The sequence below is a fragment of the Pristiophorus japonicus genome, chromosome 8 (assembly GCF_044704955.1).
Source record: "Pristiophorus japonicus isolate sPriJap1 chromosome 8, sPriJap1.hap1, whole genome shotgun sequence".
Taxonomy (NCBI): Eukaryota; Metazoa; Chordata; class Chondrichthyes; family Pristiophoridae; genus Pristiophorus; species Pristiophorus japonicus.
The window spans coordinates 180,306,067-180,594,424 of record NC_091984.1 but is presented as its reverse complement, the minus strand read 5'-3'; the positions used below and the strand labels follow the sequence as shown (position 1 = coordinate 180,594,424).

The 288,358-nt window shown below is 45.8% G+C and overlaps 2 protein-coding genes across 5 annotated transcripts in view; one reads left to right on the top strand and one right to left on the bottom strand.

Annotated features, from left to right (window-relative positions):
* LOC139268852 (uncharacterized) overlaps nucleotides 1-47,575 on the top strand; it is a 227,658-nt gene extending 180,083 nt beyond the window's left edge. For 2 of the 3 annotated variants that reach the window (XM_070887619.1, XM_070887621.1), the window contains exons 5-12: nucleotides 1,723-1,863; nucleotides 3,293-3,453; nucleotides 11,583-11,681; nucleotides 21,995-22,140; nucleotides 35,671-35,842; nucleotides 38,852-38,964; nucleotides 40,123-40,207; nucleotides 41,271-47,575. In XM_070887619.1, the coding sequence (XP_070743720.1) occupies nucleotides 1,723-1,863; nucleotides 3,293-3,453; nucleotides 11,583-11,681; nucleotides 21,995-22,140; nucleotides 35,671-35,842; nucleotides 38,852-38,964; nucleotides 40,123-40,207; nucleotides 41,271-41,315 (962 nt within the window). In that variant the 3' untranslated portion in view covers nucleotides 41,316-47,575. The remainder of the gene's footprint in view (nucleotides 1-1,722; nucleotides 1,864-3,292; nucleotides 3,454-11,582; nucleotides 11,682-21,994; nucleotides 22,141-35,670; nucleotides 35,843-38,851; nucleotides 38,965-40,122; nucleotides 40,208-41,270) is intronic. The other variant, XM_070887620.1, reaches the window with a different exon arrangement.
* Nucleotides 47,576-59,183: 11,608 nt separating this feature from the next.
* Nucleotides 59,184-219,565, bottom strand: LOC139268253 (apoptosis-inducing factor 3). 2 transcript variants are annotated; one of them, XM_070886303.1, is made up of 21 exons: nucleotides 219,428-219,565; nucleotides 158,324-158,597; nucleotides 133,435-133,645; nucleotides 129,656-129,765; nucleotides 128,806-128,915; nucleotides 125,480-125,524; nucleotides 122,786-122,882; nucleotides 119,923-120,035; nucleotides 118,056-118,142; nucleotides 112,171-112,262; nucleotides 106,207-106,337; nucleotides 105,016-105,131; nucleotides 103,933-104,004; nucleotides 101,357-101,420; nucleotides 100,545-100,621; nucleotides 98,370-98,487; nucleotides 74,144-74,242; nucleotides 70,954-71,029; nucleotides 67,714-67,752; nucleotides 63,613-63,717; nucleotides 59,184-59,941 (listed from the first exon to the last, which is right to left on the bottom strand). In XM_070886303.1, the coding sequence occupies exons 2-21, from the start codon at nucleotides 158,352-158,354 to the stop codon at nucleotides 59,902-59,904; spliced, it is 1,833 nt and encodes a 610-aa protein (XP_070742404.1). In that variant the 5' UTR covers nucleotides 158,355-158,597; nucleotides 219,428-219,565; the 3' UTR covers nucleotides 59,184-59,901. The 2 variants fall into 2 exon arrangements, with proteins under 2 accessions (XP_070742404.1, XP_070742402.1); XM_070886301.1 differs by lacking the exons at nucleotides 59,184-59,941; nucleotides 63,613-63,717; nucleotides 219,428-219,565 and adding an exon at nucleotides 201,428-201,465 and having other exon boundaries at nucleotides 67,543-67,752.
* Between the last annotated feature and the right edge of the window lie 68,793 nt (nucleotides 219,566-288,358).

The window sequence follows — 288,358 nt, the reverse complement described above, 5'->3', positions numbered from 1 at the left end:
CATCTACCCTATCAAACACCTTCATAATGATAAAGACCTCCATTAGGTCACCGCTCATCTCTATTAAGTTCTATATAAGCTTAACATAACTTCTCTGCTTTTCAATTCTGTTCCTCTACAAGGCATCTTAATCAGTTCTGATTGGCCTCTGACCCTGTCAGCAATGTCTCTGTACAGGGACAGAGAAAGTCAGAAGCTTTTCTGATGAGATACAAAGCCGAGTTTGTCCGTGCTAGTGTCACAAAATAAATGCACCCACGATAGAACCGACTCAGGTAATTATATTTCAGAATAAATTCTCCCAGCTTCGGTAGGGGATTTTGTTAAAGAGGAGCTTATTTTGAGGGAGAGACTGTATGGACTGGATTTGTCGCAGAATGAATCGTGGGCTACTGGGGGATATATTACGAGCATACGATAAACAATATGAGTATTGCGGGCTGAGCAGTGTCTCATCGTTGGTGTTATATTTCTTGCTTTGTAATGACATTGCCACCTTTATTACTGCAGAATTGCAGGTGCCTCCGGTCAGTTTGTGTTTTGGAGCTGCAGTGGCTCGAGAACATTTCGGGCAGTCTCTGTAGCATGTCACAAATTTGCTGCAAACCTTGGGCTAGTGCTGCTGCTCCTTGTATGTGCAGCAAGTCGGTATTACCAAAAATGTTGTAAATGTAAATCGTGCTAATAACAGCAAGAAACAGCAACACTGTGGGCGATTGTCCGGTCCTCTACGCTCCCTGGAGCGGCGGCAATGGCAGCGGTGAGGTCTTCTGGGTGGGCGGTCAGCACCTGCTTGTGACACTGGCGCGCTTTTTGACTCCTGCCCCACAGCGCGCCCCGCAGCGCGCGCACTGACTGCCTGGGAAATCGGGCAGGGAACCAACTGCAGAGAGGCAAGTAATGCAGTCCTAAGGTCAGTGTGATTGTTTGTTCTTTTAATTTTTTTTGCAATTTATGTTATGGTGGCATGGGCAATGTATTGGGAATGTTTTTGAGGGTTTTTTTCAGTGGAGTGCTCCCGGCCCGGCTCTTTAGCTCGGGAGTTTCCCATGCTAGCGTCCAAGAGAGGTGTACAACGCTTCCCTTTGTGCTGCGCCCCAGACTTAGGACCCAGCTGCCCAAGGTTGATGACCGAGGTGCAAAGATTTCCGGGCAGCAAACTGTATCGCCCCAAAATCATCAAAGCCGAAAATCCAGTGCTTGATGTTTTGCAGATTGAGTGCGTGCATCCTCCTACCCTGGGACACATCGGGTATTTTGTTTCTAATTCATTCATGGGATGTGCGAGTCGCCGGCAAGGCCAGCGCTCATTGCCCATCCCTAGTTGCCACTTCAGAGGGCAGTTAACAATCAACCACATTGGTGTGGGACTGGAGTCACGTGTAGGCCAGACCGGGTAAGGGCGGCAGGTGTCCTTCCCTAAAGGACATAAGTCAACCAGTTGTTTTTTATAACGACATTTGAACAGCTTCATGATCACTTTTACTGATATCAGCTTTTTATTTCCAGATTTTTAAAAGCTGAATATTTAAAAGCTGAATTCAAATTCTCAAACTGCCATGGTGGGCTTTGAACTCACTGGATTCTCTGGATTATAAGTCCAGGCAAGTTGTGTTAAGTTGGTGGATAGAAGCCATGAGAGAACACAGTCACCCAATTTGCCTGCTGCTATCTTGCTTGTGGTAAGCTGCGACTTAGCGTGTTCTCCGTTCGAATTGACAGGGGTGTCCAACTATCTCACTACCAAGATCTCCAGCTCCAAACAGAGGAAGTTCAGCCTCGTGATGTTCATAGACACTCCGGGACTGGTGGATGGAGACATGAATTACCCCTTCGATGTGAATAATGTGTTTGTTTGGCTGGGTAAGGTTCTAGTCCGGTTTAGTCTGGAGAAGTCAGATAATAGTAACACGGCAGCAATTCAGTTTGCGGGTGGGGGGTGGGTGTGAAAATGATTGAATGGATTATCCCGGGCCTGGCAGCAGCTGGTTGCCTTGGACCAGGCAATAGCCAACCACCTCGATGCTGGTAAGTAGCCAGGTTTACGCTCGGCCCTGATAGACCATGTTGAGAGTCTGTGGTCAGGCATATGATCAACAAGACCCAATGATCTTCTCCTTGCTGCCTCAAGTGCTCACTGATGAGTGTTTGACTTGAGGTTCTGAGGTCAGATTATCTTTTTGCTTAATCTCAGCTGAATTTTTTCCAAGGGCAGAGTTTCAGTTTGAAGGTTTCCAACAAGTGACGACCTTGATTTTCTTTGCTGGGGCCTTTGACAGGTCTTGTAGGCAGTTTGAGGAGGGAGGTCATGTGATGAAACCTCCAGGAATATACCCAACCAGAGTTGGCAACCTTAGTACACAGCCAGACCTGTAGAGTATTGAAGTGGGAAAATGTGGTGTGTTTTGGTTTACTATCGATACTCATCCATGGCAATGTTCCCTGTAATTTATTCTTTAGGTGGCTGCGTGGCCCACTCAATCTTTCGCGCATACGCAGTTATTTCCATTGAAAAGCCCATGAACGGCATGCGCGAGACCTCCAGACCGCTGCACAGCCATGCGGGAATGTTGATCCTTGGTTAGGCTGCAGGTCAAATATTGTATCCTGTTTTCTGTCCCTTACTGTGAAGAAAGATGTCACGGTCATGGAGAGGGTGCAGAAGAAATTCACTAAGATGATACCAGGGATGAGAGGATTCAACTATGAGGAGGGACTTGAAAAACTTGGGCTCTTTTCATTAGAACAAAGAAGGTTAAGAGGAGATCCTATAGTGGTGTTCAAAATTATGAGAGATTTTGTCAAGGTTAATCAGGAAAAACTATTTCCACTGACTCGGTAACAAGACGGCATACATTTAAGATCATCACTAAAAGAGCGCAGACGGTTGTTAGGAAATGGAATGCCCAACCAGAAACAGCAGTGGAAACAGAATCCAAACTAACCTTAAAAAGGGAAATAGATAAAAATTTGAAAAAGGACATTTTTTTAACTAAGGGGACAAGACAAAGCGAATAGATTTTTCAGAGAGCCAACACGCATGCAATGGCCTAAACGGCCTCCTTTTGTACTGTAAAGCTCTATGCTTCTTCCAGAGTTGAAGTTGAAAACACAGTTACCCTCCATTCAGTCTCTCTCCTACTCTTGTCCCAACATTAGACATTCCATTATATAAACTGCAGTTAGATTTTCAGTGCCTAGCGATACCATGTTACAAACGGCCGAGCATTGCTCCGGCCCCTGACATCGATCCACACAGATTCATTCCAACCCGCTCTTGTTGTTTGCCCAGGTGAACAAGCTGACCTCATCTTTGTTTTCTTTGACCCCATGGGTCAGGCCTTGTGCAAGAGGACATTGAACGTCGTGGAGAGGCTGAATGTGACGTCTGGCAAGAAGATGCACTTCTACCTGAGCAAGGCTGACGAGGCTGGAGGAACAACGGACAGGCAGGTTGGTAGCCTATTAAATTTGGGCCTGGGGCTTTTCCCGGTCTCCCACCATATCTTCAGTGATAAACGGCATACTTGGCCATTTTCAGCCATTTACAGGGCTTCTCTGGGACGTTCACAGGTCTCCTGACAAAGTTACTGCGGGAGACCCCTGTGGAGTTTCAGGGCACTTATTTGAGTTGTTTTGTTCGAAATTCATTGTTTATTTATCCCAGGGTAAGACTTTGCTCCCCCAAAGAGGCCATGGATGTTGGGTCAATTAAAATTTTCAAGACTGAGATCGACAGATCTTTGTTCGGTACAAGTATCAAGGGATATGGAACAATGGTGGGTAAATGGGACTGAGGTATAGATCAAATGATCTCGTTGAATAGTGGATCAGGCTCGAGGAGTTGAAAGGCTACCCCTGTTCCTATGCAATAGTACAGTCTGGTTGAGGATTCCACTAGCAGGAGAAATGATGAGTGAAGGGTCACTGCTTGTATTCTGCATTGATTGATTGCATTGATACAGATTGTGGAGGTGCACTTCCATATTATATAGAACATACATTTAACATACAAATGTAAAAATGTTGTTTTAATAACTCCACAAGCATGTTGACCAGTAAAATCTCTCTCAGTTCCCAGACATATGTATTTGAATGTGATACTAAAGGGTTCACTCATTTAAAGCGGTAATTCCTCAGTGATATGTGAGACACATGTGTAGTTTAACATTGGTGGAGAGCACCCTGATAGCTTACTTGGCAAAGACAGCATGTAACAACAACTTGCATTTATATGGCGCCTTTAACGTAGTAAAAGCGTACCAAGGCGCTCACAGGAACGTTATCAGACAAATTCTGACACCATGCCACGGAAGTAGATATTAGGACAGGTGACCAAAAGCTTGGTGAAAGAGGTAGGTTTTAAGGAGTGACTTAAAGGAGAAGAGAGAGATAGAGAGGCGGAGAGGTTTAGGGAAGGAATTCCCAAGCTTAGAGCCGATGCAGCTGAAGGCACGGCCGCCAATGGTGAAGCGATGAACATCAAGGATGCGGAAGCGACCAGAATTGGTGGAGCGCAGAGATCTTGGAGGGTTGGAGGAGGTTACAGAAATAGGGAGGGGTAAGTCCATGGGTGGTTTTGAACACATCTGAAGATTTGAAAATTGAGGCGTTGCCGGACCGGGAGCCAATGTAGGTCAGTGAGCACAAGGGGGTAGGACGGTCTTGATTCTCACACTCTGATGAGTTAGCTGGTCTTGGGCGGACTAGCAGAAGAGCAGTACAATTAAGCCTCAGCACCCTTGGACTTGGGAGATTGAAACTTGGCCAAAGTTCCCCATCCTGATTGCTATCCGGTGACCGCAAGGGAAAGAAGTCACTGGTGGGAGTAGTCTACAGGCCCCCTAACAGTCGCTACACTGTAGGACAGAGTATAAATCAAGAAATAATGGGGGTTTGTAAGAAAGGTACTGCAATAATCATGGGTGACTTTAATCTTCATATAGATTGGACACATTAAATTGGCAAAGGTAGCCCTGAGGATAAGTTCATAGGGCCCAAGTTTCCACATGGTTCGCGCCTAATTTTTAGGAGCAACTGGTGGAGAACGGACTATTTTAGAAATCGCAATTCTCCACATTTTTTTTTCTGCAGTTCTAGTCAGGTAGAACAGTTCTATTTTGGAACAGAATTTTTTCTTCAAAAGGGGGCGTGTCCGGCCACTGACGCCTGATTTGAAAGTTTCCACAGTGAAAATGTACTCCAAACTAAAGTAGAATGGAAACAGTGAAGATTTTTGTAGAACTGAAAAAACCTGTTCTACACATTAAAAAATCAGGCGCAGGTTACAAATTAGGCGTCCAGAACGAGGTGGGGGGGAGGAGGGGGGGAGGGAACTCATTAAATTCGACAATAAATCCTTATTTATACTTCTACAAATATTATACAAATAAATCCAACCTGAATAAACATTTATAAGCCAAGAAAAGATTAAATAAACCATCTTCCTACCTGTGTGAAAGTGCTTCAGCCAGGGAGAATTCTGCAGCCGTTCGTGCCGCTGAGCAGGAGGGGGAGAGAGAGAGAGAGAGTGGGGGGGGGGGGGGCGGGAGGGAGAGAGAGAGGGAGGGAGGGAGAGAGAGAGGGGGGAGAGGAAGAGAGAGAGAGAGGGGGGGGAGGGAGGGAGAGAGAGGAGAGGGAGAGAGAGGGAGGAAGAGAGAGAGAGAGGGAGAGAGAAAGAGGGGGAGAGAGAGAGGGGGAGGGAGGAAGAGGGAGAGAGAGAGAGGGGGAGGGAGGGAGAGAGGGAGGGGGAGGGGGAGGGGAGGGGGAGGGGGGAGGGAGAGAGAGAGAGAGCGGGGGGCGTCGGGTCGGAGAACAGGAGCGCGGGTCGGGTCAGTCGGAGGGGAGCGGGTCTCGGGACGGGGCGGGGGGGGAGCGGGGGTCGGGTCTCGGGTCGGGGCGGGGGGGGAGCGGGTGTCGGGGAGCGGGTGCCGGGTCGGGGTGGGGGGAGCGGGTGTCAGGTCTCGGGTCGGGGGGAAGGGGTGTCTTGTCGGGGGGGGGGGGGAGCGAGTGTCGGGTCTCGGGTCGGGGCGGGGGGGGGGGGAGCGGGTGTCGGGGCGGGGGGGGGGAGCGGGTGTCGGGTCTCGGGTCGGGGCGGGGGGGGGGGAGCGGGTGTCGGGTCTGGTCGGGCAGGGAGCAGGAGCTGGCCGTGGGAGGAGCCTCATTCACGCAGCCCCAGTGAGGCCATTGGGCCAGGGCTAGGGGCTGCGTGCTTCGGGCCCCTCCCACACAGTTCGGCGCCTGGAGCTACTGCACTTGCGTGCCCACTGTAGCGCGCATGTGCAGAGGTCCCGGCACTGTTTTCAGTGCAGGGACCTGGCTCCGCCCCCCACAGCTCGTGCTGGCTGCGCCGAGGGCCAGAGGACCTGTAAGTAGGTGGTGAATACCGAGGATTTTTTTAGGCACCGTTTTAGGCGCGAAAAACGGGCGCCCAGCTCGGAGGGGCGCCCGTTTTTTTTCTTGTGGAAACTTGGGCCCATAGAGTGTATTCAGGAGAGTTTCTTAGAACAATAAGTTATGGAACCAGCCAGGGAACAGGCTATTTTAGATTTGGTAATCTGTACTGAGACAGGATTAATTAATGATCTCATAGTAAAGGATCTTCTAGGGAAGAGTGATCATAATATGATTGAATTTCACGTTCACTTTGAGGGTGAGAAACATGGGTCTGAAACTAGTGTCTTAAACCTAAATAAAGGCAATTACAAAGGTATGAAGACAGAATTGGCTAAAGTGGACTGGGAAAATAGATTACAAGGTAAGATGGTGGATAAGCAGTGGCAGACATTTAAGGAGATATTTCATAATTCTCAACAAAGATATATTCCATTGAGAAAGAAAGACTCTACGAGAAGGATGAACCATCCGTGGTTAACTAAGGAAGTTACGGATGGTATCAAATTGAAAGAAAAGGCATACAATGTTGCGAAGATTCGTGGTAGGCCAGAAGATTAGGAACATTTTAGAAACCAGCAAAGGATGACTAAAAAAATAATAACGTGGGAGAAAATAGATTATGAGAGTAAACAAGCAAGAAATATAAAAACAGACAGTAAGAGCTTCTACAGATATATAAAAAGGGAGAGAGTAGCTAAAGTAAATATTGGTCCTTTAGAGGATGAGACTGGGCAATTAATAATGGGAAACAATGGCAGAGACTTTGAACAAATATTTTGTATCTGTCTTCAAGGTAGAAGATGCTAAAAGCATCCCAATAATAGTAGAAAATCAGGGGGCAAAAGGGAGGGAGGAAATTAAAACAATCATTATCACTCGAGAAAAAGTACTAGGCAAACCAATAGGACTAAAGGTGGACAAGTCCCCTGGACCTGATGGTCTGCAACCTAGGGTCATAAAATAAGTGGCTGCAGAGATAGTGGCTGCATTGGTTGTAATCTACCAAAATTCCCTAGATTCTGGAAAGGTCTCAGCAGATTGGAAAACTGCAAATGTAACGCCCCTATTCAAGAAAGAAGAGAGACAGAAAGCAGGAAACTATAGACCATTGGAAAAATGCTGGAATCCATTATTAAGGAAGTAGTAGCAGGACATTTAGAAAATCATTATACAATCAAGCAGGGTCAACATGGTTTTATGAAAGGGAAATCGTGTTTGACAAATTTATTAAAATTCTTTGAGGATGTAACGAGCAGGGTGGAAAAATGGGAAGCAGCAGATGTAATATATTTGGATTTCTAAAAGGCATTCGATAAGGCATCACATATAAGTTTAATACAACAACACCAACAAGTTTTATTTATATAGCACCTTTAATGTGGTAAAATGTCCCAAGGCACTTCACAGGACCATTATAAGCCAAAACAGATAAACCGAGCCACATAAGAAGAAATTACGGCAGATGACCAAAATCTTGATTAAAGAGGTAGGTTTTAAGGAGTGTCTTAAATGAGGAAAGAGAGGTAGACAGGCGGAGTGGTTTAGGGAGGGAGTCCCAGAGCTTAGGACCCAAGCAGCTGAAGGCACGGTCACCGATGGTTGAGCAGTTATAATTAGGGATGCTCAAGAGGGCAGAATTTGAGGAGCGCAGACATCTCGTGGGGTTGTGAGGCTGAAAAAGATTACAGAGATAGGGAGGGGAGAGGCCATGGAGTGATTTGTAAAAAAGGATGATAATTTTGAAATCGAGGCGTTGCTTAACTGGAAGACAATGTAGGTCTGTGAGCACAGGGATGATGGGTGAGCGGGACTTGGTGCGAGTTTTGGATGACCTCAAGTTTATGTAGGGTAGAATGTGGGAGGCCAGCCCGCAGTGCGTTGGAATAGTCAAGTCTAGAGGTAACAAAGGCTTGGATGAGGGTTTCAGCAACAGAAGAGCTGAGACATGGGCGGAGGCAGGCAATGTTACGGAGGTGGAAATAGGTGATTTTAGTTATGCAGCGAATATGTGGCCAGAAGCTCATTTCAGGGTCAAATATGACGCCTAGGTTGCGAGCATCCTGGTTTAGCCTCAGATAGATGTTAGGGAGAGGGATGAAGTCAATGGCTAGGGAACGCAGTTTGTGGCGGGGACCAAAGACAATGCCTTCGGTCTTCCCAATATTTAATTGGATAAATTTTTGCTCATCCAGTACTGGATGTCGGACAAGCGGTCTGGCAATTTAGAGACCATTGAGGGGTCGAGAGAAATGGTGGTGAGGTAGAGCTGGGTGTCGCCAGCATACATGTGGAAACTGATTCCGTGTTTTCGGATAATATCACCAAGGGGCAACATGTAGATGAGAAATAGGAGGGGGCCAAGGATAGATCCTGGGGGGACACCAGAGGTAACAATGTGTGGGCGGGAAGAGAAGCCGTTGCAGGAGGTTTTCTGGATATGATTAGATAGATAAGAATGGAACCAGGCGAGTGCAGTCCCACCCAGCTGGATGATGGTGGAGAGGTGTTGGAGGAGGATGGAGTGGTCAACTGTGTCAATGGCTACAGACCGGTCCAGGTGGACAAGGAGGGATAGTTTACCTTTGTCACAGTCACAAAGGATGTCATTTGTGACTTTGATGAGAGCCGGTTCGTAATGTGGCAGGGGCGAAAACCGGATTGGAGGGATTCAAACATGGAGTTCTGGAAAAGATGGGCACGGATGTGGGAGGCAACAATTCTACACAAGATAAAAATTCACGGGGTGGGGGGTAATATATTAGCATGGATAGAGGAATGGCTGACTAACAGGAAACAGAGAGTGGATAATTTCAGGTTGGTCATTTTCAGGTTGGCAAACTGTAACTAGTGGGGTGCCGCAGGGATCAGTGCTGGGTCTTCAAATATTTACAATCAATATTAATGACTTGGATGAAGAGACCGAGTGTAATGTAGCCAAATTTACTGATGATACAAAGATAGGTGGGAAAGCAAGTTGTGTGGAGGACACAAAGGTGCCGAAATTGCCCCTCCCAATAAGGCCACTGGCCGTCTGAAAGTGGCGGCCACGGGGCGGTGCGGAGGGGCCGCCATTTTGTAAATTGCCCTACCTCAGGTTTGGAGCAATGTCCGCGGTCATTGAATATATTCAAGGCTGAGATAGACAGATTCTTAAACTACAGGGGTGTCAAAAATTATGGAGAACAGGCAGGAAAGTGAAGTTGAGGCCAAGATCAGATCAGCCATGATCTTATTGAATGGCGGAGCAGGTTGAAGGGGCCGAATGGCCGACTCCTGCTCCTATTTCTTATATTCTTGTGACCTCAGCTGGAAATGCACGTGTGTGAATGTCGGGTGAGGGCAGGATAATACTGGGGTGCTTTCCACTGAAGAATAGCCTGACAGTGGTCATTGCTTAGGTTTGCTAGTGAAGAATGGCTAGTGGGGTGAAATAGCAGAGGGTGACCAAACTGACCATCAGCCATGAAACTACCCTTCAGGAGAGAAGGAGGGAGAAGGAATACTGGAGAAAAAAAGTGAAGAATGTCGGTCCTAAAATAATGATGCAGAGTATTCTGATCAGAATGTACAAACACCAATTGTGCTCTCAATTAGCGCAGTCAGCTTGAGGATTCACGGTTGCCTGAATCATGCTGAGCATTGTAATCGCCTTGTGGACTGAGCGCAGTGTTGTGATTCAGACCAACTGGTTAATTTTGCTTAGTTACCCAGTGAGCTGAGGAAAGTAAAAATAATGTCTCTCTGTGCAGTGAGACCAGTAGCACTTTAATCTCCCTTGCTGTGCAGCTCAGGCTGTCTGAGGATGCAGAGCGGGTGGGCTGGGAAGTATTGTGTCTGCTACACAAAGATAGCGGGAAACAGAAAGAGCTATCTACATTCTGGAATACAGAAATAGTGGGGAAGGAATTGGTCTCTAATGCAATGATGCGGTGAAGGTGGGAGGGGAGTGTTGGTGGTAGAGATGGCAAGGAACACTGTGTTCAATTTAAATAAATTTAAACATCACAAAGATCCTGCTGTCATGTTTGAATTCCTTGAATAAACCAAGTGTGAAACAAGCGGCAGCCATTTCCAGATGTTTCACAGCTCGTGCCTGTGACTGAATTCAGAATGTCTCACTCCTGTTAGCTCACAGAAACATCTATATATGCATAACACTTTTTACCATGGGTACCTATCATGCGACCATACATCATAAGTTCCCATGTTCTGTCACAGTTATTACTAGAGCTTAAGAACATAAGAAATAGGAGCAGGAGTAGGCCCTGTGGCCCCTCGAGCCTGCTCCGCCATTTAATAAGATTATGGCTGATCATCAACCTCAACTTCACTTTCCTGCCCAATCTTCATATCCCTTTATTCCCCTAGACTCCAAGAATCTCTCTATTACAGCCTTGAAGATATTCAGAGACTCAGCAACCACAATCCTCTGGGGAAGAGAATTCCAAAGATTCACAACTCTCTGAGAGAAAAAATTCCTCCTCATCTCAGTCTTAACTGGCCTACCCTTTATCCTGAGATTGTGCCCCCTAGTTCCAGATACTCCAGCCAGGGGAAACATCCTCTCTGCAACTACCCTGTCAATCCCCTTCAGAATCTTGTATATTTCAATGAGATCACCTCTCAGTCTTCTAAACTCCAGAGAGTATAGGCCCAATCTACCCAATCTCTCATCATAACACAACTCTCTCATCCCAGTGAACCTCCACTGTACCGCCTATAAGCCAAGTATATCCTTCCTTAGATAAGGAGACCAAAACTGTACCCAGTACTCCAGGTGTGGTCTCACCAAGGCCCTGTACAGTTGTAGCAAGATTTCCTTACTCTTGTACTCTAACCCCCTTGCAGTTATGGCCAACATGCCATTTGCCTTCCTTATTGCTTGCTGTACCTGCGTGCTAACTTGTGTTTCTTGTACTAGGACACCCAAATCTCTCTGAACACCAACATTTAAAAGTTTCTCACCATTTAAAAAATATTCTGTTTTTCTATTCTTCCGACCAAAGTGAATGACCTTAACTTGCCAGTTGGATAATAATAATGAAAAGAAAACATCATATTCCATTTCAATATTATCCTGTTGATGTTCCCAATATCCCAATACCAAGTAGGAACCGGATGCATTTGTCTGTTGAACGTTAAATTGATGTTTTCATTAGCTAATGGTTTTATTTGATTGATTTTAGAAAGTGTTGATGCAGATAGTACAAGAGTTATGTCGGCGATCTGGGCTCAACAAATGTGGCTTTGAACTGCAGACTGTCTACATCCCCACCTCAAACACAGTGAGTACTGTCTATACACCCCCTCACAGTGAGTACTGTCTATACCCACCTCACACACAGTGAGTACTGTCTATACCCCCCTCATACAGTGAGTACTGTCTATACCCCCCTCACACAGTGAGTACTATCTACATCCCCACCTCACACACAGTGAGTACTGTCTATACCCCACTCACACAGTGAGTACTGTCTACATCCCCATCTCACACACAGTGAGTACTGTCTACATCCCCATCTCACACACAGTGAGTACTGTCTATACCCCCCTCACACAGTGAGTACTGTCTATAGCCCCTCACACAGTGAGTACTGTCTATACCCCCCTCACACAGTGAGTACTGTCTACATCCCCACCTCACACACAGTGAGTACTGTCTATACCCCCCTCACACAGTGAGTACTGTCTATAGCCCCTCACACAGTGAGTACTGTCTATACCCCCCTCACACAGTGAGTACTGTCTACATCCCCACCTCACACACAGTGAGTACTGTCTATACCCCCCTCACACAGTGAGTACTGTCTACATCCCCACCTCACACACAGTGAGTACTGTCTACATCCCCACCTCACACACAGTGAGTACTGTCTATACCCCCCTCACACAGTGAGTACTATCTACATCCCCACCTCACACACAGTGAGTACTGTCTATACCCCCCTCACACAGTGAGTACTATCTACATCCCCACCTCACACACAGTGAGTACTGTCTATACCCCCCTCACACAGTGAGTACTGTCTACATCCCCACCTCACACACAGTGAGTACTGTCTATACCCCCCTCACACAGTGAGTACTGTCTACATCCCCACCTCACACACAGTGAGTACTGTCTATACCCCCCTCACACAGTGAGTACTGTCTATAGCCCCTCACACAGTGAGTACTGTCTATACCCCCCTCACACAGTGAGTACTGTCTACATCCCCACCTCACACACAGTGAGTACTGTCTATACCCCCCTCACACAGTGAGTACTGTCTACATCCCCACCTCACACACAGTGAGTACTGTCTACATCCCCACCTCACACACAGTGAGTACTGTCTATACCCCCCTCACACAGTGAGTACTATCTACATCCCCACCTCACACACAGTGAGTACTGTCTATACCCCCCTCACACAGTGAGTACTGTCTATACCCCCCTCACACAGTGAGTACTGTCTATACCCCCCTCATACAGTGAGTACTGTCTATACCCCCCTCACACAGTGAGTACTGTCTATACCCCCCTCACACAGTGAGTACTGTCTACATCCCCACCTCACACACAGTGAGTACTGTCTATACCCCCCTCACACAGTGAGTACTGTCTATAGCCCCTCACACAGTGAGTACTGTCTATACCCCCACCTCACACACAGTGAGTACTGTCTATACCCCCCTCACACAGTGAGTACTGTCTACATCCCCACCTAACACACAGTGAGTACTGTCTACATCCCCACCTCACACACAGTGAGTACTGTCTATACCCCCCTCACACAGTGAGGACTGTCTATACCCACCTCACACACAGTGAGTACTGTCTATACCCCCCTCACACAGTGAGTACTATCTACATCCCCACCTCACACACAGTGAGTACTGTCTATACCCACCTCACACACAGTGAGTACTGTCTATACCCCCCTCACACAGTGAGTACTGTCTATACCCCCCTCACACAGTGAGTACTGTCTATACCCCCCTCACACAGTGAGTACTGTCTATACCCCCCTCACACAGTGAGTACTGTCTATACCCCCCTCACACAGTGAGTACTGTCTACATCCCCACCTCACACACAGTGAGTACTGTCTATACCCCCCTCATACAGTGAGTACTGTCTATACCCCCCTCACACAGTGAGTACTGTCTATACCCACCTCACACAGTGAGTACTGTCTACATCCCCACCTCACACACAGTGAGTACTGTCTATACCCCCCTCACACAGTGAGTACTATCTACATCCCCACCTCACACACAGTGAGTACTGTCTATACCCCCCTCACACAGTGAGTACTATCTACATCCCCACCTCACACACAGTGAGTACTGTCTCATACCCCCCTCACACAGTGAGTACTGTCTATACCCCCCTCTCACAGTGAGTAATGTCTGTACCCCCTCATACAGTGAATACTGTCTAATTCCCCACCTTCTACATTCACAATTCAAAGTTGACCACTCTCGTGATTCCAAACATCTACAGTCCTAACTCAAGTAGCACAGCCGGTGCACCAACCATTAACCCCAGAAGGTAAACACTTGGTTGAAACTCCCACCGCCCACGCACCCAAACCCACAAGAGGTAAGCTGTTTAACAATGTGACAATCTGCATCCTCAACCTAGTTCAGTTTGCAGACCAGTAAGAACTCTCATTGGGACATTATGGGAATTTTACATTCATATAAATCTTGGAATTGCTGAGAAACTCACCAATTACAGGAAAGCAGTAATCAGACTTGAGATTGTTTGCTGTTTAATTCCCATAGGATTCAATGAGACATGCTTTGCACATGTAGATAGTGGCCCAGGAAGAGCAGGAATGCTTCCTCGCTCCTTTTATCATGTCACTGTCAGCTTTTCATTGTTTTTGAAGAGGGTCTGTACATCTTTTATTAATATGTAGGTTTTGCCTATTCTTGTTTAGTTCGACCAAGCACCAAGTGAAGCTGAGAGGGTGGACGAGTGACGTTCTCCCACCCCTCTGCCAAACCCACTCTTGAGCCAGTCACTAGGAAATACTTCAGAATTGTGCGATGACAACATGCCATCCAATTTTCATTCCTCTGTGCTTTATTGTGCTGACATAAATAGATTTTTGTTAGGAAAGGGTTTCACGGGATATGGAGCAAGCAAAGGAGGGTAAATGATCTAATGATTTTGTTTGCATCTGTAAAGCATGCACTCCCATGTTCCGCCACCAGTGAGCTCATCCCCTGAAGTCCCAAGGGATTAAAGACTGAGGTCACTGTTACTTTAACCTCCCTGTGTGCAGCCACATCTGTGTTAGGAACACAATAGATTTAATAATCTAATCCCATGATCTAATAAAATGGCGGAAGAGGCTTGTGGAGCTAAATGGCCCACTCCTGCTCCTATGTATTACACCAGGCAGCTGGGATAAGATCCCAAACTATTTTAAAGTGGAATGGGGTACTGGCCTGAAGGAGTTATTGAACCTGATGTAGCTGGGCTGATTTTACTGGAGATGCAGGCATGAACTCACCAATGATTCACCCTCAGCTGTGTGTCCTAATTCAGCTCTCTTCCAGTTTGAAGGTCAATAACTCTTTCCAGACTGCAACATGCCCTGATGATGTCATCAGCGCTCACTATTTAAACTGAAACATTCAAATATTGATTGAAGTGGATAGGAGAAAATGGCAGATGATTAATGTTGATCAGGGTTCTTGGTAACTGATTTTTAAAATAGCCCTGATAGTAAAATTCCCTCCTTAAAAATGGCATCATGATGGCAAGGTTCCCAGTTTATAATGGATCCTGATGGTGAGAGTCCACGGCCAGATCAGCCATGATCTTGTTGAATGGCGGAGCAGGCTCGAGGGGCTAGATGGCCTACTCCTGTTCCTAATTCTTATGTTCTTATGAGATCTCCATTTCAAACTGGGGACCCTGATGTTGAAGCTCGTTGTTTAACAAAGGGTTCTAATGATGAGGTTCCTTTTGTTAAAAGGGTCTCTAATGATGAGATTCCGATTGTAAAAGGGGTCCCTTATGATGAAATACATTTTTTAAGAGAGATTCCTAATGATACGACTCCCTCTGTAGAAGTGGGTTCGGGTAGTGAGATTACTCCTTTGAAAATTCATACAACATCTTGCCTTGTTGCAGTGTGAATACCAGCTCCAATCTGCAGAGACTATGGGCAGCCCACATAAACCTGTCAGGCTTCAGTTCAGTCTGCTCTTCCACCAATTAATCTTTGCGTGGCGACATCTCGCAGCCTGGATTTACTATCTGCTTCAATCTCTCGGACGCTTCTGTTGCATAGGCAATAACTCTTGGTAGCCAACTCCTGCCTCTTGCGGTGGTGGCAGCACGAGGTTGGCAGGCTGTTAATCACGTCACCTCACATGTCGCTGATGAAAGAAATGCACTGTAAGACAAGGTGAGATTTAAAGCTGCAGTGTGCGTTTTCAAAATCGACTTTATTCTCACTTGGAATTTTTGCTGTCACCAAATGCTGGGGAATCAAATATTTTTCAACCAGCGCTGGCAGGTCACTTATTGCATGGGTTGGAATCAGAGTAAAGCTCCTTCTGTATAGCCCATCAAACGTTATGATATCAAGTATAGAATGAAGGTAAAGCTTGGAAGTATCTTATAAATAGCAGCAAGTGCTACTAAAATAGACTAAAATCATATTATTTTAACTAGCTCTGTACTGATTAGCTGTTAATTTGTGGCAAACACACCTATTCCCCATTAGGAACCCTGCAGTCCAGAATGAATGCACTGACATAATTGAGGTCATTCAGGTAGAAAGGGGTGGAAATTCGGTTGGGGGCGAATTTGGACACTAATGGTGCTGGGGCGGTAAATTTTGTGCCAGGAAATGGTTTGTGTCTGTAGCCCCAAAATTCAGCAGCTGGGCCCTGAGTGTGGAGTGGAGCGCTAAGGGAGGTGTTCCATACCTGTCTTAGGGCGCTAGGCCAGCTGAGCAACTGAAAATCCCGAGCTGGAGAGCCGGCCTCGGAGCGCCCCTAGAGAGGCTTCCCTGAGGAAAAAAAAAAATCGGCACCACAAACACCAAACACATTCCCAATACGTTACTGACGCCACATAAACGTAGATCGCAAAAATTTTCAAAAACACAATCACACTTACCTCAGGTGAACATTTCTTCCCTCACTGCAGCCGGTACAGCCCGGACTGCCCGCTTTCCCAGGCGGTCCCATTAGGGGGCGCTACAGGTCCCCCAGAAAATCAATTTAAGAATGATGTCGCGACCGGGGCGTTGCACGCCGGCTCGCCTCTCCCGGGAGGTACTGTTCCGCGCCCCTGCAAACCCCGCACCGAATGTCCCGGCGGGGCGCTTTAAGCTGAAATGATTGCTGGGGTGTGAACAGAGACGGCGACAGACCGAATTTCCACCTCAAAGAGTTTTACATTTAAGCTGTGCATCATCCAGTCTGGGAGTGCTAGATGAGGCGGTGTAGGATTAACTCTGTTGCTAACCCATGACATACCTGACCTTGATGCTGATGTCCCTCAGCACTCAGATTAAGGACGCAAGAAAAAAACATCAGCCCTAAAACCTTGGCAGGCAATCGGCAGAAACGCCATGGAAATAGCTGCAAACTACCGTGGATGCTGTTTATCTGGGAGGAGGGGCGGGGAGGGGGGGATAATTCTGTTGTTCTTCCACCGAAGTTACCTCAGGAGATCAGATAACCACCACAGAGTTTCAAGACCATCATATATATTTATATGTAAAAATAAATAATTAGAGAAGCTTGTGATCATTAGGTTCACAAGTAACTTAGTCCAAAGTCCTATTTTTGATCCTTCACATTGGATCCAATTTCAAATCCTACCCGGCTCATTTGCGTCAGTACATTCATTCTGAAGTGTAGAGTTCTTAAAGGGGAAGAGCTGTGTTTGCCATAAATTAACAACCAATCAATCCAGAGCTAATTAAAGAAATAAAATGGTTTCAACCTTGCTGCTTTCAATATATCTCAGACTTACTTCAGCTACTGGTCAGTATTGATAGCCAAAGAATCTGTACATAGAGATAGTCAAACTTAATAATATCCAAATACATTATAGGAATGTTACCCAATTGTCAAAAAGGGAGAGAAAGATTTCAGAACTACTGATAAACATACCCTTCATTGAAATGATTTGAACTAGCGCTGCTTGTGAAAATGTTAAAAAAAATAAAGTTTCAAGGCAAAATCCTAACACAAGTTGTGCAGTTCAGTCACACAGCATAAAATGGCGACAGCACTGTCATCCTAACCAGAATGCACTGCAGAAGAGAAGGAACAATGGTGAGGTGAAGTACTATTAAAGGCTGAATTTCTGTCATACATAGATCATTCAGGCTCACAAGGAGATTTAAATTTGTGAGTAAATTATAGTGTATATTAAAATTAATATGTACATGAGGTATATCTCTGACTGTCCCTCCCATAAACCCAGATGTAAGATGTGGTTATCAGACATTTAATACTGATATGTTAAAGGTTGCTTATGTCAAAATATATCTTGTTGATAGATGTAATTTGTTTCAAAATATACACTGGGAGCGAGTTAAAGTAAAATCGACTCGTGTTTCTTCAGCTTTCCCTTGCTGCGTATGAAAGATGTGACGGATCATTTTCAGTATGCTTGTGTTCCACTCCCTATGCATCGCTGTTGAAAGCTTTAATCAGTCTTTTTTAAATAGCCTCTTTGAGTCTCTCAGGAGTAGCTTCCATTCTCTCGCTGTCCCTATTGCCTCTCTGAGTGAGATTACCCAAGTAATGAGCTGAACCATGGCACTTTTAGTGCTATGGATTTGCAACTGGGCCAAGGTTACCCCATACTCGTTTTACTCGGGGCTCTTGCAGCTGTCTGAGAAGGGAGACTTTAATCCCATCAGTCTGGAGTAGATTTCAGCCCAGATTGTTCAGACCCACTTTTCACAGCCTCACTGGCATTCTAAGAGATGATCTTTAATTTCAGTGCGTGTGTTTTAAAAACAGCTAGCGACTCTTGCTTCAAAGCACAATGAATCAGATGAGGACTTGTGATTTGTTGCAACCCTGAAGCTGGAGTACACTGTGTGTAGGAGTTAGACACAGAAATACACTTATCTGGAATTTTCTGGGGCACAATATTTCCAAAAGCCAGAAGTAAAAAGCTACTAATGGATGAGCTGAGCAGAAGCTGTTTTACACTAAATGGTCAACTCAGCAGATTCCTTCCATGGCCAAAGCCAAGTGTTTACAATTGTACTGTATTACTAACAAACCCACTTTCACCCAAAGTGGCAAAAGCAGCTCTGAGCAAAAATGCATATCCTGGAGCATCTGCACAAGGCAAAGTTGTCCATTGACGGTGAAGACTGAGGTCTAGAACCTCTACTTGTTTTGCCTGCTTAACTTAATGCCCATTTTACCGCTGGAATGACGTATAATGCCTATATATTGCCTATTTTGGCACAAAATGGAAACTGACGGGCATTTCTAGGAAACTTATCGCCGAGCGTTACTTTCCCCATGTGCTTAACGCGGGAAAAAATATTACCGCCCGCCCACTTTTTTGAGCGGAATCAACAGAATGGGCAAAATCAACACCCATAATATCGCCCAGCGTTACTTTCCGCACAGATTTAACGCCGAGATTCAATGATTCCGCCCCCCCACTTTTTTTGTCGTAAAGAGCATATTTACCGAAACTAGCGGCCATGAGATCGCCCAGCGTCACTTTCACCACCTCACACACATATCGCCCACAATATCGCTCTCCCAAAAAACGCCTAGAAAAAGTGGAACTAACCGGAACTAATCACAGCGTTATGGACACCATGTTCTACATCACGTCGCGTCCTTTAAAAGGCTGCTGTGCTTCAACCTCGGCGGAGTTCGGATATACTCTGCAGGTCGTTGGAGTTGATGTGAACATCTCTACAAACATCTTGACCATACTGTGACCGATTGGAATTGAATAGGTGTCTTCGTTGGGACATTCCTTGTTTGTGATCAATCGATGGAAAACAGAGAGCTACTGCAATGGGGCCTGTCCTTTCTCACACTCTCTTGGTGACCAATTACATGCAGCAGACTCGAGATCGCCGAAGGAACGCTCCACTGCATTATGTGCCCAATGTAAGATGTGACAGACTGATGAGGAGGCCCAGACGTTATACCCCCCGCAAGTACAAGGAGAAGCATTTTTACCTTGACTTGCCCGACACCACTTGCCTTTGGAGACTGTGCTTTCACAAAGAGGTTATCACTGAGGTATGCCAGCTGATAAGGGCAGATCTGCAGCCTGCCAGCACCATCAGTACTGCACTGTCCGTCGAGGTCAAAGTCACCGTGGCACTGTTGTTCTACGCCTCGGGTTCTTTTCAGGCCACAGCCGAAGACATTTGCGGACTTTCTCAGCATGCCACACATTGCTGCATTAGACAGGTCACTGAAGCCCTGTACGCACGCAGGAGGGACTTGATCAGCTTCCCTATGACCAGGGAGGCACAGAGTGAGAGGGCTCTAGGATTCTCCAGAATTGCAAATTTCCCCAAGGTGCAGGGAGCAATAGACTGTATGCACATCGTGATGCGGGCACCTTTTCAGAATGCTGAGATTTTCAGGAACCGCAAGGGATTCCACTCCCTGAATGTCCAACAGGTTGTCGACCACCAGCAAATTATACTGACAGTGAATGCTCAATTTCCGAGCAGCGTCGATGATGCTCACATCCTGTGTGAGAGCATTGTATTGACTTGTTTAGCAATCAGCCATAAGGTCAATGCTGGATGATTGGTGACAAAGGATATGGCCTCGCCACCTGGCTGATGACCCCACTGCGTGACACCCACACCGAAGCCGAGAGGCGATACAACGAGAGCCACAGAGCAACTCGCAATATCATGGAGAAAACCATTTGAGTGCTGAAGCAGCGCTTTAGATGCCTGGACCACTCAGGAAGCAATCTCCAATACCACCCTGAGCAGGTAGCTCAATTCGTGGTGGTGTGCTCCATGCTGCACAACTTGGCTATGAGTCTGACAGTCCACCTCACCAGCGAGAGGAAGAGGAGGACGAGGAGGCGGACGCTAACATCGGCCCAGACAATCAGGCTGATGCTGAAGCCATGCCCCTGCCCCCCTGTAGACCGCATGAAAGGGCCCATGGTGGCATGATAGCTGCAAGAGCTTTACATCAGGAGCTCATCAATGATCGCTTTGCCTAAAAGAACGTTGGTGTTATTTACAAGGCTGACACACTGCTGGGTGTGCAGGTGATACATCAATGGTGGGCATCACTTTGGTGACAGTTAAAGTTTAAGTTGATTGAAGTTAAGTGTCATTATACCCTTTGATGTTACGGAATCACCAGCGTTTAACGGCGCAGCTATCTGAGCCAATGCGCTACAAGGTTTTATTAAATAAAAAACATTTAAACCGAACATTAGTCTGAAATCATCAGTATTTCTGTACAAACCAACGCTACCCCGCTTCTCCTCTCACCTCTACCCCTTCCCCTTCCCCTCCTGACTCCAAGCCGCCTGGCCGAGGAGCTCCTCAGGCGATGCTTCATTGTGGGCAGTGGGCGACAGCCGAACCGCTGCTTGGATGGATACGGGAGAGGACCGTCCCGAGGTAGGAACATGCTCCGAGCCAGAAGCAAGATGTTGCTGCTGGCTCTCGTGGGGTTGGCAATGGGTGTGCGGCACCTTGGGGTGCAGTGCCGCGCTCCGGGACCACTGGGAGCCCTCTGCCACCAATGTTCCTGGCTAACAACTCCAGGGCCTCCTCCATCCCTCCCATGCTATATCTTATTTGTTGGACAAAAACTCGGTGCCAAATATGTTCTTGGTGCTTAGTAGGCTTTTTGCTACTGGTGAATCTCCCTCGTGTCTCCCACAACAGCCAGACAAGCACACACCAAAGCCACACATGTTTTCAGTGCCTCTGAGCTCCCTCTGTCTCTGTCTCCTCTTCTTCGCATGTCATGATGACCCTTGACCTCCTGAATCGCAGGAATCAAGCGTTGCCATGCCGTTGCTAAGGATGGTGACACTTTACGGCAGTAGGTCAGTGAGATTTAACGCTACCGCCCATTTCATATCACTCGCGGCAACGCCCATTTTCAAAAATGGAGACTAGGTGCTTTGAGAATGAACGAGAAGCTGGCGATCTGAAAACCCTTTATTTACTGCCCACGCCAGAAATATTGCCCATTTTTGGATGATAAGCACAAAAGTGGAGGTTCTAGCCCTGAGCTTTGTGGAGATGTTTCAGATTTAATCGGCTATTAATATAAGATAGTCACTAATATATTCAATAGAAAATTCAGGAGAAACTTCTTTACCTAGCGAATGGTTAGAATGTGGAACTCTGCCACGTAAAGTGGTTGAGATGACTAGCATAGATTCATTTAAGGGGAAGCTAGATAAAGACATGATGGAGAAGGGAATAGAAGGATGTGCTGATAGGGTTAGATGAAGAGGGGTGGGAGCGGAGGCTCGTGCGGCACATAAACACTAGTTGGGCCGAATGGCCAGTGTCTGTGGTGTACATTCCATGTAATTTTATGTAATGCCGAGTCTTCATTTGCCTTTTCTGTTTCTCCCCAGTCTGGTCACGGCATGAATCACATTGGTGAAATGTGCAAGATCATTGAGAAAACAATTAACGAGACTGTACAGAACACCCTGAACCAGCTGGAGAAGGACTGCAGCCTGATCACAGAGACTATTACTGACAAACTCACACAAGACAGGTAACTTTCTTCCACCTGATGTTCCACACCACTTGACGCCTCTGCAGCTTGAGCTGTTTAGATCCTGTGTCACCCTTTGTTCTCTGCCATTCTTTAAAGATGAAGAAGATGAAAGTTCCGAGGTTGGGCCTTGCATTGTATGCACTCATTTCATTATCGCAGCAAGGGAAAGTAAATGAAATGCTTATTATGACTGGATTAGGAAACATAGAAACATAGAAATAGGTGCAGGAGCAGGCCATTCAGCCCTTCTAGCCTGCACCGCCATTCAATGAGTTCATGGCTGAACATGAAACTTCAGTACCCACTTCCTGCTTTCACGCCATACCCCTTGATCCCCCGAGTAGTAAGGACTTCATCTAACTCCCTTTTGAATATATTTAGTGAATTGGCCTCAACTACTTCCTGTGGTAGAGAATTCCACAGGTTCACCACTCTCTGGGTGAAGAAGTTTCTCCTTATCTCAGTCCTAAATGGCTTACCCCTTATCCTTAGACTGTGACCCCTGGTTCTGGACTTCCCCAACATTGGGAACATTCTTCCTGCATCCAACCTGTCCAAACCCGTCAGAATTTTAAACGTTTCTATGAGGTCCCCTCTCACTCTTCTGAACTCCAGTGAATACAAGCCCAGTTGATCCAGTCTTTCTTGATAGGTCAGTCCCACCATCCCGGGAATCAGTCTGGTGAATCTTCGCTGCACTCCCTCAATAGCAAGAATGTCCTTCCTCAAGTTAGGAGACCAAAACTGTACACAATACTCCAGGTGTGGCCTCACCAAGGCCCTGTACAACTGTAGCAACACCTCCCTGCCCCTGTACTCAAATCCCCTCGCTATGAAGGCCAACATGCCATTTGCTTTCTTAACCGCCTGCTGTACCTGCATGCCAACCTTCAATGACTGATGTACCATGACACCCAGGTCTCGTTGCACCTTCCCTTTTCCTAATCTGTCACCATTCAGATAATAGTCTGTCTCTCTGTTTTTACCACCAAAGTGGATAACCTCACATTTATCCACATTATACTTCATCTGCCACGCATTTGCCCACTCACCTAACCTATCAAAGTCACTCTGTAGCCTCATAGCATCCTCCTCGCAGCTCACACTGCCACCCAACTTAGTGTCATCCGCAAATTTGGAGATACTACATTTAATCCCCTCGTCTAAATCATTAATGTACAATGTAAACAGCTGGGGCCCCAGCACAGAACCCTGCGGTACCCCACTAGTCACTGCCTGCCATTCCGAAAAGTACCCATTTACTCCTACTCTTTGCTTCCTGTCTGACAACCAGTTCTCAATCCACGTCAGCACACTACCCCCAATCCCATGTGCTTTAACTTTGCACATTAATCTCCTGTGTGGGACCTTGTCGAAAGCCTTCTGAAAGTCCAAATATACCACATCAACTGGTACTCCTTTGTCCACTTTATTGGAAACATCCTCAAAAAATTCCAGAAGATTTGTCAAGCATGATCTCCCTTTCACAAATCCATGCTGACTTGGACCTATCATGTCACCATTTTCCAAATGCGCTACTATGACATCCTTAATAATTGATTCCATCATTTTACCCACTACTGAGGTCAGGCTGACCGGTCTATAATTCCCTGCTTTCTCTCTCCCTCCTTTTTTAAAAAGTGGGGTTACATTGGCTACCCTCCACTCGATAGGAACTGATCCAGAGTCAATGGAATGTTGGAAAATGACTGTCAATGCATCCGCTATTTCCAAGGCCACCTCCTTAAGTACTCTGGGATGCAGTCCATCAGGCCCTGGGGATTTATCGGCCTTCAATCCCATCAATTTCCCCAACACAATTTCCCGACTAATAAAGATTTCCCTCAGTTCCTCCTCCTTAATAGACCCTCTGACCACTTTTATATCCGGAAGGTTGTTTGTGTCCTCCTTAGTGAATACTGAACCAAAGTACTTGTTCAATTGGTCTGCCATTTCTTTGTTCCCCGTTATGACTTCACCTGATTCTGACTGCAGGGGACCTACGTTTGTCTTTACTAACCTTTTTCTCTTTACATACCTATAGAAACTTTTGCAATCCGCCTTAATGTTCCCTGCAAGCTTCTTCTCGTACTCCATTTTCCCTGCCCTAATCAAACCCTTTGTCCTCCTCTGCTGAGTTCTAAATTTCTCCCTGCTGTGGGGGTTCAATTACAGGTGTAACAGAGGACTGGCTCAGAATGACGGGATGGTGACTGTTGCGAGGATACCGGGCATTCACCTGCATGATGCGTTGCCTGTGGTCGCACTCCAGCTGCACATTGAGGAAGTAGAATCCCTGTCGGTTCATATAAATGGCCAAATTGACATTAGGCGCACAGAACACAATGTGCGAGCAGTCAATGGCGCCCTGCATCATGGGGAAGCCAGCAATCTGAGCAAAGCCTCGTGCTCACTTCACCTGCTTGTCTCTGGCAAGAGGGAATGAGACGAAGCTGTCGCTCTTTGTATAGAGAGCCTCAGCAACCCTACCCCCCACCTTATACAGCAGTGCACTGCAAACTGCGAGATATTGCTTATGTCTCCAGCAGCAGCCTGGAATGAACCAGACGCATAAAGGTTAAGAACCACAGTGACCTTGACAACCGCAGGCAATGCTGTCCTTGCCCTACTTTGAGTTTGCAGTTGTGCCTGCAGCAGTTGGAAATTTCAGTCACAACCTCTTTTGTGAAGCAAAGACGTCTCAAGCATTTGTCTTCGCTGAAGTTGAGGGAAGAGAATTGCTCCCTGAAGACCCTTGGCAGATATGGCCTCCTGCTGAGAGCCTTTCTCCCCCTGCTCCTCCTCCCTCCTCCCTCCTCCTCCCTCTTCTAGCAGCCTGTCCTGTTCCGCAGGGCTTTTCTTCATTACCCCAGTCATGCTCAATTCTCAGAGGAACCCCTACCAGACTACCCATGTCTGGAAGCAATTTTTTTCTACACAAGATTTTAAATGACCAAAAAACAACTTCAGCCAGACTGTAGAGTATTCAAATTGTAGCCAAGTACAGGAAAGCTCCAAAAACACCAGCAGCCAGAATAAATAATCCAGCAACTAACCTGTAAGTAGTTCATGATCCATTTAAATAAATGGGGGGTGGGGGTCCTTCATTCTCTTCAGCGCGTGTTCAGCTGTGTGAGGTTAAGATTAGGCATTGGCTGGAGTGTGGAGTTCGAAAATGACGGCACTAGGGTGAAATCAGCATTGCACAGTGATTCGGATCTTGATCTACCTGTTGCCGGCAGTCGTCAGCTTTGTGGACACAAACCCCTTTACCAAGATGGCGGCCAATACACTTTCCATTGAAAGTGTGCTAGTGTATCTTGGACATCATTTTCAATCCTTATGTGGCCGTGTAGCCTAAAAAATGGGCACTACATGGCCCAATTTAGCCTTCCAAGTCTTCTGTTTCTCCTGGCCCAATAACTATAGTTCTCCAAGAAGGTCTAAATTCCAGCACACACCGTTGCATTGTGAAGGTTTTGGAGGGCTGGTCAGGACTTGGCTTAACTTTGAATGCTTGGTTTCTTTTACAAGGAATTTTGGTGATTCTTCCCGATAGTTCAGCTAGTTAAGACAAATGAGTAGCTGAACTATAGAGCTATAGAGAGGGATTCCTGGATCCACATCTGTGCTGAACTCTCTGGTGTCAGTTGGAGCAGTGGTCTGAGCGCTGCACATGATCTCAGCGCTTCTGAATGAAGGAGTGGGAAATCATCCAGGATTCCTGCCTCTGATCACCATCCAGTGATTTCTGCTGGAAAGCAAAGTGTGTGGACATAAAGTGAGGGCGGGATCAGGCTCAGCTGTGCTATCGATCCCCCACTAGTAGAATAGACTATTGCACTTACACACGAAGGCTGGCCATGTGAAACTGTAAGGGTGCAACGCTGTCAGAAGAGGGAGTGAACAGAAGCAAAATGGTGGGGAAGCGAGAAGGAAAGAAACGGATGTAAGTACAAGCCTGAAGGGAACTTCTTCAGCTAAGGAGTTTCCAATGTTAGGGTTGAACAGTCTGGGATGTTAAAATGTGATGTCTTACAGTGCTGACACATATGAGAGGGAGTTGCACTTCATAAGAATGAAGGAGCAATATGACCAAGCTTAGAAAGCACTGACTGTGTTCAAAGAATCCGAATGCTACTTGAAATAGATTTAGTCAGCTTTAGAAAATCCCAAGTAAACCACTTACTTTCACACAACAGCCAGGATTTCGCTGACAGAGGCGAGTTCAATGCGGGCAGCATTGGTGCAGCGTGGGAAACCCGCTCTGAAGTGCAGTCCGCCATCTCGCTTCAATCCTCCGAGGCTGGGGCCTATTAAGTCCGTCCTGCGGGTTTCCCGGCCATTTAACTGGAATCGGGTCTGATGACATAGAAACATAGAAACATAGAAAATAGGTGCAGGAGCAGGCCATTCAGCCCTTCTAGCCTGCACCGCCATTCAATGAGTTCATGGCTGAACATGAAACTTCAGTACCCCCTTCCTGCTTTCTCGCCATAACCCTTGATCCCCCGAGTAGTAAGGACTTCATCTAACTCCCTTTTGAATATATTTAGTGAATTGGCCTCAACTACTTTCTGTGGTAGAGAATTCCACAGGTTCACCACTCTCTGGGTCAAGAAGTTTCTCCTCATCTCGGTCCTAAATGGCTTACCCCTTATCCTCAGACTGTGACCCCTGGTTCTGGACTTCCCCAACATTGGGAACATTCTTCCTGCATCTAACCTGTCTAAACCCGTCAGAATTTTAAACGTTTCTATGAGGTCCCCTCTCATTCTTCTGAACTCCAGTGAATACAAGCCCAGTTGATCCAGTCTTTCTTGATAGGTCAGTCCCGCCATCCCGGGAATCAGTCTGGTGAATCTTCGCTGCACTCCCTCAATAGCAAGAGTGTCCTTCCTCAAGTTAGGAGACCAAAACTGTACACAATACTCCAGGTGTGGCCTCACCAAGGCCCTGTACAACTGTAGCAACACCTCCCTGCCCCTGTATTCAAATCCCCTCGCTATGAAGGCCAACATGCCATTTGCTTTCTTAACCGCCTGCTGTACCTGCATGCTAACCTTCAATGACTGATGTACCATGACACCCAGGTCTCGTTGCACCTTCCCTTTTCCTAATCTGTCACCATTCAGATAATAGTCTGTCTCTCTGTTTTTACCACCAAAGTGGATAACCTCACATTTATCCACATTATACTTCATCTGCCATGCATTTGCCCACTCACCTAACCTATCCAAGTCACTCTGCAGCCTAATAGCATCCTCCTCGCAGCTCACACTGCCACCCAACTTAGTGTCATCCGCAAATTTGGAGATACTACATTTAATCCCCTCGTCTAAATCATTAAAGTACAATGTAAACAGCTGGGGCCCCAGCACAGAACCTTGCGGCACCCCACTAGTCACTGCCTGCCATTCTGAAAAGTACCCGTTTACTCCTACTCTTTGCTTCCTGTCTGACAACCAGTTCTCAATCCACGTCAGCACACTACCCCCAATCCCATGTGCTTTAACTTTGCACATTAATCTCTTGTGTGGGACCTTGTCGAAAGCCTTCTGAAAGTCCAAATATACCACATCAACTGGTTCTCCTTTGTCCACTTTACTGGAAACATCCTCAAAAAATTCCAGAAGATTTGTCAAGCATGATTTCCCTTTCACAAATCCATGCTGACTTGGACCTATCATGTCACCATTTTCCAGATGCACTGCTATGACATCCTTAATAATTGATTCCATCATTTTACCCACTACTGAGGTCAGGCTGACCAGTCTATAATTCCCTATTTTCTCTCTCCCTCCTTTTTTAAAAAGTGGGGTTACATTGGCTACCCTCCACTCCATAGGAACTGATCATCTGATGAGGCGTCATTAGCCGGTTTCCTTGAAGGGACCATTGCTACTTTTTTTTGACAGTTCTTCTGTCAGTCTTTTGCAGCATTAAGCTACTGCAAACACTGACAAACACTGCACAAAGGTGCACAGCTGCACCCAGGCTCTCCCATAACTCCCTTCAGATGCTTATGGAGGGAGTCACAACACACAGGGAGGTTCTCTTCCATTCCAGTGGACCAACGCAGCCTGGTTGCACATTGCACAGGAGGGCACCAGCAGGGATGTCATCTGGAGGACTTGGCTGCAGTGGCGCAAACCTTTCAATGATCTCAGTAGATCACAAAATTTTACTGCAAAGCCAAACTCAACCTCATCCTGCTGTGCCACTCATCACATCCCCATCACTCTCCCTTCCCTACCCTACTCCTGCACATCCTTACTCACACCAACTGACCTTGCACCTCCACCCATTCCTTTCTATCTACATTATCAGTTCCCCATTTCACTAGCCACCCCGCACATTCGCCCTCATCCTTGTCCAATCATACCAACTAACAACACACAAGGGTAAGCACTTGGGTCCTTTAGCCAATATCTGTAGTTTATTTTCAGGATTTTGCTTTCTTGGATCGATTTGTGGGCACCTTTGTAAGTGGCTTAGTAGGTTGTAGTGAATGGTGAGACGTAAGGGTACCATCCCTCCCCTCCACCCCCCTCCCCCACCCCCACAATGGCGATGAGTGTGAAAGGCCTGGGTTGGAATTGCAGGGATGCTTTATGGTGCTGGTGTGGGGTGGTGTCAACCTGGTGCATCAAGTGACAGTCAGGAGGTACAGCGTGAAGTGAAGTAAATGTGGCCATGGTGAGGCCATCCCTGGCCTCCCAGGCAGCCATGTGGTTGGGCGGGGATGCCCTGTGTACTGTGCAGCATCAGGTGATTGTGGAGAAGGTTGGTAGAGTTGTTGGTGGTGATGCTGGTGTGTTTAGTGATGCTGATGTTGGGGCTGATCGTGGTGGGATTCTGAGGACCAAGGTGAGATTTTTTCAAGGGCACCTGATGCTGCTGGAATAGATGATGCAGGTGACAGAAGCACCCTGTCCATGGTGAGAGACATTGCTCCAAGGAGGTGACAGTGAATGGCGAGTTCACTGCAAGCATTTCCAAACTGCATACAGCTCAAACGTCTGTTCCAAATCCTGAAGGCTTCAGCTTCTGACATTGGAAAGTGAACAGATGTGAAATGGTAGCTTTTATACCACTTCTGCAGCTGTCAACTGGCCAAAGCAATAGAGAGTGACTGAGAACCGAACGCACTTACCTGGCATGTTCTCCGAGGGACAGCAAACCCATCAAAAGGTTAGTAAAATTGTAAGTGTCTGCTTTTAAGCCTCTTAACTAACATAGAAACATAGAAACATAGAAAATAGGTGCAGGAGTAGGCCATTCGGCCCTTCTAGCCTGCACCGCCATTCAATGAGTTCATGGCTGAACATTCAACTTCAGTACCCCATTCCTGCTTTCTCGCCATACCCCTTGATCCCCCTAGCAGTAAGGACCTCATCTAACTCCTTTTTGAATATATTTAGTGAATTGGCCTCAACAACTTTCTGTGGTAGAGAATTCCACAGGTTCACCACTCTCTGGGTGAAGAAGTTCCTCCGCATCTCGGTCCTAAATGGCTTACCCCTTATCCTTAGACTGTGACCCCTGGTTCTGGACTTCCCCAACATTGGGAACATTCTTCCTGCATCTAACCTGTCTAACCCCGTCAGAATTTTATATGTGTCTATGAGGTCCCCTCTCATTCTTCTGAACTCCAGTGAATACAAGCCCAGTTGATCCAGTCTTTCTTGATAGGTCAGTCCCGCCATCCCGGGAATCAGTCTGGTGAACCTTCGCTGCACTCCCTCAATAGCAAGAATGTCCTTCCTCAGGTTAGGAGACCAAAACTGTACACAATACTCCAGGTGTGGCCTCACCAATGCCCTGTACAACTGTAGCAACACCTCCCTGCCCCTGTACTCAAATCCCCTTGCTATGAAGGCCAACATGCCATTTGCTTTCTTAACCGCCTGCTGCACCTGCATGCCAACCTTCAATGACTGATGTACCATGACACCCAGGTCTCTTTGCACCTCCCATTTTCCTAATCTGTCACCATTCAGATAATAGTCTGTCTCTCTGTTTTTACCACCAAAGTGGATAACCTCACATTTATCCACATTATACTTCATCTGCCATGCATTTGCCTATTCACCTAACCTATCCAAGTCACTCTGCAGCCTCACAGCATCCTCCTCGCAGCTCACACTGCCACCCAACTTAGTGTCATCCGCAAATTTGGAGATACTACATTTAATCCCCTCATCTAAATCATTAATGTACAGTGTAAACAGCTGGGGCCCCAGCACAGAACCCTGCGGTACCCCACTAGTCACTGCCTGCCATTCTGAAAAGTACCCATTTACTCCTACTCTTTGCTTCCTGTCTGACAACCAGTTCTCAATCCATGTCAGTACACTACCCCCAATCCCATGTGCTCTAACTTTGCACATCAATCTCTTGTGTGGGACCTTGTCGAACGCCTTCTGAAAGTCCAAATATACCACATCAACTGGTTCTCCCTTATCCACTCTACTGGAAACATCCTCAAAAAATTCCAGAAGATTTGTCAAGCATGATTTCCCTTTTACAAATCCATGCTGACTTGGACCTATCATGTCACCTCTTTCCAAATGCACTGCTATGACATCCTTAATAATTGATTCCATCATTTTACCCACTACCGATGTCAGGCTGACCGGTCTATAATTCCCTGTTTTCTCTCTCCCTCCTTTTTTAAAAAGTGGGGTTACATTGGCTACCCTCCACTCCATAGGAACTGATCCAGAGTCAATGGAATGTTGGAAAATGACTGTCAACGCATCCACTATTTCCAAGGCCACCTCCTTAAGTACTCTGGGATGCAGTCCATCAGGCCCTGGGGATTTATCGGCCTTCAATCCCATCAATTTCCCCAACACAATTTCCCGGCTAATAAGGATTTCCCTCAGTTCCTCCTCCTTACTAGACCCCCCGACCCCTTTTATAACCGGAAGGTTGTTCGTGTCCTCCTTCGTGAATACCGAACCAAAGTACTTGTTCAATTGGTCCGCCATTTCTTTGTTCCCCGTTATGACTTCCCCTGATTCTGACTGCAGGGGACCTACATTTGTCTTTACTAACCTTTTTCTCTTTACATATCTATAGAAACTTTTGCAATCCGTCTTAATGTTCCCTGCAAGCTTCTTCTCATACTCCATTTTCCCTGCCCTAATCAAACCCTTTGTCCTCCTCTGCTGAGTTCTAAATTTCTCCCAGTCCCCAGGTTCGCTGCTATTTCTGGCCAATTTGTATGCCACTTCCTTGGCTTTAATACTATCCCTGATTTCCCTTGATAGCCACGGTTGAGCCACCTTCCCTTTTTTATTTCTATGCCAGACAGGAATGTACAATTGTTGTAGTTCATCCATGCGGTCTCTAAATGTCTGCCATTGCCCATCCACAGTCAACCCCTTAAGTATCATTCGCCAATCCATCTCAGCCAATTCACGCCTCATACCTTCAAAGTTAGCCTTCTTTAAGTTCTGGACCATGGTCTCTGAATTAACTGTTTCATTCTCCATCCTAATGCAGAATTCCACCATATTATGGTCACTCTTCCCCAAGGGGCCTCGCACAACGAGATTGCTAATTAATCCTTTCTCATTACATAACACCCAGTCTAAGATGGCCTCCCCCCTAGTTGGTTCCTCGACATATTGGTCTAAAAAAACCATCCCTTATGCACTCCAGAAAATCCTCCTCCACCGTATTGCTTCCAGTTTGGTTAGCCCAATCTATGTGCATATTAAAGTCACCCATTATAACTGCTGCACCTTTATTGCACGCACCCCTAATTTCCTGTTTGATGCCCTCCCCAACATCACTACTACTGTTTGGAGGTCTGTACACAACTCCCACTAACGTTTTTTGCCCTTTGGTGTTCTGCAGCTCTACCCATTAGATTCCACATCATCCAAGCTAATGTCCTTCCTAACTATTGCCTTAATCTCCTCCTTAACCAGCAATGCTACCCCACCTCCTTTTCCTTTTATTCTATCCTTCCTGAATGTTGAATACCCCTGGATGTTGAGTTCCCAGCCCTGCCCATCCTGGAGCCACGTCTCCGTAATCCCAATCACATCATATTTGTTAACATCTATTTGCACAGTTAATTCATCCACCTTATTGCGGATACTCCTTGCATTAAGACACAAAGCCTTTAGGCTTGTTTTTTTAACACCCTCTGTCCTTTTAGAATTTTGCTGTACAATGGCCCTTTTTGTTCTTTGCCTTGGGTTTCTCTGCCCTCCACTTTTCCACATCTCCTTTCTGTCTTTTGTTTTTGCCTCCTTTTTGTTTCCCTCTATCTCCCTGCATTGGTTCCCATCCCCCTGCCATATTAGTTTAACTCCTCCCCAACAGCACTAGCAAACACTCCCCCGAGGACATTGGTTCCGATTCTGCCCAGGTGCAGACCGTCCGGATTGTACTGGTCCCACCTCCCCCAGAACCGGTTCCAATGCCCCAGGAATTTGAATCCCTCCCTGCTGCACCATTGCTCAAGCCACGTATTCATCTGAGCTATCCTGCGATTCCTACTCTGACTAGCACGTGGCACTGGTAGCAATCCCGAGATTACTACTTTTGAGGTCCTACTTTTTAATTTAGCTCCTAGCTCCTTAAATTCATTTCGTAGGAACTCATCCCTTTTTTTACCTATGTCATTGGTACCAACGTGCACCACGACAACTGGCTGTTCTCCCTCCCTTTTTAGAATGTCCTCCACCCGCTCCGAGACATCCTTGACCCTTGCACCAGGGAGGCAACATACCATCCTGGAGTCTCGGTTGCGGCCGCAGAAACGCCTATCTATTCCCCTTACAATTGAATCCCCTATCACTATCGCTCGCCCACTCTTTTTCCTGCCCTCCTGTGCAACAGAGCCAGCCACGGTGCCATGAACTTGGCTGCTGCTGCCCTCCCCTGATGAGTCATCCCCCTCAACAGTACTCAACAGTAGCATTTAAGTATCTTTTAATGATGTTAATTACCTGTCCCACTGCTTTCTGTCTGGTCTGTTATCCGAACGTAGATCTGACAGGTTAGGAACACACATGGAGGCGGGTTCAGAGCGAGATTCCGACTTGCTGTCAATCAGGGCTATTTGGACAGAAGACCCGCCTCCAAACCCGCACTTGGCAGGGCTGGGAAGATTCCGGCCCATGGGTGCACAGTGATAGCATCGATTGTGTCATGTTTGGGGCCAATGCCACACATAGGGGCCAAGTTTCGGCCTGAGTTGCTCCTGTTTTTTTTGGAGCAACTGGTTTAGAATGGAGTATCTTAGAAATTGTAATTCTCGGCATTTAGTTTGCTCCAGTTCTAGTCAGTTAAGAACAGTTTCAGTTTGGAACAGATTTTTTTTTTCAAAAGGGGGCGTGTCCGGCCACTTGCGCTGTTTTGAAACTTTAGGCAGTGAAAACATGCTCCAAACTAACTTAGAATGGAGTAAGTGTAGATTTTTGTACGCTCAGAAAAACCTTGTCTACACTTAGAAAATCAGGCGTAGGTTACAAATCAGGCGTAGGGAATGGGGGGGTTGGTGGTTTAAAGGGAAGTTTACAAACATTAAACACTTCAGTTTTACAAATAAAGAGCCATCATCAATAATAAATGATAAATACATCAATAAATCAACCAATAAATCAATCAAAAAAATTTAATAAAAAATAATTTTTAAAAAAATCAATAAATAAAACATTTTCTACTTACCGACTGCAGCACCGGGAGCCCTCCAACAGCGTGCTGGGATGCCCCTCCCACCCCGTGTTTCTCTGTCAGTGTCTCTATCCCTCTGTCTGTCTGTGTCTGTGTTTCTGACAGCGAGGGGAGGGAGAGATGGGGGGGGGGGGTGGAGAGGGGGGGGGGGTGGGAGTCAAGTCAGGTCGGTTCCGGTCGGGAGGAAGCAGGGGCTGGGCGTGGGAGACAGCCTTATCCACGCAGCCCCGTGAGGCCATTCGGCCAGGGCCAGGGCTAGGGGCTGCGTGCTTCGGGCCCCTCCCACTCAGTTTTGGGCGCCTGGAGCTACTGCTGCTGAAACCCTCATCCATGCCTTTGTTACCTCTAGACTCAACTATTCCAACGCACTCCTGGCTGGCCTGCTACATTCTACCCTATGTAAACTAGAGGTCATCTAAAACTCTGCTGCCCATGTCCTACCTCGCACCGTCCCGCTCACCCATCACCCCTGTGCTCGCTGATCTACATTGCCTCAATTTCAAAATTCTCATCCTTATTTTCAAATCCCTCCATGGTCTCGCCCCCTCCCTATCTCTGTAATCTCCTGCAGCCCCACAACCCTCTGAGATGTCTGCACTCCTCTAATTCTGCCCGCTTGAACATCCTTGATTATAATCACTCAACCATTGGTGGCCGTGCTTTCTGTTGCCTAGGCCCCAAGTTCTGGAATTTCCTGCCTAAACCTCTGCACTTCTGTACCTCTCTTTTCTCCTTCAAGATGCTCCTAAAAACCTAACTCTTTGACCAAGCTTTTGGTCAGCTGCCCTGATTTCTCCTTAGGCGGTTCGGTGTCAAATTTTTTACCTCATAATACTCCTGTGAAGCGTCTTGGGACATTTCACTATGTTAAAGGCGCTATATAAATACAAGTTATTGTTGTTGTTGTTGCTGCTTGATAGTTAAGTTGGTGATGTGCAACTGAGCCGTATAGAACCAGGAAGTTTGCGGGTTCAACCACCAATTTGTGCTCAGTTATTAGAGATGCTACAATCAATTTCGGTGCCAGGGAGGGAAATAATCAGCCAGAGTCTCCACTCCTAATCACTAGCCAATGTGAAAACATGGATTTTGAATGAGGACAGCATTAGTTGTGATGCCCCATGCAGTTGAACAGTCTACCTGCATTCACTACTTTGGGGTACAAATGAAGAACGATCACTTGGGTGAGAGCTGCCACCATCCACCGAACTGTATCCCAACGTGAATCTTAGCTTTCAGGAGACAACAGGTAGAGTGGCAATCCTACCCGGGTTGTCCTGGAGTCTGCCAGAATGAAAGGTTAATTTCCCAGATACTGCTGCGAGTAACCCAGGAGAGAAATCACAGGTGTAGTACCTTCTCCTGTTTCGCGCTGTGCGCATGTTCCTTTGGTGTCTGATAACATGCAGACAGCAATGATCGGTCCAGCCTACGCTCCTCATCATTGGGCAAGTTGGATCAGCATGACTCTCCATTGGTGGTAACTGCTCCCAATCACCAGTTGGTTACAGCTGAAGTCTGTATCCCAGACACTGATTGGTCCACTGACAGGTGAGAGGCTAGATCCTGGTTGATCACTTTCACTGTCCAGCATATGAACCCACCCCCCCTCCATGTTGCTAGTGGATAGCAGAAGTGTCAATCAAAGTGGGCAGCCAGTAGTGGTAGAGTGGACGCCGGGCGGTTGAGGAAGAAGCCATGCAATGAAACCTCCTGGAATACATCTAACTAGAATTGGCAACCCTAACAACAGGGGAGGAAATTAGGGGAGTGGGAATGGGCAAAATGTCTGCCATTTTCACACTAACAGTTTCCATCCTTTTGCAGTGAGACAGTGATGGTTAATACAAAGGCTCGTATCAAAAGCATCATTTGCAAAGTATTGGGTATCTTCCTGCCTACATTTTTTGCACTGAGCTTTGTGCTCACCACCCTTTCCAGACATCTGCTCCAGAAGCTGTTGAACGAGAGAATTCTGGATGTCCTCCTGACCTGTGTGGTACGTATGTGCGGCACTAAGACATGGCACTGCTTCCTGTCCTCATTTGAGTCAAATCTGTAGTGAGGAGTAGCTAACAGTTGTAACTACAGACATGATTCAGATACCAGGGAGGGAGACCTCCTCTGATCACCAGGTGTCAGCAACATTGTAAACGTAACAGGAAGGTTTTCCCCCGATCGCTATTTCTAGCAGAATCGTGAATTAGTTTAATTTGTGCTTTATCTAAGACAAGAGGAAATTATCCTCTTCACCCCAGGTGGATGTTGGGATTTTATTGTTGAACAACACTGCACTCACGGCTGAGGGTGAAGGCCCAATGACAACGTGCATACTGCTATAAAGTCATTTTGAAGGAGGTGCAGAACAGTAGGTTACTGGGTTCGTGCTTGATTCCCTGCAGAGGTGAGACACTTATCTCATAGGAACATAGGAATTGATAGACGAGAAAAGACCAAGGTCCACCTAGTTCACCTTCTACCATGCTGGTTGTAATGTATGCAGCTGTGAGTATGCTCACAGGTTTGGTTGCACTTCAGTCTCACACTGCTGATCTTTGGGCACCCTGTGCGGAGGGGAGCAGGCAGGTCGGAAGGCCTCCTCATAGGACTGCTCCTGGGCATGGCCAAGGGGGCCATCAGCCAGTCCAGGCAGCGGGTGGTCGAGGGGGTCGTTCAGCCCGACTGCCTGCCTCTCTTCCGCGATTACATCCGAGCCAGGGTGTCCCTGGGGACGGAGCCCATGGTGTCCACCGGTACGCTCGCGGCCTTCCGCGAGAGGTGGGCGCCGGAGGGACTGGAGTGTTTCATCACCCCGGCAACCAAATTTTAATTTGATGTTTTTTGTCTAAAGTTTAATTTGTTTATTGTGTTGGTTTTAGTGTCCCACCTCCCTTTTAGCCAGGGGCACGTGTATAATTTGTGTTTTAGTGCCCTCAAACAAAAACAAGGGAGCACTTGAAAAGTTGTTGGAGTGTCCCTCCCCCTTTAATCAGGGGGCACTTGATTATTGTGTCTACAAAAATAGTTGTAGAGCTGTTGACACCCTGTGCGAGGAGGAGCAGGCAGGTTGGAAGGCTTCCTCGTAAACTGCTCCTGGGCATGGCCAAGGGGGCCATCAACTGGTCCAGGCAGCGGTCAAGGGGGTCATTCAGCCCGACTGCCTGCCTCTCTTCCATGGTTACATTCGAGCCAGGGTGTCGCTGGAGATGGAGCACGCAGCGTCCATCGGTACGCTCGTGGCCTTCCGCGAGAGGTGGGCACCGGAGGGACTGGAGTGCATCATCACCCCCAGCAACCAAATTTTAATTTGATCTGTTAGTGTCTAAAGTTTAATTTGTTCATTTGTCAGTTTTGGTGCCCCCTTTAATAAGGGGGCATTTGATTTACAGGTTCAACTAAAATAGTTATAGAGCTGTTGAATTGTGAGTGGCTTAGCCAGTTACATGATGTTCACAAGACTCAATAAAACCCCAGCCAGTTGGGTTCAGGGGATCCACAATGAAGCACGTGGTTATGAGCCTTGTGGATGAACTGCAATGTGTAGTGTGATTGTTAAACTTTGCTAATAAACCAATTAGTTCTTAATAGCAATGTGTTGCTATGAATTCTTAAACAAAAATCCCTTGAAGCAAATACATTACACCAGTAGTCACATGATACAATGATAATGGAGTTGTTGACTAATCACAGTAATCGATTTCTATCAATTAGTCTACAACAGACCCAGACCTAATATGAGGAAAACCCCAGTGGTGGAGAGCTTAGGGTCCCATTGGTCCAAAGTCACCTGTTCCTCCCCAGCATGCTGCACTGACCACATGGCATGTCTCAAATTACTAATAAGTCCCTTTTCTCATCTAGGTTTCTCCCCTATTCGCATAAATACAATTTCCAGGAGGAGTCACTGGATAAGCAATTAGGAATGCTTTTCTTTCCTTCCCTAGCCCAGGAGTGCTGAGGCCAATGTCAGGTTCCTTTTGCTCTCCGGGTGAGACTAGCTAATTCGACAAAGGATGAAAATTGAAGCCTAGGTCTTTTAATTGTACGACATTAGTGAAAGGGTGTGCAAAACCTGGCAATCTCATCCACAAAGTCTACCCAACTCCATTGTATGCGCTCTCATCTTCCATACTTACTGTGGGTCCAAGGCTTTTTCTCATACACTGCTTGCTTATTGGTGGCTAAATCCTGCATCAGAACACCAAGGTCTGTTAGTATTAGACAACTCAATATTGGAGCAGGCCATTTAACCACTCGAGCCTGTTCTGTCATTCAATTGGATCAAGGCTGATCTGTATCACAACTCCATTTACTGTCTGTACCTCAACTTCATTGCTCCTTTAATACCCTTACCTAATAAAAATCTCAGTTTTGAAATGTTCAATTGACCCCCAGCCTCAACAGCTTTTTGAGGGAGAGAATTACAGATTTCCACTGCCCTTTGTGTGAAGACATGCTTCCTGACATCATCTGCAAACAGCCTAGTTCTAATTATAAGGTTATGTCTCCCCCGCCCCCCTCCTTATCCTGGACTCCCCCACCAGAGGAAATTGTTTTTTTCTCTCTACCTACCCTATCAATTCCTTTAACTATCTTAAGCACCTCAATTAGACCATCTCTAATCTTCTCTACTCAAGGGAATATAAGCCTAGTCTATGCAACTTTTAGCCCTGGTATCATTCTGGTGAATCTGTGCTGCAATGCCTTCCTGAGGTGCACTGCCCTGAACTGAATTCGGTACTCTAGATGGGGGCTACCAGAGCTGTATACAACTATGCTACTTAAAGACATATGCAACTTAATGGGAACATGGATTTAAATAGTGTATGTAGCCAGCGAGGCTCTGTGTTACACAGCTAAATGGCCCACAAAAACTTAGACACTCCTGACTTAGTACTATAGCAGGCAGCGCCTTTAGTCCATCAGAGATGATACTAACATTCCTATTCAAAACTCATTGCGCAATGCTGCAGAACCTCCATTGATGAACCTGTTCATCTCTTCACAGAACTTTGTGATAGCCATGTGGGACTGGATGCCAGAAGATTTGCAGTTCTGCACGCTGCTTGTATGTGCAGGAATCTCTGCCCTGTTTATTCTGCAATCCAGATTCTATTCGAGGTATGAGAATGCATCTTCCACCAACCGCATTACACCATACAGCTGCTTCTGAGCACATCCGATAGCTAAATGTATGTGATCTATTGGGCAGGGTCATTCTTTTGTGGTTTTTGTATTTAGGCCTCTTAATAATCCAGTTTCAACAGACAAAGGAATAACACCTTGATTTATTATGGTGTGAAACAACTTTACAAACAGCAACATTCAACAAACTTACAAACTCCATCTTGCAGACTAACTCCTCAATTGAAGCATTGATACAGTGATATGTAGAAAAGGGTCATTGATAGATTATTGCAGTGGGAAGGGTAATATATAATTTGCCAAATTTACTTATTAGCACCACTGTCCAAGTGGATCTAGAGGGTATCAGTTGTATGCTTCATTTAGGGTAAAGGACCACAGGGTAAAGGGCCACAGGGTAAAGGGCCACAGGGTAAAGGGCTACAGGGTAAAGGGCTGTAAGGTAAAGAGCTGTAGGGTAAAGGGCTATGGGGTAAAGGGCCATAGGTTAAAGGTCTAATCTTAAAGTTATGTCCCCTGAACACTTTCAGCTGATTGCCAACTCTGTGAGTGTCAGCAGCACTCTGATGCCTCACCCGTTCCTCTTGGGTGAGTCCTGCAGCGAGTGTCAGCAAGTTATTCAAGTCCAGAGTTTCATTACAGACCAGTCCAATCTTCTCCTGAATGTTCACATGCTCACCCCTTCTAGCAATAAGGAGCTGGGACCCCTGATGAATTTCTCTTCTCCCCCCACCGCTAACCCAGGGCATTTGTAGCACTTCAACTACTGTCCCACCGGAATCAAAGCTGGGGTCTACTGGTCTATATGTCTCAGTGCACCACCATTTACACACTGGATCAATGCACAGTTTTAACTACATGCAGGAACATGCAGTACACTTCCACTTGAAATCAAACTGAACAAAGCTTCCAAAATCAGAAATGTTCACTGTAAAACGCATGGCCATTTATCTGCTGTCAAACGAGAATGTGACTATTGTTCGAATCCCCGCTGCTGAGAACCGTTGAAGCATCTGCGATTTTACGTCAAGGCAGTGACGGCCAATGTGACAGGAGCTCTTAACGCAGTGAAGGGTGGCCGATGTGTCCGGTGCCTTTGAACATCTTAACGATTTCCATGTGCTCTTTTCCTAGGATGTGCCCAACCTTGTCGCGAAAGGAGCGGCGGCGGATGGGAGAATGGAGGGCTTTTATGGAAGAGATTGTGAAACCAAAAAAGGTAAATTACAGGGAAAAAAATTAAGGACATTTTTTTTTAATATATTCATTCTCAGGATATGGCATCACTGTCAAGGCTGGCATTTATTGCCTATCCCAAGTGGCCCTGAGAAGGGGAAGGGTGCCTTGTTCTGTAACAGTTTTCAACTGAGTGGCTGGCTCGGTCACTTCAGAGGGAGATTCAGAGTCAAGCTCATTGATATGGGACGGCAGATTTCCTTAAAGGACATCAGTCGTGGTTTTAAGACAATTCAACAGCTTCAATGTCAGTTTTACAGATAGCAGCTCTTCTATATTCTTTTTTAGGCTGAATTAAAATTCTTAAACTGCTGTGGTGGGTCTTGAGCTCACATCTCTGGATTAGTAGCCCAGGGCCTTGCATTACTAGTTTAGAAACATTGCCACTACACCAAATATTAGTTAGGGATGGTTTAGTTTTATGTGGATAAAGTACAACGTCATTATCAGGAGGGACTAGCTGGTTCAGCAGCTGGCCTGTTGACCTTTTAACTCAAAGGTCAAGGCTGCAGTCGAGCCCAAACCGATGGGATTGTCATCTCCTTCTGTTATCTATATTGGTCTTATGTAAATTAATTTGGGATGGTTTCAGCCCCATTGCTCATTGGCCCATGTCTGCAGGACAAGGTTTCAATTTGGCATAAATCACAGCCCCTCTTGGTGTTGTTTCCACACATGGAGCATTTCTTGTCCCCTGTATTTTTCCTGTCGATCTGTGCACATTTATTGGACACATTCATCAGTCATGCACATCACAGGACTATGGGGAAAGGGGGTGGGGGGGGGGGGTGAGATTATTTGGATAGCTCTTTCAAAGAGCCAGCTCAGAAATAATGGGCCGAATGTCCTCGTTCTGTGCTGTATAGTGATTCTATGATTTTTTTTGTTGCAACCAACGGATTTCCCAATAGGAATCCCACCCTCACCACCTGAGCTTATCCCACTGAGCCATTGGAGAGCGTAATGATGGGAGTTTTTTTACGAAGTGTGTTTAGTGTCATTTTATTCTGCCACTTAGACAAACCATTGTGTTTCTCCATTAACAGAACCAGCTGTTTGAAGAATACCTGCGTCAGCGTGCAGCAGAGTAGGGACTCGGCTGGAGGGATGACATGACTGGATGAGAATTTGTCAGGACCCCATTCACAGTTACAGCTGTCTGGCAGTCAGATAGTTCAATGCAGAGATACCAGCAAACACCACTACAAGAGATTTCCTGAGTCTACCCGAATCTTATCTTGAATGGATGTAACTGTTGGGGTAATTCCCCGCAACCCCTCACACACTCAGATTTCACTAACATGTATAAATATACACGGCCTACTGTGGTAACTTCCAGCAGCGCTGGGTTGAATATACAGTCCCCACGCTTAAAGCGGGTGCATTAGTTCGGACGCGATTTGCCCGCTGTACCCGACAGCCGTTCTAACATTGGACAGGTAGGCACCACTTTTAATAAGACTGCTTTCGAAGATATATAATGAAGCAGATTTCTTCCGATTCATACTGTGCCGACTGTAAGTGGCGGTTGTAGACCTCCAAAAGGCAATATTACAAAATGATACTTTTAATATAGATTTATACAGATCTAATAGGCAGTGTCAGCCGTCAGCCCGATATAGCGAGCAAGATCCGTCAAAAGCAAAAATTAGCGATAAGATTATTTAAGAACAGGAACTACTTCTCGCTTATGGCAGCTAAAATTCAAACGTAAAACTTTAGCCTGAAGGACTTATAAAGCCTCAAACGATATTGCCACAGTTGCCAGACTTTCCACTTTGATTCAAAAGCCATTGTTAAATGCTCGTAGCAGACAACTTAATTAAAGAAACTGCATATTCTGGGCTAATTTAGCTCAGTGCTAATTATGCAGAAGATGCTACACTGTGGGGATGGTAATTTTATTTTAGCATTCAGTGCACAGCTGTTTCTGCCTGAAATAAACGGAGCACTAAAGACGTTATAACCGGCAACTTTGAAATTGAGAATGGCGGTCACTTTATGGCCGATATAAGTGACTGCCCGGTTTAAAACACGGGCGTTTTAAGTGACGGGGACTGAAGTTGAAGTGGGCGCCTAACTGTTTACTAAAATCTGCCCGCTGTCTGAAATATTTAGGGCCGGGCCCCAGCGTGGTGCATGTTGAAGCATTTGGCATTGATCGAAGCAGACAGACTTGTGAGGAACACAACCTCACCTCACAGGAGCACAATTCTCCCTGGCGTCCTGTATAATCGTGTCAGGCGGAAACACACAAGCAGGGATTTACAATGGCCAGCAAATGTGGGCCCGAGTTTGTGCAGGCAGCAGGGAATCTCAGCCGCCTGCGCACGGTGCGTATCGGACAGTCGAACACCGCTGCCCACAATAATCCATTTGTTTTCATTTGCAGGATGTTCTCCAGGCGGGTGCCGTTCCCTGCCAACAGTGGGAATTCGGAAGTCTCTCCCCTATTTGTTTGGCTCTCTGTCCGCCCAACATTCCCCTTGCTCAGGGCCACTGCGTTAGTTTTATGATGAGCCTGACCCTCGCTGCAGTGAGTGTGTGCACTCTGCTGCCTGATAGGGACTTGTGCAACTGCCCATTCTGTGAATGGTGCTTTGTTCTGCGTGAGACTGGCTGCCCCGGCTCAGCTCACCAAGGGGCCTTAACAAGCGATCAAGCAGGAGACTTTCCATCCTTTGTGTGTATTCCCAGAGCTGGAATATTGCTGTCCTGACTTACTGAATCAGCCAATCAGAAAGAGGAGGCCTTCAACTTCCGGCCTGGTTTGAATTGGATTCCCATTCTCGGAGGTGCTCAAACACACCGCATTACCCTTGCCCTTAGCTTGTAACTCGGGTGCAGACTGGTCAGTTGAAGCACTGGGTTTATATGTGAAGCGCAAGCGGCTTCCGCCCAGATCCCGCCCACCTGTGCTGGCTTTGCCAGAACTAGTGGGAGTCAATGGGAGGGCATCTCATTTGCATGGGACAGACACAAGTGGCACCCTGGTGTATTTTCAGCATCCGGCTACCCCAAGCGGCAAGAATGTCCAGAATCCACCCCCCTCCCCCCCCAATTGGGGAGGGGACATTTCAAGAGCCCCCACCCCAGCCAGTAGCCCTTGGCCACCTCTGTAATGTTTGAGACGAAATGTTGCCACTGTTCAGCGAACAGACTGCTTTCTTGGCCTGGACCCCAAGGGTGGGGACCATATGTGTCCAGTACAACACTCGGTGCTACAGCCTCCAGAGATGCCTGGGATCCCAGCTGAAGCAGGCTAGTGGGAACTCTTGGTGGAGGGAGTCCTTACCCATAACTCGTCCCATCCCTGACAACATTGGCTTTGATCGGGGCTGGCTGATGTTCCACATGTCAGAAGCCCCCGGTGTTACGGGGGACAATTGTAACCTAACTCGCCCATCGGGAAGCTGACGGGGTCGGGCGGAGCGCAATTTTACGCCCCGCCTGATTATACTTTCGGTTGAAGTCAGTGGAGTGTAATTTTGGGCGGGTGTAAAACCGGCGTTCCCCACCATCCCGTGGGATTCCCGCCCAGCGAGTTAGGTTCCAAATTATTCCCATGGATATGCATTTGAAGTGCCTTAACCTGCAGGGCGACGGACCAAGAGCTATAAAGTGGGATTAGGCTGGGTAGCGCTTTTTCGAACGGAGCGGACATGATGGGTCGAATGGCCTCCTTCTGTGCCATAAATTTCTGATTCTATGTTGTCAGAATTTTGGCCCCACTGTGTTTATCCCATATATGCGATGAAGTGTTTATGAATAATCTTATAGCACTGTGTTTACCCCCTTGTTCGAGACCTGACAGCACTGCAATAAGCTGAGGCTCGCTGCTGTTACCCAGGAGCTACATACAGTCAGCTGGCAGCAAGACTTTTCCTCCCTGTTTTTCCTCCCATGTTCTCGGCTCCTGGTTTCCTTCCCTCTGTGCTCCGGTTCTGAGTGCTGGGTAGCCCCCTGTCAACTTTACCAGTGAGCATTCTTGGCGTGAGTTCAAACTGCGGCTTTGTTTGATTGGGATTTATTGCAGCCGGGCTCGATTCTGTCTGGATGTTATGACACGCATGTCCATGAGGATTACTGAATGCCAGCCGGCGAGACACAGCCTTGTGGTTGATTTTAACCTCCCTGAGTCAGAGGCCACCATCGTCCAGACTGAAATTATAACTCCGCACGGACCGAGGGTTGCCGTCCCTGCAGGATTGTCCTGGAGTCTCCAGGGAGAGAAGATCAGTCTCCGGGACACTGCTGCAAGCATCCCGGGAGAAAATCATCGGGGCATTAAAAATAACTTTTCTTTGAACTTTTTCCTTTATAAGTTGTAAAAATATTGCAGATGGAGGAGAATGCTGTTTAACTAACAGTCTAGATTAATCCAATTGGGTAACCAAGTCTGTTAATTTTCCAATTGGCTGTGAGAAGGCAGTGCATCTGGAGGATGGACCAATGGTAAGAGTGCAGGAAGTTTCGATGTCATGTGATAAACCTCCCGGAATACACCCCAGCAGAGTTGGCAACCTTGCCCAGAGTGTAGTTCAGGCCTGCAATCGTCTTAGGCTGTAAAGCTTGGATACTTTGTGAATACACTTGCTGAGCCAACGGGAGAGACAAGAACCAGATCTTTAACCTTCGATCTTGCTTGTTGCTTTTATATAAATGTGTTCACACTGTGCACAGAGACCGTGCTGTGAGCGTGAGTCATTGTTGATGTATAGAAAGGAGCATTTGGGTTTTATAATGGGAGATGTTTGCTTATTGTCACGAGTGCGGTGGCTCAAGTGCCTGCTTTAAAAGAAGGATTTGTATTAACAACTTGTGTTTATATAGCGCCTTTAGTATAGACACTTTCCCCAGGTGCCTCATAGAGGCAGAAGGGTGATAAAGGATGATCTGCATTCTCTGCAGTTGCGTTATTATCTGCTTCGTCATCTGCCGTGATTACTTCTTATGGCTTGGTGTCAAATGTATCTGTTTTGTCTTATAACCCTGCTATGAAGTGCCTTGGGACGTTTTACTACGTTAAAGGAGCTATATAAATAAAAGTTATTGTGCAACTGTCGATCAGGATCAGAACCGTTCACCATCAGTTAGCAGACTTGAGCCTGAAGCTACAGTGAAACTCTGTTCTTTGGTGGAAGCTTTGCTGAGATGGATAGATTGTTGCTAGGCAAGGCTATTAAGGCTCTCAGAACCAAGGCGTAGAGGGAGTTCAGCTGAAGGTCAGCCATGATCTAATTGAATGGCGGAACAGGCTCGAGGGCTGAAAGGCCTCCTCTTGTTCCTACCTTCCTATGAACACCGTATCTTCTCTTCATCCCCTCCCCTGAAAGTGAACAATCTGTAACCACATTCAGCTGAGGAATCTCAGTTAATTTATTTGACCATTTTTAATTTTTTTTAAAGGTGTTGCATATTTCTGAATGTTGCATCTTGTGTATTTGTGTTCTTGATACAGGAAGGTGACTTGTACACCCAATTCTACCAGAATTAAATTGACACATTTTTTAACCATAATTGAAGGGTCTGCTCAGATCCCATTCCCATGAACCACAAGTTATTCTCATCATCTGGATCCATTTGTGAGAGGGAATCGGGCAGCAGTGGCCTTTCTATTGTGTTTCTAGGCCATGTCCCCCCCCCCCCCCGATTGCTCGCCTCGTTCAGCAATCTGATCAATGTGCCTCTTCCCCTGAAATCTCTGAGGTCGGCATGGCGACACAGTGCATCGATGCTGCAATGTGCCACACAGCAGTGCAGAACAGGAGAGGGTTTCATTGGAAGAGGAACTGGAAAGGGGAGCAGAGGCCGATCATACCGCACTTGATAGGCCAGTGCAGAGCATGCAGACTCAAATAGGGGATTAATCATAAATACAGAGCTGAAGGAAAATGATTACCCTGATGTTTCGGTCAGAAAATAGCACTGCTTGGTAGAATCATAGAATTATAGAATCATACAGCACATGAGGCCATCTGGCCCATCATGCCTGTGCCAACTATTTGAAAAAGCTATCCAATTAGTTCCAGTCCCCTGCTTTTTCCCCATAGCCCTGCAGATTTTTCCTTTTCAAGCATACATTCAGTTCCCTTTTGGATAGACTGGATGCGGGGAGGATGTTTCCCCTGGCTGAGAAGTCTAGAACAAGGGGTCACAGTCTCAGGATACGGGGTAGGAAATTTAGGACCAAGATGAGGAGAAATGTTTTCACTCAGAGGGTGGTGAATCTGTGGAATTCTCTACCACAGAAGGCAGTGGAGGCCAAGTCACTGAATATATTTAAGGGGGAGATAGATTTCTAGAAACAAAAGACATCAAGGGGTATGGGGAAAAAGTGGGAATATGGTGAGACAGAGGATCAGCCATGATCATATTGAATGGCGGTACAGACTCAAAGGGCCAAATGGCCTACTACTGCTCCTATTTTCTATGTTTCTATGAATCTGCTTCTACCACCCTTTCAGGCAGTGCGTTCCAGATCACAACTCGCTGCATTAAAAAAAAATTCTCCTCTTCCCCCACTGGTTCTTTTGTCAGTTAAGTTCATGATGAGCCACACAGACCAGGAAAGTCCCGGGTTCAATAATGTGAGTTTGCCCATCTCAGCTGGGTTATGGTGAGGTGCTGCAGTCGATCACAGTTCCCATGGGCTAGGGCAGGCTAAGCTCAGCCAAGGCTCATGATTACCATCCAGTAAGTTCAACTGGAAACCGCAGGTGTGAGGAAAGGATGGGGTCTGCCTGCCCACGCTCACTGTCTAGGCTCACACTTAAAAGATTGATCACTTGTGCGAGGGAACTGAAAGAGTTATTGTGTCCCAGCAAAAGTCAGCATTCCAGGGAAAATAATTCAACAAGCTGAAATCACGAAAACTTTAGTGATTTGTGATTCAGACTCTCAGCAACCCTAAAACATTTTTTAATAGGAATTTTTAAAATCAAGGTTTGATTTTTATCGACAGTCACGTGCCTTTACATTCAATGTTTTCAACCTTTAAACAGTACAATGTGAATAGGGTACACGCGACAATGTGAGCTAACCCTAGCAATTCAGGCTCTGCTTTAAATTAATTCCGCAATGTCCCATTCAGTTGTGAAGTGTCAGTCCTATGGCAGAGAAATTACCATTAAACACCCCGCATCCCCATGCCCACCCCATCCTCAAACAAAAGGCTATTCCCCTCCCTGACATACATGAAGCTTATCACTGGATGACTGACTGATGCAAACACTGAATTAAGACACTCAAACTGTGAAGTGAATTTCTTACCTTCAGTTCCTCTGTTGATTTCTGTACTACTTGATTGAACTTGTACTGCAGATTTACTAATAAATGTTTTTCAACCAAATATTGTGTCCCTTCTTTGTCAGTCGTATTGTAACTGACTGGATTAACAATCTGTCAAAAACCCTGCAATTTATCAATAGGCATCAGAAAGAGTAAGGAGTGTTGGGGAATGAATTGTGATATGATTTAGCGGTTTGGATCGTTTGTGTGTAGAGTAATGGACAGCAGGCTTACTAAGTAGTTAAGCCCAGGAGGCCCCATCTTTGATCGCTAACCTGTGCTGAATTAATTGAGCTCAGCTGGGCAGCAGTAGGGGCTTAACAGTACCAATCCCCTTCACATCTGAGCCAGGGTGTCCCTGGAGATGGAGCACGCGGTGTCCACCGATACGTTCGCGGCCTGGAGTGCATTGTTACCCCCAGCAACCAAATTTTAATTTGATTTTATATGTATTAAAGTTTAATTTGTTTTAATTGCTGGTTTTAGTGTCCCCCTCCCTTTTATATACTTGTAAAATATATGGTTTTAATGCCCCCTTAAAAAAAAAAATCACAAAAACCCCCCCAAAAAAACAAAAAACATTAAAAAAAAAAAATAAAGGGGCAGGTAAAAGTGTCTGGAGTGTCCTCCGGCTGGGGGGGACACTTGATCTAATGTTTATTTTGTTCCCCCCCACCCCCCAAAAGATTGGGGAGCTGTTGGAGGCGTGGCCTGCTCATTTGGAGCAGAGAGCAGTGAGGGAAGGAGCTCTCTGCTTTTGCTCCTGCCTGAGGTCTTGAACCCTGAGAACACCAGCCCAGGAAGAGGAGGAAGGGGCTTGCTACTACATCAAACCATCCAGAGGGAGAGGAGGAGAGCAGAAAATAACAACAGTACCAATCCCCTTTTATATCCGAGCCAGGGTGTCCCTGGAGATGGAGCACGCGGTGTCCACCGATACACTCGCGGCCTTCCTCAAGAGGTGGGCGCCAGAGGGACTGGAGTGCATCATCACCCCCGGCAACCAAATTTTAATTTGATTTTACATGTTTTAAAGTTTAATTTGTTTTTATTGCTGGGTTTTAGTGTCCCCCTCCCCTTTTATAGGGGGCACTTGTAAAATTTATGGTTTTAGTGCCCAAAAAAAAACAATACCAATCCCCTAAGTTAGAGAGACGGAAATCAGCAAGGATTCTCATTCCTGATGAATGTCCGGTGACCCTGCCCTCCTCGCTGGAATGCGTGTGTGTGAAAGTTGGATTCATGTGTGATGACCACTTTGCTGAATAATGGCCACAGAAAAGGGCGACTAGTTCCCTGTGGCAAGGTTCAGGAGTTGGCTTGTCTAGATATTTACAGCTAGAGAGCCATCCTTTAGTTCTGGGATAGTCACTGGCGATCTCAAGTGTTCAACCTGCCCAATATCGTCAGCATGCATCCTAATCATTGATAAATCGTTCGCCGTTGCATTTTTTGTTTGGTGGAATGTTCATCCTTGGGATCCGCTGTATAGCCCACGCTGACCAAATATTTCTGGTGAATCCACTGAACGCTGGTGTCAAGGTGACAGCAGCGGCTCAGTGTGTTGACACTCTCGCTTCTGAGTCGGAAGGTCATGGGTTCAAGCCGCACTTCACTGACTTGAGCGCATAATCCAGGCTGACATTTCAGTGCAGTGCTGAGGGATTGCTGCACTGTTGGAGGTGCCATCTTTCGACGAGACTTTATACCGAGGTCTTGTCTGTCCCCTCAGGTAGAAATAAAAGATCTCTCAGCAATATTTTGAAGAAGAGCAGGGCAATTAGCCTCGGTGTCCTGGCCAACATTAATCCCTCATCCTACACCTAAAACTGATTGTCACTTAGTAGGAAGAGTTCCCAAAAAATCAATCTTGGAACATGGACAGTAGAGATTTGAATGTTTGCACGTGGTGTGCCAATATGTGAGATGCCTGTCACTGTGGAGTCTGTTTCCACTGGGGTCGTGTCTGTTACCAGAGATCAAGACAGAGGTACATGTTGAAACCTTTACTCAGCAGCACGTGCTCTGTGAGGCACCACTTCAGTGCTTTGATTACTGGCCACCTATAAGAGAGAAGTGAAGGCCTGGAAAAGAGGGTTAATTCCAGTGGCCTCATGATCTGAAACCAAGAAGATGGTAGCTGCATTCAACTTTTAAGACTGACATTCTACAGACTCTCAGACCCTGGTATTATCTCTGGAAGATGTTTGGAGGAAGACATCCCACTGGGGAAAATTGTGGCTTATCCTAGACTGGAATCGGACAAGCAGTCTGACAACACAGAGGCAGTGGAAGGATCTCAAGAGGTGCTGGTGAGGTAGAGCTGGGTGTTATCCCTGTACATGGAGAAGCTGACCACATTTCTTCAGATGATGTCACCAAGGAGCAGTGTGTAGATGAGGAAGAGGAGAGTGCGAAGGACAGATTTTTGGGGGATTCTGGAGGTAAAAATGCAGGAACATAAGAACATACAAAATAGGAGCAGGAGTAGGCTATTTAGCCACTTGAGGCTGATCTGATCTAGCCTAAACTCCACTTCCCTCCCCACTCCCCATAACACTTGACTCCCTTTCGTTCAAAAATCTGTCTATCTCCACCTTAAATATATTCAATGACCCAGCCTCCAGAGCTCTCTGGGGTAGCGAATTCCAAAGATTCACCATCCTCAGAGAAGAAATTCCTCCTCATTTCCATTTTAAATGGCGACCCCATATTCTGAAACTATACCCCTTAGTTCTAGATTCCCCCACGAGGGGAAACATCCTCTCTGCATCTCCCCTGTCAAGTCTTCTTAGAATCTTATATATTTCAATAAGATCACCTCTCATTCTTCTAAACTCCAATGAGTATAGGCTCAACCTGCTCAACCTTTCTTCCTAAGACAACCCCTTCATCTCAGGAATCAACCTCATGAACCTTCTCTGAACTGCCTCCAATGCAAATATATCTCTTCTTAAATAAGGAGACCAAAACGGGATGCGGTATCCCAGGTGTGGTCTCACCTACTTTTATACTCCATCCCCCCTTGCAATAAAGGCCAACATTCCATTTGCCTTCCTAATTAGTTGCTGTACCTGCATGCTAACTTTTGTGTTTCATGTACAAGGACCCCTAGATCCCTCTGTACCGCAGCATTTTGTAATCTCTCCCCATTTAAATAATAATTTGCTTTTTTATTTTTCCTACCAAAGTGGATAACCTCACATTTTCCCACATTAAACTCCATCTGCCAATTTTTTGCCCACTCACCTATCTATATCCCTTTGCAGATTCTTTGTGTTCTCCTCACAACTTGCTTTCCCACCTATCTTTATAACATTAACAAATTTGGCTACGTTACACTCAGTCCCATCAACCAAATCATTAATATAGATTGTAAATAGTTGAGGCCCCAGCACTGATCCCTGTGGCACCCTACTAGTTCTATTTGCCAACCTAAAAATCACCCATTTATCCTGACTCTCTGTTTTCTGTTAGTTAGCCAATCCTCTGTCCATGCTAATATATTACCCCCAATCATGTGAACTCTTATCTTGTGCAATAACCTTTTATGTGACACCTTATCGAATGCCTTCTGGAAATCCAAATACACAACATCTACTGGTTCCCCTTTATCCACCCTGCTTGTTACATGCTCAAAGAACAGCAAATTTGTCAAACATGATTTTCCTTTCATAAAATCATACTGATTCCGCTTGACTGTATTACGATTTTCCATTCCTGGTGATGCTCTGGATATGATCGAATAGTTAAAATTGGAACCAAGTGAGGGCAGTCCCACTCAATTGGACAATGGAGGAAAGGCATTGGTAGTGGATGGCGTGGTTGGCCGTGTCAAAGGCTGCAGATAGGACGAGAATGAATGATGCACCAAGGTCACGGTCACAGAGATTTGTGAATTTGGTTGAAGCTGTTTCAGTGCTGTGGCGAGGGCAGAGACCTGATTAGAGAGGTTCAAACATGGAGTTGTGGGAAAGATGGGCATGGATTTCAGAGGTGGCAACATGTTCAAGGACTTTGGAGAGAAAAGGGCGGTTGGAGATAGAATGGTAATTTGAAAGGACAGAGGGGTCAAGGTTGGGTTTTTTGAGGAGGGGTTGATAGCAATAGTTTTGAAAGTGAGATACAAAATGAGAAGAGGGATCCATTTATAACATCAGCTAACATGGGGGCCATAAAGGGATGTTGGGGTCAGCAGTTTAGTGGGAATAGGATTGAGGGAGCAGGAGATGGACAAGATGAGCTCAGAGAAGGCCGAAGGGAAGGTATGAGAGAAACTGAAGAAAGACATGAATTCAGGGCTATAGCTGCAAGAAGTGGATTTCTGGGGGGTGATGGGAAGCAGCAGAGGCAGCTGAACGGATGGTCTCAATCTTAGTGATAAAGAAGTCCATGATCTCATACTTGTTGGAGATGAGGGTGGAGGGGAGAGGGGTTTAAGGGATTGGTAGTGGAGAAAAGAAGCCAAGGCATATATTTGCTCTCCAATATGCTCCTGAAGTAGTGTGCGGTTTTGGGATTGGAGAGAAAATCCTCTGACGTACATAGATCTTTCATTCATGCTGTGCCAATATGCTGGAATTCCCTTCCTAACACTATTGTCAGAGCAACACCAGCATAAAAACTGGAATAGTTCAAAGAGAAGGTCCACCACCACCATCTCAGAGCAACTAAGGATTGGCTTGCCAGCATTTATAGCACCTTGACAACAAATTTAAAAAAGACCTACATGGCTTGGACAGAACTGAAAAGGTTCCTGTCACAATAGAAGAAATGAAAAGGGCTGGGCCAGGAAGCAAAGGGTAATGTTCGAAAAGTAGCAAGCTGGAGGACTGGGGGAAATTTAGAATACAGCAGAGGAGGACGAAGGGTTTAATTAAGAGAGGGAAAATAGAGTATGAGAGGAAGCTTGCCGGAAACATAAAAAATGACTGCAAAAGCTTCTATAGATATGTGAAGAAAAAAAGATTAGTGAAGACAAACATAGGTCCCTTGCAGTCAGATTCGGGTGAATTTATAATGGGGAACAAAGAAATGGCTGACCAATTGAACAAGTACTTTGGTTCTGTCTTCACAAAGAAAGACACAAATAACCTTCCGGATGTACTAGGGGTCCGAAGGTCTAGTGAGAAGAAGGAACTGAAGGATATCCTTATTAGGCGGGAAATTGTGTTAGGGAAATTGACGGGATTGAAGGCTGATAAATCCCCAGGGCCTGATAGTCTTCATCCCAGAGTACTTAAGGAAGTGGCCCTAGAATTAGTGGATGCATTAGTGATCATTTTCCAACAGTCTATCAACTCTGGATCAGTTCCTATGGATTGGAGGGTTGCTAATGGAACACCACTTTTTAAAAAAGGAAGGAGAGAGAAAACGGGTAATTATAGACCAGTTAGCCTGACATCAGTAGTGGGGAAAATGTTGGAATCAATCATTAAGGATGAAATAGCAGCACATTTGGAAAGCAGTGATAGGATTGGTCCAAGTCAGCATGGATTTATGAAGGGGAAATCATGCTTGACAAATTTTCTGGAATTTTTTGAGGATGTAACTAGTAGAGTGGACAGGGGAGAACCAGTGGATGAGGTATATTTGGACTTTCAAAAGGCTTTTGACAAGGTCCCACACAAGAGATTGGTGTGCAAAATCAAAGCACATGGTATTGGGGGTAATGTACTGACGTGGACAGAGAACTGGTTGGCAGACAGGAAGCAGAGAGTCGGGATTAACGGGTCCTTTTCAGAATGGCAGGCAGTGACTAGTGGAGTGCCGCAGGGCTCAGTGCTAGGACCCCAGCTCTTTACAATATATATTAATGATTTAGATGATGGAATTGAGTGTAATATCTCCAAGTTTGCAGATGACACTAAACTGGGTGGCGGTGTAAGCTGTGAGGAGGACGCTAAGAGGCTGCAAGGTGATTTGGACAGATTAGGCAAGTGGGCAAATACATGGCAGATGCAGTATAATGTGGATAAATGTGAGGTTATCCACTTTAGGGGCAAAAACACGAAGGCAGAATATTATCTGAATGGCGGCAGATTAGGAAAAGGGGAGGTGCAGCGAGACCTGGATGTCATGGTTCATCAGTCGTTGAAGCTTGACATGCAGGTACAGCAGACGGTGAAGAAGGCAAATGGTATGTTGGCCTTCATAGCAAAGGGATTTGAATATAGGAGCAGGGAAGTCTTACTGCAGTTGTACAGGGCCTTGGTGAGGCCCCACCTGTAATATTGTGTTCAGTTTTGGTCTCCTAATCTGAGGAAGGACGTTCTTGCTATTGAGGGAGTGCAGCGAAGGTTCACCAGACTGATTCCTGGGATGGCAGGACTGACATATGAGGAGATACTGGATCGACTGGGCCTGTATTTACTGGAGTTTAGAAGGATGAGAGGGGATCTCATAGAAACATATAAAATTCTGACAGGTTAGATGCAGGAAGAATGTTCCCGATGTTGGGGAAGTCCAGAACCAGGGGACACAGTCCAAGGATAAGGGGTAAGCCATTTAGGACTGAAATGAGGAGGAACTTCTTCACTCAGAGAGTTGTTAACCTGTTGAATTCACTACCGCAGAGAGTTGTTGATGCCAGTTCATTGGATATATTCAAGAGGGAATTAGATATGGCCCTTGTGGCTAAAGGGATCAAGGGGTATGGAGAGAAAGCAGGAACAGGGTACTGAAGGAATGATCAACCATAATCTTATTGAATGGTGGTGCCGGCTTGAAGGGCCAGATGGCCTACTCCTGCACCGTTTTTCTTTGTTTCTATGTTTCTATGGGTGTTTTTGTGACAGGAAGGCTATTTCTGCAGGCCTCAGTACTAGGTTCCTTGCTTTTTGTAAAAATATCAATGATTTGGAGTTAAATGTAGGGGGTATGATTAAGAAGTTTGCCAATGATACAAAAATTGGCCTTCTGGTTTATAATTGTAATGCATTTGCTTCATGGGTTCTTTGCTTAAGAATTCATAGCAACACATTGCTATTAAGAACTAGTTGGTTTATTAACAAAGGTTTAACAATCACACTGCACATTACCAGATCATACACCAGGCTCACAATTGCATAACTCATCGTGGATGACATAGACCCAACTGACTGGGGTTTTATTGAGTCTTGTGAACATCATGTGACTGGCTACGGCATTCCCAACTCAACAGCTCTACAACTATTTTAAGTAGAAACTAAAATCAATTACCCCCTTTTGGCAAGGGCACTAGAACCCACAAATTTCCAAATAAAACTTTAACAGAAATTTAAATCAAATTAAAATTTGGTTGCCGGGGCTGATGATGCAATCCAGTCCCTCCGGTGCCCAGCTCTCACGGAAGGCCGTAAGCGTACCGGTGGACACCGTGTGCTCCATTTCCAGGGACACCCTGGTGCAAACGTAACCACGGAAGAGAGACAGGCAGTTGGACTGAACGATCCCCTCGACTGTCGGTTAATGGCCACCTTGGCCATGCCCAGGAGCAGTCCTACGAGGAAGCCCTCCGACCTACCCGCTCCCCTCCACACTGGGTGCCAAAAGATCAGGAGCGTGAGACTGAAGTGCAGCCAAAAATCGAGGAGCAGCCCCTTCAAATAATGGAACAGAGACTACAACCTCACGCATTGAACATAAACATGGAACGTGGACTCCTCCAGATTGCAGAAATTGCAGGCGGACTGGGAGTCCTTGAATCAACTTTAAAACTTATTGCACGGGACAGCCCCATGCAACACCCTCCAGGCCACATCCCCAATAAATAAAGGGAGGACTCCCGGTAGAGCACCCTCCATTGGGGACCCTCGCCCCCAGACGGCAAGATGGTGCACCATGACATGCCCGGATGGCAGACAAGGATGGAAAAATGAAGGGTATGCAAGAGCAGCCCATACAGGAATCCTCTCCATGCAGAACTGAAAGGCACGGAGGGATTTCCCGGAGGAGGCTCAAGTTGTGAGGTACCGGCTCCCAACGAGGATTTGGGGTTTGGCGCCGAAGAGGAATTCCGTCCAGACGGGGGCCAGTTCAGATAGGATCGCCCCCATTCAACAGCTCTACAAACCTATATCATTACAATAATGAAGACAAAACCTGTAGACTGCAGGAAGATATCAATGAACTGGTCAAGTGGGCAGAACAGTAGCAAATGGAATTCAATCTGGAGAAGTGTGAGGCAATGCATTTGGGGAGGGCTAACAAGGCAAGGGAATACACAATGGGCCTAAAATTTCGGCCATGCTGGGTCTGTACGAAGTGCGCATGGACCCGGCGAGGCTTCACAAAAGCCAGTTTTCAGGGTGCGATGCGCATGCGCCGAAAACCGGCTTTTCTGATCTGTTAAGATTTCTCTTGTCAGATCCTCCGCATTCCCGGGAGAAGGACATCCACGCAGGAGAGATTGGGCTATTTGCCCAACTCTTGCCCAGCGAATGTCCTTTAAACTTTTACACCTGGTAAAAGCAGGCGCATAGCTTACTTTTACCAGTGTTATTGTTTTAAAACCTATAAAAATTCAATTTAAATGCACATTTTTATAGTAAAAACCCTGTCCACAAGATAAGTTTATTTTAAACCCTATTAAAATACTTTAAAAAATTCAAAAAAATATTTATTTTTTCTAAAACATTTAATTATCTTTCATTTCAATTAATTTTAAATATGTGAGGTGTTTTATTTATTTATTATGTTGTGTTTCTTGTTTTAGTGGTTTATTCTCAGTGATAGTAATGGGAACTCGTAAAAACAGAGTGATTGGTGGCCCAGGCCCATGTGACTCCAGCATTTTTGTATGTACGGGGAAGTCCTGTCCCTGTAGGCTACGTGTGGAATGAAGGCCTCCGACCAGAATCGAAGGTGCCTCTGGGACCACCAGGAATTTTCGTTAAAAAAAATTTGGGTCGGAGGCGTTCGTCTGAAGGAAGTGTCCGACCAGAAGTTAACCCCAATAAATGATAGGACACTGAGAAGTGTAGAGGAACAGAGAGACTTTGGAGTGCATGTCCACAGATCCCTGAAGGTAGCAGGGCAGGGAAATAAGGTTGTTAAGAAGGCATATAGAATACTTGCCTTTATTAGCCCAGGAGAATATAAAAGCAGGGAGGTTATGCTTGAACTGTATAAAACACTAGTTAGGCCACAGTTAGAGTACTGTGTGCAGTTCTGGTCACCACATTACAGGAAGGATGTGATTGCACTGTAGAGGGTACAGAGGAGATTTACAAGGATGTTGCCTGGACTGGAGAATTTTAGCTATGAGGAAAGATTGGATGGGTTGGGGTTGTTTTCTTTGGAACAGAGGAGGCTGAGGGGAGACCTAATTGAGGTTTATAACATTATGAGGGGCCTAGATTGAGTTGGTAGGAATGACCTATTCCTCTCAGCAGAGGGGTCAATAACCAGGGGGCAAAGATTTAAAGTAATTGGTAGGAGATTTAGAGGGGATTTATGGGGAAATTTCTTCTCCCAGAGGGTGGTGGGGGTCTGGAACTCACTGTCTGAAAAAGTGGTAGAGGCAGAAACCCTCAAAGCATTTAAAAAATACTTGCATGTGCACTTAAAGTGCCGTAACCTGCAGGGCTACGGACCAAGAGCTGGGAAGTGGGAGTAGGCTGGATAGCTCTTTGTCAGCCGGCACGGACACGATGGGCCAAATGGCCCCTTTCCGTGCTGTAAATTTCTATGATTCTATGGCTATTTCAGATATAAGGTCATATGATGGATGTAATTATGTATATTTGGGATCTTATCTTCATCCCACATCCACATTGACAACTTTGCTGTCTGAAGCAAATTGAATGGAGACATTTCAGCTTCAATCCAGGTGATCTTCCCTTTACAGTATGTCGGAAAATAACCTTGCTTCATGATTCAGGATCCATTTTCTATCCCCCACAGTAAGCTCAGTTAATGTCAATGGTATAAGATTGCCAAGATTGCGGGTTATGTAAGTAGTTTTGTACTTTGAAGAACTCCTTTACCTGTTTGACAATGTGAGATTGTTCAGAAGGTGAATGCGAGTAGTCTAATCTGAGACTAGCATATGTAATTCATCACTTTTTAAATAAAAACTTGTAAACCCATTGCCGCCAGTCCATAGTGTGATCCATTGCTGTGCCCATTATTATATATTTGGGTTTGGAAGTTATAACTTAGTTTTCCCGATTTCCCGCTGTAAATTTGGCAGGAGATTTGCAGGGGTAAAGACCCTTTCTAAAGTTTCCCCAGGGTTCTGCCAGTCTCCTGCTGAAGCAAATCTCCAGGCTAAGATCTATCAGGCCAAGCTGTGCTCTGGCGGGGGTGTATGTGTAGGTTATTAGGGCTGGAGATAAGGTGCCTTACCATTTCTGACTGACATTAATACTGGATGATAGTGAATAACCTCACTGAGGGTCCCCACCAGCTCTGCAGCATCCAAAGTTTACATTTTGGAGAATCCTGTCCTCAGCACTTGAGATGGTTAAAGCCATACCAGCAACAAAACAAACGGCCCACGGGGTGACATGATGGGGAAGGGTAGGGGAGCTTTGATCCACCCCTGAAGAAACTCCATACAAAAATGAGGGCCACCGTTAGCATTCCTGACCTTGCCCCTCTGCAGGGGCCAAAGAACTTCATTTCGAGACCTTGGAGGTGTTTGCAGCTACAGGAGTGGTTTGAATCATTCTAGATCTGATGTACTATAAACCCCTGCTAAATCAAATATTCAAATGCTGCGGAAACTGAGCTTTATGGCTAAAAACTCGACAGCCCATGTTTTGAAAATAATTCGCCGCCTCAAACATGTCAAAAAGGCCAATTGATAAATCAGGTTCCAAACGGTCAGCAAAAATTTCTGAAAAGGTGTCCCTTATAATGTCTTTGTCACCATTGGAGCTCAGAAATAAGGATGGAACCATTCCAACCTTGCAGGGAGACTGCAGTGACAGTGAGACCAGCATTTCAAAGGCCTGCACAGGGAGAGCGAATTCCTGTACTGGGTTATGGGAAGGGCTAGAATCAGGGCACGGAGGACGGGGTGGGGAATGTACTCCCCACCTCCTGCCGTATACACCGTGTCTCTGGGGAATCCCCCCAATCTTCCTCCGAAGTTCCGGCAGAGAATCGTGACAATCCGTTCCAATAATTTCAACTACCCTCCCTGTCTCTGGATAAGCAGAAAGGTGGATACAGAGACCAAGTGCATCACTAGAGTTGGGCTTTTCACACCCAACTTAGGCCTAGCCTCCCATTTAATTTAGGTGTTGGCTGTGGCTCAGTTGGTAGGACTATTGCATCAAGAGTCCCAAAGGGCATGGGTTCAAGCCCCACTCCAGAGACCTGCACACATAATCCAAGCAGTACTCTGCTGCAGTACTGAGGGAGTTGCTGCACTGTCAGAGGACCCATGTTAAACTGAGGCCTTGCCTGCCCTCAACCAACAGATGACCTGGTCATTATCGCATTGCAGTTTGAGGAACCTTGCTGTATGCAAGTTGTCCTGCATCACAACAGTAACTCCACGTCATTGGCTGTGAAGTGCGTTGCGATGTCAAGAAAGGTGTAAATTAGTTCTTCATTTTTAACAGAATTCCAACTGTTCACGGTAATTGCGTGGACTGTAAATCATTACCAAATCATCTGTGCCTTGGCCAATCCTTTTTATTGTATCAGATGCTGAAACATGCAAATCGGGACCCCCACAGGTGCAGTCAAAGTGACATAACAGTCTTCTGAAAGAACCACAGGGATTTTTTCTTTTGAAAGTACATTTTCTCATTATTGCTTAACATGTTTAATAGAAGCCACATCAGCCTTTTTAGATGATCAATGTGTGAGAGTCTTGTCTGCGCCGTTCTGTGACCACCCCTCCCTCAATACAGTGGGCCATAGTTCCAACAGCAAGTCCCATTGACGATAACATGAGGTGCAGTGCGATGCCCGGAGTCAGCTGTTCCTGTCGGTGCGCTGGCAGGGGTGAAACATGCAGCGAGGGCGGCATCCAGGATCAGGTGGCGTGTGTTGGTCAGAGCACAGGTTAGCAGGCCCGGCCCTCCTTCACTTTGGTTGGCACATTTGCGGTAACGAATTGCTTCGCTTTTCTCCGACCGAAAGGTATATATTTTTTTGGCGTCCTTGCGCGCAGTGAGACGAGGAGCTGCGAGGTGGACCCTCCGCTTGCTGGGGGCGTTCCTGCCGTTTGAAATGGGAGCCAAGGCTTGCCTTCGGCGGGCAGGGCAGTGGCTGCCGAGGGGATTGTCCGCATTGTACTAAAGTGCACAGCCTCCCCGCTCCGCCCCTCCTGCAGCATGACCTGCTGCCGGTCACCTTGTGCCTCGGAAAGGACCGCCCGGCTGGGCCGCTGAGGTCTGCTCCGAACCGCGGCTTTGCCCATGGCCCAGGGCCCACCTGCAGCCTCCGCTATGTACCTTTGCCAAAGAGCCAGGACATGTCGCCCGTCCTGAAAGACAAAAGAAACCCCCCCACCCACGGGTCATTGTGTGTCTTGCCCCGGTGTTGTCATCCAGTCTTAAAACCTTAACCGCAGCTAACGCGTGGGATACTCTGCAGCTCACCGGGGTTCAGGAAGGAATATTGATATGGCTGAGGTCCTAGGAATGGCTGGTGTTATCCAAGGCTCACTTGGTAGCACTCTCAACCTCTGTATCAGAAGTTTGTGGGCTCAAGCCCAAGTCCAGAGACTTCAGCACATAATCTTGGCTGACACTCCAGTGCAGTGCTGACGGAATGCTGTACTTTCAGAGATGTCATCTTTCAGATGAGACGTTAAAGCCAGGTCCCATCTCCCTTCTCAGTTGGACGTAAAAGATCCCACTGCCACTATGCGAAGAAATGCAGGGGAGCTCTCCCCGGTGCCCAGACCAATAATTATCCCTTAACCAACATCACTAAAACAGATTATCTGGTCAGCATTACATTGCTGTTTGTGGGGTCTTGCTGAGCGCAAATTGGCTGCCGTGTTTCCGACATTAAGATCAGTGACTACACGTCAAAAAGGTCATTCATTGGCGGTAAAGTGTTTTGGGAGGAGCTGAGGTCATGAAAGTGCAAGTCTTTCATTTTTCTTTTATAAATGAACAGAATTTTCTTCTGGTTCCCTTGTGCTGCACTGTGGCTGAGAGAGGGTGGTTTAGGTAGTAATCTGCTCTCTGGCCCTCACCGATTCTGTTCTGAGCCTGTCACTAGCAGGCACGTGACCCTGGTTCATAGAGAGGTCAGAACCTCCCTGCAACACAATAAAAGCCATGCAAACTGTGTGGGGCGAATCGGTCCCCCTCTCACTCCCTGATAGTGTGTCTCAGTGAAAGGTTCCTGGACCTGAACACACTGCGCATGTGCTGAATCTGGGCACAAGGGCTGGAGTTGATTTCGGTGTTCTGCACGTGTCACACTGGCTGTCGAGTCACACATCATCTATTCATCATAAACTGAGTCTAATTTAATCCAAAAGCTTTTTTGGGAGCGCAACGAAGGTTCACCAGACTGATTCCTCGGATGGGGGGATTGTCCTAGGAGGAGAGATTGAGTAGACTAGGCCGATATTCTCTAGAGTTTAGAAGAATGAGAGGTGATCTCATTGAAACACAAAATTCTTACTGGACTTGACAGGGTAGAGGCAGGGAAGATGTTTCCCCTGGCTGGGGAGTCTAGAACTAGGGGTCACAGTCTCAGAATAAGGGGTCGGCCATTTAGGACTGAGATGAGGAGAAACTTTTTCACTCGGAGGGTGTTGAATCTTTGGAATTCTTTACCCCAGAGGGCTGTACTGGCTCAGTCCTTGAGTATATTCAAGACAGATCAATAGAATTTTGGATATTAAGGGAATCAAGGGATATGGGGATAATGCAGGAAAGTGGAGTTGAGGTAGAAGATCAGCCATGATCTCATTGAATGGCGGAGCAGGCTCGAGGGGCCGAATGGCCTACTCCTGCTCCTAATTCTTATGTTCTTTTTGCCTTAAATTTCCTTTTTTCTTCAGTGATGATTTTACACCTGTTTTGTGTCTAGGTCTCAGGCCAGAGCAACGGCTGATGGGTTATCCACTCCCCTTTTATAGGACAAGAGGGCCCTGGGGCCTGGTTTAGGAAAGAACGATTTAAATAATTGTAATAAGGCAAATTATTCTGAAGTGCTGCGAGGGCTTGTTGTTCAGCTGGTGTCGGGGTCATTCACTCGAATGCTGCCCTTCTCCTGGCTGAAGGCACTGAACTTTACTTTGAGGCCTTGGTGGGTTTTGTTGCTGCGGCAACAGTTTAAACTGGCCAAGTTCTGATATTTCAGCGTGAGCCCTTCAATGCTGAAGGAACAACGTCTGCTAGAAATCAGACGACAAACAAAAACAACCCACGAAAAACCAGACATTATAAAAATGTTCTTCAAAATGAACTGGCTGCTCAAAAGATGAACTGTCTAGCCAAAAAACACAGGCTGTTGACACCCTTGCAGATGTCCGGTTATTACTTGAAAGGGAAACAATTGTTAAAGATTATGTACACATAAAATCTTTACGAACATACAAAAATCACAGGCAAGAAAACACCAGCTGATCCATCAAGCCTGCCCCATACTTATAATGGCTGGAGCATCATGACTGGACACTTCCCTACCCTCCAGCAGCCATATAATCTCCTGGGTGATACAAAAAACTAGAAAAAAAAAACAGGGCCAATGAGGGGGGAAAAATCTGGAACATTCCTCTCTGACCCCCTCAGGCGATCAATACTAGTTTAGGAGACCACATCGACCATACTTATGTTAACGGGTAAATGGCTGAAATTGAAGAATAAAACTCCCAACTACCTACCGGCCATGATGTACAAACATCCTTGAGATCGAGAGCACAAGGGGAAAAGAGAGAGACACTTTGAGGTGAGCATTGTGAGACCTCTTATTACAACTGCTAAACCCGTTAACTTGTCCTGGGTGCACACTCTGCAATGTAAGGTCACTGGATGTGGCTAATGCCACATCACTGATTCATTCTGCACAATTGCAGTAAAACATCATCTGCTGCCTTTCTGGGACAGGTGTGGCAGTGGAAGTGACTGGACAACGTCTTCAGTACTTAGTGGGTTTTGGTGCAGCGATCTTCCACAATGACCATCTTTACAATACCCCGTAGGGGACAACTCAGAATAATCTTGATGCTTAGGAAGCATCTCCAAATTGGGAGTTCAGAGGGAAGGTATACTCTCCATGAATACTATTATATAAAAACAAAGACTGTTTTCTCATTTGGGAATGAGTAAGGTGAGCATTTTGGTGCCTGTTGGCTATTTCCTCCTTCCTATCATAGGCGGACAAGCATTTGACCATACAAAATTGTTAAGACTAGAAAAGACCAGCTGGTCCATCCAGCCTATCCCATATGGTCATGATGCCTCATGCATCACAATTCAGATACTCCCTAGGCACCAGGAGCCATGTAACCTCCTGGGAGAGGCAGGGGAAAAAGATTGAAAACCCAAGGCTAATTAGGGGCGGGGGGAAATCAGGAAATGTCCTCTCCAACCTTCCTAGTTGATCTGCATGGTGCAGAGGTGATTTACTTCTCACAGTAAGGAGAGTGACACTGGAAAATCCCTCAGACCAGGCCATCTGCTTTCTCTCTCTTGGCCAGCTTTGCATCTTTAGAGATGGAAGTGGGAAAAAGGGAATTCCACAAAGTAAAATTGGTATCTGTTTGACATGTGCGTCACAAATCAGATTGCAAAATGTTGCCAAGTCCAAATTCAGATGGGAGACATTCTGAGTACAGGGCTTAGAAGTGGAGGTAATCAGCCCTTAATGTGATTTCCCACAGGCAGCCATACTCCAGCGCTAACCCACTACAGCAGTGTGGAGGATGCTCAGAATAAAGAATAATTGAAATGTTTTGGCTCTGCACATTTTAACAAGCCGACAAAAAAAAACCCAGAAACTTGGCCTGTTTTAAACTGTTGGGCAGCCTGGCCCACAATCAGCTGGTTCAAAATGGGATAAGTGGGCACCCTACTTAAACTGTGCAGGCCTCCCAACATTACTGGAGTGCCCTGCTCATACCACAATCTGCAGTGCAGGCATTTCCCTATACACACCACACACACCCAGCTACCCAGTAATGTCACTCACTCGACATCCCTCTTCTTGATTGTCCTTCCGGATGCCATGACCTCTGCTACTTTGGACACAATGGGATCATAGTTCATGCTCGACACAGCAATTACCTCATCGCTCCTGGAGAACATGAACACGAGATTAAGATGTTGTTCTTTTGTTAATAAACATGTTACTTTGTGGGATGTTAGGGAGCATTAGTTATACCGAAAGATCAAAGGTATGGCTAAAAAAGAGAAACCAAGAATCACCAGCAGTTATCTATGCAGTTAGCTCCACCTACATCGACTTATTTTAAAAGGAGAGAAAAGATCAAAGCAGCAGAGTTGGTGGGCCCTCATTGTGAAATTCATCCAGCTGAAAGTGAACTCAGTTTGTCGTTTGTCCCTGAGGGAAATTGTTAAATTGAGGATTCTGAAGCCAGAAGTCTGGTGCAACACCAGTGTCTGATCAGGAAGGTTGTGCCCCTCGCTGACCTCAGTATGCTATGCAAGCATACATCTAGCGACACCTAGAGGCAGATATCACTACTGCACTGATTTTGATTTTGATCGTGACCGGTTGAGGCACTTTGGTGCTTTTTGTGGTCAGTTGGATGCACAGCCAGATCCAAGAGCGCTGAGGGCTAATCATTCGGCAAAGAACTGGAGCGAGTCCTTGCACATCTGGGCTCACTGCCACCAGAAACCTCAAGCTCCCACAGTTTGTAGAAGTTTGCAGTTTTAGAATTTCAGTTCCCAGAGGCACAGGGAGGCACACAAGGCATCGCTGCGGGATTATTTTTGCCAGAAGCTGAAGCAGAGTAAATCTCGTAGTATTGCAGGTGTGATGGGCAATCGGAATAATAATAGTTGTTACTGTGCGTCACCTGCTGGTACAGCTGGGGCAGTATCCCTGAGCAGTCCAGACTGGGACTGGGATAGAGAGAAGTTCTACCCTGAGATATGGCAAGGGGCCGTTCGAGCTTAAACCCAACGCTGCACTCCCTTAACTGTATGTTCCTGTTCTTGTGGAGATAACGTCACCAAGTTGGCAAAAAAAAATGGCTAGAGGAGAAAAAATATAACAGCTGCCCTTTTGTGTGCGTATACCTTGGAGGAACATCACATTTATGTACTTTGGAGGAATATGTGTTGTGGAATGAATGTATGTGCGTATGTATGGAGGAATCGTGGGTATGTAAGTACATGTGCAAATTGTGTGACACAATTTTTACCTGTGTCACTTGAGGTATGCCGATTCTACACAATCAATGCTAATGGTTAATTTATCGTTTCATTTTCTGTACTTAAATTTAAAAAGGGAAAACGTAGCAAGACCCAGACCACATTAGTTTAGTAAGGAGGTTAGAAGGAATCTAAATAAACAGCAAAACGACTTTACAAGATACAAGTAAAGATATGAGGATAGCTAATTAGGCCATTAAAAAAAGAGAAAAATAACGACAGATTGCAAGAGAAACTTAGAAAAAAAACAACCATGTTAATAGTAGAAGGAAGGTAAAAGAAGAAGTGGGCCCATGAAAGGATAAATTAGGTAAACCCAGCTGATAGATTATGACAGATATAGTTAATGGATTCTTCACATCAGTTTACACAAAGGAAGTTTGTAATATTCACCTTCACCGCCTACATGTAAACTGATGGAATGATTGCCCCCCATTATAGAACCCATTCTGAAATCAATAGAAATTAGTTTGAGCTTCAAAGACTGAGATCGATAGATTTTAGTTAGGTAAGGGTATCAAGGGATATGGAGCAAAGGCGGAGTTGAGGTACAGACCATCCAAGATCTAATTGAATGGTGGGGCAGGCTCAAGGGGCTGAATGGCCACCTCCTGTTCCTAATGCTGCTATATTCCTATAACAGGCGCAGGTCCACATCGCCAGTTTTACACATGGCAGGAGACTTCAATGGAAAGTAAAATTGGTTGGGATGCAAAGTGGGAGGCCAATCTGATCTCATTGTTTCCCGCTGCACGTGTTAGGTTAAAATGACCCTCTATGATTCTATATTCTGACATGGACCCCCTCCAGGTGGGCTTGGGAGGTCTTTTCGCACTCTGGACTTTATGTTCTTCTGAGTGTGTTGCATCCACATGCTGGCATGTGTTGTGCTGAGGATACAGGGGACTACCAGACCTCGAAATAAAGTGTGAGCTGTGGACCCATTGACTCCACAGTACCAACTATTATGAAGCAGCATATCTTTTATACTGTGCTGCAGTGATCAGGGCAATCAAGGTTTTGGAGGTCAGTTCAATTTTCATTGCTGGTTTTATAATTCCAATAAAAAGCTGTTTAACCTCTTCACTGCCAGTGTACTTGGCCACCCACGGGCAGCTGGGTGGGGGAGTGAGTGATTCACTAAATTTAGTTTCAGTGGAGTAATGTGTATTGCAAGCCAGGAGATCATGGCATAGATACACAAATACTCCAATATCTATACATCTACACCCATGCCTCTATACCCATGCCCCTATACCTCCATACATATACACTGGTTCCCCTATATTTCGGTATGTTTATGCATCTATGCTATTCACCTCAACTACTCATTGTGGTACCGAGCTCCACATTCTAACCACTCTCTGAGTAAAGAAGTTCCTCCTGAATTCTTTACTGGATTGATTAGTGGCTATCTTATATTTGTGGCCTCTAGTGTTGGTCTCCCCCACAAGTGGAAACATCCTCACTGTGTCTATCCTATCGAACCCCTTCATCATTTTAAAGACCTCTATCACGTAACAACTCAGCCTTCTCTTTTCTAGAGAAAAGAGCCCCAGCCTGTTCAGTCTTTCCCGAAGTTATAACCTCTCAGTTCTGGCATCATCCTTGTAAATCTTTTCTGCATCTTCTCCAGTGCCTCTATATCCTTTTTGTAACATGGAGACCAGGACTGTTCACAGCACTGTGTGTGGTACATTTAGACCTGCACTCCTATAGTGTTACAAGTCTACTTCCATGCTCCTACAACTCTATTGGACCAATTTTCCTGATTCTTCCTCCCATGAACACCCATTCCCCAGAGGAAAAGGTTAGGAAAAGGGGAGCAGAGATGTTTCCTTCAGGCCTCTTGCTCCCTTTATCCTGCCCTGGGATTTCCAGAGCTTCACCTGAAGGCTCAGTATAAATGATATGGGGGAGTCCTTCCCAGCTTTGTCACCTCAACCTCCTCGAAATGTGAGACCAGCCTCGCCAGGACACTGGCAGTGTGGCTGGGCTGGGCCGCCCCTCGCACTGGAGCAACTTCTATTCCCAGATCCTGCCTTCCCATAAATCTACATTTACATCCAAAAATGTTCCGCTTCCTGTGCCTGAAGCTATTGCATCACCTGGGTACAGCAGATATGGGAATCTGGGGCAGGGAGGAGTGCATGATCCCTAATTTAAATTGTCAGAAACTCAGCCGTGGCTCAGGGAGTAGCACTCTTGTCTCGCAGTCAGAAGGTTGTGGGTTCAAGTCCCACTCCAGAGGTTGGCACTCCCAATGCAGTGCTATGGGAGTGCTGCACTGTCGGAGGTGCCGTCTTTCGGATGAGACTTTAAACCAATTTGAAGAAGAGCAGGGTAGTTTTCTCCAATGTCCTGGCCAATATTTATCCTTCAACCAACATCACTAAAAACAGATTATCTGGTCGTTATCACATTGCTGTTTGTGGGAGTTTGGCTGCGTGCAATTTGGCTGCTGCATTTCCCTACACAGTCCCAACAATGACTGCACTTCAAAAGTACTTCAGTGACAGTGAAACGCTTTTGGGACATACTGAAGTCGTGAAAGGCACTATATAAATGCAACATCTTCCTTTCCAACTGGTCCTGATCTAACAAATAATAATATTGTGATTGGAGTAACACACATGGGGTCATCAGCTTTCCCCCTGATAGTTGACACTCATCTGGTGTTTGAACTCAACTGAAGAGGAGATTTCTTATCTATTGGCATTGGAAGAGACTAAACCGATTGAGTGGCCAGCAGTGGGTAGGGAAGAGGTTAAACTGGGCTGCGCGTGTGTCAGTAAGATTGGCTGTCAGCACCATGATTGGGAGAGAGACAGAGAGAAACTGTTGTAGGGATGGTTTGCACCATCCAGTGAGCCACACGCTCCGGTATTACCTCCAGGTCTGTATGCAGTTGTTCATTCCAGTGGATTTCCTAAATTGTAAAATAATTTCAGTTTTAACACTGGACACACACACAAAAACACTATTTCATATAGAAAGGAACTTCTTAGTTTAAAAAGAGTCGATCGTGTCAGTGTCGAGTATTAGAGGGTTCCTCGCTGCCAGGGACGGTGGATGATAAAGGGCCTTTCACCGCAATCTATCTGGCAGAATTATCAAGGTCCAAATATTGCAATCACTACCCTGTTTTTTTCCTTCAGGGGACAGTGTCCAAAAAGTTTCTGCGCATCACATCCACAATTCCCTCGGAATTTCCTGTTCAAACATGCGCCAAAAGTGGATAGGGTTTCCATACTTGACCTGTCCCCAAAACAAGAAATCCACAAAGTAACTTCCTGTGCACTGTCCCCTTGTGCCCAACAACCACAGCACATGCTGAGTGTCTGAACCACATGGCAGATCTCTTCAGTTGGCAGCAGCAGAGCCCAGCAATACAGACAGCAGTAGTTAGACTTTCCTTTTGGCTGCAACATCTCTTTACAATAAATGTGAGGTGATTTACTATGTTAATGGCGCTATATTGTTATTGTTGATTGGTTCTCCTGAATGTTTATGTATTAATCTGTAACAGTAGGGAGCTTCCCTTGAGCCCAGAGTTAAAGGACTAGTTTGGTGGGGGAATGGGTATGGGTGAGTGGTGTATGGTGATGGGGGATGGGTATGTGATGTGGGGGGGTGGGAGTGTGGTGGTGGGGGTATGTGGGATGGAGGTGTGGTGTGTGGGGAATGGGTGGGGGGGGGGAATGGGTGTGTGGGGGTGGAGGGATGGGGGTGTGGTGTACGGTGGATGGGTGGGTGCGGAGATGATGGGTGGGTGGGGGGGATGGGTATGTGATGTGTGGGGGATGGTGGAGGGGGGGGTGAGGGGTGGGGGGGGGGAGCAGGACCAGCAGGTCCTTGATGAGAAGGCAGATCAGTAGCCAGATGGGGAGGGCGGGGCTAATGTAGGAATTCTGTTGATCAGGGGAGAGAGTGGGTGAGCAGGTCAATTAAAAATGTTATAAAAATTTCAGGCATATGGTAAAGGAGGAAATGTAGCAGTGCTGATAGAAAGTTGGTTGTTGGGCAGGAAACAAAGAGTTTGGGTAAATGGGTGTTGCCTTGATTGGAAATAGGTTGGAAATGATCTACTCCAGCGATGAGTCCACTTGTCTGAGTATAAATGGATGATGTGGATTTGGCAGAATCTAGAAATTTTCTGATGACACAAAAGTGGTTGGGCAAAGAGCGAGGAGGGCCATATAGAACATCAGGAAGACATAGGCAGGTTAGCAGAATGGGAAGACAGGTATGTGGGAGCTGACATTTAATGTGGATAAGTCTGAGGTAATACACCATGGGAGGGAAGCAAGGAATGGGAGTGTACAATCAATAAGGGTAATGTATAATGGGCAGCTGATCAGATATCGCCCGTTACACTATCACCTAAAGTCAAAATAACCCCCAATAGGAAGATACTGAAGCATGTGATTGAGGTACGTCTGCTGGAACTTCTGAGGCTTCTTCTAACAAGGCTCTGTTTATTGGTATTGCCAATGGCAGAGAAAGGTGCAGAAAACAAAATGTATGAGGAAGCTTGTGATTATTACTTAATATATAATAATTATTAAAAATATAACATGGAACTCGCATGATCTCATTGGAACATATAGAATTCTGAGGGAGATTGACAGGGTAGATGCTGAGAGAATGTTTCCCCTGGCTGGAGAGTCTAGAACTATTGGGCATAATGTCAGGATAAGAGGTCACCCATTTAAGACTAAGATGAGGAGGAATTTCTTCACTCAGAGGGTTGTGAATCTTTGAAATTCTCCACCCCAAAAGGCTGTGGATGCTGAATCGTTCAGTATATTCAAGGCTGAGATAAATAGATATTTGGACTCTTGAGGAATCAAGGGATATGGAGATTGGGTGGGAAAGTGGAGCTGAGATCGAAGATCAGCTATGATCTTGTTGAATGACAGAGCAGGATTGAGGGGCCATTTGGCCTACTCCTGCATCTAATTCTTATGGAACCAAACTGTGTTTGGATGTTGTTATGTGCCCGTGTTTCCTACATCACTGAGGCCAAATGTCTATGGGGAAACATGGAGCGGAGAATCTAAGTTGATCAGCAGAGACCCCCCCCCCCCCAAACCGTCCGTCTCACCTATGTTCCACAGCACAATCATCAAAATATAATTATTTTGTGAAATGGAATTGTAATTAGTGAGACCACACATGGAGTAATGCGGATAGTTTTGGTCTCCTCATTTAAGGAGGTATATACTTGCATTGGAGGCAGTTCAGAGAAGGTTCACGAGGTTGACTCCTGAGATGAAGGGGTTGTCATATGAAGAAAGGTTGAGTAGGTTGGGCCTATGCTCATTGGAGTTTAGAAGAATGAGAGGTGATCTTATTGAAACATATAAGGTTTTGATGGGGCTTGACAGGCTAGATGCAGAGAGGATGTTAAATTTAAAACTAGGGGGCATAGTTTCAGAATAAGGGGTCGCCCATTTAAAACGGAAATGAGGAGGGATTTTGTCTCTTAAAAGGGTCGTGAATCTTTGGAATTCTGTACCCCAGTCAAGGGTTATGGGGAGCGGGCAGGGAAGTGGAGTTGAGGCCAAGATCAGATCAGCCATGATCTTATAGAATGGCAGAGCAGGCTTGAGGGGCCAGATGGCCTACTCCTGCTCCTATTTCTTATGTTCTTATGTTGAATATCACAGAGTAGTTTGAGGCACAAGACAGTTTCAGTGAGTATTAGTCCTAGGATCACACGTCATGAGTAAGTGGGCAGTTCCCCTGCACCCATTGCGCATGGCTAGAGCAGCTGTGCAAAAGCCTCTGATTACTTGCCTCTTTCTCCTTGGGCAGGGGTGGGGTGGGTGTATGTTGGCACCTAGACTCTCCCAGCTAATGCCATGTCTGTAATCAGGAATTCACCAGATGTGGAATCACAAGTGTGAAGCTGTGTCTTCCCCTGCCCCCCCGCCCCTCCGCTCTATTGCTGGTGGACCAACATGGCTGCACTACTTTGCCACCCACGTCATGTGACATCTCTTGTATCATCATATAGTCAGAATAGTCCAGTGCTGAAATCTCACTCAACATTTATAGAAACCATGACAACTCTCAGACGGAAGAACTCAACAGAAAATGTCCGGCAAATACGAGAAGCACCTACTTGGTGTAGAATGCCACAAACTTTCGCTCGTCCAGGTCCCCCTGGATGATGACATCATCGAACCCCTCCCCATGACCTGCAATAATCAATAAACAGTAATGACTGAAAGTTTTTATACATCAGCAGAGAAATGAAGAAATATGTCGATGACTGAATTTGTTCATCACGAGGCTTCAATCGTTGCAGAAACTGATGGACTTGGTCATAGCTCAGTGTTCTTGGTTTTCCTCCCAAAATGCATTACCTCATTCTTCGCCACATTGAATTGTATTGGCCACTTGTCTACCCATTCCATTAACCAGGCTGCATCCTCCTGAAATCCTTCCCCATCCTTATTGTTGAAAAGCCAAACCCTCTAATTTTTGTGTCATCTTCAAGTTTTGAGACTGTGCTTCTTATGCCCAAGTTTAAATCATCGATATCGACGGAGAACAAATGTGGATCCAGCACTGACCCCTGGGGTATACCACTTCAAGCACTCTAATCCAACCAATACTCATCGACCCTAATTCTTAGTTCTATATCTGTCAACCAACTTCCTAACAATGCTGCTACATTTCCTCTGAAAACATGGCCCCGATATTTAGCGAGCCGCATGGTTGGACTGGGGCTGGGGTTGGTTGGGTGGGTGGGAAAGCCTGCAGTAGAAGGACACAGCAGAGGAACAGGTAGGTCTAGTGGTGCGGGGAGGGAGAGATCGCAGAGGGGGTAAGAGCATGTTTGATGGGTGCCGAGATGCTGGTCGTGGGGTGGCGGTCACAGGTAGGCGAGATCGCAGAGAGATCTGAGATCATGGAGGTTGGGGTGCAGTCTGACAGATTGCAGGGGAGTTTACAAGTAAGCCTGTTGGGCCTGGAGGAAGCACTCCTGTTCCTCCTGGTCTATAAGCAGTGCTGTAAAGGCACTTACTTACCTCATGGATCCATCCCTCCTCGCCTCTTTTTACCTGCTGGCTTTCCTGAGGCCTGGGAAACCTGGCTGACACGAGTTAAAAATAGAAAGCTTGTAAAAATGGAAGCTTTCAATGACAGGTCCACATCCTGACATCTCATTGGTCACACATCTATCGTCCTACCTCTCTTAAAACTGGATTCAAGGCAGGTTGGGTTTGGGTTTGAATTGTTTTGAATTTTAATTCTGCTCCCTCTCTCCCCGCACTGCCCCCCTCCCCCCTCCCACCGACCCAAGCCCACCTATTTTTGGGTGTTTAAAATTACCCCCCATATGACTGAAATCTTATAATAGCCATCCTTTGAGACGCCTTATCAAAAACTTGAAAATCTAATGATGCCATATCTACTTCATTGCCTTTTATCTATCCACTCAGTCACTTCTTCAAAAAACCTTGCAAACATGATCAGCCTTTAACAATTCCACGATGAATGTTCTTGATAATCCAACACATCTTTACATGATCACCAACTTGATCTTGACTTGTGGATTCTAAGAGTCTTCCCACAGTGGATGTTACAATAAATAGTCTACAGTTTCCTGGTTTTTCCTAATTTGCTTTCTCGAACAGAGGTGTTACACTAGCCGCCCTCCAGACTGTGGAAAAATTTGCATATCGCAGGAGAATTGAAAAATTGTAGTCGGACCCTCTACCATCTTCTCAATGACTTCCTTCGGCAGCCTCGGCTACATGCCTGGGTGACTTATCTACCTTGAGTTCTGTTAATTGTTCGAGAACCAATTCCTTTCCCACAGTTATCTCCACCAGTTGTTGTGCATCCTCCTTTAGTACACCTACTGTCTCACTTCCACCACTGTAAAAACCATTACAGCGTATTTATTGATGATCTCTGTCATACCTTCAACCTCCATAACAAGATTGAAATATCATCTCAGCCATCTCACCATCTCCTGCTTTACTTTTACGCATATTACAGGTCAATCTTCACCTGTGTCTTTTTTTATTTGCCCCCCAACCCCTCTTCACTTTGTTCTACCCCTGTTTAAATGTTGTTCATTTTTCCAGTTCTGATAACCATCTAACAGCTTTATTCTATATGTTACAGGAAAGAGATGGCCTGAAACATAGGCCCGGAGTTTGCGTTGTGAACAAGGTGAGGTAACATTGCTCACCGTTTTTATGGAATGAATTGGACAGCAACTTCCGGAGTCCGGACATGCGCAGTTACACGCGTGAAACCGGAATCTGCGGTCTGAGTTACCCTGCTCCTCCACAGGCTGCGCTGTAATAGTACATCGCTGATAGACCCGGCATTGAAATCCATGCAAGGGTGTGAAGTTGCTGTACCTACCCATCGCTACCCACTAAACACGGCGGAAAAAGTATGGGCTGGTGCATTCAGGTGTAAGTGAATTTTTAACACAGTGATCAATCAGAATTACCATCAAACAACTCTGGCCCATAAAATTTAATTTTACAAGTGTGGAGTCTCATTCCTTCAGAATTTAATTAGTGTTGGAGACTTTAAAAAAATAAAAAAATATTTTTTTAATTACTTTTTGTGTCTGTCTCTTTTATCTTTTAATCCCATCTTTCTTTCCTTCTCTTTATTTTGCTTTCTGTACATGATTTAAATATAATTTCTACATCCTGGTTTAGACTCTGCGTGTCTCAGTGGGATTCTTCACTCTGATTGGTTGCCCTGCTCATACACGCCACAGATCCCCTGTAGAGGGCGCTGCGCTGGTTCAGACGCCCGATGAAAGCAAGTTGCCGCTCAAAAGCCTGTGAAAAGTCTGGGCCACTGGGCAGCGAGGTGACCATAACATCCAGGCAATTTTCTATCTTAATTGTTGGTCTTGATTTTATAATAAGTAGAATCTGATTTTTGATTGTTGGAAGTGCATTCTGGTTTTGGTGCAGTGGATTCTGAAATCCTTCGGGACCAGTTACACAGATTCCGATTAGGTAGCAACAAGAGAATGGGTTCAATCCCCCCCACCCACTCTGCGTTCAGTCGGACAGGCTTCGGTTCTTTCCCCGGAGGAGGGAATGCCGTCAGACCAATCTGCAACAATTTTTAATTTTTCACAATCTCTTGTCAATTATTTACTAAAATAGATGAACATGGAGTGACTATAAACAGAATCGCCAAATGGATCGTGAAAACAAAAGTGAAGTGTGAGTTGCTTGGGATTAACGAGAGGTGAACACGACCTTCCCCAGGCTCTAACTCCAGTAAGAGGGGAGAAAGCTCCCGTTCCAGGGTGGCTTTACCTGCGTAGCGAATGCTTTTCCCGAACATGGCGGTCCAGAAGTACGGCACTGTGTTAATCTCTATTCCTTTTCCCAGGATGTTGAGGGCAGCTATTCGACCTGGGTAAAGACATGACATAGGAACAGCTAGTTAGTATACTGGAGTGATGCTGTGCGTTGCACCTACAGAAACCAGATTTCCATCATGTCTCAATCTGCACACAATCATAGAAGCAGGCAGCACAGAAGGAGGCCATTCAGTCCAACTGGTTTATGCCAGTACCCCTCTTCATCTCACCCTGTCAGCAGAACCTTCCATTCCTTTCCCCCTTGTGTATTTATCTAGCTTCTCCTTAAATGCAGCGATGCTATTCGCTTTAACTATTCCATGTGGCAGTGAGTTCCACACTCTAATCACTCTCTGGGTAAAGATGTTTCTCCTGGATTCCTTATTGGGGATCATAGAATCATAAGCCATTCGGGCCATCGGGCCCATGCTGGTTCTTTGAAAGAGCTATCCAATGAGTCTCACTCCACGCCCCCCACCTACCCTCTCTTTCCCATAGCCCTGCAAAATGTCCTTTTTTTTAAAAAAAAAAAAGTATATATCCAATTGCCTTTTGAAAGTTATTTTCAGGCAGTGCATTCCAGGTCACAACAACAATCGTTCATCCTCGTGAGCCAGAGGTGTTCTTGCACAGCTGAGACAGTGGAAATTACAGAGCGTGCAGAGAACAGGTTAATCTATGCTGACACTCCAGTGCAGTAATGAGGGAGCGCTGCATTGTCAGAGGTGCTGTCTTTCAGATGAGACTTTACAGCAAGGCCCTGTCTGCCCTCTCAGGTGGATGTAAAAGATCCCATTCCACTATTCGAAGAGGAGCCGGGGAGTTCTCCCCTTTTCTTGGCCAATATTCATCCTTCAACTAACATAACCAAACAGATTATTTGTCTGTTGTCACATTACTGTGTGTGGGATCTTGCTGTGCGTAGATTGACTGCTGTGTTCTCTACAGTACAACAGTGTACCTGAAATGTACTTCATTGGCTGTAAAAATGCTTTGGGACGTCCCGCGGTTGTGGAAGGTGCTATGTTAATGCAAGTCTTTATCTTTTTTTCAGATAGTGGGGCACAGGGATGTCTCAGCTAGGTAACCTGGTAACCATCATTCCCACTGTAGCAGGCGGGTTTGAGAGACAGGCAGACCAGGTGCAAGCCTGAAGCCAGTGGTTCAGGAGCTGGTACTCCAACCTCAAGAACACTGGGCCATAACTAACCCACAGCTTCAGTCTGTATGTAACAGGACAGAGATGAAGACATGCCATATAGAAACCAAACTGGAAATAAAAATGACCTGTACAGGAGCCTGTGTCATGGTATACAGCCACCGTACATGTACCGTATAAATGGGTAAAAGGGGACAATTCATTCCTTTATGGTAGTGTTTAGCTCATATATGTGTCAACGTCAGCGCTGTACAGGCAACAGATGGTAGTAGGGCCCAGGCTTACACCAGTCATCATCATTGGCAGTCCCTCGGAGTCGAGGAAGACTTGCTTCCACTCTAAAAGTGAGTTCTCAGGTGACTGAGGAGTCCAATGCAGGACCTACAGTCTTTGTCACAGGTGTGGCAGACTGTAGTTGAAGGAAAGGGTGGGTGAGGAGTCTGGGTTGACGCACGCTCCTTCCGCTGTCTACGCTTGGTTTCTGCTTGTTCTCAGCGATGGTACTCAAGGTGCTCAGCGCCCTCCTGGATGCTCTTCCTCCATTTTGGGCCGTCGTGGGCCAGGGATTCCCAGGAGTCGGTGGGGATGTTGCAGTTTATCAAGGAGGCTTTGAGGGTGTCCTTGAAACGTTTCCTCTGCCAACCTGGGGCTTGCTTGTACCAGCGCTGCCCAACCCACACTGTGAACACAAAATCTTCCTGATTTAGCTCTTTTCCTGTCACGTGGCAGAAAATTGCACTGATTAGTAGCAATAAGGAAATCATAGGTGGTCCCTCAGATCGAGGATGACTTGCTTCCACACCTAAAAGGGATGAGTTCACAGATGTTTCAATGAAGGACCTAATATTCCAGGTCCCAAACTACATATTGAAGGGTGGAAGATGCCTCTGCGTGGATTTTTTTTAACATGTGGTGGCCGTTGCACACCAGCCACCACACGGGCTTGACAGAGTAGGTCTTGGTCCAGTGGCAAGGCGACTGGAGACCAGCTCTGCTGCACGGACCTAATGCGCACACATATCGCAGTGTGGGCTACCCCATGCTGCCCCTAGGCCCTCGCCTCTTCTGGACCCCGATCATGTCGCTCTGCAATCTTTCGCCACTCCTGCGCCCTGACATCATCGCTCCTGCTGTACCTGGCCACGCTCCAATCAGCGACCTGGGTTATGGTGATATCTAATCCAGTCGCCCTTTTCACAGCCGTAGCCCTCCTGCACCAGCTCGTGCTGCCCCCTGGCATGGTCCGACCTGCCAATGATGTTCCTATGCAAGTCGGGGCCGCCACGCTGGTTCCAGGGCCGCTGCTCTCCACTCCTTTTAAGACCCCGACCTGCCGCAGGTGTTCCCACGCAGGTTTGAGCCTTAATAAGGAAATAGTGGAGCAGTAAATGGTTAAACTGGAACAAGAAACTTGGAAGAAGTGAAGCGTGATTCGATGTAACTCAATCAGTCCATTGATTTCAATAAAAGATCGCCCCTTCTATTTCTGCACCATCTAAAACCTAATCAGTGTTGTAAGGAAACAGTAAAATTCTTTATATTAACTTTAGGTTTTAAGTGAGTTTCTTTTAGAAGGCTGTAAATATCAGTTTTATTTCCTGTGAAATGTTCAGGGGGAAGTAAATTTACTAAGAGACTTTAGCTGATAAGTGCATCAAGTTACATTGAGTCTATTAGGTCATTCAGCCCAACTGGTCTATGTCATCATTCTTGCTCCACATGAGCCTCTTGTGTAGCTGCAGCAGGGAGAGAAGGCAAAAAAGTAGAAAGAAATCGAAAGGTGACATCACAGCCAAGGGGGTAAGTGATTGGCTGGTAAGTAGTTTTTCTTTTTCTTTTCTTTATCAGTAAGTAACCTTTTAGCCTTGTTGTTGCCAAATTAAGTTGATCTAGGGATTAAGACATGGCAGGAGAGCTCGGACACGTGTTATGCTCCTCCTGTACTATGTGTGAAGTCAGGGACGCTTCCGGTGTCCCTGACGATGACGTGTGCGGGAAGTGTATCCGGCTGCAGCTCCTGACGGACCGCATTGCGGCACTAGAACTGCGGGTGGATTCACTCTGGAGCATGCACAATGCTGGGAATGACGTGAATAGCACGTTTAGTGAGTTGGTCTTACTGCAGGTAAAGGTTTCACAGCCAGATAGGGAATGGGTGACCAACAGGAAGAGCAGTGAAAGGAAGGTAGTGCAGGGATCCCCTGCGCTCATCCCCCTGCAAAACAGATACACCGCTTTGGGTACTGTTGGGGGGGATGACCCACCAGGGAAGGGCAGCAGTGGCCAAGTTCATGGCACCATGGGTGGCTCTGCAGCACAGGAGGGCAGGAAAAAGAGTGGGAGAGCTATAATGATAGGGGATTCAATTGTAAGGGGAATAGATAGACATTTCTGCGGCCGCAACCGAGACTCCAGGATGGTATGTTGCCTCCCTGGTGCTGCAGAGAGCAAAATTCACCATAACCCCCAGTTTGGGCTCATTCAAAAGGAAATTTAATTTGGGACTATCTACCGAAAAGTTTGGAACTCTAAAGTGCTTATGGAAGAAACTACGAACTTTAATAGAGTTATGAAATTTTACAAGACAAATTCAAGCCTGTGGGCGGACCTCGGGAACAAAGGAAGCCCACTTGATTATTGGAGCTGTCTGGGTGTGAGGACTGAGGTAACCTGTCTGAAAGAAAGAATATTTGGAAATCGTCCTCCACAAGAGACATTACCATCACAGTATCACCCAGAGATAGCTCCCCATCAACATAGGTCTGGACAAACCATTTTCAGCATATACATCACAAAGAGGCCCAATCCAGCCTGTATGTGAAAGACTAAGCACAAAAGGACATTGCAATTACCAAACTAATATTTCTATCAGGAAACAGTTTTTCGAAAATCAACCCACCCAAGACATATCAACTTTAACGAACCCAACAAAATATTACAAAGAAGAACCAAGCCCGCCAAAATTATACAAAGGATTGTGAACAGATTGGGTGGCAAGATTAGAACACTGAAATCGTATAACTGCCCATGTTTTCAACAGAGATTAGAGAGACGAGAATACGAAGAGAGAGAGTGGTGGAGAGAGGTGGTCGCTACTACCTCATCAAGACAAGGAGAGAAACCAACGTGACAGTTGTAAAACTAACTTCTCCAGAAGGAAGAACATCACCATCTACCATTAACTATCAAAAGGATTGGTAAGCATAAGTCCCTGCCCTGGAGCCTAACCTAGCTAGAATTAGGTATTGGGAGGTGGGAGGTATAATTTTACTGCAACCCCCTTTGAATGTGTAATTATTAGAGTGATTTTAAGTTTGACCTTGTACCTTTCCTTCTATTGTTCTTTATTAGAGTGATTGTAAGTTTGGCCATGTATTTTCTTACTAGAGCAATAAGTCTGTATTACTTTGAATGTAATAAAAACAAAGTTCTTTGCATCAAACCAGTGTCCTCTGCACTTTTGTCACACCCCACAAATAAATCCAGAGTACAGAACCCAAGGGAGGGGAGCGATTCGAAACCGCTCAAGTTGGTCAGAAGGGAACCTGACCCCCCCTCATAGAGACCACAAACATCCCCCCTGCCCCCGCAGCCCTTACAGTGCAAGGGTCACGGATGTCTCGGAGCGGGTGCAGGGCATTCTGAAAAGGGAGGGTGAACAGCCAGTTGTCATGGTGCATATAGGTACCAACGATATCGGTAAAAAATGGGATGAGGTCCTCCCCTACAAGACGAATTTAGGGAGCTAGGAGCTAAATTAAAAAGTAGGACTTCAAAAGTAGTAATCTCAGGATTGCTACCAGTGCCACGTGCTAGTCAGAGTAGGAATCGCAGAATAGCTCAGATGAATACGTGGCTTGAGGAGTGGTGCAGTAGGGAGAGATTCAAATTCCTGGGACATTGGAACCGATTCTGGGGGAGGTGGGACCAGTACAAACCGGATGGTCTGCACCTGGGCAGGACCGGAAACCAATGTCCTAGAGGGAGTATTTGCTAGTGCTGTTGGGGAGGAGTTAAACTAATACGGCAGGGGGATGGGAACCTATGCAGTGAGACAGAGGAAAATAGAATGGGGGCAGAAGCAAAAGATAGAAAGAAGAAAAGTAAAATTGGAGGGCAGAGATACATAAGGCAAAAAGCAAAAAGGGCCACATTACAGCAAAATTCTAAAGGGGCTGAGTGTGTTAGAAAGACAAGCCTGAAGGCTCTGTGCCTCAATGCAAGGAGTATTCGGAATAAGGTGGACGAATTAACTGCAGATAGCAGTTAACGGGTATGGTGTAATTGGCATCACGGAGACATGGCTCCAGGGTGATGAAGGCTGGGAACTCAACATCCAGGGGTATTCTACATTTAGGAAGGATAGACAGAAAGGAAAAGGAGGTGGGGTGGCATTGCTGGTTAAAGAGGAAATTAATGCAATAGTAAGAAAGGACATTAGCTTGGATGATGTAGAATCGGAATGGGTGGAGCTGCGGAATACCAAGGGGCAGAAAACGCTAGTGGGAGTTGTGTACAGACCATCAAACAGTAGTAGTAAGGTTGGGGACAGCATCAAACAAGAAATTAGGGATGCATGCAATAAAGGTACAGCAGTTATCATGGGGTGACTTTAATCTACGTATTGATTGGGCTAACCAAACTGGTAGCAATGTGTTGGAGGAGGATTTCCTGGAGTGTATTAGGGATGGTTTTCCAGACCAATATATCGAGGAACCAACCAGGGAGCTGGCCATCATAGACTGGGTGATATGTAATGAAAAAGGACTAATTAGTAATCTTGCTGTGCGAGACCCCTTGGGGAAGAGTGACCATAACATGGTAGAATTCTTTATTAGGATGGAGAGTGACACAGTTAATTCAGAAACTAGGGTCCTGAACTTAAGGAAAGGTAACTTCGATGGTTTGAGGCATGAATTGGCTAGATTACACTGGCAAATGATACTTAAAGGGTTGACAGTGGATAGGCAATGGCAAACATTTAAAGATCACATGGATGAACTTCAGCAATTGTACATCCCTATCTGGCGTAAAAATAAAACGGGGAAGGTGGCTCAACCGTGGCTAACAAGGGAAATTAAGGATAGTGTTAAATCCAAGGAAGAGGCATATAAATTGGCCAGAAAAAGCCTCAAACCTGAGGACTGGGAGAAATTTAGAATTCAGCAGAGGAGGACAAAGGTTTAATTAAGAGGGGGAAAATAGAGTACGAGAAGAAGCTTGCCGGGAACATAAAAACTGACTGCAAAAGCTTCTATAGATATGTGAAGACAAACGTAGGTCCCTTGCAGTTGGATTCAGGTGAATTAATAATGGGGAACAAAGAAATGGCAGACCAATTGAACAAATACTTTGGTTCTGTCTTCACAAAGGATGACACAAATTACCTTCCAGAAGTACTAGGGGACTGAGGGTCTAGTGAGAAGGAGGAACTAAAGGATATCCTTATTAGGCGGGAAATTGTGTTAGGGAAATTGATGGGATTGAAGGCTGATAAATCCCCGGGACCTGATAGTCTGCATCCCAGAGTACTTAAGGAAGTGGCCTTAGAAATAGTGGATGCATTGGTGATCATTTTCCAACAGTCTATCGACTCTGGATAAGTTCCTATGGATTGGAGGGTAGCTAATGTAACACTACTTTTTAAAAAGGGAGGGAGAGAGAAAGCGAGTAATTATAGACCAGTTAACCTGACATCAGTGCTGGGGAAAATGTTGGAATCAATTATTAAGGATGAAATAGCAGCGCATTTGGAAAGCAATGACAGAATTGGTCCAAGTCAGCATGGATTTATGAAGGGGAAATCATGCTTGACAAATCTGGAATTTTTTGAGGATGTAACTAGTAGAGTGGACAAGGGAGAACCAGTGGATGTGGTGTATTTGGACTTTCAAAAGGATTTTGACAAGGTCCCACACAAGAGATTGGTGTGCAAAATCAAAGCACATGATATTGGGGGTAATATACTGATGTGGATAGAGAACTGGTTGGCAGACAGGAAGCAGAGAGTCGGGATAAACGGGTCCTTTTCAGAATGGCAGGCAGTGACTAGTGGAGTGCTACAGGGCTCAGTGCTGGGGCCCCAGCTCTTTGCAATATACATCAATGATTTGGATGAAGGAATTGAGTGTAATATCTCCAAGTTTGCAGATGACACTAAACTGGGTGGCGATGTGAGCTGTGAGGGGGATGATAAGAGTCTGCAGGGTGACTTGGACAAGTTAGGTGAGTGGGCAAATGCATGGCAGATGCAGTATAATGTGGATAAATGTGAGGTTATCCACTTTGGGGGCAAAAATGTGAAGCCAGAATATTATCTGAATGGTGGCAGATTAGGAAAAGGGGAGTTGCAACGAGACCTGGGTGTCATGGTTCATCAGTCATTGAAAGTTGGCATACAGGTACAGCAGGTGGCAAAGAAGGCAAATGGTATGATGTCCTTCATAGCTAGGGGATTTGAGTATAGGAGCAAGGAGATCTTACTGCAGTTGTACAGGGCCTTGGTGAGGCCTCACATGGAATATTGTGTTCAGTTTTGGTCTCCTAATCTGAGGAAGGACGTTCTTGCTATTGAGGGAGTGCAGCGAAGGTTCACCAGACTGATTCCCGGGATGGCTGGACTGACATATGAGGAGAGACTGGATCAACTGGGCCTTTATACATTGGAGTTTAAGAAGGATGAGAGGGGATCTCATAGAAACATACAAGATTCTGATGGGACGGGACAGGTTAGATGCGCGTGGATTGTTCCTGATGTTGGGGAAATCCACAACCAGGGGACACAGTCTTAGGATAAGGGATAGGCCATTTAGGACCGAGATGAGGAGAAACTTCTTCACTCAGAGAGTTGTTAACCTGTGGAATTCCCTGCCGCAGACAGTTGTTGTTGCCAGTTCATTAGATATATTCAAGAGGGAGTTAGATATGGCCCTTATGGCTAAGGGGATCAAGGGGTATGGAGAGAAAGCAGGTAAGGGGTACTGAGGGAATGATTCGCCATGATCTTATTGAATGGTGGTGCAGACTCGAAGGGCCGAATGGCCTACTCCTGCACCTATGTTTCAATGTTTCTATGTTTCTTCCCACCCCTCTCCATCTCACCCTATCAGCATACCCTTCTATTCCTTCCTCCCTTATGTGCTTTTCTAGTTTCCCCTTAAATGCATTTATGCTATTTGCCTTAACTTCTCCTGTGGTAGAACGTTCCACATCCTTACACACTCTGGATAAAAACTTTTCTCCTGAATTCCCTATTGGATTTATTAGTTATTATCTTCTAATTATGGCCTCTATTTTTGGTCTCCACCACAAGTGAAAACATCTCTATGTCTACCCTATCAAATCCTTTCATTAAGCTTAACGACCTCTATTAAGTCACCCCTCAGCCTTCTCTTTTCTAGATAAAAAATCCTGAGCCTGTTCAATCTTTCATGATACTTGTCGTGTTTGTAACTACAATGTAACACCACTGTATTACTGTATACACTCAACACAGATGCACACCTTGACCACAGGGGGTAAACTTGTGGGAGACACTCCTTACCTGATCACTCAGGTATACAAGGGGAGGTCCCACGCAGGGTCATCACTTCTGGAGTGCTGAATAAAGAGTTTAGGTCACTGAGTGGCCTTGTCCCTGGAATGTGCCTCGTGTGGTTTCATGCTGTAGAGTAAGGACTTTACCATTGGCGACGAGAAACGGGAATTCACGACCCATGAGAAAGGCCACCTGTAGCACAAATGAACGGCACTGTGCTTGGGAAGACTGGGCCAATTTTGTTGAGAGGCTTCAGCAGACTGGCTGGGGGATGCAGCGGCCGACAAGCGTCGGGCTCATCTTTTGACCAGCTGCGGGCCAAAGACTTATGCGCTCATGAAAGACTTACTGGCACCCGAAAAGCCGTCGGACAAAACCTTTGAAGAGCTTAGCAAGTTGATTGGGGAACACCTCAAGCCGGTGAGCAGCATACACATGGCTCGACACAGATTCTACACCCAACGACGTCGTGAAGGACAGAGCATACCGGACTTTGTAGCAGACCTCAGGCGCTTGGCCAGCCTCTGTAAGTTCACAGACGCCTGCAGGGGGAAGATGCTAAGGGACTTCTTTATCGAGGGTAGCGGTCATGCGGGAATTTTTCGCAAGTTAATTGAGACCAAGGACTTGACCTTGGAAGCTGCGGCATTGTTGGTTCAGACTTTTATGGCGAGGGAGGAAGAGACGAAAATGATTTACGCGCGCAATTCTGCCTCCAATGCGGCGATGGATCAACGTCCTCAATGCTACTCAGAGCCCCGCGGGCAGGCAGGGGCAGTCCGAAATTCATCAGGCAGTAATAGACCCCAGAGTAGGAACTCAACAGAGACAATGGCAGGCTGAACAGACGTTCACGCCATCACAGTGGACAATGCGGCCCGGGATGGGGCCATTGACATCAACTAATAGGGTACTTAAGAGCAGTCAGAGGGACAGTCAGCGCGGAATTCCTGGCAACAGCCCTTTTGTCCCCAACAATGGAAACTTTAACTCGCGCTGGAGGTGTGGGGGAAAACACTCAGCCAGATCTTGCAGATTCCAACAGTTTGTCTGCAGAGACTGCAATCTCAGTGGCCATTTAGCTCGTATGTGCTGAAAGCCTGCAACCAGACTGATATATGAGGCAGATGGACCAGAAGAGGGTTCTGTGAGGCAGGATGACATTTGGGGCAAATCGATGGACGCCGAGGTGTCGAATATTCACAGTTCATACACCAAAACGTCACCAATGATGATGAGGGTTTTATTGAACGGTATCCCAGTACGCATAGAGCTGGACCCGGGGGCCAGCCAGTCACTCATGGGTGTTCAACAATTCGAGAAGCTATGGCTACTCAAAGCCAGTAGACCCAAATTAGAACGTATCGAGACACAATTAAGAACTTACACCAAAGAAATAATTCCGGTGCTAGGTAGTGCAATGTTGACTGTCACGCACGATGGCTTAGTGAACCGGCTGCTGCTCTGGATTGTCCCGGGCAATGGTCCCGCACTGTTGGGGAGGAGCTGGTTCGCCAAGATGAACTGGAAAGGGGGGGATGTTCACGCAACGTCCTCGGTGGAGTGAAGCTCGTGCTCACAAGTCCTACAACAATTCGAGTCACTTTTCCAACCGGACATTGGGACTTTCAAAGGCTCAAAAGTAGTGATACACATCACCTCAGATGCCAGGCCAGTGCACCACAAAGCCAGAGCGGTGCCGTATGTGATGCGGGAGAAAATGGAGAGCGAATTGGACTGGCTATTGTGAGAGGGCATCATCTCGCCTGTTGAATTCAGCGACTGGGCGAGCTCCATCGTCCCCGTTCTTAAAGCGGATGGCTCTGTCAGGATCTGTGGCGACTACAAGGCCACCATCAATCGGGTGTCCTTACAAGACCAATACCCGCTCCCAAGAGCAGAGGACCTCTTTGCCACCCTGGCAGGTGGCAAGCTGTTCACCAAGTTGGACCTCACTTCAGCCTATATGACCCAGGAACTGGCCGACGAATCTAAACTACTGACCACCATCACCACGCACAAGGGACTGTTTATTTATAACAGGTGTCCGTTTGCCATTTGATCAGCGGCCGCGATTTTTCAACGCAACATGGAAAGCCTGCTTAAATCCATCCCTGGAACGATCGTATTCCAGGACGACATCCTCATCACTGGTCGAGACACTGAGGAACATCTCCACAACCTGGAGGAGGTGCTACGCCGACTGGACCGGGTAGGCCTGCGACTCAAGAAGTCTAAATGTGTGTTCTTAGCTCCTGAGGTTGAGTTTCTGGGCAGGAGGGTTGCTGTAGATTGGATTCGGCCCACCGAATCCAAAACAGAGGCGATTCGACGAGCACCCAGGTCCTGCAACACATCGGAGCTGCGTTCATTCCTGGGACTGTTGAGCTATTTCGAGAACTTTCTGCCAAACTTGAGCATGCTGTTGGAGCTGCTATATGTGCTCCTGCGTAAGGGTTGTGATTGATTTTGGGGTGATTGTCAGGAACGGGCTTTTGATCGGGGGTGAGACCTACTGTGTTCAAACAAGCTATTGACCCTGTACGACCCTTGCAAAAGTTTAGTTCTGACATGTGATGCAGCATCCTATGGGGTTGGGTGTGTGTTGCAGCAGGGTAATGCTGAGGGTCAGCTACAACCTGTGGCTTATGCCTCCAGGTCGCTCTCTCAAGCAGAACGGGGCTATGGGATGGTTGAGAAGGAAGCGCTCGCATGTGTCTATGGTGTAAAGAAAATTAATCAGTACCTCTTTGGTAGGAAGTTTGAATTAGAGACGGACCATAAGCCACTCACATCCCTGTTGTCAGACAGCAAGGCTGTCAATGCCAACGCATCAGCTCGCATACAGCGATGGGCTCTCACGCTAGCGGCCAATGACTTCTCCATCTGGCACTGGCCCAGCACTGAAAATTGCGCTGATGTGCTGTGGATGATTTTGACAGTGCAGGCTTCCCCTATCACAGCCTGCCAGATCAAAATCTGGACAAACAGAGATCCCCTCCTATCCCTGATTAAGAAATGTGTCCTGACTAGGGATTGGGCGCCCGCACACGGAGCATGCCCTGAGGAGGTCAGACCATTCCATAGACGGATGGATGAGTTCTCCATCCAAGCTGACTGCCTACTATGGGGCAGCTGGGTAGTCATGCCCCAGAAGGCAGGGAGGCGTTCATCAGGGAACTCCACAGCGAGCACCCAGGCATTGTGATGATGAAGGCCATTGTCCGGTCACACGTTTAGTGGCCCGGAATTGACTCAGACCTGGAACACTGTGTTCGCAGGTGCACGACATGTGCCCAGCTGGGTAATGCCCCCAGGGAGGCCCCGCTCAGCCCGTGGCCCTGGCCCACTAAGCCATGGTCACGCATTCACGTTGACTACGCAGGCCCGTTCATGGGGAAGATGTTCCTTATCGTTGTAGATGCGTACTCGAAATGGATCAAGTGCATCATCCTGAATTCATGGACGTCATCCACCACCGTGAAAAGTCTACGTGCGATCTTCGCAACCCATGGCTTGCCGAACATCCTGGTTAGTGATAATGGCCCGTGTTTCACAAGCTATGAATTCTGGGAGTTTATGTCGGGCAATGGCATTAACCACGTCAGGACTGCGCCGTTCAAACCGGCCTCCAATGGCCAGGCGGAACATGCAGTCCAAATCGTTAAGCAAGGGATGCTCGCGATTCAAGGACCCTCCCTACAATGCTGCCTATCACGCCTCCTGCTGGCCTATAGGTCCCGCCTGCACTCGCTCACGGGGATCCCGCCCACAGAGCTACCCATGAAATGGACACTCAAAACTTGGTTGTCCCTCATCCACCCAGTCCTGACCGACACAGTTGAGGGCAAGCGTAAGGCACAAAACAAGTACCATGACTGTAATTCGAGGGGGAGATGTATAGAAATAAATTATCTTGTATTCGTCCTCAATCACGTCATGGGGCCCAAATGGCTCGAGGGTACCGTAATTGACAAAGAAGGGAATAGGATCATTGTGGTAAAACTCAACAAGTAAAAAAAAGGTTCAGCAATGACATGGAAGAACCTGAAGAGCATGAGATGGAGCTCACACTACCGCCAGTGAACGTGCAACAAAAGCAATCAGAGGAATGCACAGTTCCTGAGGTCAGCCCGGACAGGCCGGAATCACCACAGGTGACAGGCACTCACGTAAGTGTCCAACAACCAGAGCCCCAACTGCGACGCTCCACGAGGGAGCGCAGACCACCTGAAAGACTCAACCTATGATCCCAATAAGACTTTGAGTGGGGGGGGGGGGGAAGGTGATGTCATGTTTGTAACCACAATGTAACACCACTGTATTACTGTATACACTCAACACAGATGCACACCTTGACCACAGGGGGTGAACTTGTGGGAGACACTCCTTACCTGATCACTCAGGTATATAAAGGGAGGTCCCAAGCAGGATCATCACTTCTGGAGTGCTGAATAAAGAGTTAAGGTCACTGAGTGGCCTTGTCCCTGGAATGTGCCTCGTGTGGTTTCATGCTGTAGAGTAAGAACTTTACAATACTTATAACCTCTCAGTTCTGGTATCATCCTTGTGAATCTTTTTTACACCTTTTCTAGTGCCTCTATATCATTTTTATCATATAGAGACCAGGAATGTTCACAGTACTCCAAGTGTGGTCTAACCAAGGTCTATATCAATTTAACATGACTTTCCTGCTTTTCAATTCTATCCCTCTAGAAATGAACTCGAGTGCTTGGTTTGCCTTTTTATGAACTTATTAAACTGCATCACTAATTTTAGTGATTTCTATATCTGTACCCCTAAACCTCTTTGCTCCTCTACCCCATTATCCGAGCAGTATGTGGCCTCTGTATTCTTCCTACCAAAATATACCACTTCACACTTATCTATACTAAAATTCATTTGTCTATTAAACACTCATTCTGCAAGTTATTAATTTCTTCCTGCATTCTTCCTGTGTATTAACTACACTCCTCAATTTGGTGTTATCTGCAAATTTTGTAATTGTACTAACAATTCCAGAGTCCAAATTGTTAATGTAAATTGTGAACAACAGTGGTCCTAGCACTAATCCCTCTAGAACTCCACTTCCCACCTTTTCCCTGACTGAGTAGCTACCTTTAACCCCTGTTCTCTGTCTTCTGTTTTGTAGCCAGCTTGCTATCCATTCTGCTACTTGTTTCATAAAGTGCAACATCCCCACCGGCACCTGGGAATCCCTGGCCCAAGACTGCCCAAAGCTGAGCACCTCGAGTCTCGTCGCCGAGAACATGCAGAAATCAAGTGCAGGAAGCGGAAAGAGCGTGCGGCAAACCAGACTCCCCACCCACCCTTTCCTTCAACCGCTGTTTGTCCGACCTGTGACAGAGACTGTAATTCCTGTATTGGACTGTACAGTCACCTGAGAACTCACTTTTAGAGTCTTCCTCGATTTCAAGGGACTGCCTATGATGATGATATGATGATGTGCCCTGACTCCACATGTTCTGATCATAGTCATGAGTCTCCTATGTGGTACCTTAGCGAAGGCCTTTTGAAAATCCAAATATATTACATCTACTGCATTACCCTTGCCTACTCTTTCTGTTACTTCTTCAAGAATTCAGTAAGGTTGGTCAAGCATGATCTTCCCTTTTGAAATCCATGCTTACCACTCTTATTATATTTTCAGTTTCTAGTTTTTCATTACACCTTTGAGTAAAGATTCCATTATCTTTCCTACCCGTGATGTTAAGCTAACTGGTCTGTAGTTCTCGTTTTAATTACATGAATAATATTAGCTATCCACCAGTCCCCTGGCACTATTCCCTTTTCTAATATATATATAAAATAGTGCCTCTGCTATCTCTTCCCTAACATCTTTTAATATGGGTGGATGCAATCCATCCAGACCATGGGTGTAATTCTCTCTAAGTTTGCTTAGCTTGTCAATTATCTCCCCCTCCCTTTCCATCTTAACTGTCTTTAATAAAGGAATATATAATGTCAAGAAATATATAATGTCATGCTTACCTTGTTCGTCTCCCTGGTAAATACGGAGACAAAATAACTATTCAATATTTCTGTCATTTTATTGTCATTACCTGTGAGTTAAGTTTGTGCTTTTCTTAATGGTCCTACTCCTACCCTGAATTTTCCTTTCTGTGTCTGTAAAATACTATAAGAAAGTTGACCGTTTTCCCATCAGGCCTTGCCTGTTTATGGCAAATTAAAATGTCCTTGTAACGTACAGCTGAGCTTGCAGCTTATTGTTTGGGGATACACTCTGAAAGCAAAGAGCACCGACAGAGAAAGCTGTCGGGGGCACCGCGTGGCAGATCAAAGATTTTTGGAGCTAAATTTGGCTGGAGGTGCGGAGATCGGTTGTGCGCACTTTGGTTACGCACTTAGGACGGGTTGGCAGCAGCGGGGCGGAAGTGAGGACCGCCGTAAAAACCCCCGAGATGAATTTCGCTAGCAGCGGCCATTTCACCGCAAATCGGCGGCACTGGACTCTGCTGCTTGGCCGCCGCTTTCTGGCGGTAAGGGGCCTTTTCGGGAGGCTGAATTTCTGCCCTAGGGTGTGATCAGCTCATGATCCAGGGTGGTCAGGCTGTATAATTGCTTACTGTAGTACTAATACTACTAATGTTAGCTTTAATAAACTTAATCTTTGTACAGACTCTGGCTTTTGCTTTGTAGTCACAAGCTTATAAAGTGGCATTCCTGGGTGGGCAGTGAGTGACGTAACCTCCCGTACGACAATTACGTTGCCGTTAGCATTGATAGCAGGGACATTATTGAATCAGAATGAAATCTGAGATATGGGTGGGCTGATACAAGGAGAGTATTGATAGGGAACAAGTACAGTTACTATCCTCACAGCAGAGTCAAGGTGAGACTGTGGGGGTGGAAAAAAATAAGCTGGCAGAAATGGAGGAGTCAGCGTGTATGATGGTTGAGAAAAGTAGAAGGTTTGTTCAGATTAAAATAGGGATGTTGTGCAGTAGTTTGTAAGGAAGGTAATACTGTGAAAGAACTGGGGGATCGCATAAAACAACTGGTTAAAGATAAGAGAATGAGAGAGGATGCCTGGAAGGCAGCAGTAATGCTGTCCCAAACACAGGAACTAGCACGGCTGTGACTAGAGCTGCAGCAGTCAAAAAATGAAACTGTTTAACTGCACATGGTATCAAGAAACAGCTGAATGTATTGGATACAGCAAAGGGTAAGGGCCTCCACAACACCCTGGCTGTCGTACTGAAGATTTGTGCTCCAGAACTAGCCACACCTGTAGCCAAGCTGTTCCAGTACAGCTACAACACTGGCATCTACCCGACAAAGTGAAAAATTGCCCAGGTATGTCCTGTTCACAAAATGCAGGACAAATCCAATCCGACCAGCATAGTGATGGATGGTGTCACTGATACTGCTATCAGGCAGAACTTGCTGACCAATAACCTGCTCACTGATGCTCAGTTTGGGTTCCTCCAGGACCACTCGGCTCCAGACATAATTTGGTCCAAACATGGACAAAAGAGCTGAATTCCAGAAATGAGGTGAGAGTGACTGCCCTTGACATCAAGGCAGCATTTGACCGAATGTGGCATCAAGGAGCCCTAGTAAAATTGAAGTCAATGGGAATCAGGGGAAAATTCTCCACTAGCTGGAGTCATACCTAGCACAAAGGAAGAAAGTTGTGGTTGTTGGAGGTCAATCATCTCAGCCCAAGGACACTGCTGCAGGAGTTCTTCAGGGCAGTGTCCAAGGCCCAACCATCTTCAGCTGCTTTATTAATGAAATTCCCTCCATCATAAGGTCGCAGGTGGGGATATTCGCTGATGATTGCACAGTGTTCAGTTCCATTTGTAATTCATCAGAAAATGAAGCAGTCCATGCCCGCATGCAACAAGCCCTGGACGACATTCAAGCTTGGGTTGATAAGTGACAAGTAACATTTGTGCCACACAAATGCCAGGCAATGACTATCTTCAACAAGAGAAAGTCTAACCACCGCCCCTTGACATTCAATGGCATTACCATCATCGAATCTCCCACCAGTAACATCCTGGGAGTCACCATTGACCAGACACTTAACTGGTCCAGCCATATAAATACTGTGGCTACAAGAGCAGGTCAGAGGCTGGGTATTTTGTGGCGAGTGTCTCACCTCCTGACTCCCCAAAGCCTTTCCATCATTGACAAGGTACAAGTCAGGAGTTTGATGGAATATTCTCCACTTGTCTGGATGAGTGCAGCTCCAAATTCAAGAAACTCAACATCACCCAGGACAAAGTAGTCCGCTTGATTTTATCCCATCCACCACCTTAAACATTCACTCCCTCCACCATTGCTTCACCGTGTCTGCAGTGCATACCATCTACAAGATGCATGGTGGCAACTCGCCAAGGCTTCTTCAACAGCACCTCCCAAACCCACAACCTCTACCACCGAGAATGACATGGGCAGCAGGTGCATGGGAACACCACCACCTGCAAGTTCCCCTCCAAGTCACACACCATCCTGACTTGGAACTATATCACCATTCCTTCACCGGCGCTGGGTCAAAATCCTGGAACTCCCTCCCTAACAACACTGTGGGAGTACCTTCACCACACGGACTGCAGCGGTTCAAGAAGGCAGCTCACCACCACCTTCTCAAGAGCATTTAGGATGGGCAATAAATGCTGGCCTTGCCAGCGGTGCCCACATCCCATGAATGAATAAAAGAAAATTACACGGACCCAGGAGGACAGTAGGGCATTGCAGGAACAGGTGACTAAACAGAAGCAGAGTGAGGATGTACTGCAGGACGGCGTGGTACACCCGCAATAAATATGGCCAGTCAGACTCGCAAAAAAACAGAAATGAAAGTCAAGAATGAGGATTTCGGATTGAGGGTAGACAAACAGAAGAGCAAGTTGGACGAGCTGGCCACTGTATTATGGCAGATAGGATCGGGCAGCGACAGGTGTGGAAGCTAGCCTCGCTGCCTGCTGACAGATTATAAATGATGCAAGGGAACGGATTAAATCGCACAAGGGCATGGTCTATGTGGTTAGTGTAAAGAAGGAGGTTAACATCAGACAGTCTGTGAAAGAGTTGCATAAAAAACTTTGGGTTACACACTTGAGGTGCAACAAAAGGGTTAGGAGAAAGAGAGAGAAGTTACAAGCTGCTTTCTACAGAATTTCTTTTGCTTGAAAGTCTCTCTTAAAAATGTGTCTGAGTGATGTTCGTTTTCAGTGTCAAATCCACACTCTTAAAAATAAGACTTGAACAAAAAAAAAATTCGTAGACTATTGATAAAGGGTTAATTTGTACTTTGGAACAAAAAGTAGTCTTGGGCCCAAGTTTCGGGCCGCGCCTAGAACGGTGCAGCCCCGACCTGGACGCCCGTTTTTCGCGCCACAAAGTGCGCCTAAAAAAAACTTACAGATTCTCCGGCTCCCTGCTGGTCCTCTGGAATCGGGCGCGGCGCAGCACGAGCTGTAGGGGGCGGAGCTAGGTCCCTGTGCTGCAAACAGTGCCGGGACCTCTGCACATGCGCGCTACAGTGGGCGCGCATGTGCAGTAGCTCCAGGAGCCCAAAACTGTGTGGGAGGGGCCCGAACCACGCAGCCCCTAGCCGAATGGCCTCACTGGGGCTGCGTGCATAAGGCTGCCTCCCACGCCCAGCTCCTGCTCCCCTCGACCCGACCTGTGCTCCCGGCCCCGGACCCAACCCAACGCCACCTACCTGTAAATCTGGTGCTGGGGACGGGCCCTGCCCGAAGTCTTGCCCCGGGCCCGGCCCGTTCAGCCTCCCTCCCCCTTCTCCTTTCCCCCCCCCTTCTCCTTTACCCCCCCTTCTCCTTCCCCCCTTTCCTTTCCTCCCCCCTCTTCTCCTTTACCCCCCTTCTCCTTCCCCCTTTCCTTTCCTTTCTCCCCTTCTCTTTCCCCTTCCCCTCTCCCCCCCTTTCCCCTTCCCCTCTCCCCCCCTTTCCCCTTCCCCTCTCCCCCCCCTCTCCCCCCCTTTCCCTTCCCCTCTCCCCCCCTTTCCCTCTCCCCCCCTTTCCCTCTCCCCCCCTTTCCCTCTCCCCCCTCTCCCCTTCTCCTCCCCTCTCCCCTTCTCCTCCCCCCTTTCCCCTTCTCCTCCCCCCTTCTCTCCCCCTTCCCCTTCTCCCCCTTCCCTCCCCCTTCTCCCCCATCCCTCCCCCATCCCTCCCTCCCTCCCTCTACCCCCCTCCTCCCCCTCCCATTGCTGTCAGAAACACAGACACTGACAGACATAGAGGGACACACACAGACAGACAGAGAGATAGAGACACTGACAGAGACACACTGGGGGGGGGGGGGGCATCCCAGAACGCTGTTGGAAGGCTCCCGGTGCTGCAGTCGGTAAGTAGAAAATGTTTTATTTATTGATTTAAAAAAAAATTATTTCTTATCAATTTTTTTTGATTGATTTATTGGTTGATTTATTGATGTTTTTATCATTTATTATTGATGATGGCTCTTTATTTGTAAAACTGAAGTGTTTAATGTTTGTAAACTTCCCTTTAAACCACACCCCCGCCCATTCCCTAGGCCTGATTTGTAACCTACGCCTGATTTTCTAAAGTGTAGACAAGGTTTTTTCGAGCGTACAAAAATCTTCACTTACTCCATTCTAAGTTAGTTTGGAGTAAGTTTTCACTGCCGAAACTTTGAAAAAAGCCGGACACGCCCCCTTTTGAAAAGAAAATTCTGTTCCAAAGTGAAACTGTTCTAACTGACTAGAACTGGAGCAAACTAAATGCCGAGAATTTGAATTTCTAAGATACTCTGTTCTACACCAGTTGCTCCAAAAAATCAGGAGCAACTGAGGCCGAAACTTGGGCCCCTTATTTCCGGCACACGCAAGATGGGCCGAATGACCTCGTTCTGTGCTGTATCAGTCTATGATTAGGGACTAAGAATGGCGATAACAGATTTCGAAACTCCCAGCTGGAAGGGAGGGTGGACGAGCTAGAACGGAGTAATAATAAATTGCAGGCTGCAATCAAAGTGATGGCTGGACCAATGCAGACTGCATGCGAGTTTCAGACTTCGAATCAATACAGAATGAGATTAAATAGCAAACAGCAGAATTTGAAAACTTGTTTAAGTGAAAATGGATAAATGAGTCTATGATGGAATAAAGAAAGAGAAAGGTCAGGATCCTGTCTTTTTTTTACTGTTCTACAGAAGTTCTTTTGTTTTCAGTCTCTTTAAAAACCTTGTGCGAATGTTTCTGTGTCACTGGCTGTGGCTCCTTTTTCGAGGTGTTTTGTCTTTAGTTTAAGATATTGGTCTGAATTTAATTGGATTTGTTGAGGTCAACGTATTGTGGCCACAGTGAAATTCTGGTTATTGTAAATTGTTCTGGGCATGAGATTATCACAATAAAAATTTGCATTTTTGAATTTCTGACCCATGCCAAAGACTCAATCATGTGAGGTGATTCAGATTGTTTACTCGTCTTGGTTGTACTGGATTGTAATAACTGGCAGCAAACTGGCAGCACCATTTGATCTTGTGATTGACTGTGGTGGAAGCAAAGTGCCCGGGCGAGGAAACGAATGGTGAAATGTTACAGCATGGAGATTGACATGGCCTGACTTCAAGCAGTGAAATGTTAGTAATGATCCTCAAGGCTCAACAGGAGGGAGAGGTGACAAAGTTGACCATTGCCAGTTGACCATTTTCCCATCAGGCCCACCTCTTTACAGCAAGTTAAAATGTCCTTACGACATATGGCTGAGCTTGCAGTTTATTGTTTGTGACAAAACTGAGCTTGCTGCAAGAAGCAGACATGTACAGATAACAGAATACTATTCAGGGCCAAGGGCAGTGTGTGTGTAATTAGACCCCGGCAGAGTGGTACAATTATAGGGCGCGTGGCCAGTGGTTTTTAGAGCTCTCGTGGTGCCCGGATCTTTTCGCGATTCCAGGGTATCCAGGTTGTATAATTGCCTACTGTTATCAGTCTAATACTGTTAATATTAGCTTTAATAAACATGGAACCTTTATATCTGGACTCTGACTTTTGCATAGTAGTTGCAAGCGTACAAAAACTTTACTATTTCTTTTTATAGTCCTTGATAATTACATTTGGTACATACGAACAATGACGGACAGGTAAAGACCTTCTGGCTCATCGAGTCTGTCCTACACAATTGCGAAACTTTGTGTATCACAACTTATACACTCCACCCCACCCCAAACCATGTCATTTTCTGGGAGAGGCAAAAAAAAGATTAAAAACCCAGGACAATTTGGGGAAAAAAATCTGGGAAATTCCAGATGTTTGCGTGCTTGTAGTTCCGCTTTGTTTTCCTAATTGTTTTTTTTATCTTATTTCTCTTCATATTCCCTTTTGTTTTGTCATGCTCTCCTTTATTGTCTATGTTGCTAGAGAATGCCTTTTTCTTTAGTTTCAATTTTGCCATTATCTCTATATTCATCCATGGTGTTTCATTATTAGCTAGTCTGTTCTTGTTTTTTTAGCAGAATATATTTCTCCTGAACTCTATTGATCACCATTTTAAATATTTCCCACTGCTGTTCTATTTCTTTGTATGTCAATATTTCTATCCAGTTTATCTACGCTTGCAACTACTATGCAAAAGTCAGAGTCCAGATATAAAGGTTCCATGTTTATTAAAGCTAATATTAACAGTATTAGACTGATAACAGTAGGCAATTATACAACCTGGATACCCTGGAATCGTGAATAGATCCGGGCACCATTCCATTCTCATCCCCTCAAAATTAGTTTTATTCTAAACTATTACTCTGGTCTTTGTCTTACATATGTTTTTCTCAGTTCTTATTTTAAATGTTATTACGTTATGCATGCTATTGCCTAAATGTTCTCGTATGCTTACTTCTCTACAAGTCCACGTCAGGAACTTGAGCTCAAAAATCTAGGCTGACACTCCAGTGCAGTACTGAGGGAGTGCGGCACTATTGGAGGTGCTGTCTTTTGGATGAGACGTTAAACTGAGGCCTCGTTTCCCTCATAGGTGGACATAGAAGTTCCCATGGCACTACTGCAAAGAAGAGTAGGGGAGTTAACCTGGAGTCCTGGCCAATATTGATTCCTCAATCAACATAACAAAAAAAGATTAACTGATCATTATCACATTGCTGTTTGTGGGAGCTTGCTGAGCACAAATTGTCTGCCGCATTTCGCACATTACAACAGTGACACTTCAAAAGTACTTCATTGGCTGCAAAGTGCTTGGGGGTGTCCGGTGGTTGTGAAAGGCACTATACAAACGCAAGTCTTTCTTTCTTTGTCTGCACTGGTTCATTTCCCATTACTGGATCCAGTAGTGATTCCTCTCTTGTTGGGCTTCATACGTATGGGTTTAGAAAGGAGTCCTGAACACCCTGTAAAAGCACTGTTCCCTTTCCCCTTTCCCTACCTCTTCTTCACAGTTTATTTGGGTGCAGTTGAAAACTCTCGTGGTTATTATTCAAAGTTTCTTTTACAAATTTCATAGGCTTGCTTACATATTTCCTCCTCCACATCCCTTCCACTATTTGGTGGTCTGTAGAATACCCCTATTAATATGATGAATCCTTTCTTATCCTTTGTTTCAATCCATATGGATCCTGTTTCCATGTCGGTTATGTTCTTTTTTTCTATTGCCATTATAATGACTCCAATTATTACAGCTACCCTCCCCCACCCCCCACCCCCGCGTCCCGCATCTTCCTTCACTAAGCTTTTTAAATATGTCCAATCCTGCAATATTTAACTATCAGTCCTGTTCTTTTCTTACAAGCTTTCTTTGTTCCAGCCTCATAGATATCTCAGTTGTGCTGCTAGAGATTAACTCCGCCAAGGACATATCTGTGTAAGGCAAATGATAACACATCTGTAGGAGAGTCTTGGGCTTTCATAACTGCCTCCAGTCGAATGATCAGATTGGCAGCTCAGTCAAGGTAAAGCCAACATCGAGTGTGGGGAGTAATTTCTGTTGAATTTGGAGATATGACAGCTAATTGGATGAGGTCATGCAGAAACATGCAGAGCCTCATGTAATCCGAATAAAAGAAAGGTTTAACTGGTGGATGATTAGAAGACAATCTTCCGAATTCAAAAAGACTTGACCAGCCAATCCCCTCAAGCTCGAAACCTGTGACACTAAATTCTCCGGTACATTGTACTGTAAGTGTGACCGAGTATATGTGTAATTATTAGTAGCAATGGTTATCATTGTATATGTGTAATTGTTGGTAATAATGGTTGTCATTGTATGTCTATTTTCTTTGAAAGCCAATAAATGCTATTATCTTGTGGAATAACATCCATTCCCTAACACTGCGTCATTTATTTTATCTTTCTAGCTTCCCTGCTTTCCAGACTGAGGAAATGGCCATGAAACAGCTTCAGCAGGGGAGCTCTGGGATCACCTCCTGTTCATTGTGGGTTGGGCGGTTCTGGTGTAAGCATGCGCCCCACTGCCATCTGTCGCTTGTACAGCCGTGACACATTTTTATTTATTCATTCATGGGATGTTTTTGTCACTGGCATTTATTGCCCATCCCTAATTGCCCTTGAGAAAAAGGTGGTGAGCCGCCTTCTTGAACCGCTGCAGACCTTGTGATGAAGGTACTCCCAGTGCTGACTTTGTTGTAGCAGTTTCATACAACCGAGTGGCTTGCTAGGCCATTTAAGAGCCAACCACATTGCTGTGGTTCTGGAGTCAGATATAGGCCAGACTGGGTAAGGACAGCAGATTTCCTTCCCTAAAAGGACATTAATTGCATTTTTCCAACAATCTGGTAGTTTCATAGTCACCATTACTGACACTAGCTTCTTAATTTCAGATTTATTTCATTAACTGAATTTACATTCCACAGCTGCCATGGTGGGATTTGAACTTGCATCTCTGCATTATTAGTCAAGGCCTCAGGATTACTAGTCCATTAACATAACCACTATGCTACTATACTGCATTGACACATACACGAGCCAAACACTGCGAGAGGGGAATGAATAGCATGAAAATTGGACGGGTTCTTTCACGGGCAACCTGCTCCACCAGATTAACGGCAGGTGGTGAAGCCGACAATGTACCACCACCCTGACCACCGGCATCTTAATTAATTCCATCTCCTGTTGTAACCTTGGCTGGAGATCAGCAGGATTCCCAGAGAAACTGAACTGGTGGTCATTTTCAGCCAGTTCTCCAGGTTTTTGCCGACCTTCCACTTACAGGAGTAAGTGGGGGAGCCCCTGTGGAATTTCCAGGCCATCCTCTTCAGTCTGTTCACAAGTGAAATTTCACAAGGGTGCCCAGATAATAACGCTTGTTAGAACATTTGCTCGCGTAGTCTCTGAGCTGAGTCATTAACCTTTTCCTTACCTGCTCTGGTTGAGGCGTACCGAGTTTGAACCTCACTGCTGGCAAATAGAGACATGCTGCCACCCACAGCGTTAACAGGCTGCCCCCTTCCCCAACAGTGCCATCAGGAAGTGCCACTTACCGTGCATATGGGCCATCTGCCAGTGACCCACATTCACCTTCTTATTGTTGCGAAAGGCCAGCGGGAAAGTGACAACATCACCAGCAGCAAAGACCCCGGGCACGTTTGTCTGCATGAGCTGGAAGAACAAGAGAAGAGGGAACCTTGTCATCTTCTTTCGCAGTTCCCCACAGTGCGCCGCTAACTTATAGAGGAGTCTTTTTTGAAAAAATATGTTAATTCTTGGGATGTGGCATCACTGGCAAGGCTGGCATTTATTGCCCATCCCTAGTTGTCCTGAAAAGGCGGTGAGCCGCCTCCTTGAACGGATGCAGTTTGATGCAGCTTGAGTGACTCGCTAGGCCACTCCAGAGGGCAGCTAAGGATCAACTGGCACGGTTACTATTGGATTGTAAGAGTGAAAATGTTACCAGTTGCTATATTGGAATCATTCTGGAGTTAGGAATCTAAGGGCAAGGCTTCACCACCTCACCGCCTGCTGCCATCCACTCCCGCCGACATTCCTCGCGAAGATCCGCCCAATGCCACTTTCGGGGTGGCCTGGAGCGGGCGGGAGGGGAGAGCCGCCGGGAACCGCCCACTGACGTTAGCGGACGGCCGAATGGTGCAACTGAGCTCCCGCCCGCCGAGCACCCAGATTCCTGTGCACGGGAGTTGGCGGCAGAACGGGGGTGGACCGCTGGCTGCAGACTGGTCTGTCCCCGACTGAGAGCATGAAGAACCTGAAAAAAAGGTAAGCGAACATTTAAAAAAAAATTTTCAACAGCGACTTACCTGGATGGGGTCCCCGATAGTTTTTGTATTTTTTATTGGTGATTTTTTTTTCAGGTCTTCGACCCTCCGTGGGCCTGACTCCATCCCCAGCAGCACTTGGGCGGCAATCGCCTCTGCCGCTGAGAATGAGACCTCCTGCCCGCTGCCACCCAGATTGGTGGCATGCTTCGTCCATTTTCCGCCCGCCGACCTTCGAGAGAACTCGGCCATGAATATCCTGCCCAAAGTGCCGTCCGGTACCTCGCCGGCCATCAGCAGCACTTTGGACGGCACTTGGGCAGGCAGAGGCCTTGATGAAAATCAGCCCCATGGAAACAGGAGTAGGCTATTCAGCCCCTTGAGCCTGTTTCTGCCATTCAATTAGATCATGGGTGATCTGTGTCTTAACTCCATTTACCCGCCTTAGTTCCGTAACCCTTAACACCCTTGCCAAACAAAAATCTATTCATCTTAGTTCTGAAATTTTCAATTGACCCCCAGCCTCAACAACTTTTTGGAGGAGAGAGTTCCAGATTTCCATGACCCTTTGTGTGAAGAAGTGCTTCCTGGACCATCCCTGGATGGCCCAGCTCTAATTTTAAGGTTATGACCCCTTGTTCTGGACTCCCCCACCAGAGGGAATAATTTCTCGCTATGTACTCTATGAAGTGGGTGGTGGATTGTAGGAAATGACTGCCTCAGTGACTGTCATATCCCATGCTGGGATATTGATGTGCCATGTGGGTCTCTCCCACCAGCTGGAAGGACGAGTGTGTTGAGATCAGGTAAAGTATGAGTTGCAGAATGAGTGTATCAGGAGGGTGAAACCCATTGCTTTGGAGCAAGAATATCAGGAAGGAGCCCATGCAAGTGATGAAACACGTACACACACAATAAACACAGGACTGACATGATTAAAAAATATATATTTGTTCTTGGGATGTGGCTGAATCTGGGTGGGCGGCATTTCTAGCCAATCCCTGGTTGCCCTGACAGAGTGGTCATTGGCCTATTTCTTGAATTGGTGCATTCCTTGTGATGATGGTGAAAGCAACTGAGTGGCTTGCTGGATCACAGCAGAATAAGCATTAATAGTTAACCACGTAGTGCAGACTAAAGTTCCCTTCCCTGAAGGACATTAGTGAACCAGTTGGGTTTTGACGACAGCTTTGTCGGTGAATTTATTTCTGGTCCTAGTCCACAAATCACCTGATTTATTGAATTCCATTTCACACCGTTTGATGGTGGTATTGGAGCTCATGTCTGCGGGGTTGCTATCCAACAGCAGAATGACTATACTACTGCAAGCAAAGGAGGATCCCTCAACCCTCAGCCATATCCATGGGTAACCTGCATTACGTACTTTGCCTCCATCAGTAACCCAAGACCTGCTTTGTGGCCTCAACCTCCTGTGCACATTACCTTATTGACAGGAAGGAAGCCTTTAGAATCCATGTTGATGCCGCTCTGCTTCAGGAAGGATGTAGCTGGCACAACCCCTGCAGGAGAAGAGCAAGAAAGATGACCCGTGAGGAACCATCGGATGGGATAATGCAGCAATGTTCACTGTAAGTACCCACACCCGGTGTAGGGAATACTGTTAAATTTGCTTCAAATGTCCACCCATTTCGTACCTTTACTGGCTTTACAGCATCTAAAGAGAAAGACAGAGCCCATTGAGATCAATGTATTCATCAGGAAACCCTTTACACTAGCATCTGGCAGCCAGTGCAAACTGTTCATTGTCTCTTAGTCACAGCAAGACCAATCCCCTCATTGTCTCATAAAGTCACCATGGGACTGACCCCCTCACCATTTCACAGGGGTCATTTCACCACAACCCACCCAGTGTGTAAGTGACGGGATCAGACCGGCCACCCATTTTACTTTCATTGATGTGAACGGAGAGTAAAATCGATGGGGGTGTGAAGCAGGCAGCGATCAGATCCCCTCAGTTTCCCGCTGGGTGGTTCAGGTCAAAGACACCGCACAGTTCAGGTTGGGGTATTCTCTCTCCCCATGTCCCAGGGGTCTCAGTGCATTCTCACCGTGAAAAAGGTGAACTTGGGAGATTCCTGAAACTACCGCACTCAGGATTACACACAGCTGGTAGCACAAGCACGGTGGAAGCGGCTCAATGGGAGAAAGTCATTGTCCTCACCCTCAGCCAAGGCCAAGATAAAATCTCTACTGTTTAGTTAGAACCGCCCGTCAATTCTGGAGATCACACTCACCGGTTCCAACCACACAAACATCTGCTCGGAGGATTTTCCCACTTTTCAGAACAACCTCTTTCACCTTCATTAAGATAAAACAGAAAGTGCCAGTTGTTAAATGGTTCAGTAAATACTAACTCCTCCAGGGTGACGTTTGTTTGTTGGGAGTGTCAGGCTCCTATTTTTGTCTCCTTATTCAGTTTCCTTAGTCTTCTCACACAAACCCTTCTCCCACTCCTCACCCCCAGCCAAGAGAGTGGTGGAGTGAGAGGATCTCCTATTCCCAAGCCTCTGTCAAAGCTGCTGTGTAACCAGCCAACACGAGAAGCAGGAGAACAGCCAGGCATTCTCCATCCAAGTTGACAAACTCTTGGTACCTCCTTATACCACACTTGGTACCTCCCTATACCTGTGGACCACACTTGGTACCTCCCTATACCTGTGGACCACACTTGGTACCTCCCTATACCTGTGGACCACACTTGGTACCTCCCTATACCTGTGGACCACACTTGGTACCTCCCTATACCTGTGATCCACACTTGGTACCTCCCTATAGCCGTGGACCACACTTGGTACCTCGCTATAGCTGTGGACCACACTTGGTACCTCCCTATACCTGTGAACCACACTTGGTACCTCTATGTACCTGTGGGCTGCACTTCGTGCCTCCCTATACCTGTGGACCACACATGGTACCTCTCTATACCTGTGGACCACACTTGGTACCTCCCTAGATCCAGGCAGCTATACTTGGTATCACATCACACATATTGGACTGCAATTGGTGCATTCCTATAGAAGACAATCATGCTTGGTGCATCCCATGGTCCTCAGCCTAAATCTGAAATCTCACCACAACACCTGACTTACAATTGCTGCCTCCCCAGGATGCCAGACCTTCCCCACATTACCGAGCTTCCGTGATCACTGCCCAGCCCAGATGGTAAATGCAGCCTCATGTTCTCCCCATGTATGATGTAGAGTTTTGTTGCTCGATGATGCGCCTCTCTCCCACCCAAGAGCCTGGCCCTTATCTGTCCCTTGATTGCAGCACAAGGCACTTTAAGACCAGCAGTATTACTTAAAACTATCAGGAATGATAGCATAGTGGTTAAGTTATGACACTAGAAATCCAGAAGCCTGGACTAATGATCTGGAGACAAGAGTTCAAATCCCACCAGGCCAGCTGTGGAATTTGAATTCAGTTAATTAAATATATCTGGAATTTTTTTTTAAAAAGCTAGTGTCAGTAATGGTGACCATGAAAACTACCGGATTGTCGTTAAAAACCCATCTGGTTCCCTAATGTCCTTTAGAGAAGTGAATCTGCCATCCTTACCTGCTCTGGCCGATATGTGACTCCAGACCCACAGAAATGGCCCAGCAAGTTGTAACAACAAGAAACAACAATAAGAATAAAATCTGACGGACCTCGGCACCGGCTTCAGACACGACGACAGCAAACCCAGCCCAGTCGACCCTGCAAAGTCCTCCTCACCAACATCCAGGGATTTGTGCCAAAATTGGGAGAGCTGTCCCAACAGCCTGACATAGTCATACTCACGGAATCATACCTTTCAGCCAATGTCCCCGACTCCTCCATCACCATCCCTGGGTGTATCCTGCCCCACTGGTGTAGGGATGTTCGCTGATGATTGCACAGTATTCAGTGCCATTCATAACTCCTCAGAAAATGAGGCAATTCATGCGCGTATGCAGCAAGATCTGAACGACATTCAGGCTTGGTCTGATAAGTGGCAAGTAACATTCGCGCCACACAAGTGCCAGGCAATGATTATTTCTAACAAGAGAGAGTCTAACCACCTCCCCTTAATATTCAATGGCATTACCATCGCCCTACCATCGACATCCTGGGGGGGTCACCATTGACCAGAAACTTAACTGGACCAGCCACATAAATACTGTGGCTACAAGAGCAGGTCAGAGGCTGAGCATTTTTCAGCAAGTGTCTCACCTCCTGACTCCCCAAAGCCTTTCCACCATCTACAAGGCACAAGTCAGGAATGTGATGGAATACTCTCCACTTGCCTGGATGAGTGCAACTCCAACAACACTCAAGAAGCTCAACACCAGCCAGGACAAAGCAGCCCACGTGATTGGCACCCCATCCACCACCTTCAACATACACTCCCCCCACCACTGGTGCACCATTTCTGCAGTGTGTACCATCGACAAGATGCACTGCAGCAACTTGCCAAGGCATCTTTGGCAGCACCTCCCAAACCCATGACCTCTACCACCTAGAAGGATAAGGGCAGCAGGCACATGGGAGCACCATCACCTGCATGTTCCCCTCCAAGTTACACATCATCCTGACTTGGAAGTATATCGCCGTTCCTTCATCGTCATGGGTCAAAATCCTGGAACACCCTATGTAACAGCACTGTGGGAGTACCTTCACCACACGGACTGCAGTGGTTTAAGAAGGCGACTCACCACCATCTTCTCTAGGGATGGGCAATAAACGCTGGCATTGCCACCGATGCCCACATCCCGGAATGAATGAAAAAAAAAAAGTATGAAGGAAGGGGACACTACTCCCAGAACTTCCTAATAAGGTGGTTCAGTACCTTTCCATCCTGTCCGCGCAGCTCCGAGACCTCGTTCTGCAGATAGAACTTCACCCGGTTGGTCTCAAACATCTGCAACGTAGAGAAGGAAACAAAGCAACCAGTGAGCAGGATCAATCCGCTACTAACATCACTGCTGATAATCGGAATGGACAATCCAGTCTCACTCACAGTAGGAGCACCATCTGTGGCATTAAAGGCGAGTTTTTACTGTTGGCCATTTTAGGTATGGTGGCTACTAGAGCATCAGGATTGTTTTCTTTTACAGAGTGGTTTTTACATGTTAGCAGATTTTAATAACAGAATTGATGACTACGTGCATCATTAAACGTTGCTCTCTGGAAGAGTTTTTTTTGTACAAGACTATAAGAAAGAGAAAAAGAAAGAATTGGCATTGATATAGCACCTTTCCTGATGTTGAGATGTCCCAAAGCACTTTACAGCCAATGAAGTACTTTTGAAGTGTAGTCATTATTGTAATGTAGGAAACACGGCAGCCAATTTGCGCACAGCAAACTTCCAGATACAAAAATGTGCTAATGACCAGATAATCTATTTTACTGATGTTGGTTGAAGGATAAATATTGGCCCAGCATACCGAGGAGAAATAGTGCCATGAGACCTTATACATCCACCTGAGAGAGCAGACAGGGTCTCGGTTTAACGTCTGATCTGAAAGTCGGCACCTCCGACTGAGCAGCATTGCCTCAGTACTGCACTACCTCAGCACTGCACTGAAGTGCTTGAGTATCTGGAGTGAGGCTTGAACCCACAACCTTCTGACTCAGGGCTACCACTGAGTTACGGCTATGCCGATGAAAGTGCCATTTTAATGCAGATAAGGCATAAAGATTATAAAAACAAACCAATGGAGAATTTTTTGATTAGCAAAACCATTTACGGCCTGTCCTTCAGGATGCATTTCCAGACTGAAGATTTTTCCATTGAAGCCAGTTCCTGTCCCATTTATAACTGGATCAGGCCCAGTGCACATGAAGGCCTATCTCCAACAAACAAACTGAACCAGTTCACTCGGCATGCACTTGTCAGCCGGTTGCTTCTCCTTCACCTTCTTTCACTTACTTTCATGATAGATCGTCCAACCTTCTCTCCCAGCACCTTCCTTAAAGGAATGTTTTCAATCTCGATGACAGACACTGAGTGGGCTTTATCAGTAAGATAGGCGGCTACTTCCATCCCTGAGGAAAACAAATCATTCCGTAATCCAGTCATTGCCCTCATCCTCGAGTATAACCTTTAACCCCTCTTGTATCCTACTGAAGTCCACTTGTGATCGAAAGCTGAATTTTTGTTGAACATTTTTTTTAATTAGCCAGGTTTGAGCTGTTAAGATATCCCATTCCCTCAATTAATGTGGATTCACACTGATTTGTTCTTAAAACAAAATGCGATTGAATACTGTATACTTAAAAAATACCAAAGCAAACTTGAAGAGGATTGGGTATCACACGGTGTTCATAGATCTTGGAACTTTAGGACCCACGATTGAATCAAACTCATTGAATGGCAGTGCAGGCTCGAAGGGCCGAATGGCCTACTCCTGCGCCTATTTTCTATGTAAGTCACCACTGACACGATGGAAGTTTTTACACTGTTGGCCATGGTCTGGGGCAATTCCAAACCAGTTTGTAGTGGATGCAATACCACAACACAAAACTGAACACGGTTCAGCATAAATTGGCCATATCACTCAGAGAAATGCCAATCATGTTTGGAACAGGAACTAGAAATGTCACACTGGTACAATAGTAAACTAATTGTTCAGCAACACAGACTGAGCTCCATCTGTACTGAATCAGTGGTATACCTGACATGGGACAGAGTGGAGGGAGCTTTATCGTACTGTGTTTGATGAGGCAGAGTGGTGGGAACATTACTGTGTTGGACTTAATCTGGGAGTGTTTGATAGGGCAGTGCATATGGAGGTTTGATCTGTAGGTTAAGCACTGTTCTTCCTGAGCTGAAGTGTTGAATATTGCTCTGTTTCAAGCAGTGGTGCTACTGACCATGACAAGTAGAAAACTGACCAAATAGGCTTTTTAACATGTTGAGTCTGTCATATTATTAACTATTCCGATAATTCTAAAAGTTAGTGCCAGACGTGAAAGTCCCGTGTTCTAACTTTGCAAGTACTGAGATTGAATAGGTTACCCCAACAGCAGAAAGTTAAATCATGGTCTTAAATACTTTCTCGGAATTCTAATAAGCTTGGTACTGGCTGGTTGGACAGTGCAATAGTTCAGGAAGTCATACCTATGAAAGAAGCTCCCACTATAACAGCGTTCCTGTCGTTGGCTAGCTTTGCAATGCAGTTTGCATCCTCGGGCGTTCTGAGCTGGTACACGTTGCCCAGGTCTGCCCCTTGGCACTGAAGTGCTTTCGGCCTGAAATGCAAGAGGTGAAGCTGTCACACTGGTGATGAAACCCCTATGCGGTGAGACGAGTGACATTTGTGTCTAGTCCCCTCCTCACCCCCCAGTTCAATGACTCAAAATCACCCAGAAATCAAGCAGGACAGACTAGCCTCCCCTTAGTTCGTTCACCCTTGAGAAAGGACGCAAAACATCAACCACATGCATCTCTCCTCCAACGGTCAACAGCCAGATTGCAGGCTTTATAAATCACTGGTTAGGCCTCAGCTGGAGGACTGAGTCCAATTCTGGGCACCGCACATTAGGAAGGATGTCATGGTCTTGGAGAGGTTGCAGAAGGAGATTTACTAGAATGGTACCAGGGATGAGAGACATCAATTACATGGAGAGACTAGGGAAGGTGAGGTTGTCCCATTACCATCTCCTTTTGCTTTGTACAAACATACTGTTTGTCATTTGATCACTCCTGCCTTCCACCCTATCACAGACCTTCCTTGGTTTTAATTCCTCCCCTTCCCCTTTTCCCTGTCTCTGAACTTGCTTAAAATCTGTTCCATCTCAAACTTTTTCTCGTGCTGACGAAAGATCTCTCTCCACAGACACTGCCTGACCCGCTGAGTATTTCCAGCATTTTCTGTTTTTATTTCAGATTCCCAGCATCCGCAGTATTTTGCCTTTGCATGGGGTTATTCTCTTTAGAGCAAAGGATGGTAAGGGGAGATAAAATAGAGGGGTCTGATAGAGTAAAAAAGGAGAATTCTTTTTCCACTGGCAGGAGGATCGGTAACTAGAGGTCATGGATTTTAGATAATTGGCAAAAGAACCAGAGAAAAGAAAGACTTGGATTTATATAGCGCCTTTCACGACCACCAGATGTCTCAAAGCACTTTACAGCCAATGAAATACTTTTTTTTTAAGTGTAGTCACTCAGCAGCCAATTTGCGCACAAGCAAGCTCCTACAAACAGCAATGTAATAATAACCAGATAATCTGTTTTTTGTTATGTTGATTGAGGGATAAATATTGGCCAGGACATCGGGGATAACTCCCCTGCTCTTCTTCCTAATCATGCAATGGGATCTTTTATGTCCAAATTTTATGTAAAATGATGGAATCAATTATAAAGGATGTCGTAGCAGCGTATTTGGAAAGAGGTGACATGATAGGTCCAAGTCAGCATGGATTTGTAAAAGGGAAATCATGATTGACAAATCTTCTGGAATTTTTTGAGGATGTTTCCAGTAGAGTGGACAAGGGAGAACCAGTTGATGTGGTATATTTGAACTTTCAGAAGGCTTTCGACAAGGTCCCACACAAGAGATTAATGTGCAAAGTTAAAGCACATGGGATTGAGGGTAGTGTGCTGACATAGATTGAGAACTGGTTGTCAGACAGGAAGCAAAGAGTAGGAGTAAATGGGGACTTTTCAGAATGGCAGGCAGTGACTAGTGGGGTACCGCAAGGTTCTGTGCTGGGGCCCCAACTGTTTACACTGTACATTAATGATTTAGACGAGGGGATTAAATGTAGTATCTCCAAATTTGCGGATGACACTAAGTTGGGTGGCAGTGTGAGCTGCGAGGAGGATGCTATGAGGCTGCAGAGTGCCTTGGATAGGTTAGGTGAGTGGGCAAATGCATGGCAGATGAAGTATAAGGTGGATAAATGTGAGGTTATCCACTTTGGTGGTAAAAACAGAGACACAGACTATTATCTGAATGGTGACAGATTAGGAAAAGGGGAGGTGCAAAGAGACCTGGGTGTCATGGTACATCAGTCATTGAAGGTTGGCATGCAGGTACAGCAGGCGGTTAAGAAAGCAAATGGCATGTTGGCCTTCATAGCGAGGGGATTTGGGTACAGGGGCAGGGAGGTGTTGCTACAGTTGTACAGGGCCTTGGTGAGGCCACACCTGGAGTATTGTGTACAGTTTTGGTCTCCTAACCTGAGGAAGGACATTCTTGCTATTGAGGGAGTGCAGTGAAGGTTCACCAGACTGATTCCCGGGATGGCGGGACTGACCTATCAAGAAAGACTGGATCAACTGGGCTTGTATTCACTGGAGTTCAGAAGAATGAGAGGGGACCTCATAGAAACGTTTCAAATTCTGACGGGGTTAGACAGGTTAGATGCAGGAAGAATGTTCCCAATGTTGGGCAAGTCCAGAACCAGGGGACACAGTCTAAGGATAAGGGGTAAGCCATTTAGGATCGAGATGAGGAGGAACTTCTTCACCCAGAGAGTGGTGAACCTGTGGAATTCTCTACCACTGAAAGTTGTTGAGGCCAATTCACTAAATATATTCAAAAAGGAGTTAGATGAAGTCCTTACTACTAGGGGGATCAAGGGGTATGGTGAGAAAGCAGGAATGGGGTACTGAAGTTGCATGTTCAGCCATGAACTCATTGAATGGCGGTGCAGGCTAGAAGGGCCGAATGGCCTACTCCTGCACCTATTTTCTATGTTTCTATGTTTCTATGTCCATTTGAGAGAGTCGACAGGGTCTCGTTTAACGCCTCATCCGAAAGACGGCACCTCCAACAGTGTAGTGCTCCCTCAGCACTGCATTGGAGCGGCAGCCTAGATTTTTCATGCTCAAGTCCCTGGAATGGGACTTAAACCCACAACCTTCTGACTCAGAGGCGAGAGTGCTACCCACTAAGCCACAGCTGACATTGGGCTGACAGAGGGGAGATGAGGACAATTCCTTTACGGAGTGAGTTATGATCTGGTAGGCACTGCCTGAAAGGGTGCTGGAAGCAGAATCAATAATAACTTTCAATGGGGAATTGATAAGGAAAAATTTGCAGGTACGAAGGGCCGAATGGCCTCTTTCTATGCTGTCATATTCTATGGGGGCATCTTTAACCCCCAAAACAGGTGGGTTTTGGTCAAGTGGGAAGTAAAAATGTTAAAAATTTCAAACACGAACCGAAGCCACCTCGAACCCAAGCACATCCGGTTTTAATGGAGGTAGGATGAGGAACAGGCAACCAATTCACTCTCAGGAGATGGGCTGCTCCTTGAAACCTTTTAATGAGGCTGCGTGTCTCTATTTTAACAAGGTTTCTATTCTTAACTGACGTCGGACAGGTTTCCCAGGCCTTGGGAAACCCGGCAGGTAAAAGGCGGCGAGAAGGGCTGGATCCATACAGTACCTTTACAGCACTGCTTGTGGACCAGAAGGAGCAGTGGTGTTTCCTCCTGGCCCAACCAGCTACTCTGTAAACCAACCCCCTCCCAATCTCCCACCGACACCTCCCTGTGATCACCGCCCCCCCGATCCCTGTCCCGTGAACCAAACCCCCTCTCATCAGAACCTCCCCTCCACCCCCCGTGATCTGTGAGCTTCCCCCTACAGCGATCACAAATCCCTTGTCAATCAGGCTGGCTTTCGGGTGGGGAACCTGGGGAAAAAAAACACACCTGCCCTGGACTTAAACTCCATGGCGTTCGGGAAAACACACACTTCCAGGTTTCCCGAACATATCTCCTCCCACCGTTCTGAAACCCCCCTCCCCCAGTAAATATCAGAGTAATTCTATAACATTTGTGAGAATTATTTTCAAGCCGTGAAAGTCTAGAGTAAAGTTTAAATGAGACATTAGTGATTTGAGCGTGGTTCTTGTGTAACATCCTGGTACAGGTGCATACTGCCTGTGATATTGTACCACTCTCACGCCTCAGCACCTACCAGCCTGCTGAACTGTGGGGACGGGGTCTTAATCTCTTTCTAGTCTTGTCTCATGGTGCAAAGGGATATAGACCGACTAAGTGAGTGGGCAAACATTTGGCAGATGGAGTATAATGGGGAAAGTGTGAGATCACCCACTTTGCAAATTATAATTTAAATGGAGAGAAATTACAAAATGCTGCAGTACAGCAGGACCTGGGGGTCATTGTGTGTGAAACACAAAAAGTTAGTATGCAGGTACAGCAAGTAATCAGAAAGCCAAATGGAATGTTGGCCTTTATTGCAAGGGGGATAGAGTATAAAAGCAAGGAAGTCCTGCTGCAATTGTACAGGGTATTGGTGAGGCCACACCTAGAGTACTATGTACAGTTTTGGTCTCCTTATTTAAGGAGGGATATACTTGCATTGGAGGCAGTTCAGAGAAAGTTCACGAGGTTGATTCCTGAGATGAAGGGGTTGACTTATGAAAAAAGGTTGAGCAGGTTTGGCCTATACTCATTGGAGTTTAGAAGAATGAGAGGTGATCTTATTGAAACATATAAGATACAGAGGGGGCTTGACAAGGTAGATGCAGAGAGTATGTTTCCACTCGTGGGGCAAACTAGAACTAGGGGGCAGTTTGAGAATAAGGAGTCGCCCATTTAGAACTGAGATGAGGAATTTCTTCTCTCAGAGGGTTGTGAATTTGTGGAATTCGCTGCCCCAGAGAGCTGTGGAGGCTGGGTCATTGAATATATTTAAGGTGGAGACAGACAGATTTTTGAGCAATAAAGGAGTGAAGGGTTATGGGGCGAGGGCAGGGGAGTGGAGCTGAGTCCTTGATCAGATCAACCATGATCTTATTGAATGGCGGAGCCGGCTCGAGGGGCCAAATGGCCTACTCCTGCTCTGAATTCTTATGTTATGATCAAAGACCAGGTTATGCAGACAATAGGGGATGAGTTTAACTAAGGGAGTTGGTGTATAACTGACCAATATCGAATTGGCCAGCCATTACATGCCCAGCCATAGTTACCCTTCCACTAACTTCAGTGGAGAGGAAGTCGGGCGAGGTGTATAATTGGGTGGTCAAATCGATATTGACCATTTCACCCTATCTCCCATAAATAAAATCAACTGCGTACAGATCTGGGACCCAACTAATGGAGGAAGAAATTATCCTGCTCCCTCTGCCCTACCCCCCAGCCTCCCCCTAACCAATTGGCTATCAAACAGAATTGTCTTTTTTGCAGCCAGCCTGCACTATCAACATCCCATAAACAACAATGAGATGAACATCCAATTCATCCACCTTTAGTGGTGTTGGTTGAGCGAGGAAAACTCGCTGCTCCTCTTTAAATGGAGCTATGGGATGGGGGCTTGGTTTAACATCTCATCCAAACAGCTTGGCCCCGATGATGCAGTTCCCTGCTCAATGCTGCACCCGGTAAGGGGTCAAGTCCGGGGGCGGAGCTTGAACCCACACTATCTGTCACAGAGACAAAAGTGTTATCAGCAGAGACAAAAGTGTTATCAGCAGAGTCAAGCTGACACTGGTGAGTTAAGGAAGGCCAGTTCATAGGATCATAGAATGGTTACAGCACACGAGGAGGCCATTTGGCCCGTCGAGCCTGTGCCAGCTCTCTGCAAGAGCACCTCAGCTAGTCCCACTCCCTCGCTCTTTCCCCGTAGCCCTGCAAATTTTTATCTTTCAGGTACTTATCCAACTCCCTTTTGAAAGCAGTGATTGAGTCTGCCTCCACCACCCTTTCAGGCAGTGCATTCCAGATCATAACCACTCGTTGCATAAAACAAGTTTTTTCTTATGTCGTATTTGGTCCTTTTACCAATCACCTTAAATCTATGGTCCTCTGGTTCTCAACTCTTCTGCCAATGGGAACTGTTTCTATCGACTCTGTCCAGACCCCTCTTAATTTTGAACACCTCTATCAAATCTCTTCTCAATCTCTAAGGGGAGCAACCTCAGCTTCTCCAGTCTATCCATGTAACTGAAGTTCCTCATCGCTGGAATCATTTTCGTAAATCTTTGCTGCACCCTCTCGAAGACCTTCACATCCTGGTTTTGTGGTCGATCTCTGCACTTGTCCCCCACTCCCCTCCAGGTGAGGTAACAGGAAAAAGGATAATGTCACAGACCCATCCGCTAGTCACCTGCTCCCAGTCGCAATCAGTAATTTGTTGTACTCCATCTTGAGTCCATCCTTAAAGTAGACCACCTTACTCTTCACATCCACTGACACCACCTGTAATGGAGGAGAGCTGAAAGTCAGGCTGACGCATGCTGTTACAGTAAAAATTACACGCTCATTGACAGCAAGGAAGGGTTCCGCAGTTATCAGCTGCTCCTGGTGTAGAGTACTGAGCCCAGGCTGGAGTGCAGCTCCGCAGATCCTGACATCTCTCACCCCCCACCCCCCCCCCCCCCCCCCCCAGGTACACAAGTATGAGTCTGGACAGGGCCTAGCTTGGTTATGATGCCGCTGCAGCCAAGCAGCCTGCCAGCATTCACCGTCCAGGCTCAGACCTGAAGAATGACCCTTCAGATGAAGGCAAGAGGGCACCAGTCCCTTGGAACAGCACTCCAACATGGTTTCAGCAGCTTCAGGAGAGGTGGAGAGAAAACCAGAGGAAAGAAGTAGGAGCCATGTCTCCACAAGAGAGGTCAAGATAGTTTCTCAAGGGAGACAGCAATAGAGAATGTTGCAGCTAAGTACCTGCTAGTGAGAGTGGGCGAGTATTACTGGGGTTATAATGAGGCTGTGGGTATTCAGGGTTATAATGCGGGCAGGGGTATTACTGAGGGCAAAATGAGGGGACTATTTTTGAGACTTAAAATGTGGCTGGATGTTTTACTGGGGAGCTTAATAAGGATGGGAGTATTTATAGAGTTGGAGGATATTTGGTTATATTGAGGTCGGCTATGAATGCAGGTTAAATTCAGACTGGGAGCATGTTACCAGCATTGTAGTTATAATGAGGGTTGATGAGTTCTTGGAGGTTAAAATCAAGATGGTGACATCATGATAGGTGGCGGTGTTACTGGGGGTATTATGAGAGTGGGAGCATATTATGAGAGTGGGAAGTATTACTGGGGTTGCAATGGCGGTGGAGGGAGCAGCGTCGAGGAGGTGCGTGGAGAGGCCTATAAAAGGCACAGCAGGGAGTCCGGGGCCCAGCGTCGGCGGCAGTCGGGAGCAGCGTCGAGGAGGTGCGTGGAGAGGCCTATAAAAGGCACAGCAGGGAGTCCGGGGGCCAGCGTCGGCGGCAGTCGGGAGCAGCGTCGAGGAGGTGCGTGGAGCGGCCTATAAAAGGCACAGCAGGAAGTCCGGGGGCCAGCGTCGGCGGCAGTCGGGAGCAGCGTCGAGGAGGTGCGTTGGTGAGGCCTATAAAGGCGTGACTTGTGCAGCTACAGGGAGAAGGCAAAAAAGAAGTAGAAAGAAATCAAAAGGTGACGTCACAGCCAAGAGGGTAAGTGATTGGCTGGTGATTGGTGAGTAGTTTTTCTTTTTTCTCTTCTATATCAGTCAGTAACTTTTAACATTGTTGTTGCCAATTTAAGTGTATATAAGGGTTAAGTCATGGCAGGAGAGCTCGGTCGGGTGTTATGCTCCTCCTGTACCATGTGGGAACTCAGGGACACTTCCGGTGTCCCTGACGATTACGTGTGCGGGAAGTGTATCCGCCTCCAGCTCCTGACAGACCGCGTTGCGGAGTTGGAGCTGAGGGTGGATTCACTCTGGAGCATCCACGATGCTGAGAATGACGTGAGTATCACGTGTAGCGAGTTGGTCGTACCACAGGGAAAGGGTCCACAGCCAGATAGGGAATGGAAGACCAACAGGAAGAGCAGTGCAAGGAAGGTAGTGCAGGAGTCCCCTGTGGTCATCCCCCTGCAAAACAGATACACTGCTTTGGGTACTGTTGAGGGGGATGACTCATCAGGGGAGGGCAGCAGCAGCCAGATTCATGGCACCGTGGCTGGCTCTGCTGCACAGGAGGGCAGGAAAAAGAGTGGGAGAGCAATAGTGATTGGGGATTCAATGGTGAGGGGAATAGATAGGCGTTTCTGCGGCCGCAACCGAGACTCCAGGATGGTATGTTGCCTCCCTGGTGCAAGGGTCAAGGATGTCTCGGAGCGGGTGCAGGACATTCTAAAAAGGGAGGGAGAACAGCCAGTTGTCGTGGTGCACATTGGTACCAACGACATAGGTAAAAAGAGGGATGAGGTCCTACGAAACGAATTTAAGGAGCTAGGAGCTAAATTAAAAAGTAGGACCTCAAAAGTAGTAATCTCGGGATTGCTACCAGTGCCACGTGATAGTCAGAGTAGGAATTGCAGGATAGCGCAGATGAATACGTGGCTTGAGCAGTGGTGCAACAGGGAGGGATTCAAATTCCTGGGGCATTGGAACCGGTTCTGGGGGAGGTGGGACCAGTACAAACCGGACGGTCTGCACCTGGGCAGGACCCGAACCAATGTCCTAGGGGGAGTGTTTGCTAGTGCTGTTGGGGAGGATTTAAACTGATATGGCAGGGGGATGGGAACCTATGCAGGGAGACAGAGGGAAACAAAAAGGAGGCAAAAGCAAAAGACAGAAAAGAGATGAGGAAAAGTGGAGGGCAGAGAAACCCAAGGCAAAGAACAAAAAGGGCCACTGTACAGCAAAATTCTAAAAGGACAAAGGGTGTTAAAAGAACAAGCCTGAAGGCTTTGTGTCTTAATGCAAGGAGTATCCGCAATAAAGTGGATGAATTAACTGTGCAAATAGATGTTAACAAATATGATGTGATTGGGATTACGGAGACGTGGCTCCAGGATGATCAGGGCTGGGAACTCAATATCCAGGGGTATTCAACATTCAGGAAAGATAGAATAAAATGAAAAGGAGGTGGGGTAGCATTGCTGGTTAAGGAGGAAATTAAGGCAATAGTTCGGAAGGACATTAGCTTGGATGATGTGGAATCTATATGGGTAGAGCTGCAGAATACCAAAGGACAAAAAACGTTAGTGGGAGTTGTGTACAGACCTCCAAACAGTAGTAGTGATGTTGGGGAGGGCATCAAACATGAAATTAGGGGTGCGTGCAATAAAGGTGCAGCAGTTATAATGGGTGACTTTAATATGCACATAGATTGGGTTAACCAAATTGGAAGCAATACGGTAGAGGAGGATTTCCTGGAGTGCATAAGGGATGGTTTTTTAGACCAATATGTCGAGGAACCAACTAGGGGGGAGGCCATCTTAGACTGGGTGTTGTGTAATGAGAGAGGATTAATTAGCAATCTCGTTGTGCGAGGCCCCTTGGGGAAGAGTGACCATAATATGGTGGAATTCTGCATTAGGATGGAGAATGAAACAGTTAATTCAGAGACCATGGTCCAGAACTTAAAGAAGGGTAACTTTGAAAGTATGAGGCGTCAATTGGCTAGGATAGATTGGCGAATGATACTGAAGGAGTTGACTGTGGATGGGCAATGGCAGACATTTAGAGACCGCATGGATGAACTACAACAATTGTACATTCCTGTCTGTCGTAAAAATAAAAAAGGGAAGGTGGCTCAACCGTGGCTATCAAGGGAAATCAGGGATAGCATTAAAGCCAAGGAAGTGGCATACAAATTGGCCAGAAATAGCAGAGAACCCGGGGACTGGGAGAAATTTAGAACTCAGCAGAGGAGGACAAAGGGTTTGATTAGGGCAGGGAAAATGGAGTACGAGAAGAAGCTTGCAGGGAACATTAAGACGGATTGCAAAAGTTTCTATAGATATGTAAAGAGAAAAAGGTTAGTAAAGACAAACGTAGGTCCCCTGCAGTCAGAATCAGGGGAAGTCATAACGGGGAACAAAGAAATGGCGGACCAATTGAACAAGTACTTTGGTTCGGTATTCACTGAGGAGGACACAAACAACCTTCCGGATATAAAAGGGGTCGGAGGGTCTAGTAAGGAGGAGGAACTGAGGGAAATCCTTATTAGTCGGGAAATTGTGTTGGGGAAATTGATGGGATTGAAGACCGATAAATCCCCAGGGCCTGATGGACTGCATCCCAGAGTACTTAAGGAGGTGGCCTTGGAAATAGTGGATGCATTGACAGTCATTTTCCAACATTCCATTGACTCTGGATCAGTTCCTATGGAGTGGAGGGTAGCCAATGTAACCCCACTTTTTAAAAAAGGAGGGAGAGAGAAAACAGGGAATTACAGACCGGTCAGCCTGACATCGGTCGTGGGTAAAATGATGGAATCAATTATTAAGGATGTCATCGCAGTGCATTTGGAAAGAGGTAATATGATAGGTCCAAGTCAGCATGGATTTGTGAAAGGGAAATCATGCTTGACAAATCTTCTGGAATTTTTTGAGGATGTTTCCAGTAGAGTGGACAAGGGAGAACCAGTTGATGTGGTATATTTGGACTTTCAAAAGGCTTTCGACAAGGTCCCACACAAGAGATTAATGTGCAAAGTTAAAGCACATGGGATTGGGGGTAGTGTGCTGACATGGATTGAGAACTGGTTGTCAGACAGGAAGCAAAGAGTAGGAGTAAATGGGGACTTTTCAGAATGGCAGGCAGTGACTAGTGGGGTACCGCAAGGTTCTGTGCTGGGGCCCCAGCTGTTTACACTGTACATTAATGATTTAGACGAGGAGATTAAATGTAGTATCTCCAAATTTGCGGATGACACTAAGTTGGGTGGCAGTGTGAGCTGCAAGGAGGATTCTATGAGGCTGCAGAGCGACTTGGATAGGTTAGGTGAGTGGGCAAATGCATGGCAGATGAAGTATAATGTGGATAAATGTGAGGTTATCCACTTTGGTGGTAAAAACAGAGAGACAGACTATTATCTGAATGGTGACAGATTAGGAAAAGGGCAGGTGCAAAGAGACCTGGGTGTCATGGTACATCAGTCATTGAAGGTTGGCATGCAGGTACAGCAGGCGGTTAAGAAAGCAAATGGCATGTTGGCCTTCATAGCGAGGGGATTTGAGTACAAGGGCAGGGAGGTGTTGCTACAATTGTACAGGGCCTTGGTGAGGACACACCTGGAGTATTGTGTACAGTTTTGGTCTCCTAACCTGAGGAAGGACATTCTTGCTATTGAGGGAGTGCAGCGAAGGTTCACCAGACTGATTCCCGGGATGGCGGGACTGACCTATCAAGAAAGATTGGATCAACTGGGCTTGTATTCACTGGAGTTCAGAAGAATGAGAGGCGACCTCATAGAAACGTTTAAAATTCTGACGGGGTTAGACAGGTTAGATGCAGGAAGAATGTTCCCAATGTTGGGGAAGCCCAGAACCAGGGGACACATTTAGGACCGAGATGAGGAGGAATTTCTTCACCCAGAGAGTGGTGAACCTGTGGAATTCTCTACCACAGAAAGTTGTTGAGGCCAATTCACTAAATATATTCAAAAAGGAGTTAGATGAAGTCCTTACTACTAGGGGGATCAAGGGGTATGGTGAGAAAGCAGGAATGGGGTACTGAAGTTGCATGTTCAGCCATGAACTCATTGAATGGCGGTGCAGGCTAGAAGGGCCGAATGGCCTACTCCTGCACCTATTTTCTATGTTTCTATGTTTCTACTGGGTGTTGTAATGAGGATGGAGGGTTTTACTGGGGTTGCAATGGCGGTGGAGGGTTTTACTGGGTGTTGTAATGAGGGTGGAGGGTTTTACTGGATGTTGTAATGAGGGTGGAGGGTTTTACTGGGTGTTGTAATGAGGGTGGAGGGTTTTACTGGGTGTTGTAATGAGGGTGGAGGGTTTTACTGGGAATTGTAATGAGGGTGGAAGGTTTTACTGGGTGTTGTAATGAGGATGAAGGGTTTTACTGTGAGTTGTAATGAGGGTGGAGGGTTTTACTGGGTGTTGTAATGAGGGTGGAGGGTTTTACTGGGAGTTGTAATGAGGGTGGAAGGTTTTACTGGGTGTTGTAATGAGGATGAAGGGTTTTACTGGGTGTTGTAATGAGGGTGGGGGCTATATTAACAGAGACAATGATACCGCAGTTTGGACCACTCTGTTGCTCTCTCACCTCCCTCTCCATTTGCACTTCGATGTCGTACTGTGATAGGAACTCCTTGGAGCGCAGGGCGATCTGCTCAGCCTGGCATTCGAGGGACTGAAAACACAAGGAACGGCTATGAACACCGTGACGGAAACATCTATCCAATCCCAATCACACACAGCTCAACCCTCCTCTCACAAACGTCTGTCAACCTAGCTTTCCAGAATGCACAGAATCTACAAGGTTTACATATCTTGTTAAGATGAGATGTATATCGGGTCACAGGGGAAGCACATGCACATAGTAACATTGTGCGCTTGTATTCATTTTGGCAGCACCTCCCAAACCCGCGACCTCTCCCACCTAGAGGGACAAGAGCAGCAGTCGCATGGGAACCCCACCTCCTCCAACGTCCCCTCCAAGTCACACACCATCCCAACTTGGAAATATATTGTTATTCCTTCATCGTAACTGGGTCAAAATCTTGGAACTCACTCCCTAATATAATAGTACTTTGGGAGTACCTTCATCTCATGGACTGCAGCGGTTCAAGAAGGCGGCTCACTACCACCTTCTCGAGGGTAATTAGGGATGGGAAATAAATGCTGGGCTTGCCAGCAATGCCCACATCCCAGAAATGGATATTTTAAACAGCTTCAGGTATCAGTAGGGTTGAGGTATCTTTATGGGTAGAGATTGAAGAGGTAGGCGGTCAGGCCAGGGAACCTGGAGCAAGTTGTGACCTTTGGTAGTGGTGGACAATGGGAGGTAGCAGGTCCATTGACTTCAATTGAAAGGAACATTGGGCGTGGTGTATAACGGGCGGCCGATTCAATATCACCCATTTTGCACCATTGCCCACAGTTAAAATGACCCCCGTGCGTGTGAACATCAGGTGTGAACAGGATTGCGATGCACCCCGGGGTACAACAACCTGCTGGCATTCATTGCGTGGGCTCATGAGTAAAAAATGGCCCCTGTATACCATAGGTGGTTCACGGCTGTGAAATTCACCTGTGAAAACTCTGCCGCTTTAGGAGAGGCGGAAATTAAAATAAAAAGAAGGAGTACTGCTGACAAAAAAGAATAAAGGCAATGAGGTGGAAGAAGAATAAAGGCAATTACAACCTCTGTAAACATCTCAAATTAGCACTGGATACTTTGAGGGACCGGTCTCTGGTTTCTTGTGTAGGTCACTGTCGGCACACTGACTGGAACATCGGAACAGGAGGAGGCCATTCGGCCCCTCGAGCCTGCTCCACCATTCAATGGGATCATGGCTGTTCTGTACCTCAACTCCATTTGCCCGCCTTTGCTGCACATCCCTTGATACCCTTACCTAACACAATCTTTCCAACTCAGCCTTGAAAGCTCCAATTGTTCCAGCATCCACAGCCTTTTGGTGAAAGAGAGTTCCAGATTTCTACGACCCTTTGCGTAAAAATAGTGCGTGCCGATTCCACTCCTGAATTACCTCGCCCTAATTCTAAGATCGTGTTCCCTTGTTCTGGATTCCCCCAGCAGAGGAAATAGATTCTCTGTATCTACCCCATTGAACCAGTTTAGAACGATTAGATCAGCACTCAATCTCCGATGCTCAAGGGAATACACGCCAAGAGTATGCAATCTGTCCTCATAATCAAACCCTTTTAGCCCCGGTATCATTCTGCTGAATCTGCGCTGCTCCGTCTCCAAGGTCAATATATCCCTCTATGTGACCGTCACAGGCTGTTGATTCTGGACGCTGGCTGCCCAACCTAGATCAGTGTCCAGTATTCCCAAACAAGCGTTGCTCGTGTCCGTTGCTGATCCTGTGCGCCATTTTGGGTGGGGGGGAGGGGGGTGGGGGGTGGGGGTGGGGGATGGGATGTTGGTTTTAGATACAGATACAAACCTTACTTAGTTTAGGTCTGTCGTACGGCAGGTGCGTCTCCATGGTACACATTACAATGCTCTCGGTGAAGCCTTCCTGTCTCAGTGTTTCTGCACAGACCAGTCCAGCGGGGCCTGGGGTGGGGGGAACAAACCATCAGCTTGGCTGCAGTGAATGGGTTATTATCAACAGCAACTAGTATTTATAAAGCGTAGTAAAACCATCTCAAGGGCGCTTCACAAAAGTGTCATCAGACAAAACTAACACCAAGCCAATGATGGAGATATTAGGATAGGTGAGCAGAAGCTTGATCAAACAGGTATGTTTTAAGGAGTGTCTTAAAGGAGGAGAGAGAGATGGAGAGGATTAGTCAGGGAATGCCAGAGTTTGTGGCCGAGGCGGCTGAAGACATGGCCACCAATGGTGGGGCAAAATAAGTGGGGGATACATAAGAGGTCAGAATTGGAGGAACGCAGAGATTTTGGAGGGTTGTAGGCAATGTCTCCCCTCATTTTGATTTGCTTGCACGGCCCGTTCACAGTTCTGCGCATGCGCAAAACTTAACATTGATGAAACCGTTCCAAGTCTACGTGGGACTGGCAGAGAGCTGTGCCACTGCGTGGCTGCCTGGCTTAGAGGGAGCGTTGGTTGTAAGGCTGGAGGAGGTCACAGTGGTAAGGAGGGGTGAGGCCATGGAGTGGTTTGAACATGAGCATAAGAATTTTAAAACCACTATGCTGGTGGACCGGGAGCCAATGTAAATCAGCGAACACAGGGGTGATGAGTGAACGGGACTTGGTGCGAGTTAGGACACGGGCAGCAGAGTTTTGGATGAGCTGTCATTTATGGAGGGAGGACGATTACTGTGCTAAACTGGACAAGAACATCAGAAGATATCAGTAAGAAATGGCCACTGGGTGCAGGAACAGGTCAGGCCATTCGAGCCCCTCGAGCCTATTCCACTATTCAATGAGATCATGGCTGACCTGAATCTTAACTCCATCCATCTGCCTCGGCACAAAATCCTTTTATACCATCGTCCAGCAAAAATCTATCAATCTCAGATTTAAAATTATTAATTGAGCTCGGACCTACTGTTCTTTTTGGGAGAGAGCTCCACATTTCTTTGCATGAGAAATATTTCCTAACTTCTCTCCTAAATGGCCTGGCTCTGATTGTGTCCTAGATTCCCCACCAGCGGAAAAAGTTTCCATCTTGCCTGTCGATTCCTTTCAAAATCCTAAAAACCTCAATCAGATCACCCCTTAACCGTTTATATTCCAGGGAATAAAAGCCTAGTTTATCTAACCTCTCCTCATAATCTAACCCTTGGAGCACTGGTAACATTTTGGTCAATCTGTGTTGCACTCCTTCCAAGGCCAATATATCCTTGCTAAGATGCGGTGCCCAGAACTGTACACAGTGCTCCAGATGTGCTCCAGCCAGGGTTTTGTATCGCTGTAGTAAAACTTCCTCCCCTTTATAGTCTAGCCCTCTAGTTATGAAGACTAATGCCCGGATTTTGTCGGGGTGGGGCTGGGTAGGCAGGGGGGAGAGTTCCTGTCGGGGAACCCGGAGGTCCAGGATCCCCCCGCAGGCTGGAGAGTTTTGACCTGATTGACAGGTTTGGGTTCCAGTCTGGAGCAGGCCGCAGCCGCAGTTAAGTCACTCGCTGTTAGTGGGAGTGTGGGGGGGTTGGTCCGATCCCTGACCTGGGGGGCCGAGGGTGAGAGGGACTGATGGGGGGGGGGGGGGGAATGGTTGGTCCAATATCTGACCCGGGGGGTGGGGGGAGAGGGAGGGAGGTGTGGGGGTTGGTCCGATCCCTGACCCGGAGGGGGGGGGAAATCAGTGAGGGGGTCTGATGTTGGGGCGCTGGGAGGTTGGTCCAATATCTGACCCGGAGGGGGGGATGGGCGGGGGGAGAGCAGTGAGAGGGCCCAATGCTGATGGCGGGGGTGGGGTCGGTCTGATATCTGACCCGGGAGGGGGGTGGGGGGGGGGGGTGCGGTGAGAGGTCTGATAGTGTGGGGGCGGGGGGGGGGTGCGGGTGTTGGTCTGATAAGGTTGGTGGGCTGGGGGGAAGCAATTACTTGTCCCCATTGCTGTCCTTGCCTCCGTTCAGCTGCCGGGTTTCCCGAGGCCTTGAACCCGGCCGGCCAGGGTTAAAATCAGCGGTTGCAATGCATTATACCCTGGTTCTCTTGTCTTGATTCAGCACAGGAAACATCTCCAAATCTGTCTCACTGATTCCCCATGCATCTTGAATCAGGTAGGTTCATCCTCCTGCTACATTATTATCACAGGGGGAGGGGAACCACTTTAGCTCATTGATCTGAGGCCTGCGCCACACCGTCTTTGATCCCCGTGTCAGCTATGGCTCAGCGGGTAGCACTCTAGCCTCAGAAGGTTGTGAATTCAAGTCCCACTCCAGAGACTTGAGCACAAAAATATAGGCTGATACCCCAGTGCAGCGCTGAGGGAGTGCTACACTGTCTTTCGGATGAGACGTTAAACTGAGGCTCCCTCTCAGATGGATCCTATGGCACTATTTTGAAGAAGAGCAGGGGAGTTCTCCCCGGTGCCCTGGCCAATATTTATCCATCAAGCAACATCACTAAAACAGATTTTATGGTCATTATCACAGTGCTGTTTGTGGGATTTTTCTGTGCGCAGATTGGTTGCAGCATTTCCTACATTACAATATTTCAAAAAAGTACTTAATCAGCTGTAAAGGTGCTTTGGAACATCCTGAGGTCATGAAAGGCCCTATATAAATGCAAGTTCTTTATTTCTGTTAAGCTTAAATCCCCACGCTTTTCTTTTGCCCAATGTTTGCTCGCTCCCCGGTGTCCCGCCACCCCCGTGGGCCTTGCACACTTACCTGCCCCAATGATGAGCACGTTGGTGATGCTGAAGCTGCTGTCACTCAAAGTCGCGCACCTTGACATCCGCTTCACCCTCTTTTGTGACTGAAGAGCCTGGAGGCAAAAGGGCTAGATGGTGAAATTATAATGGCCACAACTCTGGGGTGGGGTTGTGTGTGGGGGTGGAGTTGTGTGTGGGGGTGGGGTTGTGTGTGGGGGTGGGGTTGGGGTTGTGTGTGGGGGTGGGGTTGTGTGGGGGTGGGGTTGTGTGGGGGTGGGGTTGTGTGTGGGATGGGGTTGTTTGGGAGTGGGGTTGTGTGTGGGGGTGGGGTTGTGTGTGGGGTGAGGAAGAAACACGCCACATTTTGGCCCAGTGTCAAACACTCCCACGTCAGGTTTGTCACAGGTGAGCCAACAACGTGGCTTAACTCGATAGAGCAACGCCGACTGCACCAGGCCCCACATCAGCTGGCAAAGGAACCCGAAGCCGGGGGGGGGGGGTGGGTGTGGGGAGAATGTTTTTTACTCAGCAAGTTGTTGTGACCTGGAATGCAAGGCCTGAAAGTCTGGGGGATGCAGATTCAATAGTAACATTCAAAAGGGAATTGGATAAATACTCGAAAAGGAAAGATTTTCAGAGCTGTGGGAAAAGAGTGGGATGGGGAGAGGGTTGGGGGGTGTGGGGTTGTGTGGGGGAGTGGGGTTGTGTGGGTGAGTGGGGTTGTGTGTGGGGTGGGGTTGTGTGTGGAGGGGTGGGGTTGTGTGGGGTGTGGGGTTGTGTGTGGAGGGGTGGGGTTGTGTGTGGAGGGATGGGGTTGTGTGTGGAGGGATGGGGTTGTGTGTGGAGGGGTGGGGTTGTTTGGGGTGGGGTTGCGTTTGGGTTGGGTGGGGTTGTGTGGGGGGGATGGGGTTGTGTGGGGGGGATGGGGTTGTGTGGGGGGGTGGGGTTGTGTGGGGGGGTGGGGTTGCGTGGGGGGGTGGGGTTGTATGTGGGGGGCGAGGGAGGGCTCCATCGGGCCTTGTGTACCATCAAAGCTGCACGCCACAGTGAGCCGGGGGAGTGTTGCACAAATCCAGGAAGGGAACAATCCCACAGCTGTAATGGATTTGCTTCATGGGTTCTTTGCTTAAGATTTCATGGCAACACATTGCTATTAAGAACTAGTTGGTTTATTAGCAAAGGTTTAACAATCACACTACACATTACCGGTTCATCCACCAGGCTCACAACAATCATGACTCATCGTGGATCCCCCGAACCCAACTGGCTGGGGTTTTATTGAGTCTTGTGAATTTCACGTGACTGGCTAAGTCACTCCCAACTCAACAGCTCTACCAACCTGTGAGCATCCTCACCGGTGCATACAATACAACAGGAAGCAGACAGGCCTCAGTGATCTGGGCAATGCTCCCTTTCCTTTCTCCGTACCCAACAACTCGCAAAGAACGAAAGCACCCACACTATTGCAAACCCGCGGTGACGATGCAATTTAGGCAGAACATTGAACCTAGGATCGTCCCCCACTGATAAACAAAACAATACTTCTGACGTTTCTGGATTTGGAAAGAGCTGCCAGCCTCTCGAATCAGTGCTCAGAACCCTGTCACAGTGTGTGTGCTGTTCAAAAGCACCAGTTGGTGCATGTCATAAAAACAGACAATGCTGCAAACACTCAGCAGGTGTGGACACAGAAAGAGAGGTAACGTTTCAGGCCAATGACCTTGCATCACAACTCCTTTTCCAGCATTTTCTGTTTTAAGATTCAGAATTCCAGCATCTGCTGTATTTTGCTTGTGACTTGGTGCCTGTTGTTGGAGAGAGGCAGTGACATGGTGCAGCCACTAGTGGGAGACACTGAGTCACACTGTACAAACAGGGCAGGGGACCTCAGCCCCACTGAAGCCAGCAAGAGTGCAATGTTTTCGGGCTGGGTGAGGGGTGAGGGGTGAGCGGCGGACCTTCGCTCAGGTGCAGCATGGAGGAGGACATAAATAGAACAGGAAGTTCCACCAAGGGCACATCACTGCTTTTTTGATGTGTTTGTTTTCACCCTGATCAAAGTGAAGGACGTCATGACTGTGGGGGGGAGGAGGGGTGGGGGAAGAAACACGCCACATTTTGACCCAGTGTCAAACACTCCCACGTCAGGTTTGTCACAGGTGAGCCAACAATGTGGCTTAACTCAATAGAGCAATGCCGGCTGCACCATGCCACATCAGCTGGCAAAGGAACCCGAAGCCAGGGGGGGAGAATGTTTTTTACTCAGCTAGTTGTTGTGACCTGGAATGCAAGGCCTGAAAGGCTGGAGGCAGCAGATTCAATAGTAACATTCAAAAGAGAATTGGATAAATACTCGAAAAGGAAAGATTTTCAGGGCTGTGGGAAAAGAGTGGGATGGGGAGAGGGTTGTAGGGGGGTGGGGGTGGGGGGAGTGAGAATCTTTCAAAGAGCTGGCGCAGGCACAATGGTCTGAATGACCTCCTTCTGTGCTGTGTGCCTTGATGATCAGACCAACCTTGTGAGAGGCCGCCAATTAAATCCCAGTTAGTCCTTAACTGGGGACAGGATCTTTCTGAGGACTGGTGGGCAGCCAATGTGAGTTGAGCCGCCCATTCTCAGTACAGCCTGAGAGACTTTCGTCTCATCGGTCCGGGGATTCACGCCCACAACAGAGAGATTAGGGACAGATTTCGCAAGGAGAGGGTGTTACCTGTTTACTTGCTCGGACCAGCACTTTCTCCTTTTCTATTCTGACCTGCGAAGATGAACGTCATTGTTAAGAGTTTATTCTTACCCGGCACAGATAGAATAATATATCAAGGGGCTGAGATACCCAAGAGTCAGGAGCACAGTGACATTGCAGCCAACGTTTGATGCATTTAAGGGAAGCTAGATAAGGGCATGAGGGAGCAAGGAATAGAAGGATATGCTGATGGGGTTAGATGGAGTAGGGTGGGAGGAGGCTTGTGTGGAACATAAACACCGACATGGACCAATTGGGCTGAATGCCCTGTTTCTGTGCTGTACATTCTTGGTGGGAGAGGGTCGGGGGTGGAGGGGAGGATCGGGGGGGAGGAGAAAGTGTGTCGGGGGGGGGGGGGAGAGAGGGTCGGGGGAGTTGTGGGGGGGGGGGGGAGAATGTCGGGGGGGAGGGGTGGAGAGGGTCGGGGGCACGTATGTTTACGGCGGTGGGTTATGTGGCGAGTCTGTGGCCTGCTCTCAAGAGGCGGGGCACTTCATTGTAATATTTTAAATACGGCTCCGACCACGCAGTTGGGAGCCCGATTTAAATTTAACCCGGCAGCTAAATGGACGGGAGCAGTCAGATCAAGCAGGAGTGCCCCCACAACCCCTCCCTCCCAAGCAAATATTCTGCTGCGATCGGCCACCCCCCGATCCCCCCCTTATGCCCCCCATGATCATCCCCCACCTCCCCCTATATCCCGTGATGTTTCCCGACCCCTGCCATGCCGCTGACCCTTCCCGACCTCATCTTATGCCCTGCAACCTTCCCCGACCCCCCTTATGCCCCATGACATTTCCCGACCCCTGCCATGCCCCGTGACCTTTCCCGACCCCTGCAATGCCCCTCGACCTATCCCGACCCCCCTTATGCCCCGTGACCTTACCCGACCCCCCCTTTATGCCCCGCGGCCTTTTCCGATATCCCTTCTGATATCCCTTATTCCCCACGACCTTTTCCGACCCCTGCCATGCCCCGTGACTTTCCCCGACCCCTGCCATGCCCCTCCATCCTTTCCGACCCTCCCTTATGCCCCGCGACCTTTCCCGACCCCTAATGCCCCGCGACCTTTCCCAAACCCCCTTATGCCCCGTGATCTTTCCCGACACCCCCTTATGCCCCTCCACTTTCCCGACCTCCCCTTATGCCCCGCGACCTTTCCTGACCCCCCCCCCCCCATCCGTTGCTGATTGCGGGGATCGACCCCCCGTGGTTTGCCGGCTGGCCTTGCATGGCTGCCTGATCCACCCGGCCCCGGTCAGCCGGTCAGGAGTAAAAAAATGATAATGTGGTCTTGCCGCTAAATTGGGCATGAACTCCACATTCCCTGGATTGCCAGGTTTTCCACCCACCTTCCCCTCCCCATAAACACGTTCCCCCTCCTCGCCCCCTCCCCCTCCCCATAAACACGGTCCCCCTCCTCACCCCTCCTCCCCATAAATACATTCCCCCTCCCCGTAAATATCGGGGCCTATGTAATTCTGTGTAATACTTTCAGAGACTGATTCACGCCAGGCAATAGGAAAGGCTGCTTCTCTCCACCCAGATAGAGGCTGTTAATTTGTTTAGACATTTTGGGCCAGGAATTCCGGAGCGCCCCAACTTTTGAAAAGTAGACAAAATAGCGACTGGGGGTGCTTAGCGATTGATTTAGTGCCCAGAGGGACGTGGAGCACTAAATCAATCGCTAAGCACTTTTCCTGGGGCGCTGAAGTCTGAGAGCGGGGTTGTAGTGGCAGGGCGCTGAACAATGTGGATCGCAATGATACTGGCATCAGAGGCTGCTTCCCGTGCTTAAAGGGAAGGGCCAATGGTGGGGCACAGCCTGCTGTCGGCAGTCCTGCGTTGCCAGGTGACCTACGCGACTGCCATTCCAGCCCCAAACACTCTCAGCGAGCGGAGGGCTGGGACATCGCGCAGCAATGAAACATCAAAAACTTTCAGCAGATTGGTGCAAATAATAAAGTTTGGCCGACCTGAAAACCACTGGCTTTAATTATCGCTCCCCCAGCGGCCAGCCGAGGTGACAACACCTCCCCTTCCAGCTGATGTTCACACCCGGCGATACAGCATGGGGCAGTAACAGGGTGCTGCGCACTTTATGACATCATAATCTGTGAGGCGCTAAAGGCCCAGGCGGTAAAAGCTAGCGGCAGCACTAAAGAGGCAATGAAGTTTGTGGGTGTTGCCGCATTCGCCCCACCAGGCGCTAATCCCAGCGCCCTGTTACCGCTCCCGCCAGGCACTAACGGGTGGTGCTAAGTCCCGAATTTCTCCCCCTTTAAGCTTTTGCTAAATTAGTCGATAGCCATTTACAATGAGCCGAGGTCGAGTGGGGGTAATTTTTACTTTGTGCAATAGTGTAAAGTGGGTGACAGAGAATCGGTAGCCCGTCTGACATGACTTTTATTACCATTGATGTCAATGATGACTGCTCATGTGCAGCATGGTCACCAACAAGGATTGGATGGGCTGAATGGTCTCTGTTGTAGTTTGTAACTAATTCTATGTAAATGTCCGGTGGGAAGAGTTAGCTCCTTCAGGAGAGAATGGAGAAAAAAAAAAGACATGCTAGCAGAATAGGTCTTTTTTTTGAACCAGAGTGCTGGTCTCCATGGTGATGGGAGTGTGCCTGTGATTCCCCACACAACAGATCCCCGACTCACAGGCAGGCCACCAATGGGAAAGCTGCCAAATCCTGAGTGTGATCCAAGGGGGAGCTGCAGAGTGACATTGGCGGAGGTCGAACAACTGGTGACCTGCCTGTCCTGCTCTGGGAAAGAAATACTTCCATTTATGTAGCGCCTTTCATGACCTCAGGATGTCCCAAAGCGCTCGACAGCCAGTTAACTAGTTTTGAAGTGCAGTCACTGTTTGTAATGTGGGAAATGCCGTAGCCAATTTGTGATCAGCAAGATCCCACAAACAGCAATGTGATAATAGCCAGTTAATCTGTTTTTAGTGATGTTGATTGAGGGATAGATATTGACCAGGACACCTCCCCTGCCCTTCTTCAAAATATGGGATCTATTGCACTCACCCTAAAGGGCAGACAGGGCCTCGCTTTAACGCCTCATTCGAAAGATGGCACGTCCCGCCAGCGCAGCACCAGGAGTGTCAGCCGAGATTTATGGGCTCAAGTTCTTCGAGTGAGCCTTGAACCCACAACCTTCTGACTCAAAGGCGACTGTGCTACCCACTGAGCCACGGCTGACACTGGGGGGGAACAATGTGTGAAGCAAGGGGGTTGGGGGAGAGGGTATTGTGGCACGAATCAACAGCGCAAGCGTTACCTGAAACTTTGGTAAACTGTCCAATCCTGGAAAATCTTCGATATCGCCCGTTGCAACATTAAAGCAGGCCCCATGCCATGGGCACCGAACTCGCCCATTGGTCAATACACCTGAGAACAGAAAGTCACGGCACTTATATCGAGTCAAATCACCGGCGTAGCCCCTAACCAGAGGCTTCGTTCTAGATAGGATTTATAGTCAACAATATGAAAACACTAAGTACTAGGATAAAAGAGGGAACGAATGGCTCCTGTCTGCCATAGTACGGCTGGTGACAGTTCCAGTGTCCATTTTTGTGCGTGTACAGTACACACCGGGAAATCAGGAACAATTCACTCCCAGGTGAAACTGTGCAGCTTGTGTCAGCCTCATTTTATAAAATGATTCTTTCTCTGGATGTGGCATTTATTGCCCATTTCTAGTTGCCCATGTGTGGTGAAGGTACTCCCACTGTGCTGTCAGGGAGGGCATTCCAGGATTTTGACCCGGCGACGATGAAGAAACAGCGATATATTTCCAAGTCGCGATGGTGTGACTCAGTATGGCTGAAGGGTTTGACATCAATGCAGCTTCACTGGACTGAGACCAGCCATTCTAGGAAAGGACTGGCCACACTGTGAATGGCCATCCAGCTCCTGTAGATGGAGAGCTCGGATTTCAGGCCTGCTTTACAGTGCATTGCCCTGCACATCCTTTGGGTGAACAATTCTGTCACTTTCCCTTGACTCTCAGTGCCTGGTTTTTAAACCAGTGCCCTCCAGCACTTGAACCTCCACCAGTCAAGAATTTGCTATATCAGTTTTCTCAGTATTCCTCGTAACCTTGAATATCATCCTGACTGCACACTGACCTTTCACCAACGGCGCTCCATAATGGGGACACTTGTATCCTATTGCACAGTATTCTCCTCTCTCTTTAATCAGCAGGGCTTTGCCACAGGCCACGTCCACCTCCCGCATCCTGTGGGGGCAATGCACACGGTTCATTCACTGGCCTTTTTTAAGCTGTTTTCCCCCACTCTCTCCCCGCACATTTCACTGCCTGCCCAGCCCTACGTTCTATCGTTTGGTGACACAGGACGGCGGAGCACTGCTGCACAGGCCCCTGCGGCCCTTCCAATGCGCAAACGTTTTAAAATACCCATCTTTGTCTTCAAGTCCCTCCGGGGCCTACCCCCCCAGCCCCCCTCCCACCTCCCCGCCATCTCTGTAAACCTCCCCCTCCAGTCCCACAACCCTCTGACATCTCTGCGCTCCTCCAATTCTGGCCTCTTGTGCATCCCTGACTGTGTACAACCGACCTTGCCCAAACCTCCCTCCCCATTCTGCCTGGCTGAGACCCACTAACTCAGCCCAGAACCCGAGATCATCCCAGGCTACATGACCCGGCGCCACACGGGGTTAAGTGTATCATGGTGATTCTACTTTTTTTGAGTTACTGGCCAGAGACCATCCTAAGTGGAGGACGAGCATCCGGGAGGGCTCTGAGCACCTCGCGTCTCATCGCCAAGTGCATGCAGAAATCAAGCGCAGGCAGCGGAAGGAGCGAGTGGCAAACAAGTCCCGCCCACCCTTTCCCTCAACGACTGTTTGTCCCACCTGTGACAGAGACTGTAATTCCCTTATTGGAACTTACAGTCACCTGAGAACTCATTTTTAGAGTGGACGCAAGTCTTCCTCGATTTCGAGGGACTGCCTATGATGATAATTCAGAAACTAGGGTCCTGAACTTAAGGAAAGGTAACTTTGATGGTTTGAGGCATGAATTGGCTAGAATAGACTGGCAAATGATACTTAAAGGGTTGACAGTGGATAGGCAATGGCAAACATTTAAAGATCACATGGATGAACTTCAGCAATTGTACATTCCTGTCTGGAGTAAAAATAAAACGGGGAAGGTGGCTCAACCGTGGCTAACAAGGGAAATTAAGGATAGTGTTAAATCCAAGGACGAGGCATATAAATTGGCCAGAAAAAGCAACAAACCTGAGGACTGGGAAAAATTTAGAATTCAGCAGGAGGACGACAAAGGGTTTAATTAAGAGGGGGAAAATAGAGTACGGGAAGAAGCTTGCCGGGAACATAAAAACTGACGCAAAAGCTTCTATAGATTTGTGAAGAGAAAAAGATTAGTGAAGACAAACGTAGGTCCCTTACAGTCGGAGTCAGGTTACTTTATAATGGGGAGCAAAGAGATGGCAGACCAATTGAACAAATACTTTGGTTCTGTCTTCACGAAGGAAAACATGAATAACCTTCCTGAAGTACTAGGGGACCGAGGGTCTAGTGAGAAGGAGGAACTGAAGGATATCCTTATTAGGCGGGAAATTGTGTTAGGGAAATTGATGGGATTGAAGGCCAATAAATCCTCGGGGCCTGATAGTCTGCATCCCAGAGTACTTAAGGAAGTGGCCCTAGAAATAGTGGATGCATTGGTGATCATTTTCCAACAGTCTATCAACTCTGGATCAGTTCCTATGGATTGGAGGGTAGCTAATGTAACACCACTTTTTAAAAAGGGAGGGAGAGAGAAAGCGGGTAATTATAGATCGGTTAGCCTGACATCAGTGCTGGGGAAAATGTTGGAATCAATTATTAAGGATGAAATAGCAGCGCATTTGAAAAGCAGTGACAGGATTGGTCCAAGTCAGCATGGATTTATGAAGGGGAAATCATGCTTGACAAATCTTCTGGAATTTTTTGAGGATGTAACTAGTAGAGTGGACAAGGGAGAACCAGTGGATGTGGTGTATTTGGACGTTCAAAAGGCTTTTGACAAGGTCTCACACAAGAGATTGGTGTGCAAAATCGAAGCACATGGTATTGGGGGTAATATACTGACGTGGATAGAGAACTGGTTGGCAGACAGGAAGCAGAGAGTCGGGATAAACGGGTCCTTTTCAGAATGGCAGGCAGTGACTAGTGGAGTGCTACAGGGCTCAGTGCTGGGGCCCCAGCTCTTTACAATATACATCAATGATTTGGATGAAGGAATTGAGCGTAATATCTCCAAGTTTGCAGATGACACTAAACTGGGTGGCAGTGTGAGCTGTGAGGGGGACGCTAGGAGACTGCAGGATGACTTGGACAGGTTAGGTGAGTGGGCAAATGCATGGCAGATGCAGTATAATGTGGATAAATGTGAGGTTATCCACATTGGGGGCAAAAATACGAAGACAGAATATTATCTGAATGGCGGCAGATTAGGAAAAGGGGATGTGCAACGAGACCTGGGTGTCATGGTTCATCAGTCATTGAAAGTTGTCATGCAGGTACAGCAGGCGGTGAAGAAGGCAAATTGTATGTTGGCTTTCATAGTTAGGGGATTTGAGCATAGGAGCAGGGAGGTCTTACGGCAGTTGTACAGGGCCTTGGTGAGGCCTCACCTGGAATATTGTGTTCAGTTTTGACTCCTAATCTGAGGAAGGACGTTCTTGCTATTGAGGGAGTACAGCGAAGGTTCACCAGATTGATTCCTGGGATGGCAGGACTGACATATGAGGAGAGACTGGATCAACTGGGCTTGTATCCACTGGAGTTTAAAAGAATTAGAGGGGATCTCATAGAAACATATAAAATTCTGAAGGGACAGGACAGGTTAGATGCGGGTAGAATGTTCCCGATGTTGGGGAAGTCCAGAACCAGAGGACACAGTCAGGATAAGGGGTAGGCCATTTAGGACTGAGTTAAGGAGAAACTTTTCCACTCAGAGAGTTGTTAACCTGTGGAATTCCCTGCTGAAGAGATTTGTTGATGCCAGTTCATTGGATATATTCAAGAGGGAGCGAGATATGGCCCTTACGGCTACGGGGATCAAGGGATATGGAGAGAAAGCAGGAAAGGGGTACTGAGGGAATGATCAGCCGTGATCTTATTGAATGGTGGTGCAGGCTCGAAGGGCCGAATGGCCTACTCCTGCATCTATTTTCTATGTTTCTATGACTTTTTTTGAACAAGTTGTGAAAGAGCTGCAATGCCGCCATATTCCAGCTGGTGGCACTGCCAGCTCGCTTATCTCATGATCGCCTCATGGGGGAACTCGGTCAAACTGCAAATTCATCGCACACAATCCACATCCCATTTTATTCCAGTGACATGAAGAATTGCGTGGCAGTGTCTGAAGAGGGGAGAGTTGCTGCTCCCGACGTTTCACCCATTCCCGTCTGAATATTTATCTTATGCAGACGCCACCAGCTTAGGCAAACAAGACATTCGTGACGATTTAATGTTGTGGGTTTTCAATGAGTGTCAAAAGAACCAGCTCAGACTCAGTGAGATGACAACTCAATAAACCCCTCGGAAATTTTGATTAAGGTCATCTCTCTCCAAGGTGCTCTAACATTTACGACCCAGTCACCTCTTTCAATGGAGATCTCACTGCTACTCTCTGATTCTGGCCAGTGATTCATGAAATGACAGATTAATAAGGAAATGAGGTAAGGCCTTGGTTAATAACTGTAACAATGGATCCGGCTCTGATGTATCAGGGTCTTGATCAAAATTGGCTGAAAGGCGGATTCCAACTGCAATCTCACATTTTGCATTCACTCACTCATCGTCACTTCCCCGGCACAATTACAGGTGATGCCCCCTTTGTTATCTCAGTGGTTGTGCCTGCACTGACACTTACTGCCCATCCTGGAGCTCATTCACGTGGCACACCGCCACCTCCACCATATCCTTTGGGTTGTGATAGGGGTCGGCGGCGATGGGCCGCTCCTCAATGTGCTTTGTGCTCCCGTTGGCCTTACAGGCGGGCATGGGGCTGACTTTGCCATTGGGGGAAAGGTTTTCCTTCTCCTTCTCCTTGTCGGGGACCATCACTTCAACTTTGACCTCGACTGAAAGACAAAGAAAGGTTTAAACCAGATGGCAGTGCACTGCCGAATGTTAAAACATGAAATGTTCTGAATAGCTACAAGGTTGACATATCTTGTTAATACAGCATTATGCACTATGGTACTTCAACATATTCCAGTAATATTGCAACAAATAACTCAGCACGTTCAAGAAATAGGATACATGATAGAATATCCACCAAAAGTTTCCATATTCTTTAAAATGTTCGACCAAAGGCAATATGAGGAAAAACTTTTTTACGCAGCGAATGTTTAGGATCTGGAATGCGCTGCCTGAAAGGGTGGTGGAGGCCGAGAGCATGCAGAAAACAAGCGCAGGCAGTGGAAAGAACGTGCGGCAAACCTGTCCCACCCTCCCTTACCCTCGACGACTGCCTGTCCCACCTGTGGCAGGGACTGTGGCTCTTGTATTATACTGTTCAGCCACCTAAGGACTCATTCTAAGAGTGGAAGTAAGTCTTCCTCGATTCCGATGAATGAATGAATGAATGGGAGGCAGACCCAAAGGGAGTTGGATAAGTACCTGAAGGACAGAAATTTTCAGGGCTACGGGGAGAGGGCGGGGGAGGGGGACTAGCTGAAGTGCTCTTGCAGAGAGCTGGCACGGGCTCGACTGGCCCAATGGCCTCCTTCTGTGCTGTATTATTCTATGCTTCAATGATAAACTGTGTGCATAACATGCAAATTTATTCTATTATTCCCACTGACTTCACTTCCTCTTGCCGTGGTTCAACATCATCTCAATGGGGCTGGGTTACAAAGGGAAGGAAGTTATACTTCAGTTGTGCAGGGCCCCTGGTCAGACCCCAGTTGGAGTACCACACTCAGTTTTGGACACCGCGCCTCAGGAGCGACATGCTGGCCTTGGATGGCTGCCATGACACCAGGGCTTCGAGGGTTAAATTATGAGGACAGGTTGTATTCCCTGGTGTTTAGAAGATTGAGGGAGTGATCTGATTGAGGTGTTTAAAAGGTTAAAAGGGTTCAATAGAGTAGATACAGAGAAACAATTTTCTCTGATGGGGGAATCAAGAACATAGGAGGACATAATCTTAAAATTAGAGTTAGGCCATTTAGGAGTGAAATCAGAAAGCACTTTTTGACACAAGGGTTGGTAGAAATGTGGAATTCTCTCCCCCAAAAGGCTGTGGATGCTCGGACAATTGGAGCATTCAAGACTGAGAAGGTTAGATCATTGTTCGGTAAGAGTATCAAGGGATATGGTGCTAACAATGTTCCCACTAAAGTGTGCGTGCGTGTGGTTGTGCAGTGGTCTGAGAGGTCCCGCGCAGGCTGCTCACTGGCTTTTACACTGCAGATACCGCGCAGGTGCAAAGATGTGATTGGGCCTCACATTGGGGGAGGCGGGCCACACAGAGGGCAGTGCAGCTTACAGAGAGCGTTGGTGCTAAGGCGCGTAAATGGAGTTAAATTACAGTTTAGCCATGATCTGAATGAATGGTGGAGCAGGCTTGAGGGGCTGAATGGCCGACTCCTGCTCCAATGCTCCATGTATAGTCTACAACACCAAGTAACTTTGCAAGTCCGCATGTCAAATCCGTTGATGTCCAACTGAATTCTACTATGAGAATTATCACCAGTACACTTTTATCGACACCAACATCTTGGCTGCCCATGCTTGCATCGCACCACTACACCTGCGCCGTGAATCTGCAGTCTCCAGAGAATACAACCACTACACCAGCAAAGACATGCCAATCCAGGCCACCTCGAACAACCTACCTCCAACCCATCTCAAATATGGAAGGCCATTTTGGACCATCGCTGAAGCCCTTCAGCGATCTCCCCTCAGCCTTGATGACCGATGGCAAAATGCTTGGAAGAACTGCGACATAGGGGATGGATTCCTTACAGAGGACCCCACAGTAGCACCTGAACGGTGGACAACCATCAACCACCTTAGAACCAGCCATGGTCGATGCTGCCACCTTTTCATCCCCCATCATGCGACTGTGGAGCTCCTAACCTGACCCTGGAGCACATCATTGAGCATTGCCCTCGGAGGAAATTCACAAGCAGCCTACAAGATATGCACGCTGTTACACCGGAAGCTTTGGCCTGGATATCTGGCTTAGCTATTGACATTTTATTTGCTATTACCATACGAAAGAAGAAGACGACTTTGCAAATCCAACAATGGATTGAAGTCTTTAATAAATAGTCATTTGCTGCTTGTATTGACAGGGGTGCTGAGGGTCGGGTCCAGCAAAGGGGCTGAGAGCCCAGCGGGGGCGCGGTGGTCGAGCCCAGCGAGGGGGCAGTGGTTGAGCCCAGTGGGGGGGCGGAGGTCGACCCCGGGGGGGGGGGGGGGCGGAAGTCGAGCCCAGTGGGGGGCTGAGAGTCAGGCCCAGCAGGGGATGCGGAGGCCGAGCCCAGCGGGGGGGCAAAGGTTGAGCCCAGTGGGGGGTGGGGCAAAGGTCAAGCCCAGCGGGAGCAGGAGGTCGAGCTCATTGAGGGGCGACGCAACATATAACAATGGCGGGGTCGGAGCCCAGGGGAGGTGCAACAGAGCTTGGCCTCCAGTCGCCTTGGTCAATCCTCACCACTGGACCAAAGCCTAGCTCTGACAAGCTCGTGTGGTGGCTGGTGTGTAACGGTCACCACACGTTAAAAAAAATCCACGCACAGGCATCCTCCACCCCTTTAAGATGTAACTTATTGTAACACCTGCGAGCCCATCTTTTTTTGATGCAAAGCGTGTCATCCTCTTTATGAGGGACTGCTGAGTAGTATTGAGTAGCCCTCATTAGCACCATATCAGTGAACTCCTGGATGCAATTGGTCAAGCGTGATCTGATCTGATCATTATTATTTGAGTCCCATCCAAAGCATTAACTTATCGAGCTCTCCGAACGCTGACGGACTTGCTGTACATTTCCAGCATTTCACCAGGAGGAACAGCCCACCAGCAAGAACGAACGAGTTGCCTTTTATGACAATTCGCTCCGGCCTTTGATTACAAACCACACCCACTGTAAGAATTATATTTCAGCCGTTGCAGGAACAAAATGGGAAATATCTTGAAGGAAATCCGATTGGCCAGGCCCAACAAATGATAAAATGGGACAAATGAAGAATCACACATGAGGATTTTCTCACCAAGATGCCGTCCATCGTGTCCCGTGAGGCGGCCGCTATTATTTCAAGAAAATCCACATTAACAGTGGGTGCCAAGCTCAGGAATTTCTATGCTGTAGACTATAAAAGCCAAGTTGTGATGATCAGTCTACAAAGTTAGAGCACTATATATAGATGTGGGCCCCACATTATAAGAAGGCTGTTGAGGCGATAGAGAGGTTATAGCATGTATTCACTAGGATGTTGCTTGTTTTGAGGAAATACAAATGCAAACAGAGACTTGGAAAATTGGGCGTATTTTTGTTAGAACAGAGATTATGATGTGCATTGATAGAAACCATGTCCACCTTTATGAATAGCTTAGATAGGTGGTTGAAGGCATTAACCAGGAGAGGCATGAGTTTGGGGCCCAGAAGAGGTGCAGCAGAGCTGGTCTCCAGTCGTCTTGGTTAATCCTTGTCACTGGACCAAGACCTACCTCTGTCAAGCTCGTGTGGTGGCTGGTGGCTGTTTAAAAACAATCCACGCACAGGCATCTTCCACCCTTCAACATGTAGTTCGGGACCTGGAATATTAGGTCCTTCATTGAAAAACCTGTGAACTTTTTGACGTGGAAGCAAGTCATCCTCGATTCGAGGGACTGCCTATGATGATGATGATGATGAAGGTTGACAGATAGCGGGATAAAGGGACCAGGGAACAAGCAGGCAGATCGGGCAAAGACTGCGGCTCGAGTGATGGTTTTCCATGTTGTAATTTTGATGTAATGTCCGAAAGTGACAATGAGGGACGTGATGATAAAGCCCTCCATTTAATTGTGAGGTCGCACTGCTTTTCTGCGGTGATCTTGATGTGAGGTGATGCAGTTCTGCTTTAAGATTGGTGCAGGCAGGAGGCCGCTGTGCCTCACAGACCAGCAAATCTGCTGACCATCAGGAATGAAGCCTCTTGCAAGCTCCCCTTCAGGATTTTACCTGCTGTGCAAAATTTTAATGAGGAAATTTAATGAGAGAGCAATGTCACAGGGCTTGAAGGGCCTTCAATCATTTTGTGTAGTTAGTCAGCAGTGACTGCATTACATCAGTCAACACGGATTTAACACTATGCCATGCAGAATGGAAAAGAGTCATTGCACAATGCATGGGGTGGATAATAATATTTACATCTCTCAAGCGAGTCACTTAATTCCTCTCATAGCCAGAGCATTTTAACATGTCCCACCTCTGCCTCTAATTCAGCCCTATCCTGCACCAAGTCCCGCTCAACCATCAACCCAACACCCTCAAAACCTCCTAAAATGTTCACCCTCGTGTTTAATCTCATCATGGCCTTGCTCCTCCCTATCTTTATAACATCGTCCAGCCCTACAACCCCTCCCCAGAACTCTCCATTCAGCTGACTCTGGCTTCTTTATGCATCTTTCCCTTCCTTTGCCCCACTAGGCCCTAAACCCTGGACTTCCCTCAATAAACCTCTCTCTCCTCCTTCAAGATGCTCCTTAAAACGCACCTCTTTGACCAGACTTTGGGTCACCTGTCCTGATATCTGCTTTTTTGGCCTGTTGTCTAGTTCTGTCTGATTACATTCCTGTGAAGTGCATTGGAATATTTCTCTACATTAAAGATGCAATATAAATGCAAGTTGTTGTTGTCATCTCACTCTGAGCTATGAGGGTCCGAAGATGAAATGAGCCCAGACCATCCCTCAGCATTGACTCTCGTACAGTGAGCCATCGTACCACACCATCAACAACTAAATATAAACCGGCATTAAATTGTCAGCCTCACCCAGGGTGACCTGTCTATGCAATAAAAATGTTACACCGCTGCAGCTGGGCATGAGCATCTCAGGTCGGGTTATTTGCTGAAGTAGAATAGAGGGAGCTTTATCCTGTATCTACTCTGTGCTATATCTGGCCGAGAAGTGCTTAACACTGACACTGGAAAGTGATGCATGCCCCAGCACTAAGGAAAGCATTTATATAGCGCCTTTCACAACCTCAGGACAGCTCAAAGCGTATTACAGCCAATAAAGCACTTTTGAAGTGTTGTAATTTAAGAAACGCAGCAGCCAATTTGCGCACAGCAAGCTCCCACAAACAGCAATGAGATAATGACCAGGTAATATTTTTTTAGTGAGGATGGTTGAGGGATAAATATTGGCCAGGGTTAACTCCCCTGTGCTTCCTCGAATACTGTCATGTGATCTTTTACATCCACCTGAGAGTACAAAACGGGGCCTCGGTTTAATGTCTAATCCGAAAGACAACACCTCTGACAGTGCCCTCAAAACTGCACTGGAGTGTCAGCCTGGATTTGGTGCTCAAGTTTGTGGAGTGGGACTTGAACCCACGATCTTCTGACACAATGATTCCTTTTACCTTGACGAGCACAACATAAGAACATAAGAACCTAAGAAATAGGAGCAGGAGTAGGCTTTTTGACCCCTCGAGTCTGCTCCGCCATTTAATAAAATCTGATCATGGACTCAGTTCCATTTCCCTGCCCGCTCCCCATAACCCTTTATTCCCTTATCACTCAAAAATCTGTCTGGCCTGGAAATCCCGGCCTCTCTGGGTCCATACTTAGTGTGTACGGACCAGGGAAGGCATCGGAAAAGCCGGTTTTCAGTGGACAATGTGCATGCGCTGACCGGCTTTTCCAATCTGTCAAGCTCCAGCTTGACAGATCCTCCGTATCTTCACATCCAGGACATTCGCATGGGTAAGATTGCGGTATTTACCCATATCTCAGCCAGCAAATGTCCTGAAAACTCTTGTGCCTGATAAAAGCAGGAGCTTAGCCTATTTTTACAGGCATAAGAGTTTTAAAAAACACAAAAACATTGTAAAATAAAATTTTTAAAAACATTTTAGTGTTAAAAACCCTGCCCACTAAGGTAAGTTTATTTTAAACCATAATTAAAAAAACTTTTTTAAAAATCAGAAAAATATATATTTTTTCTCAGACTTTTAATAACTTCAATTCATTTTAATTATGTGAGGTGTGTTTTTTATTTTTTATTATGGTGTTTCGTGTGTTTGTTTGTTTGTTTTTTTTCTCATCAATACCAATGAGAACTCGTAGACATGGAGTTCCCATTGCTATTAATGAGAATGCTGTGGAATACTATACCTGATTGGTTGTGCAGTCACACGTGCCTGCACCTTCTGCGTCCGAACCTTGAGAACGGGAGCGCGCTTCGCAGCACGGGAAGAGAAGGCCCCCGGAATCCGAGGCGCCTCCGAGACCGCCAGGTAAATTTGTAAAAATTCTCCGGTTGGAGGCGCTCGTTCAAAAGAAGCCTCTGACCGGAATTTCAGGGTCTTATCTTGGCCTGAAATATATTCAATGACCCAGCCTCCACAGCTCTCTGGGACAGAGAATTCCATAGATTTACAGCCCTCAGAGAGAAGAAATTCCTCCTTATCTCAGTTTTAAATGAGCAGCCCCTTATTCTGAGACTATGTCCCCTAGTTTTAGTTTCCCCTATGAGTGGAAACATCCTCTCTGCATCCACCTTGTCGAGCCCCCTCATTGTCTTATAAGTTTCAATAAGATCACCTCTCATTCTTCTCAACTCCAATGAGTATAGGCCCAACCTACTCAACCTATCTTCATAAGTCAAACCCCTCAACTCCGGAATCAACCTAGTGAACCTTCTCTGAACAGTCTTCAATGCAAGTATATCCCTCCTTAAATACGGAGACCAAAATTGTACGCAGTACTCTAGGTGTGGCCTCACCAATACCCTGTATAGTTGCAGCAGGATTTCTCTGCTTTTATATTTTATCCCCCTTACAATAAAGGTCAACATTCCATTTGTCTTCCTGATTACTTGCTGTACCTGCATACTAACTTTTTGTGTTTCATGCACAAGGACCCTCTGTACTGCAGCACTTAACAATTTTTCTCCATTTAAATTCTAATTTGATTTTCTATTTTTCCTGCCAAAGTGAATAACCTCACATTTTCCCACATTATATTCCATCTGCCAAATGTTTGCCCACTCACTTAGCCTGTCTATATCCCTCTGCAGATGTTTTTATGTCCTTCTCACAATTTGCTTTCCCACCCATTTTTGTATTATCAGCAAACTTGGCTACAATACACTCGGTCCCTTCATCCAAGTCATTAATATAGATTGTAAATAGTTGAGGCCCCAGCACCGATCCCTGCGGCACCCCACTTGAGTCACTGTTTGCCAACTGGAAAATGACCCATTTATCCTGATTCTCTGTTTTCTTTTAGTTAGCCAATCCTCTATCCATGCTAATATATTACCCCTAACCCCGTGAACTTTTATCTTATGCAGTAACCTTTTATGTGACACCTTGTTGAATGCCTTCTGGAAATCTAAATACACCACATCCTTGGTTCCCCCTTATCCACCCTGCTCGTTACATCCTCAAAGAACTCCAACAAATTTGTCAAACGCGATTTCACTTTCATAAAACCATGCTGACTCTGCTTGATTGAATTACGCTTTTCCAAATGTCCTGCTCCTGTTTCCTTAATAATGGACTCCAGCTTTTTCCGAACGACAGATGTTAGGCTAACCGGTCCATAGTTTCCTGCTTTCTGTCTGCCTCCTTTTTTTTTAAATAGGGGCGTTACATTTGCGGTTTTCCAATCCGCTGGGACTTCCCCAGAATCCAGGGAATTTTGGTATATTACTACTATCCACTATCTCTGCAGCCACTTCTTTTAGGACCCTAGGATGCAAGCCATCAGGTCCAGGGGACTTGTCTGACTTTGGTCCCATTATTTTACCAAGTACTACTTCTTTAGTGATAGTGATTGTATTAAGTTCCTCCATCCCTATTGCCCCTTGATTATCTACTATTGGGATGGTTTTAGTGTCTTTTATCGTAAAGACCGATACAAAATACTTGTTCAAATTCTCTGCCATTTCCCTGTTCCCCATTATTAATTCCCCAGTCTCATCCTCCAGGGAACCAACATTTACTTTAGCCACTCTTTTCCTTTTTATGTACCTGTAGAAACTCTTACTATCTGTTTTTATATTTTGTGCTAGTTTACTTTCATAATCTAATTTCCCTCTCTTTATTATTTGTTTTAGTCGTTCTTTGCTGGCTTTTAAAAGTTTCCTAATCCTCCGGCCTCCCACTAGTCTTGGCCACATTGTATGCCCTTGTTTTCAATTTGATACCCTCCCTTATTTTCTTAGTTAGCCACGGACGGTTATCCTTTTTCTTACAGTCTTTCCTTCTCATTGGGATCTATTTTGTTGCGAGTTATGATATATCTCCTTAAATGTCTGCCACTGCTCATCAACCGTCCCACACTTTAATCTATTTTCCCAGTCCACTTTAGCCAACTCTGCCTTCATACTTTTGTAGTCTCCTTTATTTAAGCTTAGGTTGATTTAAACACAATAAACACATCAAAGCAAGGAGGAGATGGAGCACCGAAGATCTTGTTAACTTGTTGTCTGGTGAAGAGCTGCCCCTTTAATGGGCTGGGTAACTGTGGAAAGTTATCCCTTGCCCTTATTCCTTGAATAAACACAAAGGAGATTCTTACCGCCCTTCCCGGACGCCTCTGCAGCTAAGAAGGTTGAAATTAAAGCACACAGTGGTAACTTTGTTCTGACTCTCTGAGCCATGCTGTGTTTGATAATCCTTTTCTATAATCCTCCAAGTACCAAAACTTTCAGCTGATGATTACTTTTCAATGAATTGCTGACCAGGAGCTGTCCTCTGCTCCGACTATTCCGATGACACTATTCCACACTTTCCATCCACAACCCATTGCACTGGTTTCCATCTTGATTTTCACTCTTGGTGTCAGCTGTGGTTCAGTGGGTAGCACTCTCACCTCTGAGTCAGAAGGTTGCTGGGTTCAAGTACCACTCCAGGGACTTGAGCACAAAATCTAGGCTGATGCTCCAGTGCAGTGCTGAGGGAGTGCTATGCTGTCAGAAGGTGTCATCTTTCTGATTAGATATTAAACTGAGGCCCTGTCTGCTCCCTCAGATGGATGTAAAAGATCCCATGGCACTATTTCAAAGAGGAACAGGGCAATTCTTCCCAATGTTCCTAGCCAATATTTATCCCTCAATCAACATCACCAAAACAGATTATATGGTCATAAGGTGCTATCTAAATGCAAGACTATCTTTCTTTTTCATTTTTCTCTTCAGTGCGATCGACAGCAGAGGTTTGCTGGGGCAGGACATCCACGCTCTCCACAACTGATCTGCCGCGAATCCTGGTGAAATTTCCGTGGTCACCTTCATTTAAATATTTTTGGCAAATTCCTGCTGGTATTACTGTTTGCACTGAGGAGCTTACCACTGTGGATGGGGGAGAAGCTCACGGTTTGGCTGTGTCGGTAAATGGCAACTGCTGCAGGACTCACATCTACAGCAACTTACTCAAAGAAAAAAATATATATTGAAGCCTCCAATAAAGTTCACAAGGTTCACAAATGCAAACCTGGCAATCCATCAATTGGCGATCCCACCCATTAAACATTCACTGTGATGCACTTCTCCTGGCAATGCTGATTTTGTGTTCTATTATAGTCTTCTTAGCATTCAGCATGGCTTACATAGGATTTACAATACAGAAACAGGCCATTCGGCCCAACCAGTCCATGCCAGCATTTATGCTCCACTCAAGCCTCCTCCTGTCTTTCCTCATCAAACTTTATCAGCATAACCCTCTATTCCCTTGGCCCTCATTTGCTTGTCTAGCCTCGCCTTATACTATTCGTTTCAACCACTCCTTGTGGTAGTAAGTTCCACATTCTCACTACTCTCTGGTTAAATAAATTTCTTCTGAATTCCCTATTGGATTTCTTGGTTACTATCTTATATTGATGGCCTCTAGTTATGCTCGTGTCCACAAGTGGAAAGACTCTCTCTGTATCTACTCTATCAAAACATTTCATAATTTTAAAGACCTCTATTAGGGCACCCCATCAGCCTTCTTTTTTCAGGAGAAAAGAGACCCAGTCTGTTCAACCTTTACTGATAGGCATACCCTCGCATTTCTGGTATCATCCTTGTAAATCTTCTTTGCATCCTCTCCACTGCCTCTATATCCATTTTATAATATGGCGACCAGAACTGTACGCAGCACTCCAAGTGTGGTCTAAACACGGTTCGATACAAGTTTAGCATAACTTTCCGACTTTTCATTCTATCCCTCTAGAAATAAACCCTAGTGCTTGGTTTATTTTTTTATGGCCTTGTTACCCTGTGTCACTACTTTTAGCGAGTTGTGTATTTGTACTCCGAGATTTACCCCTCCACCTCACCCAGTCACGCACCCTCCAAGTAATAAGTGACCTCCTTATTCTTCCAACCAAAATGTAATACCTCACATTTTTCTGTGTTGAAATTAATTTGCCAATTATATGCCCATTCTGCAAGTTTAATAATGTCCTCCTGTAATTTGCTGCAGTCCTCCTCAGTATTGACTGTCCACCACCTCCCCCCATCCCTGCAATTGTGGGGGAGAAATTCCCCAGCGGCCATTTGGGGACGGTAACCCAATCGGGGAGGGACTTCCTGCACCCGCCGCAGAGGTCCCGCCCTGGCTGCGAAATTGGGGTTCCCATCCCTCACGGGAAGTGATGTTGTGCGCTCCTCTTCCTGTTGGGGCGGATTCGGGGGCACTACTCGGGCAGGATCCGCAGCGCAATGCGGCTTCTCCACGTAGCGCTAACATGTTCAATGCCCCTCTCCTTCCATTAAAGGGGAGGGCCTCTGCGCACTCTGCAGGGCCTGTGACGGCCTCCACTGGGCCACCAGGGCGGTGTGGTGCCGTGGACACAGCCCAGCAACCAAACGGAATGCCAGGCTGCACAGGGGCGGCTCGGACAATGCCCCTGAGCAGCAAGACAGCCGACCGGTGAGTCGGCCAAAATGACAAAATGTCAGATAACGGTCCTGTGAAGTGCCTTGGGACGTTTTACTACATTAAAGGTGCTATATAAATGTAAGTTGTTGTTGTTTGTCTTCTGAAATGCCACACTCAAAGAGACTCCAATCTAGGAAACGTGAGATATATGGGTAAAATTTCGGAATCCTTGCCAATGGTGAGGTACTTCAGTTGGTGCCAGCACATACGGAAATCACAGGTGCATTTGCTGCGATCTTCCGTTATGCACTGGCAATAGACGAGCACTTGGAAAAACCTGCTTTGTGATCTATAATTCACTCATTGAGTTAATAGTAACTTTTCCTGGCTTGTTAATTGAGAGCTATTAGGTCAGTCCACTGGTAGAATACACATTGTTGCCATTGGTCCCCATCATCTGCACTCGACTTATTCATGGGAATCTGAGAGGGACTTAGAAGAAAGAAATCTCCAGGATCTAATAGTTTCCACCCCAGGATATTAAAAGAAGTAGGCAAGGAAATTTCAGGAGTGTTAATAATCTTTCAAGGCTCTCTTGATTCGGGAGTTGTGCTATTAGACTGGAAAATTGCTAATGTCACCCCATTACTTATGAAGGTGGGACAGAGAAACCAGATAACTACAGGCTTGTTGGTTTAATGTCAGTTGTAGGGAAGCTATTAGAATTTGTCATTAAGGACAGAGTGACTGAGAACTTGACAAAATATGAGCTGATCAGAGTGAGCCAGCATGGATATGTTATAGGTAAGACTATGTCTGACTAATCTAGTTACATTTTTGAGGTCACTAATAAAGCAGACAAAGGAGTATCTATTGACGTTGTCTATATGGACTTCCAGAAAGTATTCGATAAGGGTCCAACACAAACGATTGTTGCCAAAAATGAGGGCACACGGAACTGGAGGTAGCCTCTTGACTTGATTGGAAATTAGTTGGGAGGGAGGTGACTGAGAGTGGGGACAAAAGGTAGCGTATTCTGTGCACATGTGAGTATGCTCACAGGTTTGTAGAGCTGTTGATGCTCCTCAAATTCTGGTTCACTTCAGTCCCACACTCTTGATTGTTGGGCACCCTGTGTGGAGGGGAGCGGGACCTCCTCGTAGGACTTCTCCTGGGCATTGCCAAGGTGGCCATCAACCGGTCCAGGCAGCGGGCGGCCGAGGGGATCGTTCAGCCCGACTGCCTGCCTCTCTTCCGCGGTTACACCGAGCCAGGGTGTCCTTGGAGATGGAGCACGCGGTGTCCACCGGTACACTCGCGGCCTTCCGTGAGAGGTGGGCACCAGAGGGACTGGAGTGCATCATCACCCCCGGCAACCAAATTTTAATTTGATTTTATATGTTTTAAAGTTTAATTTGTTATATTGCCGGTTTTAATGTCCCCCGAGTCAGGGGTCACTTGTACAATTTGCCTCTCGGTGCCCAAAAAAAACCCACAAAAAAACCCCACAAACAAAACCACAAAAAAAAGGAAAAAAACAAAAAAAGGGCACTTAAAAATTATTTGGAGTGTCCTCCCCCTTTAATTAGGGGGGCACTTGATTTAATTTGTTAACCAACCAAAAGAGTTGTAGAGCTGTTGATGCTCCTCAAATTCTGGTTCACTTCAGTCCCACACTCTTGATCTTTGGGCACCCTGTGTGGAGGGGAGCGGGCAGGTCCGAGGGCCTCCTCGTAGGACTGCTCCTGGGCATTGCCAAGGTGGCCATCAACCGGTCCAGGCAGCGGGCGGTCGAGGGGGTCGTTCAGCCCGACTGCCTGCCTCTCTTCTGCGGTTACACCGAGCCAGGGTGTCCTTGGAGATGGAGCACGCGGTGTCCACTGGTACGCTCGCGGCCTTCCACGAGAGGTGGGTGCTGGGGGGACTGGAGTGCATCATTACCACCGGCAACCAAATTTTAATTCGATTTGTTTTACGTGCAAAGTTTAATTTGTTTAATGTATCGGTTTTAGTGCCCCTTTAATAAGGGAGCATTTGATTTACATTTGTTTTTACAGTTGCAACAAAATAGTTGGAGAGCTGTTGAACTGCGAGTGGCTTAGCCAGTCACGTGATGTTCACAAGACTCAATAAAACCCCAACCAGTTGGGTTCGGGGGAATCCACTATGAGGCAGGTGATTGTGAGCCTGGTGGACGAACCAATAATGTGTTGTGTGATTCCTAAACCTTTGCTAATAAACCAACTAGTTCTTAATAGCAATGTGTTGTTATGAATTCTTAAGCAAGGAACCCATGAAGCAAACAGGTAGCTACTCAGATTGGCAGGATGTGACAAGTGGGGTTCCCCAGGCCTAAACTTTTCACCAGATGACTTGGATGAAGGAATAAAGAGTTGTATATCCAAGTTTGCAGATGACACTAAATTAGGAGGGACAGTAAATAGTGCAGATGGGAGCAGGAAGTTGCAATGGGACAGAGATTAAATGAGGGGGTAAAATTATGGCTGATGGAGTTTAATGTGGGCATGTGTGAGGTCATTTCTAAATGGTGAGATACTCGGAACTGCAGAGGAGCAAAAGGATTTGGTAGTCCAAGTACACAAATCACTTAAAGCTAGTAGACAGGTACAAAAAGCAGTCAGAAAGGCTAGTGGAATGTTGGCATTTATCTCACGGGGGCTGGATGACAAAGGGGAGCAAGTTAAGCTTCAGTTGTATAGTGCCTCGGACAGACCCATCTGGAGTACTGCTTTCTTTTAAGGGCACCGCACCTCAGGATGCATATATTGGCAGCGCAGATTCACCAGAATAATGTCAGTGCTTAAATTATGAGGACAGGCTGTGTAAACTTGGCATCTTTACCCATGAGTATAGAAGATTGAGGGGAGAACTGATCAAAATGTTTAACATGTTAACAGGATCAAAGTGAGCCAGATACACAACATGAGCACGAAGGAATGTTAGGTGCTAATTTTCCTCTCCTTGGGGGCACTGAGGCACTTGGGAGCGGCCCTACCACCAGCCTGGCTGAGAGTGACTCAGCTCAGCACGGAGCTGGGACCTGGGACCTTCATGACTTGATGCCGCACCAAACAGTATGCTGAGGATTTTGTTTCCGCGTTTATTAATTTCCACCTCCCCTGCACCATACTGTCAAACCACACACCCTTCAATTGGGTCATCCTGACATCAAGCAGCATCCCCGTGGAAAGCAGTGACAAGCAAGATGCTGCAGCCACCAAAGTCAGGCGATTTAACGTCAGAAAACTCTCCTCTCACCCCCTCATCATCATCATCATCATCAAAGGCGGTCCCTCGTATCAAGGATGACTTGCTTCCACGCCAAAAAGGGATGAGTTCACAGGTGTTTCAATGTTCCAGATCCCGAACCAGTGTTCCAGATCCTGAACTACATCTTGAAGGGTGGAAGATGCCTGTGCATGGATTTTTTTTAACGTGTGGTGGCCATTGCACACCAGCCACCACACGGGCTTGACAGGGCTAGGCCTTAGTCCAGTGGCAAGGATTACCCAAGATGACTGGAGACCTGCTCTGCTGCTTGGTCCTAGCACGCACACATATTGCAATGTGGGCTGGCCCGTGCTGCCCCTGGGCCTTCACCTCTTCTGAGCCCCAAACTCACGCCTCTCCTGGGCCCCAGTCACTTCCATCTACAAACTCTTGCCGCTCCTTCGTCCCTCCTGCTGTGCCTGCCCGCACTGCAATCAGCGACCTGGCTTGCAGCCGTTGCCCTCCTGCAGCAGCATGCGCTGCTCCCTGCTGTGGTATGCCACTGCACGCTGCTCCCTTTAATGGCCTTGGCCTTCTGATGGTCTTGCAGGACGGGACCCCACGTGGACCTGAATTCCACTCTTTCAAACATGTCCCCGATTGAGAAGTAAAGGTAAGAAACATGGTTAAAGGCGATCTCTCCTTTACTAGCATGGGTTTAGACATTAGTTTCTAGTTTGTACCATATCACTGCTTTAGTATTAAGAATGCATTTGGCTCAAAGTAACTGCAGCTAGATCCACATGGCATAAAGGAAAATAATTTTTGATTTCTAAATCCAGCTAATAGCCGTGAGCAAACAGAACAAAATCTCTTTGAGGGAATTTAAAGTTTAAGCCAGAGAGTTAATGGATTTGTCAAATCCTTCCAGAGAATGGAACGGGTTCCTCAGTGGTGGAGTCAGTCACCCGACGTACTCAGACTGCACTATGGAATCCATTATTAAACAGCATGTCTGCCTGGATATTCTGATTAGGGAAGCCATCATGGCTACTGGCACTATTTCCAGTGTTGCCGGGTTGTCCGCTTTGAGTGGGGAGAGGGAAATCACTGGTGTAATGTGACTGAGGAAAGAAAGTGTAACATTCTTGTAAAAACAATTAAAATTGCTCAAATAAAAACTGAAAATGCTGGAAACACTCAGCAGGTCAGGCAGCATCTGTGGCGAGAGATACAGAGTTAACATTTCAGATCGTTGACTTTTCTTCAAAAACCTGCTGAGTATTTCCAGCATTTTCTGTTTTAATTTCAGATTTCCAGCATCCACAGTATTTTGCTTTTGCATAAAATTTTTCTTTTTGGCTATTATTATTAAGTGCTTGGCATCAAATGCACCAGGCACTGCAGACATTTTTATTGTTTTATTAATTTCCCATCATTGTCTTTAACACCACCGGACTTTAGGAACACAAGATTGATGACTTCACTAAACAAAACAACCACAATGTTATTTTTGCTTTCTCAATAAAAAGAAAAAAGTCTTGCATTTGTACAGTGGCTTTCATGTCCTCATGACATCCCAAAGTGCTTTACAGCCAATGAAATACTTTTTGAAGTCCCTGTATAGTTACTGCTGTAATATAGGAAATGCGGCAGACAATTTGCACACAGCAAGGTCCCACAAGTAACAATATAATGAAGTCCAGATAATCTGTTTTTAAAAAAATTCATTCCATCATGTGGGTGTTGCTGGCAAGGCCAGCATTTATTGCCCGTCCCTAATTGCCCTTGAGAAGTGGTGGTGAGCTGCCTTCTTGAACTGCTGCAGTCCGTGTGGTGAAGGAACTCCCATAGTACTGTTAGAGAGGGAGTTCCAGGATTTTGACTGAGCAACGATGAAGGAACGGTGATATATTTCCAAGTCAGGATGATGTGTGACCTGGAGTGGAAGTTACAGGTGGTGATGTTCCCATGCACCTGCTGCCCTTGTCCTTCTAGGTGATAGAGGTCGTGGGATTGGGAGGTATTGCCGAAGAAGCCTTGGCAAGTTGCTGCAGTGCATCTGCAGACACGGTGCTCCGGTGGTGGAGGGGGTGAATGTTTAAGGTGGTGGATGGGGTGCCAATCAAGCGGCCTGCTTTGTCCTGGATGGTGTCGAGCTTCTTGAGTGTTGTTGGAGCTGCACTCATCTGGGCAAGCAGAGAGTACTCCATCACACTCCTGACTTGTGCCTTGTAGATAGTGGAAAGGCTTTGGGGAGACAGGAAGTGAGTCACTTGCCACAGAATACCCAGCCTCTGACCTGCTCTTGTTGCCACAGTATTTGTGTGGCTGGTACAGTTAAGTTTCTGGTCAATGGTGGCCCCAGGATGGTGGGAGATTTGGCGATGGTAATGCCATTGAATATCAAGGGGTGGTGGTTAGACTCTCGCTTGTTGGAGATGGTCATTGCCTGGCACTTGTGTGGCGCGAATGTTACTTGCCACATATCAGCCCAAGCCTGAATATCGTCTAGGTCTTGCTGCATGCGGGCATGGACTACTTCATTTTCTGAGGAGTTGCAAATGGAACTGAACATTGTGCAGTCATCAGCAAATAACCCCACTTCTGACCTTATGATGGAGGAATGGTTTTACTTGGGCTCCTTGATGCCACACTCAGTCAAATGCTGCCTTGATGTCAATGGCAGTCATTCTCACCTCACCTCTGGAATTCAGCTCTTTTGTCCATGTTTGGACCAAGGCTGTAATGAGGTCTGGAGCCGAGTGGTTCTGACCGAACTCAAACTAAGCTTCGGTGAGCAGGTTATTGGTGAGTATGATAGCACTGTCGATGGCACCTTCCATCACTTTGCTGATGGTTGAGAGTAGACTGATGGGGTGATAATCAGCCAGATTGGTTTTGTCCTGCTTTTTGTGAGCAGGACATACCTGGGCATTTTTCCACATTGTCGGGTAGATGCCAGTGTTGTAGCTATACTGGACCAGCTTGGTTAGAGGCGCAATGAGTTCTGGAGCACAAGTCTTCAGCATGACAGCCGGGATGTTGTCGGGGCCCATAGCCTTTGCTGTATCCAGTGTACTCAGTCGCATTTTGATATCATGTGGAGTGAATCGAATTGGCTGATGACTGGCTTTTGTGATAGTGGGGACCTCAGGAGGATGCCGATATGGATCATCCACTTGGTACTTCTGGCTGAAGATGGTTGCAAACGCTTCAGCCTTGTCTTTTGCACTTGCATGCTGGACTCCGCAATCATTGAGGACGGTGATATTCATGGAACATCCTCCCCCGTTCGTTGCTTCATGGTCCACCATCATTCGTGACTGGATGTGGCAGGACTGCAGAGCTTTTATCCGATCCATTAATTGTGGGGTCGCTTAGCTCTGTTTATAGCACGCTGCTTAGCGTGCATGAAGTTCTGTATTGCAGCTTCCCCAGGTACGCCTGGTGCTGCTCCTGGCATGCTCTTCTGCACTCATCATTGAACCAGGGTTAGTCCCCTGGCTTGATGGTAATGGTAGAATGAGGGATATGTCAGGCCATGAGGTTACAGATTGTGGTGGAATACAATTCTGTTGCTGCTGATGGCCCACAGCGCCTCATTGATGTCCCGTTTTGAGCTGCTAGATCTGTTCTTCATCTATCCCATTTAGCACGATGGTAGAAACATAGAAACATAGAAAATAGGTGCAGGAGTAGGCCATTCGGCCCTTCTAGCCTGCACCGCCATTCAATGAGTTCATGGCTGAACATGCAACTTCAGTACCCCATTCCTGTTTTCTCACCATACCCCTTGATTCCCCTAGTAGTAACTCCATCTAACTCCTTTTTGAATATATTTAGTGAATTGGCCTCAACAGCTTTCTGTGGTAGAGAATTCTACAGGTTCACCACTCTCTGGGTGAAGAAATTTCTCCTCATCTCGGTTCTAAATGGCTTCCCCCTTATCCTTAGACTGTGTCCCCTGGTTCTGGACTTGCCCAACATTGGGAACATTTTTCCTGCATCTAACCTGTCTAACCCCGTCAGAATTTTAAACGTTTCTATGAGGTCCCCTCTCATTCTTCTGAACTCCAGTGAATACAAGCCCAGTTGATCCAGTCTTTCTTGATAGGTCAGTCCCGCCATCCCGGGAATCAGTCTGGTGAACCTTCGCTGCACTCCTTCAATAGCAAGAATGTCCTTCCTCAGATTAGGAGACCAAAACTGTACACAATACTCCAGGTGTGGCCTCACCAAGGCCCTGTACAATTGTAGCAACACCTCCCTGCCCCTGTACTCAAATCCCCTCGCTATGAAGGCCAACATGCCATTTGCTTTCTTAACTGCCTGCTGTACCTGCATGCCAACCTTCAATGACTGATGTACCATGACACCCAGGTCTCTTTGCACCTCCCCTTTTCCTAATCTGTCACCATTCAGATAATAGTCTGTCTCTCTGTTTTTACCACCAAAGTGGATAACCTCACACTTATCCACATTATACTTCATCTGCCATGCATTTGCCCACTCACCTAACCTATCCAAGTCGCTCTGCAGACTCATAGCATCCTCCTCACAGCTCACACTGCCACCCAACTTAGTGTCATCTGCAAATTTGGAGATACTACATTTAATCCCCTCATCTAAATCATTAATGTACAGTGTAAACAGCTGGGGCCCCAGCACAGAACCTTGCGGTACCCCACTAGTCACTGCCTGCCATTCTGAAAAGTCCCCATTTACTCCTACTCTTTGCTTCCTGTCTGACAACCAGTAGCGCCACACAACACGATGGGAGTGTGTTTTCAGTCAAAAGATGGGACTTCATCTCCACAATGGCTCTGCAGTGGTCGCTGCTACCAATACTACCATGGACAGATGCATCTACGATAGGTAGATTGGTGAGGACGAGGTCAAGTAGGTTTTTCTCTCCTGTTGGCTCTCTCTCCATCTGCTGCAGGCCCAGTCTGGCAGCTATGTCCTTCAGGAATCGGCCAGCATGGTTAGCAGTAATACTACCGAGCAACTATTGGTGATGGACATTGCAGACCCCCCCATCCTGAGTACATTCTGTGCCTTTGCTATTCTCAGTGCTTCTTCCAAGTGGTGTTTAACATGGAGGAGTACTGATTCATCAGCTAAGGGAGGGCAGTAGGTGGTGATCGGTGTTGAGGACACCCAGGGCAACTTCCTCCTTACTGTATACCACTGTGCCACCACCTCAGTGGGACAGGACATACCCAGGGATGGTGATTGAGTCTGGGACATTAGCTAAAAGATATGATTCTATGAGTATGACAATGTCAGGTTGTTCTGGACCAGCTCTCCTGGTTTTGGTACAAGTCCCCAGATGTTGGTGAGGAGCATTTTGCAGGGTTGACTGGGCTGGGTATGCCATTGTCATGTCCGAAGCTGGTGCCGAAGTCAATGCTGGGTAGTCCATCCGGTTTTATTCTTATTATTGTTTTTCGTAGTGGTTTGGCACAACCAAGAGGCTTGCTAGACCATTTCTGAGGGCAGTTAAGATTCAACCACATTGCTGTGGGTCTGGAGTCACATGTAGGCCAGACCGGGTAAGGGTGGCAGGTTTCCTTCCCTAAAGGAGATTAGTGAACCAGCTGGGTGTTTTCGGCAATCCGGTAATTTCATGGTCACACTAGCTTTTTATTCCAGATTTTATTTTTTTAATTTAACTGACTTTAAATTCCACAGCTGCTAAGCTGGGATTTGAACGCACGTCCTCAGATTATTAGTCCAGGCCTCTGGATTACTAGTCCCGTAATTTAACCAGTGTGCTACAGTACACCGTAATCTGTTTTCAGGATGTTGGTTGAGGGATAAATATTGGCCAGGACACCGGCGATAACTTCCCTGCTCTTCTTCGAAATAGTGCCACGGGATCTTTTACGTCCACCTGAGAGAGCAGACAGGGCCTCGGTTTAACATCGCATCCGAAAGACACCACTCCGACAGTACTGCGCACCCTCAATACTGCACTGGAGTGTCAGCCTGGATTATGAACTCAAGTCTCTAGTGCTATAAGTGCTGTTCTTTGAGCACTCAATTTGTATGTAGCACTGTAACTTCGGGTCAATAATGTGAGGTTGGCTCATTGGCTTCATATTGCAGCTCTCTCAGCGTATGAAGTGAGGGGTGCAATTTATCACGGGTGCTAGCAGCTCTTGAAGGTCTGCTGGTCAGCGTAAAGCGGGATTGGTGCTGATGACTAGTAATGGCCGCAGCAAATCAGTACAAACAAATATACCCTTCCAACTTACATATAGAGCATGGGAGGGGTAGGGGATGGTGGTATCAAAGAGCTCCCCTAAGTTCAGAGCTTGTATCAGTCAGCTCTTATGTCTGATCATTCCCAGACATGCACACAATCACAGAAGCATCTCACGGTATTAGTACCTTGGACTTGGAAATTGCATCTTGTAACCAGAACTCTAACGTTTGTCCCTTTCTTGTCAACGTAGGAAAGGAACTGGAGCCTGCCAGCATTACTGTGGCCCAGGACAGCACCTCAAATACTCTTCACTTCTCTCACCTACATTTGCAAACATCCACAAAGCTGTGCACATTTCAGAGGTCAGCTAGGTGTCTGACATTCTTGGAAACCACCATTATGTTTTCCGAGTCTTCAAATCAAGCAAATGAGAAATCTACACCCACTCCTGTTTCCTGACTATAGATTGCACACTCTTTCCCCATCGGGTCACATCCCAGTTACCACGTCCAAAGAGCTTCTGTGCAACTTGTCAGAACCGGAGTTTAGAAACATAGAAACATAGAAAATAGGTGCAGGAGTAGGCCATTCGGCACTTTGAGCCTGCACCACCATTCAATATGATCGTGGCCTCAACAACTTTCTGTGGTAGAGAATTCCACAGATTCACAATTCTCTGAGTGAAGAAGTTTCTCCTCATCTCAGTCCAAAATGGCTTATCCCTTATCCTTAGACTGTGACCCCTGGTTCTGGACTTCCCCAACATCGGGAACATTCTTCCTGCATCTAATCTGTCCAGTCCCGTCAGAATTTTATATGTTTTTATGAAATCCCCTCTCATTCTTCTAAATTCCAGTAAATATTAGGAACACCCTAGGTTGCCCCAGGAGTACTACTGGAGTTTAAACAGGTAAAATCATGCTCCTTACCAGTACATAGCACTGACAAGCTTCCCACTCTTTGTCTAGAAAGATCCACCCTACCCACTGCGGTATTGGCTTGCAGGTTTACATGGAATGCTGTGGAAGATCCTGATTCCCAGGGAATGGTCTATACCTCCGGGTTCTGTTAATAAGCCAGGCTGGCTGATCAATCATTAACATAATCTTGGAGTATTGCAAACCTGCCTGGTTCGGGTGCCTGCTTACAATTGGGACAGGTGCCCATTATGTTTTCCAATCCATACCTTTGGGCAGTGCAAGACCATAATACCGCACTTGGCAGTAACCCATCATCAAGCCCCGCTGGTGAACCCGTTTTTTTAAGTTGGTGGGTAACGTGGACTGAATCCCTAGGTGGTGCTACCAGTAACTCAACATCATCAGCAGACAAGAGTGGTATGTTTTTCAGAAATACTTGGGATAGGCACACCAACGCCAGTGTGATGCCCTGCATCACATCACTGATGAAGTTATTGAATCAGATAGACAACCATGGCCAAGCTTGCCTCACTCCTCTTTATAGAGATAGGTTCAGCAAGTCTCCTATCCACCTGTTCAGGGGCTGGAGCATGTATCCTCAATAAAATGTTTTCCTCTCCCAGGAGATCACATGGCTCCGGTTGGGGTGGAGTGTAGAATGTTTCAGTGTAAGGGGTGTCGCAGTTGTGTGGGGCGGACGGTTGGGCCGGATGCTCTTTACCTTTCCGCCATTGTTCATAGGTTTATATGCAACCTTCAGGGCTACTGACCGAGGGCCGTGCGGCTCTTTGTCGACCGGCGCGGACACGATGGGCCGAAATGGCCTTCTTCTGCGCTGTAAATTTCTATGTTTCTTCGATGTTAAAATCCAAGATGTAGCATTATACTCCTACAGCTTCCAACTTCTTCACGAGGACTACATGAGTCATTAGATCGAACGACTTATGAAAATCAATGAAAGCAGTATAATTGGAGTTCCCCTGCCTTTTATGATGATCTGCAGTTTCTTATAAAGCCAGACTCTGTCCAACATACGCCTCGCAGGAATAAAATCCTGCCTGTTCCTGTCTGATTGCACCACAGTCCTCTAGAGCATCTTATATTCATGCTATCACAACCCAAAGAACTATCTTAAGAGCCACTGCTAACAGTGAGTTTCCTTGGTTGTTTTCAGACCCACTAGAATCTCCATTCTCCTTCCCTATACCCTTAGCTTAATAGGAAGCTGCTGAATGGATGAGCGATTAGCAGGCACTAGCTTCAATTTGTTGGTGACTTCAGCTGTCGGGGAGTGGGGGGGGGGGGGGAAGGGGGGACAGGGAAATCAGTGGCCAATTGCACTCTGGATCACTGAGGATTCACCAACCCGTCTCCAAGACCATTGACATTAACCCCACTCCCCTATCCCATCAAGAGCAGCCATTAGGGATTTGGTATGAATACTGCATACACTGTGAGCTTGGTGGGGCAGTGCAGAGTCAACCAACCCACTGAACGAGTTCACCAAGGACTTCAATCTGTGAAGCGCATGCCACCATCTTACCCAACCTCACATGGGTCCTTACAATCGCCTGTTGGGTCAGACGACTACTCGATATAATATTCTCTCCGGGTCTGAGGGATAACCTCATGGGTCTGCTGGAGAGCACCAGACCGGTCGGTCATTGCCACAAGACCAGGGGATTTCTTTTGACCATTACTGGTGATGGAATTTAGCCAATGGAAAAACAATTTAGGATTATTTTTGTACAATTATTCAGCCTTGAGCGGATAAATGCAGCCCACTGATGCTGCTTCATTTTCCTAATAACCCAGACCATTTTGTGCAATCCATCTTTGCAGCAGCCCTTGTTGCTTTGAAGAGGCTTCGGAGACTCACTTTAGAGACCCTCTGCTTTTGCCTAACTGCTCCCCTTCCCTTTGCACTTATTTTAATGGATGAGTGACTCTAGCTTCAGTTTATCTATGACTTCAGCTGCTCAGGCCAAATCATCTGCTCCCAAGTCCGCCCTAGTCAAACAGGCCTAGACCCAGACTCTGTACCGGAAGGATTCAGTTAGTGAGCTTGAGGAGGTGGAACCACATGGGTCACAGGGCACAGGTGAGGAAGAGCAAACAGTGCTGGCAGAGGAGCAGGAGAAACCCGCTACCCAGGATGTTTAGGATGCATCATGGTATTGGGTTTGTGCCGTCATGGCATAGACGGGGTTAAAATGGGCCAACTTGTTTTGATACGCAATGGTCCTGAAATTTCGCTGGGGTTTCTCCCGACCTCCTGCTGGAAGACCAGCAGAGCCTCCGGAGGAACAGTGCCAGCTGCAGATGGTTCCAACGCCAACCTTCTGATACATCGCCCCAATCACTTTTCTTTACATGTGACCCAGCATATACAGATGTGCACCTTGTAGCAAAGGGTCACTTAGATCAGCCAGGAGCAGGATACCTAGCTCATAGGTGATGAGATCAATTGCAGCTTCAGATGATATCAGCCAACTGGTGACCTGGGACTTTTTTGGTTTGTATGGCTCAATACCACACTTTTGATGCATTTACCCATTAGGTGCGGGAGAGCAGAGTACTTTGCATTCTATTGATGTTAATCCAACTCCCCTGCATTGCTTGGCTCAGTAATTCCACTGCAATAATATCTATAGCTTAGAAATTACAGTTATTGATATTGTCGCTAAGGCTTTATCTGCTCATAAGACATTCCTCTATCTCCCATTTTAACACAGACAGTAACCTACTTATTTTAAGTGGGTTAGCACAGAGAAATGCGAAACACCACGGTAACCATTCATTCACTAATGTCGGCAATAATCATTTCTAGGCTTGTATCTGCATTGATTTTAATCCAGCTTGCTCGCATTTTCGAGATTAGTAACTCCACCCAGCCGGTTCTCCCAATTATGTCATAGGTGCTTAATGTTTAAACAAAAATACAAATATTCCACAGAAATAAAGGGTAAAAAGCAGATATTCACATCCATCCTAACTTTTACAAAAGGTCTTATTAATGTGAAAAATTACTCTTAATAAACGATTCGAGTAAAATCAATGGCATACTACACCTTTAAATCTACTGGGGGATTGAGAGCTCTCTCCATCAGGGAGAGAAATGTTTTTTTAATAGGATTGCGCAGCCTTAGTGTTGGAAGCTGTTGTGGAAATTTGGTACTCTCAGGGATAAACAAATTTTCAAAGGCTCCCTAAGCTGCAACGAGCATGGATGAAAGAGATTTAAAATTCCTGAGAGCTCCCCCTTACCTAGTATGTTGACCTACTTCAGTCGGAATTATTCAAAACATATTGAAACCTCCTTAATTATAAGGGGCAATTAGTGCGGCATTTGAAAGAGTAGTCACCTGGTTTTGGCTTTGAGAAACATCCTCCCATGACTGGGCAAAGCTAAAAGGTTGATGCGTTGCTACAGAAACCAAGGAACCAAGAATCACGATGTCTTGATGTGGCTGATGAGCAGCTGTTTCAAACCACAAAGTCTCGTCCTCTTCAGAAGGAAGGCAGTTGCACGAAGACCATAATTGTTGAGTTGATGCTTGTTAAAGGTTACACTGCAGAGAAATCCATGATAATGAGGACCAATCCATGCTGGGACAATGAACATCCAATCTTCAAAATCTAAACAATCAAGAACAAAGAGGAAATATTCATACTCTTTATCTGATCTTTTTAATCCTCAATGCACAATAATGAAAATTAAACTAATGTATAAATCCCTCATCCCTCAGTCTAATACCGCCTGTATTCAACTTTCTATATTGGTTTATGGTACATTATTGGATAAATCAATTGTGTTCATAATAGAAACAAAGGGACTTGCATTTATATAGCACCTTTCATGACATCCCAAAGTGCTTTACGACCAATTAAGTACTTTTGAAGTGTAGTCACTTTGTAATGTAGGAAGTGTGGCAGTCAATTTGTGCAAAGCAAGCTCCCACAAACAGCAATGAGATAATGACCATACAATCGGTTTTAGTGATGTTGGTTGAGGAATAAATATTGACCAGGATACTGGGGATAACTATTGCTATTTTCTTCAAAATTGTGCCATTGGGTCTGTTATGCCCACCTAAGAGTGCAGAGATCATCCATAATGACGGCACCTCTGACAGTGCAGCACTCTCTCAGTAATGCACTGGAGTGCCAGCCTGGATTTTTGTGCTCAAGTCCCTGGAGTGGGACTTGAACCCAGAGATGAGAGTGCTACCTACTGAGCCACAGCTGATATAGCACAATGGCCACTTACAATTCAGTTTCTTCCCTTCCACGTTTGGCTCGCAGAGAACTGACTGCTCCACAGTCGGCCTCCGTTCACAGACTGCTCCATTGTGGGACACTGACTGATTGGGAATCAGTACTAATCCTTATCTTTTATTTTGACCTGCAGCAAGAAGCAGTGATGGAAGGCAATTTCCATCCAGTAATTGAAAGGTCCATGCTAAATACAATATTAATTAGAACTAAAAACAGAAAATGCTGTAAATGCTCAGCGGGTCAAGCAGCATCTGTGGAGAGAGAAATAGAGTTAACGTTTCAGGTCGATGACCTTTCATTAGAACTGCAGAAAGGTCATCGACCTGAAACGTTAACTCTGTATCTCTCGCCACAGATGCTGCCTGACCTGCTGAGTATTTCCAGCATTTTCTGTTTTTAGTTCAGATTCCCAGCATCCACAGTATTTTGCGTTTGTATTAAATAGAACTATTGGTTTTATTTTTATTTTGCTTCTTGTAATGAAGAGCCTGGTTTCCCCGGGGCATAATTGATGTCTGGAGATTGTAACTGGCACAATGGTATTTCTGTGGGGAGGTAGGTTGGCACCAGTCTTTTCATTTGTGAGGATGGTAGCATGCTGTCTATGAGTCAGGTTGACGCATATTATGTGCGGTTGGTGCCATGATATATGTAGGTTTGCCACTACGTGTATGGGTTGTGGTGGTTATCCCCATATTATTATATTGATCAGAGTGTTGGAAGATAAAGCAAGGAAGTCTTGTATTTACACAGCAACTTTCACAACCACCAGATGTCCCAACGTGCTTTACAGCCAATGAAGTACATTTTTGAAGTCACTGTTGTAATGTAGGAAACACGGCAGCAATGTGATAATGACCAGATAATCTCTTTTGGTGATGCTGATTGCGGGATAAATATTGGCCAGGACACCGGGGATAACTCCCCTGCTCTTCTTCAAAATAGTGTCATGGGATCTTTTACATCCACCCGAGAGAGAGCTGACGGGGCCCCATTTTAACATCTCATTCGAAAGACAACACCTGCAACAGTGCAGCACTCCCTCAGTACTGCACTGAAGCATCAGCCTAGATTTTGATGCTCAAGTCTCTGGAGTGGGACTTGAACCCACAACATTCCTGCTACCTACTGAGCCACAGCTGACACTCAGGAGAAAAGTTGATAAGAAAAAGATGCGAACAGCAGAGGTGAGTTGGTTGAGCATACTATTGGGAGTATCCAGGATGCAAAGAATCAAAAACGATATAATTAGAACATGGCTTGGGCTAGAAATAACACTGATACAGAAGAGCCAGGAAAAACAACTGCAATGGTTTAGACAGGTTTCAAGAATGGAAACATCTGGAAAACCTTTCCTGGCATTTTAAAAGAGGTGACTATAGAGATAGTGGATGCATTGGTTATCATCTTCCAAAATTCCATAGATTCTAGAATGGGTCCCACGGATTGGAAGGCAGCAAATGTAACCCCACTATTTAAGAAAGGAGGGAGAGAGAAATCAAGGAACTACAGACCAGTTAGCCTGACATTAATAATAGGAAAAATGCTAGAATCTATTACTAAGAAAATAATAATAGGATTGGGCAGAGTCAACACAGATTTATGAAAGAGAAATCATGTTTGACACATCTGTTGGAGTTTTTTTGAAGTTGTAACTAGCAGAATAGATAAGAGGGAACCAATGGATGTGGTTTATTTGGATTTTCAGAAGACATTCGATAAGGTGCCACACAAAAGGTTATTAAACTAAATTAGGGCTCATGGGATTGTGGGCTATATATTAGCATGGATTGCGGATTGGTTAATGGACAGAAAAAAAAGAGTAAGAATAATCGGGTCATTTTCGGGTTGGCAGGCTGTAACTAGAGGGGTACTGCAAGGATCAGTGCTTGGGCCGCAACCATTCACAATCTATATCAATGAGTTGGATGAGGGGACCAAATGTAATATATCCAAGTTTGCCGATGATACAAAGCTAGGTGGGAATGTAATTTGTGAGGAGGATACAAAGGAAGTTCAAGGGGATATAGACAGGCTAAGGGAGTGGCCAAGAACATGGCAAATGGAATATAATGTGGAGAAGTGTGAAGTTATCCACTTTGGTAGGAAAAATAGAAAAACAGAAAAACAGAGTATTTCTTTTATGGCGAGAAATTGGGAAATGCTGATGTTCAGAGGGACCTGGATGTCCTTGTACACAAATCACTGAAAGTTAACATGCAGGTACAGCAAGCAATTAGGAAAGCAAATGGTATGCTGGCCTTTATTACAAGAGTATTTGAGTTTAAGAGTAAAGATGTCTTACTGTAATTATATAAGGCCCTAGTGAGACCACACCTGGAGTATTGTGCACAGTTTTGGTCACCTTGCTAAGGAAGGATATATTTGCCATAGAGGAAGTGCAATGAAGGTTCACCAGACTGATTCCTGGGATGGGGGGATTGTCCTAAGAGGAGAGATTGAGTAGACTAGGCCTATATTCTCTAGAGTTTAGAAGAATGAGAGGTGATCTCATTGAAACATACAAAATTCTTACAGGGCTTGACAGGATAGATTCCGGGAGGATGTTTCCTCTGGCTGGGGAGTCTCGAACCAGGGGTCACCGTCTCAGAATAAGGGGTCGGCCATTTAGGACTGAGATGAGGAGAAATGTCTTCACTCAGAGGGTTGTGAATCTATGAAATTCTCTACCCCTGAGGGTTGTGGAGGCTCAGTTATTGAGTATAATTAAGACAGAGATCAATAAATGTTTGGATATTAAGGGAATCAAGGGTAATGGGGATAGTGCAGGAAGGTAGTTGAGGTAGAAGATCAGCCATGATCTTATTGAATGGCAGAGCAGGCTTGAGGGGCCGAATGGCCCACTCCTGCTCCTATTTCTTATGTTTTTATCTTATGGTCCTGCACACAGAATTACATGGGACAAGAAGCCAAGGAAGACCAAAGAAGCGCTGGATAGCCAATGTTAAGGGGGAGTTGTCACAGAAAGAGATACAGATGACTGAAGCGGCCAAGCTAGTTGAATGCCGACAACAGTGGAGTGAATGAATTCAGCCCCATCATCGTTGCAGATGGGAATTTAGTTGTAGTAGTAGTAAGGGCTCTGGTGGCATCGTGGTATGTTTGTGGTGTTCGAGCTATTGGTAAGATGGTGTGTTAGTTGGCTAACATTGTGACAAGCACTGCTATGTGTGAAAGTAATTGCACTGTGTGCTAGCACCATGGTGTGTGTGGCATTTACATTGTGACATGTGAGGTAGGTACTGTTGTGTGAGGGGCTGGAGATTGGTGCATGTTGTGCCTGGTGTTGGTACCATGGTGTCTCAGGTTATACTATGGTGCATGTGAGGGGTTGCCAACATGGAGTGTGAGGTTGGCACCATGAGCATGTGGATCTCCAGCATGTTGTATGGAGCTTGGAACCAGGCTTTGTATGCCGACAGTGGCATGCATCATGGTGTATATGAGTTTGGTAAAATGGTATAGGTGGGATGATTGGCGCCATAAAGTGAAACCATGGTTTTATATAGTGCTGGTACTATGGAAAGTGTGAGATTTCCATCATGGTGTGTGTTAAGTCTGATGTGTGGCCTGGTGGCTATGATGTGTTTGGGGGTCTTGCCACCACAGTGTCATTAAAAGTGGAGTTGGCACCCCCATGTGTGTAGATACAGGCGAGGGGAGGAGCCATTAGTGTAGGTTAGACACTGGGCCTTAACTTTTGGGAACAGTGTTCAGGTCTAGTCTTGTCTGTCTGCTGGTTGCAAGGCTCCCACATAGGGTTGCCAACCCTCCGGGATTGGCCTGAAGACTCCAGGAATTGAACATAAGAATATATAGAAATAATGGCAGGAGTAGGCCATTTGGCCCCTTGAGCCAGCTCCGCCATTCAGTAAGATCATGATTGATCTGATCTTGGCCTCAACTCCACTTTCCTGCCTGCTCCCCATAACCCCTGTAGTTCTAAAATCTGTCTATCTCCACCTTTCAAATATTCAATGACCCAGCCTCCACGTTTCTCTGGGGTAGAAAATTCCAAAGATTCACGACTCTCAGAGAAGAAATTCCTCCTCATTTCCATTTTAAATGGGCGACCCCTTATTCTGAAATGAATCCCCATAGTTCTAGATTCCCCCACGAGGAGAAACATCATCTCTGCATCTACCCTGTCAAGCCCCCTCAGAATCTTATATGTTTCAATAAGATCACACCTCATTCTTCTAAACTCCAATAAGTATAGGCCCAACCTGCTCAAACTTTCTTCATAAGACAACTCCTTCATCTCAAAAATCAACCTAGTGTACCTTCGCTGAACTGCCTCCAATGTAATTATATCACTCCTTAAATAAAGAGACCAAAATTAAACACAATACTCCAGCTGTGGTCTCACCAACTCCCTGTACAGTTGTAGCAAGACTTCTCTACTTTTATACTCCATCCCCCTTGCAATAAAGGCCAACATTCCATTTGCCTTCCTAATTACTTGCTGTACCTGCATGCTAACTTTTTGTGTTTCATGTACGAGGACTCCCAGATCCCTCTGTACTGCAGCATTCTGTAGTCTCTCTCCATTTAAATAATAATTTATTTTTTTATTCTTCCTACCAAAATGAATAACCTCACATTTTCCCACATTATACATCATCAGCCAATGTTTTTCCCTCTCACTTAACCTATTTATATACCTTTGCAAATTCTTTGTGTCCTCCTCACAACTTGCTTTCCCACCTATCTTTGTATCATCAGCAAATTTGGTTACATTACACACAGTCCCTTCATTCAAGTCATTAATATAAACTGTAAATAGTTGAGGCCCCAGCACTGATCCCTGTGGCACCCCACTAGTCATTGTTTGCCAACCTGAAAATGACCCATTTATCCTGACTCTGTTTTCTGTTAATTAGCCAATCCTCTATCTATGCTAATAAATTCCCCGCAACCCCGTGAGCTCTTAACTTGTGCAGTAACCTTTTATGTGGCACCTTATCGAATGCCTTCTGGAAATCCAAATACACCACAACTACTGGTTCCCCTTTATCCACCCTGCTTGTTACATCCTCAAAGAACTCCAGCCAATTTGTCAAACATGATTTCCCTTTCATAAAACCATGTTGACCCTGCTTGACTGTATTATGATTTTCTAAATGCCCTGCTACTAATTCCTTAATAATGGACTCCAGCATTTTCCCAACCACAGATGTTAGGCTAACTGGTCTATAGTTTCCTGCTTTCTGCCTCCCTCTTTTCTTGAATAGGGGCGTTACATTTGCGGTTTTCCAATCCACTGGGACCTCTCCCGAATCCAGGGAATTTTGGTAGATTACAAGCAATGCATCCACTATCTCTGCAGCTACTTATTTTAAGACCCCAGGATGCAGGCCATCAGGTCCAGGGGACTTGTCAACCTTGAGTCGCATTAGTTTGCCTAGTACTTTTTCTGTAGCAATAGTGATTGTTTTAAGTTCCTCCCTCCCTATAGCTCCTTGATTATCTGAAGATGAAGCTCCTGGATATTGCTGCGAGTAACTCATGAGACAAATTATAGCGGCAATAAAAAAAATTGTGTTTGTTTCATTTTCTTTGAACATTTGTATTTATTATAAAAATGGTGTCGATGGGAAAAAATTCTGTTTGACTGACAGTCAGGAATCATCCAATTGGGTAATGAAGGGTTTTCTTTAGTTTCCAATTGGCGTGGGAAGGTGGGGAGTCAATTGATAGACCTGTTGGACAACTAATGGTGGGAATGTGGGGGCGGGGCAGTTGGAGGCAGGTCATCATGTGACGGAACCTCCAGGAATACTTCCAACCAGAGTTGGCAACCCTCCTCCCAAATGAATTGAGTTTGGATATTCTCAACCCAGTTCCATGTGCACATAGGTTAACTGAACATTTATCCAGGCTACAGGATTGCTGCTATGGGAAATGTTCCATTGTTGAAGGAAAGCAACGTGGTTGCATCTAACTCTTTCTTCTACTTCATGTGCAAAGTATATAAGAAGATAAGAAATAGGAGCAGGAGTAGGGTATTTGGCCCCTGGAGCCTGCTCCACCATTCAATAAGATCATGGCTGATCTGATCCTGACCTCAGCTCCACTTCCCTGCCCACTCCTCCTAACCCCGACTCCCCTTGCACTAATGAAAGATGTCCACCCAAAACTGGGGCCTGTCCTTCCGCCTTCAGACGCTGACAGATCCACTGTATATTCCCAGCATTTTGTGTTATTATTTCTAATAGTGTTTTTCTATTTTTAAAAAGCATTACAATGTGTAAATGAGATACCAGGGCACAACCTGTCATCTTCACACATGCAGACAAGCACGCGTCCATATCCTGCCAGATCTCGGAACAATGTGACATTAAAAGCTCTGAAATTCAAACTGAAGGAGTGCAAACACGGCAATTTTCGGAGAGAGACAAAGTTCACATCGCAATAAACTTCAGGGTGACGGAACTGAGTGATCAAATGGAAAATGAGTACAATGATTTTCTTGTTGAGTAAATTGATCTACTTAATGTTGTTTTACATCTCTGCAGTTTTTAGGAGGTAGGTCGGACTGATAAGCATAATCTCAGTCTAATTGCAGGTTGTTATCTCCCGCAGATGTGTCCGTTTACTACAGAAGTGCTTGAAGAGAGTGCTCTAAATTTCTCTCGTCAACAGTGCCGTGACTGGAGACATTTTATAGGTTGCTCCCACTGCTATATAATCCCTCCAGTGTCCTCCAAACACAGGCGCGGTTGAGTGGCCAGAATTTGAGCCGCCTCGATTGGCTCGCCTTAGGGAGGGTGGGAAATCGTCCGGCTTCTTGTCCTACAGTATTCCTGCAGCCTCTCTGTCGATAAAGCCACATCAGTGTGGTCTCCACAATGCAGGTGGACATGCCCAAGCCCAGAGAATGTGGCCATAGATTGGCAAATGCCCTTTGGAAGTATTTGAGTACGAGAAGCCAAATGATTGCTTGTTACACTTTATTTATGTTCTTCTGAGTCAAAAAGAGGATTTCAGGACCAGGGTCACTGCAACTCATCCTCAAGCAACAAATCTGTAAACAGTTAAGTCAAAATGGAAGTTACTCCCTCCTGTGTGTTAACATTCTTTCGCTGGGTGAAGGAACTGACTCCTGCCTTAAAAATCACACCTTTAACCAGGTAACATGATGGCGGAGCAGCGTGAAATCACTCCCCCACCCACCGGTCACTAACCGTCGCCACCATCCTCACTCATCACATGTGATCTCACCACATCATTCAGCATCCACAGTGCTCTCACCACCCAGCTATTGTCTCGGTCACCGTTACACATGCCACCAACAAAACCGAAACATTACCACCATGAGAATTAACATACCTGTACAAACGCCACCTGTGATCTTGGAAAATGTAACAGCATAGGCTGCAAATAATAATATACCCAAGAGTTGAGGTGAGGTTGTCCAAAGTTTGTTGTTGTGGTCTGTCTCAGCCCGGCGCTGTGTGACACGCACACACTACCCCATCACTGCGCTCAACACTCTCCTTGCTAGGTGAAAGTCCTCTTGAGTATGGGCATGGTGAGCTGCACAACTCACCGTGAAATGGGCAAGTGCATTGCTATCAGCCTGACGGCAGCATGGACACACACCATGCCTAATTATCATGGGCCCCACCAGCCCACATTTCAACAACTAGTTCCCTCTGCAGCCCAATCAAGTCAGCCATCAAGCAAAGACATCAGGTTACATAAGAGTATCTATAGGTATATAAAAAGGAAAAGAGTGGCTAGAGTAAATGTTGGTCCCTTACAGGATGAGACCGGGGAATTAGTAATGGGGAACATGAAGATGGCAGAGACTCTGAACAAATATTTTGCATCAGTCTTTACGGTAGAGGACACTAATAATATTCCAACAGTGGATAGTCAAGGGGCTATGGGGGGGGGGAGAAACTTAACACAATCACAATCACGAAGGAGGTGGTACTCAGTAAGATAATGGGACTACAGGCGGATAAATCCCCTGGACCTGATGGCTTGCATCCTAGGGTCTTAAGAGAAGTAGCAGCAGGGATAGTGGATGCATTGGATGCAGAAAAAAATTAAAGAGCAAGTTATTATTTCAATGGAGAAAGATTGCAAAGTGCTGCAGTACAGCAGGATCTGGGGGTACTTGTGCATGAAATACAAAAGGTTAGTATGCAGGTACAGCAGTTGATCAGGAAGGCCAATGGAATCTTGGCCTTTATTGCAAAGGGGATGGAGTATAAAAGCAGGGAAGTCTTACTACAGCTGTACAGGGTATTGGTGAGGTTACACCTGGAATACTGCGTACAGTTTTGGTTTCCATAGTTACGAAACAATATTCTTACTTTGGAGGCAGTTCAGAGAAGGTTCATAAGGTTGATTCCAGAGATGAGGGGGTTGATTTATGAGGAAAGGTTGAGTAGGTTGGGCCTCTACTCATTGGAATTCAGAAGAATGAGAGGTGATCATATTGAAACGTATAAGATTATGAGGGGGCTTGACAAGGTGGATGCAGAGAGGATGTTTCCACTGATAGGGGAGACTAGAACTGGAGGGCATAATCTTAGAATAAGGGGCTGCCCATTTAAAACTGAGATGAGGAGAAATTTCATCTCTCAGAGGGTTGTGTTCCTGTGGAATTTGCCACCTCAGAGAGCTGTGGAAACTGGGACATTGAATAAATTTAAGACAGAAATAGACAGTTTCTTAAACGATAAGGGAATAAGGGGTTATGGGGAGTGGGCGGGGAATTGTTCCTGAGTCCATGATCGGATCAGCCATGATCGTATTAAATGGCGGAGCAGGCTCGAGGGGCCGTATGGCCTACTCCTGCTCCTATTTCTTATGTTCTTATGTTCTTATATTTGCATAGCCAGCCGCCAGGTAATGCCTCGCACAAGCTGCAGTCTGAAACCTCAGAATTTTCTCAAATAAAAGCAAAATACTGCGGATGCTGGCAATCTGAAATAGGATCAGAAAATGCTGCACATACACAGCAGGTCAGGCAGCATCTGTGGAGAGAGGAACAGAGTTAACGTTTCAAGTCGATGGCCTACCGTCATCAACCTGAAACGTTAACTCTGTTTCTCTCTCCACACATGCTGCCTGACCTGCTGTGTATTTCCATCATTTTCAGTTTCTATCTCAGAATTTTCTCATTGGTTGGATGAAAAAGAAAAGAACTTGCATTTATATAACACCTTTCATGACCTCAATCCATCCCAAAGCATCAGCTGTGGCTCAGTGGGTAGCACACTTGCCTCTGGGGCAGCAGGTTGTGGGTTCATGTCCCATTCCAGAGACTTGAGCACAAAAATCTAGGCTGACACTCCAGTGCAATGCTGAGGGACGCTACACTGTTGAAGGTGCCATCTTTCGGATGAGACGATAAGCTCTCTCAGGGGGATGTAAACGATCCCATGCACTATTTCAAAGAAAAGCAGGGGAGTTATCCCTGTATCCTGGCCAATATTTATCCCTCAATCAACATAACAAAAAAAACAGATTATCTGGTCATTATCATATTACTGTGAGTAGGAGTTTGCTGTGCACAAGTTGGCTGTCACATTTCCCACATTACAACAGCGACTAGAAAGGCATTATATAAATGTAAACCTTTCTTTTACAGCCAATAAATTACTTTTGAATTGTAGTCACTGTTGTAATGTAGGAAATTTCAAAATATTGCTATTGGTAGGCAGTCAAACCATTGGATCATATTTCAGTGTGCTCCAGTGACCTGTATAGGACAGTTTAGAATGTGCTACCCACCCTAAAGATCTAGGCATCTTCACCCAAAACATCAAACCGTTCTTTCTCTTTTAGATACTAACAGTTCTGATGTGCAATTCCAGCCCTTTCTGTTCTTATTTCTGATTTATAACAATTGTATTTGTCATTTTTTAATCTTTAAAATCACTACAGCCTGTTATTTAGCACTAACTGCTTCATCCAGGTCTTCCCGTGAGGGACTTTGTCCCAATGATGAAGCTGATTCCCACCGAGGATGCTGAATGACAGATCAAAAGGTTGTAAATCTATGCAATTCTCTGCCCTAGAGAGCTGTGGAGGCTGGGTCATTGAATATATTTCAGGCGGAGATAGACAGATTTTTGAGCGATAAGGGTGTAAAGGGTTATGGAGAGCAGGCAGGGAAGTGCAGCTGAGTCCATGATCAGATCAGCCATGACCTTATTGAATGGTGGAGTAGGCTCGAGGGGCCAAATGGCCTACTCCTGCTCCTTTTTCTTATGCTCTTATAAGTGGGAGCCCTTCCTCCCTGAAACCATATGCTCCTTTTGCCACCAATCCACCTCATTACATAGACTTGGACCTCACACATGGGCCAAAGGAAGCCATTCCATTGCATGCCAAAGAGCTCTGAACCATGAAGCAGATCTGTGTGGACATATATGCCAAAACATGATCGGCTTTGGCACTTTCAGTCTCTGAAGAGAGATGAGAAAGACCATAGTATCATTTCAGTGTGGTTTTGAAGAAATGTGTCCAAGCTAACGTTGTCATCCAGTTGATCTCCCACGCATTGATATGAATCAACAATTGGGACAGCCACCCACATATCGCACAATTAATACCTTTGAGTTACCCTCTTGAACAGGGTACCTACCATCATTGTTCAAAAGCAATTAAATGAGTCCAATGGATGTCCAGAACAGACTGCCAACAACACAACTTCGCCTGCAATTGTTCGCCTTGCTCCTGAGAGGTTGCACATTCCGCCTTAAATATATAGGCCCTGATATTCCACGAGGGATTCTTCACATCTCCTGGAAACAGCCATTGATGTCATTTCTCTTGACATTCCATTGATCTCCAACCCAAGTTATGGCACGAAATCGATGGGACATCTGCGGAATTTCTATCGAGTAGCACTGAGGAACGGTGAGATCAAATGCCAGTGCAGATTGCATTTTAAACTCAAAGTACAACACTATGTTGCCATAAAGATACTGTAATGTTACATAACAACTTGCACAAGCACGTTGAGTTAATAACTTTTGAAATACCAACAAAGCAAAAACTTGCACTTATACAGCACCTTTAACATAGCAAAATGCTTCAAATTCGGAGGTTGAATTCATGCAGGAGTAAGAGAGAGGTATGGGGAAGTGATCCAAGGTACTGTCGAAATGAGGAGTTTTTAGGAAACTTTAAGTGGGGAAAGATGGAACACAATTCTGGTCTGTAGGACTGGTATAAGAAACATCGAAACATAGAAAATAGCTGCAGGAGTAGGCCATTCGGTTCTTCTAGCTGCACCACCATTCAATATGATCATGGCTGATCATGCAACTTCAGTACCCCATTCCTGCTTTCTCTCCATTCCTCTTGATCCCTTTAGCCATAAGGGTCACATCTAACTCCCTTTTGAATATATCTAACGAACTGGCCTCAACAACTTTCTGTAGTAGAGAATTCCGCAGGTTCACAATTCTCTGAGTGAAGAAGTTTCTCCTCATCTCGGTCCTAAATGCCTTACCCCTTATTCAGCGTAACAAACATTATTTACTTCTGCTCCACTTAATAAATCAACAAAAGTTGTAGGTCCCTTGCCCAGTTAAATACCGTTGAGTTAGTAACAACTTCTCCTGGGAAAACTATTGATTTTCTTTTATGTATAAATGGTGAACAGGCAGTGGAGCAAATTCAGCCAGTGGATGGTGACACAGTGAAAGATTTCAGTCTAAAATCTAGCTTGGGGTTGGATTGTTTAATTCTGTTATGGTGCTTATGGAGTTAAAGGCCAGTTTCAATCACGTGGCCCTGAAATTCCGCAGGAATTCTCCCAGTCTCCCGTCGTAATCTCAGCGGAACCGCCAGAGAAAATGTCGGTTCACGCGGTTTCTCCGGGTGAGAGGTCAGGGTCCTGCCAATCTCCTGCTGAAGTTAGGGCAGAAGATTGAGAGAACTTCCTGCAGAATATCATGGCCCATCTCCCAGCTGAAGTCAATACAATGTTGTGACTGTTATTCGTCAACAGTGTGAATGAGGGCAGAGCCAAGTAACTCATTTCTGATACAAATGTGCTGCTTGATTTGCTCAGATATGTGTCTCCTTGGCAACTTTTTAAAAAGTTTTAAATGAAAGTTATGTAAATAAATGTTTGGCACCATTGAGTTTAGAGGGAGATTATCTGCCTGGAATCTCTGAAGACAATCAGATAAGCCAGACAACTTCCATTGTTGGTGAGGGAAAATAAATAAAAACACAATCATGCTACAAAACTAGGCAGTGCCAACACACTCCTGCAAGCATCTGCAATCAAAATATACAATGGCTTCATATTAAGGTGAATGTGCATTTAAATTCTTTTTATATTTATTCTTGGGCTGTGGATGACATATATTATCCATTCCGAGTCACTCCCAGAGGATTAAGATTCAACCACGTAGTGTGGGACTGGAGGCATTTGTCAGACAGATAATGCTGGAGTGACAGGTTCCCTTCCCTGAAGGACATTCGTGAACCAGTTGGGTTTTTGCCAAAAACAACCAACTCACATGGTTATCTTGTCTTTCTGGCGCCAGCCTACAAATTAACAAATTTATTGATTTCAATTCACAACTTGCCACAGTGGGATTTGAACTCCTGATTTTCATGGTTACCAGCCCAGTACCGTCACCACTCAACTACCATGACCTGGAAATTCCAATGGTCCTGATTTCCGGCCATAATAGGTGGAAGCCCCGGAGAAATGGAGCAAGAGGCTGAAAAAGGGCAGTTACGCTCTGTCTCTGAAGGTTTCGCTGGTCTCCTGCCAAAGTTATCATGGGCGATCAAGAGATAAGAATTCAATAAAATAAACGATATATAGTCTATAGACTAATTATAGTCATAGTTACAGAAGTAGAGTTGTGGATTGGATATTCATTTAGAGTATCTTATGACACAGAAGGTGACCATTCGGCCCATCCTGCTTGTGCTGGCTCTTTGAAAGAGCAGTCCAATTAGTCCCATTCCCCTACTCTATCCCCATAGCAATTTTTTCCTTTTCAATTAAATATATATAATATATATATATATATAGACTATATTATATATACACTATCATATACATATACTATTGTAGACTCATTTATGTATGAGAAGCTAGCATAATGTATCAACAACTGTGCTTCTGCTATTATTTGCTTGTTTTTCCCCCTGTTTACAACAACAACCTTTATTTATATAGTGCCTTTAACGTAGCAAAACATCCCAAGGCACTTCACAGCAGTGTTACAAGACAAAACAGATAAATTTGACACCGAGCCACATAAGAAGAAATTACAGCAGATGACCAAAAGCTTGGTTAAAGAGGTAGGTTTTAAAGAGCGTCTTAAAAGAGGAAAGAGAGGTAGAGAGGCGGAGAGGTTTAGGGAGGGAGGTCCAGAGCTTAGGGCCCAAACAGCTGAAGGCACGGTCACCAATGGTTGAGAAGTTATAATCAGGGATGCTCAAGAGAGCAGAATTTGAGGAGTGCAGACATCTCGTGGGGTTGTGAGGCTGAAATTGATTACAGAGATAGGGACAAGGCCATGGAGTGATTTGTCAACACGGAAGAGAATTTTGAAATCGAAGCATTGTTTAACTGGGAGCCAATGTAGGTCAGCAAGCACAGGGGTAATGGGTGATCATGACTTGGTGTAAGTTAGGACATAGGCTGCCTAGTTTTGGATGACCTCAAGTTTATGTAGTGTAGAATGTGGGAGGCCAGCCAGGAGTGACATGGAATAGTCAAGTCTAGAGGTAACAAAGGTATGGATGAGGTTTCAACAGCAGAAGAGCTGAGACAGGGGAGGGGAGGTGGACAATGTTACGGAGGTGGAAAAAGACGGCTTTAGTTCATCATCATTATCATAGGCAGTTCCTCGGAATTGAGGAGGACTTGCTTCCGCGCCCAAAGTGAGTTCTTTGATGGTTGAATAGTCCAATATGAGAGCCACAGACCCTGTTACAGGTGGGACAGACAGTTGTCGAGGGAAGGGGTCAGTGGGGCTGGTTTGCAGCGTGCTCCTTCCGCTGCCTACGCTTGGCCTCTTCATGCTCTTTGCGTTGAGACTCGAAGTTATGACATAGATATGTGGCTGTAAACTCATTTTAGAGTCAAATATGATGCCTAGGTCACGAACAGTCTGGTTCAGCTTCAGATAGATGTTAGGGAGAGGGATGGAGTCAGTGGCTAGGGAACACAGTTTGTGGCAGGGACCAAATACAATGGCTTTGGTGTTCCCAATATTTAATTGGAGGACATTTCTGCTCATCCAGTACTGGATGTCGGACAAGCTGTCTGATAATTTGGAGAACAAGGTGGGGTGGAGAGAAGTGGTGGTGAGGTAGAGCTGGGTATCGTCAGCGTACATGTGGAAACTGACTCCGTGTTTTTGGATAATATTGCCAAGGGCCAGCTTATAGATGAGAAATAGGAGGGGGCCAAGGATAGATCCTTAGGGTACACCAGACTTAACGATGTGGGAGTTGGAAGAGAAGCCATTGCAGGAGATTTTCTGGCTACGATTAGATAGATAAGAATAGAACCAGACGAGTGCAGTTTCAACTAGTTGGACGGTGGTGGAGAGGCGTTGGAGGGGGATGGAGTGGTCAAAGGCTGCAGACAGGTCCAGGAGGAGGAGGATAAATAAATACTAATCTAAAAGCAAATTACTGGGGATGCTGGAACCTGAAGAAAAGCAGATTTCCAGCATTTTCTGTTTTTATAAATAAATAATAAACTTGTTTGGCATTTAAGGCCCGAAACTAGGTCTGGTGTTAGTATTACTTTGCCAATTTTGAAGATAAGTAGGAAGAATCAGTAGGTGAAGTAATCTGAAAAAAAGGGTTCTCTTTTCATTATCCAGGGCACACTCCGAATTATACCCAGCTACCATGACAAGTAAAAACATTCTCAAGAGCGTGAGGAGCTAGTGCTCAGCTACAGTAGTAGTCTGGGACATGTAAGGTAAAAGTATCTAGAGAAGGTAAAAGAACTCAAAAACATAACAACTTGTTCACTTAACTATTAAAAACTGTATTTTCTTGCTTATTCATCAGCCCCGCCCTTCACCTGCCACTCAAATTCAGACAAAGCTATTACGAGAATTCCCATCCACAGTAGAATGTCGTTGCGTGGGGCACTAGTAGCAGCATCAAACAGGAGCCAGGAATGGCACTGAGAGATGCAGGGGAGAAGCATGGGTGTGTGGGTTGGGGAAGAAGAGGAGAGTGTCAGCATGAACTGCAGAGGGAAAGATCAATGGAAACTGGGAATGAAGAATGAATGAATTTGGGGGTAATTTTCACCCTCACTGTCTGGGCTGCAAACTGGTTTTTAGAACGGGTGGCCAATCTGTGACATCAGTTTCACACCGGGGTGACAGGTTGCAAATCTACTTGCATTTAAAAAGCATCTTTCATGTCTTCAGGTCACACTAAAGTGCTTTACAGCCAATTGGAAGTGCAGTCATAGGGCTTAATTTTCCCCTTTTATGGTGTGTGCGGCTTTTTTTGGTGTAAGTTAAAAAATTAAAGTTTCCCCAAGGAATGTGTGCCAGCGTAACTCAGTTAGTTACGATTTTTTTTAGGTTCGTTTTTTTTTGCGTCATGGAGGCATAACCTGATGTCTGCACCAGTTTTTGCCAATTATAGAAGTTTGCTCCCCAAAATTTCTCCTCGGTCGGCATATATGACCACTCCCGAAAAACCTTCCCGTGAGATAAGAAAAGGCAGCACACATTGAAAAATCAGTGCAGAAAGACGCCATTGTTTTTCAGCCAGCGAAGTTTTGGAGGGAGTCAAGAGGACTTAAATATGCATAATAAAGATTAAGTTGTTTTACCTTATAATGGTGTAACTGAAAGTTTGATGGATTTCTGTAAGTTTTCTTATTTTTTCAACTGACACGCCACCACCGAACGTCTGCAAACAGGGCTGGAGGGTCGGAGCGTTGGCCGGCAGAATCGGTCCCACGCCCTTCACAGGGGTTCGGGGCTCAGCTGCGAAAGAAGCCCGTGGTGGGAGGTGGGGAGGGTTGTTGAAGGTAATCAGAAGGCATCAGAAATCTGCACTACCCATCAAATCAAGCCCGGGTGGGTGGGGGGCTGTGGAAGGCGTTCGGAAGGCATCACAAGACTGCACTACGTATCAAATTTTGGGGTGGGGATTTCACGATCACTGCGCCTGCTCAGACCTAGGTGTGGTCCATACAGACCTGTGGGGAGAGAGAACAAAGAACCTTGTTCTGCCTGCCTGCTGTTTTGAGCTTCTGGCAAAGATCAAATTTAAGCATAGGGGCAATACTGACCATGCCATACCTTGTGCAAGCCTTTTAGAACATAGAAACATAGAAAATAGGTGCAGGAGTATTCCATTCAGCCCTTCGAGCCTGCACCACCATTCAATGAGTTCATGGCTGAACATGCAACCTCAGTACCCCATTCCTGCTTTCTCGCCATACCCCTTGATCCCCCTAGTGGTAAGGACTACATCTAACTCCTTTTTGAATATATTTAGCGAATTGGCCTCAACAACTTTGTGGTAGAGAATTCCACAGGTTCACCACTCTCTGGGTGAAGAAGTTTCTCCTCATTTCAGTCCTAAATGGCTTACCCCTTATCCTTAGACTGTGACCCCTGGTTCTGGACTTCCCCAACATTGGGAACATTCTTCCTGCATCTAACATGTCTAAACCCGTCAGAATTTTAAACGTTTCTATGAGATCCCCTCTCATTCTTCTGAACTCCAGTGAATACAAGCCCAGTTGATCCAGTCTTTCTTGATATGTCAGTCCCATCCCGGGAATCAATCTGGTGAACCTTCGCTGCACTCCCTCAATAGCAAGAATGTCCTTCCTCAAGTTAGGAGACCAAAACTGTACACAATACTCCAGGTGTGGCCTCACCAAGGCCCTGTACAACTGTAGTAACACCTCCCTGCCCCTGTACTGAAATCCCCTCGCTATGAAGGCCAACATGCCATTTGCTTTCTTAACTGCCTGCTGTACCTGCATGCCAACCTTCAATGACTGATGTACCATGGCACTCAGGTCTCGTTGCACCTCCCCTTTTCCTAATCTGTCACCATTCAGATAATAGTCTGTCTCTCTGTTTTTACCACCAAAGTGGATAACCTCACATTTATCCACATTATACTTCATCTGCCATGCATTTGCCCACTCACCCAACCTATCCAAGTCACTCTGCAGCCTCATAGCATCCTCCTTGCAGCTCACACTGCCACCCAACTTAGTGTCATCCACAAATTTGGAGATACTACATTTAATCCCCTCGTCTAAATCATTAATGTACAATGTAAACAGCTTTTGCATGATGGTGCTGCAGAGGAGACAATTGATTCAATGTCATTGCATGAGAAACCTCAGAGCCCGTAGAGTGATGGGCGGGAGGATGCCTTACCCATGTCAGGTATATCGAGACAGGTGTTCGTACCCGCACCCGAGTGATGCAGACTGTCTCAGAAGGCTGCGTTTTTGCAAAGAAATTGTAACTGAGATCTGTGAGTTGGTAAAAACAAACCTGCAACCTCGAAGCATCAGGAGGGTTGCTTTGTCAGTTGAAGTGAAGGTTACAGCTGCAGATCCATTCTATGTATCCGGATCGTTCCAAGCTACAACTGGGGATGTGTGCGCCATTTCTCAACATGTAACACATGTCTGCATTCGGCAGGTGACTGCTGCACAATATGCCCAGAGGAATGACTACATATAGTTCCCCATGACAGCCCAGGCAATGTGTGACAGGGCTGTGGGCTTCTCCAGGACTGCTGGCTTCCCAAAAGTAGAGGGCTGCATTGATTGTGCCCACATCGCCTTGCAAGCACCTTTGCAGGATTCAGAGATATACAGGAACAGAAAAGGCTTCCAATCCATTAATGTGCAGCTCGTGCGTGATGACATGCATCGCATCATGTCAGCCGATGCAAGATACCCTGGGAGCACTCATGATGCGTTCATCCTATGTGAGAGTGTTGTATCTGCCATGTTTCAGCAGCAGCAGCCAGAAGGGCAAAGCTGACTACTGGGAGACAAAGGCTACGGCCTAGCCACCTGGCTCGTGTCGCCCCTACGCATAACCCGGACGGAAACTGACAGGGAATACAACATGTCGGTCATTCGTCGGGACGTCTGAGAGTTCGGGGGGTCCGAGAGTTCGGGGGGTCCGAGAGTTCGGGGGGTCCGAGAGTTCGGGGGGTCCGAGAGTTCGGGGGGTCCGAGAGTTCGGGGGGTCCGAGAGTTCGGGGGGTCCGAGAGTTCGGGGGGTCCGAGAGTTCGGGGGGCGAGGAGCTCAGAGCCATCTTCCGGGCAGGTAAGTGATTGGTAAGTAATCTCTCTTTCTCTTTTATAATTGGATAAATCTAATTAGAGGGATGACAGGGCAGCTCAGTCCTGTGGACTGCACATCCTGCAGCATGTGAGAAGTCTTGGACGCTTTGCGCGGCCTCGACAACCATGTGTGCAGGAGGTGTCTCCAGCTTCAACTGCTCGAGCTCCGCGTTTGGGAGCATGAGCGGTGGCTGGAGTCAATACAGTGCATCCGCAAGGCTGAGAGCTATGCGGAAAGCATGTTTCAGGAGGTGGTCACCCCGCAGCTTAAAAGCATACAGGTAGAAGGGGAGTGGGTGAACACCAGATTGGAGAAGAACGCTAGGCAGGTAGTGCAGGAGTCCCCCCATGAGTCCATCTCACTTTCAAACCAATATTGTCTTCTGAGCACCGTTGGTGCCTCTGGGGAGTGCAGCCAGAGCCAAGTCCAAGGCACCACGGGTGGCTCAGCTGCACAAGGGGGAGGGACAAAGAATAAAAGAGCTGTACTGATAGAGGATTCAATAGTTAGGAGAATAGAGAAGCGTTTCTGCTGCCGTAGACGTGACTCCAGAATGGTATGGTGCCTCCCTGGTGCCAGGGTCAAGGATGTCACAGAGCGGACGCAGGGCATTCTGCAGGGGGGGGGGGGGGGCGGGGTGAGGGTAAACAGCTAGAGGTGTCGTGGTCCATATCAGGACCAACGACATAGGTAGAAAGAGGGATGAGATCCTGCAGGCAGAATTTAGGGAGCTAGGAGAAAAATTAAAGGGCAGGACCTCAAAGGTAGTAATCTCTAGGTTACTACCGGTGCCACATGCTAATGAGTACAAGAATAGAAGGATATAGAGGATGAACGCGTGGCTGGAGAGTTGGTGTAGAAGGGAGGGCTTTAAATTCCTGAGGTATTGGGACCGCTTCTGGGGGAGATGGGACCTGTACAAACTGGATGGGTTGCACCTTAACAGTGCCGGGACCAATATCCTCATGGGGAGTTTTGCTAGTGCTGTTGGGGAGAGTTTAAACAAGCTTGGCAGGTGGATGGGCACCTGAGAACATATTCAATAGGGAAGGAAGTAAAGCTGAAATTTGAAAGCAAGAATGCAGAAAGTGAATCTGTAAGCAGAGGAAACAAGAGTTAGTAAGTAGTAATCAAGGAGGTCTTCCTGTGCTAAATATATATACTTCAATGCAAGGAGTATATCGAATAAGGCAGATGAGCTGAGAGCACAGGTAGACACTTGGGAGTATGACATTCATCATCATCATAGGCAGTCCCTCGAAATCGAGGAAGACTTGATTCCACTCCAAAAGTGAGTTCTCAGATGACTGAACAGTCCAATTCGGGAATTACAGTCTCTGCCGCATGTGGGACAGACAGTCTTTTGGAGGAAAGGATGGGTGGGGAGTCTGGTTTGCCGCACGCTCCTTCCGCTGCCTGCGCTTGCTTTCTGCATGGTTTCGGCGACGAAACTCGAGGTGCTCAGCGCCCTCCCGGTTGCTCTTCCTCCACTTAGGGTAGTCTTTGGCCAGGCACTCCCAAGTGTCGGTGGGATGTTACACTTTATCAAGAATAGCCATTACAGCAGCTGAAAGAGGGGCAGGTTTGGCAGCTCAATATTCCTGATTACAGGATTTTTAGACAGGACAGAAAGGGGGGTAAAAAGTGGGGTGAGGGTGTCATGATATCGATTAAAGAAACTATTTCAGCTGTGAGGAGGGTTGATATAGTGGAGGGATCATCAAATGAGGCCATATGTGTCGAACTGAAAAATAAAAAAGCGGCAATCATATTGCTGGGCATGTATTATAGACCCCCAAACAGTGGGAGAGAAATAGAAGAGCAAATATGTAGGTACATTTCTGTGAAGTACAAAAACTATAGGGCAGTAATAGTAGGGGATTTCAACTATCCTAATATTGATTGGGACAAATATATTGTGAAGGGTACAGAGAGTGCAGAATTCCTAAAATGCATTCAAGATAACTTTTTTAGTCAGCATGTAACAAGCCCAACACAGGAAGGGGCAGTTCTGGATTCAGTTTTGGGGAATGAAGCTGGGCAGGTGGAAGGGGTATCAGTGGGAGAGCACTTGGGTGCTAGTGACCATAATTCAGTCAGATTCAAGGTAGTTATGCATAAGGACAAGGATAGACCAGGAATAAAAGTTCCAAATTGGGGAAAAGCTAACTTTGCTAAGTTGAGAAATGATTTGGCCATAGTGGACTGGAAACAGTTACTTGAAGGTAAATCAGTGTAATAACAGTGGGAGGCATTCAAGGAGGAGATCTGGAGGACTCAGGCCAAATATGTGCCCTTAAAGAAAAAGGGTGGGAATAATAATTCTAGAGCCCCCTGGATGTCTAAGGACTTACAGGGGAGATAAAGAAAAAAAGGGAAGCTTATGTCATATACCAACAACTAAATACTATAGAATCTCTGGAGGAATATAAAAAGTTCAGAGGTAAAATTAAAAAGGATATTAGGAATGCTAAGCGAGAGCATAAAAAATTCTTGGCAAGTAAAATCAAGGAAAACCAAAGACGCTTTATAAATATATTAAGAGCAAGAGGACACCTAAAGAAAGGGTAGGGCCTATTAGAGACCAGGAGGGTAATCTGTGTGTGGAGGCAAAAGATGTTGGTATGATTCTTAATGAACACTTTGTGTCTGTTTTCACAAAGGAAAGGGGCAATGCAGATACTGCTATTGAGGAGGAGGTGTGAAATTATGGATGAAATAAACTTTGAGAGGAGGTATTAAATGGTTTGAAAGTGGATAAGTTACCAGGCCCAAATGAAATGCATCCCAGGCTGTTGAGCGAAGCAAAAGAGAAAATAGCAGAGGCCTTGACCATCATTTTCTAGTCCTCTTTGGATTCAGGCAAGGTGCAGGAGGACTGCTAATGTGGTACCCTTGTTTAAGAAGGGAGAAAGGGATAGGCCGAGGAATTACAGGTCTGTCAGCCTAACCTCAGTGGTGGGAAAATTATTGGAATAAATCCTGAAGGACAGGATACATCTACATTTAGAAAGGCAAGGGTTAATCAGGGACAGTCAGCACGGATTTGATAAGGGAAGATGTTTGACTAACCTAATTGAATTTTTCGAGGTTGTAACCAGGAGGGTCGATGAGGGTAGTGCGTACGATGTAGTGTACATGGACTTCAGCAAAGCTTTTGATAAGGTCCCACATGGAAGACTGGTCATGAAGGTAAAAGCACATTGGATCCAGAGCAAAGTGGCAAGTTGGATTCAAAATTGGCTAAGAGGTAGGAAGCAAAGGGTAATGATTGATGGGTGTTTTTGTGACTGGAAAGATGTTTCCAGTGGGGTTTCGCAGGGCTCAGTACTAGGTCCCTTGCTTTTTGTGGTATGCATCAATGATCTAGGTTTGAATATAGGGGGTATGATTAAGAAGCTTGCAGATGATACTAAAATTGGCTGTGTGGTTGATACTGAACAGGAAAGTCATGGACTGCAGGAGGATATCAATCTACTGGTCGGGTGGGCAGAACAGCGGCAAATGGAATTTAATTCAGAGAAGTGTGAGGTAATGCACTGGGGGAGGACTACTAAAGAAAGGGTATACACATTAAACGGTAGGCCACTTAGAAGTGCAGATGAACAAAGAGACCTAGAAGTGCATGTCCAGAGATCCCTGAAATTAGTAGGCCAGGTGGATAAGGTGGTTAAGAAGGCATACAGAATGCTTGGCTTTATTGGGCGAGGCATAGAATACAAGAGCAGGGAGGTTATGCTTAATGTGTATAATACACTGGTGAGGCCATGGCTGGAATACTGCGTGCAGTTCTGGTCGCCGTATTATAGGAAGGACGTGATTGCACTAGAGAGGGTGCAGAGGAGATCTACGAGGATGCTGCCTGGATTGGAGAATCTTAGCTATGAGGACAGGTTGGATAGGCTGGGTTTGTTCTAATTGGAACACAGGAGGCTGAGAGGAGACCTCATTGAGGTGTATAAAATTTTGAGGGGCCTGGATATAGTGGATAGCAAGGGCCTATTTCCCTTGCTGGAATGATCAATTACGAGGGCATAGGTTTAAGGTGGTTGGTGGAAAGTTTAGAGGGGAAGCTTCTTCATGCAGAGGTGGTCTGGAACTCACTGCCTGGAAAGATGGTGGAGGCAGAAACCCTCATCACATTTAAAAGGTGCTTGGATGGGCACTTGAAGTGCCGTAATCTGCAGGGTTACAGCACTAGAGCTGGTAAGTGGGATTAGACTGGATAACCTCTTGTTGGCTGGCACAGATACGATGGTAAGTACTTCAGAGAATCTAATACAGCCAGAGTGATCCCTTGGACTAGTTTTGATTGCCTGGATGTGTCGGAGAGGAATTTTCCAATTTTTTTCCCCCCAATTGACCTTGGTTTTTATTTTTATTTTGCTTCTCCCAGGAGATCGCATGGCTCTGGGTGAGGTGGAGTGTAAAATGTTGCGATACATGGAGTATCGCCATTGTGGGGGGCAGACTGGTTGGGCCAGATGCTCTTTACTTGTCCGCTATTGTTCATTGGTTTATATATAAACTTCAGGGCTGCTGGCCGAGGGCCGTGTGGCTCTGATGGCCGGCGCCAAAATGGCCTCCTTCTGCGCTGTAAATGTCTATGTTTCTATGTTTCTATCGCAACACGCAGCATAACAGAAAGAGGACCATTGGCATCTTGAAACAACATTTCCAATGCCTGGACCATTCCAGAGGCTACTTGCTATACTCCCCTGAGATTGTCGGTCAGTTCACTGTTGCGTGCTGAAAAATTGAGAAGAGGGTTGTCTCAATGATGTAGCCCTGCTTGACTCCGGTCCGGACATGAATTGGGTCTGTAACGCATCCGTTGGTAAGGATCACGGCTTGCATGTCTTTGTGGAGCATGCGGAGGATAGTGATGAATTTTTGGGGAAGCCGAAATGGAGGAGGACGCTCTATACTCCCTCACGGTTGACAGTGTCAAAGGCCTTTGTAAGGTCAAAGAAGGTCATGTACAAGGTTTGGTGCTGTTCCCTGCATTTTTCTTGCAGCTGTCGTGCTGTAAAAATCATGTCTGATGTACCCCGTAGGGGACGAAATCCGCACTGTGATTCCGGGAGGAGCTCCTCAGCCACAGGGAGAAGACGGTTGAGGAGGGTTCTAGCAATGACTTTCCCAGTGGCTGATAACAGGGAGATTCCTCTGTAGTTGCTGCAGTCGGACTTGTCCCCTTTTTTAAAGATAGTCACGATTACTGCACCTCTGAGATCTCATTCCAGCTGAGAGAGATGAGGTCATGCATTCGTGCCAATATTAGCCATCATGAGGCAGGTTCAGATGGTAGTAGACGACCTATCTGAGGTGAGAGTGGCTGATGATAATGATGGGGAAGTTGCAGATGATGAGGCGGAGGAGAATGATGAGGATGAGGAAGCCATGCAGCTACCTGAACCCGGAGCACGACGCTGGAGGGCAGGCCTTCATGTCCCTTTAACGATTGCTCAAGCCTTGCGCCAGCAGCTCATCCATGAACGTTTGCTGCCTGAAGGCTCAGCAGCAACTATTCCACATGGACCATGTTTACTGTTTGGACCTGTTCCATAATGTTGTGTTGTGTTAATGAAACAAATGATGGAAATGATTCTTGTTTACTTCAAAAGTTGTGTTAATAATTGAGCAAATAATGTAAATGATTCAATTATAATTTAAAATATATGTTATTCAAAAGTTTAACAAATATTTGTTTGTACTTAACTTTAATAAACATAGTCTTGTATCAAACTTTAAAGTTTTCATTTAAGATCACTTACAAACTTTAAGATCACTTACTACCTTTAAACTTGTAAATTTACATAACTTACAAAAGAAGTTTAATTTGAGAACAGTTACAACAGTAACAATAATAACAACAGCAGCAAAAAAAGACTGCACCCATCTCTCCTCCACCTTATTCTAAAACCGCCGGCTGCACTTGCTCTTGGTGACTCCACCCCTGCCCTCAGGGGTGGTGCAGCATTTCTTGGGTTGGTACCAAGCTTATTCTTTTGAACATCTTGGTTAATGCCTACTTCTTGATGGGGGCGGGGTGGTGGGGAGGGGGGACATGGTCAGCACTAATGTGGAAGGCCCGGCTTCGGCCTCTCCAGAAGCAGGTCTGGGGATTGGAGTGGGAGTGACAGTTGATTCTGTCAATGGGCGCGGGGTTTGGGTGTATTCCCTTATTGCAGCAGTTAACTCCAAAATTCCCTCCTTCATGTTCACCGACAGTGTCTCAGCTACCTGTGACATGCCATCCCTCATGTTGAGCAACAGTGTGTCAACTACCTGCAACATTCCCTCCTTCATGTTCCCGGACAGTGTTCCTATTTCTCGTGGGAGCGTTGTTACTTCTCCGACAGTCCCGATACCTCATCACCCACCCCACTGATGGTGTCTAGGAGTGATCGCTTAAGGTCAATGCTCTCCACACTTATTGCCATCATCTGAACCACATCTGTTAGATCTTGCACCTCAGGAGAGCGCTGTCGAGCTCTCCTTCCCCTCCTCATCCTGGCTGTGGCTTGCAGCATCCCAGTGGGACCCGCAGCCTCGGACGGTGGGGCCTTGGGTGTGCCTCGCTGCACCCCACCACTGGGACCTACAGCCTCGGGCGGTGGGGCCCTTGGTGTGTCTCGCTGCACCCCACCACTGGGACCCACAGCCTCGGGCGGTGGGGCCCTGGGTGTGCCTTGCTGCATCCCACCACTGGGACCCACAGCCTCAGACGGTAGGGCCCTGGGTGTGCCTCACTGCATCCCACTGGAATCCCCAGCCTCGGATGGTGGGAAACCATGGAATGTCTCGCCAACACTCAAACCACTCAGGGAAGGGGCTGTCACCTCAATGGGCGGCACCTGCACCTCCTCCAAAGAGAGTAAAACAGTGGGGGCTTCATCCAGCCCCTTCCCCTCCCCTCCACGCTCTAGGTCTGGAAGGTGGGAATGGAAGATGTTCTCCTTTTCAGGCTCGTCCTTGTCTGAATCTTCTGCATCATCAGGGTTGGCCTCAAGTTCTGCAAAATATAACAGAACAGACAAATGGTTTGCAGCAGAGGAGGGAGCAGGGTGGATGGCATGAGTAGGCTCACACAGCACAGGCAGCAGGCTGATTTGAAGGACCACGATAAATGATAGCACACTGCATCAACCAAAGCGTAGCTGGCAGAGACATCCCATGAACCGAAGCATGGCTAGCCCACACAGTACTTAACATTTAGCAAAGCCAGACTGTGGAATTTGTAGAACTTGCCCTCTCTTTCGAGTGTGGGTTCAGCTTGTGCAGTGGTGGTTGCTTTTCTTCAGGCAGGACCCATCAAAGCAGCGACCCTCTCTTCCAAGTGTGTCAGTGGGTTCAGATTTGCCGGGCCTTCTCCTGTTCGAGTTCTTTCCCTTTTGTTGTGTGTCACTTTCCTCTGCAAAGATGAAAATGTAACTTTTTAGAAAGCGTGTCTTTCTGCTGGGTGGGACATATACAGATGGTCACATTTACAATTGCAATTCCATTGAAAAATGAAAATATTACTTACATTAACTACTTGATCAAGTCCTGCCAGTTCTTTTTGCACTGGTCTCCAGGCCTCGGTGTTCACCATTGCACAATAATCTACTGCAAGTTGGCACCAACGTTTCTTCATTTCTTTTGGTGGAACTTTTATGTGACTGCTGCTGGTGTCCAGCTCGTGCCATCTGTCCTCAATCACAGTAAGTAGTGCCTCCACTTCATCCTGTAAAAAATTCTAGGTCCTTGCATCTTGTATTGCAGTGCTGATTTTTCTAATGATAATTAAAGTTCTCACACAGCACTCAAAGTTCTCACACACACAACTGGCTCTTTTAAAATGCCCGATTGCAGACTGGGAGCTGTACTACGCATGCGCGCCCATAAGAATCATGTCAAAAAAGTATTTTTCTTTTGCGCATGCGCAGAAGAGGCGGCATCACTTTTTCGGTGCAGACAGTAGGCTCCACCCCCCGAGGCTACAGGACAGGCTGCGCGGCGCCAATTTTGAAAAATAGAGTGGGGAAACTTGGCACATTTATTTTTGGAGTAGTTCTGGCCTAGAAAATCGGATGTAACTCTGGCAATACGCCAAAAACCAGCTTTGGGGAAAATTGAGCGCATAGTTTTCCTTTTCGGCAGATGTGGTGGCTAGTTTGCACACAGCAAGGTCACACGAACAGCAAAGGAATGGCCAGTCAGCCTTGCTTTCTCTACTGATGTTCATTCTAACTCAGGTCCTTATTCTTCACTTTCAACCTCAATTTGTGAGTTCTATGTAAATGAACAGAAAAAAAAGCGCGCACATGCTAAATGTTAGCATTCTCCCTTCTATCAATTCTATATAATGGTGATGGGATTAATTTGAGCACCAACAATGGTTTGAGAGAGGCTGTTATCATTAGCAGTAAATGACAACAAAACTCACTGCAGTATCACAGTAGATTTCCATTTTCCCTCCTTGCCTGATGCAAAATGATTGTTATGGTGCAAAACATCTCCATATTGAACTCTGCACAGTTACATCACTCCACTCCCCCAACGATCTTTGGCATTACAGCAATGTGTGGGAACAAGTGGATGAAGCCCTGCCCTGATTGCAAATACCAGCATAACATGTTTAATAATAGTGACTATCTTATTCAAGCTCCTTTGCCCGCTGCAGGAATTCAGGCATACTATATTTAACATTCCAAGAAAACACAAACACTAACCTTAGAGACTTAAAGATTGATTCCCGCCCCTTCATCAACCCATCCAGACATCCAGCCCTACTCCTCACACACAGCAGGAATAACCACTCACACCCAGCTCTAAAGTTCACAGATACTAAAAGAAAAAAAGACTTGCATTTATATAGCGCTTTTCATGACCTCAAGACATCCCAAAGCTCTTCACAGCCAATGAAGTACATTTGGAGTGTAGTCACTGTTATAATGTGGGAAACGTGATGGCCAATTTGTGCACAGCAAGCTCCCACAAACAAGCCATGTGATAATGACCAGATAATGTTTTTTGTGATGTTGAGCGAGAGATAAATATTGGCCAGGATGCCAGGGATAACTCCCCCGCTCTTCTTCAAAATAGCACCATGGGATCTTTTACGTCCACATGAGATAATATCTCATCTGAAAGGCATTACCTCCAACACTGCAGCACTCCCTCAGTGCTGCACTGGAGCACCAGCCTAGCTTTTTTGTGCTCAAGTCTCTGGAGTGGGACTTTGAACCCACGACCTTCTGACTCGGAGGCGAGAGTGCTGCCCACTGAGCCACAGCTGACTATTAAACCTGTCCCAACATCCAATTGTAAAAGTTACATATTCTCGGGGAAAGTACACTCTTCCAATCATACAACTGTAGAGCTTACACATTCCAGGGACAAAAAATGACTCCCAAACGTCCAGCTCTATAACTGCTCCCTACTACTGGCTACCTAGTAGCTCACGTTCACCAGGAACTAGACTGGGAACACGCGAAGTCATTTTGTGCAAACACAGCTGACACACTGCCTGCCTTTTCTAGAACCCACTCAATTTTCATCCCATTGAAATCCATCCGCTCTCTCAGATTGCCACCCAGCTGGTGAAGGTATGCATGACTCCCATAGTATCTCCAACCAATGCCACCAGTGAGGCAGCCCAGTTGGAATGCAGGAAACAGGAGCACAATTGGAGAGTGTGCATGATTTTTTTCTGAAGGCTTCATATACTGAGGAAGAAATATAGCCAAATATATTGGGCCCGTTTGAGAGGATGAGACGATAACATGCAAGTCTTTGAGGAACTATGTACATGCTGGTGAATTATCATAGATGAATTATAAGTCCATTCTTGGCTTGAAAGCCAGCAGGCCTCAGCTGAATGCAAGCAGGGCACAAGTCACCGAGCACACCTGTAATTCCTCCCAGGCAAATCATTATTCATTTGGCGTGTTCACATTTGCCAAGTGTGGCTGTCAATGATAAGGCGATCGAACTGCAGGGGCTCAATAACAAAAAGCAATACCAGTGTTAAGAGTGAAGGAGAATAACAATTTGGATTTAGAAAGATAATACATACTAAATAAACCATCTACATAAATTAAAGACGCAACACTAAATATATACGTATGTGTGTGTGTGTATAGATATGTACAACAGAGATACGGTACCTTGTGTATTGGAAACAATAGAAGCATAATCCCTGAATATATAGTATAAATACAGGAAGAATGCATTGCTATAATCTGTCTAATAATATAGACAGATAAGCTCTCCTGAGCTCCTGCTGTAATTTTGGAGGAAGATCAGCAAAAATACCAGAAAAATGGCGATTACATTGGGAGATTGGGAGAATTCCCATGGAAATTATTGCCACTTGCTCCAGGATAAAGTGCCTTGCATATGTTAAAAATACTATGATTCCTTGTAAGAAGTATAACTATGGTAAGACACAGGATTGTATCAATATTGACACCAGACCCCATGAAGTCTCATGGCTTCAGGACACACCGGGCCTCCTGCTCATCACTGCCCCCCTCAACTGACAAATTAGGTTCCTTCATGTTGAACACTACTTCAAGGAATCACTGAGGTGAGCAGGGGCACAGAATGTACTCTGGTATACTTCAGTATACCAAGAGTTGGTTGTTAGTAACACTGCTAACTGAGCTGGCTGGTGGAAGACCTGGACATCAGTTATGGCTCAGTGGCAGCTTATTAAGTATCTGACTCACAAGGTTGTGGATTCAAGCCCTGCTCCAGAGACTTGAGCATTTCAGTGGAGTACTGCATTGTCAGCAGTGCTGTCTTTCTGCCCTCTCAGGTGAACATAAAAGATTTCACAGCATTCTTCAAATATCAAGCAAGAGAGTTCTTCCAGTGTCCTGACCAACATTTACTGCTCAACCACCACCTAAAACAGATGAACTGGTCGTTAGCTCATTGTTGTTTGTGGGACCTTGCTGTGCGCAAATTGACTGGTGTTTTTCCTATATTACAACAGTGACAACGCTTCAAAAAGTACTTCATTGGCTGTAAAGCATTTTGGAATGTCCGGCGGTCGTGAAAGGCACTATATAAATGCAAGTCTTTCTTTCTTTCAAATAAAAAGGAATGGTGCAGTGGGAGATGGGCTGCACCTAAATTAAACAGGAAGAAAGAGATTTATAAGGAATATTGAGACAGCAATTGGAAATAATTTAACGAAATAGGTGTGGTCTTGGGGAGGGGCTGGGAGGGCAAGGAGAAAACTGGATCCCAGACGGAATGGATCATAGGAACGAAGGTAGTCAACAACTGAGTATGAACACAGTGACCAGAGAGACATACATGTATAGGAGTCAGGAATAAGTAGATATTGGGGACATGCGAGGAGGAAAATCTTGATTCGAATGCTTATTAATGAACGTTGTAGAGATGAACAATGTGGTAGGAAGATCAGAAACATGGCTAAATCCAAAGGATGGAAATTCATTTAACATTCAGGGATATAGACTGTTCAAAAAGGACATAAGGGAGAGAAAATGAGGTGGTTTAGCCATTTTTGTCAGGGACAACTGGGAGGTAAATTAAGTTGATTCTGTGGGAAGGGGGCAAGCTACATTAAGGACCACTCTGGATGGAAATCACTAATGTGAAAAATTTCCACTTTAATACTTGGGGTTTGCTACTGGTCAACACAAGAAGCGCATTCGACGAAGTGGTGTTAAGGCTATGTGAGAGCAGGAAAGTTATTTTAATGGGTGCTTTCAATCAACCAAAGAGGAATTGAATAAACCCAAGAGGTCTAGAGTGAGAGTTGGTAAATGTAAGTGTGTGACTGTGCGTAACACTCAACAGTGAAAACAGGAGATTACATGGCTTTTGGGTGGGGTGGGGTGGGGAGTGTATGTAATATGGTACACAAGGCATTGCAGTTGTGTGGGACAGACTGAATGGATCAGAGGGTCCATCATTGTTTATGTTTGTAAGGAAAACCACGAGAATGGTTGATGAAGAGTGGTGTACACTTAAGGAGATATTTCACAACTCTCAAGAAAAATATATTCCAGTGAGGAGGAAAGGGTGTAAGAGAAAAGATGGCCATCCATGACTAACTAAACAAAAAAAGGATGGTATCCAATTAAAAATAAGGGCATGCAAAGGGCATATAAGGGCCAAAACTAGTGGGAGGACAGAAGACTGAGAAGCTTTTAAAAGCCAGCAAAGAACGACTAAAAAAATGATTGAGAAAAGGAAGATAGACTATGAACATAAACGAGCACAAAATATAAAAACAGATAGCAAGAGTTTCTATAGGTATATAAAAAGGAAAAGGGTGGCTAAAGTAAATGTTGGTCCTTTAGAGGACAAGACCGGAGAATTAGTAATGGAGAACATGAAGATGGCAGAAAGTCTGAACAAATATTTTGAGTCAGTCTTAACAGTAGAGGACACTAACAATATTCCGACAGTGGATAGTCTAGGAGCTATGGGGCGGGGGGAGGAACTTAACACAATCACAATCACTAAGGAGGTGGTACTCCATAAGATAATGGAACTAAAGGCGGATAAATCCCCCGGACCTAATGGCTTGCATCCTAGGGTCTTGAGAGAAGAGGTGGCAGGGATTGTGGATGCATTGGTTGTAATTTACCAAAATTCCCTGGATTCTGGGGAAGTCCCAGCAGATTGGAAAACTGCAAATGTAATGCCCCTATTTAAAAAAGGAGGCAGACAAAAAGCAGGAAACTATAGACCAGTTAGCCTTACATCTGTGGTTGGGAAGATGTTGGAGTCCATTATTAAAGAAGCAGTAGCAGGACATTTGGAAAAGCAAAATTCAGTCAGTCAGAGTCAACATGGATTTATGAAGGGGAAGTCATGTTTGACAAATTTGCTGGAGTTCTTTGAGGATGTAATGAACAGGGTGGATAAAGGGGAACCAGTGGATGTGGTGTATTTGGACTTCCAGAAGGCATTTGACAAAGTGCCACATAAAAGGTTACTGCACAAGGTAAAAATTCACAGGGTTGGGGATAATATATTAGCATGGATAGAGGATTGGCTAACTAACAGAGAACAGAGAGTAGGGATAAATGGTTCATTCTCTGGTTGGTAACCAGTAGCTAGTGGGGTGGCTGCAGGGATCAGTGCTGGGACCCCAACTATTTACAATCTACATTAACGACTTGGAAGAAGGGACTGAGTGTAACGTAGCCAAGTTTGCTGACAATACAAAGATGGGAGGAAAAGCAATGTGTGAGGAGGACACAAAAAAATCTGCAAAAGGCAGACAGGCTAAATGAGTGGGCAAAAATTTGGCAGATGGAGTATAATATTGGAAAGTGTGAGGTCATGCACTTTGGCAGAAAAGAAATAAAAGAGCATGTTATTATTTAAATGGAGAAAGATTGCAAAGTGCCGCAGTACAGCGGGACCTGGGAATACTTGTGCATGAAACGCAAAGGTATAGTATACAGGTACAGCAGGTGATCAGGAAGGCCAATGGTATCTTGGCCTTCATTGCAAAGGGGATTGTGTATAAAAGCAGAGAAGTCTTGCTACAGCTATATAAGATATTGGTGAGGCTACACCTGGAATACTGCGTGCAGTTTTGGTTTCCATATATACACGAAATGATATACTTGCTTTGGAGGCAGTTCAGAGAAGGTTCACTAGGTTGATTCTGGGGATGTGGGGGTTGAATATGAGGAAAGGTTGAGTAGGTTGGGCCTCTACTGATTGAAATTCAGAAGACTGAGAGGTGATCTTATCAAAACGTATAAGATTATGAGGGGGCTTGACAAGGTGGATGCAGAGAGGATGTTTCCACTAATGGGGGAGACTAGAACTAGAGGGCATGATCTTAGAATAAGGGGTCGCCCATTTAAAACAGAGATGAGGAGAAATTTCTTCTCTGAGGGTTGTAAATCTATGGAATTCACAGCCTCAGAGAGCTGTGGAAGCTGGGACATTGAATAAATTTAAGACAGAAATAGATAGTTTCTTAAATGATAAGGGGCTATGTGGAGCAAACGGGGAAGTGCAGCTGAATCCATGATCAGATCAGCCATGATCATATTGAATGGTAGAGCAGGCTGAAGGGGCCATATGGCCTAGTCCTGTTCCTATTCTTATGTTCTTATCTTGACCCAGTGTCCGAAATTGAACAGGACATCACAATGGAAATGGAATTCACATTAGAACATTGCACTGGAGCGGGTACAGAGGAGATTTACAAGGATGTTGCCTGGATTGGAGAATTTTAGCTATGAAAAGAAAATTGGATATGCTGGATTTGTTGGAACAGAGGAGGCTGAGGGGAGACCTTATTGAGGTGTATAAAATGATGAGAGGCCTAGATAGAGTGGATAGGATGGACCTATTTCCCTGAGCAGAGGGGTCAACAACCAGTGGACATAGATTTAAAGTAATTGGTAGGAGGTTTAGTGGGGATTTGAGGGGAAATTTCTTCACCCAGAGGGTGGTGGGGGTCTGGAACTCACTGCCTGAAAGGGTGGTAGAGGCAGAAACCCACACCACATTAAAAAAGTACTTGGATATGCACTTGAAGTGCCGTAACCTACAGGGCTACAGACCAAGAGCTGGAAAGTGGGATTAGGCTGGATAGCTCTTGGTCTGCCGGCACGGACATGATGAGCCGAAATGGTCTCCTTCCGTGCTTTAAATTTCTACGATCCTGCGATTCTATGATTCTATGATGAACTAGGATTTAGTTATACCAAAAGCGAGAAGTTTATAAGTGAGGAATTAAAACGAATAGATTGCAAGAGGATTTTCATTAACATTTCAGTAGAAGATTAATGGATGACCTGAATAATGCTGAACAAGCAGGACAAATACATACCTAATGTCAGCAAGCTCAGACTAAACAAATTAAAAGTTAAATAAAGAAGACAATTACCTGGGAAAAAGCATAGCTGCAGAGGCAAAATGTAATAAAAGACTTTCAGTGCTGCAACAGTATCACCATGCGCAGCAACCTGTTTGGTAGCACCCCATGAAGCTGCAGAACGGAATTTCGCCCCGTATGATTCTAGATGGTTAGATATTTATTTTTTTTATGTTCATATAAGCAAGTAACAATTTCAAAAAGGATGATATCATTCTTCAAGTTTGAAGGGACGTTCTAAATAAAAGTCCTGAACAGAAAATGTTTTACCAAAGAGTTCTGCGTCGATGTACTTAGTACTACTGCAGAGGTAATTGGTAAAAGAGCAAAGAAGCAAGTAAGAAAATCAAATCAAACTTATGTTTTCTATGCTCCTTTGCCTTCACTTTAAAGAACGAACCTCTAATGAGATGGTCAGCAGAAAGTTACGTCGCCTTATTGCTTATTGAGATTTATGTATGTAACTGTGCTATTTATTAATGGGGTTAAAATTCCAGTTGGAGGCTTCCTTTGGACGAACGCTTCCGACCCGAAAATTGGGTGTCAAAATACCTGGTGGTCCCGGAAGTGCCTTCGTTTCTGGTCAAAGGCCTTCATTCCATGTGTAGCGTCCAGGGACAGAAATTCCCCGTACGTACGGAAATGTTGGAGTCACGTGGGCCTGGACCACCAATCACTCCGTTTTTACGAGTTCCCATTATTATCAATAAGAATAAACCACTAAAACAAGAAACACAACATAATAAATAAATAAAACACCTCAAATATTTAAAATTAATTGCAATTAAAGTTAATTAAATGTTGTGGAAAAAATTTTTTTTTTTGATTTAAAAAAAAATGTCTTTTAAATACGGTTTAAAATAAACTTACCTTAATGGACAGGCTTTTTAAAGATATAAAAATTAAATTTAAAAACACATTTTAGGTTTTAAAACTCTTACGCTGGTAAAAGTAGGCTATGCGCCTGCTTTCACCAGGTGCAAGAGTTTGAAGGACATTTGCTGGGCATCAATTGGGCAAATAGCCCAATCTCTGCCGTGGGAATGTCCTTCCCGCTGGGATGCGGAGGATTTCTCCTGACAGATTGGAAAAGCCGATGTTCAGTGCATGCGCATCGCGCCCCGAAAACTGGCTTTTGCGAGGCCGTGCCGGGTCCGTGCGCACTTTTTACGGACCAGGCGAGGCCGGAATTTTAGCCCCATTGACTTTCTGCAAAACCCTCTTACAAACTGCTTTCAGTGAAGACTTGCATGCCTCTTCCCTCTGTGCGACAATATGACTCACTGGGGGAGGAATTTGGGGCGTTTGCGCCCGCGGGCCACTAACGACATTTCACCCGGGCGTAGCGCCGCTACCAACTGCCATGAAATTCCACGGGGTTTGGCGGTGGCGGCGGTAACCAGTAGTGTCCCACCCCGCTGCGCCGGTAGCGCCCCGCCCCACTGTGCCGGTGATGACCACATCCTCATTGTACGCAGTGAGTGACCCGTTTCCATCCCAGAGTGAAAATTGGCTAGCATCCCCTGCCGCTGTGCCCACAAGGCTCTAGGCCACTCACGGGGCAAAAGTTAAAGGGGAGTTCCGAGGTAACATTTTTTTTTAAATGGCCAACTTACCGGTCGTGGCTTTCTTCCTCTTTGATCGCGGGGTCAGTGCTTGTGTGCCGGGCTGCTGCCACAGCACCTCGCTCCCTGGTGGTCCATGGATGGCCCCCGTTTCCCACACGCAGAGTCGGCAGCTTGGCCCTCCCCTTTAATGAAGGGGTGGGCCCTGCATACGCTGCAGCACTACACGTCCAACCGCATCGTGTTGCGACCCTCGCGGAGTCCTTCCATCCCACTTGCACCCCATAAAGCGAGTGGGGTGTGATATTTTGCGCTCCACTTGCTCTCGGGGGCGTTAACCTAAACATAGGTTGCGGGGTGGGATTTCTGCGCCGAGCACAGGAACTCCCGCCTTGCGGCTGATACCGCCCCCAAACAAGGCGGTTCGCAATTTTGGCCCCACTGTGTGCAATGCTTCAGGGTGTAGGACAGTAAATATATAAACATTTGCCTGTCACAACACATTTTGTGTCATACTTTGTACAAAATGAAAATTGATTGGCTCAATTGCATTTGAATGAGTCAAATTTCACATCCCTAACAGAGGAGCAAATCACAACTCGGTTAGCTTTGAATCAAATACAAAGAGAGTCAGTGGAAAGATTACCATATCAGAAAATACTAAGGCCATATGAAAATGAATCAGGTGTGAGCAGCCCGCAGCATCTGCCAATAAAAAAAACCCAATCAAATCCAGATATTTTTTGAAACTTTCTCGGCTGCCATCTTATGTTTTCCACGAAGATAACTTGTTGCTACTGGAAATAAATTCTGCAATATTATAAAGAATATTTAAAAAATTCACAGTTTACAAGAAAGTAATTAAACTGACCTTTACACTAGCATTTTCTGGCATTGAAATGCCTGTAGCAATATTTTCCGATGAGAGAGGGTTTAGTCTTGCATTGCAGCAGGTTCCCAGAACCATCACCGTTAGTGTACCAAGGTACTAGTGTACCAAGGGACACATAGGGTATCAAGGTACTGCAGCACAGAAAATTACTGAAACTGAAACCACTCGAGGAAACCATTTTTAGATGTCACATTTCAAGTTTTCTTACAGATACAAAGCAATCTTAGGAACAATGGGAAGGAACATCAGTCATTGACCTGGAGTCTTCAATCTCCAAGCAGTTATAAATGTCCTCAGCAGTTTACAGCCAACTACAATTGGGACTCCCTATTTATAGCCATGGCTTTAAAGGGACTGGCCACATTAGCAGCAATGCATCACAACAGTAGTCCAGACCTCAGAACAGCACCATCTTCTAGAATTAGGAATTCATAGATCCACTGTCTTTTGAAGAATATAAATATGTGGTGAGGCTCTATCACATCATCATCATATCATAGGCAGTCTCTTGGAGTCGAGGATAACTTGCTTCCACATTAAAAATGAGTTCTCAGATGACTGTTAAGTCCAATGTGGGAGCTACAGTCTCTGTCGCGTGTTGGAAAGACGGTGGTTGAAAGTACATTGGTTGAAGTGCCGGTTTGTTGAAGTGCTTGGGTTGTCATGCGCTCCTTCTGCCATATGCGCTTGGTCTCCACTTTCTCCTGGCGAAGAGCCTCGAAGTGTTCGACGCTCACACGGATTATTCTCTTCCATTTTGAGTGATCGTGCGCCAGTGATTCCCAGGTGTCGGTGGGGATGTTGAACTTCTTCAAGGAGGCCTTGAGAGTGTCCTTGAAGCGTTTCTTCTGACCACCTGGGGCTCCTTTGCCCTGTCAGAGCTCCGAGTAAAGTGCTTGCGTTGGGAGTCTCATATTGGACATACGGATGATGTGGCCCATCCATCAGAGCTGATCGAGCGTTGTCAATGCTTCGATGCTGAGGATGTTGGCCTACGAGAGAACATGGACGTTGGTGTGCCTAGCCTACCAATGGATTTGCATGATCTTCCTAAGGCAGCATTGATGTTACTTCTCCAGTGCTTTATGCGCCTGCTGTACATGTTTCAGAAGCATATGAGGGCAGGTATCACTCCTGCTCTGTAGACCATGAGCTTTGTGCTGGTGTTAAGGTTCTGGTCTTCAAACACACTATTCCTCAGGCGACCGAAGACTGCACTGACACACTGAAGGCGATGTTGGACCTCGTCAACGATGTATGCCCTTATTGACATTAGGCTCCCGAGGTATGGGAAATGGTCAACGTTGTCCAAGGCCTCATCGTGGATTTTGATAATCAGGGGGCAGTGCTGTGTGGCGGCCCCATCACTACTCCTGATGAGATAACTGGGCCGAAATTCAGCCTCCAAAAAAGGCCTCTTACCGCCAGAAAATGGCGGCCAAGTGGCGGAGTCCAGTGGCTGCCAATTTGTGCTTGAAAGGCCGCCACTAGCGAAATTCACCTTGGTGGATTTTCCAGCAGTTGCTACGTCCGCCCTGCTGCTGCTGACCAGTCCCAAGTGCGTATTCAAGGCATGCACCGCCAATCTCCCGCACCTACACCTACATTCAGCTTGAAATTTCTTCGATCCGCTATGCGGTGCCTCCGACAGCTTTTTCTATCGGCGCACCTCGTTTTGTGTGTGTGCGACTTAGCTGCGTGGCGGCCATTAAAGGCAAGGGCCCACTGCCGTGGCCGCCATTTTCTTTTTTTGCCAGCCGACTTCCAGATCAGCTGGACAAATATGCCCCTGGGTTCGGCCGGGCCACCAACAGGCAGCCTGGCACCTCCTCTTGGGTGCCAGGTTGCTGGCCCGGCCGAAACCCTCCCTGGTGGCCCAGTGCTCCTAAAATCTTCAGAGCTCACAGCGGCTCTCCCCTTTGAGTGAGGGGGAAGAGACATGGTGGCGCACATGCGTCATCACCGCTCCACTGATGATTGACAGCGGCGGTGACTCCGCCCCGCCTCCACTTCCACCCCTCTTGTTGTCGATATGCTGCCTACTGCCCCACTTCTGCCACCATTATGACCGACTTGCGGACCGCTTAAAAAAAAATGACAAAGGAGCTGAATTTCGCGAAAGAGGCCACTTCATCCAACGCGGCGGTAAAAACACTTCAGAAGCGCGGTAGGTGCGACTCGTTTCGGGCGGACCTGAATTTTTACCCCAACATATCCCTACAATAGTGATCACAATAAGAACAACTTGCATTTACATAGCGCCTTCAATGCAGTAAAATGTCCCAAGAGGCTTCACAGGAGCATTATCAAACAAGAATTTGACACTGATCCATATAAAGGGATATTAGGACAGGTGCCCAAAAGCTTGGTCAAAGAGATAGGTTTTAAAGGAGCATCTTAAAGTAGTAGGGAGAGGTTGAGAGGCAGAACAGTTTGGGAGGTGGGGGGTGTGAATTCCAGAACTTAGGGTCTGTGCAGCTGAAAGCACAGCACCAATAGTGGGAAATCAGGGTGCGGAAAAGATCAGAATTGGAGGAGTGCAGAGATCTCGGAGAGTTGTAGGCTGGCAGATGTTACAGAAATAGGGAGGGGTGAGGCCATGGAAGGATTTGAACACAAGAATAACTACACTTTAAAAATACTTCATTGGCTATGAGGTGCTTTGGAAAATTCTTGGGCCATGAGAGGTGCTGTTACAATTGCTAGCTCTTTCTATGAGCTAACTCAATACATACCAGTGCGATTCTAGGTCTGTATGGCTCAGTATCATATAGTTTTGTGTATTTACCCACCAAGCCATCGGAAGGAGCTGTTTAATCTTTGTTAAGCTTACTCTAAATTTGAAAAATGTAGTGATTCTGCAATTTTATCGGATTCTGATTTAAAACAGGCTCTCTGCTATTTTAGCCCTTTCAAAATAAAGGTTAATATCACCAACAGTAATTTGTAGCCTGTTTCTGGTGACTATTTTTTACAGATAAAGAATAATACAAGTGCACAGATATTGCAGGCTAGTTTATATTAATTTAAAATGAAACTGAGCAATATAAGGAAGGTGTTACAGTGGGTCAGACTGTCCTTTTATTACGGGCAAAGACTTCAAATCCAAACAATCCAGATAGGTTGAAAGTTTTCCCTCTGATGGTTGGTTGTGTTTTTCACTCGAAATTTAAAGCAACCAATTTTGTTGGATGAAAGAAAAGTTTATTTAAAATTTGGGGCAGCCTGTTTCCTGGCCTACTATTGCTTCAGTTGGCTGTTATTAAGAAAGTACCGTCATCAATCAACAGGCATTCTCTTCACTATTACTCTTCCACTGCATGTGATGCTCAGCCCAATCACATTAAAATAAGGTCAGTAAATCTAATGACTAGTAACATCTCTCTGCTGGAAAGTACAAATCACTCTCTGAGACCCAGGGTTCTACGTTTACATCACCAGCATCACTGCAATGAGCGACTGCACTGTAACTGACAGCCAGGTGTTCACTATTCACCGTATAACTCACTAGCACGTGTCCATTATCCTCTGCATAACTTATTGCCAGATGTTCACCAATCTCTGTATAGCTCACCAGCAGTGTCTATTCTCCTCTATATTATTCACTACCATGTGTCTATTAACTTCTATATAATGTTCACCCGTGTAAACTAATCTCTCCTCATTTCCCCACTAATTCTTTTGCCAATTATTTTAAACCCAGGATCTCTGGTTACTGACCCACTTGCCAGAGGAAACAGTTTCTTCCTATCTGCTCTATCAAAACCTCTCATAACTTTGAATACCTCTATTAAATCTCCGCTTAACCCTTTCTGCTCTAGGGAGAACAATCCCAGCTTCTCTAATCTCTGCACATAACTGAAATCCCTCATCTCCGGCATCATCCAGATAAATCTCTTCTGTACCCTCTCCAAGACTTTGATATCCTTCCTAAAGTGTGGTGCCCAGAATACTTCAGCTGAGGCCGAACCATATATTTGTGTTTTTTAGCATGACTTCCTTGTTTTTTTACTCAATGCCTCTGTTTACAAAGCCAAGTATCATATATGCTTTCTTAACTGCTTTATCAACTTTGTGCTCTTGTTCTTGCACTCCCTTCAAAATAGTAGTATTTATTTTATACTGCCTTTCCATGTTGTTTCTCCTAAAGTGCATCGCTTCACACTTATCTGCATTAAATTGCATCTGTCATTTGTCTGCCCATTTCACCAGCCAAGCTAAGACCTCCTGAAATCTGCTACTATCCCATTCACTAATTACTATGTTGCCAAGTTTTGTATCATTGGCAAACTTTAAAATTGTACTCCCCACATCCAAGTCCAGGTCATTTATGTACAACCAGGAAAGCAATGGTCCCAATACCGACCCATAGAGGTTCCCATTGCATACTTCTCTCCAATCAGAAAAACATCCTTTCACCATTGCTCTCTGTCTCATATCCTTCAGGCAATTACGTAGCCAAGTTACCACCATCCCTTTAATCCAATGTTCTCTTATTTTCTGAATAAGTTTATTATGTGGTACGTTATCAAATGTCTTTTGAAAGTCCATATATAGAACACCTATTGCATTACCATCATCAATCCTCTCTGTTGCTTCATCAAAGAACACAATCAGGTTAGTCAAGCATGATTTGCTTTTAATTAATCCGTGCTGGCTGTCCCTTATTAATCCATGCATCTCCAAGTGAGAATTAATTCTGTCCTTGACAAATGTCTCTAGTAGTTTTCCCAGTAGCATGTAGTTACCAGATGAAGTCCCCTCCACCTTTTTGGAACAGGGGTGTAACATCTGCAATCCCCCAGTCCTCTGCCACCGCTTACTTTCCCACCTGGCTTTGTATCGTTAGCAAACTTGGATGCAGATCCCTGTAGGACACCACAATTCACAGCCTGCCAATTTGACGACCCGCCCATTATCCCTGCTCTCGGTCTCCTGCCACTCAGCCAATCTCCTAACCAGATCAATAATTTGCCCTCAATTCCATGAGCTTCACTTTAGCTAATCCCTTCTGAAAGTCCACATAAAATATCAATGGACATTCGTTTCTCCACTACTTTAATCACCTCTTCAAAACATTCAATCAGGGTCATCAGGCATGACCCAACCTTTACAAATTCAGGCTGCCTCTCTTTGATCAGCTGAAAAATGTCAAGGTGTTCTGTCATACTATCATTCATTCCAGACTCAATGCCTATAATCCGAAACAAATTACAGTCCCTACAGTGTCTATAATCCAAAACAAGTTACAGTGCACACTCACCTCGGAGTCAGAAGGTTGTGGGTTCAAGACCCACTCCAGGGACCTGAGCACATAAATCTAAGTTGACAGTCCAGTACAGTGCTGACGGAGTGCTGAACTGTAGGAGGTGCCGTCTTTCGGATGAGAAGTTAAACCGAAGCCCTGCTTACTCCCTCAGATAGGCGTAAAAGATCCCATGGCATTATTTCAAAAAACTGGGAAGTTATCCCCGTGTCCTGTCCAATATTTATCCCTCAATCAACGTAACAACAAACAGATTATCTGGTCATTATCACATTGATGTTTGTGGTCTGTGCGCAAATTGGCTGCTGGTTTCCTATATTACAACAGTGACTACACTCAAAGTACTTCAATGACTGCAAAGCGCTTTGAGACGGCCAGTGGTCGTGTAAGACGCTATATAAATTTAAGTCTTTATTTGTTTTTCAAGTTACAGACACTACAGTGTCTATAATCTGTATCAAGTTTGTAGTAAGGATTCTCGAGCAACTGACTTCACGAAGAAATATGAATCCAACTCTCTCTGTGCCCTTCTGTCACTCTCAGTAACAGGGTTTGCCGTGTAAAATCGCGGTCCCAGTAACGATGTACCACCCGATACAATATACCTCACTATAACGACCCGCTCCGTTTCACCTGAATATGTCACACAGTCACTGAATTAGAGATAAAGTAACACATGCGTGCAGCGGGTTTATTTGGGGGCGGAGGGGGAATAAAAGTTAAAAGTTATGTTCAAAGCAGTGCGCACTGACCTCAACTGGAGGGTGACTGCGTTGCTGCACAGAGCGACCTGTCCAGACACAGCACACATCGCATTCCGTGTCTCACATAAGAGCGTCAACCCAATACATTATATACCGGGAAATACTGAGTTATTCTAAATAGTGATACACTGAATATAACATTCAATTAAAAAATTATCGATACATAAGGTGAGATCCATTGTTTCTCACCTTGTAGAGACTACTGTTAAACAAGTGAAAAGGGCACCTTAATATTCATCCTCCAAAAATCTAGCTGTAATATACAGCTTTCCACAGCCTCTGTGAACCGCCGAGTTTCAGTGTCATTCTCGGCCGTATTGGACGCGTGTCCCTCTCCTGATAAAACACTGTGAAATGTGGAATGAGCCTTGACTTGTTTCAGTCCCCAAGGGGCTTTGGACGCTGCAGTGTTCCGGAGAGGCGGTGATTCCGCTCCCCAGCCCCCCACCTTCCGCAACATCATTCCCGGTTCCTCTCTCACTTACCCACCACAGTCAACAGCATGTTCTCCAGCAGCAGTGCCGCACACACTGTGAACAGGACCAGCTTTCGAGACTGCCGTCCTTCTCTCAACCAGCGCAAAAAACTAAACGCTCTCAGGCTCTCCAGTCCACCCATCACTGGTGGTGCTCAGATTAACTTCTCGACTTGAAATGCACGGGCTTGTAAAAGTCACTTCTATCGCGGATAGCTCCAAATGGGAAACAGAGCCATGCAGCCAGTGGGCAGGTCGAGATATTTCTCCTTGACCCCCAGTGAACTAGCGGGTTGGAAACCCACAAGTATAATGCCCCTATTCAAGAAAAGTGGGAGACAGAAAGCAGGAAACTATAGAACAGTTAACCTAAAATCTGTCATTGGGAAAATGCTAGAGTCCGTTATTAAGGAAGTAGCATTAGGAAATTTAGAAAATCAATACAATCAAGCAGAGTCAACATGGTTTTATGAAAGACAAATCGTGTTTGACAAATTTATTAGCGTTCTTTGAGGATGTAATGTGCAGGGTGGATAAGAGGGGGGACCATTAGATATAGTGTATTTGGATTACCAGAAGGCATTCGATAATGTGCCAGATAAAAGGTTACTGCACAAGATAAGAGCTCCTGGAATTGGGGGTACTATAAGAACATAACATAAGAACATAAGAAATAGGAGCAGGGGTAAACCATTTGGCCCCTCGAGCCTGTTCCGTCAATCAATAAGATCATGGTGGATCTGATCATGGCATCAACTCCACTTCCCTGCCCGCTCCCCATAACTCTTGATTTCCTTATTATTCAAAAATCTGTCTATCTCCACCTTAAATATATTCAATGACCCAGCCTCCAGAGAGATTTCCAAAGATTCACGACCCTCAGAGAAGAAATTCCTCATTTCCGTTTTAAATGTAAGACTCCTTATTCTGACACTATGCCCCCTAGAGTCAAATAGAGGTAATAGACATCTGGCAGTGAGTTAAATAGAGGCAATAGATACCCGTGTCATTAATAAATACAGTGAATAGTTGAGGCCCAAACACAGATAAGAACAAAAATTAGGAGCAGGAGTACGTAATACAGCCCCTTAAGCTTGCTCCGCCATTCAATAAGATCATGGCTGATCTTCAACCTCAACTCCACCTACCCGCCTGATCCCCATATCCTTTAATTCCCCTCGAGTCTAAAAATCTATCTATCTCAGCCTTTAATAAAACTCAACGATCCACAGCCCTGTGGAGTAGAGAATTCCCAAGATTCACAACCCTCTGAGTGAAGAAATTCTCCTCATCTCAGTCTTAAATGGCCGACCGCTTATCCTGAGACTATGCCTCCTAGTTCCAGACTCTCCAGCCAGGGGAAACAACCTCTCAGCATGAAACCTGTAAATCCCCTTCAGAATCTTATATTTTTCAATGAGTATAGGCCCAGTCTACTCAACCGCTCCTAGCAGGGCAGCTCTCTGATCCCAGGGATCAAATTAGTGAACCACTGTTGCACTGTCTCCAAGGCAAGTATATCCTTCCTTGGATGAGGAGACTAAAACTGTGCACAGTCATCATAGTCAGTCCCTCGGAATTGAGGAAGACTTGTTAAGAGTGGAAGCATGTGTTCTTCGGTGGCTGTACAGTCCAATACGAGAACCACAGACCCGGTCACAGGTGGGACAAATAGTCATTGAGGGAAGGGATGGGTGGGACTGGTTTGCCGCACACTCTTTTTGCTGCCTGATTTCTGCATGCTCTCGGCAACGAGACTCGAGGTGCTCAGCACCCTCCCTCCACTTAGGATGGTCTTTGGCCAGGGACTCCAAGATGTTAGTGGGGATGTTGCATTTTAGCAGGGAGATTTGAGGGTGTCCCTCTAACGTTTCCGCTGCCCACCTTTGGCTCGTTTGCCATGAAGGAGTTCAGAGTAGAGCGCTTGCTTTGGGAGTCTCGTGTCTGGCATGTGGACAATGTGGCCATTATCCCTGTGCACAGTACCCCAGGTGTGGTCACACCAAAGCCCTGTACAATTTTAACAAGACTTCCTTCTCTTGTATTCCAACCCCCTTGCAATAAAGGCCAATATGCCATTTGCCTTCCTAATTGCTTGCTATACCTGCATACTAACACTGTTTTTCCTGTCCAAGGACATGTAAATCTCTCTCAACATCAAGGTTTAATAGTTTCTCACTATTATTTTTCTATTCTGCCTACCAAAGTGAAAAACCTCACATTTCACCACATTATATTCCATCTGCCATCTTATTGCTCACTTACTTAACCTGTCGATATCCCTTTGCAGGCTCTTTGTGTCCTCCTCACAACTTACTTTCCCACTTAGCTTTGTATCGTCAGTAAACTTGGATGCAGATCCCTGTGGGACATCACAATTCATAGCCTGCCAATTTGACTACCCGCCCATTATCCCTGCTCTCGGTCTCCTGCCACTCAGCCAATCTCCTAACCAGATCAATAATTTGCCCTTAATTCCATGAGCTTCACTTTAGCTAATCCCTTCTGTAAGTCCACATAAAATATCAATGGACATTCGTTTCTCCACTACTTTAATCACCTCTTCAAAACATTCAATCAGGGTCATCAGGCATGACCCAACCTTTACAAATTCAGGCTGCCTCTCTTTGATCAGCTGAAAAATGTCAAGGTGTTCTGTCATATTATCATTCATTCCAGACTCAATGCCTATAATCCGAAACAATTACAGTCCCTATAGTGTCTATAATCCAAAACAAGGTACAGTGCACACTCACCTCAGAGTCAGAAGGTTGTGGGTTCAAGACCCACTCCAGGGACTTGAGCACATAAATCTAGACTGACATTCCAGTGCAGTGCTGACTGAGCGCTGCACTGTGGAAGGTGCCGTCTTTCGAATGCGACGTTGAGCCGAAGCTCCTGCTCCTTCAGGTGGGCAAAAACGAACCAGGGAGTTATCCCTCGTGTTCCCATCAATATTTATCCATCAATCAACATAACAAAAAACAGATTATCTGGTCATTATCACATTACAGTTTGTGTGAACTTGCCGTGTGTAATTTGCTGCTGTGTTTCCGACATTACAACAATGGCGACACTCCACTTGGCTGTAAAGCGCTTTGAGACGTCCCGTGGTCGTGAAAGGCGCTATATGAATGGAAGTCTTTCTTTTTTTCCAAGTTACAGTCCCTACGGTGTCTATAATCCGAAACAAGTTTGTAGTAAGGATTCTCGAGCATCTGACTTCACTAAGAAAAATGATCTGAACTCTCTGTGCCCTTCTGTCACTCTCAATACAGTGTTTGCCGCGAATAATGAATGGCAGGGTGGTCCCAGTAATGACGCGGTTAGTTGCACACAGACAGTCCGATGTACCACCCGATACAATACACCTCACTATAACGACCCGCTCCGTTTCACCTGAATATGTCACACAGTCACTGAATTAGAGATAAAGTAACACCTGCGCGCAGCGGGTTTATTTGGGGGCGGAGGGGGAATAAAAGTTAAAAGTTATGTTCAAAGCAGTGCGCACTGACCTCAACTGGAGGGTGACTGCGTTGCTGCACAGAGCGACCTGTCCAGACACAGCACACATCGCATTACGTGTCTCACATAAGAGCGTCAACCCAATACATTACATACCGGGAAATACTGAGTTATTCTAAATAGTGATACACTGAATATAACATTCAATTAAAAAATTATCGATACATAAGGTGAGATCCATTGTTTCTCACCTTGTAGAGACTACCGTTAAACAAGTGAAAAGGGCACCTTAATATTCATCCTCCAAAAATCTAGCTGTAATATACAGCTTTCCACAGCCTCTGTGAACCGCCGAGTTTCAGTGTCATTCTCGGCCGTATTGGACGCGTGTCCCTCTCCTGATAAAACACTGTGAAATGTGGAATGAGCCTTGACTTGTTTCAGTCCCCAAGGGGCTTTGGACGCTGCAGTGTTCCGGAGAGGCGGTGATTCCGCTCCCCAGCCCCCCCACCTTCCGCAACATCACTCCCGGTTCCTCTCTCACTTACCCACCACAGTCAGCAGCATGTTCTCCAGCAGCAGTGCCGCACACACTGTGAACAGGACCAGCTTCCGAGACTGCCGTCCTTCTCTCAACCAGCGCAAAAAACTAAACGCTCTCAGGCTCTCCAGTCCACCCATCACTGGTGGTGCTCAGATTAACTCCTCGACTTGAAATGCACGGGCTTGTAAAAGTCACTTCTATCTCCGAAAGCTCCAACTGGGAAACAGAGCCATGCAGCCAGTGGGCAGGTCGAGGTATTTCTCCTTGTCCCCCACCGTGATCCAGTGGATTGGGAAACCGCAAATGTAAATCCCCTATTCAAGAAAGGCGGGCGATTGAAAGCAGGAAACTACGGACCATTAGCCTAACTTCATCATTGGGAAAAAGCTGGAGTCCATTATTAAGGAAGTAGTAGCAGCACAGTTAGAAAACCATAATACAATGAAACAGTGTCAGCATGATTTTATGAAAGGGAAATCATGTTTGAGGATGTAACCAGCAGGGCAGATGAAGGGGAACCAGTAGGTGTCCTGTGTGATATATTCTTACCACATCACTAACACACACACTCGACAAGATGGCCCCAACAGAAACTGTCATCATGTGACTTTGCCCCATGACCCTTTTATTATTTACATCTATAGTTGCACGAGGGGAACTCTATTACACTTCTCCCTCCTTAATGAAGAAGTAATCATAACAAAATATTTATTATACATAACTTGCATGGTATAACACAACAAAAGATATGGACTTATTTTTCCATTATTACAAATCAAACTTAACCACTGGTTTTCTGTTTTGAAGAGGATACCTTCGCTCTCAAACATAACTTTCCAAACTTGGTGTCGAACTTAGACTCATTCTCGGGTAGCCTGAGGAGAGTTTTTCTCCAAGGGCAACCCTTGATCTACATTTTTACTCTCTACAACTTCAGACTGTTTGTATGCCTGCCTCAGACTCAGACTTAAATTCTGACTTTCTCTTGGACTTGTTTCTAGTACATCTGATGTAGGATTTGCTACTGGAACTCAACTTGTAACAAGACTATCTGACTCATCAGAAATAATCGAATCATTCCAACTTTCAACTTCTTCCACATCTGTAGGTAAAATATGATCAATGTGACAAACCTAGAGCTAGACTTTACTATCATTTTTGGTGAGTTCTCAGCAATTTTCTCGCTGGTACAGCTGTTTTTCCGCCCAGCGAAAGTTTCCCCCTTCGTTTTTTTTAAATGGTATTGCCCACATCTGAACATACCCACCGGGACCAAACCGCCGACGTGCAATGGCAAGAAAATCGCCAGGGCATAAGTTTGGCCTCAACGGAAGCCTGTCCAGATCGCCGAGGGAACCGCCCTGTAAAAGATGCTTAAACAGGGCAGTATGCATGTACTCTGCAAAGAAAGGCAAGTTAAAGGTTCTTCATTTATTTTTCTTAAATTTTAAAATGGCGATTAGGTGTAAAAGTGTCTTGGGAATGCTTTTTACGTTTTTTTTTTTACTTTTTAAAAAAGTTTTCCCCCCTCTCTAGGCCTAACTGCATACTCAGACTAAATTTTAAATACTTACCGTCCATTCCGGTAAAAAGTGCCCATTTTACTTAGTTTCCCCTTAACCGCCGAGAAAACCGCCGACAATAAAGGTGCAACTCCCATTTTCACACCAGGTGATTCACTTTAATTAGTTTAAACATAAAAGTGGAAATTCTGGCCAGCGTTACTCACCAAACGTTAACTGTTTTTCTGAGCAGGCAATCGGGCATTGAGGGGCTCATAGGAAAGTCTAGCATCTAACCTTTGCATGATCAAACATCTTGACCAAATATGTGCGAGGGTCCCATATCTTCACTACTCTTCCTAGTAGCTACTTTAATTATTTATGGTGATGGTTCTTCACTCTCACCTGCTGATTGAATTTCACACTTCTCTCTTTTACTCTACTTCTATCATGATTCTCTTTCTGTCTTAATTGTTTCTCTTCTACTGAATGTTCCAAGTTTGCCTTTAACAACAAGAACCTGGTTCATGGCTGTCGTTTGAGGAAAAACTCTGCTGGTAGTTGTATGAGGAATACTACTATAAGTAATGAGAAAATTTGCTAGTTTGTGGTCCAACGACAACTGCCATTTCTTTGTATTTGGATCCAACATTTGCTTGATCCGAGCACGTTTTACAATTTGTACTGTGCACTCAGCTGCACCACTTGAAGCATGGTGGTATGGTGGAACTTTGGTATGTGTCACGCAGTTTCTGCTCATAAACTGTGCAAATTAATCTGAACAAATTTGTGGCCCATTATCAGACACCATTTCTTCTGAGAGGCCATATGAAGAAAACAATCTTCGCAAATTGTCTAGTGCTTTAATTATTAATATTTTCTGCTTCGGAAACACCTCTATTCATTTCGAATGACTAGCAATCACAATGAACAATTGTTGTCCTTCTAGCTTAGCAAAATCTATATGTAATCTTTGCCACACCCTGGGAGGCCATTTCCATGGCTGTAATGGTATTGATGGTGGTTTCTTGTTTACCAAATGACATGTTGTACACTGACTAGTGAAGTACTCTCTATCTTTATCTAAACGTGGCCACCATAACTAACTGCATGCAAAATCCTTGGTCAAGCACATTCACAGATGCTGGTCATGAAGATCTCCTCACAAGTTGGACCTGAAATTATTTGGGATAACCAGTCTTGCACCTCACATGATACAATCTTTATCCACTGATAATGCATTCCTATGAACAAAGTCTGGATGAATTTCTTTCTCTGATACTTGGTTTGGACAGCCATTTGCTAAGTAATCATACATCTTTGACAAAACTGGGTCACGTTTGGTTGCTCTATCAATCTCTTCAGCTGTGACTAGCATGTTATCAATGTTAAAAACAGAACACTTCTTCTCTATTGGGTGTAACTTGTGATTAAGATGGCAACCTGGACATAGCATCAGCATTACTGTGATCAGCTGATCATCTGTACTCAATGTATTACATATATGCTGACAAAATCAAAGTCCATCTCTGCATTCAGTCTGCAGCTAAGGTTGGAACTGGGGACTTTGGATGGAGGATTGCTGTCAGGAGCTCATGGTCAGTATCGATGGTAAACTTGTGACCATACAAGTATTTGTGGAACTTCTTGACTGCAAAAGTCAATGCCAAAGCTTCCCTTTCACTCTGCACATAATTACGCTCACTGGCAAAAACAATTGGTCTCTCCTCCCCACTAGTACATCAGAGAACACTGCCCCAACTCCATACAGAGAGGTGTCACATGCTAGCTTGATCTCCTTAGATTCGTCATTGTGAACTAACACGGTACTCTCTACCAACTGACTTTTACACTCCTTGAATGCAGTTTTGCATTCTTCTGACAACTTCCAATGGACCTGTTTTTTCAACAGCTCATTCAGCAGATATAACACTATAGCCAAATTTGGTAGGAACTTCCCATAATAGTTCAAAAGATCCTAAAATGATCTAAGTTCAGTGACATTCTTGCGAGTGGGTGCATTTCTGATTGCATCCAGCTTTCCCTTGGTTGGATGTAAACCATCTTTGTCTACCAAGTACTCCACTGAGTTTTGAAATAGCTCACACTTGTGAGAAGTCACTTGTACTCTGTGTTTCTCCAGCTATTTGAGCACTTCATTCAATACATTATTATGGATTTGCCTGTTTGGTGCTGAAATAAATGTCATCTAAATAACATACTATCCCTTCAATAGCTTGCAAAATCTGGTTCATCACCCCTATAAATATGGTGGGGTGGAAGGTATTCCAAATAGTAGCCTATTACATTGATATAGGCCTGGATGAGTATTTATAGTCAAGCATAACTTGGACTCCTCATCTAGCTCACGTTGTAAGTAGGCATTTGTCAGATTTAACGTTGAGAAGATTTGGCCAGCTGTCAGTTTTGTGAACAAATCTTCCTCATTTGGTAATGTATTGGGTAAATTATCTTCTAAAACTTGGTTTACAGTTATTTTATAATCACCACACAACCTGACCATCAGACTTAGGTACAACAACAATGGGTGTAGTCCAATTACTTAAATTTATCTTTGTTCTCAGTTTCTAGTCTTTTGAGTTCTTGCTCAACTTTCTCCTTGAGCACATAAGGTGTGGGACATGGCTTGCAGTAAACTGCTCTAGCTTCCTCCTGTACCCTGACACTCACCTTGAATTCTTGGATCGGACTGCCTATTTTGTGGAACCCCTATGGATACCACTTGATGACATCATCTTTTGATGCAAATTTCATTTCCACATGAAAAATCTCATTCCAATCCAGCTTCAGTGATCCCAACCAATTTTTACCCATCAAGGCACGCTTGTCTCCTGCCACTACTATTTAAGGCAAGCTCTGTAACTGATCCTTGTATTTCAATGGTATAGTGATACGTCTTACCACAGGGATTTGCTCTCCTGAGTAGCCTTGCAGCTCTATCTTCAATTTCTCCAGTCAAAAATCACACAACTTGTCGAGATATAGCGATTCCAATACTACGCTCACGGATGCACCAGTGTCGATTTCCATGGGTATCTTGGTTCCCGCAATGTCTATTTGGATGACGATACTTTGTGAATCACTGTTAGATATCATCATGCTCCTGATGACGTGTATCTCCAGAACCTCCTCATCCTCTTGCTTCTCTTCAATGCTATGTAATCTCTGGCAATTTCTACTTACAGCATTGAAAATTGGTTTGCTCTTCAGTAGGTATGACTTTGCTAGATGCACAGTTTTCTTGCAGTAGAAACACTCTTCCTTTGCATATGGACAACTTTGAGTGAGGTGTTGTCCCAGACACTGATAGCACAACTTTGGCTAGTTGCTGAGGCCTTGGGGCCCAATTGCTTTTTACTTTTAACCTGCAAGCGATTCACCTCAGTTGTCTGATGACTTAACCGATAAGGGAATAAGGGGTTATGGGGAGCAGGCAGGGAAGTGGACCAGAGTCCATGATCGGATCAGCCATGATCGTATTAAATGGTGGAGCAGGCTCGATGGGCCATATGATCTACTCCTGCTCCTATTTCTTATGTTCTTATGTTCTTATGTATGGAAATGATGCAAAATTCTCAGGAGTATTGGTTGGCCATATCCATCAACATAGCTGTCTGACCATCTAAATCAAAACTCAAGTTAGGTGTTGTCAACAACTTTCTTCTAATTTCTTCATTTTCATCCCACAAACAAAGTAGCCACGCAATGCTTGGTCCTGAAAGTTTCCAAAATGACAGTGAAATTATGCACTGATAGCCTAGTCAGTTAATTGATCTTGTGTTCCAAAAGGTTAACTTTCAGCAATTTCCAGGGGATCAGAACTGAAGTGCTGTTCTAACTTAATTAGAATTTCTGTCAGTGGCATGTCCTTCAGCTTGACAGGAACAAACAGATTTTTCAGGGTCTCATACATCTTGGGGCCTGCTTCAGTCAAGAAAATAGCCCGTTTCATCTCCAACACCACTCGGTTACAGTTTTCATCATCAGGAACTTTGACCATACTATTCACAGTGAAAAACATTTCTAGCCACTCCACATATGCTCCAAAGGTCTCTCAGTTGTGATGGAACTCACCCAAGTGCCCTAGTATTCCCATAGGTGCAGCCATCTGGACTCTGGCAATGTCGAAATTTCAGCCAAATGTGCTTGAAATTTACCTTAGATTTTTAGCTGTTCTGCAAAACAAAGAACCTCTCAAAATCTCTCTGTCAGTTGGCTGGATCATCCACCTACAAAAATTTCAGCTAAGGAATCCAAAAATCCTATCCTCATCACCAATATGATATATTCTTACGAAATCACTAACAAACACACACTACAAGGTGGTTCCAACAGAAACTGTCATCGTGTGACTTTGCCACATGACTCTTTCATTATTTACATCAGTAGTTGCATTACCACAGTAGTACACTAGGTGGAGCAGTAGTCTACTAGAGGGAGCTCTATTAAATTGTGCATTTGGATTTCCAGAAGGTATTCAATAAGGTGCCACATAAAAGATTACTGCACAAGATAAAAACTCATGGGCTTGGGTAATAAATTAGCATGGATAGAGGATTGGTTAGAACATTAGAAACATAAGAAACATAAGAAACATAAGAAACATAAGAAATAGGAGCAGGATTAGGCCATTTAGCCCATGAAGCCTGCTCCATCATTCAATAAGATCATGGCTGATCCAATCATGGATTCAGTTCCATTTCCCTGCCCGCTCCCCATAACCCTTTACTACCTTATCGCTCAAAAATCTGTCTATCTCCACCTTAAAGATATTCCAAGATCCAACCTCCACAGCTCTCTGGGACAGAGAATTCCATAGAATTACAACTCAGAGAAGAAATTCCTCCTCATCTCAGTTTTAAATGGGCGGCCCCTCATTCTGAGACAATGTCCCCTAGTTTTAGTTTCCGCTATGAGTGGAAATATCCTTTCTGCATTCACCTTGTCGAGCCCCCTCATTATCTTATAATTTCAATAAGATCACCTCTCATTCTTCTGAATTCCAATGTGTAAATGCCCAACCTAGCTTCATAAGCCAACTCCCTCATCTCCGGAATCAACCTAGTGAACCTGCTCTGATCAGCCTCCAATGCCAGTATATCCTTCCTTAAATACAGAGACCAAAACTGTACGCAGCACTCTCGGTGTGGCCTTACCAATACCCTGTACAGTTGTAGCAGGACTTCTCTGCTTTTATACTCTATCCCCCTTGCAATAAAGGCCAACATTCCATTTGCCTTCCTGATTACTTGCTGTACCTGCATACTAACTTTTTCTGTTTCATGCACAATGACCCCCAGGTCCCTCTGCACTGCAATACTTTGCAATTTTTCTCCATTTCAATTGTAATTTGCTTTTCTATTTTTTCTGCCAATTAACCTCACATTTTCCCACCTTATACTCCATCTGCCAGATTTTTGCCCATTCACTTAGCCCATCTATATCCCTCTGCAGATTTTTTGTGTTCTCCTCACCATTTGCTTTCCCACCCATCTTTGTATCATCAGCAAACTTGGCTACATTACACTTGGTCCCTTCATCCAAGTCATTAATATAAATTGTAAATAGTTGAGGACCCAGCACCGATCCCTGCGGCACCCCACTAGTCACTGTTTGCCAACCAGAAAATGACCCATTTATCCTGACTCTCTGTTTTCTGTTAGTTAGCCAATTCTCTATCCATGTTAATATATTACCCCCAACCCTGCGAACCTTTATCTTGTGCAGTAACCTTTTATGTGGTACCTTATCGAATGCCATCTGGAAATCCAAATACACCACATCCACTTATCCACCCTGCTTGTTACATTCTCAAAGAACTCCAGCAAATTTGTCAAACATGATTTCCCTTTCATAAAACCATACTGACTCTGCTTGATTGAATTATGCTTTTCAAATGTACCACTACTGCTTCCTTAATAATGGACTCTAGGATTTTCCCAACGACAGAAGTTAGGCTAACCGGTCTATAGTTTCCTGCTTTTTTCTGGCTCCTTTTTAAAATAGGGGCGTTACATTTGCAATTTTCCAATCCGCTGGGACCGCCCCAGAATCCAGGGAATTTTGGTAGATTACAACCAATGCATCCACTATCTCAACAGCCACCTCTCTCAAGACCCTAGGATCTATGCCATCAGATCCAGGGGACTTGTCCACCTTTAGACCCATTATTTTACCGAGTACTGTTTCATTAGTGATTGTGATTGTATTAAGTTCCTCCCTCCCTATAGCCCCTTGATTATTCACTATTGAGATGTTATTAGTGTCTTCTACCATGAAGATCGATACAAAATATTTGTTCAATGTCTCTGCCATTTCCCTGTTCTCCATTATTAATTCCCCAGTCTCATCCTCTAGGGGACTAACATTTACTTTAGCCACTCTTTTCCTTTTCATATACCTGTATAAACTCTTACCATCTGTTTTTATATTTCATGCTAATTTACTCTCATAATCTATCTTCCCTCTCTATCATTTTTTTTAGTCATTCTTTGCTGGCTTTTAAAAGCTTCCCAATCCTCTGGTCTCCCACTAGTCTTGGCCACATTGTATGCCCTTGTTTTCAAGTTGATACCCTCCCTTAGTTCCTTCTCTTACAGTCTTTCCTTCTCATTGGGAAATATTTATGTTGTGAGTTATGGAATATCTCCTTAAATGTCTGCCACAGCTCATCAACCATCCCATACTTTAATCTATTTTCCCAGTCCACTTTAGCCAACTCTGTCCTCATACCTTTGTAGTCTCCTTTATTTAAGCTTAGGACCCTGGTTTAAGAACCAACTTTCTCATCCTCCAACTGAATTTGAAATTCACTTATTCCTAGAGGATCCTATACTACGAGATCCTTTATTGATCCGGTCTCATTACACAGTACCAGATCTAAGATAGCCTGCTCCGTGGTTGGTTCTGCAACATACTGTTCAAGGACCTAGTTAATAGAAAACAGAGAATCGGAATAAATGGGTCATTCTCAGGTTGGCAAACTGTAACTAGTGGGGTGCCACTGGGATCAGTGCTGGGGCCTCAACTATTTACAATCTATATTAATGACTTGGATGAAGGGACCGGGTGTACTGTAGCCATATGTGCTGATAATACAAAGATAGGTGGGAAAGCAAGTTGTGAAGAGGTCAAAGAATCTGCAATGAGATATAAATAGGATAAGTGAGTGGGCAAAAATTTGGCAGATGAAATGTAATGTGGGAATAGTGAGGTTATCCTCTTTGATAGGAAGAATAAAAAAGAAAATTATTTTTTAAATGTAGAGAAACTAAAAAATTGGTGGTCCTTGTACATGAAACACAAAAACGTTAGCATGCAGGTACAGCAAGTAATTAGGAAGGCAGATTGGATGTTGGCCTTTATTGCAAGGGGGATAGAGTATAAAAGTAGGGAAGTCTTGCTACAACTGTACAGGGCGTTGATGAGACCACACCTGGAGTACTGCATACAATTTTGGTCTCCTTATTTAAAGGAGGGATATACTTGCATTAGAGGTAGTTCAGAGAAACTTCCCTAGGTTGATTCCTGAGATGAAGGGGTTGTCTTACGAAGAAAGGTTGAGCAGGTTGGGCCTGTACTCAGTGGAGTTGAGAAGAATGAGAGGTGATCTTATTGAAAAATATAAGATTCTGAGTGCCATGGATAGATGCAGAGAGGATGTTTCCCCTCGTGGGGGAATCTAGAACTAATGGGCATACTTTCATAATAAGGGATCTTCCATTTCAAATGGAGATGAGGAGGAATTTCTTCTCTGAGGGTCGTGAAACTTTGGAATTCTCTACCCCAGAGAGCTGTAGCGGCTGGGTCATTGAATATATGAAAGGTGGAGATAAACAGATTTTTGAACTATAGGGGAGGCAAGGGTTATGAGGAGCAGGCAGGAAAGTGGAGTTGAGGCCAAGATCAGATCAGAAATGATATTAATAAATGGTGGAGCAGGCTCGACAGGCCAAATGGCCTACTCCTACTTCTTACATTCTCTCTTTATTACCAGGTGTCTATTGCCTCTATTTAACTCATCACCAGGTGTCTATTGTGTGCTCTTTACCTCACTGCCAGTTGTCTATTGCCTCTATTTACCTCACTGCCAGGTGTCTATTGCCTCTATTTACTGCCATGGGACACTGGTACCAGTACTGGGAAAGAGGGAGCTGTTTCGTCGAGACAGGCTTCACTTGAACCAGGCTGGGGTCAGTATCCTGATGAATCAAATAACTAGGGCTATAGATAGGGCTTTAAACTAAATAGTAGTGGGGGGAGGGATCCGGTGAGCGTAAATTAAAAAAGTCAAAGAGCAGGGAGAAGACAAAGGTGGAGGGTAGTGATAGAGATAATGATAACCAGAATGTGACAGGAAGGGACAGAGTGTATACACATCAGGATGCATCAGAAGGAGGGGCCAAACTAGGGAAAAATGGTAAAAAGACAAAATTAAAAAGCTCTATATATGAACGCACGCAGCATTCATAACAAGATCGATGAGTTGACGGCACAAATAAAAATAAATGGGTATGATCTGATAGCCATTACAGAGACATGGTTGCAAGGCAACCAAGACTGGGAAGTGAATTTTCAGGGGTATTTGCCATTTTGTAAGGATAGGCAGAAAGGAAAAGTTGGTGGGGTAGCTCTGTTAATAAGGGATCAGTTCAGTAGTGAGAAATGATATTGGCTCAGAAGATCAATATGTAGAATCAGTATGGGTGGAGATAAGAAATAACAAGGGAAAGAAGTCACTGGTGGGAGTGGTCTACAGGCCGCCAAACAGTAGCTATACATGTAGGACAGAGTATAAATCAAGAAATAATGGAGGCTTGTAAGAAAGGTATGATAATAATCATGGGAGATTTTAATCTTCATATTGATTGGACAAATCAAATTGGCAAAGATAGCCTTGAGGAAGAATTCATAGAGTGTATGTGGGATGGTTTCTTAGAACAATACATTGTGGAACCAACCAGGGAGTAGACTATTTTAGATCTGGTAATGTGTAAAGAGTATGGATTAATGAATGATCTCGGAGTGAACAATCCTCTTGGGAAAAGTGATCATAGCATGGTAGAATTTCAAATTCAGTTTAAGAGTGAGAAAGTTAGGTTTCAAACTAGTGTCCTGAACATAAATAAAGGTAATTACAAAGGTATGAAGGTAGAGTTGGTTAAAGTGGACTGGGAAAATATATTAAAGAGTAAGACTGTAGAAAAACAGTGGCAACCATTTAAGGAGATATTTCATAACTCTCAGCAAAGATATATTCCAGTAAGAAAGAAAGACTCTAAGAGAAGGGCGAACCATCCCTGGCTAACTAAGGAAGTAAAGGATGGTATCAAATTGAAAACAAAGGCATACAATGTTGCAAAGAACAGTGGAAGGCCAGAGGATTGGGAATTTTTAGAAACCAGCAAAGGACGACTAAAAAAATGATGATGGGAGAGAAGATACCTTATGAGAGTAAACTAGCAAGAAATATAAAAACAGACAGTAAGAGCTTCTACAGGTATATAAAAAGAAAGTGAGTAGCTAAAGTAAATGTTGGTCCCTTAGAGGATGAGACTGGAGAATTAATAATGGGAAACAGGGAAATGACAGAGATTTGAACAAATATTTTGTATCGGTTTTTATGGTAGAAGACACTAAAAGCATCCCAATAATTGATAATCAAGGGGGTTTGGAGAAGGTTAATTTAAAACAATCACTATCACTTGAGAAAAAGTACTAAGCAAACTAAGAAGACTAAAGGTGGACAAGTCCTCTGGACCTGATGGCCTGCATCCTAGTGTCTTAAAAGAGGTGGCTGCAGAGATAGTGGATGCATCGGATGTAATCTATCAAAACTTCCTGAATTCTGGAGAGGTCCCAGCAGACTGGAAAACCACAATGTAACACCCCTATTTAAGAAAGGAGGGAGACAGAAAGCAGGAAACTATAGACCAGTTAGCCTAACATCTGTAATTGGGAAAATGTTGTAGTCCATCATTAAGGAAGTAGTAGCAGGACATTTAGAAAATCATAATGCAGTCAAGCAGAGTCAGCATGGTTTTATGAAAGGGAAATCATGTTTGACAAATTTGCTGGAGTTCTTTGAGGATGTAATTAGCAGGGTGGATGTTGTGTTTATGGATTTCCAGAAACCATTCGATAAGGTGCCACATAAAAGGTTACTGCACAAGATAAGAGCTCACGGGGTTGGGGGTAATATGGTAATATATTAGCATGGATAGAGGATTGACTAACTAACAGAAAACAGAGAGTCGGGCTAAATGGGTCATTTTCAGGTTGGCAAACTGTAACTAGTGGGGTGTCACAGGGTTCAGTGCTGGGGCCTCAACTATTTACAATTTATATTAATGACTTGGATGAAGGGCCCGAGTGTAATGTAGCCACATTTGCTGATGATACAAAGATAGGTGGGAAAGCAAGTTGTGAGGAGGACACAAAAAATTTGCAAAGGTATATAGATAGGTTAAGTGAGAGGGAAAAACATTGGCTGATGGCATATAATGTGGGAAAATGTGAGGTTATTCATTTTGGTAGGAAGAATAAAAAAATAAAATTATTATTTAAATGGAGAGAGACTTCAGAATGCTGCAGTACAGAGGGATCTGGGAGTCCTCGTACATGAAACATAAAAAGTTAGCATGCAGGTACAGCAAGTAATTAGGAAGGCAAATGGAATGTAAGGGGGATGGAGTATAAAAGTAGGGAAGTCCTGCTACAACTGTACAGCGCATTGTTAAGTCCACACCTGGAGTACTGGGAACAGTTTTGGTCTCCTTATTTAAGGAAGGATATACTTGCATTGGAGGCAGTTCAGAGAAGGTCCACGAGGTTGATTCCTGAGATGTAGGGGTTGTCATATGAAGAAAGGTTAAGCAGGTTGGCCCTATACTAATTGGAGTTTAGAAGACTGAGAGGTGATCTTATTGTTACGTATAAGATTCTGAGGGGGCTTGACAGGGTGGATGCAGAGAGGATGGTTCCCCTCGTGGGGGAATCTAGAACAAGGGGGCATAGTTTCAGAATAAGGGGTCACCCATTTACAAGAGAAATGAGGAGGTATTTCTTCTCTCAGAGGGTCGTGAATCTTTGGAATTCTCTCCCCTAGAGAGTTGTGGAGGCTGGGTCATTGAATGTATTTAAGCTGGAGATAGACAGATTTTTGAACGATAAGGGAGTCAAGGGTTATGGGGAGCGGTCAGGGAAGTGGAGTTGAGGCCAGGATCAGATCAGTCATGATCTTATTGAATGGCAGAGCAGGCGCGAGGGGCCAAATGGCCTACTCCTGCTTCTATTTCTTATGTTAACTCACTGCCAGGTGTCTATAACCCTCATTTAACTGACGGTGGTTCTGTTATCCTTTATACAACTGACAGCCAGCTTCGCCTTCTTGATGTAACTCATTCCCATGAGGGCCATCATCCTTTTTGTAATTAATTGATAAGGGTCTCTTATTCCCTATTTATTGAACATTGTCGAACATGTTTCACTCTCCCATTTTCCTCACCTTCTATGCTAGATACACTGCCTGCTGTGGTTTAATCTTAGGAAACGACTATCTGGTGTGCTCTTGTGTAATTTGCAACCTACTATTGCGCATCTATATAACTCACTGTCGGCTATGTGTTTGTCTCGAAGTCAGTACCTACTGGCTCTGAAATTTCACCGGGGTTTTCCCGGCCTGCCTTCATAACGTCTTTTGGATGGGACGTCAAACCGAGGCCCCGTCTGCCCTCTCAGGTGGACGTAAAATATCCCATCGCACTATGCAAAGAAGAGCAGGTGATTTGCCCGCTGTGTCCTGGACAATATTCATCCCTCAACCAACATTGATTAAAAAATAGCTTATCTGGTCATTATCACATTGCTGGCTATGTATTATCCTCTGTGGAACTCACGACCTACTATCACTTGCCTTCTATGTAACTCACGTGAGCTATTCTGCTATCCTCTCGATGTTGAACGTTGAATGGTCTTTTAGCAACCAAAGGGTTAATACACCTCTGTGGAAAAGCAGATCAGCTCTCTGCAACTCAGAACTGGAACATGAGCAATCCATAATACAACTGAACAGATCCATTTCATCCAGTAATTGCCCAGATGACAATATTCACCACAAAACTCTGAACGGTATTTAAGTGTTGAATGCAAAGAGGTCAAATAAAAGCTCAGGTCATTGCCAGCCAAGTCCATTGAAACACAATTTGACATGTCGTGCTCTGTGCCGTCCAATATTGCTGACACGGGAATACAGTAGTTTCAATACAATACAAAACCAACATCTTAGAGACCGACTGCTCGCCACTGCAGGCCGTAATTCAATCTCTCTCTCTCTGCCACACGCACACGGAGCTAGCAAGGTGGATGTTGCAAAGCCAGCTTTGAGGCATTTCTTGCAAAACAGGGACTGGGATTCGCCATGACCGAGAAGCGACACCTCTGATATGTGTCGGGATGCGGGCGCAGTGACACTTACCTGTCTTGAAGCTGCTGATGCAGAGTGCTTGGAAATACTTCACAATGTTTTTCTTAAATGAAGTCGAGGTACGGCGTACCTTTTATTTGCTGTTAAAAAAAAGACTCTCTGTCTTCCTCTGCGTGTCTGGTAGTAAATGTGTGTTTGCCAAGGAATTTCCTGAATGATAATCACAAGAGACTGAAGTCTCTGCAGCAGAGGCGAACTGAAAGAGCAGCAAGCGGAATGCAGCAGGAAGCCCTGCCAGCCAGCCCTCAGCAACATGCAGCATTGATGAAGCAGCACCAATTGAGAACCACTCCTCCTCCCCTCCCCGCCCCTCTCTCTTTCCAAGGTCCTGACAGCTGAATCCGTCCCCAGAAAGGCTGACTCATACTCTCTCTCTCTCTCTAACAGCCTGAGGCGCTGCCTTCGCCTGTCATTCCCATTGGATTACCAAGTGGGTGCTGTTGCGCTATCAGAGACTGCCAGTCCTCCCAAAACGGGAAGCTCACTTATCTTTACAGTCTATTCACTCCTTCTTTTCAAGGACTCTGGGGGAGCATACTGCAGCTTGAGACAATTAGCCAACACAAGTGCAGTAATCAGTGGAGGGAAAGGATGGAGCCAAGCACCTTGACAGCTGTCAGTCACGATCTCGGTATGTTTCCATGCAGATTTGTGATCAGATGTGCTGCTAAAGAGGAATTTTCGACGGCTCTTGGTTCTCAGAATGTTACTGTCTTGGGGACATGTTGGCCACTGAACAAACTTTGTGTCACAGGATGCACTTTTTATGATGCAGTGTTAAGATGCTAGTGAATTCATATAATTTTACTTTTTGGTAGCAACTGTAATGATGTCATTGCACCAGTATTTGTATCACAGAGCTCTCCATCCCGCTTTTGCACTTGGTGGATTGTTACGGAGACATCTTATCAAACAAAACTCGTTCTGGAGCCAGCCACGGACCACGGTCCATATCAAGACTGGGGCCATTCACTGACCACTGTCCATGGATATACTGAAGCCATTTGCTGACCACTGTCCACGGATATACTGAAGCCATTCACTAACCACTGTCCATGGATATACTGAAGCCATTCACTGACCACTGTCCACGGATATACTGAAGCCATTCACTGACCACTGTCCACGGATATACTGAAGCCATTCACTGACCACTGTCCATAGATACACTGAAGCCATTCAATGACCACTGTCCATAGATACACTGAAGTCATTCACTGACCACTGTCCATAGATACACTGAAGCCATTCAATGACCACTGTCCATAGATACACTGAAGTCATTCACTGACCACTGTCCATGGATATACTGAAGCCATTCACTGACCACTGTCCATGGATACACTGAAGCCATTCAATGACCACTGTCCATAGATACACTGAAGCCATTCACTGACCACTGTCCATAGATACACTGAAGCCATTCACTGACCACTGTCCATGGATATACTGAAGCCATTGACTGACCACTGTCCATGGATATACTGAAGACATTCACTGACCACTGTCCATAGATACACTGAAGCCATTCACTGACCACTGTCCATAGATATACTGAAGCCATTGACTGACCACTGTCCATAGATACACTGAAGCCATTGACTAACCACTGTCCATAGATACACTGAAGCCATTCACTGACCACTGTCCATAGATACACTGAAGCCATTCACTGACCACTGTCCATAGATACACTGAAGCCATTCACTGACCACGGCCCATGGATATACTGAAGCCATTCACTGACCACTGTCCATAGATACACTGAAGCCATTCACTAACCACTGTCCACGGATATACTGAAGCCATTCACTGACCACTGTCCATAGATATACTGAAGCCATTCACTGACCACTGTCCATAGATACACTGAAGCCATTCACTGACCACTGTCCACGGATATACTGAAGCCATTCACTGACCACTGTCCATAGATATACTGAAGCCACTCACTGACCACTGTCCATAGATACACTGAAGCCATTCACTGACCACTGTCCATAGATATACTGAAGCCATTCACTGACCACTGTCCATGGATATACTGAAGCCATTCACTGACCACTGTCCATAGATATACTGAAGCCATTTGTTGACCACTGTCCATGGACATACTGAAGCCATTCAATGACCACTGTCCACGGATACACTGAAGCCATTTGCTGACCACTGTCCATGGATATACTGAAGCCATTCACTGACCACTGTCCATAGCTACACTGAAGCCATTCACTGACCACTGTCCATGGATACACTGAAGCCATTCACTGACCACTGTCCATAGATACACTGAAACCATTCACTGACCACTGTCCATAGATATACTGAAGCCATTCACTGACCACTGTCCATAGATACACTGAAGCCATTCACTGACCACTGTCCATGGATACACTGAAGCCATTCCCTGACCACTGTCCATGGATACACTGAAGCCATTCACTGACCACTGTCCATAGATACACTGAAGCCATTCACTGACCACTGTCCATGGATATACTGAAGCCATTCACTGACCACTGTTCATAGATATACTGAAGCCATTCACTGACCACTGTCCATGGATATACTGAAGCCATTCTCTGACCACTGGCCACGGATATACTGAAGCTATTCACTGACCACTGTCCATAGATACACTGAAGCCATTCACTGACCACTGTTCATAGATACACTGAAGCCATTCACTGACCACTGTCCATGGATATACTGAAGCCATTCACTGACCACTGTCCATAGATACACTGAAGCCATTCACTGACCACTGTCCATGGATGTACTGAAGCCATTCAATGACCACTGTCCATAGATATACTGAAGCCATTCACTGACCATTGTCCATGGATATACTGAAGCCATTCACTGACCACTGTCCATAGATACACTGAAGCCAGTCACTGACCACTGTCCATAGATATACTGAAGCCATTTGCTGACCACTGTCCATGGATATACTGAAGCCATTCAATGACCACTGTCCACGGATATACTGAAGCCATTCACTGACCACTGTCCATGGATATACTGAAGCCATTCGCTGACCACTGTCCATGGATATACTGAAGCCATTCACTGACCACTGTCCATGGATATACTGAAGCCATTCACTGACCACTGTCCATGGATATACTGAAGCCATTCACTGACCACTGTCCATGGATATACTGAAGCCATTGACTGACCACTGTCCATGGATATACTGAAGCCATTTGCTGACCACTGTCCATGGATATACTGAAGCCATTCACTGACCACTGTCCATGGATATACTGAAGCCATTCACTGACCATTGTCCATAGATACACTGAAGCCATTCACTGACCACTGTCCATAGATACACTGAAGCCATTTGCTGACCACTGTCCATGGATATACTGAAGCCATTCACTGACCACTGTCCATAGATATACTGAAGCCATTGACTGACCACTGTCCATAGATACACTGAAGCCATTGACTGACCACTGTCCATAGATACACTGAAGCCATTCACTGATCACTGTCCATAGATACACTGAAGCCATTCACTGACCACTGTCCATAGATACACTGAAGCCATTCACTGACCACGGCCCATGGATATACTGAAGCCATTTGCTGACCACTGTCCATAGATACACTGAAGCCATTCACTGACTATTGTCCATAGATACACTGAAGCCATTCACTGACCACTGTCCACGGATATACTGAAGCCATTTGCTGAACACTGTCCATAGATACACTGAAGCCATTCAATGACCACTATCCACGGATATACTGAAGCCATTCACTGACCACTGTCCATAGATACACTGAAGCCATTTGCTGACCACTGTCCATGGATATACTGGGGCCATTCAATGACCACTGTCCATAGATATACTGAAGCCATTTGCTGACCACTGTCCACGGATATACTGAAGCCATTCACTGACCACTGTCCATAGATACACTGAAGCCATTCACTGACCACTGTTCATAGATACACTGAAGCCATTCACTGACCACTGTCCATAGATACACTGAAGCCATTCACTGACCACTGTCCATAGATATACTGAAGCCATTCACTGACCACTGTCCATAGATACACTGAAGCCATTCACTGACCACTGTCCATAGATACACTGAAGCCATTCACTGACCACTGTCCATAGATACACTGAAGCCATTTGCTGACCACTGTACATAGATACACTGAAGCCATTCACTGACCACTGTCCATAGATACACTGAAGCCATTCACTGACCACTGTCCACAGATACACCGAAGCCATTCAATGACCACTGTCCACGGATACACTGAAGCCATTCACTGACCACTATCCATGGATATACTGAAGCCATTCACTGACCACTGTCAATAGATACACTGAAGCCATTCAATGACCACTGTCCACGGATACACTGAAGCCATTCACTGACCACTGTCCATAGATATACTGAAGCCATTCACTGACCACTGTCCATAGATACATTGAAGCTATTCAATGACCACTGTCCACGGATACACTGAAGCCATTCACTGACCACTGTCCATAGATACACTGAAGCCATTCAATGACCACTGTCCACGGATACACTGAAGCCATTCAATGACCACTGTCCATGGATATACTGAAGCCATTTGCTGACCACTGTCCACGGATATACTGAAGCCATTCACTGACCACTGTCCATAGATACACTGAAGCCATTCACTGACCACTGTCCATAGATACACTGAAGCCATTCAATGACCACTGTCCATAGATACACTGAAGCCATTCAATGACCACTGTCCACGGATATACTGAAGCCATTCACTGACCACTGTCCATAGATACACTGAAGCCATTCAATGAACACTGTCCATAGATACACTGAAGCCATTCACTGACCACTGTCCATAGATACACTGAAGCCATTCACTGACCACTGTCCATGGATATACTGAAACCATTCACTGACCTCTTTTCACAGAGACAACATCCACCCATTGACCACTATCCTCAGAAACACATAAGGCAGGCATTGACATCTACATTAAAACTGGAGGGAGCCAAATATCCCTGTCCACAATGTGACTAAAACCAGGCATTGACTCTATCCATTGGGAGAATGAAATAACCACTGATCCCACAATTAAACTGAAGCCAGTGATTGATTCCGTACCTGGAGCAAAATCAGAATTAATGAAGTGGTCCCTACGCTGAATATGATCCATGACAAGTATAGTCATTATGGCCAATAAGAAAAATCAGCCAATGACCATCATTCACAGATTCAACCATCGGCATTGTCCACAGAGACTAGATTCAATGATTGGCTCTGTCCACAGAGAATTGATTAAACCATCGACCTATTGACAGAGACTAGATTCAAATATTGACCCTGGCAATAGAGACTAGAATCAACCATTGGCCCTGTCCACAGAGACTGGATTCAACCATCGACTCCTGTCCACAGAGATTAGATTAAACCATCGACCATGTCCACTGAGAATAAATTAAATGATTAACCCGGTCCACACAGACTAGATTCAACCATCGACCTAGTCACAGAGACGACACTGACCCATTGACACTGTCCACAGAAGCTAGATTCCACCAACGACGCTGTCCACAAAGGCTAGATTCAACCTTTGGCCCTGTCCACAGAGACTAGATTCAAACACCGACCCTGTCCACATAGACTAGCTTATACCTTTGGTCCAGCCCACAGCGACTAGATTGAAGCATCGACCCTGTCCACATAGACTGGATTGAACCATCACCCCTGTCCACATAGACTGGATTGAACCTTCGAACATGTTCACAAAGACTAGAGACAATGATCGACCCTGTCCACAAAGATTAGATTCAACCATCGACCTATACACAGAGATTAGATTCAACCATTGACCATGTCCACCGAGAATAGATTAAAACTTCGATCCTGTCCACATAGACTATCGACCTAGTGACAGAGACTAGATTCAAACATCGATCGTTTCCTCAGAGACTAGATTTAAACATTGACTCTGTCCATAGAAATTAGATTCAACCATCGACTCTGTCCCCACAGACTATATTCAAACTTCGAACCAGTCCACGGAGACTAGATTCAACCATTGACCCTGTCCACATAAACCAGATTAAACAATCAACCCTGTCAAAAGAGATCAGATTTGAACTTCCACTATGTCCTCATAAACTAGATTCAACCATCGACCCTGTCAAAAGAGGCTAGATTCAAACATCGAACATGTTCAAAGAGACTTGATTGAACCATCGACAATGTCCACAGATACAAGATTGAACCATCGACCCCGACCACAGAGACAAGATTAAACCATCGAGCCTGTCCCCAGATACTAGATTCAACCATCAATCCTGCCAAAGAGACAAGATTCAACCTTCCACCAGTGCACAGAGACTAGACTAAATCTCGATCTTGTCCACAGAGACTAGATCCAGCCATCGAACCAATCCACAGAGGCTAGATTCAATAATCGTCCCTGTCCACAGACTACAGCCATCGAGCCTACCCACAGAGACTAGATTCAACAATCGCCCCTGTCCAGAGGGAATAGGTTGAACCATTGGCCCTGTCCAAAGAGACTAGTTTCAACAATCAAACATGTCCACAGAGACCAGATTCAACCATCGATCCTGTTCACAAAGACAAGAGTCAGTCATCGACCCTGCCCACAGAGCCTAGTTTCAACAATCAACCATGTCCACAGTGATCAGATTCAACCATTGACCCTGTCCAAAGAGACTAGATTCAACCACCGACCCTGTCCACAGAGCCCAGGTTCAAGCATCCAACCCATCCACAGAGACTGGATTCAACCATTGAAACAGTTCACCATCGACCCATTCCACAGAGACAGGATTAAACCATCAAATCTGTCCACAGAAACTAGATTGAACCATCCCCCCTGTCCACTGAGAATCGATTAAACCATCGACCTATTCATAGAGACGAGATTCAAACATCGATCCTGTCCACAGATACTAGATTCAACCATCGATCCTGCCAAAGAGACTAGATTCAACCTTCCACCAGTGTACACAGACGAGATTAAATCTCGAACTTGTCCACAGATACTAGATCCAACCATTGAACCAATCCACAGAGACTAGATTCAACAATTGTCCCTGTCCAAAGAGACTAGATTGAAGCATCGACCCTGTACACAGAGACTAGATTGAACCATTGCCCCTGTCCACATAGACTGGATTGAATCTTCGTACATGTGCACGAAGACTAGATACAATGATCGACCCTGTCCACAAAGATTAGATTCAACCATCGACCTATTCACAGAGATTAGATTCAACCATTGACCATGTTCACTGAGAATAGATTAAACCTTCGATTCTGTCCACATAGACTAGATTCAAATATCGATCTTGTCCACAGAGACTAGATTAAACCATTGGTCCAGTCCACAGTGACTAGATTGAAATATTGGCCTGTCCACAGGGAATAGATTGAACCAATGTCAGTGTCCACAGAGACTAGATTCAAACATAAACCCTGTCTACACAGACTAAATTGAACCATCGACCCTGGCCACAGAGACTAGATTCAACCATCGACTTATTCACAGGGACTAGATTCAACCATTGACCCTGTCACAGAGAATAGATTCATCCATTGACTCAGTCCAAAGGGACTAGTTTGAATTATCGACCCAATCCACTTAAACTAGATCCGAACATCAACCCAGTCCACAGAGACTAAATTCAATAATCGACCCTTTCCTCAGAGACTAGATTCAACCACCGACCCTTTCCACAGAGACTAATTCAACAATAGATCCTGTCCACAGAGATTAGATTCAACAATCAAGCCTGTCCACAAGGACTGGATTTAACCATCAACCCTGTCCATCGAGACTAGATTCAACCAGCGACCCTGTCCACAGAGGCTAGATTGAACCTTTGGTCCAGCCCACGGAGACTAGATTGAATCATCGCCCCTGTCCACAGGCAAGAAATTGAATTATAACCCTGTCAACACAGACTAGATTGAACCTCTGACCCTTTCTACGGAAACTAGATTCAAGCATCTAACCTGTGCACAGAGACTAGATTTAACCATGACCCAGTCCAGTGAGAATTGATTAAACCATCGACCTATTGACAGAGACTAGATTCAAACATCGATCGTTTCCTCAGAGACTAGATTTAAACATTGACCCTGTCCATAGAAATTAGATTCAACCATCGACCCTGTCCCCACAGACTACATTCAAACTTCGAACCAATCCACGGAGACTAGATTCAACCATTGACCCTGTCCCCACAGACTATATTCAAACTTCGACCAGTCCACTGAGACTAGATTCAACCATTGACCCTGTCCACAGAGATTAGATTAAATGATCAACCCTGTCAAAAGAGATTAGATTCAAACTTCCATCATGTCCACATAAACTAGATTCAACCATCGACCCTGTCCAAAGAGACTAGATTCAAACATCGAACCTGTTCACAGAGACTTGATTGAACCATCGACCGTGTCCACAGAGACTAGATACAACCATCGACCCTGACCACAGAGATTGGATTGAACCATTGAGCCTGTCCACAGATACTAGATTCAACCATCGATCCTGCCAAAGAACAAGTACTTTGGTTCAGTATTCACTAAGGAGGACACAAACAACCTTCCGGATATAAAAGAGGTCAGAGGGTCTAGTAAGAAGGAGGAACTGAGGGAAATCCTTATTAGTCGGGAAATTGTGTTGGGGAAATTGATGGGATTGAAGGTCGATAAATCCCCAGGGCCTGATGGTCTGCATCCCAGAGTACTTAAGGAGGTGGCCTTGGAAATAGCGGATGCATTGACAGTCATTTTCCAACATTCCATAGACTCTGGATCAGTTCCTATGGATTGGAGGATAGCCAATGTAACACCACTTTTTAAAAAAGGAGGGAGAGAGAAAACATGGAATTATAGACTGGTCAGCCTGATATCGGTAGTGGGTAAAATGACGGAATCAATTATTAAGGATGTCATAGCAGCGCATTTGGAAAGAGGTGACATGATAGGTCCAAGTCAGCATGGATTTGTGAAAGGGAAATCATGCTTGACAAATCTTCTGGAATTTTTTGAGGATGTTTCCAGTAGAGTGGACAAGGGAGAACCAGTTGATGTGGTATATTTGGACTTTCAGAAGGCTTTCGACAAGGTCCCACACAAGAGATTAATGTGCAAAGTTAAAGCACATGGGATTGGGGGTAGTGTGCTGACGTGGATTGAGAACTGGTTGTCAGACAGGAAGCAAAGAGTAGGAGTAAATGGGGACTTTTCAGAATGGCAGGCAGTGACTCGTGGGGTACCGCAAGATTCTGTGCTTGGGCCCCAGCTGTTTACACTGTACATTAATGATTTAGATGAGGGGATTAAATGTAGTATCTCCAAATTTGCGGATGACACTAAGTTGGGTGGTAGTGTGAGCTGCGAGGAGGATGCTATGAGGCTGCAGAGTGACTTGGATAGGTTAGGTGAGTGGGCAAATGCATGGCAGATGAAGTATAATGTGGATAAATGCGAGGTTATCCACTTTGGTGGTAAAAACAGAGAGCTAGACTATTATCTGAATGGTGACAGATTAGGAAAAGGGAAGATGCAACGAGACCTGGGTGTCATGGTACATCAGTCATTGAAGGTTGGCATGCAGGTACAGCAGGCGGTTAAGAAAGCAAATGGCATGTTGGCCTTCATAGCGAGGGGATTTGAGTACAGGGGCAGGGAGATGTTACTACAGTTGTACAGGGTCTTGGTGAGGCCACACCTGGAGTATTGTGTACTGTTTTGGTCTCCTAACTTGAGGAAGGACATTCTTGCTATTGAGGGAGTGCAGCGAAGGTTCACCAGACTGATTCCCGAGATGGCGGGACTGACATATCAAGAAAGATTGGATCAACTGGGCTTGTATTCACTGGAGTTCAGAAGAATGAGAGGGAATCTCATAGAAACGTTAAAAATTCTGACGGGTTCAGACAGGTTAGATGCAGGAAGAATGTTCCCAATGTTGGGGAAGTCCAGAACCAGGGGTCACAGTCTAAGGATAAGGGGTAAGCCATTTAGGACCGAGATGAGGAGAAACTTCTTCACCCAGAGAGTGGTGAACCTGTGGAATTCTCTACCACAGAAAGTTGTTGAGGCCAATTCACTAAATATATTCAAAAAGGAGTTAGAAGTAATCCTTACTACGAGGGGGATCAAGGGGTATGGCAAGAAAGCAGGAATGGGGTACTGAAGTTGCATGTTCAGCCATGAACTCATTGAATGGCGGTGCAGGCTCGAAGAGCCGAATGGCTTACTCCTGCACCTATTTTCTATGTTTCTATGTTTCTATGTCCACATTAACGAGATTAAACCATTGACCCTGTTCACAGAGGCTTGATTGAACCATCGACACTGTCCCCAGAGGTTATATACAACCATCGACCCCGACCATAGAGACAAGATTGAACCATCGAGCCTGTCCACAGATACTAGATTCAACCATCGATCCTGTTCACAAAGACTGGAGTCAAATTTTGACCATGTCCACAGAGACCAGATTCAATCATTGACCCTGTCCAAAGAGACTAGATTCAACCGCCGACCCTTTCCATAGAGACTTGTTTCAAACTTCGACCTATTCACAGAGATGAGATTGAACCAGTGAGCTTGTCCACAGACACTAGATTCAACAATCGCCCCTGTCCAGAGACTTGATTGAAACTTCATCCCTGTCCACAGAGACTGCAGTCAGTCATCGACCCTGTGCACAGAGAACTAGATTGAACCATTGAAACTGTCCACAGGGACGAGATTCAAACATCGACCCTGTCCACACAGACTCATTTCAACAATCAATCATGTCCACAGCGACTAGATTGAACCTTGGTCCCCATCAACAGAGATTGGATTCAATCATCGACCCTGTCTATAGAAACTATATTGAACCATTTACTTTGTCCACAGAGACAAGATTCAACTATCCATCCTATCCACAGAGACTATATTAAATCATCGACCCAGGCCACAGAGACTAGATTCAACCATTAACCTTTTCCACAGAGGCCAGATTCAAGCATCTACCCTGTCCACAGAAACTGGATTCAACCATCGACACTGTTCACCGGGACTACATTCAACCATCAACTCATTCCACAGTGATCGAATTCAAACATCGACCCTGTCCACAGAGAACAGATTGAACCATCAACCCTGTCCACACAGACTAATTTCAACAATCAACCATGTCCACAGTGACTAGATTGAACCTTGGTCCCCATCAACAGAGACTGGATTCAACTATCGACCCTGTCCATAGAAACTATATTGAAACATTTACCTTGTCCACGGAGACAAGATTCAACTATCCATCATATCCACAGAGACTATATTAAATCATCGACCCAGGCCACAGAGACTAGATTCAACCATCAACCGTCCACAGAGACTAGATTCAACCATCAAGCCTGTGCACAGAGACTAGTTTCAAACCTCGAACCTGTCCATGGAGACAAGATTCAACCATCGACCCTGTCCACAGAGGCAAGATAGAAACATCAACCCTGTCCACAGAGACTAGATTCAAAAATTGACACTGTTCACCGGGACTAGATTCAAACATCAAATCTTTCCACAGACACAGGATTAAATCAACAAATCTGTTCAGAGATAGTAGATTCAACATCGACCCTTTCCACAGAGACAAGATACAATCATCATAGGCAGTCCCTCGAATCGAGGATGACTTGCTTCCACGTCAAGAAGTTCACAGGTGTTTCAATGAAGGACCTAAAATTTCAGGTCCGAACTAAATTTTGAAGGGTGGAAGATGCCAGTGCTTGGATTTTTTTAATGTGTGGTTGCACACCAGCCAGCACACGGGTTTGACAGAGCTAGGTCTTGGTCCAGTAGCAAGGATTAACCAAAATGACTGGAGACCGGTTCTGCTGCACGGATCTAGTGCACACACATATCGCAGTGTGGGCTGGCCCATACTGCCCCTGGGCACTCGCCTCTTCTGGGTCCCAAACTCACACCTCTCCTGGGCCCCGATCACGACCCTCTACAATCTCTCGCCGCTCCTTCGCCCCAACCACGCCACTCCTGCTGTACCTGCCCACGCTCCAATCTATCCTGGACCTTGATGACGTCCCTTGATGATGAGCATTGCCGTTGCTCTCCTGCTCCAGCACGTGCTGCTCCCTGGAGTGGTACACCTCCATGCTGCTCCTTCCGCTCCCCGGCCTGCTCCGATGGTGCTCGCAGGCCGGGGGCCACGCAGACTGCTGGGCCAGGCCTCCACGCTGCTCCTTCTGCTTCCCGGCCTGCGGGCAACTAGATACAAACATCAACCCAGTCCACAGAGACTAGATTCAACAATCGACCCTTTCCACAAAGACTGGATTCAAACACCGACCCTTTCCACAGAGATTTGAATCAACCATCGATCTATTCACAGAGACTAAGTTCAATCAGCGATCCTGTCCACAGAGACTAGATTGAACCATCGACACTGTCCACAGAGACTAGATTCAAACATCGACACTTTCCACAGAGACTAGATTCAACCATCGACCTATTCACAGAGAATAGATTGAAACATTTGTCCTGTCTACAGAGAATAGATTGAATCTTTGGCCCTCTCCACAGACACTAGATTAAACTATCAACACTGTCCACACAGACTAGATTGAACCATCGTCCCCATTCACAGAGACTACATCCACCCATCGACCTATTCACAGAGACTAGATCTAAACATCAAATCTGTCCACAGAGATTAGATTCAACCATCGACCTATTCACAGAGATGAGATTGAATCTTTGGCCCTCTCCACAGGAACTAGATTCAACTATCGAGACTGTCCACACAGACTACATTGAACCATCGACCTATTCACAGAGACTGGATTGATCCATTGACCCTGTCCACAGATACTAGATGCAACCATTGATCCAGTCCACAGGTACTCAACTCAATCCAACTATCGAACCTGTCGACAGGGACTAGATTCAACCATCGTCCCTGTCCACAGAGACTGGATCCAACCAGCAAATCTGTCCACAGGTACTAGATTCAACCATCGACCGTGTCCACAGTGAATTGATTCAAGCATCGAACGTGTCCACAGAGACTAAAGTCAAACATCGACCCTGTCCACAGAGAGTAGATTGAAACATCATCCCTGTCCACAGACATTAGATTCAACCTTCGACGCCGACCAGAGAGACTGAATTGAATGATTGACCCTGTCCAAAGAGATTAAATTCATCCTTCTATTATGTTCACAGAAACTAGATTCAACCATCGAAACTGTCGACAGAGACTAGATTCACCATCGAGCCTGTGCACAGAGGCAAGATAGAAACATCAACCCTGTCTACAGAGACTAGATTCAACCATCAACCTATTCACAGAGACTGGATTGATCCATTGATCCTGTCCACAGATACTAGATACAACCTCGACCCAGTCCAAAGAGACTAAATCCAATCATGGAATTTGACGACAGGGACTAGATTCAACCATCAACCCTGTCCACAGAGACTGGATTGAACCATTGAGCATGTCCACAGAGACAAGATTCCTGCCTCGACCCTACCCACAGAGACTATATTGAAACAACGAGCCTGTCCACAGAGACTGGATTCAACCATCGGCTCTGTCCACGGAGACTAGATTCAACCATCGACCTATTGACAGAGACTAGATTGAACCACAGACCCTGTCCAGAGAGACTAGATTGAACCATCGAACTATTCAATGAGATTAGATTGAACAATCGAATCTGTCCACAGGGAGTAGATTCAACCATCGACACTGACCACAGAAACTAAGTTGAACCCTCGACCGTGTCCACAAAGTCTAGATCCAACCACGAACCTGTCCATAGAGACTAAATTCAACAATCGATATGGTCCACACAGACTAGATTCAACCATCGACCCTTTCCACAGCGACTAGATCCAACCATCAAACCTGCCCACGGAAATTGTTTTAAATATCAATCATGTCCACAGAGATTAGATTGAACCATCGACCCAGTCCACAGAGACTAGATTTAACCATCGACCCAATTCACAGAGACTAGATATATCCAGCAGCCCAAACCACTAGACTAGTTTGAACCATCAACCCTCTCCAAAGAGATTAGATTCAACCTTTCACCCATGTCCACAGAGACGAGATTGAAGCCCCGACCCTCTCCACAGAGACTAGATTCAACCTTCGACCCTGTCCACAGAGACTGGATTCAACCATTGAACAAGTCCACTGAGAATAGATTAAAGCACCTATCCTGTCCATGGAGATTAGATTCAAGCACCTACCCTTTCCACAGAGACTAGATTGAATCATCGACTCTTTCCACACAGACGTGATTGAACCATCGACCCATTGACCCTGTCCACAGAAACTAGATTCCACCAGCGACCCTGTCCACAGAGACTAGATTTAATCTTTGGCCCTGTCCACATAGATTAGATTCAACCACCGACCCTGTCCACATAGACTAGATTGCACCTTTCATCCAACCTACAGAGACTAGATTGAACCATCGCCCCTGTCCACATGGACTGGATTGAACCTTCGAACATGTGCACGAAGACTAGATACAATGATCGATCCTGTCCACAAAGATTAGATTCAACCATCGACCTATTCAACCATCGACCCTGTCCACAGAGACTGGATTCAACCATGCACCATGTCCACTGAGAGTAGATTAAACCTTCGATCCTGTCCACATAGACTAGATTCAACCATAAACCCTATCCACACAGCCTAAATTGAACCATTGACCCTGTCACAGAGAATAGATTCATCCGTCGGCCCAGCCCACAGAGACTAGATTGAATCATCGCCCCTGTCCACAGACAAGAAGTTGAATTATAAACCCTGTCCACACAGACTAGATTGATCTTCCGACCTTTTCCACAGAAACTAGATTCAAGCATCTACCCTGTGCACCGAGACTAGATTTAACCATGACCCAGTCCAGTGAAAATTGATTAAATCATCGACCTAGTGACAGAGACTAGATTCAAACATCGATCGTTTCCTCAGAGACTAGATTTAAACATTGACCCTGTCCATAGAAATTAGATTCAACCATCGACCCTGTCCCCACAGACTATATTCAAACTTCGAACCAGTCCACGAAGACTAGATTCAACCATTGACCCTGTCCACAGAGGCTAGATTAAATGATCAACCCTGTCAAAAGAGAATTTATTCAAACTTCCACCATGTCCACATAAACTAGATTCAACCATTGACCCTGTCCAAAGAGACTAGATACAACCATTGACCCTGACCACAGAGACAAGATTCAACCATCGACCCCGACCACAGAGACAAGATTGAACCATCGAGCCTGTCCACAGATACTAGATTCAACCATCGATCCTGCCAAAGAGACAAGATTCAACCTTCCACCAGTGCACAGAGACTAGATTAAATCTCGTACTTGTCCACAGAGACTAGATCCAACGATCGAACCAATCCACAGGGATGAGATACAACCATCGAGCCTAGCCACAGAGACGAGATTGAATCACCACCCCTGTCCAGAGGGAGTAGATTGAACCATTGGCCCTGTCCAAAGAGACTAGATACAACCATCAACCCAGTCCACACAAACTAGATTGAAATATCGACCCTGTCCACAGAGACTACATTCAACCATCGACCCTGTTCACAAAGACTGGAGTCAATCATCGATCAGGTCCACAGAGACCAGATTCAACCACTGACCCTGTCCAAAGAGACTAGATTCAACCACCGACACTTTTCACAGAGACTAGATTCAATCTTCAACCTTTACCACAGGGACCAGATTCAAGCATCTACTCTGTCCACAGAGACTGGATTCAACCATGGACACTGTTCACTGGGACAACATTCAACCATTGACCCATTCCACAGAGACAGGATTAAACCATCAAATCTGTCCACAGAAATTAGATTGAACCATTCACCCTGTCCACTGAGATTCAATTAAACCATTGACCTATTCACAGATACTAGATTCAAACATCGACCCTGCCAAAGAGACTAGATTCAACCTTCCACCAGTGCACAGAGACTAGATTAAATCTCAACCTTGTCCACAGAGACGAGATCCAACCATCGAACCAATCCACAGAGACTAGATTCAACAATCGCCCCTGTCCACAGAGACTTGATTGAAACTTCATCCCTGTCCACAGAGACTGCAGTCAGTCATCAACTCTGTGCACAGAGAACTAGATTGAACCATTGAAACTGTCCACAGGGACTAGATTCAAACATCGACCCTGTCCACACAGACTTTTTTCAACAATCAACCATGTCCACAGCGACTTGATTGAATCTTGGTCCCTATCAACAGAGACTGGATTCAACCATCGACCTGTCCATTGAAACTATATTGAACCATTTACCTTGTCCACAGAGACCAGATTCAAGCATTACCCTGTCCACAGAAACTGGATTCAAACATCGACAGTGTTCACCGGGACTACATTCAACCATCAACCCATTCCACAGAGATCGAATTCAAACATCGACCCTGTCCACAGAGAACAGATTGAACCATCGACCCTGTCCACAGAGAACAGATTGAACCATCGACCATGTCCACAGAAACAAGATCCAGCCATCAAATCTGTCCACAGACACTAGATTCAAATACCTTCCTGGCCACAGAGACGAGTTCCCTCCATCGACCGTGTCCACAGAGACTGGATTCAAACATCGACCCAATCCACAGACAATAGACTGAACTATCGACCCTGTCCACAGCGACTAGACTCATCTATCGACCTATTCATGAAGACTAGATTGAATCAGTGACCCCGTTCACATTGAATTCATTGAACCATCAACAATGTCAACAACGACAAGGTTGAAACATCGATCCTGTCCTCAGAGACTAAAGTCAAACATCGACCCTGACCATAGAGAGTAGATTGAAACATCGTCCCTATCCAAACAGATTAGATTCAACCTTCTATAATGTCCACAGAAACTAGATTCAACCTACTAACTGTCCACAGACTTGGTTCAACCATTGACCCTGTCCACAGAGAATAGCTTCAATGATCGATTCTACCCACAGAGACTAGTTTCAACCTTCAATCCCGTCCAAAGAGACTGGATTCAACCATCGAATCTGTCCACAGAGACAAGATTCAACCATCGACACTGTTCACCGGGATTAGATTCAAACATCAAATCTTTCCACAGATACATGATTAAACCAACAAATCTGTTCAGAGATTGTAGATTCAACATCGACCCTTTCCACAGAGACAAGATTCAACCATCGACCCTGTCCACAGAGGCAAGATGGAAACATCAACCCTGTCCACAGAGACTAGATTCAAACATCGACACTGTTCACCGGGACTAGATTCAAACATCAAATCTTTCCACAGACACAGGATTAAATCAACAAATCTGTTCAGAGATAGTAGATTCAACATCGACCCTTTCCACAGAGACAAGATACAATCATCATAGACAGTCCCTCGAATCGAGGATGACTTGCTTCCACGTCAAGAAGTTCACAGGTGTTTCAATGAAGGACCTAAAATTTCAGGTCCGAACTAAATTTTGAAGGGTGGAAGATGCCTGTGCTTGAATTTTTTTAATGTGTGGTTGCACACCAGCCAGCACACGGGCTTGACAGAGCTAGGTCTTGGTCCAGTGGCAAGGATTAACCAAGACGACTGGAGACCGGCTCTGCTGCACAGACCTAGTGCGCACACATATCGCAGCGTGGACTGGTCCGTACTCCCCCTGGGCCCTCGCCTCTTCTGGGTCCTGAACTCACACCTCTCCTGGGCCCCGATCACGTCCCTCTTCAATCTCTCGCTGCTCCTTCGCCCCAACCATGCCACTCCTGCTGTACCTGCCCACGCTCCAATCTATCCTGGAACTTGATGACATCCCTTGATGACGAGCATTGCCATTGCTCTCCTGCTCCAGCACGTGCTGCTCCCTGGAGTGGTATGCCTTATTGCTGCTCCTTCCGCTCCCCGGCCTGCTCCGATGGTGCTCGCAGGCCGGGGGCCGCGCAGACTGCTGGGCCAGGCCTCCACGCTGCTCCTTCTGCTCCCCGGCCTGCGGGCAACTAGATACAAACATCAACCCAGTCCACAGAGACTAGATTCAATGATCGACCCTTTCCACAGAGACTGGATTCAAACACCGACCCTTTCCACAAAATTGGATTCAACCATCGACTCTTTCCACAGTGACTCGATTCATGCCACAACACATTCCATAGAGATTAGATTCAAGCATTTATCCTGTCCAAAGAGACTGGATTCAACCATCGACCCTGTCCACAGAGACTAGATTGAACCATCAACCATGTCCACCGAGAATCGATTAAACCATTGACCTCTTCACCGAGACTAGATTCAAATATCGATCCTGTCCACAGAGACTAGATTCAAGCCTCGACCCTGTCCACAGAGACAAGATCCATCCATCCAACCTGTTGACAGGGACAAGCTTCAACAATCGACCCTGTCCACACAGACTAGATTGAAAGTTCGTCCCTGCCCACAGAGACAGGATTCAATGATCGGCCCTGGCCACAGAGATTTGATTCAAACTTTGACCCTGTCCGCAGAGACGAGATTCAGCCATCGACCCTCTTCACAGAGATTATAATTAACCATCAACCTATTCACAGAGACTATGTTCAATCAGCGACCCTGTCTACAGAGACTGGATTCAAACATCGACACTGTCCACAGAGACTAGATTGAACCATCGACCCCATTCACAGAGACTACATTCAACCATCGACCTATTCACAGAGACTAGATCCAACCAGCAAATCTGTCCACAGGTACTTGATTCAACCATCGACTGTGTCCACAGTGAATTGATTCAAGCATCGAACGTGTCCACAGAGACTAAAGTCAAACATCGACCCTGTCCACAGAGAGCAGATTGAAACATCATCCCTGTCCACAGACATTAGATTCAACCTTCGACGCCGACCAGAGGGACTGGATTGAATGATTAACCCTGTCCAAAGAGATTAAATTCATCCTTCTATTATGTCCACAGAAACGAGATTCAACCATTGAAACTGTCGACAGAGACTAGATTCAACCATCGAACCTGTGCACAGAGGCAAGATAGAAACATCGACCCTGTCTACAGAGACTAGATTCAACCATCAACCTATTCACAGAGACTAGATTGAACCATTGACCCTGTCCACAGATACTAGATACAACCTCGACCCAGTCCAAAGAGACTAAATCCAATCATGGAATTTGATGACAGGGACTAGATTCAACCATCAACCCTGTCCACAGAGACTGGATTGAACCATTGAGCATGTCCACAGAGACAAGATTCCTGCCTCAACCATACGAACATAGATTATATTGAAACAACGAGCCTGTCCACAGAGACTGGATTCAACCATCGGCTCTGTCCACGGAGACTAGATTCAACCATCGACCTATTGACAGAGACTAGATTGAACCACAGACCCTGTCCAGAGAGACTAGATTGAACCATCGAACTATTCAGTGAGATTAGGTTGAACAATCGAATCTGTCCACAGGGAGTAGATTCAACCATCGACACTGACCACAGAGACTAGATATATCCAGCAGGCCAAACCACTAGACTAGCTTGAACCATCAACCCTCTCCCAAGGGATTAGATTCAAACTTTCACCCATGTCCACCGAGACTAGATTGAAGCCCTGACCCTCTCCACAGAGACTAGATTCAACCTTCGGCCCTGTCCACAGAGACAGGATTCAACCACCGACCCTATCCACAGTGACGAGATTCAACTATTGACCCTCTCCACAGAGACTAGATTCAACCTTCAGCCCTGTCCACGGAGACAGGATTCAACCACCGACCATGTCCACAGTGACAAGATTGAACCATCGACCCTGTCCACAGAGACTGGATTCAACCATTGAACATGTCCACTGACAATAGATTAAACCACCGATCCTGTCCACGGAAATTAGATTCAAGCACCTACCCTTTCCACAGAGACTAGATTGAATCATCGACTCTTTCCACACAGACGTGATTGAACCATCGACCCATTGACCCTGTCCACAGAAACTAGATTCCACCAGCGACCCTGTCCACATAGACTAGATTGTACCTTTCATCCAGCCTACAGAGACTAGATTGAACCATCGCCCCTGTCCACATAGACTGGATTGAACCTTCGTACATGTGCACGAAGACTAGATACAATGATCGATCTTGTCCACAAAGATTAGATTCAACCATCGACCCTCCACAGAGACTGGATTCAACCATGCACCATGTCCATTGAGAATAAATTAAACCTTCGATCCTGTCTGCATAGACTAGATTCAACCATAAACCCTGTCCACACAGACTAAATTGAATCATTGACCCTGTCCACAGAGACTAGATTCAACCATCGACCTATTCACAGGGACTAGATTCAACCATTGACCCTGTCACAGAGAATAGATTCATTCATCGACCCAGCCCACAGAGACTACTGTCCACTGTCCACTGGCCAGAAGTTGAATTGTAAACCCTGTTCACACAGACTAGATTGAACCTCTGACCTTTTCCACAGAAGCTAGATTCAAGTATCTACCCTGTGCACAGAGACTAGATTTAACCTTGACCCAGTCCAGTGAGAATTGATTAAACCATCGACCTAGTGACAGAGACTAGATTCAAACATCGATCGTTTCCTCAGAGATGAGATTTAAACATTGAACCTGTCCATAGAAATTAGATTCAACCATCGACCCTGTCCCCATAGACTATATTCAAACTTCGAACCAGTCCACGGAGACTAGATACAACCATCGAGCCTATCCACAGAGACAAGATTGAATCTTTGGTCCAATCCACAGAGACTAGCTTCAACCACCATCCCTGTCCAGAGGGAATAGATTGAACTATTGGCCCTGTCCAAAGAGACTAGATACAACCATCAACCCAGTCCACACAAACTAGATTGAAATACCGACCCTGTCCACAGAGACTACATTCAACCATCAACCCTGTTCACAAAGACTGGATTCAATCATCGACCCTGTTCACAAAGACTGGATTCAATCATTGACCCTGTCCAAAGAGACTAGATTCAACCGCCGACACTTTCAACAGAGACTAGATTCAACCTTCAACCTGTACCACAGGGAGCAGATTCAAGCATCTACCCTGTCCACAGAGACTGGATTCAACCATCGACACTGTTCACTGGGACAACATTCAACCATTGACCCATTCCACAGAGACAGGATTAAACCATCAAATCTGTCCACAGAAATTAGATTGAACCATTCACCCTGTCCACTGAGAATCAATTAAACCATCGACGTATTCACAGAGACGAGATTCAAACATCGAACTTGTCCACAGATACTAGATTCAACCATTGACCTAGTGCTCACAGACAGGATTGAACCATCGACCCTGTGCACAGAGAATAGATTCAACCATCAACCCTATCCACAGAGACTTCTTTCAAACTTCGACCTATTCACAGAGACGAGATTGAATCAGCGATCTTGTCCACAGATACTAGATTCAAACATCGACCCTGCCAAAGAGACTAGATTCAACCTTCCACCAGTGCACAGAGACTAGATTAAATCTCAACCTTGTCCACAGAGACTAGATCCAACCATCGAACCAATCCACAGAGACTAGATTCAACAATCGCCCCTGTCCACAGAGACTTGATTGAAACTTCATCCCTGTCCACAGAGACTGCAGTCAGTCATCGACCCTGTGCACAGAGAACTAGATTGAACCATTGAAACTGTCCACAGGGACTAGATTCAAACATTGACCCTGTCCACACAGACTAATTTCAACAATCAACCATGTCCACAGCGACTAGATTGAACCCTGGTCCCCATCAACAGAGACTGGATTCAACCATCGACCCTGTCCATAGAAACTATATTGAGCCATTTCCCTTGTCCACAGAGACAAGATTCAACGATCCATCCTATCCACAGAGACTATATTAAAGCATCGACCCAGGCCACAGAGAATAGATTCAACCATCGACCTTGTCCACAGAGACCAGATTCAAGCATTACCCTGTCCACAGAAACTGGATTCAACCATCGACACTGTTCACCGGGACTACATTCAACCATCAACTCATTCCACAGAGACGGAATTCAAACATCGACCCTGTCCACAGAGAACAGATTCAACCATCGGCCATGTCCACAGAAACAAGATCCAGCCATCAAATCTGTCCACAGACACTAGATTGAAATACCTTCCTGGCCACAAAGACTAGTTCCCTATATCGAACGTGTCCACAGAGACTGGATTCAAACATCGACCCAATCCACAGAGAATAAATTGAACTATCGACCCTGTCCACAGTGACTAGACTGATCTATCGACATATTCACAAAGACTAGATTGAATCAGCGACCCCATTCACATTGAATTCATCGAACCATCAACAACGTCAACAACGACAAGGTTGAAACATCGACCCTGTCCACAGAGAGTAGATTTGAACATCGTCCCGATCCAAACAGATTAGATTCAACCTTCTATAATGTCCACAGAAACTAGCTTCAACCATCTAAACTGTCCACAGACTTGGTTCAACCATTGACCCTGTCCACAGAGAATAGCTTCAACGATCGATTCTACCCACAGAGACTAGTTTCATCCTTCAACACCGTCCAAAGAGACTAGATTCAACCATCAAATCTGTCCACAGAGACAAGATTCAACCATCGACCCTGTCCACAGAGGCAAGATAGAAACATCGACCCTGTCCACAAGACTAGATTCAAACATTGACACTGTTCACCGGGACTAGATTCAAACATCAAATCTTTCCACAGACACAGGATTAAATCAACAAATCTGTTCAGAGATAGTAGATTCAACATCGACCCTTTCCACAGAGACAAGATACAATCATCATAGGCAGTCCCTCGAATCGAGGATGACTTGCTTCCACGTCAAAAAGTTCACAGGTGTTTCAATGAAGGACCTAAAATTTCAGGTCCGAACTAAATTTTGAAGGGTGGAAGATGCCTGTGCTTGGATTTTTTTAATGTGTGGTTGCACACCAGCCAGTACACGGGCTTGACAGAGCTAGGTCTTGGTCCAGTGGCAAGGATTAACCAAGACGACTGGAGACCGGCTCTGCTGCACGGACCTAGTGCGCACACATATCGCAGTGTGGGCTGGCCCGTACTGCCCTTGGGCCCTCGCCTCTTCTGGGTCCCAAACTCACACCTCTCCTGGGCCCCGATCACGTCCCTCTTTAATCTCTCGCTGCTCCTTCGCCCCAACCACGCCACTCCTGCTGTACCTGCCCACGCTCCAATCTATCCTGGACCTTGATGACATCCCTTGATGACGAGCATTGCCGTTGCTCTCCTGCTCCAGCACGTGCTGCTCCCTGGAGTGGTACACCTCCATGCTGCTCCTTCCGCTCCCCGGCCTGCTCCGATGGTGCTCGCAGGCCGGGGGGCGCGCAGACTGCTGGGCCAGGCCTCCACGCTGCTCCTTCTGCTCCCCGGCCTGCGGGCAACTAGATACAAACATCAACCCAGTCCAGAGAGACTAGATTCAATGATCGACCCTTTCCACAAAGACTGGATTCAAACACCGACCCTTTCCACAAAATTGGATTCAACCATCGACTCTTTCCACAGTGACTAGATTCATGCCACAACACATTCCATAGAGATTAGATTCAAGCATTTATCCTGTCCAAAGAGACTGGATTCAACCATCGATCCTATCCACAGAGACTAGATTGAACCATCAACCATGTCCACTGAGAATCGATTAAACCATTGACCTCTTCACCGAGACTAGATTCAAACATCGATCCTGTCCACAGAGACTAGATTCAAGCCTCGACCCTGTCCACAGAGACAAGATCCATCCATCCAACCTGTTGACAGGGACAAGCTTCAACAATCGACCCTGTCCACACAGACTAGATTGAAGGTTCGTCCCTGTCCACAGAGACAGGATTCAATGATCGGCCCTGGCCACAGAGATTTGATTCAAACTTTGACCCTGTCCGCAGAGACTAGATCTAGCCATCGACTCTCTTCACAGAGATTAGAATCAACCATCAACCTATTCACAGAGACTAAGTTCAATCAGCGACCCTGTCCACAGAGACTGGATTCAAACATCGACACTGTCCACAGAGACTAGATTGAACCATCGACCCCATTCACAGTGACTACATCCAGCCATCGACCTATTCACAGAGACTAGATCCAAGCATCAAATCTGTCCACAGAGATTCGATTCAACTATCGACACTGTTCATACAGACTACATTGAACCATCGACCTATTCACAGAGACTAGATTGATCCATTGACCCTGTCCACAGATACTAGATACAACCATTGACCCAGTCCAAAGATACTCAATCCAACTATCGAACCTGTCGACAGGGACTAGATTTAACCATCGTCCCTGTCCACTGAGACTAGATCCAACCAGCAAATCTGTCCACAGGTACTAGATTCAACCATCGACCGTGTTCACAGTGAATTGATTCAAGCATCGAATGAATCCATAGAGACTAAAGTCAAACATCGAGCCTGTCCACAGAGAGTAGATTGAAACATCGTCCCTGTCCACAGACATTAGATTCAACCTTCGACGCCGACCAGAGAGACTGGATTGAATGATCGACCCTGTCCAAAGAGATCAAATTCATCCTTCTATCATGTCCATAGAAACTAGATTCAACCATCGAAACTGTGCACAGAAGCAAGATAGAAATATCGACCCTGTCTACAGAGACTAGATTCAACAATCGACACTGTTCACCGGAACTAGATTCAAACATCGAATCTTTCCACAGAGTCCGGATTAGACCATCAATTTGTCCGGAGATCGTAGATTCAACCATCGACCCTTTCCAGAGAGACTAGATTCAACCAAGCAATCTTTCCGCAGAGACTAGATTCAATGATCGATCCTGTCCACAGAGACTAGATCAAATCATCGACACTGTCCCCAGAGACTAGATCCAAACATCAAATCTGTCCACAGAGAGTAGATTCAACCATCGACCTATTGACAGAGACTAGATTGAACCACAGACCCTGTTCAGAGAGACGAGATTGAATGATCGAACTATTCAGTGAGATTAGATTGAACAATCGAAACTGTCCACAGGGAGTAGATTCAACCATTGACCCTGTCCATAGAGACTAAATTCAACCATCGACACTGACCGCAGAAACTAAGTTGAACCCTCGACCGTGTCCACAGAGGCTAGATCCAACCATCGTCTCTGATCGCAGAGACTAAATGCAACAATTGACATGGTACACACAGACTAGATTCAACCATCAATCCTATCCACACAGACTAGATTCAACCATCAATCCTATCCACAGAGACTAGATACAACCATCGAACTTGTCCACACAGACTAGATACAACCATTGACCCTTTCCACAGCGACTAGATCTAACCATCAAACCTGTCCATAGAAATTGTTTTAAATATTGATCATGTCCACAGATATTAGATTTAACCATAGACCCTGTCCACAGAGACTAGATCCAAACATCGAATCTGTTCACAGGGACTATATTCAACCTTTGGCCCTGTCCGCAGAGACTAGATATATCCAACAACCCAAACCACTAGACTAGTTTGAACCATCGACCCTCTCCAAAGAGATTAGATACAACCTTCCGCCCATGTCCACAGAGACTAGATTGAACCATCAGCCCTGTCCACAGAGACCGGATTCAACCATCGATGCTGTCAACGAAGACATAATTCAAACATTGACCCTGATCATACAGACTAGATTGAACCATCGACCCTGTCCACAGAGACAATGTTCAACCAACCTGTCCCCAGAGACTAGATTCAAACATCGACTATGTCCACAGAGACTCGATTCAACCGCCGACCTACTCACAGAAACTAGATGCAACCACCAACCTATTCACAACGACTTCATTAAACCATCCAGCCTATCCACAGAAACGAGATTGAACTTTTGGTGCAGTCCACCGAGACTAGATTGAAACATCGCCCCCTGTCCGCAGATACTAGATTCAACCATGAATCTTGTCCACACAGACTAGATTGAACCATTGACCCCCTCCAAGGAGACTAGATTCAACCTACGACCATGTCCATGGAGAGTAGTTTCAACCATCGATCCTGTCCACAGAGACTAGATACATGCATCGACCCTGTCCACAGAGACTAGATCCAACCATCGAACCAGACCATAGGAAGTCGATTCCACCATCGACCCTGTCCACAGAGACAGGATTCATACAACGACCGTGCACACAGAGACACGATTCAACCATCGACCTATCCACAGAGACTAGATTCAACATTCGGCCATGTCCATGCAGACTAGATTGAACCATTGCACCTATCCACAGAGGCTGGATTCAAACATCAACCCTGTCCACAGCTACTTGATTCAACCATCAAACCTGACCATGGAGACTAAATTGAAACATCGACCCTATCCACAGAGACAAGATTCAACATCAACCCTGTCCACAGAAACTAGATTCAACCATTGATTCTGTCCACAGAGACTGGATTGAAGCAACAACACTGTCCACAGAGACTGGATTCAACCATCGACACTGTCCACAAAGAGTAGATTCAACCGTCGACCTATTCACAGAGACTAGATTTAACCATCGATCAAATCCACAGAGACCAGATCCAACTATCGACCCTGTCTACAGAGACAAGATTCAAACATCGACCTACTCACAGAGAATTGATTCAACCAGCGACCCTGTCCACAAAGATTGAATTCAACCATCAAAGCTGTCCACAGAGACTAGATGCAACGCTCGACCTATTCACAGAAAATTCGTTCAACCATCGAGCCTATCCACAGAGACTAGATTGAACTTTTGGTCCAGTCAACCGAGATTAGATTGAAACATTGCCCCTGTCTACAGGGAATAGATTGAACCATTGACCCTGTCCATAAAGAGTAGTTTCAACCATCGACACTGTCCACAAAGATTAGAATGAACCATCGACCGTGTTCACAGAGACTACATTAGTAATGGGGAGCATGGAGATGGCAGAAACTCTGAACAAGTATTTTGTATCAATCTTTACTGTAGAGGACACTAACAATATTCCGATAGTGGATAGCAAAGGGGCTACAAGGGGGAGGAACTTAATACAATCACTAAGGAGGTGGTACTCAGTAAGATAATGGGGGTAAAAGCAGATAAATCCCCTGGACCTGATGGCTTGCATCCTAGGGTCTTAAGCGGCAGGGATTGTGGATGCATTGGTTGTAATTTACCAAAATTCCCTGGATTCTGGGGAGGTCCCAGCAGATTGGAAAACTGCAAATGTAACACTCCTATTTAAAAATGGAGACAGACAAAAAGAAGGAAACTATAGACCAGTTAGCCTAATATCTGTGGTTGGGAAAATGTTGGAGTCCATTATTGAAGAAGCAGTAGCAGGACATTTGGAAAAGCAAAATTCGGTCAGTCAGAGTCAGCATGGATTTATGAAGGCAAAGTCATGTTTGACAAATTTACTGGAATTCTTTGAGGATGTAACGAACATGGTGGATAAAGGGGAACCAGAGGATTTGGTATATTTGGACTTCCAGAAGGCATTTGACAAGGTTCCACATGAAAGGTTACTGCACAAGATAAAAGTTCACGGGGTTGGGGGTAATATATTAGCATGGATAGGGGATTGACTAACTAACAGAGAACAGAGAGTCAGGATAAATGGTTCATTCTCTGGTTGGCAACCAGTAACTAGTGGGATGCTGCAGGGATCAGTGCTGGGACCCCCAACTATTTACAATCTATATTAACGACTTGGAAGAAGGGACTGAGTGTAACGTAGCCAAGTTTGCTGACAATACAAAGATGGGAGGAAAAGCAGAGTGTGAGGAGGACACAAAAAATACTGCAAAAGAACATAGATAGGCTAAGTGAGTGGGCAAAAATTTGGCAGATCGAGTAGAATTTTGGAAAGTTGAGGTCATGCGCATTGGCAGGAAAAAAATCAAAGAACAAGTTATTATTTAAATGGAGAAAGATTGCAAAGTGCCGCAGTACAGCGGGACCTGGGGGTACTTGTGCATGAAACGCAAAAAGATAGTATGCAGGTATAGCAAGTGATCAGGAAGGTCAATAGTATCTTGGCCTTTATTGCAAAGGGGATGGAGTATAAAAGCAGGGAAGTCTAGCTACAGCTATATAAGGTATTGGTGAGGCCACACCTGCAATACTGTGTGCAGTTTTGGTTTCCATATTTACGAAAGGATATACTTGCTTTGGAGGCAGTTCAGAGGAGGTTCACTAGGTTGATTCCGGGGATGAGGAAAGGTTGAGTAGGTTGGGCCTCTACTCATTGGAATTCAGAAGAATGAGAGGTGATCTTATCGAAACGTATAAGATTCTGAGGGGGCATGACAAGGTGGCTGCAGAGAGGATGTTTCCACTAATGGTGGAGACTAGAATTAGAGGGCATGATCTTAGAATAAGGGGCCGCCCATTTAAAACAGAGATGAGGAGAAATTTCTTCTCTCAGGGGGTTGTAAATCTGTGGAATTCGCTGACTGAGAGAGGTGTGTAAGCTGGGAGAGTGAATAAATTTAAGACAGAAATAGACAGTTTCTTAAACGATAAGGGGTTATGGGGAGCGGGCAGGGAAGTGCAGCTGAGTCCATGATCAGATCAGCCATGATCTAATTGAATGGCGGAGCAGGCTCGAGGGGCCGTATGGCCTACTTCTGTTCCTATTTCTTATATTCTTATATTCTTACATCCAACCATCGAACCTGACCACAGAGAGTAGATTCCAACATCGACCTTGTCCACAGAGACTTGATTCAACATTCGACCCTGTCCACGAAGACTAGATTGAACCATCGAACCTATTCACAGAGACTAGATGCAACCACCAACCTATCCACAGAGAATTCATTCAACCATCCAGCCTATCTACAGAGACTAGATTGAACTTTTGCTCCAGTCCATCGAGACTAGATTGAAACATCGCCCCCATCCACAGGTACTAGATTCAACCATGAAACTTGTCCACACAGACTAGATTGAACCATTGACCCATCCAAAGAGGCGAGATTCAACCTTCGACCCTGTCAACAGAGACTAGATACATGCATCGACACTGTCCACAAGGACTAGATCCAACCATCGAACCAGACCATAGGGAGTAGATTCCACCATCGACCCTGTCCACAGAAACAGGTTTCAAACATCGACCCTGCCCACATTAGATTCAACCATCGACCTATCCACAGAGACTTGATTCAACCTTCGATCCTGTTCACAGAGACTAGGTTCAACATTCGACCCTGTCCCTGGAGACTAGATTGAATCATCGAACCTCTCCACAGAGACTGGATTCAACCACCGACCCTGTCCACAGAGACGAGATTCAACCATCGACCCTGCTCACAGAAACTAGAGTCAACCTTCGACCCTGTCCACATAGACTGGATTTAACCATCAATCAAATCCACAGAGACCAGATCCAACCATTGAATCTGTCCACAGAGACTAGATTCAAACATCAACTATCCACAGAGACTTCATTCAACCATCGAGCCTATCCACAAAAGCGAGATTGAAATTTTGGTCCAGTCTACTGAGACTAGATTGAAACATCAACTCTGTCCACAGGTACTAGATTCAACCATTAATCTTGTCCACACAGACTACATTGAACCATTGACCCATCCAAAGAGACGAGATTCAACCTTCGACCCTGTCCACAGAGACTTGATTCAACCATCGCCACTGTCCACAGAGACTGTCCACAGACACGAATAACCTTCCGGAAATACTAGGGGACCGAGGGTCTAGTGGGAAAGAGGAACTGAAGGAAATCGTCATCAGGCGGAAAATTGTGTTCGAGAAATTGATGGGATTGAAGGCCGATAAATCCCCGGGGCCTGATAGTCTGCATCCCAGAGTACTTAAGGAAGTGGCCCTAGAAATAGTGGATGCATTGATGATCATTTTCCAACAGTCTATCGACTCTGGATCGGTTCCTATGGACTGGAGGGTAGCTAATGTAACACCACTTTTTAAGAAAGAAGGGAGAGAGAAAACAGGTAATTATAGATCGGTTAGCCTGACATCAGTAGTGGGGAAAATGTTGGAATCAATTATTAAAGATGAAATAGCAGCACATTTGGAACGTAGTGGTGGGATTGGTCCAAGTCAGCATGGATTTATGAAAGGGAAATCCTGCTTGACAAATCTTCGAGAATTTTTTGAGGATGTAACTGGTAGAGTGGACAAGGGAGAATCAGTGGATGTGGTGTATTTGGAGTTTCAAAAGACTTTTGACAAGATCCCACACAAGAGATTGGTGTGCAAAATTAAAGCACATGGTATTGGGGGTAATGTACTGATGTGGATAGAGAACTGGTTGGCAGACAGGAAGCAGAGAGTTGGGATGAATGGGTCCTTTTCAGAATGGCAGGCAGTGACTAGTGGGGTGCCGCAGAGCTCAGTGCTGGAACCCCAGCTATTTACAATATACATTAATGATTTGGATGAGGGAATTGAGTGTAATATCTCCAAGTTTACGGATGACACTAAGCTGGGTGGCGGTGTGAGCTGTGAGGATGCTAAAAGGCTGCAGGGTGACTTGGACAGGTTAGGTGAGTGGGCAAACGCGTGGCAGATGCAGTATAATGTGAATAATTGTGAGGTTATCCACTTTGGTGGCAAAAACACAAAGGCAGAATATTATCTGAATGGTGGCAGATTAGGAAAAGAGGAGGTGCAACGAGACCTGGGTGTCATGGTACATCAGTCATTGAAAGTTGGCATGCAGGTACAGCAGGTGGTGAAGAAGGCAAATGGTATGTTGGCCTTCATAGCCAGGGGATTTGTTTATAGGAGCAGGGAGGTCTTACTGCAGTTGTACAGGGCCTTAATGAGGCCTCACCTGGAATATTGTGTTCAGTTTTGGTCTCCTAATCTGAGGAAGGATGTTCTTGCTATTGAGGGAGTGCAGCGAAGGTTCACCAGTCTGATTCCCGGGATGGCTGGACTGAAATATGAGGAGAGACTGGGTCGACTGGGCCTGTATTCGCTGGAGTTTAGAAGGATGAGAGGGCATCTCATAGAAACATATAAAATTCTGACGGGACTGGACAGGTTAGATGCAGGAGAATGCTCCCTATGTTGTGGAAATCCAGGACCAGGGGATATAGTCTAAGGATAAGGTGTAAGCCATTTAGGATTAAGATGAGGAGAAACTTCTTCACTCAGAGAGTTGTTAACATGTGGAATTCCCTACCGCAGAGAGTTGTTGATGCCAGTTCATTGGATACATTCAAGAGGGAGTTAGATATGGCCCTTACGGCTAAAGGGATTAAGGGGTATGGAGAGAAAGCAGGAAAAGGGTACGGAGGTGAATGATCAACCATGATCTTATTGAATGGTGGTGCAGGCTCGGAGTGCCGAATGGCCTACTCCTGCACTGATTTTCTATGTTTCTATAGTTCTATGTTTCTAGCCAATTCACGTCTCATACCATCGAAGTGACCTTTCCTTAAGTTCAGGACCCTGGTCTCTGAATTAACTGTGTCACTCTCCTTCTTAAGAAAGAATTCTACCATATTATGGTCGCTCTTCCCCATAGGGCCTCGCACAACAAGATTGCTAATTAGTCCTTTCTCATTACACATCACGTTGACCTATTCACAGAGACTAGATTTAACCATTGATCAAATCCACAGAGACTAAATTCAACCATTGAATCTGTCCACAGAAACGAGATGCAACCACCGACCTATTCACAGAGACTTCATTCAACCATCGAGCCTATCCACAGAGATTAGATTGAACTTTTGATCCAGTCCACCGAGACTAGATTGAAACATCGCCCCTGTCCACACAGACTAGGTTGAACCATTGACCCACTCCAAAGAGACAAGATTCAACCTACGACCCTGTCCACGGAGAGTAGTTTCAACCATCGACCCTGTCCACAGAGAATAGATACATGCATCATCCCTGTCCACAGAGACTAGATCCAACCATCGAACAAGACCATAGGGAGTAGATTCAAACATCGACCCTGCCCACAGAGATCGGACTCAGCCATCGACCTATCCACAGAGACTTGATTCAACCTTCGATCCTGTCAACAGAGACTAGATTCAACATTCGACCCTGTCCATGGAGACTAGATTGAACCATCGCAGCTCTCCACGAGGCAGGATTCCACCATCGACCCTGTCCACAGAGACAGGATTCAAACATCGATCCTGCCCACATTAGATTCAACCATCGACCTATCCACAGAGACTTGATTCAACCTTAGACCCTGTCCTCAGAAACTAGATTCAACATTCGACCCTGACCCTGGAGACTAGATTGAATCATCGAACCTCTCCACAGAGACTGGATTCAATCATCGACCCTGTCCACATAGACTGGATTTAACCATCGATCAAATCCACAGAGATCAGATCCAACCATCGAATCTGTCTACAGAGACTAGTTTCAAACATCGACCTATCCACAGAGACTTCATTCAACCATTGAGCCTATCCACAGGGACGAGATTGAAATTTTGGTCCAGTCCACTGAGACTAGATTGAATCATCGCCTTTGTCCACAGCTACTAGATTCAACCATTAACCTTGTCCACACAGACTAGATTGAACCATTGACCCATCCAAAGAGACGAGATTCAACCATCAACCCTGTCCACAGAGACTTGATTCAACCATCGACACTGTCCACTAAAACTGGGTTCAACCATCGACTCTGTCCACAAAGAGTAGATTCAAACATAGAAACATAGAAACATAGAAAATAGGTGCAGGTTTAGGCCATTTGGCCCTTTGAGCCTGCACCACCATTCAGTAAGATCATGGCTGATCATGGCTGATCATTCACCTCAGTACCCCTTTCCTGCTTTCTCTCCATAGCCCTTGATCCCTTTAGCCGTAAGGGTCATATCTAACTCCTTCTTGAATATATCCAATGAACTGGCATCAGCAACTCTCTGCGGTAGAGAATTACACAGGTTAACAACTCTCTGAGTGAAGAAGCTTCTCCTCATTTCGGTCCTAAATTGCTTATCCCTTATCCTTAGACTGTGTCCCCTGGTTCCAGACTTCCGCAACTTCAGGAACATTCTTCCTGCATCTAACCTGTCCAGTCCCGTCAGAATTTTATATGTTTCTATGAGATCCCCTCTCATCCTTCTAAACTTCAGTGAATACAGGCCCAGTCGATCCAGTCTCTCCTCATATGTCAGTCCAGCCATCCCGGGAACCAGTCTGGTGAACCTTCGCTGCACTCCCTCAATAGCAAGAACGTCCTTCCTCAGATTAGGAGACCAAAACTGAACACAATATTCCAGGTTAGGCCCTGTACAATGGCAGTAAGACCTCCCTGCTCCTACACTCAAATCCCCTTGCTATGAAGGCCAACATACCATTTGCCTTCCTCACCGCCTGCTGTACTTGCATGCCAACTTTCAATGACTGATGTACCATGTCACCCAGATCTCGTTGCACCTCCCTTGTTCCGAATCTGCCGCCATTCAGATAATATTCTGTCTTTGTGTTTTTGCCACCAAAGTGGATAACCTCACATTTATTCACATTATACTGCGTCTGCCATGCATTTGCCCACTCACCTAACCTGTCCAAGTCAACCTGCAGCCTCTTAGCATCCTCCTCACAGCTCACACCGCCACCCAGTTTAGTATCATCTGCAAACTTGGAGATATTACACTCAATTCCTTCATCTAACTCATTGATGTATATTGTAAATAGCTGAGGTCCCAGCACTGAGCCCTGCGGCACCCCACTAGTCACTGCCTGCCGTTCTGAAAAGGACCCATTTATCCCGACTCTCTGCTTCCTGTCTGCCAACCAGTTCTCTAACCACGTCAGTACATTACCTCCAATGCCATGTGTTTGATTTTGCACACCAATCTTTTGTGTGGGACCTTGTCAAAAGCCTTTTGAAAGTCCAAATACACCACATCCACTGGTTCTCCCTTGTCCACTCTACTAGTTACACCCTCAAAAAATTATAGAAGATTTGTCAAGCATGATTTCCCTTTCATAAATCCATGCTGACTTGGACTGATCCTGTCACTGCTTTCCAAATGCGCTGCTATTTCATCTTTAATAATTGAATCTAACATGTTCCCACTACTGATGTCAGGCTAACCGGTCTATAATTACCCATTTTCTCTCTCCCTCCTTTTTTAAAAAGTGGTGTTACATTAGCTACCCTCTAGTCCATAGAAACTGATCCAGAGTCGATAGACTGTTGGAAAATGATCACCAATGCATCCACTATTTCTAGGGCCACTTCCTCTTCTGCTGAATTCTAAATTTCTCCCAGTCCTCAAGTTTGCTGCTTTTTCATCCAATTTATATGCCTCTTCTTTGGATTTAACACTATCCCTAATTTTCCTTGTTAGCCACGGTTGAGCCACCTTCCCTGTTTTATTTTTACTCCAGTCAGGGATGTACAATTTTTGAAGTTCATCCATGTGATCTTTAAATGTTTGCCATTGCCTATTCACCGTCAACCCTTCAAGTATCATTTGCCAGTCCCTGAGGACCGGGAGAATTTTATAATACAGCAGAGGAGGGCAAAGGGTTTAATTAGGAGGGGGAAAATAGAGTATGAGAGGAAGCTTGCTGGCAACATAAAAACTGACTGCAAAAGCTTCTACAGATGTGTGAAGAGAAAAAGATTAATGAAAACAAATGTAGGTCCTTTGCAGTCAGATTCAGGTGAATTTATAATGGGGAAAAAAGAAATGGTGGACCAGTTAAACAAATACTTTGGTTCTGTCTTCACGAAGGAAGACACGAATAACCTTCCGGAAATACTAGGGGACCAAGAGTCTAGTGGGAAGGAGGAACTGAAGGAAATCCTTATTAGGCGGGAGATTGTGTTAGGGAAATTGATGGGATTGAAGGCCGATAAACCCCTGTGGCCTGATAGTCTGCATCCCAGAGTACTTAAGGAAGTAGCCCTACAAATAGTGGAAGCATTGGTGATCATTTTCCAACAGTCTATCGACTCTGGATCGAGGATTCCTATGGACTGCTGGGTAGCTAATGTAACACCACTTTTTAAGAAAGGAGGGAGAGAGAAAACGGATAATTATAGATTGGTTAGCCTGACATTAGTAGTGGGAAAATGTTGAAATCAATTATTAAGGATGAAATAGCAGCGCATTTGGAAAGCAGTGGCGGGATCGGTCCAAGTCAGCATGGATTTATGAAAGGGAAATCCTGCTTGACAAATCTTCTAGAATTTTTTGAGGATGTAACTGGTGGAGTGGACAAGGGAGAACCAGTGGATGTGGTGTATTTGGAGTTTCAAAAGACTTTTGACAAGATCCCACACAAGCGATTGTTGTGCAAAATTAAAGCACATGGTATTGAGGGTAATGTGCTGACGTGGATAGAGAACTGGTTGGCAGACAGGAAGCAAAGAGTTGGGATAAACGTATCCTTTTCAGAATGGCAGGCAGTGACTAGTGGGGTGCAGCAGGGCTCAGTGCTGGGACCCTAGTTATTTACAATATACATTAATGATTTGGATGAGGGAAGTGAGTGTAATATCTCCAAGTTTGCAGATGACACTAAGCTGGGTGGAGGTGTGAGCTGTGAGGAGGATCTAAGAGGCTGCAGGGTGACTTGGACAGGTTAGGTGAGTGGGCAAACGCGTGGCAGATGCAGTATAATGTGGATAAATGTGAGGTTATCCACTTTGGTGGCAAAAACACGAAGGCAGAATATTATCTGAATGGTGGCAGATTAGGAAAAGGGGAGGTGCAATGAGACCTGGGTGTCATGGTACATCAGTCATTGAAAGTTGGCATGCAGGTACAGCAGGCGGTGAGGAAGGTAATTGGTATGTTGGCCTTCATAGCTAGGGGATTTGAGTATAGGAGCAGGGAAGTCTTACTGCAGTTGTACAGGGCCTTAGTGAGGCCTCACCTGGAATATTGTGTTCAGTTTTTATTCCTAATCTGAGGAAGGACGTTCTTGCTATTGAGGGAGTGCAGCGAAGGTTCACCACACTGATTCCTGGGATGGCTGGACTGAAATATGAGGAGAGACTGGATCGACTGGGGCTGTATTCACTGGAGTTTAGAAGGATGAGAGAAGATCTCATAGAAACATATAAAATTCTGACGGGACTGGACAGGTTAGATGCAGGAAGAATGTTCCCAATGTTGGGAAAGTCCAGGACAAGGGGATATAGTCTAAGGATAAGTTGTAAGCCATTTAGGATTGAGATGAGGAGAAACTTCTTCACTCAGAGAGTTGTTAACCTGTGGAATTCCCTACCGCAGAGAGTTGTTAATGCCAGTTCATTGGATATATTCAAGAGGGAGTTAGATATGGCCCTTACGGCTAAAGGGATCAAGGGGTAGGGAGAGAAAGCAGGAAAGTGGTACAGAGGTGAATGGTAGTGCAGGCTTTAAGGGCCGACTGCTGCACCTAGTTTCTATGTTTCTAGCCAATTCACGTCTCATACCATCGAAGTTACCTTTCCTCAAGATCAGGACCCTAGTCTCTGAATTAACTGTGACACTCTCCTTCTTAATAAAGAATTCTACCATATTATGGTCACCATTCCTCACGGGACCTCGCACAACCAGATTGCTAATTAGTCCTTTCTCATTACACATCACGTTGACCTATTCATAGAGACTAGATTTAACCATTGATCAAATCCACAGAGACCAAATTCAACCATTGAATCTGTCCACAGAAACTAGATGCAACCACCGACGTATTCACAGAGACTTTATTCAACCATCGAGCCTATCCACAGAGATTAGATTGAACTTTTGATCCAGTCCACCAAGACTAGATTGAAACATCGCCCCGTCCACACAGACTAGGTTGAACCATTGACTCACTCCAAAGCGACTAGATTCAAACTACGACCCTGTCCACGGAGAGTTGTTTCAACCATCGACCCTATCCACAGAGAATAGATCCAACCATCGAACAAGACCATAGGGAGTAGGTTCAAACATCGACCCTCCCCACAGAGGCAAGATTCAACCATCGACCTATCCACAGAGACTTGATTCAACCTTCGATACTGTCAACAGAGACTCGATTCAACATTCGACCCTGTCCATGGAGACTAGATTGAACCATTGCACCTCTCCATGAGACAGGATTCAACCATTGATCCTGTCCACATAGACTAGATACATGCATCGACCCTATCCCTGGAGACTATATTGAAGCATCGACACTGTCCACAGAGACTGGATTCAAACATCGACTCTGTCCACAAAGAGCAGATGCAACCATCGACCTATTCACCGAGATTGGATTTAACCATCGATCAAATCCACAGGGACCAGATCCAACCATCGAATCTGTCCACGACGAGATTCAAACATTGAGCCTGACAACACAGACTAGATTCAACCATCGACCCTATCCACAGAGACTTGATTCAACCATCAATCTCTCCACAGAGAATTGATTCAACCTTCGAACATGTCCACAGAAACTAGGTTCATCATTCGAACTTGTCCATGGAAACTAGATTGAACCATCAACCTGTTCATCGACACTAGATTCAACTATCGACCTATTCACAGAGAATTGATTCAACCATCGACCTTGTCCACACAGATTGGATTCAACCATCGACCTTGTCCACACAGATTGGATTCAACCATTAAAGCTATCCACAGAGACAAGATGCAACCACTGACCTATTCACAGAAAATTCATTCAAGCATTGAACCTATCCACAGAGACTAGACTGAACTTTTGATATAGTCCACCGAGATTAGATTGAAACATCGTCCCTGTCTACAGGGACTAGATTCAACCATGAACCTTGTCCACACAGATTAGATTGAACCACTGACACACTCCAAAGAGACTAGATTCAACCTATGACCCTGTCCATGGAGAATAGTTTCAACCATCGACCCTGTCCACAAGGACCAGATCCAACCATTGAACTTGACCACAGGGAGTAGATACCACCATCGACCCTGTCCACAGAGACTAGATTTAACGATCGACATATCCACAGAGAATTGATTCAACATTCAACCTTTCAACAGAGACTAGAATGAACCATCGACCCTGTCCACAGAAACTGCACTCAATCATCGACCCTTTCCACAGAGACAACATTCAACCAACCTGGCCCCAGAGACGAGATACAAACATCGACCCTGGCCACAGAGACTAAGTACATGCATCGACCCTGTCCATGGAGACTAGATCCAACCATCGAACCTATCCAAAGGGAGCAGATACCACTATCGACCCTGTCCACAGAGACAGGATTCAAACATCGACCCTGTCCACAGAGACTTGATGCAACCATCAACCATGTCCACAGAGACTAGTTTCAACATTCAACCCTGTCCATGCAGGCTAGATTGAAGCAACGACCTATTCACAGAGACAGGATTCAAACATCAATCCTATCCACAGAGGCAAGATTCAATCATCGACCTATTCACAGATACGACATTCAACCTTCGATCCTATCCAAAGAGACGAGATTGAACTATCGCTCCTGTCCACAGATACTAGATACAACCATCGACCCTGTCCACAGAGACTCGATTTAACCATTGGCCCAATCCACAGAGGCTAGATCCAACCATCGAATCTGTTCACAGGGACTACAGACAACCATCGACCCTGTTCACAGAGACAAGATTGAATCTTTGGCCCTGTCCACAGAGACTAAATACATCCAACAACTCTATCCACTTGATTAGTTTGAACCATTGACCCTCTCCAAAGAGATTAGATTCAACCTTCCATGATGTCCACAGAGACTAGATTGAATATTTGGCCGAGTCCACAGAGACTGGATTCAACCACCGACTCTGTCCTCAGAGACTAGGTTCAACAATCGACCTATTCACAGAGACTAGATTGAACCATCGACCCTATCCACAAAGACTAGATTTAACCATCGACCCTGTCTACACAGACAAGATTCAACCATCGACCCTATCCACAGAGACTAGATTCAACAATCGACCTATCCACAGAGACTTGATTTCAACCATCGACTCTGTCCACAGATTCTGGATTTAACCATCGACCTGTTCATTGACACGAGATTGAACTGTCGACCTTTTCATAGAAACAAAGAAAATAGGTGCAGGAGTAGGCCATTCGGCCCTTCGAGCCTGCACCACCATTCAATGAGTTCATGGCTGAACATGCAACTTCAGTACCCCATTCCTGCTTTCTTGCCATACCCCTTGATCCCCCTAGTAGTAAGGACTACATCTAACTCCGTTTTGAATATATTTAGTGAATTGGCCTCAACAACTTTCTGTGGTAGAGAATTCCACAGGTTCACCACTCTCTGGGTGAAGAAGTTTCTCCTCATCTCGGTCCTAAATGGCTTACCCCTTATCCTTAGACTGTGACCCCTGGTTCTGGACTTCCCCAACATTGGGAACATTCTTCCTGCATTTAATCTGTCTAAACCCGTCAGAATTTTAAAAGTTTCTATGAGATCCCCTTCATTCTTCTGAACTCCAGTGAATACAAGCCCAGTTGATCCAGTCTTTCTTGATAGGTCAGTCCCACCATCCCGGGAATCAGTCTGGTGAACCTTCGCTGCACTCCCTCAATAGCAAGAATGTCCTTCCTCAAGTTAGGAGACTAAAACTGTACACAATACTCCAGGTGTGGCCTCACCAAGGCCCTGTACAACTGTAGTAACACCTCCCTGCCCCTGTACTGAAATCTCCTCGCTATGAAGGCCAACATGCCATTTGCTTTCTTAACCGCCTGCTGTACCTGCATGCCAAACTTCAGTGACTGATGTACCATGACACCCAGGTCTCGTCGCATCTCCCCTTTTCCTAATCTGTCACCATTCAGATAATAGTCTATCTCTCTGTTTTTGCAACCAAAGTGGATAACCTCACATTTATCCACATTATACTTCATCTGCCATGCATTTGCCCAATCACCTAACCTAACCAAGTCATTCTGCAGCTTCACAGCATCCTCCTCGAAGCTCACACTGCCACCCAACTTAGTGTCACCCACAAACTTGGAGATACTACATTTAATCCCCTCGTCTAGAAACATAGAAACATAGAAACATAGAAAATAGGTGCAGGAGTAGGCCATTCGGCCCTTCTAGCCTGCACCACCATTCAATGAGTTCATGGCTGAACATGCAACTTCAGTACCCCATTCCTGCTTTCTCACCATACCCCTTGATCCCCCTAGTAGTAAGGACTTCATCTAACTCCTTTTTGAATATATTTAGTGAATTGGCCTCAACAACTTTCTGTGGTAGAGAATTCCACAGGTTCACCACTCTCTGGGTGAAGAAATTCCTCCTCATCTCGGTCCTAAATGGCTTACCCCTTATCCTTAGACTGTGACCCCTGGTTCTGGACTTCCCCAACATTGGGAACATTCTTCCTGCATCTAACCTGTCTAACCCCGTCAGAATTTTAAACGTTTCTATGAGGTCCCCTCTCATTCTTCTGAACTCCAGTGAATATAAGCCCAGTTGATCCAGTAGGTCAGTCCCGCCATTCCGGGAATCAGTCTGGTGAACCTTCGCTGCACTCCCTCAATAGCAAGAATGTCCTTCCTCAGGTTAGGAGACCAAAACTGTACATAATACACCAAGTGTGGCCTCACCAAGGCCCTGTACAACTGCAACAACACCTCCCTGCCCCTGTACTCAAATCCCCTCGCTATGAAGGCCAACATGCCATTTGCTTTCTTAACCGCCTGCTGTACCTGCATGCCAACCTTCAATGACTGATGTGCCATGACACCCAGGTCTCTTTGCACCTCCCCTTTTCCTAATCTGTCACCATTCAGATAATAATCTGTCTCTCTGTTTTTACCATTATCATTAATGTACACTGTAAACAGCTGGGGCCCCAGCACAGAACCTTGCGGTACCCCACTAGTCATTGCCTGTCACTCTGAAAAGTACCCATTTACTCCTACTCTTTGCTTCCTGTTTGCCAACCAGTTCTCAATCCATGTCAGCACACTACCCCCAATCCCATGTGCTTTAACTTTGCACATTAATCGCTTGTGTGGGACCTTGTCGAAAGCCTTTTGAAAGTCCAAATGCACCACAACAACTGCTTCCCCCTTGTCCACTCTACTGGAAACATCCTCAAAAAATTCCAGAAGATTTGTCAAGCATGATTTCCCTTTCACAAATCCATGCTGACTTGGACCTATCATGTCACCTCTTTCCAAATGCGCTGCTATGACATCCTTAATAATTGATTCCATCATTTTACCCACTACCAATGTCAGGCTGACCGGTCTATAATTCCCTGTTTTCTCTCTCCCTCCTTTTTTAAAAAGTGGGATTACATTGGCTACCCTTCACTCCATAGGAACTGATCCAGAGTCTATGGAATGTTGGAAAATCACTGTCAATTCATCCGCAATTTCCAAGGCCACCTCCTTAAGTACTCTGGGATGCAGACCATCAGGCCCTGGGGATTTATCGGCCTTCAATCCCATCAATTTCCCCAACACATTTTCCCGACGAATAAGGATTTCCTCAGTTCCTCCTTCTTACTAGACCCTCTGACCCCTTTTATATCCGGAAGGTTGTTTGTGTCCTCCTTAGTGAATACCGAACCAAAGTACTTGTTCAATTCGTCTGCCATTTCTTTGTTCCCAGTTATGACTTCCCCTGATTCTGACTGCAGGGGACCTACGTTTGTCTTTACTAACCTTTTTCTCTTTACATATCTATAGAAGCTTTTGCAGTCAATTTTAATGTTCCCTGCAAGCTTCCTCTCGTACTCTATTTTCCCTGCGCTAATCAAACCCTTTGTCCTCCTCTGCTGAAATTTCTCCCAGTCCCTGGGTTCGCTGTTATTTCTGGCCAATTTGTATGCCACTTCTTTGGCTTTAATACTATCCCTGATTTCCCTTGATAGCTACGGTTGAGCCACCTTCCCTTTTTTATTTTTACGCCAGACAGGGATGTACAATTGTTGTAGTTCATCCATGCGGTCTCTAAATGTCTGCCATTGCCCATCCACTGTCAACCCCTTAAGTATCATTCGCCAATCTATCCTAGCCAATTCACGCCTCATACCTTCAAAGTTACCCTTCTTTAAATTCTGGATCATGGTCTCTGAATTAACTGTTTCATTCTCCATCCTAATGTCGAATTCACCATATTATGGTCACTCTTCCCCAAGGGGCCTCGCACAACGCGATTGCTAATTAATCCTCTCTCATTACACAACACCCAGTCTAAGATGGCCTCCCCCCTAGTTGGTTCCTCGACATATTGGTCTAGAAAACCATCCCTTATGCACTCCAGGAAATCCCCTTGCACCATATTGTTTCCAGTTTGGTTAGCCCAATCTATATGTATATTAAAGTCACCCATGATAACTGCTGCACCTTTATTGCATGCACCCCTAATTTCCTGTTTGATGCCCTCCCCAACATCACTACTATTGTTTGGAGGTCTGTACACAACTCCCACTAGTGTTTTCTACCCTTTGGTATTCTGTAGCTCCACCCATACCGATTCCATATCATCCAATCTAATGTCTTTCCTTACAATTGCATTAATTTCCTCTTTAACCAGCAACACCACCCCGCCTCCTTTTCTTTTCTGTCTATCCTTCCTAAATGTTGAATACCCTTGGATGTTGAGTTCCGAGCCTTGGTCACCCTGGAGCCATGTCTCCGTGATGCCAACCACATCGTATCCGTTGATTGCTATCGACACAGTTAATTCATCCACCTTATTCCGAATACTCCTCGCATTAGGGCACAGAGCCTTCAGGCTTGCCTTTTTAACACACATTGACCCTTTAACATTTTGCTCCAAAGTGGCCCTTTTTGTTTTTTGCCTTGGGTTTCTCTGCCCTCCACCTTTACTCATCTCCTTTCTGTCTTTTGCTTCTGTTTTCATTTTGTTTCCCTCTGTCTCCCTGCATTGGTTCCCATTCCCCTTCCATATTAGTTTAACTCCTCCCCAACAGCATTCGCAAACACTCCTCCTAGGACATTGGTTCCGGTCCTGCCTCGGTGCAGACTGTCCGGTTTGTACTGGTCCCACCTCCCCCAGAACCGGTTCCAATGCCCCAGGAATTTGAATCCCTCCCTGCTGCACCACTGCTCAAGCCATGTCTTCATCTGAGCTATCCTGCGGTTCCTACTCTGACTAGCACGTGGCACTGGTAAGCAATCCTGAGATGACTACTTTTAAGGTCCTACTTTTTAATTTAGCTCCTAGCTCCTTAAATTCGTCTCGTAGGACCTCATCCCATTTTTTACCTCTTTCGTTGGTATCAATGTGCACCACGACAACTGGCTGTTCACCCTCCCTTTTCAGAATGTCCTGCACCCGCTCCGAGACATCCTTGACCCTTGCACCAGGGAGGCAACATACCATCCTGGAGTCTTGGTTGCGGCCGCAGAAACGTCTATCTATTCCCCTTACAATTGAATCCCCTATCATTATCGCTCTCCCACTCTTTTTCCTGCCCTCCTGTGCAGCAGAGCCAGCCACAGTGCCATGAAAATGGCTGCTGCTGCCCTCCCCTGATGAGTCATCCCCCTCAACAGTACTCAAAGCAGTGTATCTGTTTTGCAGGGGGATGACTGCAGGGGACCCCTGCACTACCTTCCTTGCACTGCTCTTCCTGTTGGTCTTCCATTCCCTATCTGGCTGTGGACCCTTTACCTGCGGTAAGACCAACTCGCTACACGTGCTAATCACGTCATTCTCAGCATCATGTATGCTCCAGAGTGAATCCACCCTCAGCTCCAATTCTGCAACGCGGTCTGTTAGGAGCTGGAGGCGGATACACTTCCCACAGATGTAGTCATCAGGGACACCGGAAGTGTCCCTGAGTTCCCACATAGTACAGCAGGAGCATATCACGTGTCCGAGCTCTCCTGCCATGACTTAACCCTTAGATACACTTAATTTCGCGACAACAATGTTAACAGGTTACTTACTGATATAAAAAGAAAAAGAAAAGCTACTTACCAATCACCAGCCAATCACTTACCCCTTTGGCTCTGATGTCACCTTTTGATTTCTTTCTACTTCTTTTTTGCTTTCTCACCCCGCTGCAGCTGCACAAGCTGAAACTTTTGTAGGCCTGGGACGCTGCCGCTCTGCCTCTCGACCTCCCTCTGGGCCTCCCTGACTCACGCTGGCCTTTTGTAGGCCTGGGGCGCTGCCACTCCACCTCTTGACCTCCCGCTGGGCCTCCCTGACTCACGCTGGCCTTTTGTAGGCCTGGGGCGCTGCCACTCCGCCTCTCGACCTCCCGCTGGGCCTCCCTGACTCACGCTGGCCTTTTGTAGGCCTGGGACGCTGCCGCTCCGCGTCTCCATGCACCTCCCGCTGGGCGTCCCCGACTCATGCTGGCCTTTTGTAGGCCTGGGACGCTGCCACTCCGCCTCTCGACCTCCCGCTGGGCCTCCCTGACTCACGCTGGCCTTTTGTAGGCCTGGGACGCTGCCACTCTGCCTCTCGACCACCTCACACAAAATCGACCCTATCCACAGAGATTGGATTCAACCATCGAAGCCATCCACAGAGAATAGATTGAACCCTGAACCCTGTCCACTCAGACTACATTGAACCATCGACCCTGTCCACGGAGACTAGATTCAACATACGACCCTGTCCACGGAGACTAGATTCAATTATCAACCTCTTCACAGAGACTTGATTCAACCTTTGACCCTGTTCACAATGACGAGATTTAACCTTCGATCCTATCTACAAAGACTAAATTGAACAATCACCCCTGTCCACAGAGAAAGGATTCAACCATTGACCTATCCACAGAGACTTGATTCAACCTTCGACCCTGTCCACGGAGAGTAGGTTCAACCATCGACATTGTCCACACAGACTAGATTGAACCATCGACCCTGTCCACAGACACTAGATTCGAGGTTCGACCTATTCACGGAGTGTAGATTCAACCATCGACCCTGTCCACGCTGGATTCAAACATCGACTCTGTCCACAAAAACTAGATACAACCTTCGACCCTATGCACAGAGACAAGATCCAACCATCGAATCTATTCACAGAGACAATATTCAACCATCTACCCTGACGATACAGACTAGATTGAACCTTGGACCCTGTCCACAGAGACAAAATTTAATCATCGATCTTATCCACAGAGACTAGATTGAATCATCGACCCTGTACACAGAGACTAGAATCAACAATTGACCCTTTCCACAGAGACAACATTCAACCAACCTCGCCACAGAGACTAGATTGAAGCATTGGCCCAGTCCACAGGAACTAGATACCACCTTCGACCCTGTCCTCAGAGACTAGATTCAATAATCGACCTATTCACAGAAACTAGATGCAACCACCGACCTATTCACAGAGATGTCATTCAACCATTGACCCTATCCACAGAGATTGGATTGACTTTTGGTCCAGTCCACTGGGATTAGATTGAAACATCGCCCCTCTCCACAGGGAATAGATTGAACTATCGACCCAGTCCACAGAGACTAGATTCAACCTTCGACCCTGTCCACGGAGAGTAGTTTCAATCATCGACATTGTCCTCTGAGACTAGATTGAACCATTGAGCGTGTCCAAAGAGATTACATCCAAACATCAAATCTGACCACAGAGAGTATATTCCAACAGCGACTTGACTCAAACTTCGACCCTGTCCACAGAGACTAGATTCAATCATCGACCCTTTCCACAGAGACTAGACTCAACCATCGACCCTCTGCACAGAGACTAGACTCAACCATCGATCCTTTCCACAGAGACAACATTCAACCAACTTGGCCCCAGAGAATTGATTCAAAATCGACCCTGTCCACAGAAACTGGATTCAACCATTGACCCTGTCCACAGAGACTGGATTGAACCATCGACCCTTTCCACAGAGGTTGGATTCAAACTTCGATCCTGTCCACAGAAACTAGATGCAACCACCGACCTATTCACAGCGACTTCATTCAACAATCGAGCCTATCCACAGAAACTAGATTGAAATATTGGTCCAGTCCACCGAGACTAGATTGAAACATAGCCCCTGTCAACAGGGATTAGATTCAACCATTAACCTTGTCCACACAGACTAGATTGAACCATTGACCCACTCCAAAGAGACTAGATTCAACCATCGACCCTGTCACAGGGACTGGATACCACCATCGACCCTGTCCACGGAGACTAGTTCCAACCATCGACCCTGTCCACAGGGAGTAGATACCACTATCGACCCTGTCCACAGAGACAGGATTCAAACATCAACCCTGTCCACAGAGACACAATTCAAACATCGACCCTGTCCACAGAGGCAAGATTCAAACATCGACCTATTAACAGATACGACATTTAGCCTTCGATCCTATCCACAGAGACTCGATTTAACCATCGACCCAATCCACAGAGACTAGATCCAACCATCGAATCTGTTCACAGGGACTACAGTCAACCATCGACACTGTTCACAGAGACAAGATTGAATCTTTGGCCCTGTCCACAGAGACTAAATACATCCAACAACCCTATCCACTAGACTAGTTTGAACTATTGACCCTCTCCAAAGAGATTAGATTCAACCTTCCACGATGTCCACAGAGACTAGATTCAACCATCGACTCTGTCCACAGAGACTAGATACAACCATCGACCCTGTCCTCAGAGACTAGATTGAACCATCGAACCTGTCCACAGGGATTGGATTGAACCATCGACCCTGTCCACACAGACTAGATTTAACCGTCGACCTATTCACATAGACTTGATTTCAACCATCGAACCTGTCCACAGGGACTGGATTCAACCATCAATCTGTTCATTGACACTAGATTGAACTATCGACTTATTCACAGAGAATTGATTCAAAATCGAAGCTGTCCACAGAGAATAGATTGAACTTTTGGTCCAGTTCACCGAGATTAGATTGAAACATCGCCCCTCTCCACAGGGAATAGATTGCACCGTTAACCCTGTCCACTCAGACGAGATGGAACCATCAACCCTGCCCACAGAGACTACATTCATCATTCGACCCTGTCCACGGAGACTAGATTGAACAATCAAACCTGTCCACAGAGAAAGTATTCAACCATTGACCTATCCACAGAGACTTGGTTCAACCTTCGATCCTGTCCATGGAGACTAGATTGAACCATCGACCTGTTTACAGAGATTTGATCCAACCATCAACCATGTCCACAGAGACAAGATTGAACCTTCGATCCTATCCACAGAGACTAAATTGCACAATCAAACCTGTCCACCGAGATTAGATTCAACCATCGTAATTCATCATTGAGACTAGATGCATGCATCAACCCTGTCCAAAGACACTAGATTCGAGGTTCGACCTATCCACGGAGTGTAGATTGAACCATCGACCCTGTCCACAGAAACTTGCTACAACAATTGACCCTATGCACAGAGATTAGATGCAACCATCAAATCTGTCCAAAGAGACTAGATTGAACCATTGATCCTATCCACGGAGACTTGATTGAACCATCGACCCTGTATACAGAGATTAGAATCTACAATTGACCCTTTCCATAGAGACAACATTCAACCAAATTCGCCACAGCGACTAGATTGAACCTTTGGCCCAGTCCACAGGGACAAGATACCATCTTCGACCTTGCCCTCAGAGACTAGATTCAACAATCGACCTATTCACAGAAACTAGATGTAACCATCGACCTATTCACAGCGACGCCATTCCACCATCGACCCTATCCACAGAGACTAGATTGAACGATCGACCCAGTCCACAGCGACTAGATTGAAACATCACCCCTGTCCACGGGGATTAGATTCCACCATTAACCTTGTCCACACAGACTAGATTGAACCAGTGACCCACTCCAAAGAGACTAGATTCAACCTTCGACCCCATCCACGGAGAGTAGTTTCAACCATCGACCCTGTCCTCAGAGACTAGATTCAACCATCGACCCTTTCCTCAGAGACTAGATTTAAACATCGACCCTATCCACAGAGACAGGATTGAAACTTCAAACCTGTCCACAGAGACAGTATTCAACCATCGACCCTGTCCATGGAGACTAGATTCAACCACAGACCTATTCACAGAGACTTCATTCAACCATCGAGCCTATCCACAGAGACTAAATTGAACTTTTGGTCCAGTCCACCGAGACTAGATTGAAACATCGCCCCTCTCCACAGAGTATAGATTGAACCATTGACCCTGTCCACAGAGACTAGATTCAACCTTCAACCCTGTCCACAGAGACTTGATTGAACCATCGACATTGTCCACAGAGACTCGATGCATGCATCGACCCTTTCCACAGACATTAGATTTGAGGTTCGACCTATCCACGGAGTGTAGATTGAACCATCGACCGTCTCCACAGAGACTGGATTCAAACATCGCCTCTGTCCACAGAAATTAGATACAACCATCGACCCTATGCACAGAGACTAGCTCCAACCATCAAATCTATTCACAGGGACAAGGTTCAATCATCGACCCTGACCATACAGACTAGATTGAACCTTCGACCCTGTCCACAGAGACTAGATTCAACCATCGATCCTATCCAGGGAGACAAGATTCAAACATCAAACCTTTCCACAGAGACAACATTCAACCAACCTCGCCACAGAGACTAGATTGAACCTTTGTCCCTGTACACAGAAATGAGATTCAATCAGCAACCCTGGCCACAGAGACTAGATTCAATCATTGACCCTGTCCACAGAGAGCAGATTGAACCATCTACCCTCTCCACGGACATTTGATTGAACGATCGATCCTGTCCATAGAGATTAGATTCAAGCATAGACCCTGTCCACAGAGACTAGATTTAGCCTTTGACCCTGACCACAGAGACTAGATTCAACCATCGACCCTGTCCACAGAGACTAGATTCAACCATCAACCCAGTCCACACAGACTAAATTCAGCTTTTGACCTGGGCCACAGAGCCTAGATGCAACTGTCGACCCTGTCCACAGAGACTAGATTCAACCATCGACCCTGTCCACAGAGACGAGATTCAACCTTCGACCCTGTCCATAGAGATGAGATTCAACCTTCGACCCTGTCCAGAAACTAGATTCAACTTTCGACCCTCTCCACAAAGACTTGATTCAACCATCGACCCTGTCCACAGAGAATAAATTTCACCATCAACCCTCTCCGCAGGGACTACATTCAGCCATCGATCCTATCCTCAAAGAATTGATTCAAACATCATGCCTGTCAATCAAGACAAGATTTAAATATCGACCTGTCCACAGAGACTAGATTCAAACATCAACCCTGTCCACAGAGACTAGATTCAACCATCGACCCTGTCCACAGAGACGAGATTCAACTTCGACCCTGTCCAGAAACTAGATTCAACTTTCGACCCTCTCCACAAAGACTTGATTCAACCGTCGTCCCTGTCCACAGAGGCTAGATTCAAGCATCGACCCTGTCCACAGAGACGAGATTCAACCTTTGACCTTCACAACAGAGATGAGATTCAACATTCGACCTAGTCCACAGAGAATAGATTCAAACATCGACCCTGTCCAGAGAGAATAGATTCAACCTTTGACCTTGTCCACAGAGACTAGATTCCAGCATCAACCCTGTCAACAGGGAGTGGATAGAACCAACGACACTTACCAAAGACATTAGATTAAACCATCGACCCTGTCTACAGAGACAAGATTCAGTATCGAACTGTCCACGGAGACTACATTCAGGCATGCACCCTGTTTACCGAGAGTAGATTCAACCACAGATCCTACCCACAGAGACTAGATTCAACCATCGACCCTGTCCACCGAAATTAGGTTCAACCATCAGCCCTTTCCATAGAGACTAGATTAAGCCATCTGGTCAGTCCACAGTGACTAGATTCAAACATCGAGCTATTTACAGTGACGTGATTCAACCTTCGACCCTGTCCACAGAGAGTAAATTGAATCATCGACCCTCTCATGGGGATTACATTCAAACATCGATCCTAACTTTGGAGACTTGATTCAACCATCACACTTGTCAATCGAGACGAGATTCAAATATTGACCTGTCCACAGAGACTGGTTCAACCATTGACCCTGTCCACAGAGAGTAGATTTAAGTATCGATCCTGTCAACACAGACTAGATTCAACCATCGACCCTGTCCACAGAGACGAGATTCAAACTTTAACCATATCCAAAGAGACGGGATTCAACCTTCGACCATGTCCATGGAGACTAGATTCAACCATCAACCCTGTCTACAAAGACGATTCAACCATCGACCCTGTCCACAGAGACTAAATTCAATCATCGAACCTGTCCACAGAGAGTAGAGTCAACCTTCGATGTTAGCCACAGAGACTGGATTCCACCATCGATCCTGTCCATAGAGAGTAGATTGAACCATCGACCCTCTCCAGGGAAATACATTCAAACATCGATCCTATCCTTGGAGACTTGATTCAACCATTAAGCCTGTCAATCAAGACGAGATTCAAATATCGACCTGTCCACAGAGATGAGTTTCATCCATCGATCCTGTCCACAGAGAGTAGATTGAACCATTGGCCTGTCCGCATCGACTAGATTGAACGATGGATCCTGTCCAAAGTGATTAGATACAACCAATGATCCTATCCTCAGTGACTAGATTTAACCATCAGGTCAGTCCACACTGACTCGGTTCAAACATCGACCTATTCACAGTGACTTGATTCAACCATCAACCCTGTCCATAGAGATTTGATTCCACAATCTACCCTTTCCACAGAGACTAAATTCAACCTTCGAACCTGTCCACAAAGACTACATTGAAACTTTAGACCTGTCCACAGAGACTAGATACAACCATCGACCCTGTCCATCGAGAGTAGATTGAACCATCGACCCTCTCCACAGGGACTACATTCAACCATCGATCCTATCCTCGGAGACTTAATTCAACCATCACGCCTGTCAATCAAGACGAGATTCAACCATCGATCCTGTCCACAGAAAGTAGATTGAAGTATCGATCCTGTCAACAGAGAGTAGATTCAACCATCAACATTGTCCACTGAGACTACATTCAACCATCGACCCTGTCCACAGAGACTACATTAAAACTTTAGGCCTATCCACAGAGAGTTGATTGAACCATCGACCCTGTCAACAGAGAGTAGATACAACTATCGACCCTGTCCAAAAAGATTAGATTAAACCATCGACCCTGTCTACAGGGACTAGATTCAGTATCGAACTGTCCAAGGAGACTAGATTCAAACTTTCCACAGAAAATAGATTCAACCATCGAACCTGTTCACAGAGGTAAGATTCAAGCATCGACCCTGTCCAAATAGACTGGATTCAACTATTGACCCTATCAACAGCGAGTAGTTTGAACGATCAATCCTGTCCAAAGAGATTAGATTCTACCATCGACCCTGTCCACAGAGACAAAATTCAACAATCGACCCTGTCCACAGAGACGAGATTCAAGATTTGACCATATCCAAAAAGACAAGATTCAACCTTCGACCATGTCCAGAGACTAGATTCAACCATTGACCCTGTCCACAGTGACTAGATTCAATCATCAACCCTGTACACAGGGAATGGATTCAACCATCGACCCTGTCCACAGAGAATAGAATGACCCATCGACCCTGTCAACAGAGAGTGGGTTGAACCATTGACCTGTCCAAAGAGATTAGATTTAACCATCAATCCTGTCCTCAAAGGTAAGATTCAACCATCGATCCTAACCTCAGAGACTAGATTTAACCATCAGGCCAGTCCACATTGACTAGATTCAAACATCGACCTACTCACAGAGACTTGATTCAACCATCGACCCTGTCCACAGAGACTAGATTGGCCATCGATACTGTTCGCAGACACTAGGTTCAACCAACGACCCTTTCCACAGAGATTAGATTCAATCATCAACCCAGTCCACACTGACTAGATTCAACCATTGACCCTTTCCACAAAGACTACAGTCAAGCATCAACCCTGTCCACTCAATTCAGACATTGACACAGCTGAGCTCAGTAATTTAGCAAGCGAAGCATCATAGGTGTGACCCAGCACTCCATGGTGCAGTGTGCTGCTGTTCCAACTTGCAGGCAGCTTCCTCCGCTTCCATTCCCACTACATTCATCTGAATCTCTGGTGGGCAGGGCAGAACGTTGAGTTAAACAGAATATGCCAAATATACTCAGCAGGGCATGCAGCATCTATGGAACCTCTGTTTCTCTCTCCTGCTGCCTGACCCTGCAGAGTATTTCCAGCATTTTCTGTTTTTATTTCACATTTCCAGCAACCGCAATATTTTGCCTTTGTACAAAATTGAGTGTCCAGCCCACTAGCCCCCTGACAGACATTCTGTCAGAGGTGACAATAGGCGATTTCAATACGTCTGTTAAAATACTGGCAGCATATTCAAAGTGGTCTGCAGTAACAGGATGATGTCAGATGATGTATTCGCCGCCATTATTGCCATAGCAATGCTTGATGCAGGGATCACCACATGCTCTGGTGTACAAGAGGGGACAATCGGCTCCATTCCGGTGCTTCAGGCACTTGAGGCTTGCAGTCACCATTTTCCTCGGTGAAGTTGGGAATCCCGTTGGGACACTGCTTAATTAAGAACATAAGAAACTGGAGCAGGAGTAGGCCATTTGGCCCCTCGAGCCTGCTCCGCTATTTAATAAGGTCATGGCTGATCTGATCATGGACTCAGCTCCACTTCCCTGCCCGCTTCCCATGACTCTTTATTCCCTTATCGCTCAAGAATCTGTCTATCTCGATCTTAAATATATTCAATGACCCAGCCTACACAGCTCTCTGGGGTAGAGAATTCCACAGATTTACAACCATCTGAGAGAAGAAATTCCTCCTCATCTCAGTTTTAAATGGGTGGCCCCTTACTCTGAGACTATGGCGAGAGCTTCCTCATTTTTTGCATGCTTAATGCCCACTTAACATCCATTTTACCGCTGAAATGATGTATAACGCCCATATATCGCCCATTTAGCCACAAAATGGAAACTGACGGTCATTTTTTGGAAACTTATCACTGAGCGTTACTTTCCCCATGTGCATAATGCCGGGAAAAAATAATACCACCCGCCCACCTTTTTTGGGCGGAATCATCAGAATGGGCAAAACCAACGGCCATAATATTGCCCAGCGTTAATTTCCATCCGGAATTAACGCCGAGATTCAATAATACCGCCCACCCATTTTTTTTGTCACAAAGAGCACATTTGGAGAAACTAACGCCCTGGAGATCGCCCACCATCACTTTCACCACCTCGCACACATATTGCCCACAATATCGCTCGCCCACAAAAATGCCCAGAAAAAGTGGAACTGTTCTGAACTAAAGCCAGCAGTGTGGCTGCCATTTTTTAAATCGCAGGTCACTTCAGTCAAAACGCTGCTTCAACTTCGGGGGAGTTTGCATTCACTCTAGAGTTCTTCTCAACAGACATATTTTCAGATTCTGGACTACTGGGGGTTTACTCTAGGTGTATTTTAGTGAGGAAATTATTGCTTCAGATCAATCGCTATTATACTTTCATTGCAATGGGGCCAGCCATTTCAAAGCCTGCGTCGATTAATATGCAGATGCTGCAGAGTGCAGATGGCTCAATTTGTGATGCACATCATTATGTGCCCAATTTAAGACATGCCAGACTGATGAGGAGGACCAGACGTTACACCCACCGCAAGTACAGGGAGAAGCAATCTTACCTCGACTTCCCCGACTCCACCTGCCTTCAGAGACTACGCTTCCACAAAGAGGTTATCACTGAGGTATGCCAGCTCATAAGGGGAGATCTGCAGCCTACCAACACCATCAATATTGCACTGTCTGTCAAGGTCAAAGTCACCGCGGCACTGTCGTTCTGCGCGTCAGGTTCTTTTCAGGCCTCAGCTGGCGACATTTGTGGTCTGTCCCAGCATGCCACACATTGCTGCATTAGATAGGTCACAGAAGCCCTGTACGCACGCAGGAGGGACTTCATCAGCTTCCCTATGACCAGGCACAGAGTGAGAGGGCTCTAGGATTCTCCAGAATTTCAAACTTCCCCAAGGTGCAGGGAGCAATAGACTGTACGCACATCGCCATGTGGGCACCTTTTCATGATGCAGAGGCTTTCAGGAACCTTAAGGGATTCCACTCCCTGAATGTCCAACTCGTTGTCAACCACCAGCAAATTATAATGGCAGTGAATGCTAAATTTCCGGCCAGCATCCATGATGCTCACATCCTGCGTGAGAGCACTGTATCTGACTTGTTTAACAATCAGCCACAAGGTCAATGCTGGATGCTTGGTGACAAAGGATATGGCCACCTGACAGATGACCCCCCTGCGTGACATCCACACCGAAGCCGAGAGGTGATACGAGAGCCACAGAGCCACTCGCAATATCATGGAGAAAACCATTGGAGTGCTTAACCAGCGCTTTAGATGCCTGGACCACTCAGGAAATGATCTCCAATACCACCCTGAGCAGGTAGCTCAATTTGTGGTGTTGTGCTCCATGCTGCACAACTTAGCTATCAGGAGGGAACAAGAATTACCTGATGAGTCTGACAGTCCACCTCACCAGAGAGAGGAAGAGGAGGACAAGGAAGCGGACACTGACATCGGCCCAGACAATCAGGCTGATGCTGAAACCATGCCCCCACCCCCCTGTAGACCGCATGAAAGGGCCCGTGGTGGCATGATAGCTGCAAGAGCCTTACGTCAGGACTCATCAATGAGCGCTTTGCCTGAAAGAACGTTGGTGTTATTTACAAGGCTGACACACTGCTGTGTATGCAGGTAATATATCAATGGTGGGCATCACCTTGGTGACAGTTAAATTTTACATTGATTGAAGTTAAGTGTAATTATACCCTTTGATGTTAAGGAATCACCAGCGTGTAACGGTGCAGCTATCTGAGCCAATGCACAACAAGGTTTTGTAAAATAAAAAACATTTAAACTGAACAGTTGTCTGAAATCATCGGTATTTCTGTAAAAACCAACCCTTCCCCCCCGCTTCTCGTCCCCACCTATACCCCTTCCCCTTCCCCTCCTGACTCCAAGCTGCCTGGCCAAGGAGCTCCTCTGCGATGCTTCACTGGGGGCGGGGGTGTGGGGGCGGGGGGATGACGGCCGAACCGCTGCTTTGACGAATACGGGAGAGGACGGTCCCGAGGTGGGAATGTGCTTCGAGCTCCTGGCTCTCATGCGTGGTTGGCAATAGGGGTGCGGCACCTTGGGGTGCAGTGCTGCACTCCTGGACCACCGGGAACCCTCTGCCACCAGTGTTCCTGGCTACCAGCTCCAGGGCCTCCACCATCCCTTCCATGTTATATATTATTTGTTGGACAAAAACTCGGTGCCAACTATGTTCTTGGTGCTTAGTAGGCTTTTTGCTGCTGGTGAATCTCTGTCATTCCTCCCACAACAGCCAAACAAGCACACACCATAGCAACACACGCCTTCAGTCCTTCTGAGCTCCCTTTCTCTCTGTCTCCTCTTCTGCACATGTCATGATGACCCTTGACCTCCTGAATCACAGGAATCGAGCTTTGCCATGCCGTTGCTAAGGACGGCGATACCTTATGGCAGAAGGTCAGCGAGATTTAACGCTACTGCCCATTTCATATCGCTCGTGGCAACGCCCAATTTCAAAAATGGAGACTAGATGCTTTGAGAAAAGGCGAGAAGCCAGCAATCTGAAAACCCATTTTTATCGTCCATGCCAGAAATAACGGCCATTTTTGGGCGATATGCACAAAAGTGTAAAATCTAGCCCATAGTCTCCTAATTCTAGTTTTCCCCTATGAGTGGAAATATCCTCTCTGCATCCACCTTGTCGAGCCCCCTCATTATCTTATATATTTCGATAAGATCACCTTTCATCCTTCTGAACTCCAATGAGGCCCAATCTACTCAACCTATCCTCATAAGTCAACCCCTTCATCTCCGGAATCAACCTAGTGAACCTTCTCTGAACTGCCTCCAATGCAATTGCATCCTTCCTTAAATATGGAGTCCAAAACTGTACGCAGTACTCCAGGTGTGGCCTCACCAATACCCTGTACAGTTGTAGCATGACTTCTCTGCTTTTATACTCTATTCCCCTTGCAATAAAGGCCAACATTCCATTTGCCTTCCTGATTACTTGCTGTACCTGCATACTAACTTTTTTGTGTTTCATGCACAGGGACCCCCAGATCCCTATGTACTGCAGCATTTTGCAATTTTTCTCCATTTAAATTATAATTTGCTTTTCTATTTTTTCTGCCAAAATGGATAACCTCACATTTTCCCACATTATAATTCATCTGTCAAATGTTTGCCCACTCACTTAGTCTGTCTATATCCCTTTGCAGATTTTTTGTGTTCTCCTAAAAATTTGCTTCCCACCCATCTTTGTATCATCAGAAAATTTGGCTACATTACACTCGGTCCCTTCATCCAAGTCATCAATATAGATTGTAAATATTTGAGGCCCCATCAGCGATTCCTGCGGCACCGCACTAGTTACTGTTTGTCAACCGGAAAATGACCTATTTATTCCGACTCTCTGTTTTCTGTTAATTAGCCAATCCTCTATGCATGCTAATGTATTACCCCCAACACCCAGCCTAAATTGTAGTAATTAGGCGGATGCCAGAGATTCTAACAGGGTCCGTGACGGAGATGCTGAATTGGTGCAAAGCTCACTGTGCCAACTACGGGCTAGCTTTCGCCAGAGTGGAGAATCTAAATGGGTCACCACATGAAGAGGAAACATATAACACAGACAAAGGCTACCAATTCATAAATCTACTGGATGTCAGCCCATGGGAAATGTGATGGCAAAGGAGGGGTACATTCTCCAATGTGCAGCTCACTGGAGGAGGGCTAGTCTCTATGGCCCCTCAGTCTTTATTTCCTTCTCGGCTGCTATCTGCAAAACTACAGGTGTGAGCCTTGTGCTAGTAATGATGGGGCCTGTCTACACCAGTGCCTGCAGGGCACCCCAGCATCTATTTGTTTAAATACACTGGAAACTTTCTCAATACTGATATCAAGATTTAAGTTAGAAAGCACTTCAAAGAAGGATCAGAACTATCATCGTCATCATCATCATAGGCAGTCCCTCGAAATCGAGGAAGACTTGCTTCCACTCGAAAAGTGAATTCTCAGGTGACTGTACAGTTCAATATGGGAATTACAGTCTCTGTCACAGGTGGGGCAGACAGTCATTGAAGGAAAGGGTGGTTGGGGAGTCTGGTTTGCCGCATGCTCCTTCCGCTGTCTGCACTTGGTTTCTGCATGCTCTCGGCGACGAGACTCGAGGTGCTCAGCGCCTTCTTGGATGCTCTTCATCCATTTAGGGCGGTCTTGGGCCAGGAATTCCCAGGTGCCGGTGGGGATGTTGCACTTTATCAAGGAGGCTTTGAGGGTGTCCTTGAAACGTTTCCTCTGCCCACCTGGGGCTCGCTTGCTGTGTCAGAGTGCCGAGTAGAGCGCTTGCTTTGGGAGTCTTGTGTCGGGCATGCGGATGATGTGGCCCACCCAACAGAGCTTGTCAAGTATGGTCAATGCTTCGATGCTGGGGATGTTCGCCTGATTGAGTTGATGCATCTATCAACACCTTCTTCCGCCAGAGGAACAAGTACAACGCATCGCGGCAACACCCTGGCTCCAAGCACTGGCATCTGCTTGACTACGTCATCATCCGAGCGAGGGACTGCAAGGGTATGCGCATCACCCGCATCATGACAGGAGCCGACGACTGCTGGACGGACCACCGCCTAATCTGTTCCGTCATCAACATTAATATAGCCCCAAAACAGCGATGGTAGCAGAAGCAATGCTACAGAAAAATCAACGGCGGGACACTCAAAGACCCAGTGAAGAGAGCCCTATACAGCCAGTGCCTCACCCTCGGTGACCCTGAGATGCAGAGTGCCCACAGCACCTGGTCTGCGCTCAAGGCCTCCATAACCAGTGCCTGCGAAGAGACACTCGGTCATTCAAGCAGGAAACACCAAGACTGGTTTGACGAGAATGACCAGGAGATCCAGGAGCTAATAAACCGCAAGAGCAGGGCATTTCTGAACTTAAAGCAACAACCCAATTCCGGAGCAGCAAAGCAGCGCTACAGATGGCTGAAGGCCGAGGTCCAACAAAAAATGCTCGTCCTAAAGAATAGATGGTGGGTGGAGAAAGCACAGGAGATCCAACAGCTGGCCGACAACCATGACGTGCGAGGATTCTTCACTGCAGTTAAGTACTCCTACGGCCCTAGCAACCAAGGCCCCACCCCACTGCTGGTCAAGAATGGGGACACTCTTAGAATGAGTCCTTAGGTGGCTGTACAGTCCAATACGAGAGCCACAGTCCCTGTCACAGGTGGGACAGATAGTTGTTGAGGGTAAGGGAGGGTGGGACAGGTTTGCCGCACGCTCTCTCTGCTGCCTGCGCTTGATTTCTGCATGCTCTCAACGACGAGACTCAAGGTGCTCAGCGCCCTCCCGGAGGCACTTCCTCCACTTAGGGCGGTCTTTGGCCAGGGACTCCCAGGTGTCAGTGGGGATGTTGCACTTTATCAGGGAGGCTTTGAGGGTGTCCTTGTAACATTTCCTTTGTCCACCTTTGGCTTGTTTGCCATGAAGGAGTTCCGAGTAGAGCGCTTGCTTTGGGAGTCTCGTGTCTGGCATGCGGACATTGTGGCCTGCCCAGCGGAGCTGGTCGAGTGTGGTCAGTGCTTCAATGCCCCAGTGCTGCATTGAAGTGTCAGCCTAGATTTTGTGCTCAAGTCTCTGGAGTGGATAAGACTGAGACTGGAGAGAGAGGGTGAGAGGAACAACTAACAGCTGACAGAAATGACACACCAGAGCCTTCGAAGGGAGGCGCACAGATGAGACCTCTTTTCTCTTTTCTCTGTGAGCTGGAAATTCTGACTGCATCAGAAGTACTAGGGCACCCACACACTTCACCAACACTGAGTTGTACAAACAGCTCTGAATATATGAATTATTCAAAAAGCCCACGCTCAAACTGTGTTGATTTTTTAATCACCACCCAGAACCTCACCTTTTATTATAATTATAATGCATCACTGTAACTTGCTTTGAAATAAAAGAAAAAGAAAGACTTGCATTTCTATAGCGCCTTTCACAACCACCGGACGTCCCAAAGCGCTTTACAGCCAATGAAGTACATTTTTACAAATAAATGTTGGCAAATCATGTGATTTAAACACAAAAGCGTATCCCGATCTCTTTCCTCTGATATTCATTGTTGGTAAAACCTCCCATAATGAAAGAATCCCCTCCCATAAACTCCAGTTGTACACAACATAGCATACAACATATTTCAAGGCATTAATGCATCTCAGGGTTAGCACACTGCAGATTGTGGAGACATTGTAACCTCTTGATTTCTTGCTACATGTTACTGACTCCAGCCTGTGTGTTATCCTATACATGTTCTCCAATCCTATTTGCAACAGTATGTGCATTATTCTCATAAACAACCAGGCTACAATTAGTAACTGACGCTTACCCACACAATAACATGGTAAAGGACACTAGATGGTGGTTATGGCATTAGGAAGGATTGCAGAGGCTAAATGTGTCACACCTGAAGTTCACATAAGGTTGTGAAAATTAGTGTAGGTATCTGGAGCGATTTGATGACTTGAGGACAGAGCTGGACTTGAGTCTGTGTAGCTGAATACAGCAACCGGTCTGGAGTAGTCTGTGCTAGTGTGAGTTTGATTTGATTAGTGACGTGTTGTCAAGCGCACTGACATCTTGAGCTGGGATCAAGTGTTGTTTTGGAATTGTGGCATTCACATTGAGGCTGTGCTGTGAGCTTCATGCCCAGTCCCATTAATCGGGAATGGGATTCCATCCGGCAAAGAGTACTAACACACATGGTTTCTGGAATACATCTTGATGGAGCTGATTAAGGTTTTCAAACTGATTTAAGTTTTTTGAGACTGGTGCATCCAGTAGCATTGCAGTGGAGTTCTTGCTGCTCAAAGGAGATCTTTGCAGCCTGTAGTCCCAGAAGTGAGGACCATTCAAGTCCACCAACTGAGAACTGGTTAACCAAGTTAACAGCTATTATAGGGGCTTTGTTATAACCATTTATACCTCCTCTTCAACACATCTTTCATTTCATTACTTGTCCTCTTTTGTCTTGCACCATTATCCCTTTTGTTATTTAATCATTCTGTGGTGTATGTAGCACACAAATCACTGACTCCACACGGTCTGGTGTAAATCTAACTGCTGTCACCTTCATCCTTTATTATTCAGCTCCAGAGTGCCTCTCAGGTGTCGTGGTCAGCCTTTTATAGCGCCTGTTGCAGGCACTTCCAGGTTTCCCACCACAGCGCCCTCTGTGGTGTAGCATTGTGCTTACATTACATTTAAGGTACCAGGACGATAAACACATCAATACATAACACATTCCTACCTCCACTTTACCTCCTTTTGTTCTTTCCTTCCCCCCACATCCTGAAACCCCTCCACCCCGCCCAGCCCCTGCACTTTTACCCTGGCTCAGTACTTGCTTAAAAACTGTTAAATCTCTAACTTCTTCCAGTTCTGATGAAAGGTCGACCAGAAACGTTAACTTTGTTTCTCTCTCCACTGATGCTGCCTCACCTGCTGAGTGTTTCCAGCATTTTCTGTTTTTATTTCCGATTTCCAGCTTCTGTAGTGTTTCTTAAAGGGGCTTTGTTGGAATGCAATACAAACAGTGGCCAGTTGGGAACATCAGAGGTGATGTAACAAGTGTTTTTCTTGGCTCAGTTGGTAGCACTCTCGTCTCCGAGTCAGAGAGTTGCACACAACACAGAACCTGACACTCTAATGCAGCACTGGAGGAGCACTGAACTGTCGGAGGTGTTGTCTTTTGGATGCGATGTGAAACCATGGCTCTGTCTGCCCTCTCAAATGGATGTAAAATATCCCATGGCAGTGTCCGAAGAAGAGCAGGGGAGCTCTCCCGGTGTCTTGGATGATATTTATCCCGAAACTAACATCACTAAATATTGTTTGAAAAAGTTAGTGTGAGTGTGAAGCTAATGTCCCAGCATCAAGCTGGGAGGGGCCATGGGACTGGGGTCATTATCATGGTCATTATCATATTGCTATTTGAGGGACCTTGCTTTGCGCAAATTGGCTGCCACATTTCCTACTTTACAACAGTGATTACACTTCAAAAGTACTTAATTGGCTGTAAAGCGCTTTGGGACGTCCTGAGGTCATGACAGGCTCTATACAAATACAAGATGTTTATACTTTATGTGAAGATAATACTATGGGACTAATGTTCTGAATAGTGCTGGTGGTGAGGAAGCACATCCTGGGAAATTGCGGGCGTGCTGCTTGTGATCTGCCATCCATTGCGGATTCCCACCGGTGGCACTTACTCAGCAACTCGATCCCTATAAGCCAGGCGTTATCATTGTTGTTTCATCATTGACCAATTTACAAGAAAAAGAAAGACAGACTTGCATTTATATAGTGCCTTTCACAACCATCGCACATCTCAAAGCGCTTTATAGCCAATGAAGTATTTTTGGAGTGCAGTCACTGTTGTAATGTGGGAAACAAGCAGCCAATTGCGCACAGCAAGCTCCCACAAACAGCAATGTGATAATGACCAGATAGTCTGTTTTTGTTATGTGGATTTGAGGGATAAATATTGTCCAGGACACCAAATAGTGCCATGGGAGCTTTTACATCTACCTGAGAGGGCAAATGGGGCCTCAGTTTAATGTCTGATCCAAAAGATGGCACCTCTGACAGTGCAGCACTCCCTCAGTTCCACACTGGAGTGTGTCAGCCTAGATTTATGTGCTCAAGTTCCTGGAGTGGGAGTGTGAACCCACAGCCTTCTGACTCAGAGGCGAGTGTGCTACCCACTGAGCCACAGCTGACAGTAGTTTAAAATGAATGGGGTTAGTTTCTGTGCTAAAATAGCAGACTTTGGCCTCCTTGTTCCCTCCAAGCCCCAGGTCGCTGCCTCCTTGTTTCCTCCCAGCACTAGGCCCCACACCCGTCTAACCCGAGGCCTTGGCTGTCACTCGTCTCCAGACCCCAGTCCCATGGCCCCGTCCAGCCTAACGCTGGCAAATTCACTTCACACTAACTTTTTCAAGCAATATTAGCAATGGAGAAAATATTCCTGTGTATTCCTACATATCACACTCCTATACATATAATAACTCAGGTACTATTAGGTATAACATTCGTGTTTACATGATACACCTTCCGCTACTGTCACTATTTTCCGGACCTGGCTGAAAATGCCTGCCGGGTTATTTGTGCTTGACCCCCAACTTATATCAGAGACCCGGATTCAGCACGTGACTTCGTCAATACGTTTCAGATGCTGCCCACTGCCCCCACTAGTGGCTATCATAGGCTAAGCGATCCAACAGCAACATTTGATTTGTGGTTTCCCCCTGAAGCATTTATTTTCTCCTCACTCATGTTTGGGAAGTACAAAACATTAATTATTTTAATGCCTTGTGCCATTAAGGATGCCATCATCGCCATGTGGTTATAACATCATGCTCCAAGAGCAAAGGCACAGTCTGGGTGGAAATATGAAAGAACTAACATTTAGGCCATCCTCAGGATGTCCCAAAGTGTGTTACAGCCAATTAAGTAATTGTGAAGTGTAGTCACTGTTGTAATGTAGGAAACAGTGCAGCCAATTTGAACACAGCAAGGTTCTACAAATAGTAATGTGATAATGACCAGATAGTCTGTTTTAGTGATGTTGGTTGAGGGATAAATAACCATTATCATGTGCATTGTTACAACAATCATACATAATAGGTCTCACAAACAAGATAAAATAAAGCAGTTTTCAAAGTCTGAACATTGGTGAGTATAATTTCCTCTATGCTCTATTTTGGGCACATCCATTAATGTGTTCATATAAATTCCTGTCTGTGCTGTTATAACACAGATATTAACCTGTTTAAAATGGCCTCTATGGAGTGCAAACAGAAATGTATGTGAGTATGTTACTGTTTGCACCAAAAATCATGCATAGAAATAATTAACCTCAGTATCAACATCAAAATGTGCTACTTATATGATTTCAAAGAGCTTGTAGTTGCTGTAGAATTTTCTGAACTAATCGCATGACATCAACTCTCCGCATATGATCACCTCAACGGATGCTGTAGCTGAGCGCCTCACTCACCCTCTGTTGGAGTTTGTGGCACCAGTAATAGCATCCCTCAGCCATGCTCATACTGACCCCATGCAGGCTCTGGGCTCCACTATGTTCTTCACCATGGACAAACAAGGAGAACGAATGGATAGCGAATTCAATCGGATGATGGATATCCTACAGGCTGCCCCCCCACAGGTCGGTGGGAGAGCTGATCCACGCTCTGGTTGCAGGGTCTTGTCCTGCAATGGGGCAGCGTGTTTGACTCCTCATGTTACCCTGAACCAATGCTCGCCCGGGTGCCAGAAAATGAGCGGGCGAGACTTGCCCAGCAGACAGTCTGCAACTGGGCCCTTTAGACCTGATCGTCTCGAGGTCACTGACCATGAACATCTGAAGAGGCCTTGTGTGAACCACAGCAGCCTCCCTCTTGCCATGCTACAGCCACTGGGGGCAACACTTCATAGAGATACTTGATTAGGGAAGAGAGCACAGAAGGCACGCACTATGGGCTCACACCAGGGTGATAATTAGTGTGTAGGCATTTGTGTAAGCCAGAAAAATTATAATCCTTTTTGAAATTTTTGCTTGCAAGATTGTTCCTGTGATAGTTGGTAACCCTGCAATATCAGTTGATATGAATATTAATGTTGGTCTTTGGGCAGATGTAGTTTATTTGAGGATAGAAGGATTGGGATAGACGTTCGACATGACTGTTAATGCAGGGGATCATGGATTGTTTAACTGAAGTGCCCATCAAGGAGCTGCTATGAAGGAGCTCTGGCTGCAGGCTGGTGTTCAACCCCTTCCCGCTTACTTGCCATCCTCTATATCATTGGTGTCCTCTCCCTCATTGTGCTGAAGGCCCACATTGAATGGTGGATCCATGTGTCGTCTCCATTGCAGAAAGTTATGCAACATATAGCAAACCACTGTCATATTGGGCACTTTTTTTTAGCTGTATTGCAGGAATCACCAGACCTGTCCAGGCATTGGAATCATTGCTTGAGGACACTGGTCCACTCAATGAAGGCTCCATTTGACCCTTGGATCTGATTGTAGCGCAGTTCAGATGATAAACATGAGTCCTTGAGATGTGTCATGAGCCCAGATTGCAAGGAGATAGCCCTTGTCCCCAAGCAGTCAGCCTCTCACTTACTGTGTGGGGCAAAGAGATGATGGAGGGGGTAGAGGATTACCATTATATAAAAGTGTCATAGCAGCTGCCAGGGAAGCGGGTACTGACCTGCATGATGCACTAGCTGGTGATGACACATTAGTTGAACATTAATGGAGCGGAAATTCTTGCAATTTATGAAGGTAGTGGGTTGTGTGAAGGAGCTTGTAGGCCAACAAGTTCAGACACGGACTCTCTGGAGTGGGAGGAATCCTGCGATCTGTACAAACCCCAGAGTCCTATCCTGCTGCTTCTGATCATCCACAGAGGACGGAAACATGGCATCAGTCACCCGCTTAAGGCAAAGCATGAACTGCAGACTGGCTGATGTCAATGATAGCCCTCGTGGCAGCCTGGAAAGAAGTGGTGGAAGCCAAGGAGTTGAGGGCTGCAGTGACCTAGACTACAACAGGCACTGCCGTGCTACTTGTGCCAGTTGGTTGCAGGCCTTGTAGCATGAGGTGTCGTAACTCTGTCACAGCCTGTCCATGTGTATTGCTCCTCAGAGAACCGCAGCTATTCCCAAAGCTAATGGGAGGGTAAGGATTCCCTCGAGCTTGCCCCTTCTGCTTGCTCTCCCTCCAGGTGAAGCTCTGTCTGCTCCTCCTCTTGCCAGAGTGGAATTACCAGAAGGACACCCATAAAAAAATAAGTGCGATTAGTTCAGAACCCTACACATGTTTATCTGTTCACATAAAGTGACACCCAGAATGAGCAGAGTGCGTAACAATGGTGCTATGCAATAGTTTTTTCCCCCTATAGGACTGAATTCAGAGGAATCGTGAATTCAGTCAAATTTCTCCTGAGCATCCGATTCATATCAATCAGGTTTGTTTTCACCCAGCTCACGCAAGTTAAAGTAAAATCGCCTGTACTGTGACATGCTGCATTATAACAAATACCTGTGTAAATAGAGCAGACAGCAAGAATACCTCAAAAACCACCAAATGGATGTAGCAATGCACCGATTCCAACCAGACCATCCTATGCTGCAGCCTGCAAGGTTCTCATTTTGGGTCCATTAGTCTCCAGCAGGTACAACAGATAATGGTCCAATGACTATCAACACGAGGAACCACTATATATATATATATTGCATTGTGGAACTACATAGTAGCACAGGCTTAAGACAACTGTGATAATAAAGAAAGGTACGAAACACTTTCTCAGCTTCGAGCGAAGTTCAGCCACTTTCCTCATTGTTATTGACTCTGTTTTACAGCTTTGGGAGTTAACCATTCACTCTTAACAACCCCTTTAAATAGCCAGGTTCACTGGACTCTCCGGTGTCATCTTTCTGCACATTTTCCAAGGCAGCCATGTCTCACTGATCATTACAGGGAGGAATGTCAACACATTTGAAACAACATTATCACTTTTATTGGCTGTAATCTATGGGAGATCTTTATCAACATGAAAAAACAAGGGCTTATTATATGAATGAAAAGAGACAGGAAGCTAAAGCCTCTATGGAATTCCAATAGGAGAATTGGCCTTTGACATCTCCCAGTGGGAAGAAAAATCTCTTAATTACAACCCTTATTTGTTCTGGAATTCCCTAGTGCCTGATAACTATATATCATTATTAATGCTTTGAAAATATTTTGATTCTGACACCAGCTTTTTATATGTTGTAATAGATAAGCGGCACAAAGGAATGTATTGTTATCTTTTGGCAGTGTACATCATGGCTGGGATATTCTGCGTTGGCATAATCCCTATGCAATCGGGAAGGGTAGGTCGGTTGATGTTCTGGGGTCAGGTGAGTTAACATACTGTAGGCGGGCTTCCCATGGGAATCCTGTTTCTGTCAGGAGCCTGCCCATGAGAAGAGAAAAATAGCTTTGGGGCAGATGACGAGGAGTCAATTTATTTTGTATTTAAACTTTGCGGAACTGGGGAGCACAATTGATTACCCATCCCAGCCATTTAAAGTGTGGTCCACCCTCAATTCCACAGTTGGTACCCCATCTTCACCCTCCCTTCCCTCTCCGCCGTGGCTCAGTGGGTAGTACTCTTGCCTCTGAGTCAGAAGGTTGTGGGTTTTCAAGTCCCACTCCAGACGTTTGAGCACATAGATCTAGGCTATCATTTCAATGAAGTACTGCGGGAATGTTGTACGGTGAGAGGCATTGACTTTCAGCTAAGATGTTAAACTGTACCCTGTCTGCTCTCTCAGGTGGATTTAAACGATCTCACAGCACTATTTGATAGAAGAGCAGGGCAGGGTTTCCCAGTGTCCTGGCCAATATTTATCCTTCAAGCAACATCACTAAAACAGATTATATGGCCATAAGACACGATATAAATGCAAGACTTCCTTTCATTTTAATTTTTCTCTTCAGTGCGATCGCCAGCAGAGGTTGTCTGGGCCAGGACTTCCACCCTCCCTACAACTGACCTGCCGCGAATGCCGGTGAAATTTCCATGGTCGTCTTCAGTTAATTATTTATGGCAATATCCTGCCAGTATTACTTCTGCACTTATGAGCTCGCCACAGTAGTGGGGCTGAGGGTGGGGGTAGGGGGTGGAGTTCTCCCTAGTGCCCAGCCAATAATAACATCCCAACCAATATCACTAAAAGAAGATTCAGTGCGTAAGTTGGCTGCCGTGTTTCCTACATTTTAAAAGTACTCAATTGGCTGTAAGGTGGTTTGGACATCCTGAGGCCACGAAGATCATGATATAAATTGTTCCAGGGATGATGGATTACAGTTACGTGGATAGACTGGAGAAGCTGGGGTTGTTTCTCTTAGAGCAGAGAAGATTAAGAGGAGATTTGATTGAGGTGTTTAAAAATGTGAAGGGTTTAGACTAAATAAGTAGAAACTGTTCCAATGGCTAAAAGGTCGAAAACTAGAGGGCACAGATTTAAGGTGATTGGGAAAAGAATCAGAGGCGACATCATCATCATAGGCAGTCCCTCGAAATGAGGATGACTTGCTTCCACGCCAAAAAAGGATGAGTTCACAGGTGTTTCAATGAAGGATCCAATATCCCAGGTCCTCAACTACATCCTGAAGATGCCTGTGCGTGTGGCTGTTGCACACCAGCCACCACATGGGCTTGACAGAGCTAGGTCTTGGTCCAGTGGCAAGGGTTATCCAAGACGACTGGAGACCTACTCTGCTGCACAGACCTCGTGCGCACACATATTGCAGTGTGTGCTGGCCCGTGCTAACCCTGGGCCCCTGGCCCCGAACTCATGCCTCTCCTGGGCCCTGATCACATCCCTCCACAGTCTCTCGCCGCTCCTTCACCCCGACCTCGCTGCTCCTGCAGTATCTGCCCACGCTCCAATCACCGAACTGGACCTTGATGACGTCACTCTTCGCTGGCGTCGCCCTCCTGCACCAGCTCGCGCTGCTCCCTGGAGTAGTATGCTCCACTCTGCTCCCGGGGCCTCCACGCTGCTCCCGGGCCACCGCACCTCCGCTCGTTTTATGGCCCCGACCTGCCGCTGGTGTTCTCATGCAGGTCGGGGCCTCCACGCTGATCAGAGGTGATATTAGAGTGATGAAAACAGATTCAATGGTAGCCTTCAAAAGGGAATTGGATAAATACTTGAAGGAGAAAAAGTTGCATGGATATGGGAAAAGAACGGGGGAGTGTGAGTGACTGGATTGCTCTTCGAAAGAGCCACACAGACAGCGTGGGCCAAATGGCCTCCTTCTGTGTTGTACTATTCTATGATTCTATAAGATTATCTGGTCATTATCACATTGCTGTTTGTAGGACCTTGCTGTGTGAAAATTGGCTGCCACGTTTCATACATTATAACAGTGACTACGCTTCAAAAATTACTTCATTGGCTGTAAAGCACTTTGCAACATCTGAAATACAAGTTTTTCTTTCTTTCTCCAAAGTCATTGAACTTTTAACAGATTGTTATATGTGGTTTTTGTTATGTATTTAACCCCTTGTAACCTGCATCACACCTGACCACCAGAGGGCCTACCTGTTGGAGTCCCAAGGAATCCCAGCATCCCTTGGGAGTTCAGTATTTAAGCAGGCCACCCATGAGGTACCTGCACTCTGGAATCTTAATAAAGGAGCTAAGGTCACACTTACTCATTACACACAGTACTCAGTCTGAACATTTAATATGAGTGCAACAATTGGCGACAAGGTAACAAACAACCGCGCGAAAATGCAAAGAACAGTCAGCATCCTGGAGAAGTTCTCGGAAGGGGACGATTGAGAGGCCTTCATGGAGAGACTCAACCAATGCTTTGTGGCCAACGAGCTGGAAGGGGACAAGAACACTACCAAACGAAGGGCGATCTTCCTTACTGTCTGTGGGGCAACAACCTATGGCCTCATGAAGAACCTCCTGGCCCTGGCAAAACCAACAAAGAAATCCTATGAAGAATTGTGTACGCTGGTCCGGGAGCACCTAAATCCTAAGGAAAGCATTTTGATGGTGAGATATCGGTTCTACACGTGTCAACGATCAGAGGGCCAGGAAGTGGCGAGCTACGTCGCCGAACTAAGGCGCCTTGCAGGACATTGTGAGTTTGAGGGAATCCTAGAACAAATGCTCAGAG

Bases quoted from the DNA above. Each gene is read 5' to 3' on its own strand.
- LOC139268253 (XM_070886303.1), bottom strand. From the start codon at position 158,354: ATGGGAGGATGTTTCTCAAAGCCAAAACCAG. The intron at 122,883-125,479 runs GTAACACCCTCT...TTTTGCCTCCAG, and splicing joins TGGTCCGAGCAAGTAAACAG to GCTCTTCAGTCACAAAAGAG. The intron at 120,036-122,785 runs GTAAGTGTGCAA...CCCCCACCCCAG, and splicing joins CGTGCTCATCATTGGGGCAG to GCCCCGCTGGACTGGTCTGT.